Source organism: Anastrepha obliqua, chromosome 2, assembly GCF_027943255.1.
Source record: "Anastrepha obliqua isolate idAnaObli1 chromosome 2, idAnaObli1_1.0, whole genome shotgun sequence".
In the NCBI taxonomy this organism is placed as follows: domain Eukaryota; kingdom Metazoa; phylum Arthropoda; class Insecta; order Diptera; family Tephritidae; genus Anastrepha; species Anastrepha obliqua.
The window spans coordinates 36,455,614-36,743,971 of NC_072893.1; the positions used below are offsets into that span (position 1 = coordinate 36,455,614).

At 37.5% G+C, this 288,358-nt stretch overlaps 13 protein-coding genes across 19 annotated transcripts; 6 read left to right on the forward strand and 7 right to left on the reverse strand.

Annotated features, from left to right (window-relative positions):
• Positions 1–7,719: 7,719 nt before the first annotated feature.
• LOC129237955 (serine protease SP24D-like) lies at positions 7,720–8,654 on the reverse strand. The gene has a single exon (XM_054872955.1). The coding sequence runs from the start codon at positions 8,611–8,613 to the stop codon at positions 7,789–7,791; it is 825 nt and encodes a 274-aa protein (XP_054728930.1). The 5' UTR covers positions 8,614–8,654; the 3' UTR covers positions 7,720–7,788.
• Positions 8,655–12,950: 4,296 nt separating this feature from the next.
• Positions 12,951–28,725, forward strand: LOC129238086 (jerky protein homolog-like). Its single transcript, XM_054873124.1, has 5 exons — positions 12,951–13,021; positions 13,086–13,294; positions 14,477–14,678; positions 27,544–27,880; positions 27,937–28,725. Exons 1-5 carry the CDS (start codon positions 12,951–12,953, stop codon positions 28,723–28,725), a joined length of 1,608 nt encoding a protein of 535 aa, XP_054729099.1.
• A 1,689-nt stretch (positions 28,726–30,414) lies between these two features.
• Positions 30,415–94,523, forward strand: LOC129237711 (carboxypeptidase M). Of its 4 annotated transcripts, none has more exons than XM_054872611.1 (10): positions 30,415–30,715; positions 34,956–35,089; positions 80,939–81,192; positions 83,454–83,786; positions 83,850–84,037; positions 84,332–84,361; positions 84,519–84,814; positions 84,887–85,063; positions 88,235–88,327; positions 93,655–94,523. In XM_054872611.1, exons 3-10 carry the CDS (start codon positions 81,020–81,022, stop codon positions 93,802–93,804), a joined length of 1,440 nt encoding a protein of 479 aa, XP_054728586.1. In that variant the 5' UTR covers positions 30,415–30,715; positions 34,956–35,089; positions 80,939–81,019; the 3' UTR covers positions 93,805–94,523. The 4 variants fall into 4 exon arrangements, with proteins under 4 accessions (XP_054728586.1, XP_054728590.1, XP_054728587.1 ...); XM_054872615.1 differs by lacking the exon at positions 93,655–94,523 and adding an exon at positions 88,673–90,026; XM_054872612.1 differs by lacking the exon at positions 84,332–84,361 and having other exon boundaries at positions 84,504–84,814.
• On the reverse strand, positions 50,486–51,418 carry LOC129237714 (serine protease SP24D-like). Its single transcript, XM_054872617.1, has 2 exons — positions 51,167–51,418; positions 50,486–51,097 (listed from the first exon to the last, which is right to left on the reverse strand). The coding sequence occupies exons 1-2, from the start codon at positions 51,400–51,402 to the stop codon at positions 50,572–50,574; spliced, it is 762 nt and encodes a 253-aa protein (XP_054728592.1). The 5' UTR covers positions 51,403–51,418; the 3' UTR covers positions 50,486–50,571.
• LOC129237717 (serine protease SP24D-like) lies at positions 57,843–58,769 on the reverse strand. The gene is made up of 2 exons (XM_054872621.1): positions 58,532–58,769; positions 57,843–58,441 (listed from the first exon to the last, which is right to left on the reverse strand). Exons 1-2 carry the CDS (start codon positions 58,750–58,752, stop codon positions 57,916–57,918), a joined length of 747 nt encoding a protein of 248 aa, XP_054728596.1. The 5' UTR covers positions 58,753–58,769; the 3' UTR covers positions 57,843–57,915.
• On the reverse strand, positions 62,937–64,069 carry LOC129237716 (trypsin alpha). Its single transcript, XM_054872620.1, has 2 exons — positions 63,815–64,069; positions 62,937–63,637 (listed from the first exon to the last, which is right to left on the reverse strand). Exons 1-2 carry the CDS (start codon positions 64,036–64,038, stop codon positions 63,112–63,114), a joined length of 750 nt encoding a protein of 249 aa, XP_054728595.1. The 5' UTR covers positions 64,039–64,069; the 3' UTR covers positions 62,937–63,111.
• Positions 67,268–68,235, reverse strand: LOC129237713 (trypsin epsilon). The gene is made up of 2 exons (XM_054872616.1): positions 67,985–68,235; positions 67,268–67,889 (listed from the first exon to the last, which is right to left on the reverse strand). Exons 1-2 carry the CDS (start codon positions 68,215–68,217, stop codon positions 67,346–67,348), a joined length of 777 nt encoding a protein of 258 aa, XP_054728591.1. The 5' UTR covers positions 68,218–68,235; the 3' UTR covers positions 67,268–67,345.
• Positions 73,403–74,371, forward strand: LOC129237715 (serine protease SP24D-like). Its single transcript, XM_054872619.1, has 2 exons — positions 73,403–73,664; positions 73,749–74,371. The coding sequence occupies exons 1-2, from the start codon at positions 73,429–73,431 to the stop codon at positions 74,272–74,274; spliced, it is 762 nt and encodes a 253-aa protein (XP_054728594.1). The 5' UTR covers positions 73,403–73,428; the 3' UTR covers positions 74,275–74,371.
• A 7,274-nt stretch (positions 94,524–101,797) lies between the features above and the next one.
• LOC129239485 (uncharacterized) lies at positions 101,798–205,377 on the forward strand. Of its 2 annotated transcripts, none has more exons than XM_054874995.1 (13): positions 101,798–101,878; positions 102,035–102,240; positions 102,371–103,492; positions 103,569–103,679; positions 103,756–104,168; positions 106,853–106,973; positions 107,043–107,393; positions 107,515–107,766; positions 107,838–108,017; positions 171,522–171,657; positions 187,139–188,909; positions 204,360–204,758; positions 204,850–205,377. In XM_054874995.1, exons 2-13 carry the CDS (start codon positions 102,151–102,153, stop codon positions 204,956–204,958), a joined length of 5,055 nt encoding a protein of 1,684 aa, XP_054730970.1. In that variant the 5' UTR covers positions 101,798–101,878; positions 102,035–102,150; the 3' UTR covers positions 204,959–205,377. The 2 variants fall into 2 exon arrangements, with proteins under 2 accessions (XP_054730970.1, XP_054730971.1); XM_054874996.1 differs by lacking the exon at positions 101,798–101,878 and having other exon boundaries at positions 101,924–102,240; positions 187,139–187,495; positions 187,595–188,909.
• On the reverse strand, positions 115,376–187,043 carry LOC129239486 (transforming growth factor beta-1-induced transcript 1 protein). 3 transcript variants are annotated; one of them, XM_054874999.1, is made up of 5 exons: positions 187,025–187,043; positions 170,981–171,383; positions 138,896–139,114; positions 115,962–116,195; positions 115,376–115,886 (listed from the first exon to the last, which is right to left on the reverse strand). In XM_054874999.1, the coding sequence occupies exons 2-5, from the start codon at positions 170,981–170,983 to the stop codon at positions 115,809–115,811; spliced, it is 534 nt and encodes a 177-aa protein (XP_054730974.1). In that variant the 5' UTR covers positions 170,984–171,383; positions 187,025–187,043; the 3' UTR covers positions 115,376–115,808. The 3 variants fall into 3 exon arrangements, with proteins under 3 accessions (XP_054730974.1, XP_054730973.1, XP_054730972.1); XM_054874998.1 differs by having other exon boundaries at positions 170,981–171,410; positions 187,025–187,042; XM_054874997.1 differs by lacking the exon at positions 187,025–187,043 and having other exon boundaries at positions 170,981–171,517.
• A 12,503-nt stretch (positions 205,378–217,880) lies between the features above and the next one.
• Positions 217,881–225,593, forward strand: LOC129237298 (serine-rich adhesin for platelets). Its single transcript, XM_054871959.1, has 8 exons — positions 217,881–218,109; positions 218,182–218,346; positions 218,410–218,647; positions 218,707–219,055; positions 219,122–219,398; positions 219,461–219,984; positions 220,046–224,937; positions 224,997–225,593. Exons 1-8 carry the CDS (start codon positions 218,064–218,066, stop codon positions 225,163–225,165), a joined length of 6,660 nt encoding a protein of 2,219 aa, XP_054727934.1. The 5' UTR covers positions 217,881–218,063; the 3' UTR covers positions 225,166–225,593.
• Positions 225,594–227,448: 1,855 nt separating this feature from the next.
• On the forward strand, positions 227,449–228,921 carry LOC129238087 (protein vav-like). The gene is made up of 2 exons (XM_054873125.1): positions 227,449–227,985; positions 228,384–228,921. The coding sequence occupies exon 2, from the start codon at positions 228,625–228,627 to the stop codon at positions 228,919–228,921; it is 297 nt and encodes a 98-aa protein (XP_054729100.1). The 5' UTR covers positions 227,449–227,985; positions 228,384–228,624.
• Positions 228,922–283,645: 54,724 nt separating this feature from the next.
• Positions 283,646–284,733, reverse strand: LOC129236950 (serine protease SP24D-like). Its single transcript, XM_054871272.1, has 2 exons — positions 284,448–284,733; positions 283,646–284,383 (listed from the first exon to the last, which is right to left on the reverse strand). The coding sequence occupies exons 1-2, from the start codon at positions 284,708–284,710 to the stop codon at positions 283,843–283,845; spliced, it is 804 nt and encodes a 267-aa protein (XP_054727247.1). The 5' UTR covers positions 284,711–284,733; the 3' UTR covers positions 283,646–283,842.
• Positions 284,734–288,358: the final 3,625 nt, after the last annotated feature.

Consider the following 288,358-nt stretch of genomic DNA (forward strand, 5'->3'; position numbering starts at 1 on the left):
TGAATAAAACAATACTGAAATATATGAAATGAGATGAAATGGCCGCTTTGCTTGAAGCGCTTCAAGTGCGGCGAAGTTTCAAATAGCTCAATATTCTATGTATTTGCAGCTCTTTCGACATTCGGAATTGAACATCCCTATCTGTCATTTAATTTGATTTGGTTTAGCTGCATTTGTGGATTTTAGAGATTAGAGAGATTGTTTATTTACACTTCTTTCTCAAAAATTAAAAAAAAAATTAATAAAAAGCTTTGAAAAGCATAGATGAATATCATTATCATATTGTTCTTCGTATCTTGCAAGCTTACAAAGCTGAAAGTGCTCATGTTTTTGTCGATATATTTACATAAATATAATTCGCGCAACCAAAACTTGTGTCGTTGGTATGATTGGCATCTCATCTTGTACATTTTTACTATTAGAAGAAAAATTCGCACAATGATTTTCCCAGCTTCTAGACGAAATCATGAATCAAAAATGTATTTTGCATTATTGAATATGGCTAACATCTCTCTTTCCTTTTTCCTTTACAAGGTATCTTACAGCGTTCAAAGCGCTCATTTGCTTGCTATTTCGACAGGTTGGGTCCATAGGGAGAGGGGTGTTAGATGAGTGGGTTTGATGGGGCATGTGAAAAGGTGGTTAGTGTCGTGCGGGGTGCCTTCACATGCCGGAGGCAATTCGAGCTCTCACGTATCGACTCGCACAAGACAGCTTTTGAGCACTCAAAAGATAGAATTAATGGATCATCAGCCTTACAACCGTCATTTGGTACCAAATGATTTCTTTTTGTTCCCAAACATCAAAAATAAAATACGATGTCAACGTTTTTCAACGCCTGAAGATGCTGTTGAAGTCTTTAAACAGCTCTTATTGGAGGTAACCACTTCTGAGTGGCAAAAATGCTTTGAAAATTGGTTCAAGCGAATACAAAATTTTATTGACTTCAAAGGCGAACATTTTGAAATGTATTTTGTATTTTTATTAATTTATTGCAAGATATAAAAGACAAACCTACCTACGAGTATATTTCAATATATGTACATACATATGAATGCATATATCTCAAAGGTGGGAATTAAAAAAGTGTTGTCCCCAAATAGATTTCTTTTCTTTGTTTAAAATTAAGTTTTTTCAAGAAAGATTTGCCGTCAAGATAATCTGAGTTTGAATTTTCAATTCCGTTGCCCGTTCTGTTCAATATTTAATTCACATATTTTCTATAATTCTTCTACAATTAAAAATTTAATTAATATGCGGGAGGTAAGCCCCACTCAATGCATTTGAAAAGATCATCGAACTCCTGACTAAACAAATTAACAAGAATTATGAAAAGATAAACAAAATACCAGATTTGCTGATGTTAATGCCGGCGTTAATTTTGTTTACATTGAAAGGGTCCGTGGCCTGCATACTTGCATGCACATGTATGCATTTGTTTGAATGTGCAATTGAACACAAAAACAAATACAAAGTAAACAGACGGAAAGTTGCTTAGGCTTTGTGCAGCTTTTGAGGTTTTTGTGTAGGTGCAGCATAAAAGTGACTGCGCACTCTTTTGTTTGTATATATGGAAGTACGTGTGTGTACGTGTGTAATGTAATGCAACTACGTATGTTCGTGTTGGGTATCAAAATTTCAGCACATTTCATTTGTATAAACATATCGGATCCATGTATGTTTCGGATGTTTTGTCTAATTGAATTTGAAACCCGTTAATTCATTTGGCTGCCACTTCCGCTACAATGACCATTCTTGGCGCTTCCACCAATTCTTTATTCGTAAACAAATTTATTAATAATCATGCTTATTGGTATACGGTTGGCGCTTTCCCCATAGGGAAATCAGCCATATTGTACGAAAGTGGTGCGTTTCGAATGAGTTTGGAACCATGTCTTGGATATCTTCTCTTTTCTCGGGCTCGGAAAAAGTCTTAATTCGAAACTAGTACAAAATTTGATGCTACGGAACTAGTACAAAGTTCGATGGTACGAAATTAGTACAAAATTAGATAATTCGAAACTAGGATGAAACTCAATATTTCCAAACTAGTATGAAATTCTATAGTTCGAAACTACTACGAAATTCGATAGTTCGAACCTAGTACGAAATTCGGTAGTTTGAAACTAGTACGAAATTCGATAGTTCGAAACTAGTATGAAATTCGATAGATCGAAACTAGTACGAAATCGGTAGTTTGAAACTAGTACGAAATTCGATAGTTCGAAACTAATACCAAATTCGATAGTTTGAAAGAAGTACGAAGATTGATAATTCGAACCTAGTACGAAATTCGATAGTTCGAAACTAGTATGAAATTCGATAGCTCGAAACTAGTATGAAATTCGATATTGCGCAACTAAGTTCGAAACTAGTACCAAATTCGATAATTCGAAAGTAGCACGAAATTCGATAGTTCGCAACTAGTATGAAATTCGATAGTTCGAAACTAGTTCCAAATTCGATAGTTCGATAGTAGTACAAAATTCGATAGTTCGAAACTAGTATGAAATTCGATAGTTCGAAACTACTACGAAATTTGATAGTTCGGAACTAGTACAAAATTCGATAATTCGAAACTAGTATGAAATTCAATATTTCGAAACTAGTACGAAATACCATACTTCTAAACTAGCACGAAATGCGGTAATTCGAAACTAGGACAAAGTTCGAAACTAGCATGAAATGTGATTTTTCGAAACTAGTACCAAATTCAATGGTTTGAAACTAGTACGAAATTCGATAATTCGAAAGTAGTACGGGCTAGAATTTAGTATAATGCCGATCGCTTTGGAAAAAACGGTAAAAAGGGGATGATAGAGGGGTGTATCCCCATCTTAAAACTGAAAACAGAACCTGCCGGAGGCTTATAGTTTTTAAGTAATTTAATGTTAAAGTTCTATAATTTAGCGAAAAGTTGGTGTTGCCATACACCTGAAATGAAAACGAAGTTCGCACGCAGGGATGTTCAGTGGAAGGTTCATTGTAAAACTGCAGTATTTTTTGCTGTAATTTAAAGTTGAGAAATGAATTTGAAAATAAAAACATACAACTCATTTAAACTTAAAAACAATGATATTAAGCGTATCACAAAAAATAATAAAGTAATTAAAATTAAATTAAATTAATTAACACAGTATTTTTGCGTGGAACTCTTTATCGCGTAGGCGGCCTTCGGCCGCGCTTCATAAAAATAACCCTCATCAGTCCTACTCCGGCTACGCAATCCACAGTATTTTTGCGTAGAACTCCTTTTCGCGTGGGCGGCCTTCGGCCGCACTTCAAAAAAATAACCCTCATCAGTCCAACTCCGGCTACGCAATCCACAGTATTTTTGCGTAGAACTCCTATTGGCGTGGGCGGCCTTCGGCCGCACTTCAAAAAAGTAACCCTCATCAGTCCAACTCCGGCTACGCAATCCACAGTATTTTTGCGTAGAACTCCTTTTCGCGTGGGCGGCCTTCGGCCGCACTTCAAAAAAGTAACCCTCATCAGTCCTACTCCGGCTACGCAATCCACAGTATTTTTGCGTAGAACTCCTTTTCGCGTGGGCGGCCTTCGGCCGCGCTTCAAAAAAATAACCCTCATCAGTCCTACTCCGGCTACGCAATCCACAGTATTTTTGCGTAGAACTCCTTTTCGCGTGGGCGGCCTTCGGCCGCACTTCAAAAAAATAACCCTCATCAGTCCTACTCCGGCTACGCAATCCACAGTATTTTTGCGTAGAACTCTTTTTCGCGTGGGCGGCCTTCGGCCGCGCTTCAAAAAAATAACCCTCATCAGTCCTACTCCGGCTACGCAATCCACAGTATTTTTGCGTAGAACTCCTTTTCGCGTGGGCGGCCTTCGGCCGCACTTCAAAAAAATAACCCTCATCAGTCCAACTCCGGCTACGCAATCCACAGTATTTTTGCGTAAAACTCCTTTCCGTGTTAAAACCATTGAACCCAAAATTAAAACGTCATATGCGTGTATGTAGTAAGCAGGCACAATAACCCCCATTCCCATCATTAACACTAAACTCAAGTACTTAATTTTTGTTTTCATTTGCAGGCATCCGGCAACACAATACTGTTGTAATTCCAATCTTCTTCTTGTTCGCGCTTAAAATTGGAATGTGATTGCATAGGCAAATGAATTTGCATTTAATTTTAATAGATATAATTAGAATATTGGCATAAAAATCGGTACAAACACGCGTGTGAGTGTATATTTGGTGATTTATAGTGAAATGTTAAAAAATATAGAGTGTAATGTGGCAAATTATACTGATGTTCCCAAGGGCATTTTGAATGTAAATAATTAAAAAATTATTATTTCCCGATTAATTTAAAGTTATAAAGAGTGTTCCTTAACACCTCACTAACATCTCCACCAAGTTTCATAAAAAAAAACATTATAGTTTGCCAGAAATTCCAAGATCGGCATTGTTCTAAATTCCAGCCGTAGTACGAAATTCTATGGTTGGAAACTAGTACGAAATTCGATAGTTCGAAACTAGTATGAAATGTGATTTTTCGAAACTAGTATGAAACTCGATACTTGGAGACTAGTGCAAAATTCAATAATTCGAAAGTAGTACGAAATTCTATGGTTGGAAACTAGTACGAAATTCGATAGTTCTGTACTAGTATGCTCTGTGTGCCTTTTTCGTTTCTTCCCAACAATGTTAACAGTCTTAAAATATATATTTACAAGGTGGGGCAAAATGAATCAGCAATTTTGTTTTTGAATAACTTCTTTACTAAATAAAAAATAAAATTCTTTTGAGTGATGGAAATCTCTATTTTGCTCTTTAGGTGCTCCATTGCTTGTCTGCTTGTACTGTAGCTGTTTCGTTTATAAGTGTCAAATATGAGTGGACTTTTGCTATTATTATAGATCTTTCGATAGGGTGATTAATTTTGCGCCACCTTGCATTTGACAAAAAACTATTGTATATTATATATGTATTGCATGTATACTTAACCTATTGTCGTTGTGGTAGTACAGTAGGCATACACATCGGTGCCTCTATGGCCATTTGGGAGCCCAAAAACGAGTATTGCATATTCTTAGGCGCAAGCATTTTCATCTCGGGAGTAATTTAAGTGCATTTGCGGAAATATAAAGGATGTTATATATTAAATATAGCCTCTTACATTAAAAATATTCTAGGTGCGAGGGTTACTATTTATATTTCTGCTATGCACTATGCACAATAAAGGATAATTTGTATTTTTGCAAAGAATATTTTTAGTATTTGCCTCTGATTTACTTCGCTTTGTATTACTTCTTGCATTACTCTTTCTTTTCCTTCAAATCTTACCCGCCATGAAGAATATAATTTAATTTTAATTTAATAAATTGTATGAATTTTTAATTTTTTGTGCGTTATATTGTAATACCATTAGAGTCTAGCACTGAAATATATCCTGTGGTTGTTGTGTTAGCCGAAATAAATAAATAGGGGTGGGGAGCAGAGGTGCCCATTGACGACTGCGCTGCAAGTAGTGGTCACAGTGGGCGTCGCATATGCAAAGCCTCTCAAATGAGCAGTACAAAAATGATAAACAAAAATTTATATTACATATTATTATTATTATTTATAGGAGACATATACAATATAACCCTAACTTAGTTGGCACACTGGACTTCAAAAATGTATAGTATTTCAGAAGCTTAGTAAAGAAAATCTTATTCAATCAAATATTATGTGCATAATTTCTAAAATGTTTAAATTTTTATTTTTCAAAAATAAATCTATATTTGGAAGGATGTCTTTCAGTAATTCCAGATGCTTTAATATTTTGTATGCGAGTTTAACTTTCACTTCACTATGAATTCCAGCAACATTGAAAACATTTAAATTTAAAAATTTTCCCAACGCATACAAAGGTTTTTGGTCACGAGAAAATTCATTGCACCAGTTGTTTACGGTACTAAAGGACGTTTCTTACTCGCTGTACCGTGATTTTAATCCAACGATGCATTCTTGTCTTGTCAATAATGGCACGTCAAATGTTATTAATTGAGCGATTTTTTTACTTTATTTATCTTACTTTTAATTAAGGGAATACCTATTGTTGCAAATGCTGACCCATATTTGTTGCTCCCGAACGAGTGGACTCGTATGTGTACCAGTAGCTTCGCCATCTCTTCAACGCCATTTCACGCTCACACATATCCATTGCACTTTTCATGGCGCATTCGCTGGATTGGATGTATTCACCGGATGGGCACTATATTTGACAATGCTTACATATACAAGTACATATGCGTGCGTGTGTCTATTAGTGCATCATGTATGTATACACCAGTGACCTATTTATGTGGCGCCTGGAAAATGTTGCAATTGTCGTCAATGTGAAGTGCGCAATTGCAAATTTTGTTGGTTTCGCGATTTCGATGGACTGGCAGACATACAGATGAAATGTGAATTTCTTATACATACATACATATATATGTATGTACACGGGAGAGTCCAAGGAGACGAGTTTAAGTTCAAAGATTGTTGTACGTAGATATAACAGGACACAGTATGTGCGATGGCGAAATCAGGAACTAAAAGCTCAATTAAAAAATAATTATATATAATATATATAAAAGGATGCCCGCATAGTGGGCAACATTAACTAATTGAAGTTCAGTTCCCTCCTAGCCGGCTCATCCGCTATGCAATTTCCAGTAACTCAGACAACGTTCGCGGTGCAACAATGAATTGCTACTTTCGGAGAAGTATTACGGCAGTTTGACAGTCAGAGTAGATAGTGATCGCTTGGGCTATAACAGACTAGTTCCTAACCCACAATGCAGCCTCTTTTATGGCAATTAATTCAACTTGAAAGACGCTGCAGTAGGCAGGTAGCCGTTGACTTAGATTTAGTAGTTAGGCACAGTGGTTGCCACTCCTGGACTTATTGTTTAGTCTTTAGCCGTCAGTGAAGATGGCCACTCGGTTAAGGTTCTTAACGTTATCCCATCCACATCTTTCTGGGGTTCGTGTGAAGATGTTATGTTCAAAACAAAATTATGAATGGTGTAAGCCAGTGCGTACCCGAAAGGGTGCGATTAATTTTCGAGTGTCCAAATCTTAAATATTTCCAGGGTAGGCAAGCATTCTCTCTGATTTCGCTGCAATTAACCCGTTGGCTCCCGTCATGCTCGCGCTACCATCATCCGATGAGGCGTCCCTTGGATCCTGCGAAAAATTTCTGGACCTTTGCATGTTGGGGATGGCGATGAAACAATGAGCTGTAAGAACTTTACAACGACATAGACATAGCGCGTTGAATAAATATACAGCGCAATCATTGGATGGGTGATATCGTGCGAATGAATACAAACGCTCGGGATCGGAAAGTATTCGATGCAGTACCAGCTGGTGGTAGCAGATGAAGAGGAAGGTCTCCTCTGTGTTGGAAAGATGAGGTGCAAAAGGACTTGGCTTCATTTGGTGTGTCCAACTGGCACCGGTTAATAGGAGAAAGAAACGACTGACGCGCTTTGTTATCGCGTAATCGGTTATCGCGCCAATCAAGAAGAAGAAGAACAAGGCCAATGAAGATTTCTAGGTATTCAATAATTTTCAAATTGAAAGCAATGAGACTAACTTTTTGAAAAAAACACTGTATTAGTTTATGCTTTGTTCTTTAAATAAAGCACCTACAGTTATCTGCATCCACATTGCGCACATTTTCACATTCGGCAACTGTGAATGATTCACCTGAGTTAGCTAATTTCAAATATTTATTTACTTCTACATGCACTTACATGAATGTTTAACAGACTTAAAGTGAACAAATTTAACTACTCTTCCATATTTTTCAGTATCCAACCCCTTTTTGCAACCACATCCGTGTATACGTCCGGAAATTCGCTACCACAACCATTTACCACATATGAAGCTACACCGACTAATTGGCCATTGTACACGGCCGGACCACCAGAATCGCCCAAACACAAGCCACTGCCCACAGTCTTGTTCAAACATCTCATTGAGTCTGGCAATGGACCCACTCTTCGAATACATTTGTCATAGCTTATAGCGAACTCAATCTTGAATTTCAATAGATAAGTTGTTCTGCTCTCGGATACGCGACCCCAACCGCTGACGATGACTGCGCCGCCTTCAGGTATCTCCTTTTTACGAAGTGGTACGAAATTGATTACATCGTTGAACTGTAGTGAGCTTTCCAATTTCAGTAGAGCGATATCACTAGCAAGCCCAGTGAGTAAATACTGAGGATGGATGATCACCGCGGAAGCGTACTTTACAACGCCACCTAGATTGAAAACGGTTGTGCCCGCACGAATGCTTATTAGCCATGGTTCGTAAGCGCTGTCGTCAACGCAATGCCCGGCCGTTAAAACATAGTTTGGGGAAATGATTGAGCCACCGCAAAGTTGCACGAAAATAGTTCGATTACATATCACCAGCACCTGATATGGAAATTGTCCTTTTGCTGCCGTTCGGCCACCAAAAATGCGAGTTTGAAGTTGTCCATGAGGAGTAGCAGCTGCATTGGTCTCAGCTGCATTCAAATCGGCTGTGATGAGCGCTACGGCTGCTACTAAGACAGCTAATGACCAAATAATGGCAGTCGGTTTGTTGGAGACATTTCTAGTTTTCATGCTCAAGTAGAGTCCGTGAAGAAAACAAACTGGAATTATGGTAATTTTCTTCCAAACACTTTCATTTATCTACGTGAACGTGTAAATACATATTCATGAAAGAATTCAAAGTGCTGGCCCTGAATATTTATGGCCAACATCGGCTTTGCTTATTTCTATTGCATAGTGAGATAAGAGTAAGTGCTCGGAATTCTTTACTTAAATGAACCAGACTTGTAATTGAAAGTAGCTACAATGTGTGATACACTCATACAGTATGTTTCACTTTAATATGTGCAGCGATTATCAGATAGGTTAAATAATAAAGTACTGATTTAAGTTAGGTTAGGTTGAACTGGCTGATTTGCAGTCAAGCATATTATTATTTATTATTATTAGAAGGCCATTACGCACTGCGACCAGAGCTGATCTATTGTGAAAGGCCTATTTTTGTAACCCTAGAGATTTAGGCTTTTTAAAAATTTTAGCACAATTTTGGGTTTGTTGTTCCAAAGATTTCATGGAAATACTACGATACCACCAAGGTGATGAAGTCTCTGTCTGTCCAACGCAGGACATTCACGAAGCACATGTTCTGAGCTTTCTATGTCCATTTCGCAAAAGCGGCAGACATTGGTCTCAGATAGACCAATATTATTTAGATGATACCTCAGGCTGCAGTGACCTGTAAGATATCCTGTTAAAAGACGTAGATCTACTCTGCTTAGTGAGAGAAGCTTGTCAGATATTCCTTCGTTGGACTTAGAAATAGTTTGGCTTGACGCTGACCGGCACAGTTTCGCCAGTGTGCAGCAAATTTTCTTTTTTTCCCATTTCCTAAGGAATTCATTAATGTGGCCTTTTGTGAGTCCACAGAAAGGCTCAGGACCAGTAAGTTGCATATTTGCTCCTTGTTTTGCAAGGTCATCAGCCATTTCATTTCTCTCATGCCCTTCATGTCCCGGAATCCAGCCTATTGTTACTATGTTGAGCTTTCCTAACGTGTTGAGAAGGTTTAGGCAATCATTTACCAATTTAGAGGTGATAGTTGTTGATAGAAGAGCTTTTAGAACCGCTTCGCTATCTGAAAGTATGTAGATGTGAGTACCTCTCATTTTCCTGCTAAGACATTCTCTCACACATATTTCAATGGCATGTATTTCTGCCAGGAATATTGTTGGGTAGAGTCCCATCGGAATCGATTTTTTGAATTTAGGCCCATTGATTCCTGCCCCTGTTCTACCATTTTCCAATTTGGACCCATCAGTAAACCGCAGCTGAGAGCCAGGTTTGAAAGTGATAGAATTAGTTCTCCAGTCTAACTTGGAAGTTCCTATTGAGTATTGGTTTGGGTGATAGTATATCATCCCTATGAAGAACGGGACTATGTAGGAAGTCTTCTAAGATCTTTAAATATCCTTTCATATCCCCACTTTTAAGTTCAGATATACCTTTTAATCTTAAGGTACTCGAGCGAGCTTCCCTTCCAATCAAGATTGGAAGCGGTGGTTTTCATAGCCCCTGTATTACCAACACTTATCAGGCGATGCAGTTTGTTTAATTCGTTTACTGCTTTTCTTTGCTTGACCTTGGGCCACCATGCTAAGGATGCATAAGTGGCTCTGGGTTTCACAACTGTGGTGAATGTCAAGAAGGTCATTCTGGGGTTTAGTCCCCATGTCTTACCAAAAAGCCTTACGCCCTTGTGGCTTTTGAAGTAACTCTCTCAATATGGGAATTCCACGTAAGCTTTTTGTCAAGACTGACGCTAAGATAGTTCTCTTCTGTCGAGAGTTCAAGTGTTGTTCCATTAAGGGTCGGACATTTGAGATTTATGTTCCTTCTCCTAGTAAACGGTACAAGTGCTGTTTTTGATGGGTTAATGGAAAGCCCTTTTTCCGTGCACCATTTGTTTATTATTGTAAGGGCTTGCTGCATGCGATCCGAAATGGTTTCCTCATGCCAGCCTAATACATAAACTACTAGGTCATCAGCGGAACCCTGAGTGTGAAAACCTAGGTTGTTCAGTTTGTGGAGAAGTTCATCTATGACTTGAGTCCACAAAAGGGAGAGAGTACGCCTCCTTGAGGGCAACCACTTGAGGCTTTGATAGATTTTATTGCTCCTTTTAGTTCGGTGCTGATCGTCCTAGATTTCAGCATGAATATTATCCTTCTAGTGATGGGTTCAGATACCTCCTTTACATATAGGACATTATAGATTGCTTCATAGGAAGTGTTTTAAAAGGCCCTGATATGTCAATAAATGCACATAGAGCTATCTGTTTGTACTCAATAGCCTTTTCAATAACTGTTACCAGGCTGTGTATTGCAGTCTCAGTGGATTTTCCCCGTTGATAGGCAAATTGAAGTCGACGCAGTGGGAATTTAGCTAGATTGTTTCCCCTAATATACTGATCAACTATCTTTTCCATTGTTTTAAGGAAAAAATGAGCTGAGACCTATTGGTCTATATGATTTAGGCAATTGTTCAGGTTTTTTCTCTACCTTTGGAATAAATACAACCTCAGCCCATTTTGTAGGTAAATATCCTAGCAGTAAATATCCTGGCTGGCAAAAATCCTCCACTGAACCCGCCCAGAGGGTGCCGGCTGGTAATAGGTACCACAGTAGTCCTGAAATAGGAGGTACCTAGCTAAGTTAATTATACAAAGTTTGGTGTTCGCTACTCCTCAATAGTACAACATCATTCGGAGTATCTTTAGCATGGTCGGGGGTAAAGGGCTGGATCAAGGTGTAATGCGACCCGTGCCGAGGATCTGTCAGGCTGGGGGCCCTTTTCAAAAATAACTCAGTCGTAAACGGAGCTTACGGATACCTGGCGCCCTCCGTAATAGCTAGCCTTACCTACGTAACTGGAGCTATGCGTAGGCGGACTTCTCCTTCTCCAACACTCGTGGGTCCAAAATGAATATTGGCAAATCAAAAAATAAAAATTCCAGGGAGACCGGTTCCTCCACTAAAGGACCGGAAGGAGCTTCCAGCTCTGCAATAAAGGCAGCGTCCTTGACGAGCCTCTCTTCAGCCCCAATTGCGACTGAGGCCAAGCCTAGTCAAAATTCGGGGGCTAACAAATCTACGGCTGGTAATTTGGTCCAGCCAAACAAGCAACTGTTGCGACAACCGAAAGTTGGTCGCCAAGATGAGGTGACTGCGACCTCAGTCAGCGCTAAAAGCAGTTCTCAGGTCCAGAAATGGCCTACAATAAAAATTTCCGACCCGTCAAAAGCTGGGTACCAGGAAAGGCGCAATGCGGCCAGGTTACTCACTAGAGTACACTCAACGCCACCAGCTGGGGAAGAACTCACTAAGGAGTTGCAAGAAGCGATCGAGTGGGCGAAGGCGGTACTACCCAATTTCCAGATTGAGCGTCCGGTGCATCCGGACATATCTAAGCGTCAGAGGTCAGCCGAGGGGGACAGCTCGCAGGCGAAGAAAATGAGGCTGCACAATGTCACGCCACACAAGTCTTTTGCGGAGGTTGCAAAAAACCGCATCATTATAGGCGTTGTAGACGAAAACGACCCTGAAGGAAAAATCCCCAAGAACCAGTGGAAATGGGTGAATGCTGCGCTGACGAAAGTAGCGATGGAAGTTATGACCAGCAACCCTGGGCCTCCTCCTTCCTGTACAGATGCAGGGTGGTATCAGGGGCAAATAAAGATAGTTGCTTGCGACGACGAAAGGTCGGTGCAGCTTTACAGGATTGCCATCTCTAAAGTTGGTGAAGTATATCCCGGTGCCAAGCTGGCGGTGGTCGAGAAGAAGGAAATTCCGTCTCGCCCAAGAGCAAGAGCTTGGTTACCAACTACTCCATCAGAGCCTGAGGATATCATGCAGCTGCTAAGAGCATGCAATCCTAATCTTCCAGCTGACAAATGGAAATTTGTCAAGTCTTTTGAGGAGAAGTCAAACACCGAGGTGGAGTCGAAAAGAGCCACTATGCAAGTCATGCTACTGCTGACTGAGGACTCACTAGAGCCATTGGCGAAGAGCGATGGCGAAGTCAATTATGGCTTCTGTAAGATCAAAATCAGGACATACAGAAGCGACATGTTAGGCCAGCTTGCTGATGATGAAGAGTCGTCTAGCGAGATGGACGTGCACGAAAAGGAGTCAATAGGCGATGTCGACAGTATTGGACACGCTTCTTCTGGGGCGGATTTGTCAGAAGACTTTGCTAACCTGTTGTCGGAGAAAGAGCTCCTGGGGGAGGTAGACGCAGACGTAACCAATGAGGCTCCTTCAAATAAATCTGCACCACAGTAAAGCAGCTACAGCAGCCCTTGTTGAACTAATGGCGGTAGAAAATCCTGACATTGTCCTCATTCAGGAGCCATGGGTGAGACAAGGGCGCATATGCGGATTGAGGGCTCCGCACTACAAGCTTTATGCTGCCAGCTGTGCAGGTAAAAGTAGGACATGCGTATTAGCTAAATCTAAACTTAACGTTTTCTTAATCCCAAAATATAGCAATGAAGACTTCACGACGGTAAGCTGGGAAGCAGGTGACATCGAATTTCGTATGGCGTCGATGTACTTGGCCCACGAAGAACCCGTACCACCACAACTGTTGGTGGATTTGATAACGGACAGCGAAACCTCCAAAAGCAGACTAATACTGGGTGGTGACGTGAATGCACACCACTCTGTATGGGGAAGCTCGGATATCAACGAACGTGGTGAGTTACTTTTCAATTACATTTTATGTACTAAATTGCTGTTATGTAATCGTGGGAACGATCCTACTTTTATAATCAGGAATCGTCAGGAAGTTCTTGACATCACCCTAGTCTCAGATTGTTTAATAGATAAGGTGGTTCAATGGAGAGTATTAGAGAAGCACTCCTTCTCAGACCATCGCTATATTGAATTAATATTAGAAAAAGAAATCCCTCAACCTACTAGTTTTAGGAACTACAGGAAGACCAACTGGCAGATGTATAATTACGAGTTGGAGAGAAATCTTCCCGAAATTCCCCCTTACTATCCAGAAAACGAGCAAGAATTAGATAAGCTAGTCAATTTGTTTACCGGAACATGTTGCAAAGCGCTAAATAAGTCTTGCCCTCTTGTCAGGCACAAGGGGAAGACAAAACCCCCATGGTGGTCCTCAGAACTTAGCCTTCATAAGAGTGTATGTAGAACAATATTTAAATAGGCGAAATACTCTAATTCGGAAGACGATTGGAACTTCTATTATGAGCAACTCAAAGTCTATAAAAAAGAGTTGAGGAAAGCAAAAAGATCTTCATGGAGGTCGTTCTGTGAGGATATAGAAACTACAGCGGAAGCTTCTCGCTTAAGAAAGGTCTTGGCTAGATCAACGACATCTATTGGCTTTTTACAGAAGCCAGACAACGGCTGGACGACTTCTACCAAGGAGTCGCTAAGTTTACTATTAGATACTCACTTTCCGGGGAGCTCTGAAGTCTATAACTCGGGTCCTACCCGAACTTGCAACCCCAGAGTATCAGAATTTCAGATTAACTCAGATATCTCAGACATAATCAATGGAACTAATATTACTTGGGCTATAGGAAATTTTAAGCCGTATAAATCGCCAGGCCCTGATGGGATAATACCGGCACAACTTCAGCAGCCTCTGGCTCATATCACAAGGTGGTTAGTAACCATTTTCAAAAGTACTCTTCAGTTAAAACACATTCCCTCAGCATGGAGGGAGGTTAAGGTCATCTTTATCCCGAAGGCAGGTAGAAGCTCGCATACCAAACCTAAGGATTTCAGACCGATTAGTCTATCATCCTTTCTACTGAAAACATTAGAAAAGCTGATCGACTCAGTTATCAGGTACAGCGTACCCCACTCACGTATTTCCAAATCGCAACATGCCTACTGTAAAGGAAAATCTACAGAGACGGCCCTAAACTCACTGGTCACATCAATTGAAAGCTCATTTGAGGTTAAAGATTATTCACTGGCAGCCTTTTTAGATATCGAAGGAGCTTTTAACAACATCCTGCCTAAGGTCATAACGAACACGCTGTCAGACCTGCGCATCTCCGGAACCTTTGTGAATTTCATTGAACAGTTGCTTACGAGCAGGTTCGTGAATTCGACGTTGGGCTCTTCGGTGATGCGCAGATCTGTCTGTAGAGGTACTCCTCAAGGCGGGGTGCTTTCTCCTCTTCTGTGGAATCTAGCTATGAACAAGTTGTTGCTGGATCTGGAGGAGAGGAGAATTAAGGTTGTGGCCTACGCGGACGATGTAGCTATAGTAATAAGGGGGAAGTTTCCAGAAACCCTCTGCAGTCTAATGCAAAGAACCTTAAAATATGTGGATACTTGGGCCAAAACATGTGGTTTGAGCCTGAATGCGGCCAAAACGGAACTAGTGTTGTTTACAAGGAAATATAAAATTCCCGACTGCCGGCCTCTGACACTCAACGGAACTCTTTTGCTGGTCGGTGAAAAGGCCAGGTACTTAGGTTTAACCCTTGACAGGAAACTTTCATGGAAGCTGAATGTTCAGGAAAGAATAAAGAAGGCTGCTACGGCGCTTTACTCCTGTAAGAGAACTGTAGGCTTAAAATGGGGACTAGCCCCCAAAATAGTTCACTGGCTATATACGGCCATTGTCAGACCAATTATGACCTACGGAGTCCTGGTCTGGTGGCCATCCCTTGATAAGAAAACTTCCATTAAGAAACTAGATAGTATTCAGAGGGCGGCAAGCCTCAGTATCACTGGGGCGCTCAAAACAACGCCAACTTCGGCTCTAAGTGTTATGTTGCATCTACTACCAATTGACCTATATTGCAGACAACTGGCCGCCAAAACGGCTCTAAGATTGAGGGAATCATCGATGCTCAAGACAAACAAATGGGGACACTCGCGCATACTTGGGATGTTTCCAGGTATTCCTAATACCACCGACTTTTGTGACTCGGTGAATACATACCTAGACAGGCCTTATACAGTCCATTTTCCATCCAGAGAGGACTGGGTGAATGGGTTAACAAACAACGAAAACGTGGTTAGTATATATACGGACGGCTCAAAACTCAATGATCAAGTGGGAGGTGGTGTATATTCGGAAACTATTTGCGCCAATTTTTCCTTTCGCTTACCTGATCATTGTAGCGTATTCCAGGCCGAAATCCTGGCAATCTCAGAAAGCCTTTTAATGCTAAATAAAAGCGTAGTCACTGTTAGAGATATCTTCATTTATTCCGATAGTCAGGCAGCTCTGAAATCGCTTCTATCAAGCAAACACTCGTCTAAGACAGTAAAGGAGTGTTACAAATTATTAACAACACTTGCACAGTACTTTTCTATTAATCTACTCTGGGTGCCAGGACACAGTAACATTATAGGTAACTGTAAGGCAGATGAGTTAGCTAGATTAGGCTCCTCGCTCCAAATTAGTCAGGACAGGCTTGACATACCTATGCCCCTGGCAACATGTAAACTTTTGATAGACAGATACACCATTAGTGCTGCTAACTCCAACTGGAGGCAGTTAAACACCTGCGCTATAAGTAGGCTAGCGTGGCCCGAATGGAACATGGGTCGAACTAAGAGTCTACTTAAGTTAGGCAGGAGGGATCTAAGGATTGTCGTAGGTGTCCTATCTGGGCACTGTCTAATAGGAAGACATGCCAGTAGATTAGGGGCACCATCTAATGACTATTGTAGAAGCTGTCAAGATATAGAGGAGGTAGAGACAATCGAACACCTTCTATGCGGGTGCATGGCTCTGTGTAGAAGGCGGTGGAGATTGCTCGGTTTCGCTTATCTGGACAGCATTGCAGATGTTGCAAATCTCAAACTATCTAGTATAGCTAGCTTTTTAAAGGCCACACAATGGTTTAGAGAGGACCAAGCTGAGTAGGATAGGACAGTTCCGGTGGTATCACAAGGGGCCTCTAACTGGCCTAGGTGCGTCGTAGGACAGCCACTTCACCTAACCCTAACCTAACCTATCCTAGCAGTAAGCTTACTTTGTATAGTCTGGTCAAATTAGGGATAATATGGTGTGCACCCTGCTGTAAAAGACAGGGGAATATCCCATCAGGTCCAGGAGATTTGTATGGGCTGCATGTTGATAACGCCCATTGTACCCGCTTTTCATGGAATAGCTTGTTTGCTAGTTTTAAGTTCTCAGCACTTGCAGATGTGGTAGTTTCTGCTGCAGTCAAGCATAGACCGATTCGGTCCATAGCGATACCAGAGGGAGTTCATTAGTTATGTGTTTGTGTTTTGAATTGGCCCACCCGCATGATGCCTGTTTCTATTCTGAGATATCCACCAATCCATCAAACTGTGGTGACCTCAGATATGTTCTACAATTTCCCTTGAGCCCTGCTCCCTACACTTCGTACATTCCTCGCTGCCCGAGATTCGTATCTAATCGTGTGAACACTTCTTTTAGGTGTTTGATCGAGGTCCTCCTATTTGTGGCGTTCATCTTAACGTTGTTCCAAAATGGTGGTGCCTACAATTTCAAGCCGACTCCGAATTGCATATTTGCTTTTTCTTGGCAGAAATACACTCGGGAGTTTGCCATCGCCTATCGATGGTAGTCACGCACCAACCCCTTTGGCTACGGTAGCCGCCTTCTCTTCAAGTTTGTGTTAGAAGAAATCGAGAACGATTGGGGTCGTCATGTCTACACATGACCTCAGCATTCCTTCCCAGCTCTCCCACCTTTTCCAGGATTTTCTGATTATATTTTCGTTTAGTTTGTTGTACTTTATCATTCCATACTCCTTTAGGAGCTTAAGTATTCAACAAAAGTTTTCCAAACATTTCTATTTCTAGACATAAAACTCAGTTCATTAAACGATTTTCCAGTTTCATTGTGGATAGTCCTTTGCCAAGTCATCAATGGTCTGCCTCTTTTTGTCGTTCCTTGCGGGTTCCAAGTCAAGGCGGCATGCGGTATTTCCTCTGGTTGTACTTAGTCTCCGAGAAAAAAAGTTCAAACCAGTGTAGCCATAAAAGCCGTATGAAAAAAAAATCGCAAAAATCCCCTTAGAAAGCAGAAAATCCATGTCAAGATTAATTGGAGACGATCTCCACATGAAAGCCTTCCTTCACTCAACTCGTCAAATTTTGACAACTCGCTTGAAGAAAATTAGATTCGACAGATGCAAGCAGTTTCTTCGGTGGTACGCGGGCAAAGGCCATGAAAATATTATTCTCACATATGTGAAGCCAGCCTCCTTAATGGTTTGGTGGGAAGTGTCTTGTAAAGGCGTTACATCCCTTCATTTCTGCCAAAACCTGGTTCAGACCAGCGCTAAAGTGTACTACCAGGAGAATTTCTTAGAGGGCGTGGTGAAGCAGTTAAGCAGTACTCTCTTCAATGGAGAGCGTTGGATCATCCAGCAAGCTTCCGGTCCAGTCCGTAAGTTGCAAACCACCAGCCAGCAGTGGCTAAAAAACAACACTCCTAGGTTCATACCCGCAGAAGATTGCAGTAGATTGGGTGTTTGGAAGTCCTGATCTGAATCCATTGAACTATAGTTTGTGGTCAGAATTGGCGAACATGGCCTATCGAAGACCTCACAGAAATTATGGATTATCTCAAACAATCTTTAGTTCGAGCAGGGTCGTCAATACCCATGGAAACCGTGCGTGCTGCGTGACCATTTCAAACGAAAATTATTTTTTTTTAATATTTACATGAGCGAAACATGAAACATGTCAGCTGAAAGCTCCAGAAAATTTCAAAAATTCTCTGAGTAATTCTTCATATTTGGTGGTCAAACCAAGAATTGTTCAGGCGCTGTAAACCACAACCGATTAATTTGGAAAACTGAGATCGCAAATGGAGATGGATAGTCCTTACACTCCAAAAACCTGTTTTCGTAGTCAGTAGAAATGCCCTCGATTGGAATCCAAGCGGATCGCGCAGAAGTGGACGACCTCGAGGCTCATGGAGACGCAGTCTCAGAGATGAAATCAGCGCCACGGAAGTTAAAACGACGTTGTCTCTAGTCAAAGCCAGAGCTGAAAACTGAACATGCGACGCTATAGAACTTATTTTTATTATTATTTTAACTTTTATTGAGAGAATGCAAATCTCGAAGTAGTTAGCAAGCCTTTATTTCTGGTGCTGGTAAATAAAAATAAGGAAACTAAATATTTGGAGGCCACTGAGGCCAATAAAATCATGTAAATCGATTATGGAATATTTAGTGAAGTTACCAATCAAAAGGTCAAACTGTCGAACCTGCAAAAGCTCTCAAAAAAGCACACACACCCGTTATGTTCTAAACACAAACCAAAGAATGTTAAGGAAATTCATTCATTTACCGCTTTTCTGCACAAAAGCATAATTTTCTAAGAGTACCGAGCGCAGCTTTCTCTCTCGCTTTGGTCGCTTAAGTAAATTTTGCTCATTCTGCAGGAAATTTTTAGTTATGCCGCTAAGGATAGTTGGTGCGTACATCGACTTCATCCTCAAAGTTTGTCCTTGGTGAGTTTGATGATGAGTGTTTTTGTTGTTTTTGCCATCTCACCTTCAAACCTTATGAGTTTCCGTAGTTTTAATGTCCTTTGATCTTGAATTTTACAAGGGAAGTGTAATATGAAATGGCTGAGTGTGGAAGTTGAATGTAATTTAATTGCATTTCAATAAAAATTTCATGGAAGTTTACGGTGCAGAGTAATAGGTAAGTTAAAGCGGTATGAATGTTAAAGTTACGCAGAAAGTGGCATTGGGGATATTAAGAAAATTAAAAAAAAAAATTAAAAAACAAATATTAAAAAAAAAAATTAAAAAAGAATTAAGAAGAAAAATTAAAAAAAAAAAAATTAATTAAAAATTTATAATTTGAATTACCATAATTAGTAATTCCATTTATTTTTATTTTTTCACTCAGTTTTCTTCATCTCCTGAACTCTCAAAAAATCTGTGATATTTTCAATTTACTTCTTAATCAACTTCCCCTTCACCTTTGTGCTCTTTAATTGTGTGTAAACTTTATTCTGGTGCTTTATTTCCTCTTCACTCTCGCTCCACTTTCCGCTAATTTCTAACACCAGCACATGACATTGAACTCGCATCACGTTTCAATTTCAAGGCAGTCTATTTTTTGTAAAATACACACCTACACACATATATATATATATATGTATATATACATACATACAAACAGCTAGGAAAACCAACCAAATCTGTAAATAAGCAAGCATTTCTCTGCCGTTTCCTTCACTGAGATAAGGAATAGGGGTGAACCTTAGTGTATAGCAGTAATAGTGTGGTGACTATAAGCTGTACTCAGCTGTGACGTCAAAGGATTTTTAAAAAATTGGCGCTGTGAGTGCGCGCGTCTGTGAGTACTTGCAGATGCAGTGGTTTTTGTTTTGCTTTTGTGTTCACAATTTTTGGCAGCGAACTCTTTTTGAATAAGCGCCAAACAATATGCAAAGAAATAGTTATTTGTCACTGTCGTTTGTAAAATATATGTAAGTGGTAGCATTGAGATGCATGTGGATATGTATGTGAGTGTCGCGCTACCGTACATGTCACTCATTTATTTCAAGAGTGTCTTAACTCAAAAAACAAAAATGATGTGAAAACGGCTTTAAAGTGTTCAATTGACCAGGCCTCCCTAAGCAAGAGTAAAGGCATATTTTCTTGTAACGAGCTGCTGTTAACAGAAATCGTCATGCATTTTTTGAATGAATTTAAAACAGCAGCTTATGGTGATTTGCGCACTTATCTGAAAAAAAAAAATTATTAGACTAAATGACAATTGACTAACTTAAAAGGCAACTTATCAGCGATAGCTCCCCTCGGGCAGCCTACAGAGAAATGGTGAAGCAAGTAAAGAAATCGACCAGAAACGATAAGAGAAAGTTCGTCGAAGGTCTTGCTGGCGATGCCGAAGCGGCAGCAGGAGTAAACAACATGACACTGCTGTACCGCATACTTGGCCGCCTAATCAACCAGCGGAGTAACAGAGAGATCTGAATGGTGCTTTGCTAACTTCCAATGATGACCAGATCCGCAGATGGAAGGAACACTTTGAAGCAACTAGCAACATTGCTCTTAGCAGTAAACCTGACTTTGAAATGGGCAGCACAACAACCAGCAATAAAATAACAACATCCTGCCGCAGTCTAGCGGAGATTAAGGATGCAATTAAGAAGCTGAAGCTCAACAAAGCTGCGGGCGAAGATGGCATACAGCCTGAACTAATGGCTGCCGACCCGCAAATATCAGCGCAAATTTTTCATACACACATTTCCGCCGTCTGCAGCAATAAAAAGCTGCCTCCGTCCTGGACAAAAAACATCATAATGAAGCTGCCCAAGAAAGGCGACCTGCAAGACTGCGGTAACTGGCGGGGAATAACACTACTTAACACCATCTACAAAACTGTAGCCGTAATCATACAAAGCAAGCTCAAAGATATCGAACGCTTCTTAAGAGACGAGCAAGCTGGTTTTCGCCCTCACCGAAGCTGTATTGATCAAGCCAACACACTTCGAATTATAGTAGAACAATCAGTTGAGTGGCGCTCCCCGCTCTACATGCTGTTCGTAGACTTTAAGAAGGCGTTCATCGTAAGGAGTTTCACCAGACTTTTGACGACCTGGACTTCGCCGATGACATCTGCCTCCTCTCTCACAAACTCTCTGGCATGCAAGCGAAGGCGTACAAAGTAGTTATGCTGGCACGCACTGTCGGACTGGACATCAACATCGCCTCGCTTAGTCCAACTGGAAGTTTCTCCACTCATATTCCATCAAGGAATGAACTGAACTTGTTCACGGATGGATCGAAGTTGGAAAGGAAGTTTGACAGAGGTGTTTTTTGCGAGGAGCTCCCCATCAGACCCAAAATCAGGTTACCGGACCACCGCAATGTGTTCCAGGCAGAAGTAGCCACAATCAAGGAAGCAGCTGATTGGCTGCTCACATAACAATCAAAAAGTAAATATTTACTCCGACAGCCAAGCGGCAATAAGGGCTTACCGGGTTTGATTGAAAAGTAATGAGCCTTATTTTTTTAAGCAGTTTTATTAAACCTTTTGGCTTATACAACTAATATTCTTCAAAATAGGACCCTTGAGCGTCAATACACCGCTGGTAGCGGTCCTTCCACTGCAGAAAATATTTTTTAAACTCATGCGCCGGAATCGCGTTCAATTCGGCTGTTACAGTTTTTTGGATCGCCTCGATGGAGTCGAAACGCCTTCTCTTCAGCTTTCTTTTCAGGCGCAGGAACAAGAAGAAGTCCGGAGGGGATAAGTCTGGGCTGTAGGGAGGGTGCGGAAGCACCGGAACCCCCATCTTGGCCAATGCAGAGGTGCAGAGGAAGGCGGTGTGGGCCGGCGCATTGTCGTGGTGAAGGATCCAATTGTTGCGCATTTCAAGTTCTCCGGTCACGATTTCGCGCACATTGTAATAAGTTAAATTTAACTCTTCACTGATCTCGCGTAGACTAGCACGACGGTCAATGTTCAAAAATTCACGAACCCGGTTCACATCTTCGTCTGTTTGCGACGTCGAAGGCCTTCTTCGACGTCCTCCCGGCCTTCCTTGAACAATTTGTGCCACCGTTTTACCTGGGCACTGGACAGAGATTGGTCTCCGTAAGCCTTCTTGAGTAGCCCAATGGTTTCAGTACTCGTTTTGTTTAGCTTTACGCAAAATTTGATCGAGTAACGTTGCTCCAACGATCGCTGCATTTTCGCCACTGCAAAATCCTAACACACTTTTAAAACAGCTTTCACGCGCGGAGCGTTGTTGACTGCACCGCTGTTGTCAGCGAACTGGGACCGGTTTCTAGTGGAAGGGGAAGGTCCAACGATCATTTTCCCTTACCAGCCAGATATCTGGGCTCTTACTTCTGTGCTACGCCTGCTGATAAAGCTGGCGTTGACATTAAAACTCTGAAGAATTTCATCAGCAGCACGAAGCGGTTGACGTAAACCCAGCACAGTAATCGTTCATAATCCACACACTCTAAACCCATCCTCCTATCCATCCCACCACCACCTCTCCCCGCTCTCTCCTTTCATCCCATCGGTTTTCTCTCTTTCACCTCACCTCCTTCATAATGGTATCACGAATCCGTTTATCTTCGTCCAAGTGTGCTCATTCCTTGGGCAACCATTCCAAACTAACCTATATGAAGTATGGGCATGTCCCATACTTTGATCCACCACTTTTCTATTCCATTTATGCCTCTCTCTGCCTAGCGTACAAAGTTCATTTCACTGAAATATCAAAAAAGCAATGGCCAGTCCTTCCTATTTGTTTGAAAACGAAAACATTGAACTTTACAAAAAATTTGCTGATTTTTTTTCAAAAATATTTACAAGGTGCTTTAATTACTCAACTATTGCATTTTTACCACCTCTGTCACATTTTAAAAACCATAAAATTTCACTTCCCTCCAAGTGGTCAATGCAGGAATCAGCCACTTTGATTTTCCTTAAAGCGCCTTTCATTCCACCTCTCTTAGCTGGGGTACTTGTAGTTGTATGTGTATATGAGATATGTGTATGTATGTATATGTATTTGTATGCATTGCTGCTATCTAATAACGTTGCATTTCATTATACATATTTTCATGTCGTTGCACTGTCCACTTGACATTGAACCAAAGCCACCGAAACTTGTCGACTTAAACGTAACGGACCAGTTGTACGAGTTATTCCCTGCGCTTCCATTTCTTTGATGTTTTCATATGTGTCGCTTCGCTTTTTCGTTTCTATCTCATATACTATACATACAAGTATATATGCATTCAACTTTATTTGTAAAAGCCTAAAGCATTTCGAAATTGTCAACCATAACTGGAAACTAACTACTGTAACCAACAAAAACATCCGCAAACGAAAATGTTTCAAATATCTCTGTAATTGCTATATTGTTGTTGTATTGTTGTGTATTTAATCAATATTCAATGGAACAAGATACACAAATATACCCTCAAGCCCAGACAAAATAGAGTCAATAACATTTTTTTTATAACATTTTTGTTGCAAGTGTAGCAGCATCAGAAGACAACCTCTTTTATACTTAAATAAATGTTATTTTTAACAAAAAAAAAACGAAAGTAATTAGTTGTACAGCCAATAATACAGGGTCCGGCACTCGAAATGTAAAATCACCAATTAAAATGGCCATACATTTAGTTCGAAAAATTACTTTTATTCAATTCAAAGTAAAAAATGGGTGAAAATTAAACAAAATTAAGAATAAATTTACTTTTGCTTGCTATGCCACCTTTTGCTTTGGCTATGGCTTTGAGATGGTCCAGAAACGAATCGCAAACTGCCCGAATGTGACTTGCAGGTATTTTGGCCCACTCGCGGACATGGCTCTTTTTTAGCGCCTCGAGAATGCTGAATGTTTTTTTAATATTTAGTTCATCCCTTGCTCTCCAAAATGCCCCAAAGAGAATAATCCATCGGACTCCCATTTGGTGAATTTAAGAGCCACTGTTTGGATGTTATGAAGTTCGGAACGATGTTTTTCAGCCATTATTGGTTCATTCGAGCTTTGTGAGACGGTGCCGAGTCCTGTTGAAACGTCCATGGTCTGCCGCCGAAATGTTTGTCTGCTCACGGCTTCAAAGTAACTTCCAGAATACTTTCGCGATAATACTTCGAATTTACCTTGACGCCAGGCTCGATGAAAACGATTATAGCGGCCCAAACCATTGACTGTGTCAATTTGAAAAACTTTCTCGTCAGAAAACACAATGTTCGTAAATTGACCACTTTCGACCAAGTGAAGAAACCCCTTTGCTCCCTCAAGTCTGACTTGTTGCTGCTTTGGTGTGAAATAATACGCCTTTTGGATCTTGTAAGGCTTGACTTTGAGATCATTTTTCAGTATGCGGCGAATGCTACGGTCAGATATTTTCAATTCTTTTGCCATTTGATTGGAAATTCGTCGGGGACTTAGCTCAAGTCGCTTCTTCACGTTTTGAACCATTTCACATTATGTTGCAGTCATTTGATGACTTCCTCACATGGGTGATACCCTTCGCTAATAGCACAATGGTTTGCAACTTCCACCTCTTTGGGAAAATGCCTTCGTTAAGATAAGAGGATCCTTTGAAATTTTTCATCTGAATTTTAAAGGAGGAGTAAGCATTTCACAATTATCAGGAAGTTCATTCATGCCTTAACAACATTTCCGAGACAGTAAGCTAAAGAAAAGTTGGCTCTTCTTTTTTCCACAATTATAAATTTTATTTCCAATCGTCAGCCTAATATTGTTTTCTGATAGATCACATCCATATGAAAGCCTTCCTGCTTAAAAACAAGAACTGCTTTCAAAAAAAATCAATCTATAATCAATTTTCATTTCAACTGATTACCCACCAATCACCAATAGCTGAGTGCAGCAACGTGTAAATGAACTGCACACACTCTGTAGCCACTCAATCATCTGGGAATACCATACTACATATTCATATGTATTTGTACAAGGAAGTACTTAAAGTCCAAATTTAATGACATGTTGAAAACTCAACTGTTAAGCGTAACTAATAGCCTGGAGCAGGAAACCACAGTTTCAGGACAATAAACTTGACATTGGCCATAGTTTATGGCAACCAATAAATAAAAAATATGTATGCTGTGCATTCGCTTTATGGTAATTAATAAATAAACAAAAAATGTAAAAAATAAAAAGAGCAAAATGCTTAGAAACCTGTGTGTTGCGAAGCCAAAGTAAAAAAAAACTGGTAACTGCATACAATTAAATGATTTACTGCAATCATATGAAATCTTTTCACACTACATCAAATTGAGCTGTTAAAAGTTATATACAATAACATTTATGTAAATCGAAGGCACTTAACAGCTGTTCATAACTTTTAATCGCAGTAGCAGATAATGTTAATGAACACTAACCGGAGAACATTCATTCATGGACATTCTCTGCACTAACATTTTCTGGCTGTACTGCGCGGAATGGAAACTGCTTTTCTAACAGAGTTCGGTTAATTCCAGTGACGCTGCTGCCACTGTTATTTGTTACATATGTATGTAAATGCATTGAAGTGGTTTTGCTCTACGTTTTGCTGCACTGCGTACTTTCATGCAGCAAATAGTGTGACGATTTATTTATTAAAAAATAATTGAGCTGCATCGATGATAGTTATGGTTATAATCTCGTTTATAATCCTGTATGAATGCGGGAGCAATTTAATATTGGTGTTTTAAGCTAGAAAACGCTGACACCTTAGCACATTATAAAGGGTACTCTGTCGCAGAAACATTTTTTATATAAATCACCGTTAAGTATTTTTCAATAATTTTTACTTAGAATCGCTATTAGATAGATAGATAGATATGTTACTTCATTATTTATGAAGGCGGTTCAATAAGTACCCGTGTTTGATAACAGAGGGCATTCCTGAGGGAAGTTGGTGTTAGCATCGTGTGTTGCCATCTATCAAACGACGGCAAAACAAATTTCAGACTGATTGATAGGTTAATTTGGAATTGGCAGCTATTCGAGTAAGACGTGTTTCGGGATTTTCGCTAAGATGAAAAAAGATGAGTATCGTTCGGCTAATTCGCTTATTGTTTTTAGATGGAAAAAAATGAGAGGAGATAAAAGCAAAGTGGATTGCTGTCTATGGCAACGTTTCGCCATCTATGACCACAGTTAGATGTTGGTTCAACGAATTTTAATGTGCGTGAACATCCGTTTTTGATGAGGAGCGACCGGACCCCCGGCAGACGTGGTTACAGAGAAAATCATTCCAAAAGTCGACATGATTCTTGCTGATCAACGAACGAAAGCGCACGAAGTAACAGAGGTCATAGGTGTGTCGACCGGAACGGTAATTAATATTTTACATGATAAATTGGCGATGAAAAAATTGTCGGGCCTTTGGGTGCCGCGACTGCTCACAAGCAACAACAATCGAAGCAGTTGTCTTGTCTGCTTATGCTATAAGTTTGATCGTTCGTGCAAAGGGGAGGGCTTATCAATGCAAAGCCTTTTAAAAAGCAACTTCTGCCGCTTGTCCAGTTTGTAACTTGAATGTCTTAGCAAATATTCGGCGCGTCATTGGTACCTGTCCTGTCTGTGTAATTTTCATTGTGATTATCAACGCACAAAAGTACTCTGTACAAATTCTTATCCTGCTGCCTAAAATACAGAGAGCTTCTCGTAATTTGCTTGTTATTTGATGTGCATTGATTATTAATTTATATATACAGTAGACGCTCACAAATTAGAACTCTTAGTAATTAGAATTTCCAGAAATTAGAATCAACTTTTTGAATACAGAATGTTCGATTCTAATTTCAGAGCGTATTTTGTTTTTTTGTTGCAAAATAGATATAAAAAGGGGAATCCCCAATTTATTCATGTTACGCTCGGTAGTCGTTGGATTTTCGTCGCTATCTGTACAGTTTTTGTTATATTAGTTTTTGTTTGAAATTCGATTCGCGTGCACGTGTTTCGGCATTGTTTGCTTAAAAGTAAAAGTCGTTCGTTGAAATGCCAAATAAACGTAAGAAAAATACTTTGTCTTTGGAAACCAAAGTGCAGATCTTGGAAAAGCTTGACCAAGGTATTCAAGGGAAGCGGTTAGCCCTAGAATTTGATGTGGCGCCATCTGCAATCACCTATATCAAATCTATGAAATCATCAATTTTAAGCGCTGTTTCTAATGCCTATCATAAGGCTAACAAAAAATCATTGCATATCGCTGAATATCCAAAAATGGAAGCAAGTCTTTATGAGTGGTTTTTAAATCAACGCGAAAAAAGTGTACATTAACTGGGCCAATACTAAAGGAGAAAGCCAAACAAATATTCAAAGTGGAATATCCCGATAAAGATGAAAGTACATTTAGCGCAAGTGATGGATGGTTTAGCAAATTTAAAAAACGACACGGAATACGTTTTTTAAAAATTTGTGGCGAGATTCTCTCTAGTGATGTTGCTCCAGTCACCCCGTTTATTCACAGATTTCGTGCAAAATTCGATGAGATGGGGCTAATGGAGTCACAAATATATAATGTAGATGAAACCGGATTATTTTACCGTTGTTTACCTGACAAAACATACGTCTCTCTTTTCGAGAAAACCGCCCCCGGGTATAAAATCCAGAAGGAACGAATTTCAGTGTTACTTGGTGTAAATGCTGATGGATCACATAAATTAATGCCATTAGTAATTGGAAAAGCAAAAAACCCAAGAAGTTTCCAAGGATTCAATAATCCACTCCATTACAACTTTTCAAAAAATGCTTGGATGACATCTCGGATTTTTCATGATTGGTTTCTCAAGATATTTATTCATGAGGTAAGAAAAAACTTTGTTTTTAGGTTCAGTAATTCCAAAATATTTTCAATTCACAGGTGATTCGTTTCTCTCAGGCAAATAATTTGCCTCCGAAGGCAATTTTGCTAATTGACAACTGCTCTGCTCATGCACCAATTGAGAAACTTCAAAGCGACGATGGAAATATAATTGCATTTTTCTTTCCACCAAATGTAACAGCAACTTTACAACCAATGGATCAGAATCCTATTAAGTTAACCAAGCTAAACTACAGAAGTATGCTTCTTTCTCAATTAATTGCTGAAGGAGGTGACCTCAAGGTTCGTTTGAAATCCTTTTCAATTCGAAATGCAATCATGCTATTAAAGCAAGCTTGGTATGATGTTCCAGAAAGAGTAATAAAAAAGTCCTGGTCAAAGTTGAACAACTGGGACTCTGATCAGTATGAAAGTGATGACGATGATGTGCCACTAGCACAGCTACTGCAAAAAGATCAAGACTGCAATGGAGCTCTTCAGGCAGCTCAAGCACTTTTAACAGAAATAGAGCCAACTAATAACATTAGCATACCAGAAATTGAAATATGGAACAATGATGTGCTTGATGACGACCCTGCACATGATCTCAATAGCGATGATGAGTCTTCAGGTAGCAGCGAATTTGATGACCGGGAGGTCCTACCAGTTTTCTCTACTTCTACAGCCATTGAAAGCGTCAATAATTTAATAAAATGGTGTACTTATAGTGAATCGTTTTCCGCAAAGCACACAAGCAATCTGCTAGCTCTTCGCAATGAGATTGTTATTGCAGAAACAAATAAAAGGAAGAAGCAAACAGCAATAACAGACTACATGCCTGCAAATTAGTTACGAAGTTTTTGATTAATTTTTGGCTGTTTTAATGTATATTTATCGATCTCTTATGTATTTTTGATAAAAAAATATATATTTACTGTAATTGGAGTTTTTGTTTTTTGGACCTTTTTTTGACTTAGCGCATAAATACATATATGTATATTGGATTGTTACCTTATGTTTTCTCGTTTTTATGAATAAAATTTAGTAAGACAAAATTTCATTGTAGTTTTTCAATGCAAATTGACTTAAATTTTAAGGTTTTATTGAAATAAAAAAACGTCCATGAATTAGAATTTTTCAGAAATTAGAATGACCCTAAAAACAAAGTGGTTCTAATTTGAGAGCGTCTACTGTATTTTTATTTTAGGATTAGTTTTTGAAAAAGCAAAATATTGCTATGAGCCAAAATGATATTTTTATTTATTATACCCCCGAATGACAACTTATGGGATTAGGAGTAGTCAGAGACTCGAAAAAATGATGATTTTCAATAATTTTTTTTACTAGTCACTTGCTTTTCTTTACAAAAATAAAAACAATAATACATCATGTTTCGACTTGACTTTAGCAAAATTTCAAAAAAATAATAATAATTTTAAAAATTACCGCTGTTTGTGTGGAGCACGTTTCTCCAGAAGTCTCTTGCGGTGATCATCACAAGTACTTGGAGATTTATCTAAAATCAGTAGAACAAGAGAAATTAGTTATTTAAAAAGATAATCTTATGCCTGATCGTAGCTTCTTTTTCAAAATTAACAAAATGGCGGTCTCAGGAAATATTTTTCAGATTTTCGAGAAAAAACCGACAAAAAATCGAAATTTAAAAAAAAAAATTCCTTCGTTCAGGCACGAGTTTTTTATGTTTTTCAAAAGCGGTATACATTTTATTTAAATCTACCAAGCGGTTTTTAAGTGATCGCCAGTTCAAAAAATATAGTTTTGAGAAAAACGCATTTAAAGTTTAGCTACTTGCTGTCGAACGCTCCGGAGCCCCGAGCACCCTTTGTTAATTGTTAAATTACTCGAAAAGTATTTGTCGGATTCACTTCAAATTTTTACACAATATTTCTAAAATATTATACTTTAAGAAAATGCAAAAACAAGAGTGCAAGTTTTTGAAAATTCTGGCTACCCCTAACGCCTCATGTTACAGTCGTACGTTCTGTTATTTATTATTATGCCATTGTAATTATTTGAATTTAATATGAAATAAAGAACATCAACAAGCGCCGCTATTTATTCATTGGTACCCCCCAAGATGCCTGTAACTTAATTATAATATCTATTTGTGCCTATTTACCAATGATAAAATTTTAGTTTATTTAGCAATTTTTTTCTATTTTCTATTTTTATGTAGAAAAAAAAAATATACACAAAATAATAGCACTTCCAAGCATACTGTACTTCATTACACTCGTAGTGACAAGTCACATCAGTAGCAATGACCAACGACAAGCATTCAAAACAAATAATAACAAGTAGCAGCATTGACGGAATGATCTTAACCTCAACAGAAATATGTAGCAGCAGCGACAGAGTCCGCGCTCATGTTAACAACATACATGTACATCAACATAAACAACAACACCAGCTCCAACGCACCACACAACACACCCACTTCGTTGGAGTCGAGTTCAGTGCTGCACGCAGTCAAAGCGTAGTGAAAATTGCTTTCAGCTTTCAGTTGAGCTGCAACGTTACAACCAAACGGTTCGGTTTCAAATCACTGCGCCTTCGTTTCGATTTCGTGTGTGTGCATGTGCTTGTGCTGATGCTCGCAGACGACTCTGTGATACGGTAGCGTTAAAGCATATAAACTGAAAATACTTTACCAAAAGAAAGTAAAAAACGAAGAGAAATAAATATTTAATAATCAGAAAGGAGACATTGGTAATGACAGTGAATTTCGACGGCGACACAATTTGTGTGACTTGAAAAGTGTACGTGTGTGCCCCCGTATACATACATACGAGTATATCAAACGCGAGTATTGTCAAAGGTATATTCAAGCATAATTGCAGAAATGTGTTAATAAAGAAAGTATAGTAAATGTATGTTTGTATGAAAATATGTATGTATAAGCAGACAAGTATTCGTAAGCGTCAAAAGCTCGAAAAAAGTCAATTAGTAAAACTTCAGAGCAGCTCAAAGTCGGAGAGTTGAATATTTACCTTTAGTATGGTCAGAAAAAAATAAATAAATATAATAATATGTCTGTATGTATGTGTATACAAAAACCTTTACTGATAGGCAGCAGCCAAAGTTAAAGTCATAAGATGCAAAAATGATACAAAAGCCAAACAATTTATAGCAGGCCAACAACTATCAGAAAAGCATTGTTGAAAACATATACTCGTATATACAAACACACTTACATACTTATATACATCTATACAAATTAACTAAAAGTGCAAAAAAATCGCGTGAATGTGCTTAACTCCCTAACGCGCAGCTCTGAACTGCTGAGAATGGACTGAAATTTACTTAGTGTTTGTTGCTTTTCCACTTTGTTTATACTTTTATTTTTGTTAATGAATAAATCTTTGTTGTATTCGTACCTTCTTCACATTTACTTCACTTTAGTGCGGTTAGAGAAATTTACAGGTCAGCGTTTGCCTTGAAAGGGCTTTTAAAATGTATTCTTTATTAACTTTTCTACCTCCTCATTGTAATGGGTATTTTAATAAGAATGCTCGCTGTTTAAATGCTACGGTTGAGTGTATCTCACACAAGAACATTTTGTGGCAGAAAGTGTCGAAAGCCACAACGTTCAAATGCCCCTTTGTGGTTTTCTTTGGTGGTCACTGTTTAATGAATTTAAATGAATTTTCGTTGAATTTTCGTTGACTTTGTCGTGAAGTCAGCCAGAATTTTCTGATTGGCGCTCGTTGTGTTGACTTTGGGAGTATCAACTTTTGCGATTTATGCACATTTCGAAGATTTCTAGGAGGAAGGACTCCACGCACGAATTGGTACTAATCAATCTAGCCTACGACTGAAGGTGCATAGCTTCAAATGGTGAAGTCCGTTCGCGACCATCTATTGGTGCATCGATAACATCCAGTTTAGACCACAAGAAGTTGGTCGGGAAAACCAGTTGTTTTGGAAGAAGTACGAATCGATGACTGCCATGGCTATCCTCTTTATTATCCTGACATTTACCTATCCATACATTGAAAAATAGGCAACGTTGCACGAATGGTTTTGATATGTTTTTATACAGGATTTTATTGGTTCTTATGCCAAGGCATCGGACCCGCTTTTTACCATCAAAAAGAACGAGACTTCTCCCTTCTCACTAAATGCTTAACAAACTTCTGCTATATTTCTTACCCATGTGGATTTTTTCGATCTTTAGTTCAACAAATCTCGAAAATATTATTAGGTGCGCAAGTAAGTTCTCGCTGTTTTTTTTTTGTTTTTTTGATAAAAATACAACTTTATTCCTCAAAAATGGTTACAAATGAATCATTAAAAGTATTGCCCATCGCTGGCTACTACTTTTTTCGTTTTTTCCGGTAGAACTCGTATACCGTCGCCGTAAAACTATTTGGGGCTATCCACGGATCAAGCCATTTTTTGATGTCTGGAGAATATGGCGCGTGGGGTAGGATTTGCTGTTTCAGTGTTTCCCGGTAGGTTTTAAGGGGTTTGGCAACATGAGGCCGAGCGTCATGCTGTAGACTCACTTTTTCATGCCTCTTCGCGTATTGCGGCCGCTTCTTCGCTTGGTTTTAACAGTTCATAATAAATAACACCAACTTGCTCTCACCAAATACATAGCATAACCTTCGCAGCGTGAATATTCGACCGAGGCGACGACGTATGTAGAAGCAACACCGGGCAGTCCCCACGACTTTCTTTTCTTTGGATTGCTGTAATGAATTCATTTTTCATCACCCATTACGATGCGATGAAGAAAAGCATTCCTTTTTTGCCGCTGGAGCAGTGGCAGTTGTTCACATGCGAAAAAACGACGTTCAACATCCCTTGGTTTTAACTCATAAGGAACCCAAATCCCCTGTTTCTGAATCATTCCCAAAGCATACAATCTCTTGGAAATGCATTGGCGGGTAACTTCTAATACTGAAGCAAGCTCTTCTTGCGTTTGACACGAATCCTCGTTGAGCAATGCCTCCAATTAAGCGTCTTCGAAGGTGTTTGGCCTTCCCTCACGCAGACGGTCGTCAACATTAAAATCACCGTCTTTAAAGCGACGAAACCAATCTCGGCAAGTTGTTTCACTTAAAGCAGCATCTCCATAAACTTTTTGTAGCTCCGATGCGCTTCAGCCGCCGTTGTTTTTCGAATGAAAGAGGAAAATTAACACTTTCCGCAAATGACGTTTATTCGGCACAAAATCAGGCGCACCATCATCGAGCCAGGGCCCTGATTGGCGCTTGGGTGTCGAAGTAGATAGTAACCTCCGTGACAGTTATTACCCAAGCCGCTACCTCTGTTTGGAATAAACTGCAGTGGTCCAGTAACTTAAACTTTTGATGGAGAGCTCCTTGCAGAATACTCCTCCACCAACCCTACCATTCAATTTTGAGCCATCCATGAACAGGTTCACCTGGTCCTGCCTAGAAATACAGCACCCCGCCCACTCTTCCCTTGAAGTAATGTAAGGGGTTTCCGCTCGGACCAAGTAGGGGTGCACATTGATCAGTCGCCAAAAGGATGAATCCAAAGTTGCTAAGAATACTCGAGTGTCTGTAATTGAGGTCAAGCTTGTAGCCTGAGTCTCTCAGTCTGATTGCGGCACGTGTAGCCGCAGTGTTGCCTGCAATGCCTACACGTACCACATTTATCATTGCATTAAGAGCTAGAGTAGAAGTAGGTCGAAGCGCCCCATTGATTCCAATATGGGCATTCCATTAAACTAGACAGCTGCAGTATAGAAAGGGACAAGCAAAGGAGCGCGTAAAGCGCATAAAATCGTATTTTTGGTAAAAAAAGAAGTTATTCAATAACAAATTGGATGATTAATTTTGCGCCACCTGAAAATTTGTGAAAAAACAGACGCTTTCCAGCACTCTATTGTCCATATATTTTAGAAAGCCTCAGACCAAAAAAATATAAAAATTAACTCGGTTTTAGTTTTTATGAGTCCTTTACGAGTTGCATACGTCATTAGGCAGTTGGTAGCTCCGTCTAGTCCACCTTTTGAACAAGATTTATAAAGATTCGACAAATTTTCCTCAAAGTTTAGAGTTTTTTTAATCAAAATTACAATTTGATGATTTTGGATAATTTTTTTCCTGGCGATGTTGCGTATTGCTCCATATAAACGAAAATGTCTTGTATTCGTTATATGTAAATTTAACAAAAATCAAGCAGAATTTTGAGATTTTTCAAACTGGCACGTTATATAATAAAATGAAATAGGCTGTAAAGCTGTATACCCAAGAATTTTGTAGAAATTCTGAAAAATATTAAAATTGGAATAGGCTGAATGTTTAAGAATTTACATTACATTTTAAGGTTGTAAAGGGTGGTTAAATTTCAAGGGCCGATGTTGAATGTGAACCACACCTAAACGTCAACGACACCGTTGGACTTCTTTCTTTGGGATTATTTGAAAGAAAGGGTGTACGTCGATAAGCCAGCAACAATTTAAGAGCTAAAGGATGAGATAATTCGGCACATTAACGGCATAAAACCTCAATTATGCCATGCCGTCATCGAAAATTTGGATGATCGGATGGAGGTGTGCCGCCGAGGCCGCGGCGGCCATTTGGCCGATATTTTGTTCCATACGTAATTGAGCTGTACCAATATTATCATAATAAAGAGAAATGACAATAATTTTGTAAAAAAATTGTATTTTATTCAAAATCAACACCGGCCCTTAAAACTTAACCACCTTTATTTAATGCCCTTTGTTATAGAATGAAATAAAATTTTTATAAAAAAAATTATAAAAATTAATTTGGAAAAAATATAGCCAAATTGTACACATATGTGGTGACATTATTATATCACTCACTGTACATATTTATCTAGCTTTTTCTTTCACTTCATATTCAGTTATGTAAACCAAATATTTAACGCATATTAGAAATTCCCGGCAAAAGCGGAAAATCAAAGAAATAATAACTAAAACAGAATCACTGCAGTGACGCTCAGAAATTATGATGATTAACTCTATGTACGCTTCCTATGAACATTTACTGATAAGCTATGCAGCATTAAATTCAGTAATCTAATTTTTATTTTGTTTTGATTTTTGTTTACAGTGAAAACATAAACGCCCATTAAATCGACTAAATACAAATGAAGCATTGAGCAAAACAACCAGTAAAATTAATTATAAAAGAGAGGATTATAGATTAATTCTATAGCTGCTCACAACACTCAATACATTAGAGGGGTAAGTCGATGTCAATAATTTTCCAGAATTTTATTTCTCTTATCTAAATGCCATGAAATTTAAAGTGCAAAGTGTAATAAAAGACAGATGCGATTGCAGCATTCACGGCCAATGTCAATGGCAAGGATGTGCAGATTGATGCGCTCGCTCGCACGCTTGCTCATCGGCCAGTTGCATACAGTCAAGGTGAAGGTTAATGGCGTACAGGTGGGAGTGGATGTGTACGGCAAGCAATGCAATGAGAGGAGAGTGTGAGTGATAGTGTGAATTGTTGTTGCCCCAAACTTATATGCAATTTGCAAAGGGGAAACATCGTATGAAAGCGACATGAAAACAGAAGTTTTTAGATTTGGACGCCAAAACAGATTCCAATATATTTTTGAATTTTAGAAGACATTTTTTATTTTTTGAAATACAGACAACGAATTTGTAAATTTTAATTAAAAAAACACTTACTTTCATTGTTTACATACAACAATTTTTCCAGAATAGAAATGGGTGCTGTGCGCACGCTTGAAAAACAACAACAAAAACTCACTGCATATTGCGCTCTCTTTGCTCTATGCAACGCTCCACTTATGTTCTCTTATACTTCTAGGCAAGTGCTACAAGAAGCTACAAAAAAGCTTAAATGCCTGGCGAGCTTTTTACAACCAGCTTTGTATTATTATTTATATTAGGGCATCCCACAATTAATCAAAATGTGAAACCTGTAATTCTGATATTAAATAATTGAATCCATTTCACTATGCAACATACTTTATATAGGTATTTTGGATATTACTAGAATTTCCTTAGCCGCTGTCTATAAGCTATTAGGGCGCTGAAAACAAATTCGACTACAAAATTTTTAATAACACCGGGATTATTGGACTCAAAGTTCCAAAAAATGCTTCTGAAAAAAGGTGGTGAAAAATTAATTACCGTATCGCAAGATTTACACTTTTTGCAAATGGCGTCGTACGTCAATCATATTTGACACTTCTGAATTATATAGCTGCAGTAAACAAACAGGCAAGCAATGGAACGCGCAAAGGTACAAATAAAGATTTTGGGCTATTTAATTTATTTTTAGGAATCACTCAAAATCTTTTTATTTTATTTTATTTAGTAAAAAAGTTATTCAAAAACAAATATTGGACAATTAATTTTGTGTCACCTTGCGCCAGATAGATAACAATCTTGTGGCAACTCAAACCACCCCGAGCTTTCTTCGTATTTTCTAAAAATATACAATAAAAGCAATAAGCAATAAAACGCTCGATGGGCTTGCAAAGGTTAGCTCGACTTTTTCTCTTCCTGTTAAAATGTTCATGTCTGTTAGCCGCATACACAGTCAAATTTCAAGCAAAATATTTTCGCGGAACATTTAACCCATTAGCTTCCACTAAAAGGTGGTGTATATCGAGTAAGAAAAAGCTCCTCATAAAAACCCATTTGCAATGCGGAATGGAAAATGGCATAAAACTGAGATGCTTCTTTTTTTAGGCAACATCAAACGCAAACTACACATTGGAGAAAGAGCTCAGCCAAACAACCAAAAAGGGTGTACGCGGCTAAACTTATACATATAAAAAAAAAACTTTGAACTGAGTTGAAAATTGGGCAGTCCCTCATCACGCCCGTGCGAATATATGGCATTGAATCATGGATGATGGCAATATTCGATGAGACGAATCTTAGAGTAAAAAAAAATTATGCGGAAGATTTATGGATAGTTGGGTATTGCCCACAGCAAAAATCGCTGACGTTGGAACAAATGGCTTTATGATCTTTACAGGGTCACAAGCATAGCGCTGGGAACAAACTTTCAGCAACTCTGTTGCTTACATCATATAGTTCGAAGTAAATAGTAGAGATAGAGGAAGATCCCATTTGCATTGGATAAAAATTACACTTACACTTATAATAGGATATCAAGAAGATGGCGACCAAGAGTGCATTTAGGTTAAACGTATGGTCATGCCAGTCTATTATTGCGACAAACTCAGTACACTTCGGAGTGGACTGATTACATCGTCCGGCGGTATGCTACACCTCTAACCTGGTGAAACTGGTAGAAAGAACAGCCTTACCACCTCGAGTGTAAGCCATAAAAAAAAAATAAATAATTGGCGCGTACACTTCTGTTAGGTTTTTGGCCGAGCTCCTCCTCCTATTTGTGGTGTGCGTCTTGATGTTGTTCCACAAATGGAGGGACCTACAGTTTCAAGCCGATTCCGAACGGCAGATATTTTTATGAGGAGCTTTTTCATGGCAGAAATACACTCGGAGGTTTGCCATTGCCTGCCGAGGGGCGACCGCTATTAGAAAAATGTTTTTATTAATTTTGCTTTCACCGAGATTCGAACTAACGACCTCTCTGTGAATTCCGAATGGTAATCACGCACCAACCCATTCGGCTACGGCGGCCGCGTAAGCCATAAGGTTACCTTAATCTGGATTCCGTTACAACGGAACATTGAAGGAAACGAAAAAGCGGACGAACTGGCAGGAAGCGGATTTGCCATGAATAACATTCTTGCAGAATCGGTATTCATACCACTGGGTGGATTCAAGAATACAATTTCCTCGAAATACCTCCGGAGCGCGGCTTGTAGATGGAGAGACCGGGCGATGTGCAAAATGAGCAGGACGTTATGGCTCCGGCTACAACCTCAAACAAACCTCAACGTTGATAAACATGAAACGACGGGATGCTGGAGACTCACAGCAGTCATAACTGGGTTCTGATGTATAGGAGAGCAGACAGCCGAAATGGGCATCCCTTACAAAACATACTGCCTAAGTTGTAATCAATCGGAGAAAAAGGAAACGGTTTTCCATTTCCTCTGTGAATGCTCTGCCTTATGGAAGAAGAGAATGTCAACCCTGGGCAAACCGCTATTCAAGAGTCTCGAACAATCATCTGGCTTAGACGTCAACAACCTAATAAGCTTCTTAAAACCGACAGTCTGGATATAGTCATGCCTCAAATAACCGTTAAACAAGTTTGTAAAGAGAATGGTGCGGAGGCGTTAGTTGGATACCGAATGAATCATTACTTTAAGCAACCAACCAACTCCTTATAGGCGCCTAGGTATTAGCACCAAGAGTGAGAAACGTCATTTGTTAAACCCGGCACATAAATACTTGGTATTACTATGGATCAATTTCTGTTCAATGTGCGATCTACAGGATCAGTCAAGCTCTACCTAACCTAACCTAAACCCGTCTAATGTCGCTTAAGTGGATGCTCTCCTTTTCAGGTAGAAGCAGATGTTGTGAATTGGGTATAAAAAATTTCGTACCACCCAAATTTAGATTTTTTATTTGTTTTCTGTGTTTCGAATACCAACATCATTGCTGCGCATTCATTTTGTCCTTGCATAGATAAGTAATATACAAATTTTTCCAACAACAATATCGCGTTTCATGGCTGTCATATTAACATAAAAGCCATCATTGCTGTTAACATATTAATTTTGAACAATTTCACACATTTTCACTTGCCTTTCCCCCGATGGCTTTGTAGCTGCAAACCATTAGTTGGCCGCCTTCGCCGGCATGTATTGTAGTCGTACATTTTTTCTCATTTCTATTTCCATGGAAAGTAATTTCACAGAAGAAAAACTGGTTGAGTTGGTAGCGTGCAACGCGAACGAGTTTTCCAAACGCTAAACGTTTACTCGTATCAACAACAAATGCTCATCAGCCACTGGTTGCCTAGCAAATGCACGCATTTATTAACAGTTATGTACTAACATATGTTTGACGACAGCCGATCTGTCATTTTGGGCCGCCTCTTACAATTGCGGCTACTCCTCTATGGCACAAAGTATTTAATATTTATATTCCTCAAGCAAATGCCACTTAACCACTTCTGAGGCGATGCACAACTTTTCAGTTGTTTGTGTTTGTTGTTTTGTTTTTTTTTTGTCTTTTTGTTGTTGGTGTGGTGTAGATTTCTTGTGATTCAGAGCAGAATTTAACCCAGTGACCTAGAGTTTGCGCTTACCAGTTAACTGTGCAGCTAATTATTGTTGGTACTTGTTCTGTGTGCCGATCTTCGAGATCTGCTTGTAGAAGATGTTAATGGACTCATTTGTCATTGGTCAAAGTGTTGTTGCAAAATGCTTACCAGTATTAATGGCTTTAAAAAATGAACAACAACAAAAGTACAATTGAAAAAGTGCTCGTTTCGAGTTTAGCCAATTCTGGTTTATTCATAAAATTGTACTTTGCTCATTTAAGCTCGTCTTATAAAAATTCCCTCAAAGTATGTAATTAAATTTTTTTTCAGTTTGCATTTATATGGCTCATTGTTTGTTTTTAATTTTACATATATATAAGTACATAAAAATATACAAGGTGGCGCAAAAAGTATCATCTTACTTACTTTTGCTGTAATTCCAGTCGACCAGACTGAATGATAGATGGCTTCAGACTGAGGCAGAAATGTCGGTCGACCAAATAAATAAAGCCACATAAAATTATATGGTTTTATACTTCTCAAATCAGTCATTTCCGCCAAGTCATCACTGCACCCTCAAGCAAGCTCTGGATCAAGTTAAAAAAAACAGATTTTAAGTATATTTTTTGAAAAAAAAAATTTTAAAAATGATAATACGAACTGAAGACATTTAAGGGGTTACATACGTCCAGAATTTTCAAAAAGTCGACTTTTTTTACAGATTATTATTCTTTATAGTTATAGGCGTATTTCTGTGGAAGTCGATTGTAAAAATTCCCCATAGATACAAAGTTATGGTAGAAAATGTAACTGCCCGACGAGAGTTTGATGCGCACTTGAAAGTTTAAACTCGTTTTTCTCGAAACTATTAGGTGCGCAACTAAGTTCTCGCTGCTTTTTTGATGAAAATACAACTTTAGTCTGAAAAAATGGTTACAGGTGAATCATTGCAAGTATTGCTCATCGCGGGCTACTATTTTTTCCCATCTTTCTGGTAGATCTCGTATACCGTCGCGGTAAAACTGTTCATCTTTTGAGGCTATCCACGAATCAAGCCATTTTTTGATAACTTGATATGAATGGAACTGCTGGTCAGCTAGACCATGTGCCATCGATCGAAACAGGTGCAACGGACGGCGCAATATCTGGAAAACATGGCGGGTGGGGTAGGATTTCCCATTTCAGTGCTTCTAGGTAGGTTTTAACGGGTTTGGCAACGTGAGGCCGAGCGTTGTCATGTTGTAGAATCACTTTTTCATGACTCTCCGCGTATTGCGGCCGCTTCTTCGCTTGGTTTTAACAGTTCATAATAAATAACACCAACTTGCTCCCACCAAATACATAGCATAACCTTCGCAGCGTGAATATTCGACCGAGGCGACGACGTATGTAGAAGCAAGACCGGGCAGTCCCCGACTTTCTTTTCTTTGGATTGCTGTAATGAATTCATTTTTCATCACCCATTACGATGCGATGAAGAAAAGCATTCCTTTTTAACTCATAAGGAACCCAAGACCCCTGTTTCTGAATCATTCCCAAAATACGCAATCGCTTGGAAATGGATTGGCGGGTAACTCCAAATACTGAAGCAACCTCTTCTTGAGTTTGACACGTATCCTCATTGAGTAATTTCTCTGATTCGGCGTCTTCGAAGGTTTTTGGGCTTTCTTCACGCGGACGGTCGTCAACATTAAAATCACCGTCTTTGAAGCGACGGAACCAATCTCGGCAAGTTGTTTCACTTAAAGCAGCATCTCCATAAACTCTTGGCAGCTCTCGATGCGCTTCAGCCGCCGTTTTTTTCGAGTGAAAGACGAAAATCAACACTTCCCGCAAATGAGGATTATTCGGCACAAAATCAGACATTTTCACAAAACCAAAAGTTATGATACCAAAACAAAATCACTAATGTGTCGAAGCAGTTTGTTTACCATATGTCTAAGCTTGGTTTATGATGTTTAGGTTGTGTTAGAATCGACTAGCACACACTGCTGGCGGCATCTATTGACAAACAGCGAGAACTTAGCTGCGCACTTAATACTTTTTCCGGCACGGTCTGCAGGATAACTCATACAGTTTTTAATATTTTTTATGCGTTTTTTTTTTAAATATTCGAAAGTGTTTTCTCTATAATCTGTCTAGCCGAATTTTTGATATTTTTATTAAAAAATTTTATAAACATAATTAAATTGTGACATTTATGACGTAAAACGCATTTTTTTTTAATGCCGTAAGTTGCAAAATTTTTCGAAATTCAAAAATACGGCTCGACAGACTATAACTACAACTTTAATTTACAAGAATTTTACTTTTTACAGATCCATCAACATTTCAAGGAGAAATGATGCAGACCGCAATCTTGCAACTTTTTTTTCATTGTACTTAGGGTCACGTGATTTTTTATGTACTAATTTTTGTAAACCAAAATTTCAATAAATTTTTTTATAAAGTTTAAGTACTAATAAGCAATGTACACAATTTTGTTATATTTATTTCTCTTATTATCCCACCTAATAAAATCAGTTTTTCTTTTAACGCATTTTTGGCGCTGCTGGATGTATGTAACACATTAACTTTAAAAAACTGCATATCAAAATTTTAGAAATTGAATAGTTCTCAAAATTATTAAATTTTATTCAAAATTTTTTTCTAAATTTTTTTTCGTTTAAAATTAGGTTTGCGTAAAGAACCCAATTTTCAGAAAAATGTTAGGCCACGTCCAAAATATTTGAATCAGTTGGTATGGAATCGCACAACTGACGAACTATTCTGTAAAGTATTGAAATTACTTTTTTGCATTCTGTTAAAACGCAGTAAGTTTCGTAAATGACACCAATCAAATGGAAAATCAGCCAAAGTGAAAATTCTAAGCATCTTCCAACAGAGTGATGCATTGTGCGCCACCTTGTATATGCAGCTCCAGCAAAGCGTAAACGTAATTTATTGCTTATGCATTGCCAAACAATAGGTGCGGCCTTAGAACGGCTAGAAATGAATAACCGACAGCTCAGACAGGCAACTGTTGCCAAATCGCTCGTGACTTTAACATTTTCAAGATTGATGTATGCACATATATTACATACCTACCTATGTAAATCTATCAGTAATTAAGTGATTTTCCAACAGTTCTACAATAAAAATGGGAGGAATTTTAAATATTTATTATCGTTCAATGTCACGATACAAAGAATACATCGTAGGCGCCATGCCAAAAACACTACTTTTTTACTGGCGAATTTGACAACTAGGTGACATCAGTACAAGATTAAACAAGCCTTCGTGCGTGTATGTGTGCAGGACTTATTTTATCTTTCAGGGTTGTCCACTTACTTTTGCTTCTTCTTCTATTACTTTTCGTTTGACTATTTTCTGTACTGACGTCACGACCCTTGGGAATGCGCAATCTTGAATTCTATCATTCCGGTTCACACGTTAGATAACATTAACCCTTACATGCTTGTTGTCTAAAGGCGCTTTTCTCAACTAACCCCTAATAGTACAGCCAATTTTATCATAGTCTTTAAACACATATTCGATCTCTCAAGAGCTTGTTAATTAGTTGGGCCGAAATATGTAAAGATTCATTTTTAGTTTTTAGTTAAGCTTTAAGTTCAATAATTAGATCGTGAAACTGGTCAATTTGATGCAATACCTGGGGATGATATCTAAGTCTCTCACAAAGCACTCGACAATCTCTAAAATAGGCATTAAACGCCGTGCATCTCTTATAGCGGTGGCTGAGATATTTCTCAAATGTAACATAGGTTCTTAGGCTTTGCAAACATTGAGGATCATTGAGGGGTAAATAAACTTACGAGACTCGGCACCAAACTGCCTAACGAATGCATAAAAAATTATGTATGTACGAGGTTTGTTCAAAAAGTATCGCGAATTTTGAATTTTCGCAGGTTACGTATATTCAAATTTCGATTTTTTTCATGCCGACGAGTTCGGCTATTTTGAATGTGCAGTTAATTGTCGACAGTTGCTTTGCTTGCACGTGTTTCGCCTCGTCTTCGATTTTTACCTATTCAAAAAGATGGACAAAGAACCTGCATCAAAACGATGTGAAAAACGATGTTAAATGCGCGGATGCATTCCCACCTTTGACCAAAGCAACGTTTATCGGTGGTACAAAATGTTCTCAGAAGGCCAAGAAGATATGAACGACGAAAAGCGGGCTGGCGTGCCCGATAACGGGCTGGCGTAACGATAACGCCCCTGCTCAGACATCGTTGCTTGTGCGCGACTTTTGGCCAAAAACAACACACTAATGATGCCACAGCCACTGTATTCTCCAGATCTGGCCCCTGTAACTTTTTCTTGTTACCGAAACTGAAGACGCCCATGAAAGGACGATGACGCTACGCTACGAGTGATCAAATAAAGACGGCATCGAAGGAAGAGCTGGACAAGATAAAAAAAAAGTGATTTTTTGAAGTGCTTCGAAGATTGGAAAAAACGTTGGCACAAGTGCATAATATCTCATGGGGGGCAAAACATATATTAATGAATAAATAAATAATTTTTGCAAAAACACAAAATTTGCGATACTTTTTGAACATATTTATTCCTCAAAAACAGGCAGGCTACTTATTTTGAGGAATTCGTAAGAGTAGCGAACGAGATGGTCGAACAAGCCCACCTGTGCTAAATGCACAGAATCTTTGCTGAACCAAAAAAAGCATAGTCTAAGCACACTTTCTAGTAAGCAGACACGTTCATAAGAAGACACATGACTTGTGCAGAAGCAGTCTGGGTGAAGAAGAAGAAACTACGGCCACTGTGCTCCTCCATCTAGACAAAGATTCCCCACTTATCTCTTTATCACTAACCGGGCTCAATGAACTCAAATATGGTTTTATTATATTCCCATATCAATATCTGATACTTCTAAACTCTGAAAATTTGCTGCTTGGTTTATTTATATTTCGAAAACTCTTTGACCACAGTACAATAGACGCAGAGCGCAAAAAGTTCTGGAAACTTCTCCCCACTCAATTTTCCAACTCCTCGCTGTGTTTACCGTTCATTGGCTGCTACACAATTAAGGTCACTGGGTGGTCCTTTCTTACACAGCCTAGGGCAGTAATCCAGACTAAATCCCATCAACCTTCTACAATCCGCTCTGGATGACTGCAGGTAATTGCCCGCTGGAGGTCTCAAAACGGTATCAAAACGATATCAAAACAGCGCTTCAGTGTTACTTGGGGAGTGCCAGACTTGTATTTCAACCACTACTTGCCTTATTTCTATGTCGTAATATTCTAATAAAACTATTTTTTTTTAATAATTGGTATCGCTAATTCAAATTTTCTAGGGGAACTACCATCCGAATGGTAAGTTAATGCTATAGTATTTATTTTATTTGCGGTAGACAAAGGGTTGCGTAGACATTTTTTAATGAGTTGTAAGATTTCGGCACTGTGGACGTCAGGAATCCTTCAAAGCTTTATAGAAGCTCACATTGGTTTTAGGAAAAACTTTAGGAAACTTAAAATAACCTAAGTTTAAAATTAATGAGAACAGCTCCTTATGCTTACCGACATTATACATAGATGTAGATGCTTTTCATGAGGAGCTTTTTCATGGCAGAAATACACTCGGAGGTATGCCATTGCCTGACGAGGGGCGACCGCTATTAGAAAAAACGTTTTCTTAATTTTGGTGTTTCAAAAATTCGATTATTTTATAATTCTGAATGGTAGTCACGCACCAACCCATTCGGCTACGGCGGCCGCCGGTCTACGACTTACCGACATTACTGATTTTTTCTCCCAGCTTGTCATGCATTGAAAAAACGATTTATTTTTATCAAATCTTGGAGAAAAAAAATGTGTGAACGGGCACTTTACTCACTTGATTAATTTGATGAAAATAAGGTGCAGAGACCTTCACTATAAATATATACAATACATATATATTTGGTTCAAATCCTTTTAAATAACAAATAAATTTGAGTAAATTGTTTGAGGGAGGAAGATGAGTTGTTCGTTCCAAAGGCCTTATACCTGACTTTACTGAAGAGGCGAGCGAAGCATAAAATCAGACAGAAAAATTATACCGATTGCTTGTAGTTATTTAAACCATCTAAAAAAGTCAGTCAGTATTCCCACAAGTGAGTCAGTATCCAGTTCCACCTTCTTCTACTATATATAAGGCTTCTCTTTGGAGCGCAATCCCTACCTAACTTTGGCTTGTGAAGCCATCTCTGGGGGGTCTATAGAAGTTTTGCAGTAAGTGTTCTACCTATAAACTGAATACAAAATAAGAAAATTTTATTTATTTTTTTCTACTTTAAGAACTTTCAAAGTATGCACGCATCTTCATCTCGCTACCATTAGCAACTACTGCCGCTACTCGTCCATCTGCTTGTGTCTTTTAAAGGCTTACAGTCATGATGAGCGTAATAGTTGAGGGTCTGCACCACCATACTGCAGATTTTTGGTCATAGTGAATCAGAAATTTTTTCCAAAAAACTCGCTTACATATTCAAACCGCAGTCTAGACTTCAGAAACTCTCAGCTCAACATGTGTTATCCATCAGTGCTTACTAACGAAAATTATTCTTTATTGCTAAACTTGAAAAGCTCTCAGACTTTATTTTTTAAGTGCGGAGCTAACGAACCCAATCGACTTTATTTTTTCAATAGAAAGACCAGCACTAGTTTTTGTAATTTTAGAGTGTTTGTCGTCTATTCATTCCATATCCAACTCCTGGAAACAAAAAAGAGTTAGTAGCGAGTCGTTTGCAATTAGAAAAATCGGGTCAGAGTTGAACCAGGAACTCATTTTACTAGTTCGGATTTATACTAAAAAGAAAGTATATCTTGCGTCCGCATATTTACGGCAGTTGTTATTTTAGGTTATGCAGGTCATTGAAAGCAAGATGCCTCTCTCGAAGAATAGATAAATGCTACGCTCTACAAATGGTGCACCGCTTCCTTCATTTTAGAAGGATGATAAATCAAGTTAGTTGGAGAAATAATAGAATAACTCGAATATGCTGAATTGAGCGAACTTTTTAAATCAAGTTGTAGTTTTACGCCTTTGACGCATTGGCTTGAAACTATTTTTTTCAATTTGGCATGCCTGGGTGAGTAACGAAAGCAAGTTAAGGGGAGAAACCAGTTTGAATTCCTCTCGCAATGTAGAGAGGCAGCTGCTGAAAACTTTGAGTCATAGCTCAAACAGAGCAACGAATGTAAAATTGAATGTAAACTTAATTGCTTGAACATATTTTACATTCATTTCACTACACTTTTTTACCATCCATAGTGGAATATTTTGACAAATCCAATTGCTGAAATTTCACTTTTTCTTTAACAACGTAACCTTCATTCATATAAAGGGTGGTTAAGTTTCAAGGGCCGGTGTTGATTTTGAATAAGATACACTTTTTTTAGGAAATTATTGTCATTTCTCTTTCGGCATTTTTCGTCAATCCCTCTTGGATTATCATTCGCCCAAATGCGGCAATTCTGCTTATTGACGAATCCATTGAGGTGAAAATGTGCCTCATCACTGAAGATGATTGTGCGCGATATGCATTTTGATTTGAACGCCCGTTTTCATAATAAGCCTGAATAACTTTAACGCGTGGCTCGATTATGTATCTTTCCATGATTCAAATTGAGTTAGTCTGAAATTGAAAAATGTCAAATAAAATGCAGAAAAAACTTGACGTTTAGGTGTGGTTTACATTCAACATCGGCCTTTGAAATTTAACCACCCTTTATTAAACTGGTAAATACAGACATCAGCTAATTTTTTTGTTACATTTTGGTGAAATTGTCTAAAAAAAACTATAAAAGTTAGTAAAAGCAAAAAACAAAACAAAAAAAAATGTATTCCAACAACATAAAAAAATTAATTTACCTGAACGAAACACGACAACAAAAAGTGTAATTTTAAGACCTCGTAAAATTATGCCTCAACAGACCATTAATGTTAAATCACTCCCACGCTCTATTTACTTTGCACCAACGAACGTCAATGCGCCCGCAATCACAGGGTGTGTAAATACCTATTATGCGTATGTATGTATGTGTGCTTATAAGCTTATTGAACTGCATCTACTCGGAAGTACGTTGTTGTATGGATATAACAGAGTTCTTATATTTTTATTATCAGTTTAGGGCTAACAATTTATGTTTTTAATATTTAAACTTTTAATGATAAATGCTTTGAAAATATCCAAAAATAACATAAGCACACGAAACTTAAATTAATTATTCCGAAAAGTAAAATCTATAGAATCTGACTCTTACAGATCACGCAAAGTACCTTGGAATAATAATTGATAGCAAACTATCACGGAAGCACGATATATTGGAGAGGAAGAAAAAGTATTGAGTATTTCCACTGAAATAATCCTAATTAGTGACCAGCACCGTTTTACCACCACCGTCCTGGTGTGATGATTGTTTTTTTTTGTTTTTTGTTCTAAGTCAGATCCATTTAGTGAGGCCCAAGTATAGCAGCAAATTCTTTATCTCGATGCCTGAGATCTCAATAATTTGCTGCAAGAAAGGCTTACCAAAGGAGCGGAGTCGTGCCCTAGCTAGCCCCGAACATTCACATAAGTAGTGAAAAAGACTTTCCTTCACTCCTTCCGCTTGACAGCTTCTACAGATAGGATGGAAGAGTAGGTTGAGTCTAGCTGCATGATCTCCTACTTTCCAATGAGAGCACCCTAACAGGTTATCCTTCCTTTGGATAGCCTTTGCTATTTCTAGTGTCGAGCCTTTTCTTCCTAGCTCATCCGCTATCTCATTACTCCATATGTTCCTGTGACCGGGAACCCATATCAGAGTGATTTCAAGCCAATCACTAAGCATTTCCATCTCCTCTCTACACTGTCAGACTAGTTTGGATGAAATGGAGTTGGAGTCTGGGGCCTTTACAGCTGCTTGACTGTCTGCGAAGATAGCTACTGTTGCACCAACTTCCTTGTAGAGTTTTAGTGATTTGCATGCTTCTCTGATCGCTAAGAGTTCTGCCTGGAACACGCTGGCATAATCAGGAAGAGGAATTGACTGAGATAGGTTGAGTGGCTCCGAATAGAAGCCAGCTCCCACACCACAATTCATCTTAGAACCATCGGTATAGCTTTCGATATCGTATCTTCCAATCACCTTCCCTTTGCTCCATTCGACTCTCGGTGGAAAACGTACCGTAAAGTCTTTCTTGAAGTTAAGGTCGGAGACTATGTAGTCTGATCTGTTTTTGAGCAGCGAGGGCCCCTGTAGGAGGATCTTACCGTGACCTTACGACCTTGTTGTCCAGCTTCCTATGTCTCTGAGTCTCGCTGCGCTGCAAGTAGCGATTGTTTTAATGGTTAACGCACTATATCCATGTACAAGAATGCTGGGAGTTGCATGGGGACTAAATCTTTCAATAATGTATTGGTGCTTCTCAGCTGTAGTAAAGCCAATATTACTCTATGATGCTCTAGTGTGATGGACTGTATTGAGAGAAAACTACTACTACGGCAGCACTTGAAAGAGTACGCAACTAGATCTGCCGCAAGACCTAACGCAACGGGTGAATTTACTTGTAAAATATTTGGGCATAGCTCAAAGGTATGAGTTATCGGACCAATACGGATTATTTGACTCCGAAATACAATGGGGTGAAGAGATCCTGAACAACGATAGAAAAAGAGGGGTGGACAAGAGCTATAAAACCTAGACCCAATACGCTTAATATATTTACTGACGGCTCCCAAATTAAATTAGACGGTATCAGGTAGCCGGTCAAGCTGCCTGACCACTGCAGTATTTTTCAAGCAGAAGTCTTTGCGGTAGGAAAGGCTGCAGAAATAGCACTAGCAAGGACCAACATAAATATATACGTTGACAGTCAAGCGGCAATAAAGGCAATAAACTCATATGAAATTTCATCTAAAAACGTTCTTAGGACCAGGGAAGCCATAGAGAGTTTAGCCGCAGACAGACGGTTATACACTATTAGATACCCGGACATAAGAGCATTGCAGAAAACGAAATTGTAAAATGAGATTGCCAGAAGCGCTGTTTACATACAATTCGAACAAGAAACCGACATACTAAAACCTTTAAATACGGTATACAATGACATCGCTGCGGGCACGAAAACACGGATAGACAGGACACGGACGCCAGATTTGTACTAGCCCTATCTAGAAAGGAAGGCAGAACTATCGTAGGTATACTTACCAGCCACAATTTGCTGCAGATTTTGCAATGAACTAGAAGGACGGGGGGGGGGGGGGGGGGGGGGGGGGGAACTCTAGAACACCTTCTATATTACTGCCCTGCATTAGCTAGAAACCGAAGGAAATGTTTAGGAGCGATACAATATTAGAGGTTAGAATGGGTTAGAGCTTCAGAGCTTTCTTAGACGCAGGCTTATTACAAGAAGCATACTACAAGGAAACGTAAGGGTCTAGCTCCATTTGGTACTACTAAGGACCAATATGTCTATGTGATGCCTTTCAGCCAGCTACCTCCTTTAAACTTAAATGATGGTTTTTCAGGTTTATTTCCTTAACTTTGTCGACGTTTGGCGTTTTCATCTATTGAAGACGTTGATGGGCGACCAGATCGAGGTAAATCTTCCACGACTTCTCGGTCCTCTGCAAAAGCCTTATACCACTCATAGACCCCTGTCTTTCGTGTTTTTGATAAAGCACACTCGCCATAGGCTTTCTGCAATATTTTGAACGATTCGGCAAACGAAATCCAGTTCAAAAACAAGATTTAAGACAAATTCTTTGTTCGATATTTTTATCCATAGTGAAAATCGCAGAGCCCACCTGCGGTTGACTGATATAATTAAATGCGAAAAACAAGCTAATTGACAGATGACGCTCAAACTCTGCGATACTTTAGAGGACAGTTGTACCAACATTCCAGCAAAGAAAATTTAGACACACTTGTAACGGGCGCTTTTTAAATGAATAATTCTCGATACTTTTTCGACAAAATGTATATGCGAAAAATTGCATCCTTTAATGTCCACCGTGAGCACGTCCACAGATAAAATCTGCCAAACAGTTAATTCATAAATGTCTAAAGGCTAATGTATTGCCCCAGCAACGTAAAGGTATCGGTTGTAGGAATTATTCACAACTAACGTCTAGACGTCTCTTTTGAAATTACCATGTTTTCTGGTCTTGGGCATTTCTAGTGCTGTCAGGCCCCATCTGATGTTTCCATTGCAAAGTTTGATATATTTTATAAATAGCAGCCCTTGTATCGCATTCGACTTAAAATTTCGAACATACTTCTAACATAAAATATATGTAGGAGGTAGAAGGTTTAGAAAAACAAAGTGTGAACGTAAATTAAAATCTTTCTATTTTTTTTTTTTGCATATGCTGGTGAGGCTTTGCATATTTGACCCGCATTTGACAACCAAAAATAAAAACCTAATTTATTTTCATTTAGTGAAGGCGCATTATTATTCCAATTATATCCAAACATAATTTTATTCCAATCGTATTGCTTCTATACATACATATACTCATACTTATGCATGTACATATTTACAAGCCAGCATGTTTCTTGATCCACTCCACATGATAATAGACCTTAGCATAGCCATCTGGGTAGATATTGCCGCAACCGCCATAAACGAATCCAGCTATTCCCACCACTTTGCCGTCGTGTATGGCTGGACCACCTGAGTCCCCGTTACAAGCGCCATTATTAGCGGCGTGAGCCAAGCAGATGAGCGCATCACTATCCCAATTTATGGCTAGTCTGCACTGAGCACGCGAAATTACTCTCAATGTATTCCACTGAAGCTTTTGTGGCAAATCACCATCAGCCTTTAGGCGACCCCAACCGGAGATGATGACCGATGTGCCGCTGGATAATTCTTTATCTGCCAGTTCAATAGGTTGAATATTAGTTGAAAAAATTAATGGTTGACTTAAGCGAAGCAGCGCAACATCGTTCAAGAAATTCCCATAATCCTCATGGGTGATAATCTCTTGAACATTGACCACCACTCCGCCTTGGAAACGATCGTTTGAACCGGCGCGCACAGTGAAAACGGAGGGATCGTAACTAAAGGTTATAAGAAATTATATATCTACATATGCATATGTATATGAGAAACTTGCAGGAAGAACTTACGTGTAATAGTCGCCTGTGGAGTTGGTGGTGCCTACACAATGCGCTGCGGTCAACACGAAATTCCGACTGATGATCGATCCACCACAAGTAAGAGAACCGTTGCGACGTAACGAGATCTGGAACGGAAACTGACCCTCATAGGCATCGGTGCCGCCCACAACACGTCCCGTGGGACCAGTTTGACCGATCACAGCACAAATTGAGCAGACCAAAGTGAAGAGCACGAATTTCCCCATGTTGGACCGTCACACAAGGAAGTCCAATATTGAATTAAACTTTGACGTATTCAGCAATCGGAATAAACTGTCTTGAGATACTTGAGTTTATAACGTTTAATGCGAAACAGTTTGATAACTAATTTTATTTTAATTTATTGCAATGGCCAATGCGTGAGATAAGATGCCGCATGATAGTAAAAATGGAGCGATACTAGAAAAATTATACAGTTATTTACAATGTCGAATACGTAGGTACGCGCTAGATGAACAAGCTATAGTACGGGGTAGACGAACAAGTATAGTTTGACACTACTACTCGATACGTGGGTTGGCTCATATGTTTCGCGCTTTTGCAACACGTGTGGCGAGCTATAATTCGATATTTTTTTATGAAAAATTTGGTATTTTCTTGCATAAACTTACATATTCCGTTTTCACTTATGAGTTTTATTTGTTCTCTTTTCAATGAGTTGAAAAATTCATCTCGTTACAAAGATGGTATTAACTTTTGAGAATTTTTGTGCGATGATTTATTACGATTTTCGAGACAGAAGTGCATTGATCAACTTACGGAGACTTTTGGCGTTGAAGATCTATACTTAGCCACTATGAGGGGCTGGTACAACGAGCTCCAATGTGGCCGTCGATCCTCGCTTGATGAATTTCGCAAAAACCGTCCAGAAACGATGGTTCCGCCAGAGACAATCGGTGATGTGCGTCAATTGATGACGCTAGGTTGTCATTTGGCATAACGGAGATAGAAACACACTTGGACGTTAGTGAAGCCAGCGTACATTCAATATTGCATGAACATTTAGTAGTCAAGATTGTTTCCCGTTCGATTCCACATCATTTGACATTTGCCCAAAAAAGGACTCGAGTTGGTTGATGTAAAGAAATGTTGAAGAAAATCAGCCGCGCTGGCCGTCTATGACATCTTAGAGCGTAATGAGTCTTGGATCCATAGTATGCATATTAGGCGAAAACAAAACAGTAATCAACAGTACAGGTATTCCAAGACGAGCTTAGTCCAACAAAAGTTATTCTCGAAAAAAGCAAACGATCACCTGATTCTTCAGAAAATCTGGTTATGTTCAAGGTGTATCACTAGAGAAAAAAAAAACAGTAAATTTTTAGTGATACGCAACCATTTTTTTACCAGAAGTATTCCAAGAATTGAGGAAAACCAACCACTGAAGACGAATCATCCCTCACCAAGAGAATGCGAGTGCTCATACTTATCGGCTCACACATGAAAGTTATTGAGCACTCAAAAGACCGAATTAAGGGGCCATCCGCCCTACAGGCCTGATTTATAGCTAATGATATCTTTTTGTTCACGAACATCAAAATTAAAATACGTGGTCAACGTTTTGCAACGCCTGAAGAAGCTTTTGAAGGCTTTGTTGGAGGCATTCACTTCTTAGTGGCAAAAGTACTTTGAAAATTGGTTCAAGCGAATGGAGAAGTGTATTGATTTCTAAAGAGAATATTTTCGAAAACAATAAAGCCATTTTCATTATTGGGCACAAAATATAAGCGGCAACCCTTGTAATACGTTGAAACAATTTAAAGATTATTGTTTAGGGTATCAGCCAAAACTAATTCTAATCATTAATACCCATAAAATGTAGCTAAGCAGCAAAAGGATTTTGCGGAAAGTTATTTTAGCAGAAAGTCAAATATAATCCAGCCAGCCTCTAACACCTTTTTGTTCTTCTTAATTGGCGCGATAACCGCTTTCGCGATTTTGGCCGTGTTTAACAAAGTGCGTCAGTGCTAACCGGCGCCAGTTGAACACACCAAGTGGATCCAAGTCCTTCTACACCTGATCTTTCCAACGCAGAGGAGGCCTTCCTCTTCCTCTGATACCACCAACTGGTACCACATTGAATACTTTCAGAGCCAAAGCGTTTGTATCCATTCGTTTGTAGCCACTAACGACTGCCTTGTTCAAAAAACCCGTTACAATAGATTTATTACTCAAGAAGAAATCGGGAAGGCGATAAGAAACTCTGTATCAACACAACGCATGGTAAATATTTTACTGTTACTACTTCAAACACTATCAAATACTTGAAAAATATCAGTTCCAGTTAAATTTCGAAATGAGACAAATACTTTGGAAATACCCAAAGTGCCACATTTCCTTCATAAAGGTATAATTTTGCTTAGAGGCGACATTCTTGGGTCAGAACCAAACTCAAAGGGTATTTTGCGCTATCCCATCACAATTTTTCTTTTTTTTTTTGTTACAGTGGGTTTGAGCTGAAATTTTTCGGCTATTAAATTTTTTTTTGTTTGTGCACTTAACCCAGATTTGCTCAAATTTTATTACTAAAGTATCTGATATTTTCTTAGAAAATTTTTTGCTTGTTAAGAGGCAAAAAATGGCCTTCAATGCAGTTATTAATGTAATATTATCATTTACATAAGTCTCTTGAGTGCCGATGATTTAAAGATATACTCGAGGATAGCAAGTACAGTGGACTCTTTAAACCATTAATCTGATTTAGGTAACGTTGTTGCTTGGTGTAATAGAAATAAGTTAGATTTAAATATAAACAAGTGATTTTATGTTTCTTATTCTAAATCTTGTTCTCTTATACCCACTTCCTACCACATTTGTGGATCTATTTAGTTTATCCAAACGAAGTGAAATTATTGATCTTGGTGTAGTATTTGATTCTAAATTCTCTTTTCAAAGGTATTTAAATTACACCATTTCAAAGTCCTTTTCCATACTTGCGTATGTATTCGACGTTTTAGTTCGGACCCTGTTGATCCATATATCTAAAGTTGTTATATACGTCTCTGGTGCGTTCGAAGTTGGAATACGACGTCTTTATTTGGAGACCCTATTATGCTTGTCATTTTTGTAGGCTCGAACGTGTCCAGAAAGCTTTTGTACATTATGGTTTGCGTTCTTTAAATTTCACTGATCCAATTTCATCCTTTAAAAGTCGGTGCTTGCTCATAAATCTAAAATAACTAGATATTGGAAGGACTATTATCTCCATTACTTTCCTTTTCGATTTAATAAACGGGGTTATTGACTCCCCATTCCTACTCGAGAAAGTCAATTTCAATATTCCTCAGCGAACTTACGGAATCATGATTTTTTCTGGTTAGGGATGATAAGAACTAGTTATGCTTCCAGTGCTCCGATTTCTAGAACTCTGCGTGACTTTAATTCGCTTTCAAATCATACTGGCCTAGATTTTTCTTCCACAAAAAACCATTTAAAATTGGTACCAAACGAATTGTTGAACTAAATTCTTAGTATTATCTAATAATCCTCTGCTGTAAATTATAAGAAATGTTATCTTTTCCCTTCATTCTTTGCAATTGAAACCAGTTAATTATAAGCTTAATTTTACTTTGATTAATTTATTTAGCATTAATCTGTTTTCATAGTCTGTATGAAATACTGTATTTTTTAAATTATATTTTTTAGACCTTTTTATTCAAGGAATAAATAAATATCTGATCAGAAGTATAAGAAAAAAATCCGAAATAGATCGGACTCTTCATCTATTTATTTATTTATTTTTTTTAAATATTGTGCATAGGTACATTTATTCCTTTCATCTTTTTGTTTTTGTAGAACATATTTAAAAGCCTCCTAGCTTCAACTTGTAAGATTTTTTTGGCCCTTCATTGAATGAAGATTTATGAAATTTGTTTATAAGGGTAACTCAACTGGAAACAAACTTATCGCATCTTTTAACTCAAAAAGCAACGAAGTGTTTAGACACAGTGTTACTTTCAGTTCTAGATATTAACGGGTTTTCATTGCGAAAAATACGAGGGAAGCTGTAAAAGCTTGTCGAATTGAAGGTAGATAGTAGAAGGTAGGATAATTTTTTTTTCTCTCTTAACAGTACAGTTGATGACCCAGTGCAACTGAAAATACTAGGCATCATAGAAATCGATTATGCCGAAGATAAATCAGTCAGTCGAGAAGAAAATATCAGCTATGATAAACCTGAGTTTCGTGACGCGATTAAGTTTCTTACTAAGCAAAAACCTGTACAGATCATTAAAGAATAGTTGCGACCTATTGCGGCACTTTTGCCGAGCAATGGACTAGCTGTCAGATTAGGCAGACAGGCAATCTCTGAGGTTGCATAGATCGAAGAATTTGTTCTGAATGATCCACTTGGGTAAAAAAATTTGTTGGACGAATGTTTGGATTATCGGATATCATCCACGGTCATCTTGCTATATTTATGATCAGCGTAATATAGATGCCCACCTTAGAAGCAATAGCGGAACGAATATTCATGCTACTCGCTGAGTGGCACTGTGTACTGATTACAAGTTACATTTATGGCCCGAATCCCTTCCTGGGGGTGAAAGATAGATTCAATGCTATGCATCTATACAGAGTAAAAACAAGAGCCTACGCACTGCCACCACCTAAATACTTCCCGCCCTCAACCAACTGCGGTGTTTTGGGACGCATATATACTTCCTACTATGTTATGCAATAAAATTGGCTATTTTTACCTACTTTAAAGACTTTGCCGAAAATTTTTTTCGGACGCTATAAATAAAGTTCTGAAGAAGTATGTCAAGCTTACAGGATAACATATAGAAAAGGGAAAATCGAATCATATCAAATTTCACAACTCTCTCTCTTTCTCTCTCTCTCTCTCTCTTCATTCCGCAAATTTTTAATTTTGCCCCTTAGTACATGACTTCTTTCACATGAGCTCCGCGACGCCGTTTTAAACATTCAGTCTCATGATTTCAATTTCCTAGCGATCTGCCACGATTCCTTTGAGGTGTTTGCATATAAGTCACCTCAGCTTGACCTAAGCTAAACACAATTCTTTACAATTTTGCCAATAATATGGAGTTTCCATTATTCAATTATAGCATCACAACTTCTCCAAAATCCACATGAGCTTCTAAAAGTTTTATGAACTATTTTTTGAATTTTAAATCTGGGAAACTGTAAATTGGTCCTAATTCAAATATAAAACAAAAAACAGTTCGAATTGCTGCTGCTTTCTCGACACTAACTTTATTACAACTCATTAGGCGGCCACCGTAGCTGAATGAGTTGGTGCGTGACTGCAATTCGGCATTCGGAGAACGTAGGTTCGAATCTCGAAAGTGAAGAAAAAGTTCTTTCTAATAGCGGCAGGCAAACCTCCGAGTGAATTTCTGCCATGAAAAAGTTCCCCATAAAAAAAATATCTGCCGTTCGGAGTCGGCTTAAAACCATAGGTTCCTACATTTGTACAACAACATTAAGACGCACATCACAAATAGGAAGAGGCGCTCGGCCAATGACCCAAAAAGGATGTAAGCGCCAATTATATACTATATATTTGGAATTTACTCAAGGGCTGCCGTAGGCTAGTACGTGGGGCGCAGCGGCGCAATTTCCTGTCGAACCCATAATCTATATATTACACTTCACGCTCAGCCCCATAAGAACAAGACTCTTCTCGAGAGCCCTCCAAGACATAAGGTCAAATACATTCGAGATATGTTAGTTGGCGGCACCAAATTAGACTGCGCTAACCAAAAATGATAAATTAGAAGTTTGTAACCTCCGCAAGAGTATTTTGGGCTATTGAATAAACTATAAAAGGAACGGAGCTGTGGAGGAAATTCGCTTTGTAATAAAAATGAAAAATTAACAACAATACAGCAATAAAATGAGAAGAATTATTCAATTATTACGTCATTAAATCAGCTGATTATGTGAAATTCACTGAGAGATCCGGAGAACAGCTCGCAGATGTTGTCACTTTCTGTATTCTCTCCGCTGCGTGTGCTAACAGGCATCTCAAATAACAGGCATCTCGATAACTTCCATACTTCAACTTAATACAAGGTTGCGTCTTCCGAATTCCCTGTGTCGTCAGCGGTCATGAGTAAACGAACAAAAAGATGAGGAATTACTGGTTTGTGAAGACGGAGAGTGGGCGAAAGCAATGGAAAGAAACAAACACAAGTATTAAACGCACACACATACACACACACACTATCTTGCCACGGCGTCTTCCGCACAAAAACGCATTTCAAAGCCTTATATTAATTTGTGCTTTCACAATTTAACACGCGGCACTTTGTTTTCATTAGTTTGTTTAGTTTCTCCTCAGTTTGTTTGTTTGGTTCGGTTGTGTTGTATTGGTAAGGGACCCGAAGTCAGAGTTATAAAAATTGCGAAAAATTAAATAACTCCTCTGGAAAGACGCAACCTCCTGTACTCAATTCACCACACACTCTGTCTCTCTCTCTCTCTCCTCTCTACCTGGATGCCCAACTCTCACTGTGCATATCATTCTCCTTCAAGCCGGATTCCCACGGTGCTTTGGTGCTATCGCTAGGCGACTAAGTCAAGTAGAGGTTAACAGTATCAACAATCGAGACTTATATCTTTCCTTCATTCAAATTAAATTCTCGATGTACAAGATTTTTTTTTTTGTTTTCATTTATTGATTTTTTTTTTTTTTTGTTTTGTTAGTTAAAACATTAATTTTCTGCCGATTTCGCACATACTTATACGCTTCATACCATGTTCTCCTGAATCCAGTCGAGGTTATAGAATACTTTAGCATAACCATCGGGACGCGAAGTTCCACAGCCAATCACTACAAATCCAGCAACGCCTACTAGCTCGCCATTGTATGTTGCCGGGCCACCTGAGTCGCCATTACATGCACCAGCACCACTAGGGTGGTCTAAGCAAATCAAAGCATCTGAAGATATTAAAATCTTACGCAGACATTGACTCTTGCTAAGCGCCTCTACGCGGTTCCATTGCAATATAATAGGTAAAGTGTCACCGTTATTTTCGAGGAGGCCCCAGCCGGAAATGATTACTTCGGAGCCGGCAGGCACTTCCGCAGACGCCAACTGAATAGGTTGAATTTTTTCAGAGAAAGTCAAATGTTCCGCTAATTCCAACAAAGCCAAATCGTTTGTGACTGAACTATAGCCTTGGTGGACCACAACACGCTTCACCTGGATGATTACACCGCCGGCGATGCGATTGTGTGTGCCAGCGCGAATAGTGAAATACTCAGCGGCATAACTGCAGTGTAGTGTAAAATGAAGGATACGTTTTTAATATAAGTATAAATAAAGCAAAATATAATATTTTAACTTCTTGATAAGTACTCACGGTGTTGTGCCCGTCTCCACCACACAATGCGCTGCTGTTAATATGTAATTGGATTTAATGATCGAACCGCCGCAAATGTGTCGGTGCTCCATGCGCAGTGAAATTTGATGCGGAAACTCTGCTGGTACAGCGTCATAGCCTCCCACCACACGACCTGTAGGATTTGCCGTGACAGTCACCAAAGCGACTGCGAAAAATGCCAAAAAATAGAAGCAAGCCATCAGTGAGCACGTGCCAAGACGGGTAACCAAAGGAGAATAAAGCTAATCGCGATGGATTTCATAATTTTATATTCAAAGTGGCTTGAGTAGATTTGGCCACCTTTATCAATGACTGGTATAAATCAATCAGTATAAGGATAATCGCAATTGGCAAGTTGTTGGTTTTACTTAGTTTTTGCTAATCTTTTTAGTATTTGCTTATCTAACTCAGTAAGATTTGCGACTACTGTCAATGAAAAATTAAAGCAATTCTTCAGCGGCATTCTTCCCCTTATGACTAAACTTGTATCACTCCACTGCCGGTTACGTGTAACGACCATATAATACGCAGACATAGCGATTGAAGACGAAATTACCTTCCACGCGCCTTTCTAGAGTTTCGCTCATATTCAGTATCAGTTAGGCAGTAAAGTTGCCAAATCTATAACCGCACCAAAGATGTCAAAACAAATAAGGTCTTCACCCTCCGTACAATAGGTTAAGTTAGATTTGGCAGCCGCATCGCACATAGACGCAGCGATGCCACTTAGACCACGAAATTTGTTCGTTGTGAGCCGCAGGAGCTGGGCTGCATTTCCCCTTCCATATTGAACTATCCTGAGCTTTGGGCAAAGCGTAAAAGTAAAGCGTTAAGTGTATAGTTTATCTATATTCGTTAAGAAGTATGATCTTAAATATCGGTTCCTGCGACAGAAATCACGCATGTAGAGGCCTAATCTCTTTGCGTCTTTGTTGTCTCATAAGGAACAACGTCCTGTGAGGGCCCCTACTAAGGTCCTAATTTGAAGTCTACTCATTTTATAATATTCTTGGGCAGACGTAGACTTAGCCTTGGCCATCATTGCCTAGCAATTTCACAGGCATCGGCACTAACCCATCTTTGATTTACAGAATTGATTAGTGCGAGGTACCCCCATAAAATTACTTGTATTTGGCATACAGGTACCTTCTCGTGCAAGTTGGTCAGCCCTACAGTTCCTTCGTATATATCTGTGGCCTGGAACCCAGCATAAGATAATACGATATTGTTCGGCCATCTCATTAAGAGATTAGCGACAATGTAAGACGTTGTTATTTGGAATGCATCCAGAGCCTTCCTTCAGTACACACACATTGTTTCAGCCACGTGGCTCACGGCCAAAGATACCATAGCGATAATGCGTAATTTCTTCCCTAACAAACTGATCAGCCATTTCGATGACTGTGGTGGTACATCAAAAGTAAAGTCAATAATTTTCGCAAAGTTAGTGTAATTCCGACATCACTTCTTCAGCGACTGGCACGGAGTACGGCGGCCAAATTCTAAGAGTGTATCCGACGTAACAGTCAGCACTTAGCGCAAAGAAGTTAAAAAATAAACAGTAATTCTTTTTTAAAATTAGCTTTTAATTCCTAATTCTGCCACCGGATCCCGTGTAAATGTTGGAATATGTTTGCATGGAAGAGAAAGCCCAGCCCCTTCAGCAAACAAAAAATTGCCAAAAATTAATGGTATTTCTTAGCCACTTCAAACTGGCACTACTGAAATTCAATGGGCTATAAAATTGCATAGCTAGAAAAATGTTGGTTAGAAAGTTGATAGTTTTGAAGATTCGAAGTTTTTAAAAACGTTATCCTAAGTTTGAAACTTTGCGTTATATGGTTTGTTTTATAGCATGAACTATATTTTTATAAAAAAAAAATGGTGTGTTTATAATTTTGCAATGGGGTAGGTAGGTAGATAGGTAGGGTGGTTGTCATAAGACACACTTAGACCTTCCGCAGGTCCATTGTGATACCACTGGAGCTCATCCTTACTCTACGTGTTCCTTTTCAAACCATCCGGTTGCTTTAATAAACGAGCAGAGCTTCGTTAGTTTTATATGGGCTATATCCGCTACATCGGTTAGAAATGCTGTATCAAGAGTGCGCAGCCTTCTCATAGCTAGGCTTTGACACTCACATAAAAGGTGTCTGACTGTTTCCTCTTCTTCTGTATTAAGACAGCTTCTACAGAAATCGAAGTACGGGAGTCCTAACCTTCTAGCGTGGCTGCCTATTAAACAATGACCAGTTAATACACCTATCATTTTTCTTATAGATTCTCTGTTGAATCTTAGCAAGATCTTCGATCGACCGCTGTTCCAGTTCGGCCATGTCTGTCTGCTTAGTTCGCATGTTGTGAGGTTTTGCCAGTTTGTATTTACCTTTTTGATGGTTTCCCTGTCTATAAGTAATTTACAAGAGGCTATGGGCATGGGTATCAGCGCCTTATCCGGTTCGAGATCGAGCAATGGGGTATATGTGAGAAGAAATCGTTGGGGTACGAATTAATAGAGGTTAAGGCAGGTATTTCTCGAAATTTCATTGGCAATAAAATGAAAGGTTCAGTAAACGCTTGAGGTCATTCAAGCCACTGAACTAAAAGCTCGTTTGATAATTTGGAAAAGCGTGCAAAATTGTGGAACGAAATAAAAGGAAAAGATATTGATTAATAAAAGCCATTTGTAACAAAGTATAAATCGATTGTCTCCTCTTGCGAAAAAAAATTCAAAATAAAAAAAGGAAAATATGTATTTATTTCGTTTTTATTTTTTAAAGAAAAGAAAACAAAAAAAAACTATTTTTTTTTTTTAATTTTCATTTATTTCTTTTTTTTAACTTTCTCTTGATATGAAATTTACGGAAAGGAGGATTTTTCCCTATGTAAATTCAATGGTAGTTTTCAGCGCAAGAGAAACTTTTTTTGCTAATACCAGACTGACACTCCCAAATAGCACTAAAGCGCCGTTTTAATACTATTTTAAGACCCCCAATAGGCAGATATCTACAACCAACCAGAGTTGTTGATGTAATGAAAAAGGTTGATGGGATTTAGTTTGGAGCACTGCCCCAGGCTGTCGTAGAATGGAGCACCCAATGACCTTAATAGTCTGGCTGCCAAACCCTGAGACAGATAATATCCTCAATAGTCTCCTTCTCTGAGAGGTCTCCACAGCTTCTGCAATGGGGATTAAATGGTAAACCTAGCTTTCCTGCGTGTGTGCCGATCGTCCAATGATCGGTAAGCACAGCTACAAGTTTGGAAATTGAAACGCGTGGTGTACCCTGCACTATCTGCGTCCTTCGTCTATGGTACTGGGCCATATCACTTCCGAAATACCACACGAAAAAATGGAGCTCCATCTCATCAGTGCTTTCCTGAGAAATAAGTTGTGCTATTCCCCTTTAATAACAGTCAGGGGATTGCCGACGACCGGATAGGAAATCTCTGTAACGAATCAGCATCAAGAAAAACACATTTTTTTAGCTGTCCTATGTATGGTACGGTATTATGTTTTCTCATGCACCTAATCTGCCGTTCTATCATCATATTTCCTTGCATAAGCCAACTTTTATGCACCCGATCAACAAAAAACACGGGTGGTATGACGACACTATGCCAAAATTTCATTCGACTATATCCTTGGCGGCCGCCATAGCCGAATGGGTTGGTGTGTGACTACCATTCTGAATTCAGAGAGAACGTAAAATCGAATCTCGGTGAAAGGCGAAAATGAAGAAAAAGTTTTTTCTAATAGCGGTCGCCCCTCGGCTGGCAATGGCAAACCTTCGAGTGTTTTTTTGATATGAAAAAGCTGCTCATAAAAAAATCTGCCGTTCGGAGTTGGCTTGAACCTATAGGTCCCTCCACTTGTGGAACAATGTCAAGACGCACGTCACAATTAGGAGGGGGAGCTCGGCCTAAAAAGGGTATACGCAGCAACTATATATATATATATATATATATATATATATAATATATGTATATGTATATATATATATATATATATATATGTCTTATGCCCATCGGTGTGCCCTACTTCTTGGATCATGCATACATACTTACAAATATACAAGCATCAGCAAAGATACAAGGTGGCGTCAAATCATATTTGACTCAAAATCTTACACTCAAAACATTTAGTTTTGTTTAGTAAAAAATTAAACCAAAATTTAATAATTCAGTACCTATACAAGGTGGCGTCAATCATATTTAACTCAAAATCTCACACTCAAAGTCATTTTTTTTGCTTAGTAAAAAAAATTAAAGCAAAATTTAATGATTCAATATACATATATATAAGGTGGCGCGAATCATATATAACACAAAATCTCACACTCAAATTCTTTGTTTTTGTTTAATAAAGAAGTTAAAACAAAATTGGGCGCTTCATTTTGCGCCACCTTGTTTATACATTTATTAAAAACGCTTGCCCAATTTATTCGACAACCCTACCACCTTTATTGAAATTTTTCATTATGCCGTAATAATTGATTAAAAAAGACATATACTCCCTGATCAACTTGCTCTTTATTTTCCACTTCCACTTCTCCAACTCAAAATTGGCTCTCAATCCATGACGCAAAGTGTGTGACATTCACAAATACATCTGGATAACGCGATCCGCAAGCGCCCACTACAAAACTGCTGATGCCAACCAAAACATCATTGTAGACAGCGCCATTTCCGGCATCACCAGTGCAGCTGCCCTGCTTGAGGCTATGCGCCAGGCAGAATGTCGACTCGTCATGATTGGCATAGCCATTGGTGCAAACCGCATCGCTGGCCACAGTGAAAGTAGTCGATTGCAATTTATAGGGTGTGGCACCAGATGATTGTTCACCCCAGCCGGCAACTGTGACATTGGTGCCAACCGCTGGTTGCTGCGCAGCATTACTCGCCAGCTCAATTATAGAGAGTTTATCGCTCACTTCAAGCTCACTCTGTAGCGTCAACACAGCAACATCGTTGAGAATGTATTCGTAGGAGGGATGCACCGCAATGGCGGAGACAGAAACGATCTTACCGCCGGCAAACTGATTGATGCTGCCAACACGCACAGAGACTTTATCACTTGAGACACTAAAAAACAAACGAAATTAAGAGGAGAAAGAGAGAGAGAGAAGGAAAGAAAGTAAATTTAAATAAAAAGCAGTAAAAGTGTTTCACTTTTTTTTTGTTTATGAGCGGGTATTTGTATAAAAGAAAGTAATTACCATTTTTAAGCAGTAAAATTATTTCACTTTTTATCTTACTCACACTTTGTTGTTGTCATCGACGACGCAGTGCGCTGCAGTTAATATCTGCTGCTTGCCTATAATGCTGCCACCACAAACATGTGTGTTATCCACACGCACTGAAGCGGCGAAAGTAAACTGACCAGACACAGCATCCTCGCCGCCCAAAATGCGCCCGGAAGGCGGCATGGCGCGGCTGGTGCCAACGACAATAGCGAGGAACACAAAAATAACTGTTGAATGCATTGCGTTTGCGCTAATACTGAAATGAACTGTGTGAACTGAAATTAAATTGTATACTCGCACTTGAAATCCAGGCTGATATGAATATCGCTGCGTACTGGTATTGAGATCACGGTGAATTTGGTTTTGAATTGTTGAAGTGGTGAATTTATGACCCACTTTTATGGAAGTACAGGCACGGTCGAACAGTAGTATCGAATAATCGCTTATTGTTTTCTTACGTGCATACGTACGTGTTTGCATACATACATACATATATTGGTGCTTACTTTTTATGGAGAATGTGAGTATTTTCGCCGACTGACTAATCTTATCGTATACGTGTATGGTAGCTAAAGGTTGCTGCATGATAAAGTACGGTAATTAAAAAAAAAGTATCAAGGATAAGAATTCAATTTTAATTACTCACATCGACGATTGTGATATAAATATTTTTATTACTTTCCAAGAAAATGAGGTGTAGATTTACGCATTGAATGTAAAACAAATTATAAATTATTTTGGGTTGAAAATTTGCAACCTTATAATATACATCTATATTTTTGTCTTTATATTCGTAGCTCTTTTTAAGGTTATTGGCCTCAACCAACTTCTTCTCTAATATTTAATGTTGCCCGTCAAATGAAAGAGCTTGCAATTTTTTGTCCCTCTGAAGAGCAGCCAACTTTCATGAGAAGCTTTCTCTAATAGGACAAATTTCTTCAGAGGTTTACGATTCTTTGTCGAGGAGCAAACGATATTAGAAAAAGTGTTTATTTGTGTGTTTGGCCGAGCTCCTCCTCCAATTTTTGGTTGGCATCTTAACGCTCCGCACCCGGATCTGGCCAGACTTTTTCGACTTTGGACGTGAATAAAACATATTTTTAATATAGCTAACGACTTGAGCTTCCCAGTAGCTTCCTAAAATTAAATTTTCTATCGATTTATGGATATAGCCTTTTAAAAAATATAATCGAACAGGACGAAAAAATTCAGACCAGTGTGCCCAACGGAAATTTTTAAAAAAGGTGTCCAACAGAGGGTTAATTTAATGCCGCCTCCAAATAGCAGATGGCTTCTTCATGGCAGAAAGCCATTGAGGAGGTTTGCCATTGCCTGCCTAGGGGCGGCGACTGCTATTAGAAAAAACATTTTCTATTATTTGGTGTTCATGCACGGAGCTCGAACCTACCAACACATTTGGCTACGGCGGCCGAAGCGCGACTGATATTAGAAAAAAAATGTTGTACTTCATGTCCACAGTGTATTTCAAAACCTAGCCCTCCCAAATAAATAGTAGTCACGCACAAGCACGTTCGGATACGGCGGTCGAAAAAGTGTTTAATGTCGTTTAAACTTCCATGTCCAGAGTGGTAATCCAGACCGTATACCAACCGAATGGCAACCACGTACAACTCTAGTCGGTTACAGTCGCCTTTTATACCTGTTGAGTAAGTTAAGGTGAGCTATTCTTAAAGATTCATTCGAGAATCCAGTTGGATGCCCAGGAAAGTATAATTTTCACAACCCTAATCTTCTTCTTCTTGATTGACGCAATAACCACTTACACGATTTTAGCCAGTCGTTTCTTGATCGTGCTAACCGGCGCTAGTTGGAAACACCCAATGAAGACAAGTCCTTCTTCACTTGAACTTTCCAAAGCAGAGGAGGCCTTGTTCTTCTTATGCTGGTAACGCATCCAATACTTGCATGACCGGAGCGTTTGTTTCCATTCGGACGACGTGACTGAGTCCATCGTAGCCGCTGAACCTTTTTTCGCTGCACTACGTCTATATCGCCGTAAAGCTTATACAGCTCATTGTTCCATCGTCTGCGATAGTCGCCGTCATCAACGTGCAAAGGGCCAAAAATCTTGCGCAGAATCTTTCTCTCAAACACACCAAGAGGAGTTCCTTTCCTTTCCATCGGATGTTGCCATCGTTCAAGCTTCTGCGCCATACGTTAGGACGTGGATGATGAGAGTCTTGTAGAGTACTAGTTTAGTTCGTCGAGAAAGGACTTTATTTACTACTCAATTGCCTACTTAGTCCAAAGTAGCACTTGTTGGCAAGAAAAATTCTCCGTTGGATTTTAAGGCTAACATTATTATCGGTGTTAATGATAGTTCCTAAATACACGAATTCTCGAAATCAACCTCAACCTCGAAATCATAACTACCAGTGACGTGAACAACCCTAACCTTACGCACCTCAAAATCACCTCGATTTTTGGCAAATCCAGTAAGGTCTACGACACCAAGCACCCGAAAGATGGGACATCTACAACTTTTCAACTCTTCCAAGAAGTGGAATTTCAATGAACATAAAATTCCACTACAATGCGTTTAAAAAGGGAACACTATTACTCTCTTAAAGGAAGCAACTCCTCCAGCACTTTAACATTTTCCTTTTTTTTATTTAAAAATTCTCTTACAATCTAAAGAATTTCCTTTCAATGTTTTAAACTTAATAGGAAGTCTAAAAAGTCCTTATTAGCGCCGAACGAAAAATGAATAAAAACGAAAACGTGTATCCCATTTTTCTCGAAATACGTTTTTTTTCGCGCTGTCGAATATAACTCAAAAAGTAATCAAGAAATCAACTTAAAATTTTACAGGGATATTCTTTATCACATTGGCCTTTGCATGTACCTCAAATTGTCTATTAATTATCACTAAAAATATTGTTTTGATCAATTTGTTTATAAAAAAAGTGTAATTTTTTTCCTCTTCACTTCAAAATTTAATTTTTTGTTTTTTTTGTTTGTTAAAAATATGTAAGTGCAAAGTGGAATACTTTATTTTAATGAAAAAAATGTGTCTGATTGATTTCAGTTGATTGCTAGGGGCTGTAGGTTCCACGGCGCAAATTAAAGGATCCGTGTTGGAGCAGCTGTAGCGCCACCATTTTTTTTTTTTTTTTTGTTTTGTTTTGTTTTGAACATTTTTTTGTATATTCACTTAAGCATGAACAATAATATGTAATTTATTTTAAGATAATGAATACTCTCAGTTTCATGATTGAAAAACTCGTTGTCTGAAGGAGCTGCCCCCCCCCCCTTACTCAAGAAGAATCTGAACTGATGAAATTTACGAAGAAGTGGATGTTAAAAAATTGTGCCTTGGTTCTTTGTAGTGCTGGATATTCATACAGAAAGTGTTGAATACACTCTATTTCTACCTCATCTCTACAGCTCCTATATGGGTCATAGTGCGAGGCTGCCATTCTAGCGGTTTTATAATTATAAAACTCAGTTACCAAGTTAATGCATTTATTTGCTTATCTCACACATTTGTCTTATATTAAAATATTCAAAAACTCTTTTTATTTTCTTATTCGCTCGATGTGGCAGTATTGGCCGCGATCCATTCACTATAGTAAGCCACTCTGCTGCTCACATCGGGGAATTCGGTGCCACCGGCGCCAAAGAAAAAGCTTGCCACGCCCACCAATGTGTTGTTAGCCACTACACCAGCACCGTCATCACCACGCGAGATGCCCTGATTGACCGGATGTTGCAAGCACAAGACCGAATCGTAGCCATAACCAGCCTCATATTCACATAGACTCGAGCTCAACACTTGCAATGTAGTCTGTTGTAATTTGTAGGGCGATGCACCCGATTGCTGTAGACCCCAACCGGCCAGCGAAACATTTGTGCCCTCGGTTAAATTTCCATCTATTTCGCTAGTGGCCAAAGTAATCGCTGCAATTTTGTCGGTGAAACTCAATGACTCCTCCAAAGTGATGATGGCGATGTCGTGGAGGAAATTGCCAAACGATGGGTGAATCAAGATGGATTTGACGCTGACAATTTGACCGCCAGCATATTGATTAATACTGCCCACACGCACCGACACACGTGAAGCATCAATACTAATTTCACAAATTAGGAGTGGAAAGCAAAATTATTCGTATTTGGTTACTAAGTTATCTCGCATATGGGGCGAGTATATTCTCGATTTACTCACGCTGTAGTGGCCAATTCGGAAAGGCCATGTGCTGAGGTTAGAACACTGTTTGAGCTGATGATGTTGCCCACAGCAATGTGAGCATTGTCCACACGCACCGAGGCTACCCAAGGTAATTGACCGGTTGCAGTATCATCACCGTTCAGAATGCGCCCGCTGGGTGAGGCAGCAGTGGCACAAACGTAGAAGATGACCAAAATAGTGGCTAGAGCGCTGATGCGTGTAAATGCCATGACGACGAAATTATTACTGTCCACGGCAGAAGAACTGACGTCTTTAAGAAACTAATGAATTTATTATTTCAACTACAAAGTTGAAGCCAAAAACATAAAACTTACTTATCAGAACGTCGCAAATGGTGAAAATCTAATATCTGAATATTGCTGCTGATACCTACGTTCGGTAGGAAATAAAGTCAAGTTCACTTGATTAGACGAAATTAAACACTTTTTCTTAGCCGCTAACTAATCAATCGGGCTCGAGACGTGTGGAGTAACGGGCCATAAAACTTCATTATTAGTCTTATCGTTTATTACTAGACCAGGCGCTATGTACGTATGTACAATTGAGTGAAAAATAATAAGGTTAGTAAAGCGAAACATCTGCTTTTATTGGGATAGTTTATATGAAAAAAATTGGTAGTCAGTACCATTTTTTTAACTGTACATTACAAAAGGCAATAAAGCAAAATTTACGCAAACACTTCTTTTAGGTATTTGGCCGAGCTCCACCTCCTATTGGTGGCTTGCGTCTTGATGTTGCTCCACAAATGGAGGAACCTACGGTTTTAAGCCGACTCCGAACACAAAATGTTTATGTTTTTATGAGGAGAAAAAACTTTTTCTACCTTTTTGCTGTTTCATGCACGGAGATTCGAATCTACGCACTCCCAAATGGTAGTCACGCACCAACCATTCGGCTAAGGCTGTTGAAAGGAAATCCTGTAGCGAAAATGTTTGCATTATTCCCCCTTAATTCTATCAAGTCAATCCCAAAATTAAAAATTGCTTCAAAAATTTAATTACTTTGATTTAGTTAATAAAATTTTTAAGCTGTTTATGCAAAATTTTTAACCTTTTTTTTGGAGACTCCTCAGACAACTTCTTCTTCTTCTTGAGTGACCCGTCTTGATTGACCGTTTACGCGATTTCGGCCGAGTTTAACAAAGCGTGCCAGTTGTGCCAGCCGGCGTTGGTCCTTCACCGAATTAAATTGAGAATTGCAAATTCATAATGAGAAAATATAAAGAAAAATAAGAAAGTTTGAAATTGTATTGGAAATATATAAGTTAGTATTGAGAAATGTAGATTCAAAATGAGAAAAGGTAAATTATAAATGAGAAAAGGTGAATTCAAAATGAGAAAAGGTGAATTCAAAATTAACAAAAATAAATTCAAAATGCGAAAAAGTAAATTCAAAAAGAAAAAAAGTAAATTCAAATTGAAAAAAAGTAAATTCAAAATGCGAAAAAGTAAATTCAAAATGTGAACATTTTCAACAGACTTTAGTGGAATGCTTTTAAAATGGCGGTCGTTGATCCAATTGTTTTTGTAACATAGTTAGACCCGACTGCTATAGCAGAATCGACCAGTTCTTGCAATCTCTTCAGAACCATATGCAAACTGTAAGATATTTCATGAGAGGTACTTCGTGTTAGATTCCACATTGTTTCGGGTATTTCGTGTTTATTTCGTCTTCTTTCGCAATGTCCTTTATCACACCTTTGAACAGCAGTTGTTTCTTAGGTCACTTATATTGAACGGCACTAATTTAAAAATAAATATACCAAAAATTGATAAAAAATTTTTAAATGAATTAAAAAGAAATATAATATACTAGCAAACCTGGCCCGCTTCGCTGGGCACACTAAAATAGAATAGATATGGTTTAGAACAGAAAAGATATGGTTTTCATATTATTTATTTCTCTATTCTCATATTATTTATTTCTTTATTCAATACCACGTTTTGGTCTCTATCTCGAGACCCTAGTCACGGAGCGGCATGAAAAATACTCTGAACTAAAGCATTCACCAACAGCTTCCATTTGATACCCATATTGTACATACACATCCGAAGGTTACCTGGGTCCACGTTTTGACCTATATCTCGAGACCTCAGTCACGGAGCGGCATGAAAAATACTCTGAACTAAAGCATTCACCAACAGCTTCCAATTGATATCCATATTGTATAAACACATTCTAGGGTCAACGTGTTGGTCTCTATCTCGAGGCCCTAGTCACGGAGCGGCATGAAAAATACTCTGTACTAAAGCATTCACCAACAGCTTCCATTTGATACCCATATTGTACATACACATCCGAAGTTTACCCGGGTCCACGTTTTGACCTATATCTCGAGCCCTATACACCAATAAACATCCAAACTATACGTAAACCATCTTCAATACCTACTTAACAATGTGTGTAAGTTTGGTTTAATTCGGTGCAAAGACATGGCCGGTTAGCGAACACACACAAAAAGTTGACTTTATTTTATATATAAGATACCAAAATCACATCGCGTTTGCTTAATTGGCCCGACAGCCTCTCATCGTTCGGTTAGGCTAAGTTGTAGCTGTTGTCCACTATCGACACACTTAGGCTCATAGCTCATTGTGATGTTTCTTTGGGGAGCTCATCTTTAGTGTTAAATTTTCAAAAATTTTACAAGATCCATGATTTCCACCACGATGTACAGAATACGGCGTTATGGTCAGCATCAGAATATTAATCAGCTCTCAGCAAAATTGAATGAATCAGCTGATTGACTGACGTCACATGATATAGATTTGTTTTCCAAAAAACTAAGATTTCGTTAGTGATATACAAAAAGAATTAACACAGCCTCCGCTCATATTGCTTCGTAGTCGTCTGAGCAACGACTGATTGGACGAGTGTGAGAATTCGTGTAAAATGGGCGGACAGAATTCTGTTACCGAGTACCCGATGACGAGGCAGACACGAAGTTACTCTCACCATTTTGTCTTTCACCAAAGCGAATGGCCAATTCTGGTAATCTGTCATCCATACCCATAGCACATTAAAATTTCAACGTATTCCTCACTGATGTACGTGAATATATTCACAAGCTGAGAAAAAATTCTCTTCACGATTCAACTCACACAGTCAGACGTTTTTACAATTATTTTTCAAGAGCAATCTAGTGCAAAAGGATTGTCAAAAGCAAGAGGTGCATTTGAAAATCTTCGTCCGGTGTGGCAGTTCAAGCAAATGCACATTACAACAAAAATACGGATTTTTAACTCCAATATTAAATCAGTTCTGGCTCTACGCCTGTTAAACATGGTGTCCGTCTGCGAAAATTGTACAGAAGCTTCAAGTGTTCGTGAACTGCTGCTTGAGACACATTCTACGTATCTGATGGCCAGACAACTGAATATCTAACACCGAATTGCATCGACGATGCCATCAAAAACCAATCGCAACTGAGGTAAGAGAACGTAAATGGAGATGGATTGGCCATATCCTACGGAAAGGTGGCACTAAAATCAGCAGACAAGCGCTGGACTGGAACCCCCAAGGACAGCGCAGAAGAGGCAAACCTAGGAGCTCTTGGCGACGCTGCATCGAAGAGGAATACAAAGCAGTGGACAAAACAATGACTTGGCAGCAAGTGAAAAATATATCCGACAATCGCACAAAATGGAAAAATTTTACTTTGGCCCTATGCACCGCGACGGAAACCAAGGAATGATGATGATGATGATGACTTTAGTGCCACAGAGCACAAAAAAACACTAACGCGCGCATACATTCAGGATCTCCCGACTGTAAAAAAAATATTTACCCTAACTTTTAGGATTGCCAAATTATGCCACGTACTAAGCAGGAAGTGTTTGGAATCGATGTTTCGTTACGTTGGACAAGCCGCTGTGTCAATTAAATTACAGTATTCTTAGAATATGAGTATTACACTGTTTTGAATAGTAAAAAAGCATACCGGATACTAATAAACATACCAAATTTTTAATACTTTATAGAACAGTTTCCTTGCAAAATTTTTTTTAAGTATGAAACACTTGTGAAAAATCAGAAGTTCCAAACTTTATTAAGCAGCTATTTTTAACTGTTGAGGTCTGGTTCATATTTGATTGCTGATTTTTACTAATTGATATACCTTTTCTTTAAAACCAGAATAAGAGTCGAAGCCTTCAGGTAGGTGAAATGGCTGAAGTACCTGTCTGGCACTCCCCAAGTAGCACTAAAGCTCCGTTTTGCGTTTCTAACAGGCAGAGATCTGCAGCCAACCAGAGCTGTTGATGTAGTGGAGAAGGTTGATGTTATTTAGGTTGGAGCACTGCCCCCGACTGTCGATGAAAGAAGCGTCCAGTGACCTTAATAGTCGATCTGCCGAACCCAACAGTCTTCTTCTCTGAAAGTTCCTCTGCAGGAACCCTTCAATTAGCTTTCAAAAATAGTGCACGTACCTCAAAATCAAAACATATTTTTTTTAAATAATCTTTAAAATCGGATATCTCGAAAACGATTACGTCGCGTCATTTAATATATAACCAATTACTCAGAAATTATCTAATCAAAAATTATAAATCAGAATTTTGATTTGTCCGTAGAACGACTTCCGCGGTACCCCTTTATATGCTATCAAAGTTACTGCCCGTAACTCGAACTTCTCCAAATAATTATTAATTTAAACGGAAAGGACATACGATAGTTCAATAAATCGAACTAAATATAATAACTTCAGTATACTTCTGTACGGCTCGTTGGGAAAATTAAAGGTCCGGCTACTCCTAATTTAATTTTTCTTTTCGTACACCAGGGCCCTCTAAATATCAGTTAACACACTTATCTCTGCAATTATCAGTAGTTCTTAACAAATTTCTTGCTCCCATAAATTTCCGAACACTAATCTTAACCGGTGTATCACGCAGAAGAGGTTAAATATGGCCGAGCTGTTATCAACTACATATATGCCTATAATCGACGCATCCCTTCCTTATTAGATCTTAGGCCGTGCTTCTACTCGAAATTGTGGGGTGTGGTTTTACATATATTGTTCCACAAATGGAGGGACCTAGAATCTTATGCCGATTACGAATGGCAGATGGTTTTCTTGAGAAGTTTATTCATTGCGGAAATACACTTAGTGATTTTACATTACCTGACGCGGACCAAGTGCCATTAAAAAATACTCTTCCCATCATTTTGTGTTTCATGCTCGAAATGGGCATCGAACTCGGCACCAAGCGAATTGTGCTCACACACAAATCCACTCGATTGTGGCGGTCACCATATCATTACTATTGTAAATCGCTTAATTTATAATAAAACTATTCAAGTACCAACATACACACATACCTATATAGCCATATAAAATTTGGGCTATAAAACCACCCCATAATCTAAGTAGCAATTTCAGTCAGTTCAGTTTTTACCCGATACCGAATGTCGTAACAATAATGTTGGCGCGCCTCGTTCTAATTTTTGCCTTCCTGACTCTGTCTTCTATTAGCAGCGGCAGTGCAGCTCCGAATGGACGCATTGTTGGTGGCACGGATGCTAATATAGGCCAATTTCCCCATCAGGTCTCCCTGCAACGTGAAGATGGATCACACACCTGCGGCGGTTCTATCATAAGCGAAAATTTCATTCTAACAGCAGCTCATTGTGTTGTTGTTGGTGATGGCATTGAACCGTAAGTGCCTGAAAGATATTTCACAATGCACAAATTCATATGCATATATTTAAATGGATATTTTCTCTATACATTCCCATGCAGTTACCCCGCCAGGTACTTCCAAGTGCGCGTCGGCAGCATTCAACGTACAGCCGGTGGAAAATTATTACAATTGAAGCGCATCATCGTCAACAAGACATACGGCAATTTCTTGAATGATGTAGCACTTTTGGAACTGGAGCAGCCATTGGTCTTCACCGACAATATAAAAGCTATCGAAATGGCCAGTGAGGAAGTGCCCTCTGGTGAAGATGTTGGTATCTCGGGTTGGGGACGTTTATACACTGGCGGCCCAATTCCACATCGTCTGCAATTTAACACATTGAAGGCGTTGAATACCGAGGAATGCGAGGCATCAATTCAGATGGGATATGATTCTATAATTTGTCTAGCCCATCAAGCTGACAACGGCGCTTGCAATGGTGACTCTGGCGGCCCAGCCACCTACGAGGGTAAATTGGTGGGTGTAGCCGGTTTTGTGGTGAATGGTTGTGGAAGCACTTATCCAGACGGGTATGCTAAAGTGGCCTATCATCTCGATTGGATCAAAGCTAATATTGGCGCATAAAATAGTGGAAGGAAGATTATGTAAACTAAAATAAAAAAGAGAAAATGAAAAAATAAATCTATAAATGCTTTTTGAAAACTCCATGGGGTGATAGCAACTTCAAGTACAAGAATTGATTGTCCTCTAAAGATTTGTGTTATATCTTTGAGAATAAAGCAAAAATACTCGTATGCAGGCAAATTTATCGGCTGTAAGTTAATGGTTTCTTTTTCAATGTTGGGTTTTAAGACCAGCAACTTACAAAATTTGTGGCTTATTGTGCGAAATTCCAGCAAGCTCTCAAAAGAAAAAGTCTGACGATCTGGTCGACTAATATAAATAAATAAAAAAATAAAATGTTTGGCCGAGCTTTTCCTCCAATTTGTGGTGTGCGTCTTGATGTTTTTTCACAAATGGAGGGGCCTAGAGTTTTGAACCGACTCTGAATGACTCTGAACGGCAAATGATTTTTTAAGAGGAGCTTTTTCATGGTAAAAATTTGGAGGTTTGCAATTGCTTCCGAGGGGCGATCACTATTAGAAAAAACTGTTTCTATTAGGTGCGCAACTAAGTTCTCGCTGTTTTTTTGATGAAAATACAACTTTATTCTGAAAAATGGTTACAAGTGAATCATTGAAAGTATTGCCCATCGCTGGCTACTACTTTTTCCCCATCTTTCTGATATATATATATATATATTTTCCCGCGGTTCCTAGGTGGAACAAAGGGCCATCTTTCTGATAGATCTCGTATACCGTCGCGGTAAAACTGTTCATCTTTTGAGGCTATCCACGGATCAAGCCATTTTTAGATGTCTTCATATGAATGAAAGTGCTGGTCAACTAGACCATGTGCCATCGATCGGAACAGGTGATAATCGGACGGCGCAATATCTGGAGAATGTGGCGGGTGGGGAAGGACTCTCCATTTCAGTGTTTCCACGTAGGTTTTAACGGGTTTGGGCACGTTATGCCGAGCGTTGTCATGCGGTAGAATCACTTTTTTATGCCTCTCCGCGTATAAATAACACCAACTTGGTCCCACCAAATATCAAGTCAGTCCATAAGTTCGTGCGTTTTCTAAAGGTGGTTTTAAAATTAATAAAAAAGATGATGATAATAAAGTATTTATTAATCAATAATTTATTTTCTTTCATTATTTACAATGTCTTCCCAACGTTTAGGCAAATTTTTAATTCCCTGCTCAAAAAATTGTTTGTCCTTAGAGCCAAAATACGCTTCGATATCTCTTTTTATAGCTTCTTTTGAGGAGTAGTTCTTGTTACTCATTTGGGATTGAAGTCCACGGAAAAGGTGATAATCACAAGGTGCAATATCCGGAGAGTACGGTGGATGTGGCATTAGTTCGTTCAGCTTGCCTAATGTTTGCTTTGCGGTATGAGGTCTTGCGTTGTCGTGGTGAAACAAAACTTTGCGTCTATTCACTAAAAACGGTCGATTTTTGTTAAGTGCCTCATTCAGGTTTGATAGCTGAGGGGAATAATAATCGGCAGTTATCGTCTGGTTTGGTTCCAGAAGTTCATAATAAACAATACCGGCCATATCCCACCAAATAGACAGGAGAATCTTCTTGGGGTGAAGGCCATCTCTAGGGGTTGGTTCTGGTGTTTCATCTTTATCTAACCATTGGTGTTTCGGAACAGGATTATTGTAAAGGACCCATTTTTCATCACCAGTAACGATACGGTTCCATTTTCAAGCCGTTGAAGCAGCTGAGAACACACATTCACTCTCTGCTGAAGGTTGGCGACGGAAATGGATTGGCGGGTAACTCCTAATTCTGATTCTTGCGTTTGACACGGATCCTCATTGCACAATGCCTCCAATGCAGCGTCTTCGAAGGTTTTTGGCCTTCCTTCACGCGGACGATCGTCAACATTAAAATCAGCGTCTTGGAAGCGACGGAACCAATGTCGGCACGTTGTTTCACTTAAAGCAGCATCTCCATAAACTTCTTGTAGCTCTCAATACGCTTCAGGCACCGTTTTTTTCGAGTGAAAGAGGAAAATCAACTCTTCCCGCAAATGACGATTATTCGGCACAAAATCAGACATTTTCACAAAACCAAAAGTATATGATACCAAAGCAAAATCACTAATGTGTGGAAGCAGTTTGTTTACCATATGTCTAAGCTTGGTTTATGACGTTTAGGTTATGTTAGAATCGACAAGCACACACTGCTGGCGGCATCTATTGACAAACAACAGGAACGTAGTTGGGCACCTAATATAATTTTACTGTTTCATGCACGGAGATTCGAATCTTTGGAGATTTGAAGGTCCTTGTCCAGTTGCGTTTTCACACCATTTTTTCTAATGTAGAAGCAAACAAGGGGCGTCATTTTCTAAAATATCGAACTACCAGTTTTATTTCTAACCGTTTTTGCTCAGCGATAAACAACTTTACTCGGTCCGAAATACTTTTCATCTGTGGGGGCTTTTGGAATTATTTTAACTTGGAATAAGCGAAACATGCAAAATAAGTACTTGAAAAAAGTTACTTTAAAATATTTTTATGGTTTACTGTAAAATTTGAAAAACTGGTCGTAAAAACTTAAACTCCAAAATGTTAGCCAACTTTCCGCGTAGGTTATGACCGCTAAACCGAAAAAGTAGCCAGTCATGTTTGCTGTCAAGACAATTAGAAGAAAATTGATATATTTTCAGATGGCACTATGGTCGAGAAAACTCTAAAATTCGTATTTATGGTCCGATTTGGTTCAATTTAAAAACATTGTTCGCTTGCTGAGGTACACTATCCGAATTTCAAACTATAAGCTTTACAATAAAAAAAATATTTTTATGTGGAGCATTTCATTGGGAAATGAAATGGAAGACACAGTTGAACTTAGTGCTCCATTTTCGTTTTCCTTTGTCAGCCCCTGATCAAAGGTTTGCGGGGAGCTTTTTATTTTATTTTGGATAGATTTTTCTTTTTACGAAACAGAAAAATATTATTTTCTTGTGCACCACCTGAACGAATCGGATTTATATCCAGGAGGAGCTGTCAAACCAGTATTACTCCCTAAGATTATGCGGGCTATTTTATGCTGTTACAACATCAATAACAAGGTTTTCTTGACGAATTTATGTACAGGAATGCTTTTGCGAGTGTTGCTATTTTTGTTTTCTGACTAATAAAATAAACATTGTAGGTTGGATAAAGCATAATTGTTTTTCAAAATATTCTCCGAAATGATCAATGCATTTGCCCATTCTTTTGAAACAGTTTTTGAAAGACCTCTTTTTCGTTTCAAAGGCGTCTTTTTTTAATTGTGTGGGATGTAGCGCGAACGTACTATTTTACTACAAGAAGATCACACAAAATTTTTTTGGTGCACAACCTTACAAATGTCCGTATGGGATTTGACGATTTCATTCAGTTTACGTACAACATCGATATTTTCTCGTGAGGCAAGTGATCTTAGACGACCTTACTGGAATTTGTTGTTGAGCGAACAGCGACCACAAAAAAATTAATTGTATCAATTTTTTATGTTGCTAAAGGATAGTGCTTGCTGGCCGCATAATGATTTTAGTTCATCAATGCATTCTTGTTGTGTTAATCCAAGTCGAAAATTGTGGAAAATAATCGCGGAAAAATGTTCGCGATTTAACTCCTTTTTTTGCCGAGATGAATTTCAAAGCCACTGTAAACAGCACCAATACTGCTAACGATCCAAACCTTCTGAGTGCTTTTGTAATAAAATATGCTCAACTTTCCAAAAGAAATGTCAGATGGCGCTTGACCACAATAGAAGGGCTCAACATTAGAAACATCAATAGCTATCCTCGTATTTCATCATCATCATTTAGCGTTACAATCCGGGGTTGGTTTTAGCCTTCTCTACGTTATTCCTCCAAGTCTATCTACCTCTCGCTAGATATTTCCAGTTCGTTACTTCGGGCGTTCGTAGGTTTTCTTCTATGCAATCCATTAGTCACCTACGCGGGCGAGCTTTACTTCCCATTATAAAAAATTTGTGGTGCATTATTAGCTTTTGTGCACGCGTGTCTTCTAATCTTAGAACATTTTCAATCCACCTTAGCCTTTGCGCTTTGATGAATTTGACAATGTCCTCGCCATGCATAAATTGGTGTAACTCTTCGCTTGTTCGTACCATGTAATCTGGCCTCTCTCGCTTAGCCTGAGACCATATATCATCCTAAGCATACTTCTCTCAATGATTCTGAGAGACTCTTCTTCCCGTACTGTCATGGACTTTCTCTCTCAATGCTTCTAGATAAAACCAAATACTTAGCTTTCTGTCGGTTGACCGTTGGGCTCAGTTAACAGCTCCCTGCTGTTGTCTCTATGTTTTCGAATAAATCGTCGTCCACATAGGGAATTATTAAACCTGACCGATGGAGTACGTTTCCGGATATGGTGAAGTTTTCAATTGCATGGTGCAGACGTAAGTTAAAGATTACTGCGGATAAGCCATCTCCCTGCCTCACTCCGGTGCTAATGCGGAATATTTAGCTGCATTCCAGCTGAATTGTGGCTTTTGCTTTTGTTTCCGTTACGAACGTTGTTGCGAGTCTAGCAAACTTTCTGTTGACCCCAATCGCAGTAAATACCTGTGGGATTTTTTCTGAAATGATACTGTTACAAGCTGGCTTGATATCTTAAAACCGCATATGAACCTGCATATCGTATTCATAGCATTTCCCCAGATTCTGTTTGAGGAAAAAACTTCGTATATTACAAATCCCACTGGTCTGAAGCCGCATTGATTATCGCCCAAGCCCTACCTTCTAACCCTCGTACTTTATTTTCCTTTAATAGTAGTAGATTGAGGCGCTGCGAAGCATGACCAGGACTGGTAGTCCATTATAACCGGCCCATATTTTTTTCTTATGTTGGTAGGAGTGTAAGACACACATCTGTCCCTATTCATCCATTTTGAAGCGTTTGAGAAATGCTGTACGTCGCAAACGGCCGGAAATGTGGGCAAACAATTCTTGGATTTTGCATGATGATAACGCGCCATCGCACCGCGCCCAAAATGTGCTGGATTATTTAACCAAACACCAAGTAAATACCATCGTGCGAACACCGTATTCACCGGTTATGGCCCCGTACGACTTCTTTTTATTTCCCAAGTTGAAGTTACCACTTCATGGAAGGAAATTTCAATCGATAGAGGAGATCAAAGAGAATACGACGAAGAAGCTGAAGGCCACCCCTTCGTCGGCCTAGAAGGGGTGCATGGAGAACTGGGTTAAATGTTGACACATGTGTGTTGCTTCAGACGGGTCATATTTTGAAGGAGATAAAATAAATTTGCCTGAAATTTAAGTCTGTTTTGTTTTATTTAAACATTCTCTGTAATTTCTGTTCATAGGGTATGTGAATTTCATTGCAACGAAACTTGCACGATTCTAAATATAACCTTCAGAAAATAAGAGACCTCGCGAGTTTAGATTATTGGTCGAAAATATTTTCTTCGCACATAAATAGAGAAGGCGGAAGTATACTTCGCGACACATTAAGTCTAAACAAATATCGAATGGGGCTGATGTATTGATAGAATACTAATAATTTTTATTTTTATGCGCAGAATTTAAATTTTGCTATTCGGAGGTCACATCCTTATTCCTTATCCATTATCCATTACATATCGAAAACTAAACTCATACAGTACAACTGCGGAGAAGCAACAGTTTCAACAGAATGACGAGGATTGGAATCCCCTTGATCAACTACGGTCTGCTCCTGGATGGCAAGTACACAAACTTGTCAGGACGCGAAATCCTTCTGGTCACGTGTGGCTCGGAGGCGTTCGAGCGATATACTGAGATTGACAAAATCTCAGCTTGCGAACTTCGTGGGTGTTCTCACAAGACACTATCCACGAGGTGTATATGCTGTGAGACTTGGATTTGCCCCGAGCCCTTTTTGCGCCAGCTGTATGGAAGGTGAGGTGGAATCATCTCGGCAACTGCTTTTTAGCTGCTTTGTTATCGCGGGGCTAAGATTTAGACATTTTGCCTCTTACTTCTTTGCTAATCCTGCTGATATAGCAAGTCTTGATATTAAAAATCTGTTGAACTTCATCAGCAGCATAAAGCGATTAGTGCAACCGCAACACAGCTATCGTTCATCATTAACCCATAAACTATACTAAACCCATCCTTCTTCGATATTTTTATTCTTTCTATATTTTTACTTGCGCGAGTAAGTCGAAAATTTTCAATAATTGAAGTTATTTTTAGCTGCTTGTAAAGTGCAATGTCCCGCTATGTTTTCGTGTTTTGTACTATTATAAGTTGCAATCTATTACGATATTTTTCATTTTTGTTTTTTAGATTTCCGATTTTTTTTTTTTTTTGTTTTAATCACATTGGCTCATAATTATCATTTATGATTTGCTTTCTTCACACTAAGTAGAGGAAAATCGCAATTGGATCACGTCTTAAGCTTAACAAAAGTCATTTTCCAATCAATGGCTGCAAATAAATTAGAAAATTATGAAGCCACAAAGCCAAGTTGTTACGTTGATTGTGGTTGCGATCGCTTGCTTGCCTTGTTTATATAACAAAATTGATCTTTCACGGTTGTTGCACTGTGTTTTACGTGTTCGTATTGAGATTAGTAGATGGCACTCGTATATGGACAATTTTCTAAATAAAACCAAACATAAATTTCCATTTCTTTTGCAGCACCCATTCATTAATCAGTAAGAGCGACTACTCAAGAGCACTTCTCGACAACATTGGGAAAGTAACGTCATAATACTCAACATGATTCTGCGAACCGCATTCATTTCAGTTTTTCTGCTGTACACCTATCATTGCCTCGCTCAGTCGACCAATGAACTCGATGCAGCACTGCCAGAACCACGTGCTTATATACCTGATTCACAGTTTCTGGACTTTGTTTATCACGACCATGATGAATTGACAAGATTTCTGAGGTAAGTTATGTATTAGTGAAAGTGAGTGAGTGAGTAGCAGTAATGAGTGAGTAGCAGTAAGAAATTGTTTTTATTACAACAATAAATCGAAAATATGTAGTGTTCATACTGAAACTTAGATATGGAATCAGATGTCGATTGCCTCACCCGTGGCTATGGCAAATAAAGGGTGGTTAAGTTACAAGGGCCGGTGTTAATTTTGAATAAAATACAATTTTTTAGAAAATTATTGTCATTTTTGGTATATTCATATTGGTATGGCTCAACTACGTATGGAAAAAAAATTGGCCAAATGGTCGCCGCGGCCTCGGCGGCACACCTGCATCCGATGGTCCAAATTTTCGATGACGTTGAGGCATAATTAATGTTCTATGCCGTTAATGTGCCGAATTATCTCATCCTTTAGCTCTTGAATTATTGCTGGCTTATCGTCGTACACCTTTTCTTTCAAATAACCCCAAAGAAATAAGTCCAACGGTGTCAAATCACATGATCTTGTCGGCCAATTGACATCGCCGCGACGTGAGATTATTCGTCCATCAAATTTTTCACGCAAAAGAGGCATTGTTTCGTTAGCTGTGTGACAAGTGGCACCATCCTGTTGAAACCACATATCGTCCACATCCATATCTTTCAACTCGGGCCATAAAAAGTTCGTTATCATCTCACGATAGCGAAGACTATTCACGGCCCAATGATGCCGCCGGCCCATAAACCGCACCAAACAGTCACTCTTTGTGGGTGCATTGGTGACTTTCACCGCGTGCTCTCTGAAGGTCATGCGAGAGTCAATCATAACCCCTAAGCACTGTGTACTAACCCTCCTAACGGACACCTCTATTAGACGGATATCTCCCTTGGGTGGACATTTTTTCCTTTACCAAGTTTTAAGTACAAATTTCGGAAAAATTACTCTATTTTAACTGGACACTTTCTTCATCAGAAGTGGACAATTAATTTTCATAAAATTAACACAAAAACCTCTATTGAGCGAACGCCAGTTTCTTATCATAAGACGCTAAGATTTCTTTTCATAATAAATCAAACAAAACCCTCTGTTGAGCGGACGCGAACTTCTCAACTGAATGTCTCTCTCCTCCTCCTATTTGTGGTGTGCGTCTTGATGTTGTTACACATATGGCGGTACCTTCAGTTTTAAGCCGACTCCAAACGGCAGATATTTTTTTTTTATGAGGAGCTTTTTCATAGTAGAAATGCACTCGGTGCTTTGCCATTGCCTGCCGAGGGGCGACCACTATTAGAAAGAACGTTTTCTTCAATTTGGTATATCACCGAGATTCGTCTCTGAATTCCGAATGGTAGTCACGCACCAACCCATTAGACTACGATGAGCTTCTCATAGGCGGGCAAAATATAAAAAATATAATATAAATATCTTTTACTCAAATAAGAAGTAGAATTCAATTAATTCAAAAATTAAATAGTTCTAAAATAGGCTACCCTCCCCTTAGGCGCACCCCTCTTTTGGGATTTCGATTTCTTCTCATACGAAAAAATGGATCAAAGAAGTTGCATCAAATTTTGTGTAAAAAAATGGACTTAAGTGCTCAAAAACACTTGAAATGTTGACTGGCATACGGTGAGAGTATTTGAGCCAAAAAAATGTTTAAAAGAGGTACACGCTTTTCACAGAAGGTCGAAATGATGTGAATGATGACGTTCGCTCTGGACGCTCCAGCACATCAACAATCGATGAAAATTGTTATGCAAAATCGTCGAATCACAATTAGAGAAGTGGCTGAAGATGTTGGCATATCGGTTAGCTCTTGCCATGCAATCTTTTCGGAAATTTTGGACATTTGCGGAATTTCGACCAAAAACAACGTCGCATGAGCATCGCTCAGGAATTGTTGAATGACGTCAACGATGATCCAGATTTGCTTAAAAGGGTCATAACTGGTGACAAATCATTAAAAAATTATAAGCACACCACTATTTTTTTATAAAAACTATAGTGAATACTGCAACAAAATCCGTATTACGCGTAACATCAACATTTTGTAAAACATTTTGCAAAATTTCAGCACAACTTTCAGCTTTTGAACTAGATTTCTGCAATTTTTCTAGCAATTTTTTTTATGCAAAATTTTAAGTGGCTCAAAAAATGATTTTTAAAAACCATTTTTCGCTGACGAATGATCGACATTTTTCGTACATGGGCATGCAGGAAAATACCCACTACCGTCAATACCTTATATTATTTTTAGTACACCTCCTTTCAACTTTTATCCTTATTCCAGATCCACCAGCGCACGTTACCCCAACCTAACAGCGCTTTACTCCATTGGTAAATCCATACAAGGACGCGATCTTTGGGTCATGGTAGTCTCGTCATCTCCCTATGAACATATGGTTGGTAAGCCGGATGTTAAGTATGTGGGAAACATACATGGCAATGAGCCGGTGGGTCGTGAACTGCTGCTACATCTGATACAGTACTTTGTGACTAGCTACAATAGCGATCAATATGTCAAATGGTTGTTGGACAATACGCGTATACACATTATGCCATCAATGAATCCGGATGGCTATGCGGTGTCCAAAGAAGGTGCCTGCGATGGTGGGCAGGGCAGGTGAGAAAAGCGTTAATTAAGTTCTCATAATTATATTCATATTTTTTTTGGCACACTCTTCAGATACAATGCACGCGGTTTCGATTTGAATCGCAATTTCCCAGACTACTTCAAGCAGAACAACAAGCGGGGACAACCCGAAACAGATGCCGTCAAGGATTGGATATCGAAAATTCAGTTTGTGTTGAGCGGCAGTTTGCATGGTGGCGCCTTGGTGGCGAGTTATCCTTACGACAATACGCCCAACTCTAGTAAGTATATATAAAAAGGTAACAAAAACTCATGAGAAACCTTAAATACCATGAAAAGGCATCAAAGACCGTCTTTCATCAAATAAAAGTCGCGCTCATTACAGCATCCTTTTGTCACACATTATATCCCACATGCGCCAATGGCTCTCTCATTTCATTATATTCACGCAAACATTCCCAGAGTCACCCACACATTTTTATCGTTTTGTTGTTATTGTACAAAACTAGCCGATCTATAAGCTTGTATTACCGACTTCCTTTCCCATTTCCTACCGACAACATGGCTGCTCAAAGGAATATGTAGATCATCGGCTTTATGCGCGAGTGAGTAGCTTTTGCAGCGGTGCTGATTTGCAGGCGCCTTACCATTCCTACAAACACAGCAATTTATTCACATAAACACCAATCCGTACATACATTTTCAACTCTTTTTTCTTCTGTCCCCCCTTTTTTTTGCCGCCAACATGTCCCTTGGGCGCAGTGTTCCAAACCTATTCGGCCGCTCCTTCGCTCACGCCCGACGATGATGTCTTCAAGCATTTGTCACTCGTTTACGCGAAAAATCATGCGAAGATGTCACGTGGCGTAGCTTGTAAATCGGCGACGCCCGCTTTCGAGAACGGCATTACAAATGGCGCTGCCTGGTATCCACTCACCGGGGGCATGCAGGATTACAATTACGTTTGGTATGGCTGCATGGAGGTGACGCTGGAAATTTCATGTTGCAAATATCCGCCCGCCTATGAATTGAAAAAGTATTGGGAGGATAATCAATTGGTGAGTGGAGAGCTGCAAATTAATAATTTCAGTTTTTGCTAAAAAAAAAAAACTTTTTCGTCTACTCTTCAGTCCATGATTAAATTCTTGGCCGAGGCTCATCGTGGCGTACAAGGTTTCGTGCTGGATCCCACCGGCGCACCAATTGAACGCGCTTCACTGAAAATCAAGGGACGTGATGTTGGTTTTCAGACGACGAAGCATGGTGAGTTCTGGAGAATACTGCTGCCGGGATACTACAAACTGGAGGTGAGTAAACAAAATGAGAAAGTAATTTTGTAATCATTTAATGCATGAGGATGACCCAGGGCATTCATTATTAAAGCAAACTTTCTCAAATGTAATCAAATTTTTCCTGATGCTGGTAGCTCTAAAGTGCATTTCTTTGAAGCGAAACTAATAACTAATAATGTAATTTGCTTAGATATGACCAGTAGACCATCTGAAAATGCATAAAATTGATATGTGAATTGCGTTTTTTTTTTCATTAGTTAAAGAACATAACACCTTGGTCAAAAAGTTGTCGAAATAACCGCCAGGAGACGCTCCAAGTAAACTGATTTGAGTTTTGTTAGTTTTTGTTCTGTTTGAGTCTTCTTCTTCTTTCGTGGTTACAGTAAATAGCGAGCGTTACCGTGACATGCTCAACGAGTTGTTTCCAAAAATTGAAGAGGATGACATGGACGACATTTGGTTTCAACAGGATTGCACCGTCCTGTCACACTGCCAAAGTTACACTCGAACTTTTGGCTACCGTTTTTAAAAACCGAATAACCAACCGAAATTCCGATATCAATTGGCCGCCTCGGAGCTGTGATTTAAGCCCGTTGGATTATTTTTTGTGGGGAGCCGTTAAGGACAAATGCTATGCGAACCATCCAGAGACGATTGATGCTTTAAAACACGAAATCAAAGTTCTTCTTCTTAATTGGCGCGATAACCGCTTACGCGATTTTGGCCGAGCTTAACAAAGCGCGCCAGTCATTTCTTTCTCGTGCTAACTGGCGCCAGTTGGACACACCAAGTGAAGCCAAGTCCTTCTCCACCTGATCTTTCCAACGCAGAGGAGGCCTCCCTCTTCCTCTGCTACCACCAGCTGGTACCGCATCGAATACTTTCAAAGCCGGAGCGTTTGTATCCATTCGGACGACATGACCCAGCCAACGTAGCCGCTGGATCTTTATTCGCTGAGCTATGTCTATGTCGCCGTAAAGCTCATACAGCTCATCGTTCCATCGCCTGCGATATTCGCCGTTGCCAACGTGCAAAGGTCCAAAAATCTTACGCAGAATCTTTCTCTCGAAATCGAAGTTGCCATTCATGAAATTGGAGCCCAAACAATCGAAAATGTGCTTAAAAATTGGGTTGATCGAATGGCCTACTGTAAAGCAGTTATTTGAACGATATTATTTTTCGTTCATAAATGACAATGTTCAATCTTCAAAATAAAAAAAAAGTTTGAAAAAATATTGATTAGTTTTTTTTTATAGCCGATTCAAAAAGCAAATTTTACATGGCCCACCCTATACCATACCTGATATGGCTCCTTCTGTTTGATTAAGTCAAAAAACACTACGGAGAACGCAATTTAACAGCTAAAAGTAAGTAATGTGAAAATCAAAGACGGCTCTGCTGATCGCTATACAGAGGATATAATTCCAGAAGAGCTGGATCACACGCTGGCATAGGTGCGTTGCAACTGAAGGGGTTACTTTGAACATTATTGCGTTTGAAGAGTATTCACCTTTGAGGACTAAACTTGTATTTGGAATTTTTTGAATATGTTCCGGGTACTTTTTGATCAAGATGGTATTTCTTATGCTGTAATTTCTGGATATGAGAGCCGATCAAAATGCTGAAAATTCAAATACATCTTCCAGAGAAGCTTTTCATGGAAATATCGGTTAATAGACGGATTGCGGACCTTTCACTTAGCGAACCTTTCGGCGGTTGCTCGTATAAAAATAAATAAATTATGAAATATGGCTACGTAAGCGTCACTAGAATACTTTCGGATTATTTCAACTGGGCTTCTAACTTACGAAGGTTGTCGCATCTAACTTTATATTTGTGTTCCTCAGACATGCGATGGGTTAAATGTTTTCCCGCTAACTTTGTTTTTAATTATCCTTAGATTAGCTCTGAAAAGATTGACTGGATTCCAATATTAAAACCATTTCAGTAAGCCATTCCCATATTTACCGAAGGGCAAATCTGGCCTTCTAAAATTCGGATTCCGTCGGAGGATCCCTTCGACCTAACTTGGGCTTCTTCAATTCGATTTTTAGCCATAGTTAGGGTTGCAGGTTAATTTTCACAGTTATTATGTTGCGCAATTTTTTTTGTATTATTGTATTATTACTTATTTTATTATTATCCTTTTTTATTTGTACTTTTTTATAATATAAAAAAACCGCCAGAAGAGTAAAGTTATAACAAATGTTATTGCTGCAAGATCTACGTTATCTACTTATCCGTTTTTACTGATGATTGCCACACAGGCTTACAGAATGGTTTCCAAACTGACGCGATTTACACGGATTTCTCTAAAGCATTTGATAAAATCTCCCATACGATTTTAGTAACTAAATTGGCTTGTCTCGGTTTTCATTCTTTGTTCCTTGATTGGATTCGATCCTATTTAATAAAGAGATGCTGTACTGTAGTTATCGATGGAGTTTCTTCGACACAGTTAATTGCCACCTCTGGTGTACCTCAGGGTAGTATTTTAGGACCTTTGTTATTTGTTTTGTTTATTAATGATATTTGTTCGTGCTTTTCCTTCGCTAATTTTCTTCTCTATGCTGATGATCTAAAAGTGTACGCTGAAATAAGAAATTCTAAGAAATTCTAAGAAATCTAAATAATAATTAATAATATGTGTTAATTTAGTTTCCTAAGCTTCAATTTTGTTAATTACTTCTATATAAATACTCTTAGTTCTATGTAGTCTGTATTATTGTTGTAGAATAATTATAATTTTTTTTTTTTTTTTGTAGAGTAATTCATTTTTGTATTTTTTCATTTAGTTTTAGTTTATTTTGATTTACTTTATTACAAACAAATAAGTTTTCTTGATTTTTATTGTATTTTATTTATTTATTTTTATATTGTTTTTTTTTTTTTACTTTTTTATATCGTATTTATGGTTTCATTTTATTTTACTGATTTGGTTTAATTTTGTTTTAAGTTTTATTATATTTGATTTGCTTTTATTTTGTTTGATTTTATTTTTCTTCTTTTTTGTATCGTAGTTTATTTTTTTCTTAATTTTTGTATTACAATTTTTATTTTAATTTTATTTTATATTATTTCATTTGATTTGTTTGATTTAATTTTTTTAATTTTATTTATTTTTTTTTTTGTTTTACTTTATTTATTGTTGTAGAAATTTTAATAATTTTTTATTTTACATTTCAGGTATTCGCCGAAAGCTTTGCTCCACGTGAAGTGGAATTCATTGTCGTCGAGCAGCATCCAACGCTGCTAAATGTCACATTGACACCATCAAAGGTTGGTAACTAATTCGCTTTCATTTTTATCGTCTCTTTTAAATGCCAAAGAACCCTTTTACGCTTTGTAAATATATATTCCGCAACAACAAAAGAAAAATAGCCGCATGCTGCACTTGAGTAATAGACACAAAAAACTAAATATCTAACCTCAATTTTCTACTTTTTATCAAGCACACATTTATTCTTTTATATTCTTCTCTTTTTATATATTTATTCTATTTCTTTTGTATGCAAATTTCTCTATTTCTTCGTCACTGGTTTAATCTTTTACCAATATTTATTTTTTTTTTTACTTTTTTGTTGGACTTTCTACTATATTTGTGTGTATATATTGCGATTTCAGCTGCTTGTTATACCAACAACAATTACAACAACCACAACAAGTGAAATAACAACAGTTGAGAGCAACGACAGGATTGGAAATGATAGGATAATTTTCCCTAGTAACTAAGTGCTTTTAACATTAGACAAATTTCCAAAAATAATCAGTTACTAAAATTAGAAAATAATCAAAAAACGCTACTTAAATTTTTTCTAAAGTAGTAGCTGTACATAGGCATCTTTTTGCCTAAAAGTTATAAGTGTAAATATATATGTATATATGTACATATCATTAAGCTCAAAAGCTCTTTTATTTTATATTTAACTTAAGGGGTTATACCTATCTCTTGTGAGCCCGAAAAAATGGACGATTGTCATAATTTTTTTAAATATGTTTCAGAACTTTTATTCAAATGAGGCATATGTCATACTGAAGGGTAACTCTCGATGAATACATTTTGGTGTTTTTATTTAAAAAAATGTTATTATTTATTGTTAATATCGCCCCTCCCCCGAAACGTCGTTTTTTAGAAGATGCTTGCGGTGATCACGGAAACGCATGAGCAGCTCAACTGAAATCAAAAAAATTAAATGATTATTGTAGAAAAATGTTTTTTAGTGAATCTGAACGGTTTATTTACACACAAAAAAATTTTTCTCGATATGAAAACCGCTTTGCACCAAAAAACGATTTTTGAGGGGTTGAAAAATTAAAAAAAAAGAAATGAATTCCAGCGAACTATGCAAATATTTATAAAAAGTGAACCGTTCAGATTCACGAGGTTGTAACTTCGTTGTAAAAAGTTTATGCAAATCGGTCAAATAGTTTTTGATAAATAATGATCACCCCGACGGTAATTTTCAAAAAGCACGACTTCGAGATAATCGCGTCTAAAGTTTTGCGCTAAGCCTCGTTTCAAGAAAGGTCGCGCGCATCCACGGTCTGTAACTTTTGTTCTAGTGCTCCGATTTTTATGATTTTTTGAATTTATATTTTTAAGATGATGTACTTTTAGAATATGCCATAAAAAAATTTTCGATTTTTTAGTCCAGCACAAGGTATAGAACCCCTTAAGGGGTCCCGGTGGTCTAGAGCTCGAAAATTTAGGGTATTTTTAGGATTTTTTTTACAATAAAAGAAATTAAAAACGTTATTTAAATTTTTTAGGCTTTTTATTTAACTTCAAACTACTACAACATTTTTTATAATTTTAATAATTTAAAAAATAGCGCTTAAGTTGACCCTCCTGAAAACTTGGACCACGACGGTGTTGTCCATTTTGACTCTTTTATTTATCTGAAACACAAAAACCAAAAAAATTATTAATTAGTATAACTGTAGCTATGTCCCGTACAAAAACAAAAAAAAAAAAATTTATAAAATGGCGCGGTTTTGAATTTGACTCTTTAAAAATCGGTTTTTTCAGTTTTTTAATCAAAAAAATATGAAGTAATTGAAATAATTGAAATAATAATATGAATCTAGTACGGGCGATAGCCATTGATGTTGTGAACAACATTTTAATATTTCATTAAAATTCGATTCAGTTGAATAATTGTTTTTTTTTTTTTTTTGGACAACAGCAGATAAATGAGTTTAAAGGTTTGAGGTGCGGAGCACGCTGACCGCTCTCTACCTAGTTTATGGGCTACAATATTTTTGAATTTTAGCATAAAAATTTCACAGTATATTCTTAATTTACTATACTTTCAAAATATCGAAAAAAAATCAATTTTTCTAGAAATTTCTAGACCACCGGGTTCCCCTAATCCACCAATCCCAGGGCTTAGTATTTCACCGAATATGCAAATTTTTAAGTTGTAAATTTTATGATCGAAGACTCATCTACATGCGTAGATGCCTCTGAATAACGAAAAAATACTCTTCTATTTTTAATAAAAAATAATAAAAAACGATTTATTAAACTTATCGGCAAACACTTTTTTGTACAAAATTCTTTGAAATCTTAATTAAAAAAAAATATGTGTATTGAACATTTTGCATGTCAATTATCTGAATTTCTAAGGGTTTGAAGCTTCATACTGATGATCAGAGACTTTTAAATAAAAAATTTTCAATACCTTAAATTTAGGGTAAAACATTTTGATAATTTTTTTTTTTTTGTTTTGTTGAGTTTTATTATATTTTCTGTTTGTTTTTGTTTTCTTTCGATGTTTTTATTAATTTTTTTTCAATTTTATTTCTTTGTTTTTTTTTTTGTTTTCTTTGTTTTTTTTTTGAGCTTATATATATTTTGTAGGGTAATTCTTTTTGTGTTTTTTTTTCATTTATTTTTATTTTATTTTATTTTGATCTATTATACTTTATTTTTATCTTGCATTTTATTATATTTTACTGTTTTTTATTTTTATTTTATTTACTGATTTGATTTATTTTATTTATTTTTTGTTTGATTTTATTAAATAATTTGGAAGGGTACTTTATTTAATTAAATTTTTTTCATTTATTTTTATTTTATTATCCAATGGTACTTTTATCACAGAACAGCTGAAGAGCAGTTCCTTTTCTGGCTAGCTCATCAGCTCTACAGTTTCCCTCAATATCTCTGTGTCCCGGAACCCAAATAAGGCTGACCTTGAATACGACGCTAATATCATTTAGGGCTGCTCGGCATTCCTGTGCAACCTTTGGCCTAAGTATAGCCGTATTTATTGATTTAATGGCCGCTTGGCTATCCGAGAATATATTTATGGTCGTTTTTGTTACGGCATGCATATTTAGGTATGTAGCCACTTCTTTTATGGCTAGAGCCTCTGCCTGATAAACGCTGCAGTAGTCTGGTAGTCGAATGGATAGTTCAAGTCCTAATTCTTTCGAAAATACTCCATAGCCAACTTTATCGACTAGCTTGGAACCATCTGTATAAAAATTTAATTCCCCCCTTCTCCATGGCCTTGGTGTCTGCCACTCTCTTCTTGACGGTACACTTGTCTTGAAGAGTTTGGCGAAGGTGAGTCTAGGAGTAGAATAGTCTATTTCTTGTTTGTGACTGTTCAGAGTCCTAATCCGTGCTTTATTTTACTTTATTGCACTTTATTTGATAAAATTTTTTTTATGTTGAATTTTATTATATTTTATTTGTTTGATTTTATATATAATAATTTTTTATTTATTTTTTTGTAAGGTAATTTATTTTTTATTAATTTTTATTTTATTTTTATTTCATTTTCTTATTTATTTTATTTTATTATAATTATGTCTTTAGTTTTATTTTATTTTACTTTTTATTTTTTTATAACTTTTTGAAATTTTGATTTATAAAAAAATTTTGAACTCACCTCTTACTCACTCGCCCTATCTTCATTTTATTTTTTTTAATTTTTTCTATTTATTTTGGTTGATTTTATTTTACTTTTTTTGTTTTTATTTTTCTTTTTTTATTTATTTTGTTTGATTTAATTTAATTTAATTTTTTTTTTTGGTATCGTATTTTATTTATTTTTAATTTAGTTATCTCATTTATTTTTCTTTTTTTTATTGTACTTTATTTGATTTATTGTTTTTCTTTGAGTTTCATTACATTTTATTTGCTTTTATTTTGTTTAATTTCATTTTACTTTTTTATATCGTACTAATTTATTTAAATTTGTTTTCATTTACTTCTATGTAATTTGATTTTATTTTGACTTACTTTATTATATTTAAATTTTTTTTGTCGCCTTATTTTATCTTTTTTTATTTGATTTTATTTTTAATATTTTTTTTAATTCCTTGATTTTATTTCATTTAACTCGATTTTATTTTAGTTTTTTAGTATAATTTTTTAAAATTTTGATTTATCAAAAAATTTCGAACTCCCCTCATATCAAAATGCTTTTAATTATAAGTATAAGCAGAGAATGTTAATGAAATGAGAAGGCGCAAATGTTACTGTTAAGTATTTTTAGTACAATTTCATTAACATTCGCTGTCTGATGTTAAATTTAATTTTTTGGTAAACAAAAAACCACTGTTAAACAAATTTTGTTTGCCCTACGCTGGTACTGGATATACTGCTTGAACACGCCCCCCTCAAAATACTCGTTTGCAATTGTAGTACTTATGAGTAAGTATTGTAGAAATATAATTTAAGCGAATATTCAATTTATTCTTTGAATAGTTTACCTTTTTTCAATTTAACTGAACATTTTTTAAAGAATTTTTATAATCATTGAATAACCTTTTCTTCTTAATATCTAGCATTTTTATTAACACTACTAAAAAACATATATTTTACACATGCATTTATGCTACATATTAAAAAATTCCAAAAACTTAAAACTTCACAACATAATTGCAATGTACTCTCTCTTAAGCGGGCAGCTAAGGGACTGAAAAATTGGTTCACTTTTGGGAGGTGTCCGTTTATGAGAAAAGTGTAAAAAAAGTTAATAATATGTTAAGGGAGTTGGAGGGTTGTCCGCTGAAGAAAAAAATACTTTTAAAAACTCTTAAGGGTTTTTTGGTACTGAAGAAAGTGTTCGCTTATGGGAGGTATCCGTTAGGAGAGAGTGCACTATAGATTAAGCCCGGTTTCACCAATCAATTTTAAAATTTATTAGCTTAAAGTTGTAAAATTTCAATACGAGACTTTGTTTTTTGTGTTTTTTTAACAGCAGATAAAATTTTAAATTTGTATAGCGAAACCCGGTATTGGTATACAAAATTTGCACTAGATATCGTAAATGCCACTGTTTTGGAGTAAATAATTTTTTAGTTTTCATAAAAATATTATTTTACTTAAAATTTTATTAATTTAACTTAACTTAAGATAACAGTAAAAATACTAATTTCACCAACGCACATAAAACTAAGCACTCATTTTTCACCGTGTAAATTTGAGCGCTAAGCAAATAAAGTATTGCATACCTTGGGGCGCTAGCGCACACAGCATGACTCAAGTCATCCAATATCCATCACTCACACACACATTTCATTTGCCAGTAAGCTTCTTTTGTTCACCTAAGTAACGAATGATTTTCACCCTCTTCACCTCTTCACAGCGCATCGAAGGCACCAGCTTACCCTTCTATCGCCCTCTGCCGATACCACAGCAACACTATCGTCCCGCTAGCCCCACATACAGTGACAGCGGCATTTTCTCCACCATCAGCAATGGCCTTAACAGTTTGTACTCAAATATTTTCGGCTGATCTTTGCTCTCTTGACTTGCTCTGTTCATCGATATGAAATTGGCTTTTCTTTTGTTGACGTTCTTCATCATTATCACCATCATTCATATTGCTAGCCGTGCGGATTTCGACTGACCATAATGTGTGTTGGCCGTATAAGGGGCGCAAAGAGAGAAAAATACGAAAGAGATGCGGCGGTGTGAGCAGTCTATAACTTGTAGGGGTAGTAGTAGCGTACAAATTGTGAGAATAAACGGCGAAAAAAAACACTGCCTACATAAAGTGTAAAGAATAAATAAAGTTACCTGCGTTCTAACGTACATAATTCACTTGTTCAAAGGAGCAATAGCTAATAATATGTTCATAAAATGGAGTTGATATATATGGACATGCATACATATGTATGTATGTATGTACTCTTAAATAGTTTGAAAGCCGTTCGACTAAATCTCAAAATTACAAGTATGAGCAAAAACAATTTATGCGAGCTGGAAATTCTTATTTTTGTAGTGTGCGTTTTTATGTACTTATAAGCGACAATAACTGAATTTCAAAGCATTATATTTATATTTATTGCATCCCGCACATAGCGTTTAAAAGATTTAATATAAGTTTAGTGACAAGATTTTTCGTACATCTCTACCATTTGTAGGAATTATGAACTACTTTCAATTCACTGTTGTTATTTTACATAAATATGTAGTTTTATAAAAAGTATTAACAGATATTCCGAATAATAAAGTGACATTTTTTTATTTATTACAAAAAAAAGAGACATTCGTTTTTGGCCTTTTCTTTTACTCAGACAACCTTAAACAACTGGTGCCCAGCAGGAAAAATAGGTTTAGAACCAGTATATAGGGTTGCCCATATTCGACGGACTCGATGACTCTTTGGGCCCATTCCAATCGACGATTCTTGTCCGCAGGCAACAATCTTTGCGTCAATTGAATCTTATACGGGAATAAATGCAAATCAATGCGGATAATTCGTTGTAAAGTGGTCCGAGCAATGCCCAACTGCTGAGAACGGCGATTTTGGGATGTCCTTGGCGATCTCATTCGATCGCCTTGGTCGGTTTTGATTTGGCCTCTTTGGATTAGAAAGGGCATCACCAGTCGAAAACCTTTCGTACCTTTTGTACAATTTTTTATACGCACGTTGAGTTGACTTCTTTTGTTGAATGTAAATTTCAACAATTTAGGAGCGCTCGCGTGGCGTGTACTGTTCCATGGTAAAAATTTGCTTGGACTGACGCTTCCAACGCGGTATGTCATTAAGCGATCTGACGTCTCTGTCAAAAGATACAGGGTGGCCAGATGGGTCCGTCGAATATTGGCAACCCTGTATACAGTTCGTAACATAAATAAGTATAAAGGAGTCTGATTTATAGAATTGTTTGACGCTAACGCTTTCCTTAAAATGTAATCAAAATATTTTACAATATTATTTATTTGTCTACTGGGATAAGCTCTCATATTGTAAATTTTAGGTACCGTTATCCACGCTTTGCTTTGTCTGTGATGCCAGCGAAATTTATGTCACAAAAGTTAGTATACTGCAAACGATTGTTCACTTAGCATAACATTTTTTACGTATTGTTTAAAAAAATTAAAGCTATTAAAAGGAAATAATTAAAGTGAGTATAAAAGTTTAGAGGAGTACGTTTTGTATTAATTTTTGCGACATTTTTAGTAGTGGCTCCAAGAGGAAAAGAGCTTTCTGACGATTTAAAAAAACTGATTATAATAAAGGGTGATTTTTTAAGAGCTATAGAAAGGTTTTTCAAAAAAACACACGCAAAATTCAGAAAAATGCATGAAATTTTTATTTAAATCGATAGTACAGTGCATATAATTAAATGTTTGAAGATTATTTCATGCAAATTTTGACCGCGACTGCGCTTCAAATGGTCCATCCGCTTAGTCCAATTTTGGCATACTCTTTCCAATGTTTCGCCCGGTATCTCACACATAAATGCTTTAATGTTGTTTTCGAATGCGTTAATTGAAGCAGGCTTGTCTCAATAGACATGAGCTTTAACATAGCCCCAAAAAAAATAATCTAAAGGCGTTATATCGCACGATGGGGGGCGAATTGACAGGTCCCGAACGTGAAATAAAATGTTCACCGAACTCGCCTCTCAACAAGTCCATTGTTACGCGTGCTGTGTGGCATGTGGCACCGTATTGCTAAAACCACATTTCATGCAAGTCAAGCTCTTGCATTTTGGGCAAAAAAAAGTTGGATATCATTTTATTATTTCACGGTAGCGCTCACCATTCACAGTTAAGTTACGATTCGCAGCATCTTTGAAGAAGTACGGTCCAATGATACCTCCAGCCTATAAACCGCAACAAACTGTGACCTTTAGATAGATAGGAGTTTTGCTACAGTTCAAAATATTGTGAATAAATATAAAAGTGCGGGAAGCACCACTAATAAAGAGCGTTGTGGGCATCCGCCGCTCTTATGTCCCAGAGAAAAAAACTTAGTCGTAAGGAAAATCAGGACAAACCCCAAAATAAGTGCCCGCAAATTGAAATCTGAAGTTGAAAATGAGGCTGGAAAACAATTTCGCACCCAAATTATACGCCGAGTTATCATGGGCGCAATGTTAGGAAAAAGCCCTTCGTGAGTAGTGCCAATCGTAGTAAACGGATTTCATTCGCAAAAGTTCATGAAAAATGTGACCAAACGTTTTGGAACCAAGTCATATAATCATAAGTTCAGTATCTGTGGATCTGATGGCCGTGAAAAAGTTTGGAGAAAAGTTAACGGGAATTGGATCCAAACAATATGACCGGCACTGTGAAGCATGGAGGGGGCTCTGTGATGGTTTGGGGGTGTGTGGCTGCGAACGGGGTTGGAAACTTGGTATTTATCGAAAATATTATGGAGCGATATGGTTATTTAAATATTTTGAAAAATAATTTAAGAGAAAGCGCTACGAAATTGGGCCTTGGAGAAAGGTTTATCTTCCAACAGGATAATGACCCCAAGCACACATCCAACATTGTACGAGAGTGGCTGTTATACAATGTGCGAAAACAGCTCAAAACCCCGCCACAGTCCCCGGATATCAAACTAATCGAACATTTATGGGAACATTTAGAGGGGCAAATACGTAAACATCCGATTAGAAATAAGGAACAACTGAAAAACGTCCTTCAAGAGGAATGGAATAAAATACCACCAGCTGTAACTGAAAACTTGGTGAAATCAATGCCATCACGACTTAAAGCGAGTGTAAAATCCAATGGTTATTTTACCAAATATTAAACTAAGATTTGATTTTAATTATGTTTTTGATTTCACAAATTAATAATATGATGAACTGTATACTTACTTTTGAGACATGAATTTTTATAAAGTTTAATATAAAAAGCTATAATTTTGTACCTTTTTAAAACTTTGTGATTATTTGGACTAAATATGATTTTTGTATATCATTCATGTAAATAAAACACAATTTTATTATAACTAAGGTTGTTTGAAGGAATCGATTGGGGGAAATTGAAATCGTGTCCGGGGTATACTTACTTCTGTTACTAACTGTAGGTTAAGCAGAAATAACTGCTGGTCAGCTATGTACGTAAACGAACATGCTCTCTGCTGTCCAACCAGCGAACATCATACACATACGACTTTAAAGCATCCAATGCAATTACAATGCAAGTGTGCGTCGACTGCTGCGAGAGCCAGTGCAGTTAACACCAAAGATCAAACGCAGCGCTTGCTGTTACTATGTAAGTGGGAGTCGACTGCTGTGAGAGCGAACAGAGCAGTTAACAGTAAAGAGCAATAAGGTGTGAAGTTCACCTTCATCCGATTTGAATTGGTTAGTGGAAGTTCTTTTCAAATGGACCAGCTGGGAGATGACTACGATTGCTAGCTTTGCTAAGCTTACACATTTATTGTAAATCATAGCGAATACAGAGGATGCCGCCTTCCGGAAGCCGCTACTTTAATTTTGGCGTATTTGATAGTGGAGCGACGTCACGCGTCATGCACAACACTCTACAAACCTTAAACCTTCCCAAATGTCTTGTTTTTTCGTCTGTCATCTGTCAACAATATGCAGTCCATTGTTTGTTACGTTTCATACAACAATACATTTTTGTCACTCTTAAAAATGTCGAATTTCGTGCCTTCAAACTGCGATTTGCGGACATCATCAAATGCTTATAGAAGCTTATGGTGGACATGCTCTAAGTAGAGCACAGTGTTTCAAGTGGTTTGAAAAATTACGAAGTGGTGATTTTAGCGTGGAGAACGAGGACCATGGCCGGCCACCGAAAAAGTTTGAGGACGCCAAATTGCAAGCATTGTTGGATGAAGATGATGGTCAACGCAAGAAATGATTGTAGAGTAGTTGGGAGTGACCCAAAAAGCGATTTCCAAACGTTTGAAAGACATGGGCATGATTTTAAAGGTCGGAAGCCGGAAGGTCGGTGTCGCATGAACCATTGGGAACGGCTGGTGCATGCGGCTTATTCACCAGGCTTGGCGCCTTCCAATTATCATTTGTTTGCATCGATGGGCCACTTTCCGAGCAGCGCTTCAATTCTCCCGAAGAAGCCAAAAAATGGCTCGATGATTGGTTAGCGGCCAAAGACGGCCAATTTTTTTGGCGCGGCATTTACAATTGTCTGAGAGATAAGGCCTGACGAACTAGAACTTAATTCAATAAATAGTCATATACAGTTATTATCGCCATATAAGAAAGGGCGAGTCCATCCATATATACACAGATGGCACAAAGCTCGAAGGCAGGCTGGGCGGCGAAGGTGTATATTCCGAGCATCTAGGGATTTCCTTCAGTTTTTGGCTTCCCGACTACTGAGAACACGAATTATCCGGTCAATACGCCTTCTAAAGAATATTAAATACCCTGATCGCCTGAGATGTTATGGTTTTTCTCTATCGGGGAAATCATTAACGAATAACAAAAGACCAACCGCAGAAATGCCAGATGGCAATATTCCGATCATGCTCAAGAAGTTTCCAGCCTCTGTTATGGTGTTAGACGGCACATATCGTGCCATTACACTTCTTTACACAAGGATTTCGAGTTCATTCTGCTGCATATATCGAAGTTCTAGAGATAATAGTGAAACTCTGAATTTATAATGAACGCAGATGAAAGCCGCTTATTGGCATATTCCCGATACGATTTTGTTGATCGACTGAAAATTTATTTTTTTAATTTAGTTCGAACTTTGTTGCTTTATAGGGCATATTTTCTTCCAAACCCAGGTTTTTTTTTTTTTGTACGAGCTACTACTTTTGTTAGTCTTATCTCTTTTATAATTTATTTTTATGAATGGTTTTATTCAAATGAGCGAAAAATAGTGAAAACAAATCGTTTCACTAAATCACGCAATTTTCGGCGCTCTGTAGCCGACCAAATTTCCCTACTAGAATGCTCTTCAGCTGAATGATAGCTTGAGTAATACCGTTACTTTTCTGTGAATTTGTTTTGTTAGCGCTCTGCTTTTTGCAAGTGCAATTCCAACTGCAATAATACAACATTTCACCGAAACGACTTCGAATATTAGTCACGAGGCGCCCAATTATCGGGTATTCCAGACATAACCTCACCGTATGCACTCTTTAGTAAACTAAAAATGTCGTAACTGTTGAGCTGCTCACTACCTTTTTTTCAAAATTCAAAACAGCTGATCTAGCAGGCGATCTCAGCATACTAATTGACCACAGCGTAGCTAGCTTTGAAAAGTAATTCTTGGAATTCGGGCATGAGCATGATTTTTAAGCAAAAACAAAAACGTCGAGTGTATCCAAGGAGTTAATTTTGTGTTTCGTTCGCATATCGAGCCGCCAAAAAATTGTACACTTCCAAGAATCAGAATGTCATGTATCCAGGCTAAAAATAACAGTTACTTTTGAAATTTCATTTCAAAAAGTCAGTAGGCAGAAACTTGTCTATTTCATTTTGTATATAGCAAGCGATGCGGAGCCTTAAAGTTTTTAAAGGATATGCATGTTTTTGGTTTTAAGAAAAGTCAGTCATTTTATCAAAAATAACAGTTACGTTTAAACTTTTATTTTGCCGGTTAAATTTTAACTTTGATTTTTGCCCAAAAAGATAAAAGTCAGATTTTAGCTTTTACTTTTGACAGGAAAAATAAAAGCTCAACTTTATGTTTGTACTGAAAACATATTGGTGAAAAGTAACATTTTTTATTGACTCTTTTGAAAGAAAGCATAACAGTTACGGTCCTAGAATATATCACACGCTACCTATTATATTTTCTTTTTATATTATTATACTATTTTTTCTGTGGTCCGTTACTTTAATATAAATTATTTTCTTTTATTTTACTTAATTCTTTTCTGTTCTTTCATTTCATTTAAATTTTTTTTATTATATTACACTTTACTTTTTTTTACTTCATTTTACTTGGTTTTCTTTTATTGGAACAAATTTTGATTTATTATATTTTAAGCCATCAGAGCCGGAGATTACACGTCCCGGTTAAAATTGTCAAGGGATTGTGCTCTGGTGGAGCGCAGTCGAAGTTCTACGACCATGCGTCCAGTATGGCCGATTTCTGCATGTCTTTTTACTTTATTTTATTTTTATTTTTTTCGTATTTTATTTTATTTTGTTTTTATTTTGTCTTTGATATCATTTTATTTATTTATTGTTTATTTTATTTTACCCTCTCTTATTTTCTTTTGTTTCTTCTTTTATCCCATTTTGTTATTTTCATTTTATTTCATTTATTTTTATTTTATTTTGATTTTTTCTTTAGTATCATATTCTTTTATTTTTTGTTTTATTTTATTCAATTTCAATTATTTTATTTTTTTTTTATTTCTTTACATATTATTTTATTTTACTTTTTTTTTATTTTTTTTTTTTATTGCATCCTAATAAAGGAGTGATTTACATTAATTGGCGACAGCTTCGCTGCAAGCCAATCACTTAAAACAGGTACAAATATTACAATTAATTTAATGTCTATAAATATTATATAAAATAGTTAAAAATTTTACAAACAAGAAAAACGTTTACCGTAAAAAGTTTCGGACTATATGACAAGAATTGAGTAAAGCTGCTTTCTGCATGTCGTAAATTAAATATTCTACTTAATATTAATTTTTTATTTCATTTTGCTTTATTTAACTTAATTTTTTTAATTTTTTTTTTTAATTTAATTTCAAGTAATTTTATTTTATTTTTTAAATCATTTTTTTCTATTATACATTGTTTTATTTAATTTTATATTATCATATTTTCTCTTACTTCAATTTTTGTCCTATGGTTTTATGTACTTCATTTTACTTAATTTATTTTATTGTTTTATTTTTATTATATTTTGTAATTTTATTTAATTTAATTTCAATATATTTCATTGTATTGTATTTAATTGAATTTGATTAAATTTTTGTATATGGTTTTATTTCACTTTCTTTAATTTAATATTATTTTTTATTATATTCTGTAATTTTTTTCATTTTGTCTTATTTTTATTTCTTTATTTCTTTTACTTTATCTCATTTTAATTTGTTTTTTTTTTTTTTTGTTTTGTGTTATACGTTATTGTATTTTATTACATATTATTTTATTTTATAGTATTTTATTTAAATTCATTTTGTTTTATTTTATTTTATTTCCATACCTTTTTTCTTGCTTTTCCTTAATTTATTGTAATTCAAATTTTTGACTTTATATTTTTTTATATTACTTTAAGTTTCCTCTTCTGTTAAGTACTCCTCTCTCAGACACCCTTAAATTGCGCATTGAAGAGATATCATTTATGTATGTATGCATTATGAAGCATTCAACCCTCTCAACTCGATATCAAAACGATATTTTATTTAGATGCAGTCCTAAATATCATTTCACTTGGCCAACTGTCGCCCCGCTTCGTAATTCCACCACCTGCGCTACTCACTCACATTACGCGTGCGTGTGAAATAATCGAAACGCCAACTTGGCCGGGAGAACACAAGCAACGCTCTCTGCCATATTTAGAATTTCCCCCGACAGGGTAATTTGAATATTTTCGTTTTCGTTGCACGCTTGAACTAATAAATTCACCATTTCGTTTGCTCAGGCAGCTTTGTAAGTAACTTCAGAATTGGAAAAAGGAAAAACAGTTCGGTTGTGAATAAATATATTTTTATTAATTTTACGTTTACAAAAAAGTTTTTTAGTCTTTATTTCCTATAATTGGTTTTTGCAATTTTGAAATTGAAATTTTTTTTTACGATTTGCAAGGCGTCTGTAAAGCACGAACAACTGATAGCAGTCAACAAGAACAACAGAACCCAAATCGACAAGCGGACTGAACAGTTAACGAGCCACGACGAAGAAGAGGCTTAAGAAATAGAGAAATGAGTGAATTCGATGGTAAGAAATTCTATGGATTCTCGCTGCACAATGATCCAGTGCTGAGTACGACAACAAGAAATTTTGAATTCAAGGTAAATTTCTCCGAAGTTACTTTTAGGTTAGAAATGTGACAACGAATACGCGCTAATGATTCCCTTTTTATTTTTCACATGCGTCATAAATCATAATTTCACTTCTGTTTTTCAAACTACTTCCGCTCAGTATACGCGCGCTGAACATTTAGAGCGCGTCATACAGAAGGTGCAACACAGCGAACCGGAGCATGAACGGCATCGCAAGAAGGACTTATTCAATCGGCTGTCTAGGGCAAAGAAAATAACAACCAACACCGAGGTGAGTACACCATACCGACGCGACCCTGATGTCGAGACACATGTTTCACGCTCTGATGCGGCTGGGCGTGTGCGCAATTTGAGTGACAAAGAAATCAACCAGCTGATCACTAAAGTAAAGAGTTACGGTGACCTACGTAAGCATACTTTGACCGATACCTGTGCAAGCAGTAATATAAAGACAATGAGATCGACATCGATATCGAAAGGCTTATTGCGGCCAAAAACTTACGGATTTCCTTTTGGCGGTGACACTAGCGGCACTTATAATGCTTGCGCGGGCACAATTCACATGGACGATTGCAGCTTTGAGGATGAAAACAGTTGTGATGGAGAAATGTTGGGTACGGATTCCACCTCCGAGGATCAAACACCCTCTAATCCATTCGATATGTCACATGAGCCGCTATTTGAAACACACACCATGCATTTGCCACATGTGCGACGTGAACTTCACAGCAAGCTGCCCGATGTGCCAGAGGAAGATGAAATATTCTCATCGAAAACAGTAATGCCGATTATCGTTGAGGAGTTTCGGCAACCGCAACCAAGATGGGTGGAAGTTTGTGAGACAGTGGCAAAGGAGACCATTGAGGTGGGTGAAATCAAAACACCGCTGGACACCGAAGCTGATAAGCTAGCACAGCAACAGTCCACCTCCGAAAATAACGAGCGTTTACCAACCAATGTCACCTATACAAGGCATTCACTTAAGTTACAGTTGCCGCTTCAGATCAGTGCGCCGGAAATGATGCTGCCAAACCAACCGCCACCGTCTAGTTTGCCAGCCGTAGCACTCACCTATGGGCAAAGCAGTTACGAAGACAACCCACCGACGTACGATGTGGTGGAGGACAGTGATCTCGAGTATGAGATGATTGGACGCGCGGAATATACAAAACTATGCGGTCCACGTCCAAGAACCGAGGAATTGACATATAATTCGAATAATAGCGGAGGCTTGGCGGAGTTTGTCGAAGTCGAAGGCGAAGTATATTACCTAAACCGACATAGAGCAAAGATACTAAACTTATAATTTAAAAAAAATGTATCGATATTTTTTATAGAAGGAAACTCCCTGCATCAATTTAAGTTTTCTGAAGAACGTTTCCCCAATACGTTACTCCGACTTGACCGATGAGCGTGAGGAGGATAGAACCACCGAATTAAATCAACCAGTATGAAAAATTATGAAAATTAATTGATGCTTCGAACAATTTACCCATGCATGTATTTTTCATCCTTCCCTTTCAGATGAAAGTGTACATCAAGAAACGCGCCATTAAATCTGCTTCCCCACCGCCAGTTAAAGAGGCAACGACATCGGACAAAAAGGAAGCAAAGAAAAAAATCATACAACCAAGGAAGAAGTCGAATGAGCCAAAACCAAGTCCACGCAAAAATTCGTCAGCCCGGGTTTTTGATTCCTCACCAGTGACCGAAAAGTCGCCACGTACGCCACGATTAAGCGGCAGACGATCTGCATCGATAACCCCAAAACAACCCAAAGATCGCAGCCGTCAAACTCTCAATTCCAACGAGTTGCGTGCTATGAAAAATATTATACTAACCAAATCAATTGAGGATCTGAAAATGGAAAAGATGGCAATATTTGCGAAAATGACCAGTATGCAGGAACGCATCATCGAAACATTGGACAAGTTGCGGTAAGGTTAGACGAAATGTAGAACAATGTTAGTTTGGCGAGACTAAGGTATTTTGGATCTTGTGTGGGTGAAACTTTAAGCTTAATATCTGCATTCAAAATTCATATAAACGTTTTTTAAAAGGTATGACAGTAGACCAATAACGCAGATGGCCATTAGCGGCCTTCTCTCCGAAGAGAGTAGTGGTTTTAAGCACGCGTTTTTGTTCAAGCCATCATAAGATGTCAGAAACACCTTTCTTAATCTTATCGCAATCGATGAAATTGAATCTAGTACTACTTTAGGATAGGAAATGTTAATCGTTGATCTTGACCTCAAAAAGCACACCCAAAACATTAATTTATATTGTCGTACATTTAACCAAATCGTCACAAGTTGACGGAAAAAAACTAAATTTATTATAATTTCGGTCAATAAACGTAAATCTGATATTTTATTCGATGGAAAATGTTGTCTGTAGAACCTAACCTGAAACACCACACCGAAAAATATGAATTTATATCATCGTAAATTTATCCAAGTCACCATAATACGACGAGCAACACTTATTTTCGTGCAATTTCGGTCGGTAAAGACGAAACTTAAATTTCATTCGATAGAAAATGTTGAACGTTGACCTCAATCTCAAATAAAAACAAGAGAAAGCATGTTTGTATTGCCTTACGTTTATCCAAATCATCTTGAGATGGCTGGGAAACCTTGTTTTTATATTTTTATTTCGATCAATGAATATACATCAGATAGTTTATTCGATGAAAATGTTGTCCGTTAACCCTAGCCTGAAAAAAAAATACATAGAAATTATTTTATCTTACCACACCCAAATTATCACAAGACGATGGGTACAACTTATTTTTTGTGTAATATCAATCGGTAAAGCTGAATCCAATATTACGTTCGAAGGAAAATGTTGTGCGTTGACCTCAACCTCAAACAAACAACGCCTGGAAATATGTTTATCTGATTTTACATTTACTGTAATCATAACAAGATAAAAAGATAAGTTTTTTTATAAAATGAACATAAATCTTATATTTCATTCATTGGAAATTTTGTGCATTGAGCCTATCCTCAAAAAATATTGTAAAAAAATACACCGAGAAAATAATTTATATTGTCACATATTTACCCAAATCATCATAAGACGATGGCAAGGCTTACTTTTGTATAATTTTGATAAATGAACGGGATGTATGTTCATGTTCATGGAAATTGTTACGCCTTGACGCTAGCCTCAAAAGAATTCAAATTCCAAGCCACTTCATTACAATCGCCCATTGCCGGGTCTGCCAATTTTACAAAAGAACTTTGCCAATGCTTGTTACAAGAACGGTAGTTAAGTAGATGAAATGGTTGAAGTATCACTCTGGCACTCCCCAAGCAGCACTAAAGGCCCATTTTGATACCATTATGAGACCTCCAACAGGGAGATATCTACAGCCAGCCAAAGCTGTGGATGTAATGGCGAAGGCTGATAGGATTTAGGTTGGCGCACTGTCCCAGGCTGATGAAGGAAGGAGCACCCAGTGACCTTAATCGTCTAGCTGCCAAGCCCGGACATTTACAGAGAAAGTGCTCAGCAGTCTCCTTCTCTGAAAGGTCGTCACAGCTTCTGCAATGGAGGTTAAATAGTAAACCCAGCTTTTCCGCGTGTGTGTCGATCGTCCAATGACCGGTAAACACAGCTGCGAGTTTGGAAATTGAAGGGCTTGGAGTACCCAGGACTTTGTAAGGCCTCCATTTATTGTATTGAAGCCAAAAATTTTCGAAATAGCATACGAAGAAGCGGAGCTCCATCCAAATAAAATTGCGCAATTCCTCTTTAACAACAGTCAGTAGGATGCCGATGAACGGGTAGGAGGTCTCTGAGATAAATTCAACCCCTTTCCTGGCAACCTCATCAGCAATTTCATTTCCCTCTATGTGCCTATGTTCTGGAACCCAGATCAGAGAAATGCTTCCTTCACACCCAAAAGATTTAATCTCTTCCTTACAGGAGTTTACTAATTTCGTTCTACACCATGGCGTCGTCACAGCCTTGATCGTGGCTTGACTATCAAGGAAAATGCTATTATAATATCTCCTTCGCTCTCACGTTTCCTAAGCATTTTACACGCCTGCTGGGTGGCAAAGACTTCTGCCAGCAAAACACGAGCAGCAATCGGAAAATTTAAGGAAATAGATAAATTGGCGGATTTAGAGGAAACCCCCTTTCCGACTCCCGATTCCATCTTGGAGCCGTCAGTGTAGGCAGAGGTACCAGCTTCGCTGCAGATTTTACGCTCGTTGCGATCCTGCCTACTTAAAGAGATTGCCTTGGCGCCTTCCACAAACTCCAGTTTGCGGATAGAGAGATATGTAAGAATTTCAGAGAAATACGGTGTTAACTTCCTAAAAATTACAAGAAAACTCTGGCACACATTTTTCTGCAACTTTTCAAGTAAACAAATGAGAAGTTAGAAATTTTTCAATCTCTACCGGCACAGAGCTGCCGCCGCTCAATAACAAACATAGACAAAGAGTACCTAATAAAGATATCCCAATGCTCTTAGGGTTAACACCAGGATAAGATGGCATTATTCGTATCGTATCTTTCGTATTGTGCCTATTTTTTTCTGTATAGCCAAATGATCATACAGAGCGTTGGTATTGCCAATTTCTATTTCTGTTTTCTCTTTTTCCAGTATAAGTTTACTGGAGCTCTATGTGCCGGATAGTCACTACGATAAGACCAGACGTCAGAAGAATGCCTTCGAGTTTTCTGTAAGATTCTCACGCAATTTTCTGTATCCCTTGAAAGGAATGGTAAGCCATTTAGTCTTTTTCTTATTTCCATTTTTTTTCCTCAATATTTGTTTTGTTATTTATCCACAGATCGAAGATCTTCGCTTGGTTTCGGTGGAACAACTGTGCAGTGCCTCATCAAATGAGTCCACACAACGTGTGCTCAACATTTTTTCGCTTATCCACCAGTCACTACAGACTTACTACAAGCAGCTGCGTTACTTTTTGCTCGATCAGGTGCCACAAAAATTGAATACGCTCATTGAGTTGGCAGCCACAACAGTCAACATTTGCCTGGAGAAGCAAATTTTCGATCGGAATGATGCGATTATTGAGTGTTTGCAAGATCGGTGCACAAAGTTTTTGGGCTTTCTGGAGGACATGCATGAGCAGCGGTTTCTCACCGCACGCGATAATTATCGTAAAGCAAGCTTTGAAAAGGTATTTTAAGCCACACTTTCTCAAATGACAATTAATGATGAATATTTAAATGAATTAATATTTACTTAAATAATGTATTTTATTCCATACTCCCACACACATACACACACACCACTTCCAGACCGCCTCCAATTACAGCCTGAAAATGTTTATGAACGACTTGAATATGTACGAGCCGAAACTGGTGCCGAAGAATCACTACAATTATCGTCGTAAGCCGAAACAGCGTCGCGTACTCAAACCAAGCGTAACCAATTTGAAGGCGAAGCTTAGCAAGGAAACCGCTGTCACTCCTAAGACATCACACATGGTCATCACAAAACCGGATGGTGATCAAATTTCTACGCATATCAAAAAATTGGCTAGCAGCTCGGTAAATTGTCTTTGCCTGCTAAGTTCACTAACTTGTCGCTAAATTTCGTGCATCTTCCCTCCATCACCAAGGTTCTCATCCATAGTATGGCCGACGAAGCAGCACCACCTGCGGAGCCTAGTGTGGATACTGAAGAATTGCCCCACTTGAACAAGGCGCTCGTCGAGGCTTTGCGAACTGTTACCAAGGAACAAATACGTCAAGTGCTTCAGCCCATCATGCAGACGCTGGGTTCGGTGCTCGAGAAGAAGGTAAGTGCACAAAATCAGTGACGATGCTACGCTCCTGAGCCATTCCCCTCCTAAGTAGTTGGTTGTATTGCCGCACAAACTCCACGTGAACTCCTCCTCTATTCTAGAAATTTAAACTAGAGCGCTTAATGCCACGTCCATCATCTCCAACAACAACTGTGAAATATACATTTGAGTTGAATCATTCAAGCGCCACAGCAGAGAAATAAGTAACGGAAACTGAATTGTAGTAACCAAACAAAAAAAAAAAACAGAAACAAAATTATAAAAATGTGAAAAAATTGCAAAGTAATTGAAGTGAGGTATCAAAATTTTTAGAGAAAAAATTCAGAAAAGTGATATTTAACAAATATAAAAAACGGCGTTAGTGAGATCGACTATCCTACATACAGATATGTGGTTAAGGTTGAATCTTTGCATAAAAATTGGCTCGGAAAACGGTTGCTGTAGCAGTTTATTGTAAAATTATGCAGGAAAGGATTGTTGTTACCCCGTTTGCGCGCAGCCCAATCTTGAGAGTTGTTTTTGTTTTGCTTAAATATCTAAAAAAAATTAGGAAATGTCAAAATAAACGAAATCGAATGTGTCAAAAGTAATTTTTTGAAATATAATTTAAATCAACACTTTAAGAGGCGAATACGAGGGTCAAGGAGAATTCATATACGGTGACATCGGTAGTACAAAAACAATATTTGCTTGCATTTGCGTATAAGTCCCGATTTACATAGGGAAACATTTTGTTCGTGGGAGTAGGACGTACAGGAAGGAGAGAGGGGTTTTGAATACTCGTATTTGAATGTTGCCCGTGTGACCGATGTTTCTGTGTATAAATCGGGACTAAACAATCGAGGTCATGCGGAAGGGTGAACGAAAACTGCGTATAATAACATTGACCAGCAGTCGACTGGGGAATTGATGAAACCAAGTTTTTCTTAAAACAGTTGGGCATGCATATCGATAAGTACTTAGTACTCAAGCTTAGAGTTCCGTAAAAAAAAATTTAAATAGGCTTTCAGCTGTCTCCATCTTCGACATCGGTGCCTTCTTGACCGTTGTTAAAGGGAAACTGCACAACTTCTTTCTTAAAAAAGCGAAAGGCAGATGGACCTCTATCTTATCGTGGGCTATCTTTAAATAACTTTGACCTCAGTACGACAGAAGAAGGACGCTTAAAGTGTTGGGTATTCCCCGCTATTCAACCTCCAAGCTCACAGCGGTGTTCGCCGGCCGGGTGATAGGAGCTCATGCGGAGAAGCTTGGCCTTCCGTACAACCCCTAGTGCAGAAGCTGTGGGGTTCCTGTAGAGAAAGAGACTGTTGAACACTTGCTTTGCAAATGTTCGGATCTGGTGGCTAAGCGCTTGAGGTTTCTTGAACTGGCTTTTAAGGATAATCTGAGACAGTTCTCCAACGAAGATACCTTTTATCTCCTTCACTACATCAACAGCACTGGTTGCCTGTAGATGGTTTATCTGCCTCTATCAAAACAGCACTCTATACTGCTACAACAACAACTTTTTGAAACAAACAGAATTTTTCACAAAATCGGAATTTCGACTCCGAGCGCATTTTTTAAAATTAAAATGCAGAAGAGACCTATATACAGGGTATTCCATATGGTATGATTTTTTTTTTTAATTCTAAAAATTGACAAAAATCAGTTTTTTCAGCATATTGTTGGCTTATCTGAAAGAGCAAACATTCCCATTACTTATAAAACACAATTTCATTCAAGAAGCTGACTCGGCTGACTTCGCACTAGCGCATTCTGTTAACCCAGTTTTTAAAGACCATGGTGACAGTTTCTGGTTCTATTCAAGACGCATTCGTTAAAGTGGTAGCAGCACACCAACAACAACAATTTGTATATTACTTATAGAATCACACAACAACAGAAAGTAGAAAAGAAGAAGAAAAGTACGAACTACGTTGAACAACCAACATGCAGTTGGAGCCAGAAGCGTACGACGATGATGCGAATGGAACGACTTCTCATGATTTCATTTTATGCTGACAATGATACCACCAAGGCGTAGCTATAGACCGTGGTGTGATTAGAGTAGTTGATTTCCTCTTCTGTCATTTACCTTTAATTTAGAAATATCGGTCAAACGGAATGGCGGAATACAATTTTATGTATTTGTCACTCATTCCTTTATTCTATTCTCTTTCCCTTGACAGTTCTTATTTAATAATAATTTTGTTGTTGCTCGAATACCAGCACCTTAAATACATTCGTCTTGGCCCTATCTCACGAATGGATTGCTTGATATTCGCCTTAAGAGACCGAATCGTTAATGACTACCATATGGCTACCATGGGAACCATTCATCATCAGGTTTTTTTCTGTAGCTCTCTGGCGTTTTCTAGAATCATACCTAGGCTATTGGGGAGCGAAGTACTGAGTATGGATAAAGTTTATACTTTTTCTCTACCGTGCCTCTTGAGATTCTCCAATGAATCCAAAAGATTCGCGAAAAAGGTACCTCAAACCAATTTTTCCATCTTACCATCCATACTGTATCTATCCTGTCTCTATTCTTTCCACGGCAATCTATCCAGGTGTAGTCTTCTTAATGGTCTTCCTGACGGAGTGCTCGGACTCCACAAATCTAATCTAACTCATTTAACTTTTAGCGGAAAGGAGCCGTCATTCATGATTAGAGAACCCTATACGGACCACCCTGTATAGTATATATGGAATAGCGATGGCTCGAAGTTAGATAAATGGGTTACAGCAGCTATAAAATGATGTGAGTGTTCATTGATCTTAAATTTAGGATTCCAAATTACATCAGCACTTTTCGGGCATAGTCACCAGCACACAAATAGTTGGGTGCTCACCAGTGATATACACTTTGAAGAGACCAACATTTATATTGAAAGGCAAGGACTTAAATTAACTTATTGTATGTCGCATCGTCGCGATCGATCGAAACCGGTTCTGAATAGTTTTTCATTTAGATATGGGCACCCTAGTGTCATTGCTTTAAGGGGGGAAGCTGGTCTAGAGCGCAAAAAAAGGGCATATTTTATGAATTTATTTTGACTCAACAAAGGAATCAATCGAAAATCTGTGAAATAGGTTTAATAATATAGCTTTCATGGTACAAATACAAAATTTTTCGTCTGAATTAATTTCAAAATGGCCGCTGTCCAGCAGTTCTCCTAAGACGCCTTTTTTTCTAGCGGGCCCATTGCCGAAGACGTAAACTCCTTAATTTTTGTCCTGGATCAAAAAATAAAATTTTTTTAGTTTCTATATAACAACAGAAAGAGACGTACGTAGGATTTTTTCGATATTTTGTTTTTTCGCGAAATGGTGCACGTTTGAACAAAAAGTTACAATTTTCACTATAAAGAACGACATAAAATTGTTGATTAAAAAAAAAACTAATATATGTAATATAAATAAAAAATCCTACGTACGTCTCCGGAGAAAGGTATTTCGAATGTATTGTCAAAATTTCGTAAGAATCGGTAAAGATTTGTTCGAGTTATGTCTTCGGCCAGTTTAAAAAAAGTGTTTTCGAGAAAAACGCGTTTAAAGTTGTAAGTAGCGTTCGGGGCATACCTGCGAGGCACTGCCGTCGAATGAAAAATTTGGGCATTTAGACATTTTTGCTGGCATCCCTCATTTGGTATATTATTTCTAAGACCCTAAAGCACCTTTTAAGACAAAAAAAAATTTTTCGATTTTTTCAAAATTCTAGACCAGCTTCCCCCCTTAAATTATATACCTACGTTGGTTATAAAGGGTGATCGGATTGGAGGTACTTTTTCCAATTGGATTTTTCTAACGGCTCACGCGTGACTACTGTCAAAATAAATAAATAATTTTGTTCAGTATTCATTGACATTTCATAATGGAAAGACTTACGTCTCAACATCGTTTACACATCGTAAAATTGTATTACGAAAATCAACGAAATGTTCATTGCGCGCTCTGGCCAACTTATGATGTTCAGCGATAAGACCCATTTTTTGCTAATGGCTACATCTATAAGCAAAATTACCTTATTTGGGCTGAGGAGCAATCCGAAGCCATTTGGTGTGGCCTATAGGCTGAACGAATCATCGGCCACATATTTCTCCAAAGACTATGCTGGTGCTAATGTAGCAATGAATGGCGAACGCTATCTGCCATGATCAACGACTCTTCGATGCCATACAGCCCATGAAACAATGGATTTACTGCGTCGTCGTTTCGATGAGCAATTTATCCCGGACCAGTGGGTTGGCCACCAAAATCGTGTGATATCACACCTTCGGACTATTATTTGTGGGGGTATGTAAAGTTTAAATGCTTTGTGGATAAACCGAAGATTGCGGCATTGGAAGCCAACATTACCAAAGTTGTTCACGAGACACCGACCGAAGTCCTCCAGTGAGTCGCGAGTCATTCAAAATCGGTGTTTACGGATGGCCGAATTACGGCGCAGCTGCGACTAACATTTGAAAGGGATTTTCTTTAAAAACTAGATGTCAAAAATAACAATGATTGCCCAATCAATTTGAATTTTCGTTGTTTCATTTCGATTTAAAATCTGATATTGCTAAATTGATCACCCTTTATAAGCCAACGTTGCCTACAAACAGTCTGCTCGCAAACAGGTAGGCTTCAAGTAAGCTTGTTTTGTTTTTTTGTTCTTGTCAAGTGCAGACATTGATTAAGTCCATTGTACTACTCTTGGATTCCCTTTTGATTTTCTTTAAAGTAATCTGAGTAGATCTTGTGGTGCCAAGGAGCCAAGGTGGCCGCTTCTTAGCACATCAGTGCCAAAGACCTCAAACCTGATTCGAGCGAAGGCGGGGCAGACGCACAGTGCGGCCGATTCCCAAAAAGCTGGCCAAAAGTCGAAAAAAAAAGTTTCTAGATAGAGTTTTTTTGTCTTTGGGTTGGCTACAGTAATGTCTTGAGTAGTGAAAACCGTTCATAGCAACGTCCTGTACCCTAAGTATCCTCTGTATTTTCAGTCGCAACGTGGGCTTCGTTTGAGCATCGTATTACTGTCGATGAATAGTGAAAGTTGTACACATTTGAAAGATTTTGTAATAGAGTAAATTGAACAAAACCAAATGGAATCTCTTCGGAAGGTTAGTAAATTACGAGAAATCTTTAGTACATATGTGGTTACTGAATAAAACAAGATTCAGCTGCTACCACTTGCTACCTTGCGACCCCGAAAACATATAAATTTACATGCATCTTAATTATGTTCTAGAATATATGCTATTTTACGTGAGGGGGTGGCCAATAGGGGTGGAAGGGGGTGGATTTTCAAAATTTTAAGATCAAATTCGTAATCAGCGACCCCGAGAACCCCCGAGTAAGAAATTTTGAATCAATTACTTAATTTTTTGAGTTTTGGCCAGCTTTTCGGGAATAGGCCGCACTGTGAGACGCACAGGAAGTGGTACGCCGTCTCATCCTCCTCTTCAGCTCTGCAGTCTCTCTCAGCCTGCCAAGCGCGCTTGTGGGTTGTAGTAATTCATTTGCTAACCGTGGCTTTGATGGCTGCAGAAGGGAGTGGCAAAACGGGCTCTGAGGCCAACTTCTTCCATCCTAGCTAGGAGTCAGAGGTCTCGTTACCCACGATACTCACGTGTCCCGGGACCCATGTTAGCATCAGGCTATTATGTCTATCGACATAGTTCAGCCTGGATTTACAAGAGCAAAGTGCAGTTATGTCCTGCTGGCTTCAAGTAAGCTTAGTGAGCGCCTGGTGATTATTCTAGCCATTTAATGTCCTAAAGTGCTTCAGGGAGTTAATGATTGCACGTCGATTGAAGGAACTTCTCAGACAAACGAAGTTGCAATGCGTGGCAATGATCAGAGTCATCTTAAGTTGTCTCCTGTGCGATAGTTGCTAGGCAGTGGACGACGTGAAATGATGCACGTCTGCTGCTCTGTTTTCGGCTAAAATTCAATTAAGTATACCCACAGCTTCCCTATTTTCTTGATATTTTTGCTGCTTGCTCGAGAGTGCGAAATGCTGCTGGAGTAGCCGCTCTTAATCGACGATAAATCAATCGAGTTGATCCGGCTGTGGGAATGTAATGAATTTTATTTTTTTACCACAACCAAAATATTTCCAACAAACGAAAAAATGTGTATCCTTCATTACTGTGGTTTTGATTTAAAAAAGTTACGTAAATATTTATTTGTTCTTTGAATTTAAAATTATTCTGCATATGCTACATCGTAATTTATTTATATGATGAAAGCGTAAAAATTTGTTCGAACTTAAAATTGCTATTGTATTATGTTGTTGGTTTTATTATTTTTATATTATTATTATTAATTCTTTATATAGAAATACATATTACATTTTCAAAAATAATTTATAAGTATACATTAAAAGTTTTAATTACATTAATTTTGGAATGTTAGGAAATATTGTTCACAGGCGATGTACACACACACATATATATATATATATATATGCATGTGCATATTGTATGTTTGTCATAGGCTTCGGCATTCGCAGTTGTTTTCCAAAAGCATTTGACTAGCGCAATAGTTTCATAAATTTTCGTAATATTTTACGAAAACTTATAAAACCAGGTGAAGATGCCAAAGGCGTTCTTGAAGACAGCTTGCGAACTATTTTCTATATCGATTTCCTACTTTGAGTTTTCAAGTTACATCAGTATGGCTGTAGGGTTTTTTCTGCGTTTTGTAATTTGTGTAGTGGATTTTTGTTGTCAATTCCAAATTCCGGATATCCAAATTTGACTCTTTCGGATTTATGTACATTAACTTTCTGTCAGGAAATTTTCAAAATTTTAATTTGCATTCAAAAAGCGAGAAGGAGAGTCTACCAAAGGACAAATTTTTTTTCTTTATCAAAACATTAACATTAAATTTTTACTTCATTTTTTTTTTTTTTGTTTTTTGTTAGTAGCAGATAGTCGAGAAGAAAATGAAAATCGCGAAAATGCAAAATAAAAAATTATGTTACTTAGCTGATTAAACCATTGAAATTTACATAATTTTTAATGCAAATTTTGTAGAAAAAATAATCGAAGTAATAAAAAACAATTAAGCTTAATTTTTTTCTTTATCGAAGAAACGAAGCAAAATAGAAGGATAAAAATTCTTTAAACGAATCAAACGCAAATAGAATCTTAAATAATAAATTTGCCTGCAGTAATTAAAAAAAATGTCAGTACGTTAACGGTCGATCGCTTTTGCTTGAGGGTTTTAAGAGCAGCAAAGAAAACCAAAACTACTCCGAGAGTAGTCCAAAATGTCACACAGCAGCTTTTTAGTCTGTCCGGCAGTTAGTCGTCAGTCAGGCGTGTACAGCGTTCAGTGAGGTGATTTGTGTGTCGGCGTATATGGACTATAGGGTGAGTGTAGTGTGGAGTGTAGATTGAGTGGATCGTGTCTGAATATTAAAGTGTTGATTATCTGAATAATGCTATTGTGTAAATCTGCGATGGTCTTTCTCAGCTTTCTTGTTGTTTTTTTTTTCACGGTTAGTGGCGCAATAGCGAACACAATTAGCCGAAAAGTATTTGTAAAATTTAGAATTATTTTCGACTAAGTTAACATTTTTGCAATTACGAAGAATTAGAAGTACTTTTTAGCTGCTGAAGTTATTTGCTTTGCTTGCTTTGTAAAAGGTATTATTTAGCTTGTATCCCTTTTTGTTATTTGAGTTGCCTTTTATAACTAAATTTTCAGGTAATTATTCGCTGCGCTCCCCTCTCCTCATATATCCATTGTTCATCGCATTCACATTACTTATTACTTCAGCTTCCTTGCTTGCTTGCTTGTTTCTTTCTAGGCTGAGCACTCCGTGCAAACTGGTTTGTTCTCTTCAACTGCGAATATACTCGCTGTGATTGGATTGGCGCATTTCTGTAATATGAAAAACAAATAGCGAATTAGAAATTAGCTCTTAAATTGCTCTTCTTTCGAAGTGATCGCGCTCACCTTGCATTTGAAGCAGTCCCGATGCCATTTGGCATCTAACGCCACAATGGCATTCTCTGTGATCGGCTTGGCGCAGCCAGCGCAACGAGCTGCAAACAATTCCTCAAAGTCCGTTTTACAGTAGGCGCGTCCATCGCGCTCGTAGAAGGAGGTGCCCACTAGGGGCTTCTGGCACGGTCCGCCACACACAAAGCAATCCTCATGCCAAGTTTGGCCGAGCGCCTTAATCGTGCGCTGGAAAGAAAATAAGGATATTTTTTTATCAGTTATTTATATAAATCTTTGAATTGATATCGTTGGATTCTACTTTCCCTACTCCTTTTTTTATGCTCTTGGTAAAATGAGGAAATATTTTTTCACGGGAATATGTATGTATTTAATGGAGGAGATCCTACCATAGGTCTTGCATACCTCAGAAAACTCTGCCACTGTGCAGCTGCATGAGCCTCAATAATTCCAAGGCACATACATTAAAGGTGGTGGCACTCGGCCAACAACAACGTTTTGTACATTGGAATGTCACGAAAAAAGAAAGTAGAAAAGAAAAAGGAAAGTACGAACTAAGTTGCACAGCGAAATGCAGTTGGAGCTAAAAGCATACGACGACGATGCCAAGAATGATAGAAACAATATTGTGCCTATCAGAGAGTGCGTGACGTCGCATTAGCTGAGTTGTGCAGTATTGTCAACCATTTGCTCTTCGCAATAAATTTAGTGCTTTTTTTTGCCTAAAATGCGAAAATTTTTAAGTTTGGTGTTTGTTTCTTTTTTTTCAATTTAAAGCTACCGAAACTGTAAATTAACAAAAAAAACTGTGTTATTAAACAAAAGAATGTCAAAATAGGTCTCGATGGGAAGATTTTAGTGTAAATGAAAATTTGTTGGTTGAAGTGCAAATTATTTTTTGCTCCTTCTAAGGTAATGCAAGAATATTTAATGTCCCTCTCTCAACTCTTCTTAACATATAAAACCTTTTTAAACATTTTACAAAGCGTTTGAATTTACTGGATGCGAATTAAAGCCATAGAGGTGTAATCGTTTTTTCCGGTCTTCAATCCTTAGTGAGACATAGGGCATCAAGAAATGTATTCGAAGTGAAAATAAGCAACAAAAACCAGAAAATACTGAAAAAACCATAACAACATTTTGACAAAAAGAGTACTTTATTTTGTTACATAACCTCAAATATAGCAAAAAAGTCGTTCCCTTAACAAAAGAGTTTCTTTTAACAAAAAAACTCATAAATTAAATTGTACATAAGCATAACACATTTATTAAAAAAACAAAGCACATTTTAAAGAAAATTTGTCACGCATACAAAATTCTTTAAGTAATTCAATAAACATTTGGTATTTTATTTTCTTTAAATGGGCACTTTAGTGCGTTTTTATATCCAAAACTAGGCAACACTGCAGTAGCGCGAGAGAGATTTGACTGCTGAAAGCAGAAGAACACCAACAACAACTGCAATCGCGGGCAATGCGACCAGATATTAAAAAAAAGTAAAACTAAATACAACTGAGTGAATTGTTGAACTAATTTTAAGACAATGTATATTTTACAAATTTACAAATATTACAATTTAATTAGAATAAATAGGTTAGAAAAATGTCATGAAGAAAGAACTAAAACGCCGAGACTAAATAACAAAAAAATGCTAAATCAGGTTACGAAAATGGTAATCTGGCCATGCTGGTGTTAAAACCACGTAACTCATTGTCAAATTCGCTGAGCGCAAAGTAACGGGACCACGATAGGTGCCATCTCATTATTCTTTGCATCATGCGATGATGCGAATGGAACGACTTTTCATAATTTCATTTTATGCTGACACCCTAATATTCACGGCGAAAGAAAAAAAAAACAAATCAGCTAGTCTACCTAGAGAAAAAGCTTGCAACTATCACTTCATTTCAAAATAGATCTGGCTTTGCCATCAAAAAACGGGCAAAAAAGGGCACGCGGTTCTTACCAGTACGCAAGGTTCCTTATACTTCTAACTCTGATTTGCTGATGAGACTTTTGAAAGTACCCTGAAAAATACTGTCCCAGCAAAGCAGCAAATCGATCGAAGCGTAGCAACGTGCATTCGTATCTGCTTACTCGGTACTCTCACTGGTTCACTATAGGTATTTTAATATACCCTATGATCAGAAAGTACTGGGAATGTTTAAATAAAATAAAACAGAGTTAAAATTCAGGCAAATTTATTTTATTTCCTTCAAAATATGACTCGTCTGAAGCAACACACATGCACCCCTGGTAAGCCGACGAAGGTATGGCATTCAGCTCCTTCCTCGTATTCTCTTTGATCTCCTCTATCGATTGAAATCTCCTTCCACGAAGTGGTCATTTCAACTTGCGAAACAAAAGGAAGTCGCACGGGGCCATATCAGGTGAATACAGTGTTTGCACGATGGTATTTACTTGGTGTTTAGTCAAATAATCCAGCACAATTTGGGCTCGTTGCGATGGCGCGTTATCATCATGCAAAATCCAAGAATTGTTTGTCCACATTTGCGGCCATTTGCGACGTACAGCACATCTCAAACGCTTCAAAACGGATAATTAATATTCCTTATTGACTGTCTGGCCCAATGGAAGGCACTCATGGTGCACTACGCCTTGTCAATCGAAGAAAACATTAAATTAAACATTCCCGGTAATTCATAGGGTAACTCGAAAAGTTATGGGAATCCTAGTATGAAACTATCAGGCATAAGTTCATAAGTATCAGTTATTAATGGAAAAAATATTAAAAACACTGACTGGAGTGTTTTACAAAAATTAAAGAAAAAACACAATGCTTCCCCAAAAATTTTGAAAAAAAAATTAAAAAAAAAAAAAAACAAAAAAAAAAACAATTAAAATAAAAAAAATGTGTAAATAAAACACAAAAATGTCATTAATGAAATGAACTTTACTTTTCCCTCTCTAAGCTAAGCAGATTTCTCTTATCAGCTTTCATCATGGCGCTTCTCCACCCACCTCTTTATAGTCGAAGAAGAAACGGCTGTCGCGTCAATCATCGTACAGGAAAATTCTTACCTCCTCATATTTCTTTTATTTCATAACGAAAGTGATCGCTAAACAAAATTATTTTAAAATTGTTCTGAAAAATTTCCCCGCTCTATGCAATCGTTACCCGAGTTATTTGGCATTTCAACGGGCTTGCATCACCACTCAGCTGAGCTTACATAAAAACAGAACAAAAAAAAAAACTTACAATACTATCGGTTAGCAAATGCTAATTGAATGGCACACACTGGAATGTGTGTATGTATGTATTTATGTATATAAATGTATGTGTGTGTATTATATCGGACCTACTCCCTCAGCCATCAATTAAAGCCGCGTTGACGTAAATCACGCGCTTACTCAGCTTTGATTTCGATAGTAGGTAAATGAAACCCCCCTTTAGCCAACAACTGACAATTCAATCTTTTAAATTACGTTTACGTTCGTGCGAGACTAGCGCGCCCACGTAAATATAACCGAATCTTCCGCCTACACAACCACTTCGCCTATGCAGGCACTCAAACGAATTATTTGTATGCCTGTGGCGCATGAGCGCGTGCTGCTGGCCATGTGGTCATTGCAGTGAGTCTGCGCGAAATCAGCGAATATGGAAATTCGTATATGTACGTATGTATGTGTGTCCGAATATATGACTACGCACAAGGTGGCGCGAAGCTTGATTTTTAATAACTTTTTTACTCATCTTTATTCTGGCCTCTACAATGGAGCACATTGGTTGTTTGTTTTGAAATTGCAATTTGAATAGGTCGAGCCAAGGAGCACCAGGAGATTTGGTGACTCCTAAAACACTCAGGAGAATTTAGAGCCCTGTAAAGAGGGTAGATAGTCAAGGAGGAAAAGAGAAAAGTATCAGAGAAACAGATAGGAAAGAATAAAGACAGAGATAGAGATAGTTATTCCTGTGAGAATTTTCCAGATTTAGAGAACGAATATTACTCATTCCCTCGAAATCGGAACTCAAAATTCGTAGCCTTGCTCTAGCAAAGGCAGAACACTCACAGAGAAAGTACTCAGTGCTATCCGTCTCCTCCAAGCAAGACAGGCACATCGGGTCCTCAATGATTCCAATGGTGGTCATATGCTGACCGCATGTGTTGTGTCCTGTGATAATACCGACCATCAACCGAACGTCTTTCCTTCCGACTTGTAGTAGAAAGTTTGACAGTTTACTGCTCGGACTTGTCACAAAACACTTTGCAGTTCTGCAGCGTTCTAGGCCGGACCATCGCTCTTTATAAATGGCATAATCGCTGATCCAATTCATGATTCCTACGGAACTTTGTCAGAAACTGTTGTGGTTCTTGTAGCGGTTCACTGGGCGCTGCCAGTGCGATGTCATCGTCATCGTCTAACTCATTTCACGGTAGGCCCAAGAAACGTGCTGTGTCGACAGGTTGGATCCAGAGAGAGAGAGAGATGTTAGGTGAGTGTCTGTGTCTAGCGCAGCTGTCTAGTTCACAACTGTCTCATTTGATTGACGTATGACGCCATTTGCCCAAATTATAATTCTTCCGATAGGATGATTAATTTGCGCCACCTTGTATACACGGTATGTATTGATCGCAAACTATGCCTCAAGTGACACTTTTTATTCTATTTTTTTTTCTTTCTGTTTGTATTTGTTCTTTGCTATTCCATTTCAAATATTTGCATGATTACGCGCGCACATAAACGGACACGAAACAACAGCGCTGATGACAAACGCAACCCAAACCACTGCGAAATCAGCATTTCAGTAAAGAATTTGATATGGAAGATGCTGCCCTTGATCGGCTGTATTGAAATCATTACGAAATAGGCGGCGAATCTGCAGGAGGCCGGCGGTTGTTTACTGTGGCGCGATGTGGTGCGATATGCGAACCGCAACTGCGTCACTTCGCATGAGTCGTCGAATGCGTTGCAAACTACATACATACATACATACGTGTACGAGTACATACAGAATTATTCGTTTCGTACTACTTTGTATTCATCAATGGAAGTGTATAACCTGCAGGAAAACAAATGCTAAATTTCATACGCTTTTTATATCATTCTGTTGATAGATTTTCAAGGCGAAGCTGTTAAAGGTGCGAATCGAGTATCTACGGTGACGCCATTAAAAAACAGTTACTTTATTTTTCGCGATTTTGACAAGTCTGACGTCAGCTCAGTTCGCAACACAAAACAAACAAAAAGGAGGAAAATTTTCGTGTTTGTGAAAATTCAGCGAACGGATTGGTGGTTTTGTGATTTGTGAGATTTAAACTGATCAAACTAATGAAAACGAAGTGACGCGTGTTAAATTGTGAAAGCACAAATTAGATCGCAGTTTGTGATTGTTAATAAAGGTGGCCACTTAACTGATATTGTATTCAAAAAATACTTTTAATAAATTCTAAATAACCAAACCAAATAAAAATACCTCACTTATACAAATCACTTGTTTTTTTTTTTCAAATGTATTCAATGTTTTCATACCGACATTGGCGCACGCCGACGAGATCGAGGACAAAACAAACAGAGACCTGCTGGATCGGGGAGCGTGTCATTATTCTGTTTTACAAAATTCTGGATGACAAAATTCAGTAAATTGCAAAAAAATTCTGCTTTTTAAAATTCTGCTTTTTTAAAACTCTGCTTTTTAAAATTCTGCTTTCTAAAATTCTGCTTTTTAAAATTCTGCTTTCTAAAATTCTGCTTTTTCAAAATTCTGCATGTTTAAAGCGAAAAATTCTGCTTTATTCAAGTTTTGTGATTTTCGTCATACAAGAAGTAACAAAATAAACATTTAATTCATAAATATATAATACATATAGGTATGTTTAAGCGATAACAATATTTTAGTTTAGCCAATTCCAATATTTTTTGCAATTCTTTTTAAATATGTAGTGTGACTTAATTAATTTATTTTCTTAATAATTCTTCGCAGCTGTTCGTTTTTTTAGAAGAGTTCTACGCAAAAATACTGTGGATTGCGTAGCCAGTCCAACTCCGGCTGAGGGTTATTTTTTTGAAGCGCGGCCGAAGGCCGCCCATGCGAAAAGGAGTTCTACGCAAAAATACGGTGGATTGCGTAGCCGGAGTTGGACTGATGAGGGTTATTTTTTGAAAGCGTGGCCGAAGGCCGCCCACGCGAAAAGAAGTTCTACGCAAAAATACTGTGGATTCTATCGAAACAGAAGAAAAAATTATTATTATTATTTTTTATTTAATATCTCGAATAATAAAAAATAAAAATAATAATAAATTAAATAATTACATTACCTCTTTAACATTGTATTTTAATACAGAAATTTGTCATACAGAATTTTGTAATACAGAATTTTGTAATACAGAATTTTGAAAGCAGAATTTTAGAAAGCAGAATTTTAAAAAAGCAGAATTTTAAAAAAGCAGAATTTTAAAAAGCAGAATTTTGTTTTTAGAATTTTGTACAGACAGAATTTCGACACCAACCCGCTTGATCGGACAGTGTTTATACAGACATTAAACGACATTCACCGGCTTCTCTTACTGCTACAACAACAACAACAACATGGCGCACCCTGTATGTGTGTGTGCGATGGGCAATCGTTATTCTATCATTCTTGGGTGGTATCGGTAAATCAGCTGATTTGTGTTTTTTTTTCGCGGTGTTCATGTGGGTTGTCAACCTGCTTTACCAATACTTTGCTTTGTTTTCTACTTTGACAATACTTTGCTTTGACAATCAAACGTACAAAACATTGTTGTTAGTCTAGTGCCACCACCTTTAATGAATGTGCCTTGTAGATTTTCCATATATTAAATCCGGTTATTTGAAGTAGTAATACGAGGTCTAGCTATTAAAAACGGTTCCGGGGCTGCCAAATACACGGAATGATATCCAAGAGGCATGATGTGACAAGAATCTACTTTAATTATTGTTCTCATTTAATCTCTACAGCATATTTTATAAAGAACTCGCGTCTAAATACTCTTTAAGAAATTTTTTATCTTAGAGTAACCTTTGATTCCACTTTTGGGTTTCTTAGGTATTTGTATTTTGTATTCTAGACTGGCCTTCAGTCCGCGTCTTGCTTCCGATTATACGGATCCATACACTTTAAAGTCATTATTTACTCGCACAGTCTAGGCTGCATAATGCCGTGTTTATTTGGAGTTCGTATCATCAGTGCCACACATCAATGGACTTCAGCGCATTCAAAAGAAATTTCCTCGTTTTGCACTCAGATCTTTAAACTTCGCGGATCCGATTCCTTCACACAACGCAGGTGTCCATTATATATGTATATATTATATATTGGTTTTTGGGTGTTTGTATACTTTCACCCTGCTTTGTTATCGATATTATAAATGGGACATTTGACTCGCTTTTACTCTTACAGCCCATTCATTTTCACATACCTTAAAAAATCTTCGGAGTAATAATTTATTCTTCCTAGAGCGGATTAGTTCTGGTTATGCCTCGAATGCACCTTTTATTAGAACATTGAAAGGTTAGGTTCGGTTAGCCTGGTTGGCATTAAGCCACACATAGACCTTTTGGTCCCTAGCGATACCAGATGGAGACCTACCTCTATGAATACTGAAAGTGTACGACGTCAGCGCTTTTGGCGAATCTAAGCAGAGCTAGAAGATCCGCTTTTGGGACGTCCTCCGGACCCCCAAACAGTGGGGTTCCCAGGCATTTTAAACGCGTTTTAATAATGCCGGGAAAACGCACAGATCGTGTTCTCAAGTTTCCTCAATATCCTCTCTACATTTGTCCGTGTTAGCAATCACTATCTTGTACGCATGTGCAGGCAGTAGATTGACGGAGTTTAACCAGATTTCTTGTTCATTGACTTTTGATTTATCGCTATTTAAATATGAATTTAAATTATCACTCAACTAGTTTTTTTAATATACGAAATATATACGAAAGCTTGTATTTCTAGATTTACTAAATGAATAAATAATATTGCCACCGACATCTTAATAACATTTTTTTTTTTTTTCGAAAAATTATGCTTAGTTTTTTTCGACATTTTGCATTTTTGTTGGCCTTTTTATTTCAGCTATATACGATTACAACATTTTTCGCTTGGGTGAGATATCATCTCAAGGTTTTTAAGATTTTTTAAATTTCGACATTTTTATTTTTGACGCATCCTATATGCCCCCACACTTGTCGAATAGGAAATGTAGTAGAACTAATGATGCACCACAAATTCATTCTAGCATTGAGTGCCTATTTTTTAAGCTAATTGTATTTTTTTTTTTATAAATAAATTGTAAATTGTATATATGTAGCAACAATAATATATAATATAAATTTTCCCTGCTGGGTTGCTGCGAAATATCTGTAGATGTTTACATATTCAGTGGAGGTTAGCTCGCATTCTTCACGCTCTTGACTGCTGTTTGGCATGCCTCAATAATAAATTCTAATTAAACTTAAACACATTAAAGCGCAGAATATTTGTATATTCTTATTATATTTTTTTCATTGTATGTACTTCTCAAATACATACGTGCATTTTTCCCATTGTTTTGCCGGTGTGAGTCACTACTTCACTTGCTACTCTGCTCGAAGCCTGTAAATTTTTATTGCGCAAAACTTTAGTCGGAGCTTTGTAGAGTAAATAAAATTATTTATAATTGTATTTGTAAGCGAATTAATTTACAATTTAGTGTTAACTGCGTTGCTTGAACTCATAATTCATGTTTCAATGAGACAAAAGAAATTAAAGTCTAAGCGAAAATCCTATTCGATAATTAACTCTTCGATTAGTCCAGAAAATCATAGTGAATATACATATATAAATTTAAAACCACCAGTCACAGATATTTTATTTCAGAGTATGAATACATATTAACGAATTAACTTAATATGTTTAATGGTGCTCACACTCACCAACGTAAACGTACGAACGTACGCCCGTATCAGCTGACACGATGAAACAACGATCTACGATACTACGGAAGGGAATGGTGGTGAGAATTCATTTACATGGGGCTCTCATTAGTTTAATCGTGTCAGCTGATACGGGCGTACGTTTACGTTGGTCAGTGTGAGCACCATAATACGCTCGACCATGCAGAATTGAAGGAACGTAGTAATAGTTTAGAAAAATCCGTCGCGAGAGTTCGCCACCTGAACGGACTTCGGCAAGGTGTTGGGCTCTCATGTCTCCTCTTTAATATTGCCCTTGAAAAGGTTATCATACAAAGGGAACTATTTTGCTTAAATCGGTTCAATTGCTGGCTTACGCGGACGACATCGACATAATCGCATCCTCGCTGCCGAGTTTGAAAGAAGCCTTCGCAGCAAAATGTATGGGTTTAGTAATAAACGAAGCCAAAACTAAAGCGCTAGTTTCAACTACATCGGAATCCGTCAGACACAATGTGGGTCAGATACTAAAAATCGGTGACCATGGTTTCGAAGTAGGGATTAGTTCGGATTATCCACCTCAGCAAATACTCTTCGGTAAATGCCATAGACAGAGAAGAAGGGGGCGCCCGCCGCTTAGATGGATTGATCGTGTAGAAGAAGACGCAGGCTTAATGGTATTTCGGGCATGGAGGACACAGGCTTTGCCCAATTTATGTGGAACAAATTTCGTATTGTCATAATGTCAATTTAATTGTGTTTTTCCAACAGACAACCATTTGGGACATTGTTGTATATTATTTAATAAATAACACAACCGGAAATCAGTCGTTCCCATGGCAGTCGGTTCTACGTAAGCGGAACGACCCGGATTTATATATGCGGCAAATGACTGTCACTTCAGAAACATTCCCCGTATATGCATGGGGTATGTTTATGCTGCTACACAACAGAAACAACTGCGAATCAGTAATCGTTCGTAGTCCACAAATACTCATCCCCGATTCGGCAGATTATGCGTAAAAAATTTTTAATTGCCGATCGCATCAGGACTTTCCATATCTCTGAGTTATGCAGAAAGACTTATTTGATGCTTGTGTTGAATATCCTTAGTTTGGTGTTTCGGGATATAACATTGGGGTTCCAGATTTTTTTTTTAGCTTGAAGAAGTCTGCGGAAGCTTTGCTATGACGTGATTATACGTCAGCATCTGCACCGCCATCCTGCGCTATCACACTGCCCAGTTAATTGAAACGTTCAACGTCATCAATACCTATAAATTCGGCACTCAAACGGATGATTAGAGGTTATTCAACCGTCGGTTCCATGCGCATGAGTTTTGTCTTGGACACGTTTACTTTCAGCCCCACCAGTCTTGCATTTTCTACGAGCTTTTCCAATTTTTTCTTTGTTCCGTACAGTGAATGTGAGAGAAAACATATATCACCCGCGTAGTCCAGGTCACTCAGTTCGAAAGGGATTCCAGCAGGAGCTTCAACGTCGCTTAATCATCTCTAAAATGTTGTGGCTTTCACTTACAAAATGTTTCACTTGGCCAACAGAGAAGTGATGAATCGATTGCAGCAGTTGCATTTTCTGGACTTATCGCCAACAGATTTCCACCCATTCACTAAACCTAACCTAATCAATGCTGTCAAAATCGCGAAGATACCTTGGACTTCTTTCAAAGATGCTTAGTGAATACTTCCCTTCGCTCACGCAAATTTCATCAATTTGATTGTGTAGCATTAGAACGGCCAATGGAGCTATAGCTCAAGTGTACATACAACTCAGCCAAAAATGTTGAACTTAATGGCCCTGAATGTACACATAACTACTGCGGGACTCTTCTTAATGGCAAACAATCGACCTATAAAGGAAGCTCAGGCTGCTAGCAGTAAGAGTGTGCTCATAAAATTAATTGAAAATAAAGTATTTCATAATTTGGTTGAGAATTGAAGGTATGTGTGCTAGGCGAGTGAAATAATAAGCAAATAGCCCCAATTGCTTAAACGTTGATTGTAGTTGAGAATAGCAGCCAGAAACGGTATTAGGGGAAGTCAGTATTATTCAAAAATGTATTCTAATTGGAGTGGAATATTCAGTTTGAGGCATCAGTTAGATAAAGCCAAGAAACTATTAGGGTATTAAATAACTGTTTTGACATAATTTCGTCTACAAAATCAAGCCTATGAGTAATATTGTATTACCCTGATATAAAAAATGTTTCCTCTTTTTAATTCACTATAAAATAAAAAAAATAAAATAAAATATAATGAAATGAAATAACATAAAATTAAATTGAATTAAATTCTTAAATTAAATTAAATAATAATTAAATTAAATTAAACTATATTAAATTAAATTAAATTCAATAAAAATTAAATTTAATTAAATTTCTAGCACACTGGTGAACAAGAACTTTTAGAAAATGGTAAATGCAAAAATAATAAAGTTTTCACCGTAACAGCTTATGCTTATACCTTGTTGACATTTTCAGTTTGCAAACCCTTTTTTCTCAACCAATCGTTTAAAATTAGCACTTAATACCCACGTCTCGAAGGGGCTTTAAAATTTATTACAAAAATTGTTTTGAGCTAGATTTTTCTTGACACATAAAAACCTCTACATACATTTGTACATATGTACGTTCTTACGTCAATAAATAAATTCTTAAGCCTTATGAGTTTATTGTAAAGGTCACCACTATTAGCACTGCCCACTCATCGAGTAAATAAGTAGAAAAAACGTACACAAATTAAGACAGACTTATTTGTAAGTATCCATAAAATACAATAAAAGAAAATTCTAACGAGCTCATTATTTTTATATTCGCATCCAACCAACTGTAATGACTTACAACATATGGTTGTATGGTTGATGCCATGTCTCAACTTGCATTGTATGTATGTACGTATGTATGTTGTATGTATGTCGTCAGCAACGCAATGAGATTTTTGTACGGCCCACGCAGCTAACTGTATAAGTGAGCATTTCAAATATATCAGGTGTATTCCGGAGTAAACCGGAATATTTTTATTTTAATAAATATGTTAGAAAATTTTTTATTTATAGTAATAATGACTTAAATTAAAAAAAAAAAAAACAAAAACAAAAAAAAACATTCCCACAGGCCCAGCAATATGTGAGTGCCCACAAAAAAATTGTTCGTCTTTTAAGGAAGTTGAGTCAAGTATGACCTCACATATGTACATATTTTCACAACTGTTAATTTGTTTTAATATTAATAAACATCGGTCCATCAAGATATTAACAGCAACAAAATTTTTGACGATTTATTAATTTAATTTTTTATATAAAAGCATAGTTCCTTACTACCTCAAAAACCACATAACGCAAACTTTCAAATTTTTGTAAAATATTTTATAAAAATAAAAAAAAAAAAATCAGCGAAAAACAAAACAATAATAAAAATTTCAAGCTTTAAGTTAGAATTTTTATAAAAAAAATTATTTAGTTTTATTTTTATAAAATTGAATCGGCTACAAAACTACATGCTCAGAATTTTTAATTTTTCTTTTTTTTATAAATTTAATAAAAACAAATTTTATAAGCAATTTTTTTAAATAAATTTTAAAAAAGTTTTTTTAAATAAATTTTATAAAAGTTTTTCATTTAGAATAAATTTTTTTTTTTCAAATAAATTTTATAAAAATTTCTTTTATTTGTATTATTATAAAATTGTTTAGTATAGTACTCCGACAGTTTACAATGGCTCATAATTCGAGACGATTTTTGATAATTTTTTTTGTTGACGATACTTCCTTCATATAATGAATTTTCTTCAATATAACGAGTGCTCGACTCTTTTTATAAGGAGCAAATGCCCAATGCAAAAAAATAGTGTTGAAAAATCAACGCGATTTTTGAGTAACTTGAAGAAGCTTGTACTTTATTGCTCCTAAATTCAATGTGCTTTAAAACTGCATAATCGAGATTAAAAAAAAAATCAGATTGAAGATCTTGAAGGCTATACTTTCTTATTTGGATGTTAGGCGAAGAGGGAGAGGGTGTTGTACCCGTTCCCATGACAGTCGATTCTACGCTACCGGAACGACCCGGATTTATATCAAAGACTGTCACTTCAGCAGCATTCCCCATATATGTATGGGAAATGTTTATGCTGCTACAACAACAACAGGGTGTTGTAAATATATTTGAATATATTAAAGCTGAAGTGCAAACAGTTAGCAGAGAAAATGTTCATTATGCTCATCTTTAAACTGTGCCAAGATAATGATATTAAACTCTTTAATTGGCCAAAATTTATTACTACCCCTCCCCAACCAACTGATCTAAGCCCTATAGAAAACTTGTATGTGTGCGACAGAGATCAGTTTCTTCTCCCAGGGAACTAAAAGGTAGGAAAAATGGACGCAAATTAAGCCAGATTATAACTTCTATCTACTGAAAAAATATTTTTTTCTTTTTTTAAATTTTATTTAAGAATAATTCAATTGAAAATTAAAGTTATATGTATGTATATTTCAAAAAAAAAAAAACGCCGCACTTGAACATTACACAACAATTTCACTACTCACTATTCATGAAGATGAACTTCACTCATTTTAAAAACCACAAAAGTTCTACCGAATTTAATTTTTTTATTTTTCGCAGCGAACAAGTGTTTGTTCTTTATTTCTGCCTTTAAATATTAGCATTTGATCAGGGTTTTATAATATTATTCATAAAAAAGTAAATATATTTTAAACTTTTCGAAAAAAATGCAGAACAACAACTCTTCATCTCTGAAAAAATTAAAAAATTGGCGTAACTCGTCTGCGTGGGAGCATTGCCATCCGTTGGCCCTCGGGAAATGAACACGTGTCATGTCCTTCAATCAATAAAATTTTTACTTCTAGTACTGCAATTCAATGGAACAGAATTCTTTCTCTTAAACCATAGCAAACGCAAAAATTACATGACATCGCCAGCTATCGTAGATTTAAGGTAAAAACAAAAAAAAAATCAAAATTGATTTCCTCAACACTAAAAACAGTTAGGTATCATAACTAGCCTTCGATTCGTCACTTCTCTGTTCGCCATGTTTGGACTCTGCTCACTTAAGAAAAAATTTGCATGTGAAAGCACCTACAAAGCTATCGAGCAGAATTCGCCACTAGTCAGCTCCTTTCCAATGCTGCCAACATAGGTTTATTTATGCCAGTTGCACCATCCATTTAAATCGAACGCGCTCATACTCAATTGTTCTTATATGCAGGGTAAAAAAGCAATTTTACGTTTAGAAAACTAATCAAGTTTCATAGGACATAACTTCTTTTGGGCTTTTATTATGAGAAGTGTAAGCTGTCATTTTCTTTTGGTTTCATCATATACGTTGAATCCTGTTGCCCTTTGTGATTAGCGCTTACATTCTTTGTTTGTTTGTTTTTTTTTTTTTGGCCGAGCTCCTTCTCCAATATCATGGCAGAAATTAGCTATGAGGATTGCCATCGCCTGCTTATGACATGGCTAGAAGACCATGGATTAAAGCTGACCACAGAGAAAACAGAGCTTATCCTTCTAACCAGCAGGCGTATCCCATTAGAAGTAGATATACAAGTACTCGATGCCACTTTATTAGCAAAAGAGTGGTCAAATAGTTAGGAGTGCAATTAGACACAAAACTAACTTTCTGGGATGCCACAAGAGCTGCCAAAGTAAGCGGCAGGTTAAGTAAGCTCATGGCAAACCGTAGAGGTTCAACGCAGAACAAGCGAAAACTTTTAATGGACACGACAAAATCGATTCTCTTATATGGATGCGAAATATGGGCAGATTCGCTAAGGGTGCAATGCCGGTGGAAAAGTCTGCAATCCGTACAACGCACTTGCGATCTCTGAGTGGCTTCTTCATACGGAAAAGTATCTGAAGCAGCGGTTTTAGTTATCAGTGGAAACATCCCTATAGATATTCTAGCACAAGAGCGCAAACGGAGATGGTTGGCAAAAATCTCAGTACCACCCTTCTCCGATATCAGAGTTCAAACGCTCACATTTTGGCAGGCAAGATGGAACTCTGAACGGTACGGTAGATGGACAGCGAGACTAATACCCGTTCTAAAAAAATGGGTAGAAAGAAAGCACGGTGAGGTTAACTATTACCTCACGCAGTTTTTGTCCGGACAAGGGTCCTTTCGCAAGAATTATATTTGTGGCGAATGAGAGAAGTGAGTCTACCAAACTCCATATATGATGCAAGTATGATGATGCGGAGCACACCTTCTTTAAATGCGAGAGGCGGAGCATAGACAGAACAGGTCTGCAATGAGCTATTTAGGTATTTAAATAATCGAGAAAATGATAATAGACGAAGAAATATGGAATTTCGTCGCAAATTTCGTGGATGATATTATCCGAAAAAAGAAACGTGAAATGGAAAGTTATGCTAAAGATCATTGAGCATAGGTTACTCAAAACATGCGACCATGGACGCAGGGTTGGTAAGTAAGTGTGTTTCTTAGAACGCCGTCTTGGCCCTCTACCTCGAAGCAATGCGGAAGCAGTCCCGGGGTGGAGGGAAAAATCCAAGAGAAGAGGAAGGATATTTTTAGTGGAATCACCACTACACACGTAGTAGTGACGGTTACTATGTATATGGTGCGAAGGCATTTTTAACCCAACCTCACCGCCAAAACAAAAAAAAATCGTCTGCTTATGGGTGATCGCTAATAAAAAACATTTTCTTTCCTTTCGGTGTTTCCTGATCGCAGGGTCCGCACTATTACCTCTTCAAATATTTTACATTACGTTTTAAGCACCCTGCTATGCATATAATTCATTGAAACCACTTCTTCTTGAGTTTATTAAGCAGAAAAAAATTTGAGTGTCGAAGTTTCTACTAACTCAAGCGATACTTTTTAACCAATTTTGTTTCTATTTTTACTTCCTTTTTTCTTTGCATTTTTTCTTTCACACTTCAGCCAAATCTTCATTGCCCTTTTCTGCTTTACGCACCCCCTCGTCAATAAAGTAACTTTCAATTTCAATTTATTGTCTTTCAAGCTTCACTTCAGCTTCATTCGAAACTCTTCACTGCTGTCATTCCACTTCAATTCACTTAAATCTTATTAATCGCATAACTTCATAATTAAGTTTCTTAGCTGTTTGCCTTTTGTTTGTTTTATTTTTCTTGCTTAACTGCGTTGCGTCAGACTGTTTGTCTTTCGATTTTATTTGTAAATGTATATGAATAACATACGTACATATATTCATACATACATAAATATTTATTTATAATTTTTATTAAATCTTGCACACTTATGTTTTCTATCATTGATTTTCTGCCTTAAAATATTTAATAAATAAACATTTTTTGACCTACCCATTGCTCGTTCATTGTGAAAGAGTTTGTGGCGAAGAAAGGCACTCTACCCTAACTGTCACCATCTCCACCCTATACCCTCGACGATATCGCTGAGGTCGCACTTCAAGAGAGGTCAACATGGCAAGCGGGCTGACCGTGAATGTGTCTACAATCATTGAAGCGGCATTGGAATCGTCGTGTAGAGATTGCGCGAGATTATTGTGAAGGTGGATACTCAAATTTTGTGAGCATAACTTAATTTGCTTGGCTTTTGTTGACAAATGGCCGAATTTAATTGGCACACCTTGTAAATATGTATGCATGGATTTTTGACATTAAGACTTATACCTAAAACCGCTATATGCAGCTACTATGAGAAAGGAGTTGCCTATCATGAAAGCGCATGAGTGTGTGTGTTTGTAACTCATGTCCACCACTGCTCCGCCATACATGCATACACACATACAGACATATGTATGTATTCGTATATTATGTAGTAGGTGCATAAGTGCTCATGTTTGCGTGTTAAGACTTTTATTTATTTTTCAAATTTCATATTTTCGTATTATTATTTATTTGGTCATTCCATTTGCTTTACTTATAAGTATTCAAGTGATTTTATGGCACTTCGCGGATGATGGCACTTGTGCGCATGCGCAACTTGTTTATTTAGTCTCTATGAGCACCACATTTTGTTGGTACCGTTTGGACTTTCGAAGTCATTTCTCATCAAATTTACTTTCTTCTCAAGTGTTGTACAAGAAAAAGTGGTAGGAGCATATTTTGCATATAACGTGGGCTTAAAAGTTTTTATATTATTGGGAATTTTTGTTAAACATACGTCATTTTTTTTTTTTTCAATAAAAAAAAAGAGACAAAGAGAAGTGTTACAGTCACACGAAATAACTAATAAGTAAATATTTTTTTTTTAATCTGTAAAAACAAATTTTTTCGCCATTCTAGGGCATTCATTTACGCCCACAATAATACATAGCATGTAGGTATGTATGCATCTATGTATAGGAGCTTAGCGAATCACGTTGACAAATATGCTTCGAATATGGCTAAATAACTATTTTTATACTCCGTTGATTGTATTAGAGGCCAATTTGAGATTAATGATGCTATAAAGTTGAAAAGTTGCGAGAATACTCAATTAATTACCCATTGCGGAGTCCCACAAGAACTCGGTCAAGCTAAAAGGCTTATAAAACCTTTTGCCTACAGTAGGGAATTTCATAACTTGAGTAAAGTATATCAGGTCAGTCCATAAGTTCGTGCGCTTTTTAAAGGTGGTTTTAAAATTAATAAAAAAGATGTTTAAAGAATTTATTAATCAATAATATATTTTCCTTCATTATTTACAATGTCTTCCCAACGTTTAGGCAAATTTTCAATTCCCTGCTCAAAAAATTGTTTGTCCTTAGAGCCAAAATACGCTTCGATATCTCTTTTTATAGCTTCTTTTGAAGAGTAGTTCTTGTTACTCATATGGGATTGAAGTCCACGGAAAAGGTTATAATCACAAGGTGCAATATCCGGAGAGTATGGTTGATGTGGCATTAGCTCCCATCCGAGCTCGTTCAGCTCGCCTGATGTTTGCCTTGTGGTATGAGGTCTTGCGTTGTCGTGGTGAAACAAAACTTTGCGTCTATTCACTAAAGACAGTCGATTTTTGTTAAGTGCCTCATTCAGGTTTGATAGCTGATGGGAATAATAATCGGAAGTTATCGTCTGGTTTGGTTCCCGAAGTTCATAATAAACAATACCGGCCATATCTCACCTAATAGACATGAGAATCTTCTTGGGGGGAAAGCCATCTCTAGGGGTCGGTTCTGGTGTTTCATCTTTATCTAACCATTGGCATTTGCGAATAGGATTATTGTAAGGGACCCATTTTTCATCACTAGTAATGATACAGTTCAAAAAACTGTCATTTTCAAGCCGTTGAAGCAGCTGAGAACACGCATTCACTCTCTGCTGAAGGTTGGAGACGGAAAGTCTATGCGGAACCCATTTTCCCAGATTTCAAACCTTTCCCAACTGAACCAGGTGCCTGTTAACAGTTCCATGCGATGAATTTAACCTCTGAGCTATCATATCGACTGTCAAATTTGGCTCAGCTTCCACGAGTTCGAGCAAGGCGTCGGAGTTAAAGACTTCAGGACTTCAGTTCCCACTTCGGAATTTTGAAAACCACTTTTGCGCAGTCCTTACACTCACAGTATCCTCTCCGTTAACAGTGTTTATTTCTGCAGCACAGCAGTTGTTGCATATCTACCACTTTTATAAAAAAATACAAAATATGCCTCTTTCATGCTTTCGAAGATTCCATTTTATTTTTTAACAACACGTGCTTCTATCCGCGATTAAAATAACTTGTTGAATGCACAATGTATCAAAGAAAATATAAATAGTTCCGTTATATTCCGCGAATAGTTTTTTGTATGCAAAAATCGTACAAAAGTTAAATTATGGGTAAAATACCTACGAAGTTATGGACTGATCTCATATATATATTGACAAGGCTCACACCAAATTTCAAGTAAATCGGTTAAGTAAAACCTGAGAAATCAAGGTAAACATTTTGAAATAAAGGGTGGTTAAGTTTGAAGGGCCGGTGTTGATTTTGAATAAAACCATTTTTTTTTAGGAAATTATTGTCATTTCTCTTTATTATGATAATATTGGTATGGTCCAAATTTTCGATGACGCTGAGGCATAATTGAGGTTCTATGCCGTTAATGTGCCGAATTATCTCATCCTTTAGCTCTTGAATTGTTGTTGGCTTATCGACGTACACCTGTACACGTTTTGTGATGCTACCAGTATCATTGTAACGAATAATGGTGCGGTAAACAAAAACTTTATTTATTTTAAGGTACTCGAGCTCACGAACAATCGCTGGTTGTGATTTTCTAGCCAAATATAATGCAATCGCATTATTACGTTTTAAATCCTTTACAGATTTTCTCTTCTCGCGTTTACTCTTGGCAAAATGATTCCACGCGCTTGTAAACAATACTCTGGACTAACATTTAGCCACCTAACAGACAACTGATGCGCATCAGCTGAGCGAGCGGTCTGAAGTTAGTTACACTTCGAGTGCCGGACCCTGGAGACTACTTCTTGTGTGGTTATTTCAAGTCACTATGAGCAACCCAGACTCTCTTCATGCTTTAAAAGCTTATATTTAACTCGCTTTTCATGACATACACCCTATTTGGTAGAAAAGCTATTGAAAATTGGATCCTGCAATTGGAGCCGTGAAGGCTTTTTGAATTATGTTGCATTCAAAACTCAATTCTAGCGATTTTCTTCACATTGAACAAAAAACCTCTAAATTTGCTTAATAATTATTAAAATTTCCACAAAAGAAATCAAATCACGCTTAATGAAAAACCCTTTACAAAACAATGAGTCAAACTTGCGTAAAGCCGCATGCCACTCGGTCTAATAAACTTAATTGAGTGATTGAAGCGCTTAATCTCACAAATCGTGCAGTGCGAGCACTTGTTTAATTTGAACTTTTTCCAAAACAAATTAACTTGAAGAATTTTTACTTAAAACCTTTGGTTTGCGCTTTGTTTCGCTGTTTCACCATGAAGCAGTGAACGAAATTATTCTGTGCACTCATCAACGTTGAGGTAATTAAGGTCAAAAGGTGAGCGGGAAGCAGAATGTGAATCTAGATTTTAAGTGAAGCAAATTGGTTAATTAATTGACTAATTGAATATAAAGCAAAAAACCAGTTTATGTAATATATTTATATGAATATGCTCTGCATATTTCAATTTATAAAGATTTAGAAAAAAATATCAATAAGCTGCTTCACTGTTCCCACTTCAACTGCACTCAGCGCAATAATTCTAACGAACACTGAGTACTACCAAATTTTTTATCCATTATTTAGTTATTGCAAGATAAAAATAGTAAATTCACTAATTCATGAAACTGAATAACAACTGTGCTAAAAAAAGTGTGCCCCCCACGTTATATGACTGAGTATGTCCGAGTTCTTAATGCTTGATCAAAAAGTTACTGAAACAACAGTCAGGTGACGCTGAAGTCAACTGATTTGAGTTCAGTTTTTTTTTTTTTTTTATTGTTAGTTTGCCACAGCTGTGTTTAACATTCCTACCATTCTTGAGTAAATCTACCTTTGCACGGGTTTTCATATAAATAGTTTCAAAAATGGATTGGAATTTGCAACATTTGTATTAAATTTTGCGTTGAAAATGGACTCAATGGTGCGAAAGCCTTCTTAGAAATGTTGGAAAACTGTTTCGGTAATGATACTCTAAAGAAAAGAGGTCGTGATTCCATCAACGAACGTAGTGACAAGCACGATAATGGCGTCGGGCAATGAGATTGATGGCCTGTGCGCCAAAGTGAATGACTACCTCACCTGCTTTTCTCGCTTCTTCACTGCGAATCTACAACTTTCCACACGAGCTCCACGGCGACCCTCTTTACCACCTGCGCAAAGGAGATCAAACTGCAACTTAAGACAAAAGTCGACCACATACCAATACCAACTGTTAACACTTCCATAAGGACTGCGACAGGATGTCTTCTGATGTCCCCAATACAACAACTACATGACGCGGCCCATATGCTATCTGTGAAGCAGCATAATAAACTGCTCAGTAAGCAGTATTTGCTAGGGTGCTACCGCAGGTTTTACCCTTGCAGGCACCTGCTTGAGCCAGAGCCGCCTCCCAGCACGTCAGGATGCCGACGAGATCCAGGACAAAACTAACAGACATTTACTGGGCCAGACAGTGTCGAAACACAAAGTTTCCTAGGCCTACCGTTAGATGAGCTAGACGAAGGCGACCGGTGATTTACACTACACTGACAGGGTACTTCTGCAACAACAACAAGCCGTCGACATTGAAAACTGGTTAAAACATCAATAAACCGCAACCGCAAATTAACCATCAAAGAGCTGGCAGTGGAGTTGAATATTTGAGCATTGCTTTCGGCTCCATTCAGTACATTTTAGTGGGTTTAATTGTTGCTGTTGTCGTGTTGCTGCAAAATTGGTTCCAAAGAAACTAAATGGCATGGAAAAAAGGGACCGCTTTGACATCGCCAAAGACATGAGGCTGAATCCAAGGCTGAGTCCGACCAAACATTCATCAAACGTATCATTATTGAAGACTGGAAACGAGACATGGGTTCAAGAGTACGACACGCAATCCAAACATCATCAGACATCAGGCGAATGAGTGAAGACCTCCGAATGAACCAAGACCAAAAAACCACGTCGTCTTCAGTCAAAAAAGAAAACACTGCCCACGATTTTTATGGATTACAATGGGTACACCAGGAATTTTAGCAGAAGGTCAGACAGTTTGAGTATCAGACCTTGGGCGTGAGACGTTTGCATGAAGCAATTCGCCAAAACGAAAAGATTTGTGGAAAAAAACTCATGGACTTTGCACCACGATAATGTACGGTCGCACAGTGCCATTATTATCCGTAAATTTTTGGCCAAGAACGAAATGAATACCATCCCACAGCGATATGGTTCCTAGCGATTTTTTGGTGATTTTTTTTTTAATTTTCACAAAGTTTGAAACTTCAATTTATATGGTTTTTGTAACAGAATGAACTATATTTTCATAAAAAAATTATTGCAACTAATTGAGAAACAAACAAAGCGCCCAAACATGTCAATAAGTCCCTGAGAACTCATAAAGCTAAAGATAAACTGCGAAGGCTCACGGACATTCTCACAGGCCAATGCAGATTGCGCAGTCATCTGCACAGAACTGGGATATGGTCAACTGACTCTTGTTGCTTGTGCGACCAATCCCAGAGGCTCCAATACACCTTCTCCTGGAGTGTAGCGCTATAGCGCGGAGAAGCTTGAGACATCTCGGCCGATTGCAATCAGAAGAAAGGCACGTACGCTCAGTCCAGCCCAGCTCTATCTTAAGTTTAATGAGGAAACAGGGTCTACATGAGATACTGTGATGAGTAGAGGGCACAAAAGACCATGAGGTCGAAGTGCAAGCCTCAAATTGAATCTAATCTAAGTCCCTAAAAAAATATAATTGTGCGTACACTTCTGTTAGGTGTTTGGCCGAGTTCCTCCTCCTATTTGTGGCCCGCGTCTTGATATTTGATATTTGATACAAATGCAGGTATCTACAGTTTTCAGCCGATTCTGAATGACAAATGGTTTTTTATGAGGAGCTTTTTAATGGCAGAAATACGCTCGGAGGTTTGCCATTTCCTGTCATTTCCTGCCAAAGGTCGACCTAGAAAAAAATGTTTTCTAATATCATTTTGCTGTTTCATGCACGGAGATTCGAACCTACTACCGATAGTTAGTCACGCACCAACGCGTTCAGCTACGGCGGCCGCCCAAGTCCCTATTACTATAGTTTTTAACGCAGCGTATGTAGGTTACAGTACACATTTTCCGGTCGAATTTTATGAAAAATATTTTCGCGGCTCATTTTTGTCCATTATATCCGTCTATTCTGAGTATTTTTTACCCTATCTCAAAACAGAGACAAAAAGGCCGTCTCAATGAAGAGTTAGAGAGATAAAATGTTCCACAAAATTGTTCTCCATTAATTTTTACATAGAACTGCTGAGCACATCATATCTCTAAAATGTAAGGATGGCATAGTTCCCCATGCCGCTTTGCCACACGAATGAATTATGTTCTTCTTTCTATAGAAATTCTGTTTGCTTTTTCTTTCTTACTCACCTCCAATATGGGTTGCTTACAGCCATGACATGTGCCTGAGTAGTTTTTCAGAAAGCATTTAGAACAAACCGGTTCGCCGTCTTGTATATTGAATGTGGCCTCCTCGATGGGTGTGTTGCAATCCTTGCAAGCAAAGTGCTCTGGATGCCAGGTCTTACCGAGCGCTGTTATGATGCGCTTTGTAATAACTTCGTTGCATTTGTGACAAACCGATTCCGACTGAAAATAAATGTAGAGCGAAAACACAAATATCAATGAAGATGAAAGGTTACAAAAACAATTGAAAAATAGTACTCGTAATATTGAAAGTGATAACGAAAAATGATCTTGAAAACTGTGTCTCTTTACACACGTACATATGTATGTATGTATGTATGTATGTATGCAAATATGATAATTCTTTGTTTTTATTTGCATTTCTATTTGTGCTTTTCCTTTGTGTAATGAATTTTTAATTGCCATACAACGGCAAAGGACAAGTCCATAAAAACCAACCGAACCATCTACGTCCAACCAAGCGAATTAAGTATAAGAAGCACGTCAACTGATTGTAAGTATGACACGGCATTCGATATGAATTTATTGAATTATGTATATTAATTAAAATGTGCAGGCTTGTGTGCATTTGGGTACTTATAGACATGCATGTATGTATATGTTTTTATTGTTTGAAGTGGCATTCCATCATTTTTATTTTTAAAATTTATAGCAAAAATTCTTTATTGCCTCTGTTCTGTATTGATTTATTTTCATACGACTATAAATATATACACATATAAATGTATGTATGTATGTGAAATTGTAAATTTGTTCATCAATATTTTCTGTTACAAACTTTGCTCCATCGTCGCATAGTTAGTCAAAATCGAAGTTTTGCACGAATTATGTCAATGCGTCAATTAGTCTGCCATTTAGGGGAATGAATGCTTCGTTGGGCTATAAAGTATGATGGGCGGCCGCTATTATGTATGTACGCCACGTACAGTCTATGTAGTAATTAATTTTTTGTAAAACAAATTTTAAGTGTCTGAATTTTGGCTCTTAACAATCGCCATTAATTTTTTTTTATTACAATTGTTGGTAACACTTTGAGTGTGACATCAGTGTGCTGCCATTTTTGCCCCCCACTTCTACTCCTACAGTATATGTAGTGTACAGTTTTAGTCAGGCAGCTATAAACAAGACTCAAAATTAGACTCATTTGAATTACGACTACGTTCTTAAAAATTAAATGCTTCTCATTATTCGTAACTATCATTGCCATCGTAAAATAATCGGCGCTGGTATTTATGTTTGTATGTTTTTATGTGCCTACACACATACAAATGTAGACATATAAATAAATTATTGTTTTGTCAATATTTTTTGCTACCCTACATGGGGGGCCTGTCATCAAGTTGTGCATTTTTTATGATGACGTCACACCACTTACACTCGTATTGACATATTTTCACATACTGGCACATACTTACATGTACTTAATATTCGTTAGCTTATTTTGTAATATTGAAAACATTTTACTTTGGCTGATTTTATATATTTGAAGGTTTCCAAAAACATACTTGAAGGCACAAAGTTAATTCTCACGCAGTGAAGGTCGACTAGCTAATAATAATAAAAATAGTATTAATTATAATAGGCGTGGCGCTTACACTCTTCGTTGGGTGTTTGGCCGAGCTCCTTCTCGTATTCATTGTGTGTGTCCTGATGTTTCTACAAATGCAGGGGCCTACAGTTTCAAGCCGAATCCGAAAGGCAGAGATTTTTTTTTAGCGAAGCTTTTTCATTGTCTGCCGAGGGGCGACCGCTATTAGAATAATAAACTGTTTCTATCATATGGTGTTACACGCCCAGGGTTTTGAACCGGTACACAACTGAATGGTAGTCACAGACCCATCCATTCGACCACGGCAGCCGGGTGGGGTACGGTACACTAGACAGGGCTAGTTTACTGAGGCTGCCATGGGAATGGTACTGTTTCGGACAGTGTACAGATATACAATTAACGACATTCATCGGGAGACTCTTACCATCTTCTTAGAATCGTAATCGGAGTCCAACCGCCACCCATTGGAGACGAAGAGCTCCAGCTTCCCCGAGAGTCCTGCGTAACCTTGGCACAACTACGTTCTGGATACTGTAGCAGGTTAAACTCCTACTTATCCAGAATCGACCCCGACATACTTAACATATGTCCAGCATGTGAAGGCACACCGCACGACACAAACCACCTTTTCACATGCCCCATCAAACTCTGGACCCAACCTGTCGAAGCTGCAAATTTTCTGGGCCTACCGTTAGATGAGCTAGACGAAAACGACCGGTGATTACACTACACTGACTGGGGAAAATTACTGCTACGATAATAACAACCACCGCAGCCGGTTCACTAGACAGGGCTAGTTTATTGAGGTGGCTGCCCTTGGTAGGGAAAAACTCGAGTCTTTCCGGTAACGTAGAACCGGCTGTCATGTGAATGGGCTTATCTTCAGATGAGTTAGATGAAGAGGGCCGGTGATTTACACTACACTGACAGGGTTTAATATCGCTGCTACAACAACAACAACAACAACCGCTGCACCCGGCTAAGCTGCCGATGTGATAAACTTGCAACAGCGCCGGATCCCTTAGGGGAATTAATTTATACATCTGCATCTAAAAAGAAATTTTGCTATTAGAAAAGGTAAAAAATTGGTTTGTTAAGCCAGCCAGGGCCGTTATAATACCAATAACCAACCAATTGCGCTACTCCCGCCCAACCGACAAGAGAGTTTGTTAAGCGTCGAGATCTAAAATTGTGATATATGAAAAGTGCTTGAACAAGAGAAATTTATTTGGTATTTGAAGAAAAAACAGGCATTATTAAAGGCGAAAGTGTAAAGTTAAAATACCAGGGTCGTTATTTGTATTGCTGGCCTAAGAATGGAAAAATTAATATTAGTGGTTGGAAATGATTTTATTGTTTTTGAAAATATTTCCTGATGATCAATACATGTTTGCTTTCGTGTGAAACAATTTTCGAATCACTTTATCCAGTTCCGTTTCTAGGGCGTTTTTTTAATTTCGCGTGATTCAAAGCACTTTTTTACCTCCTCATCAAGCTTAAATTCAGGCTACCGGACCGTTGTAGTATTTCCCAAACGGAGGTAGCCGCAATCGTAGAATCAATTGATTGGTTGCTTACTTCTGTAATTACTGTAAAGGACGTAAATATCAACGCCGACAGCCAAACGGCAATGAGGGTCTTGGTATCGTTACTTGTGCGTTCAAAATAAGTCGTGGAATACCTGACTTCTCTCTCGACTGCGTCCGAATACTTTGATATTAAGCTCATCTCGGTTCCCGGTCGCAGCGTCATAGAGTGAAACTGCTGGGCTGATGAGCTGGCTAGACAGGAGACCCTGAAGACGGTTTTTCGCAATACGAGAGGACCTGGGGCTCCCTTGAGAACCCCCTTGTGATCTACTCCGGGAAAAATGGAACTATCTTCAACTCAGCAAGCGCAAACGTAAAAAGTCGCGAGATTCTTCTGGCCACGAGTAGGTTGGCAGCGCTTAAGGGGACTTCTAAGGCTAATAAAGCCTCATCTCTCGGATTCGGTAGGTATCCTTACCGGACACTGTCCACTAGGTGTCTATGCAGTGATACTTGGGATTGCTTCAAGTCCTTTCTGCAATAGCTTTCTGGCGGCTGATGTGGAATCATCTCAGCACCTCATTCTGAACTTGGATAGTTGGCGAGTAAGGCACTTCTACAAGTGGTATGCATTCGATTGAATGACAGTGGAAAGGAAAATTTATTTAGGATTTGACAAAAAACATTACGATAAATTTTGGCCCTTGAAAGGAATGTGCAACTAAAAGGTGCCTTCCGAACGGAGACAACAACACTTCTTATCTGCTAACCAAATATTGATTAATTTATCATTCAAGCTGCCAACCTAACTAACACTTTTGGACTTCACAAAGTTGCAAAGAAAGTCAAAACCCATTAATTAAAATAAAAAACAATAAAGTGATAAACCGCACAATGGCATAACAAGAAAATTGATATGTCAAAGTGGGTTAGTGGGTGGGGTGTATACACAAACATATTTAGTAGAAGGTGTGGATGTGGGGTAAATAAGAATTCATATATGGTACAGTGCGTTTCATAGTTATAGCACAAAGACTTTTTGATAAATTATTTGTTTGTTATTTAATTTTAATTATAATATTTTTTTTAATATAGTTAACTTTACTACAAAAGCCATAAATATCCAAGTTACAATCCTTGCGAAAATTAAAAAAAATACACCCAATTTTGCTCAACATTTCGGACTTTTTACCACGAGTTTTTAGAAAAATTTCGGGTACGTAGCTTTATAAACCATTGAATTTTGGTATAATAAAGATCAAGTTTCAAGTGGTGAAAAAACGCGTTGATTTTTGACAATTTTTTCTGCTGCCGGTATGTTGAGTGTTTTCTTCCGTCCAAAAAATATGTGGAGTAGGCGTAAAATGGAGAAATGCACAATACCGCGACCCAAAAAATTCTCCAAAATAAGTGCACCAAAATTTAATGAACTATAAAATTGCATACTTGAAATTCTCTCAGGTCTTCAGTGTAAAAAGTTTGAAAAGTTGATGAAAATTTGTCTTACAAAACTCGAAACTTTGCTTTAAATGTTTTGTTTTTTTGTTTGAATTGTGTTTTTATAAAAGAATAATTGAAATTATAAAGTAAATAAATAAATAGTCAAAACTTGTCAAAATAGCACTTTGTTTGGACGTTGACTGCATGTACATACAGGAGCGGTCAGAATCTTAGTAGTGCTTATGGCTCATTATATTTAAGTGGCCACGTTTTTTTTATCACAACAATTTTTCGCCATCCACTGTAAAATCCGTTAAATTAAGGGGGTATTCTGGTCTAGAAATTTGAAAAAAATGAATTTTTTTTTACACATTTTCAAAGTTTAGACCTTCAAAAATATGCCCTTCAACGGATTTTTCAAAATTCGAATAATTTTCGGAGATACAGCCGATTTTGTGACATGGCATCTAAGCCGGCCGAGTGGAGCGAATCGCACAATGAACAGCAGATGTTACCGAACGATTTGAGGACTCGTTCTTTCCTGAAAATCTTTTGTACCCCACACCTTTATTTATTCTATACATATATATGTATGTATATACTTTATACTTCTATAATATATACCTGGAAATATATCGCCGATTAGTCCAGAGTGAGTAGAAATATTATGATCTAAGTTATTCTATTGCAATTGTTGCTCAAACTTCAAACGCGATTTTCTCAAAACTACTTTTTTTGAGATGGTCGTCATGATATCTCAAGTTCTACTTGACCGATCGCTTTGAAGTTTGATAAGAATTTTGTATTATACATCTGTCTATCGCGCCTGCCTCGGATTTTGAAAAATTTAAGTTTGAAATATTTTTAATTGATTATTATTCCATCGATCCACATTTCCAAACATTCATTGGAGAGCTACTGTCGTAAGGCACAAACGTCAGTATAAGTTTTTTATTTGAAGCGTAAACAACAATATTTTTACCACACTTGAAAATGTCGAATTTCGTGCCAAATAATGTGTTTTTGCGGGGAATTCTTCTTCATTATTTTAATATGAAGAAAAAAGCAACCGAAAGTCATCGTATCTTGGTGGAAGTTTATGGTGAGCATGCTCTAGCTGAGCGAACGTGCCAGAAGTGGTTTGCACGCTTTAAAAGTGGTGATTTTGGCCGCGCCGCCAAAGTTCATGGATACCGAATTGGAGGAATTGCTCGATCAAGATCCGGCTCAAACGCAAGAAGAGGTTGCAAAAACTTTGGGAGTTGATCAATCAACCATTTCCAAACGTTTAAAAGCCATGGGAATGATCCGAAATTCAAATTTCGAAAAAAACCGCACGAACTTATTCATAGACCTATTAAAAAATTTGAAAAGGTAAAAGGAGGGGAAAAAATTTTTTTTTTAAGTTGACGCCATTTTGTGAATTTTTTTTTCTTTGATTTAGCGTAATCCGATAGCGACATCCTAACTAATGAAGAATTTTTTTAATTTGTATGTTTTAAATCGCTACAAGGGTTAGAATCATGTCAACCATGGAGCACCGTTTTTTATGTAGCCCCCACTCCGCCGGCCTGTAACTCCACGATTTTTTTATATTTTTTTTATACTTTTCCAATATTAATAAACACCATACAAAAATGGATAGTGAAAATGTTTTCTCCATTTTTTTTATCTTAGTTTTAAAAATACCTAAAATTAAGGCGCCTCACAGTGCGGCCGATTCCCAAAAAGCTGGCCAAAAGTCGAAAAAAAAAGTTTCTAGATAGAGTTTTTTTGTCTTTGGGTTGGCTACAGTAATGCCTTGAGTAGTGAAAACCGTTCATAGCAACGTCCTGTACCCTAAGTATCCTCTGTATTTTCAGTCGCAACGTGGCCTTCGTTTGAGCATCGTATTACTGTCGATGAATAGTGAAAGTTGTACACATTTGAAAGATTTTGTAATGGAGTAAATTGAACAAAACCAAATGGAATCATCTTCGGAAGGTTAGTAAAATACGAGAAATCTTTAGTACATATGTGGTTACTGAATAAAACAAGATTCAGCTGCTACCACTTGCTACCTTGCGACCCCGAAAACATATAAATTTACATGCATCTTAATTATGTTCTAGAATATACGCTATTTCACGTGAGGGGGTGGCCAATAGGGGTGGAAGGGGGTGGATTTTCAAAATTTTAAAATCAAATTCGTAATCAGCGACCCCGACAACCCCCGAGTAAGAAATTTGGAATCAATTACTTAATTTTTTGAGTTTTGGCCAGCTTTTCGGGAATCGGGCGCACTGTGCGCCTGGACCAGAAGTCGTCTTCAAGAGCATACTTTTCTTGGCTAGGCGTTGGACCCATTCATTTAAATGGCCGCCACAGTCACCAGACATAAACCCCTTTGAAAATTTGTGGGTTGAAGTCAAGGAGGCAGTAGCCCAATGCAAACCACCATCTACATAATACGCAACTATGGGAAGCTGTAAAGAGCGCATGGGAGTCGATTTCGATTGAAAGATGCCAAAAACTTGTTGACTCAATGCAACGGCGTTGTGGTGCAATTCTAAGGAATAAGGGTCATGCAACAAAATAAATATATGCAACAAAATAAATATATGATGGTGATTTTATTTTTATTTTTACATGGGGTTTTGTTTAGTATTTGAATTAGTAGATAAAAGTTTTGTCAAAATTTTTCTTACAATTTGTTACTAAGTTTTTGACCGCTCAAAACTCACTGCAGTTTTTCTAAACATAATTTTACCTTACTGAAATAAGATAAACGTTGGATTTTTTTTTTTTGGATTTGTTTTGTTTGATATTTGGGCTATAAGAGAGAAAAAATAAAATTTTTTATAAAAGCAATTATAGGCGCCTTTTTAACCCATTCCATTTTACGTTTGTGCACTACTAATATTTTGACCGCAGCTGTATGTGTGCATGTAAATGTAAATTTTTACATCTGCATTTCTCCACATGCGCTGACTATTAATTAGGACTCATTGCCATTGCTTTAAACAAGAAAATAGAGTACATTAAATTACATAAAAAAGATCGAAAAGTGAGGCACATCATGACCTACACCGATTACACCATCAATACGATGACGTTATTTGTTTTCAATCAACTGGTAGCTACATATCAGCCAACCATAATGCAAAAAAGATATACTTTTAATCAACTAACAAACAAATAATTGGCAAACAGATAAACAAAGGCATACACGCACACACACAGACATACAAACGGAAAAAAGAACAAAGTTCTGTTAAAATCAATATCGGTGTACATTACAGTTACAAATGTATAACCTTATCGCTGTGGCGACAAATTTCCATCTAAAACCATACAACGGTGACGCATTGATAAAAAAATATCCGTAAAAAAAAATAATTTCGTATTGTATAAAAATAGCAAAGAACAAAGCCACCCAAGCAACCGGCAAGCTGGCAACGGGAAGTGGGGCGCCACTGTTAGAACAATAACACATTTTTTTATTTAACTGCTTGAAAATTAACGCATATTTCAAATGCTGTCGTTTTATTTGTGATTTATATCGCTGCATTCCATAAAAGTGATTCCGAGAATCCTTAGTGACTATGAGACGGAACGTGATTTTCTGCTCATTGAAAGGCTAGATTTTTTTTTTATATTTTTGTTGAAAAGTTGACTTATAAGTTTAAAAAGGTAGAGGAGTATTCGAAATTTCCGAAAAGTATCAAAAAATGTTTTATTCACGTATCCATTTACATTTCCTCAAGGCAGGAATTTGAAGGAAGGGCATGGCAAGCATGTTTACGGTTGGCTTGAAGTTAGTTCACGGTTCATTCGCCAGGGCGAGAGAACGGTGGTGGGTGAGTTGTGTTGCTCCGATAGGCTTCTTACCGTGGAGGTATGGGTTGTGGTGGCGGTTGGTAGTGTCAGCCTATCAGGTGGGCAGTAGCCGTTGAGACATCAGACGCCTGTTGGTGGGAGCAACACGTGGCCACATACCGTGTGGACTACTCCCTATGAAACTTAAATCCTGAACAGGTCTTGAGGTAGCTCCACCCGGTGCACTTATTACACCTAACCGAGATGGAGTTCAGGTGGCGTTTATGGCATACGCAGCAGTAGAATACATCTGGCCCAGGGTTGGATTCAACACCAGCCCCGAGGGGGAGTATTTGGAGCAAAATTGCTGCGAAGAGTTTCGCCTGTGACGTAAGAGGTGGGGTGATATACTATTCACTAGACAGGGCTAGTTTACTGAGGCGGCAGCCCTTGGTCGGGAAAAACCCCGAGTCATTCCAGTAACGTAGAACCTGCTGCAATTGGTCACAAAAGTTAATGGAAGAGTATTCTGCGTGGAGCTTCCCATGAAGCTCAAATTCAGGCTACCGGACCGCTGTAGTGTTTTCTAAGCGGAGGTAAGCGCATTCAAAGAAGAAGTGGATTGGTTGCTTACTCACGAACTTACGTACCAGCGATCGAATGGGAATTACTGAGAGAGAGCAAGGCATTTACTTTGACGGACTAGCGACAATTAGGGTCCTGTAATCGTTGTAGGTGCGTTCGGGATTAGTAGGGAAATGCCTGACTTGCTGGTTGGGAAGGGTAGGCGTGGATTGGTTGCTTACGTACCAGCGATCGAATGGGAATTACTGAGAGAGAGCTAGGCATTTACTTTGACGGACTAGCGACAATTAGGGCCCTGTACTCGTTGTAGGTGCGTTCGGAATTAGTAGGGAAATGCCTGACTTCTCTCTCGACTGCATAAGAATACTTTGAAACGTGCAAGTCTCGAAATGTTTGTGGCTGTGTGTTAATTAGGGCCGCTTCAAAGAACTTCTAAGGTTAACAAAGCCACAGCTCTTGAAATTTGCGGCGAGACTTAATATTGTTTCAAGTACCTTTTACAGCAGCTCTCTGGAGCGTGAGGTTTAATCATCTCAGCACCTTCTCTTCAGCTGTCTTGCTCTCGCTGGGCTCTCACTTATTTGCTACAACTGCGTACATAGCAGGCTTAGGTATGACACACCTGCTGAATTTCATCAGTATCTTGAAGCGGTTAACGCAATTTTAATTGGCCACCATTTGCTAGTCATCCTCCTCTAATCCTAATCCCAGTCTTTCTTTTTCCACTCTGTTGTGTTCTCCTCGCTCTGTTTTTCGCTGCATGGCATCACAATGGATTGATTCTTTGTCTATGTGGGCTCTATGTCTACATGGATTGACATTTAACTTAACCTAAGCCACTTAAAACTGTTAAGCTGACTTCAAACCTCAAATGCAGGGATTTTATCAATGTGATTTCATCCTTGCCCTAAGTAAACTTTGACCCACGAACCCCCCTAAAAAAAATCAGACTTAAACATCAAAAACGACATTTGACAGTTGTTATTTATTGAGCCACTTCAGAAAATCCGTTGGCGGAACCTGTTATTTTGCGAAAGGTTTGTTTTTGTTATACAGTGTTATTCATCGACCGGCAGAGTAAAAAGAAAAACAAAAAAACTAAAATGACCCGAAGGTGAACTGGCTTTTCAGAAAGAAATAAATTAAAATCCATATTCATAACCGATTCAATAGTCTAATCAAATCTGGTTCTAACAAAATGCAAAAAAAAAACAAAGGCACAAAACAAATTACTAACAAATTGAATGATGAATGACAAAATATCCACTTGCTTAATCCACTTGTGCGGCAGCAAACACACACTTATATATTATCAAATTATATATACAAGTAAATACTGACACTGTCATCTTCACTATGCGATTTACATATCTATAGAATATATGTCAATGGCTTGCCATTTAGAAGCACAAATTACATGAGTAGGTATGTACCTATATACGAGTAGGTAAGAATATACGAGAGTGGATCAATTAGTCCATCAAAATGTAGAGAAGCAAAACTTTATTTGGCAAAAACCAACCTTTAATTTTTCAGCATTGTTCTCTCGATACTCTCCATTCAACGTTTCTCCAACTTTTTTGATGGCGTCTAAATAATACGATTTTCAAGGCCATCATTCGACCCAAAACTATTCATATCTGGAAACTGGGAAGAGTCGGAAAGTCTAAATCTAAATAGTATTAGAAGAGAACTCTTTTCTTTCACAAATACGGCAATTTTTGCTTCAAAGCAGTACCAAACTGATCCAAAGATCTTCTTTTTACATTTTTCAAAACAATAGATTAGAACAACTGCATACATATCCCTAAAACCTGTTGTCATAACCTTGAACGACGCTGTATTGACTGTTCTTTGGTACCTGCTCTATAGTAATGGTAATGGTTGTACGGGTTAGGCTAAGGCTTTTATGCACTGCGACCAGATTGATCTATTGTGTGCCCCTAATTAATGATAATTATTTAGTATACCGTGGAATCTAACCAGCTCCTTAGGATGGAGTAATTGTAGGTCTTCCTCGTCTAGTATCTAGGTACGAGCACAGGATTCTGTCTCCTATGGACTAATGCCTTACAGTTGGTGATTAAGTGCTCCATAGACTCCTCTTCATCATAGCAAAAACTGCATGATCTACTAGATAACCCTATTGTGACCTGTAAGTGCTCCACAGAGTATTCTGAGACCCTTTTTATCTAGAGTTAGAGCAGATTTTGCATTGAAGTTCAAAATCTTTTTGGAGTCATTATGACCGCTTGTGCTGTTCCAGTGTTCCCTGATTTTTGTTTGGCTCCATTTTTTGGTTTCCTGTTTTATATTTTTTTTTTTTTGTGAAAGCTAAAAAATGGAGTTAGTCCAATAAATAGCCCGGGTGCTTAAGAAGGTGGTAAGTGTCTCCCGATGAATGTCGTTTATTGCTTGTCAGTACACTGTCTGGTCCAGTAATTGTCGGTCTGTTTTGTCCTGGATCTTGTCGGCGTAATTGAGGAGGTGCCTCCTGACGTACCTGGTAGGCGGTTCAGGCTCAAGCAGGTGTCTGTGCGGGTGGGACCTACGGTAGTAGTTTGTTGTGCTTCCTCACGGGGAGCATCTGAGCCTCGTCGTGTAGATGTTTAAGTGGAGACATCAGTAGACATCCCGTCGCAGTCCGAATGGCCGTGTTTTGACAAGTCTGAAGCTTCGTTCACTGCAAATCACTAGTTCCAAGTGACCTGACAGGAGAAGCATAGTTTAGAACCGATCGACCAATTGTCTTAAATATCGATAGGAACATTTCTTTGTCTTTGCCCCAAGTGCTGCCGACAAGCGATTTGAGAACCTTGTTGCGATTTTGGGCTTTAGAGGCAATAACGGTTATATGCGTAGAGAAGGAGAGCAAACTGTCGAAGATTACACCCAAAATTTTGAGATTGTTAAGAGTCGGAATTGGTCTGCCGTCGGCTTTTACTTTAAGTTGCAGTTCGACCTCCTTTGTCCAGGTGATGAAAAGGTTCGACGGGGACTTCGTTGTAGGTTCCTCGCAGTGAAGAAGCGAGAAAGGCAGGCAAGGTAGTCATTTACTTTGGGCACAGGCTATCAATGTAAGGCCATCAATTTACATTCCCATGGTAGCCGGTCCTACGTTAACGGAATGACTCGGGTTTTTCTCGACCAAGAGCTGCCGCCCCAGTAAACTAGCCCTGTCTATTGTACCGTACCCCACCCTCAGAACAATGTAATGATGCACTAGCGCTGGTATGACCGCACTAATATTGAGGAAATAAGTGGTGAATGGTTCCAGTTAATGGTGAAGAGTTCCCATAATATTTTTCAATCTTTCATTTACATTTAGTTTTTGGTAATTTTCACTAAAAAATGTTTATGAGGGTTGCCTTTTACATATCGCGCCCCACATTGAGAGTACAGTACAATATTAAAGAAAATAATTTAATTTTTTTTTTTTTCAAAATATTCTTCTTGGATGTAACTTTTGTATTCGCTTGAACCAATTGCAAAGCACTTTTACCACTCAGAAGTAGAAACCTTCAAAACGATCTCTTTAAAGGCTTCAACAGCTTTTTCAGGCGTTGAAAAACGATGACCTCGTATTTTATTTGTGATGTTTGGGAACAAAAAGAAATCGTTAGGTGTCAAATCAGGGCTATAGGGCGGATAACCCATTAATTCGAACTTTTGAGGGCTCAAACACTCTCTTTTGTGAGCCGAGACGTGAGAGCTTGCATTGTCTTGGAAATGATGATTCGACTTCCGCGGTTGGTTTTCCTTAATTCTCTGAAAACTTCTAGGAAATAAATGGCTGAATGTTTCAAGTTTCTCTGATAGTGCTTGTACATTTGCTAAATTACGAGATTTTCTGAAAAAAACAGTTGACCATTTGCTTTACGATGCTTCTTCTGCCATTATCGAACTTTTGTTCGATTTAGGTCGTCTTAGAACACCCATACTGTCGGTTGCTGCTTTGTTTCTGGCTCATACGCTTAGATCCCAGATTTGTCACCTGTTACGATTTCATAGACGCATTTTGAATCACTGCGGTTAAATTTCTTCAACAGTTACAACAACTACACGAATCGACACGAGTCTTTTTTTGGGCCAGAAATCTTCTTTACGACCAAATTTTGATGTAGTATTCAATATTGATTGTATGCTGCATCAACCAATGGGCAAGGATGCGCCTATCTCGCGATATGCCACTTGAAGATCTTGCGTTATCAATTGAGGTACAGCACCGGTTTTTTTTTTACACAACAACCGTTTGTGGACGGTCTTCACGAAATTCATCCTGTAAGGATCGATGACCCAGTTCGAACTCATTGTGCCAGCATTTCACAGTGGCAAAGTGTGGTGCTTCAACGCCAAAAGTTTAAGTAAGTTGATCAATACACTCCTGTCTCGATAATCCACGTCGGAAGTCGTAATAAATCATAGCACGAAATTTTTCATGAGTTGCAAAGGCAACCCTATATGTGATAAGCTGTAGTTTGATATTTTTAGATAGAAAAGTTTGGTATTTTATACATACCTGCTTTATTTGTTCTTTTTTCAATGAACCGAAAAAGTCATTTCGCTAAAAAGCTGAATTAACTCATGAAAAATTTCTCTCTCAACTCTAGTATAATAATTGCACGTTCATACGAGTATATGTATGAATGCGCGAAGAAGTCAGTTTCAACAACCATTCAACTGAACAGTTAAAAAATTACGGTGTATTCTTCGAGTAATACTTCTCGATAAGCAAAATGTTTGTTTTGATATGGTAAATCGACTTGTACTAATTTTTAGTAATTTATAGTAACCTAATGTTTCAGCGACCTAATATTTCTGTCGAATTTCATTGTTGTTATTCTTGTTATTGTTTTTCTTGTAGCAGCAATACTAAATGTCGAATTTCGTCTTCCTCCACTATTGTCTCCAATATCACACACATTCCTCACCTATACGTATAAATACACGCGTGATTTAATTTTAACAGCGCGAAATTTGTTGAGGTGAATGAGTTGTCGTTGTAACAGGATAAAAATTACCCACACATACTGGCTGATTGCTGCTGAGATGACAGCCTTTGGCCGGATTTAAAGCCACTCCGTTAATGTTGGAACGAGAGAGGTTAATTCGTCGTTAACTCAAATTGTTTTAGAATTATTATACATTTAACAGTGTGGAGAAATCTCCCCTCCACCTCTCTCCGCATGCTTGTACGTTAGTATCGGCCATGAAATTCTCATTTAAAACATCTAATAATTACTTAAAAGCAAACTTTTTTTTTTGGACATTTTCTGTCAACCAACATTTCATGATCTTCGTGCTTAGCAGTGAGCAGTAAAATGAGTGTTAATTTTCTTTCAAACTTTAACTTCTAACTTTATCTTTTAACTAATATGTTAGTTAAATAATAGAATGTGCACATCATCATACTATATACACGCATATGTGCACTTCCTTTACATATCTATAAGTACATACTCTAATAGTACTCGCAAACCCGGTTGCTGCAATCCATCTAATACACACCACATATTGTTTACCTCACTTAGCTATTATAGAAAAAATGTGCAAATGTGCTACAAATTTTCTTTTTTTGCAAAAGTATGTATTTTATTGCTAGCAACGCAGTCATATCCAACATATGCATGTGCGTCTCTATGTTCTACATACAGTAGCTTAAAGGCAAAATCGGACATCACAGAAAATATTTTGCCTTGTTAAAAAAATAGCTGAATTGGGATAGTAGATAAAAACTTCATATATATGGATAAAAACTTCACAGAGGATTTCAGCATCATCAAAGAATAATTGTTAAGGAAATTGATTCATAGCTAAACTCGGAAAATGACTTTTTTTTGTTGAAAAGTAGACAATTTTCAAAAACTAGTTCTTCGTATGAAAAAATTTATTTTTTATATCATATTTCCATGTCTTCATTGGGTTCGAAAAGTATGAATTGTTCACATTTTAATGTCCTAGATTGTAAATACAACGTTCTTTCATAGAACTTTTTATTTTTAATAATTCCTTATCTCCATTAGGTTTGAAAAGGATTTATTAAATTCTCCTCAATAAGAGTGCTCGACTTTTTCTCATAGTTGTAGAAAATTAGGTTTAAACTTAGTTTTGCCTGAAACAACATACTTTCAAAGAACTTAATTTTCCATAATTCCATATCTTCATTGGATTAGAAAAGTATTTTATAAATTTTCCGCTATAAAAATGCTAGACTTCATTGGGTTATTAAAATTCAAAGTAAAAAAGAGGTTGTCTGTAAAGTCGGTTTACTGACGATAGTTTAACGGTGACAACGTCATAAGAAAATACTGATGGAATGGTTGCATTTTTCAAAACAAAATTTTAATTTTACATACAAGTAGGACAGAGCCAGATGTCGAACGTTGCCGAACGCGGGGCCGATTGTGCTCTTTGCCGTTCGTTCCGCGCTCTCGCTTCCAGTTCAAGCAAGGTAACGGCGCATGAGCAAGATAACGCCGCATTTTTTGGTGCGTGCAGCCGGCTAAATTGAATTATAAGACGTTATCGCGTCAAAAATGTGTGAAAATAATACAAAATTTAGAATCAATTTACTTTTGCTCGATATAACCACCTTTTGCCTTGACTATGGCGCTTTCGGTCAAGCGAAGAAACTCCTTCGCTCTCGCAAGTCTGACTTGTTGCTACTTGGGCTTGAGATCATGCGTCTTTTGGATCTTGTAAGGATTGACTTTGAGATCATTTTTCATTCATTTTCTTTCATCATTTGATTGTCACTTCGTCAGAGATTTCGCTAAAGCTGCTTCTTTATTTTTTGAACCATTTCACGTGACGTTGCAGTCTTTTGATGACCATATCCAAGACTTTTCGTGAAAGTACAGAGGATTCTGGACAAAGTCAATGACTGGTTCACTGAAGGTGAATCGCGCATTAAATATTTTTCAATAATGCCGCAGAGCCTTTGGTAAAACCTGGGGTCTGAAACCTGCTGTGGTCCTATGGATATACACAGCACCTATCAGACCAATCATCACTTTCGCCTCTGTGGTCTGGTGGCGACCGAGTTAAGTTGGAGTTAAGTTGGAGTTAATGGTTAAGTTCACACTCAGGGAACTATACAGGCTGCAAAGAAGTGTATGTTTACGCATTACGAGTGCCATAAGTACAACCTCCTGCGATGCCCTAAATGTTATGCTTGATTTGCTCCCCTTGGATCTTAAGATACGACACAAAACAATAAAAGCAATGTGTAGACTCCATAAATATGGTTTCTGGCACGAAGATGGAACTTAGAGACATAGAGAAACCTTTAAGTTGCTATCTGAGCAGTATGCACTGTTTTTGGCACCTAAGGACAACCTGATACCCATAGTTTAATTTAATAGAACTGGAGGATATTTACAGATCTGCCAAAGAATCTGGAAAATTCTCACAGGACTAACTACCTTTGTCTCTGTCTCTATTCTTTCCTACCTCTTTTTCTGATACTTTTCTCCTTTCCTCCTTGCAGAGCTCTAAATACACTGGGCTTTTTAGCCCGATTGTTATAGGAGCCACCAAATCTCTTGGTGCTCCTTGGCTCGACCTATTCAAATTTCAATTTCAATGGTGCGATAAACAAAAACTTTATTTACTTTCAGGTGTTCGAACTCACGACCAATGGCTGGTTGTTATTTTCCAGCCAAATATAATGCAATGCACTTTTACGTTTGAAATCATTACTGATTTTCTTTTTTCGCATTTATTCTCGGCAAAATGCTTCCGCGAGCTTGTAAACAGTACTCTGGACTGTTATTTAGCCAATTGACAAAACTTATTGAACAACCTATAGCCTAAATATTTTCTTGTAACGAAATTTGTTTAATTTATTTATTGCTGCAAAAAGTGTAATGAAACACTTTCATATGCATTAAAGAACTATTTAAGTATTTATAAACTCTCTTTAATTCAAATACAATATAAATAATTTCGCCTGAAATATTTCTTCTCAGCTGCTCCACTTTGGTTTGGATCCACTGTTGTAGGTATGCCAAAATTGCGGTTGTAGCTTAGAAGCTATAGACATTTCCTCACTTCACGCTGCCCGCCCAGCCATCGCCCAATGCCTTTCAAACTATTCTACTAAATGCTGTTGTACACAATCATCGCACATTTTATTTATTATTATTTTTTGCATTATTTTTATTGCAGTTAGATCATCGCCAGAGTTAGCAAAGAAACATACACAGAGGCAAATAGATGTATAAGTAATATACATAAAATAAGAATTAAAAGAAAATAACAAATACAAAACAAAAATGGACTCGTAGAAGAGTAAATGGAAGACAACAAACAAATAAACCAAATGAGCAAACACCGGTTATGAAATTTTGCTTAGCAATCAAATTTTAGAAAAGAAAACAACAACAGTGCTGTCCAAGTGTGGTTTTAATTTATTTTCTTTTTTCTAAATGCGCCTCTGCTGCTATTTTTTTTTTTTTTTTTGTGGGTCTACCACTTTGACTGCTCCAATAAAGTTGAAAGTCGAATTGAATAAATCATGTGCCAATACATGGATCATTCCATGCTAATCGTAGATATCAGTCAAAATGAAAAAAAAAAAAAATTTACGAATTTGAGTTCAAATGTAGGTGCAGATACATACATACGTATAGGTACTAGCACAGGCACAAAAAGTCAATTTTTTAATATTCTAGATATAGAAAAAGTAACGAGTAATATTCTCAAGAGAACTACAGTAGTGTGCTAAAATAAATGTATGACGTTGTCTACGTAAGCAGTGACAACGGGGAATACGAGCAACGCTGCCACGACAGTTGATTCCACGTTACCAGAGTGAACGGAATTTACATATATTCGGCCAAGGACTACCGCTCCCGCAGCATTCCGCAAACCTTTATTAGACATTATTCTGATATTACAACAACAAGGAGCGCGCGCATGCCTAGAAAAGAAGGGTGTTATATGAAGGGTGCTCTAAGGAAATCAGTCTACAGGACTACATTAAAAAATACTTCTTCATAGGTACAGTTGCGAGCATAACTGAATGGATAATTATGACTATTTTTCTTTTTGTCATACTTAAAATGTTTTAAGAGCTAAACGTTTTTTTTAATGTTTTTTTTTCTTGAATTGTTTTATCACATTTTATCCAAAGCTATACAAATTTAACGTTCGAACTTTATACCAAATTAAAAAAAATTCAATAAATTTTCATCTTAATTTTACACATTTTAATTAGATTTTTTAGAAAATTGCATACCAACGAATTGCGCTGGTTAAAAAAAACATTGCGATAACGGCCCTTATTTTTTTTGTCTATAATAAATGCTATTTATAAACACTTTGATTCTTTATATATTTTTTTTATTACGTTCGCGCGCATTTCCTTCCGCAAAAACTTCATTTTTATATGGAATAAAGTTTAAAAAAGCTTTAAAAAAATCGAAGCGAATTTTAGCTGCTTAAAATTTCATGGGTCATTTTGTTTTTTTTTTTTTTTTGTTCCTTGTTCACTCCTCTCGGGAGCATAAGGCCTCGACAAAACTCTTCCATCGTACACGGTTCTGTGCTGTTGTTTTTGCACCGTACTACGAGATGTCGGCAACATCGACCTTCTCCAAGTCTGTTTTGGTCGACCGCGACCTCTGCTCTCTTACGGGTTCCAGTCCAGTGCCGTTCTCGTGATGCTATCTGTTGGTTTTCTCAATGTGTGACCTATCCATTTCCACTTTCTGCGTTTGATTTGCCTAAGGATGGGCTCCTCGTTCGTTAATCTCCACAGTGCGTCGTTACTGATGATGTTTGCCCTGAATATTCTGCAAATCATGCGGTCCAGCTATGTTTCGCTTCTGTACTACAGAACGGACTTCACGCATGAGCCGAATATTCGAAGTTTAGCGCGCCTGTAGATTTGCGAACTCCCCCATACTGTATTCATTCTCCCTAATGCCGCCCTTGCTTTGTTTAGCCTGCAGTTGACATCTTCATCTGCTCCACCATCTGCCGTGATGATGCAGCCGAGGTAACAAAAGCTTTCAACGACTTCCACCGGGCATCCGTCAACCAATATCTCCCTTGCGTTATTATGGCCTTGGTGTTGGCGATGTTGACCTCCAGTCACGACTAGTTTGTCCGCCTTCGCTTGCATATCAGAGAGTTTGTGAGAAAGGAGGTAGATGTCATCGGCGAAGTCCCGCTCCTCAAGATGTCTGGTAAAACTCCATACGATGCCTTTTTTCTGCAGGGTCAGTTGACTCATGACTTCATCAAGGACGATGCCGAAGAGAACGGGCGACAGGGGACAACCTTGCCTTACCCCTGCGTTGGTAGTGAATGGATCGCTGATATCACCTTTAAGAAGCACTGCCAGTTCAGAGTTCTCGTAGAGGGATTTGATGAGACGGATTATCTTGGCGTGAGCTCCCTTTCTATTCAGTACCAGCCATATTGCGTCTCGTTTGATAGTATCGAACGCCTTCTTAAAGTCTACTAACAACAAGTAAAGCGGGGATTGCCACTCAACTGATTGTTCTACTATAATCCGAAGTGTGTTGTCTTGGTGAAGTCGAAAACTAGCTTGCTCGTCTCTTAAGAAGGGTTCGGTATCTTTGAGCCTGCTTTGGATGACGGCTACAGTTTTGTAGATGATGTTAAGCAGGGTTATTCCCCGCCAGTTGCCGCAGTCCCGCAAATCGCCTTTCTTGGGCAGACGGCGGTGATGTGGGGATGAAGAATTTTCGGAATTCCTGATCCTATTCTTAGATGATATTAACCACGACAACTGTTGGTTTCACCTCTCTAAGCTGAAATGTGTGTGCTGCTGCAACAACTATGACAAAAAACGTTAAACAGTATTATCTCTGCCAAAGACGCGACATTTCTATCTTAACGAGTCTTTCCTTGAATGTTTCGCAGACTTACGGAATATCCAGCGCTTCTTAAAAAAATCAATGGTTTTATCTTTTGTGAAAGTTAAGTTACCCGAATTAAAGAATTAGAGTTCACTCAAGTGACATACCAATGGGACGCTTAGTTCCTCCGATGTGCATCTCTACACTCTCGTGGAGAACAGCTGCCACTGTAACCTAACCCACCCTTAGCTATGTTGGGTGGCATACACTTTTATGTATTTTTAAAATCCAAATATTTTTGCGAAATAAAGTTGGGTTAATAGAAGAATAAAACTTAATTTTTACTAAACTAAACTAATCACACTCAACTTGTCGCACACGCCACGCAAACCAAACCAATCTCAGCCGTCACCATTGAATTTTCAACCTTAAAGCTACAAAACATCACACGAAATCTTAAAATATTTTTCATTTAACTTTTGAATGAATTATCGAGGTGCCTAAGTAGACAACATAATTAGCAGTAAAACACTCAGACATGAATAAAAAGTAACTAACCTAGTTGGCGTACCCTTTACAGTGACTGCACTTGTTATAAATCATCCGAAAGAAATATTTTATGAGATTTTTATTTCTCAATTCAATAGCTGGCATTGAAAGCTAATACAAACAATCGCTTTAAAGTACTAAATCTTAAAATGACAGTTAGAATGACACACCGTCACCACACCGGAATTTTTTAGCAACTTTAAACTTACATTTTATTGCAGTAAGATTTAATAAGCTATAAAACTGCATGCCAAAAATCTTTTTAGAAATTCTAAATACAAACCGTAGAATTGGGATGGGAAGTTTGTGGGATTTTTTTTTTTATTTTGGAATACATCTAAAATCGGATTTATGTACATATATGGTTTTTTTATACAATAAGCTATACTTTTATATAAAAAATATGAAATAAGACAAAAAAAGCATAGTCTAAATGGGCAATCGCAACAATGGGAAACCTCCCACTGCATTTCTGCCACGAAAAAGCTCCTCATAAAAAAATACCTGCCCTTTGGAATCGGCTTAAAACTGTAGGCCCCTCCATTTGTGGAACAACATCAAGACACACGCCAGAAAAAGAAGGAGGAGCTCGGCCAAACATCCCAAAATGTTTTTAATAGCGCCATTTTTTTAATGAGTTAGTGCCTTGGACGTTATGTTATATCTTCAGCTGACTTCTAATGAAAGCTTGGTGGCATTCGGTTTAGTGGAAGCGAAGTTATTGCCTCTAAAGTGTCAGTATGTTTGCGTCATCGGTACAAAAACGAGTTTCGAAGAAAGAGCTAATATCAAATTATGTTTTAAAATGGGTAAAAAGTTTACCGAAACATTTGAGTTGATGAAAAAAGTTGGTGGCGATGATTGCCTATCTCGTGCCAGAGTTCATGACTGGTTTGCACGTTTCAGAGATGGTTGTGAGGACATAAATGACAATGAACATACTACCGGGCCGCCCAAAATCAGTAATCACCGAAAACTCCATCGAAATGAACTGAAATCACACAAGTTGCGGAGGACCAAAAATTGCTTAGAATTCAACATTCGAAAAACCTCATTCAAGTGGCGAGAAAAGAGGAGAACATCCTTTACAACATTGTAACTGGTGATGAAACGAGGTGTTCCCAACATGAACCTGAAACTAAGTGTCAAAGTGTGGAATGGAAGGCCCCAGAAGAGCCACCACCGAAAAAATCGCGTTTGGAGAAGTGAAAAATCAATTCAATGCTTTTACGAGGGTTGATTCCAAGGGAATTGTCCACAGGCAGTTCATGCTAACGGGCCAAACTGCCAATGCAATTTTCTGTCTTGGCGTTTTGAAGCGTTTGTTGCATCGCATTCGTCGAATTCGCCCTGACTACCGCGAAGGAGGAAACTAGCGCTTATTGCATGAAAATGCACCATCTCACCGATCCACTCCTGTGACTGATTTTTTGACTAGAAATCGCATTTTAACCATCAATCACTCACCGTATTCGTGCTCCCTGTGACTTTCACCAATACGAGAAATTGCATTTGGCCATGAAAGGAAAACGTTTTGCGTCCGTAGTGGCCATCCAAAAGGCTTTTGCCGAGATCCTAAAGGACATTCCGGTCAATGACCTTAAACACCCTTTCGAAAAGCTTTTAGATCGCACAAAATAGTATATTATCAGAAATTATCAGACCAAAGCTCCTTTCGTTTCTATTTTAACTTAGTCTTGTTTAAACTAGCCCTGTCTAGTGTACCGTACCCCATAACTTGATTTGACAGCTGAGCATGGCAAACTGTGTTGACATTTTTGTTCAGTAAGGTTTGGCAAGCCATCATAAATCGTTTAACATCAAAGTAAGGCTTCCAAATTATGGAAATATGCTTTGAAAAAAAAATCTTCAGTGTTTACGAGCATGCAAACGTCGTTATCATTGAAAATTATTTTACATGCTATTAGTCCATAAAATTTAAAAGACAAAAAAAATTTACTTTTTTATTTTATTTTTATTTTAAAATTTGAAAGACCTAACAATAATTTTGAATGTTTCAAAATTGATATTCGATATTTTCGTTATCGCTTTCATCGTCACTGCTTTCATCGCCATTTATTATTTATTTTTTTAGGCTTTCCATTTATTTATTAAATTTAGGCTTTTCTATGACAAATAGTCTCATTGAATAAAATTTGTGATTTTATCGACATTTTGTTTAACATCAAAAATGCCTGAATGAAATCGACGAAACCAAAATTGCACGTAATTAGCTGTTGCAGTATCGGCACCATAAACACCATTCACAATTTCAGCGGCCTGGCTTGCATTTGCGCCTTTTCGCCTTTAACAAAGAAAAACTGTAAAATGTATGGCATTATCTCTTTGTTGACTTCCATTGTTAACACCCTGTAACTCACAACTGAATGGAACAAATCAAAAGCAGCAAACGAATTTTTTTAGTGTGAAATGTCACCTTGACCACGAGCAAATTCAAAATTGTTTGATTGATACTTTACGAGGTATCGATCACAACAGTCATCTACCAAGGAAATAATGGATTTATTTTTCCCCAAACGAATACTAAGTGCAGATATGCAGGTAGGTGGGTATGCATGTGTATGTGTGCCGCTTTATTAATTCTTTACGTCCACCAACTACAACAATAGCCACATTATTTCTACAATCACTTATCGTTTTCGCCAAAATTCGCAGAATAAAATTTTATTGATCAGAATTCAATTTACGGTACGTCATCGATATTTAACATGTTTGATATGTATGTGCATATTAAAGATAAAGTTGTTTATGTACAGGGTGTATTTTATGGTCAAGATCGACATTTTTTTAATGATTTTTTAAATAAAATAGAGTTTTGTATACTTTTTTTTCAATTTAAATTTTTAATACTTCGCTAATTCTACTTTGCAAGTTCAAAATTTGAGCAAAGATTTTGATAGTTGATTTGGGCGCTATATTAAACATTTATTTAAATGGTTTTTTGTATCAAAATGTGTGTTTGTATGTAAAGTTTGTACGTAAAGTTGTTTTTAAATGAGCTCTAAGCGGCCCCAAGGGAAATTTTTAAATACCATTTTCGCGAAAACTGGAGCCAACCTGACACAATGGTGGATATTTAACATTTTTGTATACAAACGCACGACAAATTGCTCGCTAGTTTTAAATATTTTGTAATTTTCGTGATCAGCGGGCAGATACCCGTCGACCTCATGGCCCGGAAGCGAATGAATGCGTGTGACTCCAAGAAGAAACACGTCATCACTAGCTTCTCAGAACGGAGATGCCAAACCATGTTGTGATGGCAAAGCCGATGGGACACTAAACCGAGTGGCAAATGAACGTCAAAACTTATTCCATCAAGTGACAAATGGGGGAAGTGAACTACTTCTTAACTCAGTTCCTCTCGGGCCACGGATACTTCCGGAGATACCTATACCGCATGGGCAAGGTAACCGATTCGAAGTGCATATACTGCGAAGTGCTGAGGGATGACGCTGTATACACGTTTTTTAGTTGTAACAGATGGCTCGCGGAAAGAAATGCTCTGAGGGAACAGATTGGCGACATCGCACCGAGCAACATACCCAGCAAAATGCTCAAACGCGGGGACAGCTGGAACGCGGATAGAATTGGAACGTAAATAGAATTGGTCCTTCATGGACTCTTTCGAAGTAATACAGAATACAGGGGAAGGGTGTCTGAAATGAAAATATTTTCTAACTAGTCGCCAATTAAATAAAATGATCAGAAACCTTTGCCCCAAAAAAATTTTAAAACTCGCAAAGTGCTTGCAATGAAAGATGCCTGGACATTCAACAATGCGCTGGCTTACCATTTCTCTGTTAATGCCAACTTTTATGGCATACGTTGGTTCAATTCTCAATCAGTCTTAACTTTATCTCCTGGCAAAGGAAATCTTTTTTATTCAAATTATTTCTTTACATATTAAATTATTAATTTATTTAATTATAGATAGAAAAAAACTCACAACGGCATTATTATTTAAATATTATGATTGAAACAATTCAAAAAAGTACAAATGTCTAAACAAAATCAAACTGGCACATAAAAAGCACCCTTTAAATACTTCGCTACATACATACATATATGCATATATATGCATATGTTATGAGGCGCTTTTAGTGTGAGAATTCAAGATAAGAAATATAAATAAAAATAATAAATGCAACCGTTGGTTGCTCTACAAATACAGCAACGTGTTTATCATCAATTAACAAAACATCACTAAAAAGTAAAATCGCTTGTTTAGATCGAAAAATGTTAAACTGAATTATTAAGAAAAATTAATTTTTGACGCATAATGAAAAATGCTCTAAAATTACGGATATGAGAAAGATCAGCTGAATCTCAGCTTACTTCTAACTGAGTTGTAATTAAAATAAGATGACCAAAGAACTATACAAAAGCACAAAGACGCGCCCAGATGTTGTTTTAAAATGAAATATGTAAAAATTCGGACTATTTATTTAAATAGGTATTTTTATACAAAAAGCAGCTCTTAACAATTATATCTGAAAAATAACATCATTGAAATGCCCACAGATAAAATGCGTCAAACAGTCAATTCCTGAATGCCTAGTTGTTAAGAACGTCGAGATATCTGCGTTGAAGATTAAAGTTTCTTCAGCAACATTTTGCACTACAGCAGCTTAAAGCGTTCAGTTTTTAATCTGCTAGTCTATCTGCCTTTTTCCATCCTCGACAGAACCATTTCTTGACATTTTTTCCCCCAACCTTTCAATTGCCAACTTATTCAGACGATTCACGTCACGATTTCTCGTGCTAACCGGCACCAGTTGGGCACACCAAGTGAAGTCAAGTCCTTCTCCACCTGATCTTTACAGCGCAAAGGAGGCCTTCCTCTTCCTCTGCCCCCACCAGCTGGTACCGCAACAAATACTTTCAGAGCTGGGGCGTTTGTATCCATTCGGACGACATGACCCAACCAGCGTAGCCGCGAGATCTTTATTCGCTACGCTATGTCGTCGTAAAGCTCATACAGCTCATTGTTCCATCACCTATGATACTCGCCATTACTAACGTGCAAAACTTCGACGCTGGAGAACAAAATAAAAATGCTAAATTAAGTTAATGGAAATCTGGTCACACTTAGGTGTCCTGCACTGGGTGACGTCACGAAACTCAGCTGATATTGTCAAACTCGCTGAGAGGAAAGTAACGGTGCCACGTTAGTGCGGAGTCACACTGTGCGTTTTCACCGGAGCGGTTGAAACGCATGCGTTTTCACCGCACCGGATCGACATGTCACACTGTACGGTCACTCAGCGACAATCTGCGTCAGTCTGCTGCATTCTGTAAGCACAACAAGATGTCCCGGAAAATTTTGAGAAAAAAAATAATTGCAATTTCGCTATTGGAAGCGGAAGGATTATTGAGAGAGCCAGTGAATCGCCAACACTGGGTCCATCCATTCTTTTCTCATCGTGAATCAACTGAGAAATTTCGACGGTTTTTCGAAAATATTCGCCAACTTCTATCCACGCTTTTTCTCTTGCATTCTTATAACTATATTCTTTTGCACTTTTATCCCAAAGGGCCGGCTTTTCTTGAATGCAAGTTATAAATTTATCCGTATCGAACATGATTGCAAAACGCTGCGTTTGAACTGCACAGTGTGACGGTATTCGTAAGAATACTTGTGTCGTCGATGTCTTCCGGTCTTGCGGTCAAGCCGCATCGCCGCAGCAAGTTGCGGCAACCGTCCGGTAGGTGCGGCGACAACGCATAGTGTGACAACTGTCATACAAACGCGTTCGTCATTGCCATCCTTTCGCGCTGGAGCGTTTTCAACGCTCCGGTGAAAACGCACAGTGTGACTCCGCACTTAGGCGTCACATAATTAACCTCTCCGTCGAGGTGTATGCTTTCTTTTGGCGCTGACTGTTCATGCATATAAGATTGGTGAAAAGAAATCCATTATTTTTGCATAAAATTGTATCGATTCAAATAAAATATTGTTTTTTTTTAACAGAATTATAAAAGCTTAGCGCGCTAGTAAGCAGGGGTATAAAAACTACAAAATCCCGCATTAATGAACGCCAAGTACATAGTTTAAACAAAAAAACGGAATAAATATTTTCTTCTTCGTAAAACAGCAAATTGTTCTTATTTGCTAATTCAACCAAATCAATAAAGCAGCAATTTTCGAAATAATTTTTTTTTTTTTTTTAGATTCCACACCCTTATACCTTTCGTTTTATTCTTTTATCCGAATTGCATCACTACTTTTCGCAAATATTGGCCAATTTTAGAAATTCCGCTCAACTTGAAATTAAGTGATTTAAATATTTATTTTCTCTTGTTTGTGATTTTCTTCTTTGCTTTAACTTTTTCTTTGTTTGCATATTGGCATTCAAGTGTTAATTTATTTAACACTTTAAGCCGATAATCAACTGTTGGCCAAAATTGCGATTTTGCGTTGTGTTGCCAAGTGGTTGACAGTCAAAGGTAAATGGATTGGCGTGAAAAATTTACTTAACATGATTTCTTTAAAAAGATTTATATTAAAGCAAAAATATCAAATTCAATTAGAAGCGGTTATAGCTGATAAAATCTATCATTAAACCCCACAAAAAGCTTAGTTTGAATGTATTTGAAAGGAGCCGCTGATCGATTGTGGGCTTATTACAACTCAGAAGGACTTTTAGAAAGGGCCGATCAAATTGAAGCATTTTTTATGAGTTTTTTAACGCAGCAATATTTCGCGAACTATTTTTTCTGCAAATGCCTGCCCTCAATAAAGTATCGAGAATGAGACAACTTACCAGAGGTGCGTGGCAATCAGTTCAAATAGCTTAAAACTTCCCGTTTTGGTCGAGTATTTCCTGAGTAGCAACTAAATTCTTATGTGAGAGTGAGTGAATTGTTAGAAGGCGAGCAGTAGTGTGACCTCTCCGATCAGTTTGGTTAGAAAAAAAATCACTGAGTGTGCATTGTCTGCATCATCCAGCAGATAAAAGCCTTGAAGAAACGACTCTTACGGCTTACGATCTCCCAAATAATAACTAACAAAAAATTCGGTATGGCAAGTAAAAATTGATTGGCCACACTTTACGGAAACCCAATGGAGACATCTCCAAAGCTGCTCTAGACTGAAGCCCACACGGAAGCCGCAGATGCGGCAGACCATCGAGCACGTGAAGGTAAATAGTTGAAGCAGAAGCGCTACAAGCAGGATGCTCTTGACGGCAAGTGAAGTTTCCAGCTTTAAATAAATGCAATTGCAAATTGTTTATTGAAGCCCAATGCTTCATCTAGGAACGACAGAAAAATATATATGTATGTACATATATATATTACCAGTGAATATACAAAGTGACGTTGCTCAATACCAGTGAGTGATCATAAGCGATGGGAGAATGAGCTGTATGAACTTTTCCACCGAGAGCCGAATGGAGCAAAGGGAAGGTGATTGGAAGATACGATATCGAAATCTAAACCGATGGTTATAAGATGAACTGTGGTGTGGGAGCTGGCTTCCATTCGCAGCCGCTCAACCTATCTCAGTCAATTCGTCTTCCTGAATATGCCAGCGTGTTCCAGGCAGAACTGTTAGCGATCAGAGAAGCATGCAAATCACTAAAACTCTACAAGAAAGTTGGGGCAAGAGTGCTTATCTTCTCAGACAAGCAGCTATAAAGGCCTTAGACTTCAACTCCATTTCATCCAAACTAGTCTTACAGTGTAGAGAAGAGCTTGAAATGCTTAGTTATTGGCTTGAAATCAGTCTGATATGGGTTCTCGGTAACATGAACATACGGGGTAATGAGCTAGCGGATGAGCTAGCAAGAAAAGGCTCGACACTACAAATAGCAGAGGCGGTGGCAGTCTCCACCCCACTCAACACATTAAAAGCATCCATTGCTTCACACTATCATGCTTTAGCCGAAAGAAGATCGAAGCAATTAACTACATGTATTACAACAAAAAACACATGGCCGTCGTACAAAATCCAAAGGAAGGATGACCTGTTAGGATGCTCTCGGCCAAACATCTCACGCACCACTGCAACCCTTACAGGCCATTGGGGGATCATGCAACTAGACTCAATCTACCCTTCAATCCTATCTGCAGGAACTGTCAAGCGGAAGGTGTGAAGGAAAGTCTTTTCCACTACTTATGTGAATGTCCAGGGCTAGCTACGGCACGACTCCGCTCCTTTGGGAAGCCTTTCTTGCAGCAAATTAATGAGATCTCAGACATCGAGATAAAGAATTTGATGCTATACTTGGACCTCACTAAATGGATCTGACTTAGAAAACAAAACATTATTAAACGAGGACGGTGGTAGTAAAACGGTGCTGGTCACTAATTAGGGTTATTTCAGTGGAAATACTCAACCACTTCAACAACAACAACAACAAAAAATTTTCGACGACATAGACACAGTGCCGCGAATAAGCATCCATCGGCTTCCTTGGCTGGACCATGTCATCCAAATGAATAAAAGGGCTCCGGCTTTGAAAGCAGAGGAATCGGAAGACCTCCTCTGCGTTGCAAAGATCAGGTGGAGATGGACTTGGAGCTTACAACTGCCGCCGTATAGAAGGAGAAAGAAACGACTGGCGCGCTTTGTTAAACTCGGTCTAAATCGCTTAAGTGGCTATCGCACCTATGAAGAAGAAGAAGAAGAAGAAATGACACAAGCACCAAAAGATTCACGAGTTACGAATAAAACACATGGAATGTTAGACCAATTTAAGCGAACGTATCTATCTATCGCTGTTATCACTCCAGTACAGGAGCTGTTATGGAAATATACAACATGTGACGCCACTAAAACTGTCATGAGATCGCAAAAAAAAAATTGATGTGGAATTCGTGGTCGAGAGGAGACTCTGATTTATCGTGATATTACAAGAGATTTTTATTTCTTCTAAGTTTAATAGATAATTTTCACGTCATCTCAGACCGTAGAATGAAATAGCAGTTGAAGTTCTGTAAAAGAAAGCTTATTCTTGACCTTACTAATATTAATCTAAAGACGTACATCACCAAATTATTATAGACTATATAAATGGATCTCTTAAATCTCGACTATGCTACAGCTTCCTCTCCAACCTTTAGTGTACAACTTTAGCGTTCTTCCACAAAATGGTCCAGAATGTTACCTCGCATACATGTAAACTAAGTCTCAGGTACATATCAAGTTGATAATGAGTTAACTGTTTTGCTATAAAACTTGGGTACCTTAACGAGTACCCCTTTATTCATCTAGTTACGCGTCTGGCTGTGCCTTGAGTATCTTGTAAAAATGTTTACATTTATAAAACGGCTGTAACTGTTAACATAACATTTGCTGTTATGCATTAACTCTGTTCTTTAGTTAGTTAACACACTTTGAATATAATGGAAATTTCAAAGGAATTTGTTATTTTTTTTTTTTATTTCTAAATAAATTTGTTTTTTTACTTCTTAAACAAAAAATTTTTTTTTTTAATTTTTAAACAAAATTATTTTTTAAATTTTTAAACAAATTTTTTTTTTTATAATTTTTAAACAAATTTTTTTTTTAATTTTGAAACAATTTTTTTTTTTAATTTTTAACAAATTTTTTTTAATTTTTAAACACATTTTTTTTTAATTTTTAAACAAAATTTTTTTTTCAATTCCTAAATAAATTTGTTTTTTTTTTTAATTCTTAAACAAAATTTTTTTTTTTAATTTTTAAGCAAAATTAGTTTCTAAATTTTTAGACAAACTTTTTCTTTAATTTTTAAACAAATTTTTTTTTTAATTTTGAAACAATTTTTTTTTAATTTTTAACAAATTTTTTTTATTTTTTTTAACAAAATTTTTTTTTTAATTTTTAAATAAAATTTTTATTTTTAATTTTTAAATAATTTTTTTTTTTTAATTTTTAAACAATTTTTATAGTTTAAATCGTATGTTGGACTGTAGTTAATTATAGACCACCGTTAATGCATATTAGCACCCTTTATTAGTTTATTGCTGGTCAATGGCGTCCTACATGAAATCTCTTGGCGTATAAGCAACTATCACCGCCACTTTTCCAAAAAATCACTCATACGACCCGGCCTCTCGCTGTTTTGCTCACGCTACATAGTATATCCAGAAAACAATGTTTAATTACCTTAAATAAAGAGCCTTTAGTAAGCAATGCTTCAACTTTTTGGTTTTTAGAAAAAAGTTTGCATACATAAAAGAGAAAAAAGGATATGGAAAAAGCTACAAACGATTTTTATGGTCTTTCCATCTTTTTTGAATGAATATTTTCACATATTTTTAATGCAACTGGACTTCTCACACACACAACTGTGCACTTTGAAAAAAACAGCCTATCCAGCTTTAGCTGGTTTGGCCTTTGCATTAATAAATATTAATCTTTTACGGAAAAATTTTATATTTTTATACAACTTTTGTGAAGAGCGAAGCTATGAATGACTGCTGTAAAATTATATACCCGCTAAAGTAAGAAGCCGTCCGCTCAATGTTTACAATTTTTGACAGTTTATTAGTGATTACTATTAAGTAAAGGAGTACTGCCGTATTTACTTAAGTAGAAAAGTACTGAAACTGAAATTTGAAAAGGTCGAGCCAAGGAGCACCAGAAGATTTGTTGGCGCCTACAACACTCAGGCTGAAAAGCCCATTGTATTTAAAGCTCGGGAAAGAGGGTAGATAGTGAAAGAGGGAAGGAGAAAAGTATTAGAGAAAGAGATAGGAAAGAGTATAGACAGAGATGAAGATAGTTAGTCCTGTGAGAATTTTTACAGATTCTTTGGCAAATCTGTAGATATCCTCCAGTTTTAGAGAACGAATATTACTCATTCCGCACGACATCGGAACCCAAAACTCGTAGCCGTGCTCTAGCAAAGGCAGGACACTCACAGAGAAAGTGCTCAGTGCTATCCGCCTACTCCAAGTAAGACAGGCACATTGGGTTCTCAATGATTCCAATGGTGGTCATATGTTGATCCCATGGGTTGTGTCCTCTAATAATGCCGACCATCAACCGAACGTCTTTTCTTCCAAGTTTTAGTAGAAAGTTTGATAGTTTTCTGTTCGGACTTGTCACAAAACACTTTGCAGTTCTGCAGCGGTCTAGACCGGGCCATTGCTCTTTCGTTTCCTTGAACACCGGAGGGTTCAAGGAAGAAAAGTGCTAAGTTCAAAAGTTTGAAATATACAAGCGTTGTCTTGCTTTCTTGTGTAAATTTAAGAAATACTAAATGAAATATTGCATTAACACGTAACAATTTAGTGTATTTCATGCAGAAAGCGCTAAGCGACTTAAGCTGTTTTGTGAAAAATTCGCATATAAAATGATTGTTTTGCTGTATAGATAAGTATTTGATGTTTCATAAATTTCATTTTTGTTTTTGTTTTTTTTTTTTTGGCAAAAAAACTCAAATTAATTCAGTCACTAAATTTCAGCAAATAATCAGCAAGTCTATTCACATGCAAATTGGGGAAAAAAGCGCAAAAGGTCAGCAAAAGAAAGACACAATTCACAATTAGCAAAGAAACCAAAGTTGAACAATTGAATAAAAAAGTAAAAATGCTTTCTATAAACTTGTTTTCATATCCACACTGTAAAATATTTGATTTCAAAAACAAAAGATTGAGATTGCTTTGAAAATCACATTGATTTTTTCTTCCCCCGAGTGCCGTTCAAAAGTTACTTAAGCTATTAACTTTCGCACCACTGTACAAATAACTGTAAATTGCAAACATATTCACCCATATATTTATTACTCACCATTTTGATCGTTGTTTTGTTTACTTCTTCTTCAATTATGTTGACTGCAGCTTTTGACACAAACTCTTTTATGATCTTGACCTGTTCGTTTTTGTTTTGTTGTTTTAATATGCTGTTGCCCCTTTACACACAACGCACAATTTTCTTGTTGTTCCTCTCCTATCGACTCGCGTATTCGCGTATCTCCAAAGAAAATGAAACAAACTTACAGCGCAAGAATTACTTGTTGAGTGCTTCGTTGTTTGTTGCTTTTGTTGCCGTTGCTAATATTCCTACTTTATGCTGCCGGTTGTTGTTGTTTTTGATGGTTATGCAAAATTGTTGTTTTTTATTGCTTTCTCAGCTGTATTGGTAAATTGTAAGTTTCATTCGAAATTAACTGCAGACGATTTCGATGCGTTTCCTATTGCAAATTTGTATTTTTTACGCTCTTCGTGTAAAAAGAATTTTTAGTTTTTTTTTTTTGTATAGATAAGATTTCTAAGTTTTATTTTTTCGTTATAATGAAGTACGAAATTGTTTTGTTGACTTTTTTTCATAGAATGCTTCTAAAACGATTGAAGAACTACTCAATGCTTTCAACAAAAATTTAATTTCTCTGGCAGAAGGTGATAATGGAAAGAAAACCAGTACCGAAAAATACAGTGCCAACAGGGACAAATTGCGTGAGGAGGAAGGTGAGTATATAAATGTATTTAAAAAAGAATCAATGGTAGAATAACACCAGCAGAGATACTCTGCATTTATATACGAAGATGTACATACATACATACATATATATGTATTTATAATGTGTGTATGTGTATAGTCTATGCATATAAACAGCGCACATAGGCAGCCCATACAATTGTTTGCCCTATAAAACGATTCATCGGGTGGTAACCTCTGTCTGCAATACGACATTACTTACATACCTACATACAGTGACTTACGAACTATTCGTGCAAAGTTACATCTTTCATACCGACGTTTCTGTTTACACAAAAACACGACTCACGATTAAGTGAAAATATCAAAATACCAAACATATGTCCTGCATGTGCAGGTACCCCACCCGACACTAACCACCTTTTCACATGCCCTTTAAAACCTACTCATCTAATACCCCTCTCTCTCTGGGCCCAACCTGTCGAAACAGCATGTTTCCTAGACCTACCTTTAGATGAGCCAGACGAAGACGACCGGTGATACACCCTACACTGACTTACCCTACACTATTAGTATTAAACAACACCAACAATAACATAAAATGAAAATGGCCTGGTCTCATGGCATTTACAAATTATTTAATAAGATGAATAAACTTTATTAAAACGGTGCGTTAGTGCTACTTGGGGAGTGCCGGAGTGATACGTCAACCGTTTCATAATAAACTTGAAAAAATAAATGCTATGGAATTTTCAATCAGATTATAATAAAAAAAAATTATTCTAACAATATTTCCGTTTTGTACTATCATTTTAAGTTCTCAAGTCCCTTACAAGGTGACGCAAAATTAATCACCCTATCGGAAGATTTGTAATTCTTGCAAACAAAAGGGTTCTCCAATAAAGAGTATTATTTTAAATATCCCCCGAAATTTTGGTAGATGTCAATTTTGAATCTGTCATTTTTTGATATTTGACAGGTAGGAAGTACGCCATTAATAACAATGGAACGATACACGCTTAAACAACGCATTGAAATTATTAAAATTCACTATAAAAATGGTGAAAATTTGGCACAGACGGTTCGAAAAACTCGAACATTTTTGGGTCATCGTGAAGCACCTTGTCGGACCGCAATACATAAATTGGTGAAAAGCTTCGAGCTGTTGGGACAAGTTAGTGAGTGAAGAATAAAACCCGTGCGTGCACGTCGCTCAAGAACAGTCTAAAATATTGTTGTTGTAGCCGAAAGTGTTGAAGAAAACCCAGGATTGTCCATTCCTTGTCGTTCTTCGGAATTAGGCATTCCACAAAGGTCATTACACCATATTTTGCATAAAGGTTTGGGTCTTAAGGCTTATAAAGTCTAGTTAACACAAGAACTCAAGCCGGCCGATCAACGTCGTGTCTTTGCTGATTGGGTCATTGAAATGTATGAAAATGATCCGGAATTCCATCGAAAAATCATTTTGAGTGATGAGGCCCATTTCCACCTCGACGGCTTCGGCAACAAGCGAAATTGTCGGATAGTGAACTTAATAGCTGCAGTATATAAACAGCCAAGCAATGGAGTGCGTAAAGGTCAAAATAAAAATTTCCATCATTCAAAAGCATTTTTTTTATTTATTTGTTCAAATAATAATAATCATTCCCTTCTACCGAATGACCATCTTTTTGGGTGGATAGAAATGAAAATGAGAAAAGCAAATTACTTATACAACCCTCGGCATTATTATGAAATGATAGAAAAGTGTAGAAGAAGAATTGCATTTTCGATAAAACGAATGTCGAAGCCGGGTTTTATTTCAACGAAATCACTAGAAGTCCCAACCATAAGAAGAGTAATAGTGATCACACTCACCAACGTAAACGTACGCCCGTACGCTCGTAGGCCCGTATCAGCTAACACGATGAAACAACGATCTACGATACTACGAAACGGAACGGTGGTGAGAATTCATTTACATGGGGCTCCCATTAGTTTCATCGTGTCAGCGTTTACGTTGGTAAGTGTGAGCACCATAAAAAAGAACGTGGACAGTGGATGAGATTCTTAAAAAATGAGCCTTATAAAATGTCCTATAAAACTTTTTTAGATGATTCTACATTTCACGTTTTGGATCTTTCACCTAAAAGATGAAATCCAAAAATGTATGAAACTCTCTTGAAAGTTAGTTGACAGCATTGAAAATAGTGAGTTAAACCAGTTTTATGAGGTATAGCTATACTCGCTCGGTGAATCCAACTTTGTTGTTCCTCTTACATGCAAATTTTTTTCGACAAGTGAGCTGAGCGTGCAGAGAAATGGCGAATTGAAGGCGCCTACAATGATCGCGACTTCAGGTTGGTCACTCCAGAACTTTAGTGCTTAGACTTCTTAACTATTGCATGACTCTGTTGGAGAACTGTGGCTTTGAAAGACATTTGCTTTTCAACGAAGATCAACAAGTCAACAGTCTCAAGATTCTCGACGTATTTTTTCAATCCCATCAAGCAATACAATTTTTATTGATTCAATTTTAAGTGGCGTTGCAATTCTCAGCCAAGCTCGTGCGATTTTTTGTTTTTCACAATTTTTTTTTTGCGAAACCAGAATTTTTCAGGCGCAGAAAATCGCCGTTTATTTCATGGCTTTAAGCAAATATTTGCTGGCAATAAATATTTCGTGAATGCGAAATTCCAAGGCGTATCTATAAAAACTGGTGTGATTATTTGAGAGGAATTGATTATTTGTTGATGATAGACTGTTCACTAGACAGGGCTAGTTTACTGGGGCGGCAGCACTTGGTCGGGAAAACCCCGAGTCATTCCTTTAACGTAGAACCGGCTGCCATGGGAATGAAATGGTTCGATCTCATCATTGTATCTGATTCTGTAAGATCCATCAGCTTTCCTTACTAGTCCAAATATCCTTCTTATGATTTTACGTTCAAAGCGGAGAAGGTAGCTCCTTATGTTAGATGTCAGTACCCATGCTTCGCAACCATATGTTGCTACTGGTCTTATTAGCGTCCCGTAGATTTGTAGCTTACACGACCTCGGTAGTAATTTATTTTTGAGAAGTTTCAGGTGAGCAAAATAATTTCTATTAGCAACTTCTAGTTTATCATTCACGCCGGTTTGCTACGCTGCTAAGGTTTACACCCAGGCATTTGAGTCTCTCCACTTAGTGAAAAATATATAGGCCGACCTCCTGGTTGCCAAAGCGTGGGACGCCTAAAACCCAACGAAGTATTTTGTCTTATCGACATTAACTTGAAAGCCGACTAACTTTGCTTTAGTTTCAGCTCCAGCGTACACTCAGTAACTGCGCGTTGGTTTCTCGCAACGATAGCTTTGGGAAGTCACTGTATGTAAAATTTCCCATTTGTAAATACATACATATGTAGATATGTTAGTTGTGTCGAATATTATTCCTGCGTGCCACTATTAAATGTGTCTGAAGGTTTTAATAATTCCTAATGAAACGCCAATGTGGCGACAACAAATTATTGGCTGAGGGCTAATGGTTTTTCATTTTGTGGATCTGCATGCAAATGTTCAAGTTTACAAGTAAATGGTACACTTACATACATATGTACATGGGGACAACCTTGGTAGTTAACCCTCAATGTTTACTATTAGAGTGAGATGAATGAGAATGGGTGAGTTTCTGAATTGAATTTAGGCAAATAAAATAAAAGCTAACAACAAAAATTTCTCAGCACAATATTTACGAAATGAATTGCAAAAGATGAGGCGAGGCGGAAGGCAGAAGAGTCTACATTTATTTTAATTTTAGGCTTCAAAATTACTTAAGTGTATCCCAAGTGATGGTAGCCTCCATCAAAAAAGCAATCAATGGGTTGTAAGCAAACACTTTAAAAGGTGAAGGAGAACCCGAGACCCATTAATAGCGTACACGAAATTAGTCAGAGAAAGCCTGATATGCTTTTTGATAGTATCTGGATATTTCGTTATCCGAGTGATGTAAGTGAACACAAACTGCATGGCTAATGAGCTGACTAGACAGGCCACTCTTTAAAAGTTTTTTTTTTTCAGCAAAAAGAAGTTACTTTAGTGTTACATTTAGATCGACCATATGAATCCATGGGGTTAGAGTGCGAGAACGATAGAATAAAATACTATGCCCATCAGAAAGTTGTGACGTAACACTAATGCAGTTGCCTGAGGGAAATATTAAAATCCGAACCAGAATGCAAGAAGATGAAGACGAAATTGCACAAACAATACACAAATAAATTGCACAAGTGTGACGTCACACACAACGATTCTGTCACTCAGAGCAGAATAACAGCCCTTGATGGACGTCATCTTTGTATGCTGTACTTCGTGGTTAAAGTCAACACAATTGCAAGCCTCTGCTGCGAGAATTGTGTGGGGCAAAAGGAGACCGAATCACCTCAGTTTATTCTTCTCAGTTGCCTTGTTTAAGTGTGGCCCTATGTCTCTCACTTTATATATTACCTTGAGGAACTTTAAGGAGTTGATAGTAGAGGCACCTATCGAACTTTCTTAAAATCACGCAGGTTTCGACCACTGATTTTCGCCATATATATTCTCCCCTAAGGGAATGCAGCATGCAGCTATTTGCGGCCTCCATCTTAACCTAATTTAACCTACTCAACGGAGTTTTAGCCAGAATATACTTCTGAGCTATTCCATATCAAGTGATCCAAGTATTTTGGACATTGTCGTCGATTTTTTTTTAAATTGCTTTATTTGTAGGCTTGAAGTAATAACTATAAAACTAAAAACTATAATTATGAAATTTATTCAGTGTTGAAAATTTTGGAATACAATTTTTTTAAGTTTTTTTTTTAATTTTTATAAATTTTTATCTCTCAATTTTTTAATTAAAAAAAAACTTTTTCGGAAAAAATCATTACTTTTTTTTCTATAAAACTAAAAACTATAATTTTGAAATTTATTCAGTGATAAAAATTTTGGAACACAATTTTTTTAAGTTTTTTAAAATTTTTATACACTTTTATTTCTCAATTTTTTAATTAAAAAAAAACTTTTTCGGGAAAAATCATTATTCTTTTTGCATTATTTTTGAGAAAAACAATATCATAATTTTTTCATAGTTTTTGAGAAAAACATTTTTAAGTTTTTTTTTTTTTATTACCGAGACTATGCTCAATAATCCCTGCATTTCATAGAGATCTATATATCTTGAAAAAATTTAGTTCTGAAACTTTTTCAGTGTTGTAAATTTTCGAATACGAGTTTTAAAGTGAAATATCTTCGTATTTTTTTTAATATTTTTATAAATTTTTCTTCTTCTTATTTTAATTAAAAAAAAAACAAATTTTCGGGGAAAAATATTGCAAAAATTGGGAAAAAACTGTTTCTCAAAAATTATAAAACAAAAACAAATTTTCAAAAACTAAGAAAAACACTTTTTCGGAAAAAATCATTATTATTTTTGAGAAAAAAAAATGTTTCATAGGTTTTAAGAAAAAAGTTGTTTGCCATTTTTAAATTTTTTTTATTAATTCCTGAGACTATGCACAGTAATCCCTGCAAATTTCATAGAGAGTTCCACATATCCTAAAAACATTTTTAGTTTTCAGATTTATTCAGTGTTGAAAATTTTTTAATAGGAGTTTTTAAAGTGAAATAACTTGGGAATTTTTTAAATATTTTTACAAATTATTTTTTCTTCATCAGTTTTTATTTAAAAAACAAATTTTCGGGACAAAAAATTTCAAAAACATGGCAAAAAAAATTTTTGCTCATAAATTAAAAAGAAAACTTATTCGGAAAACATCATTTGTTTTTGTTTTTTTTTTTTTTTTTGAGAAACAAAAAATTTTTTCATAGTGTTTTCATAGGTTTTGAGAAAAAATTTGTTTGCCATTTGTTCCATTAATAGCTGAAACTATGCTCAGTAATCCCTGCAAATTTCATAGAGAGATCCACATATCTTAAAAAAAAATTAGTTTTGAGGTTTATTCAGAGGTGAAAATCTTGGAGTAGGAGTTTTTAAAGTGATATATCTTCCGATTTTTTTTTTAATATTTTTACAGTTTTTTTTTCTTCTTGGCAAAAAAAAACTTTTTCTCAAAAATTATTGTATAAAACAAAAAACACACTTTTTCGGAAAAAATTTTTTGTTTTGGTTTTTAAGAAAATAAGAATTTTCCGAAAATTTTGGAATAGGAGTTTTTAAATTGAAATATCTTCGGATTTTTTTCTTTTTCATTTTTTAATTAAAAAAAACAAGTTTTCGTGAAAAAATTCCAAAAAATAGGCAAAAAAAATTTTTATCAAAAATTATAAAACAAAAAAAAATTCTCAAAAATTAAAACAGAAACAAAAACTCCAGACCAGATCGCAACTATAATATCTATTTTCAAAATTTTTGAGAAAACATTTTTTTACCATTTTTTTCTTTATTTTTTTATTAACAGCTGCTACTATGCTCAGTAATCCACGCAAATTTCATAAACAGATCCTCATAACTTTTCGAGTTATATTCGAGTACGTGCAACAAATAAATGCAAAATGCTGGTCTGGCGTAGCGCTACAACTTACTCGTGAAATGGTTGGGTAGAAAACTTCCACCGATTGAACTAAAATTTCCATAATTGCTAAAAGCTAGTGCCCTCTTAATGTTTATATAGAATAAAGTTTCTTAGGGGATGTTTAAAGTAACTACTACATACATATCTACATATGTGTAAGCATATAAAACTAGCTACATATGTACGTACATATATGTAAATACCCATGTGAATATATAATATGCACATATTTACTTTTACATATATAAATACTCATATATCACTTTGATTGCCACCCCACTCGGTGCCCTGTCGCACAGTACGAATTGCGTTTCAAAGAACTTGAATAACAGAAAAAAACTAGTCGGTAATATTAGAAAGCTAGTCAATGTCGCGAAAGCCACAAAAGCCACCCGCTAAGAACGCACAACAGCTACCTACACACTTATGTATGTATGTGTGTGCATACAAATATTACTACGACTGTATGAATGCTGACACAACAATAGCAAGAAAACAATAACAACTATGAGTAACAACAATGAATGAATTATTGATTTGAATGCTATTAAAAATAATTTTCAGTTTTCGTGTTTGTTCACGAGCAAAGTTATAGACCGCCAAGAATTTTTTCTTTATTGATTAATTTTTATTTTAAGAATTTGAGACTGAAACTTTTTTAGTTGAATTTGAATTTTTTTATTGTATTTTTTTCTTGTTAAACGTTTTTTAGGCAAATATGCGCTTTTTCTCAATCATTTGATTGTTAAAAATCTATAGAAATTAATACTCTAGAATAGCTCGGCTGAAATTTTTAAAAAGTCATAGGCCACGACTTAGCTTGCGCTCTGGACTAGACCGCAATAAACGTTATACAAATTTAAAAAAGTGAATAGGGTTGGCATAGTAATACAAAATATAACACAATGGCCGCAAATCGAAAAATTAAAAAAACATTGTACTTTTAAAATTTCCTCTTTCAACGGAAAACATGTGCATACAACATTCCCATATAACAGGGGTAGGTAAACTTATGAAATTATATTTAATCTACAAAATTTTTAAATTTTTAAAGAGTCACTAAATATTTTCTTGCCAACAATAAATAGTACTCTCAGAAATACATCGCCTCACTGTCGCAATCTGGAAGATTATTCCATGCGTCGAACACAGGGGTTAGGGGTAGAGTCAGAATTATCAAAAAATTGTATTTTTTCCATTTTCTTAAAGTATAATATTATATCTTAAAAATATTGGGTGAAAATTTGAAGTGAATCCGGCAAATACTCGCATGTGTCTCGCGAGCCTCAGATTGCCGATCCCTGGCTTATACGAAGAGCTGCTTATTTTGAAAGTAGTGGAAGTTCATATTTAAAATCAATGGATTTCTATAATCAAACTATAAATAAATACCATATAAACACAGAAAATAAATTTCTATTTATTTATTTATTTTTTTTTTTTTTATTTATTTACATAAAAAGTAGTTATAAATGATTATATTACACAACTAAGGCAACTAGCAGCAGCGGCTATCGGCTATTATTTTTAAATTTCAGGCTTGTCATCCGAATTGCGCGGTAAAGAATGATAAAATGCAAGATTGCCGTGACGAAGTATAACAAAAAACAAAACAAAAAAACAAAAATCAAAACAAAACAAAATTTGAGAAAGAATAAGCGAAAGTGAGTGGAATATAGAATAAATTGTCCGCACATACCTCTGCACGTGCATACATTTGCATACAAAAGATTTGTTTATTTTTCGCTCAATCGTCAAATTCGACAAAAATAAAGTAGCGGGTTTCGGTTTCTATTCTCTACATCGTGGTCCACAATTTGTGGGGCTTAAGTCTGCGAACAACAATTGGTTTTGCAGACATGCACTCTGAGCTTACCATTGCCTGCCGACTGCCAAGTGCAGACCGCTATTTGATGCTTTCTGTCCACAGTGGAAACAAACAGAATATCAGGCACGCACAAATCCACTCGTCTATGTTTGTTTTGTTTGTTAAAAAATGTTCTCTTTTTTTAGTTCAACAAAATGTATGCATGCAAAACGTCTTTCGAAAATGAGGGCTGTATGTCAGTAGTGAATAACTCCTAGACGGTACCTTTTTTATGCCATCTTTGAGATTTGTCAAGTAGCCAGATGTGCAATTTTACACGATAAAACAAGGCGTTAAAATCATTCACAGTTGTTATGAAAAGTGGTCGATCTTTAAGAACAACGCATCGCAAGTTTCTTGATTCTTTTGTTGGAAATAATCGTCCGAATGGTTCGGCAATTCAAAGATTGGTGAAAAATTTTCAAGAAACTGGTTCTGTCGAGGATAGAAGAAGAACTGGCCGACCAAAAAGTAGGCATTCTGTTGAGAATATTGCTGATGGCTGTAGCGCACAGTGTTGCTGAACAAATTTTTAACCCTTCAAAATCGATATCTCGACATTAGGCATTCATGAATTAGCTGCTTGGTAGATTTTGCCTGTAGACGTGTTCACGATGGACATTTAAATGCTGTCATTTTTCACATATAATTGTTGAGAGCCGTTTTCGTAATAAAAAATAGTGAAACCTGAGAGAATATAAATTTTTTTACGGGTTTTATTTTAACATTCCGTTTAACACCTTTTTTAAAACCTTCCATTAGGCACCCGGATTTGTCTTTTTTCGTCCTGTTCGAGGATTCTTTTTAAAAAGTTATATCCATAAATCTATAGAAAATTAAATTTTAGGAAGCTACCTGGAAGCTCAAGTCGTTAGCTGAAACTGAAACATGGTAAATTCACGCCCAATGTCAAAAAGACCCGCATGCCTAACGGATAGTTAAAAAAACTCTAGGCACGTCTTATGAAAGACCCTTTACATAGAATATACAATATGTACAGTGAGTTACAATCATTTTTTTACGACTACTTTAAAATATTATGTATAACTAGAGAACTTTGGCCTCGCTTTGAGCCATATTCTGCCCCAAAAAATAGTGCGGTTTCAGCAAAAGAGAGTCGAACTTTGGTCAAATATATTTGCATATTTTTTTTGTTAAAAAAGTGCTATATACTTTTAATTTTCGTAACATTTTTTGAATACTGTCTATCTATAACATACAAAAACACAAAAAAACACATTTTGTTACCATTGAAAGTTTGTAATCGGAAGCAATAGTTTTTTTTTACTTTTTGAGGTCACTGTGCGTTTTGCTTTTTGTAAGTGTTATCAAAATATGTATGGAATTCAATGCCGATTTCTTTAAAAGTTATGAATGAACTGGACGCTTTAAATTCCAAATTTTTATATATAGATTTTGAGTGATAGAAATCTTTCTTGTGACCTTAACGCGCTCCATTACGTCTATCTTTGTTTACTGCAGCTGTCTAACTCACAAGTGCCAAATACTCTCCGTACTCGTACTCTGCTTTATATTAAGTTTTAAATTGGTGTATTCTACTTAATAAAAAATAAAAATAATGATAGGAAGTAGAAACAACTGCATACTCAAAATCTTGAAATGATCCTAAAAATGTTTACTAAAGGCCGAAGAACCATTTTTTATAGTTTGAAGCAAATAATTGACAGTAACTTTACATGTATAACGTTTGCTTACATACGTAAAGTGATTCACAAGTTGTCATAAGTGTCGTATTGTCATATGTCCAAAAGTTTTTAATGGTTAAGTAAATATTTAGAGGACTTCAAACAGTAACCAATTACTTTTTAATGGTGTGAAAATTCATTATATGCCTTAATGGTAATTTCCGATCATCTGAAATATATTTTTAGCCGTTTAATGTTTTTGGCATACAAAAAAACGACACTTACAATACATTTGTGAATACCCTATATATGTATGTCAACAGACAGTTCATACACCGATTAACATTTCTCGCTACCACAATGCCATCTGTTCTGTTTGCAAATACAAAGCACCAACTATAAAAGTTTACATTTTTTCTCCTTATTACTCTTTTGTGTTCCACAACAAAGTGCACAAAAACCAACTCCCTTTTAGTGAAAAAAAAACACTTTTCCAATAGGAAATAAATCAAACAATAGGAAACTAACAGAGTTTTATAGATTTGATTTTATTTTTAATGTTTTTATTTTTTATTTTAATTTTTATTTTTAATTTTTTTCATTATTTTTTTAATTTTATTTTTTTTTAATTTTATTTCCTATTTTTATTTTCTATATTTTTATTTATATTCTTTATTTTGTTTTTAATTTTTTATTTTATTTAGTTTATTTTTTATAATTTAATTTTTTTAATTTTATTTTCATTTATAATTGTTTATTTCAATTGCTTTTTAATTTTTTTTATTTTATTTATTTATTTTATTTTTTTTATTTTATTTTATTTTATGTTTTATTTTTCTATTTTTTTTTCTATGTTATTTATTTATTTTTTTTTTCCTTTTCTATTTTTATTCTTTATTTGTAGGGGAGATCGGGGGGTCGTGAGACACGGGGGGTCATGAGACACGCTCACAGCCCTGAACTGAAGAGCGCGGCATCTGTCTGGTATCTGCGTAACTTCTTGCTAGCTTTCAATCATAATATTTACATGACAAATATTTTGTTCATGCAGGTTATTTGTGTGTCCTCATACCGCGACTCCACTTGTGTGATTGAAAGTTTTGCTGATAATCGTTTTTGTTGTTTCTTACACTTTGTTGAACAAGCTAATTATAAAAGTGCATGCATCAAAACCTTCCTTGGTGAGTAGCCTTTTGACCCACAACAAGAGTTTTGCGTAAATATTAAATGCATCCATAAAACAGTGGCCACATTGAAAATAAAGCAATTGGGGGGTCGTGAGACAGCGTATTCGGGGGGTCATGAGACATGCTATTTCCGTAATCTAGGAACATTTAATAGTATTCTACTCTGAAGATGAAGACTTTTGTATTATCTGCAAAGGTGTAATGCCCAAAAAATTAAACCGAAACAATTCGATTCACTGTAATACTTGCGATAGACCTGTTCACTTGAAATGTGCAAATTTAACAGCCGGCTATTACACCTGCATCCATTGTGAATCTGATTAATCTAATATTTTCTTTTTCGGATATTCATTGACTTGATTGATTAGGTATATTATTCATATTGTTCATATCAATTATATTGTAGAAGCCAATATATGCCTTTTTAACGATTGAAATAAAAAATTTTTATAAAATCAGGCCGTTTTCTTTCTGATGAAATTTGTGTCTCACAACCCCCCGAACATGCGAAAATCCGAAAAAAATGATTTTTGAGCAGGCAGGCAAAACTTAGAGATTTTTCTATAATTTTAAGAAATTAATCTTTTGTCAAAGTGTTGTTATACTTAATCACAATTAAAAAATTTTAATGTGCAGAAAAATGGATAGGTTATATTATGTTTATGGTCAAAAAACAAAACCCGTCTCATAACCCCCCGATCTCCCCTATATTTTTGTTATTTTTAATTTTTTATTTTTAATTTTTTTATTTTTTTTCTATTTTAATTTTTTTTTCTATTTTACAAATTTATTTTTTTTTTTATTTATCTTTTTTAAATTATTTATTATTTTTTGTTTTAATTTGTTTTAATTTTTTTTTATTTTATTTATTTACTTTTTTGCCCCCCTTTTATTTTTATTTAAATTTTTTTGTTTATTTTTTCAATTTTTTTTTTAATTGATACTTTTAGTTTTTATTTATTTATTTTTATTTTCGTATTTTTTTATATATTTTTTTTTTTTGTTTTGTATTTTTTATTATTTTTTTATTATTTTAATTTTTTATATATATACCTATATATTGTTGTTTGTATTTTTTTTTATTTTCCTTTTATTTTTTCCCCCCTATTTTTATTATTTTTTTATTTTAAAAAATTTTTGTTTTTAACATCTTTTTTTTAGTATTAGTTTATATTTGAACTAAACAGCTGCAGTACGCAAACAGACAAGCACTGGAGCGCGTAAAGATCAAAATTAAGATCTTTCCTCACTCAATATTTTTTTGGTTAGTAAAAGTTATTGAAAGACAAAATTGGATGTTAAATTTTTCGCCACCTTGTATATATTTTACTCTATTCTACTTATAACTGTGGAAGGATTTGATTTTTCTTGTTCTATTCTCATATGAAATACGAAGCATTTATCCAGGGCGTCAGCATTATTATTTTTTTTTTTTTGTTTTGGTATATGAGAAATTGCCATGCATTTTGGAAAATATTTTCGAATACCGCATTATAACTTCATCGGGTGCGATCTGCATATAGATTTTATATTTGCATTTTTCCCAAAAACGAAATATTGTTTCTTATATACATACACTTGTGTTCAAAATAATAGGACCACGACAAATGATCAAGTTTTAACTTTTTTTTGTATAAAATTTTGTATAGTTTAATAGTATAGATAGTTCTACAACAAAAACTATATAACTCAAATAATCCAAACCATAAACCAACCCAAACTTTGAGCGAAATTCACAAAACTTTAGTAAATTGCAAAAAAAAAACAGAATTACTAAAATTTTATTAAGAGTTTTTAGGAATATTCTGAGTATGCAGTTTTATAGCCCATTAAATTTATATATATATATAATTGGCGCGTACACCCTTTTTGGCTGTTTCGCCGAGCTCCTCCTCCTATTTGTGGTGTGCGTCTTGATGTTGTTTCACAAATGGAGGGACCTACAGTTTCAAGCCGACTCCGAACGGCAGATATTTTTATGAGAAGATTTTTCATGGCAGAAATACACTCGGAGGTTTGCCATTGCCTGCCGATGGGCGACCGCTATTAGAAAAATGATTTTTTTTTTTTATTAATTTTGGTTTCACCGAGATTCGAACCAACGTTCTCTCTGTGAATTCCGAATGGTAATAACGCACCAACCCATTCGGCTACGGCCGCCGCTTAATTTAGTATATCAAAATTGGTCCTGCACAAAAGAGACGTCGTATGGAGGCCTGAACTTCGGCGATGACATCTGCCTCCTCTCTCACAAACTCACCGGCATGCAAGCGAAGGTGGACAAGGTGGCACTGGCACGCACGGTTGGACTGGAGATGAAGGCTCTCATAGCCTCAACCACAATAAAACAAGTCCTATAACGGTTGTATGGTGTCCGATGGAATTTGTCGAAATTTTCTGCTACCTCGGCTGCATCATCACAACAGACGGCAGAGTAGATGAAAATGTGAACTGCAGGCTAAGCAAGGGTGGCTTTCGGGCGAATGCATACAGTATGGGCGAGTTCGTAAATCTCCAGGCGCTCTAAAATGTGGACTACCAGCTCATGAGTGAAGTCAGTATTGTTGTATGGAAGTAAAACATGGCTGGTCTCCAACACCATTACACGCAAAAAATGGCGATGGATAGGACACAAACTTATAAAACTACCAGACAGCATCACGAGAATGGCACTGGACTGGAACCCGCAAGGGAGCAGAGGTTGCGGTCGGCCAAAGAATACTTAGAGAAGGTCGATGTTGGTATCAACATCATATCCAAAAAATAGTCATAAAAAATCAGCGCAATTTTTGAGTGACTTCAAACTTAGATTTTTTTATATTGAAATTTGAAGCAGTTTTCTAAAAGTTTTTATTAAACAGTGAAACATTTTGATGATAATATTTTTAAATTTGTGAAATTTTTGTTGATTTTATACAGGTTTTTAAGCTTTGAGTTGCATGGTTTTTGTTGTAGAATGCATTTTTCTTTTATTGTTGTGCCAGCATAAACATTCCCCATATTTACATACGGGGAATGCTGCTGAAGTGACTGTCCTTGGCTAGACATAAATCCGGGTCGTTCCGATTACGTAGAACCGACTGTCGTGGAAGCAAAGTAAAACTTGGTAATTCGTCGCGCTGCTGTTATTTTGAGACAAGTGTACTATATGTATGTCAATATAAATCACATGCGAGTCGAATTTCTTGCTTAAAGGCCTGCTGAATCGACCAGCAGTCAACTAACAACCAAACAAATTCTATTTCAATTATCCGATATTCAGTGTCAGATAATTTTGCATAGAAGTTAAATAAGACAATAAATATATTTTTTGCGCTAAAAAAGAAAAAGTTGGTCTATTAAGGGTGACATTTTTTAAGTTTTATTATTCATTAAAATTTTTTTATTTTATCCTTTTGAAATTTGTCTCCAGACATCTCTAGAAATCGATTTTTTGTTTTGTTTTTAGTTTAAGATCATCAGAGATTTCGCATTTTTATTTTGAACTTCACATTTAAATTTGCATTTTTGGTACATTTTTTTTTTTTTTTGTTTTAAATTTAAATTGTCAGAAATTTCGTATTTTTATTTTGAACTTCACATTTAAATTTTCATTTTTGGTACATTTTTTTTGTTTTTAATTTAAATTGTCAGAAGTTTCGCATTCTTATTTTGACCTTCACATTTACATTTTCATTTTTGGCACATTTTTTTTCTTTTGTTATTTTTTTAGTAAAACTATTATTTTGCTAAAAAATTAATAATTTCTACATTTTTAGTTTGCTTCGTTTCGATCTCGCATATCAACACACAATTTGAAGTAATTAACCGAAAAATCATTTTAAATTTGTATGCGTTTTTTCTTCTCTTTGTGCACAATGCCTCTTGATTGAATTAAGTACATAAATAAATATTCTTTATTGACATACGCACATATTTACGCGCATTTGCATACGCATATACATATACAATTTACTGATACATATGTTTGTATGTATGAAAATCACTTCATTACACTAATTTCTGTAAAAATATTTAGTGACCAAACGCACTTTCCCGTAATACATACAATTCAAATTGATTTTTTCATAATTAATTTCTAATATTTTTGTTTTTGTTGGTGTATGTCATTTATTCATATGCAATTGTTTTATTTGTTACTCTTTTGCATATACACCTACATACATATACAAATGAAATGAATGTACGCCACAAAACCCGCTCAATTTATTATATTTACTACTCCTCGTAACGTTAATTGAATTGCGAACGCGAACTCACATACGATTGCGACTATAGAGTTGAAAGCGGCAAAGCAGACTGAACGACAACAGCATAACCAGCACCGCCACTCAAGCAATGAATCGGCCAAACGCCACGAAGCTGTTGCTGCTTTCTTGGACGAAGTGCCCACGGCGAGTGCCTTCGAAACGGTTATCTGTGATATTGATGTAGACGATGATGATGATAATTATTACGATGACGATGAGTTTGAGAACGGCGACTATATCGACGATTGTGCCGAAGATGATGATGGTAATGATGATGATATAGGCAAAGCTAGAGACGCATCAAACTACCTCATTGAACCAAGAGTGATCATCGAGCCCATTAAAGCCACCCAGTTAACCGGCTACTTCCGCGATGAATGTGCCGGTAAGAGAAATAATAACACTAACAACAATACAGCGAGTAACAGTGATATTGTTGTTTTCGATAACTTCAAATTGAACTACGAATACGGCGGCGACGTAGCCAGTGAGAGCGGTTCAGATTTTGTGAGCTTTGAGGAGAACTCTAGTAATTTTGACGTTGGAATTGCAATAAAACCGGACAATAATAAAGTGAACGACCAGCAGCAAGTAAGGTATAATAGCAACAAAAAGGAACAACAACAGCACAAGAAAGAGCAGCAGCAATTGAACAAATTTGAACAGCACGAGCAAAGTAGTGCGAACAAGCAGGGTAAGCCTAACAAACTAGAGCAACAACAAATAGAGGAGCGCCAACATCAAAAGAGTCTGCGCGAGCGCACCGAAAACTACGATACACACATCCAACAACAGCAGCAACTGTTGCTACAGCAGGCATACGAGCAGGAAAAGTTAGAGCGACACCTGAAAAAGCGAAATGGCACCGCTATCAACAATCAAAAGACCGAGCAGATTCTAAAAGAGTCGCGCAACCCACAACAACAACTGCAACAGCAGCTGGAAGTGCACCAACAGTGTATTGCCGAGCAACAACAACACCTCCATCAAAATCAATTGCAGTCTCATAGAAAGCTTGAGCAGAAGCAACAACTTATGCTGCAGGAGCAGCAAATACTAAACCAACAACAGCAACAATTCGAACAAAAACAAACTCAGTTGGCGACACCCAAGCCACTAACACGAAAACAGCTGCAATTGCAAGCTCTGCAGCCAGCGAGAGTTGCGCACGCTGCGCGTCACAGTGCGCGCGCCAGCTCTTCCCTGCCACCCTCCTCTCGTCTGTCTGCTCTAATCGACACAAGCCGCGGACGTGCGACTGCGCGCCCAAACTGTCTTACCAGCAGTCAGCAAATGGCCACGCAAGGCGAAAGAGGCGTCAAGATATTGAAAAAACGTCGCAATCCACTTAACCCGCCACCGCCGCCACCTTCGGTCACACCTACGAATTCGGCGCGCTCACCGCGCAACGCTGACCGACTCGGCGAGCCATCGCTTAGACCATCACTCACAGAGATAGATATGCTGGCCGCTGGTGGTGATGCTAGCGCATCCATGCCATCAAATTGCTCAAACTCGGAAATGCTGAAGGTGAGCTCAAAATTGAAGTCAGATTTCTTTGAAATGATGTCGCCGCACGCGAAAGCAATTTACATTGGCAACAACGAAGAACAGCGTTTAGCGAAACCGCAGAACCAATCCAAGTCGCAAACGAAAAAGCCCGAGACTTTAGCAAATCGTGAGCTAGTTGAAGCGCTCACCAATTGCCTTTTTAATTACAACAACTCCATGAGTCAGAAATTTTGCGAGAAAGAGGGCAAAGAGGTTGGAGAGGGAATGCCTGTAGTAGACTTATCAACGTGAGTATTATTTAAACTTTTTAATAAGAATATCTATTATATTGATCAAGTTCATGATGTCTCTTTTTACGAGGTAAATAAACAAAATAGGTAACAAACCAGCTCATAGACAATGAGAGTTAAAGCCTGTAACATCAGAAGGATGGACGGCTGTTTAAATGCTATGATAAATGCATTTAGCCAAAAGAAGGTGTGGCACAGTATATTTATTCAAGAATGGCGTCGGGCAATGGCATCGATGGCCTGTGCTCCAAAGTGAACATCTACCTCACCGACCTTTCTCGCTTTTTCACTGCGAGGAATCTCCAACTTTCCCCCACTAAGTCCACGGCAGCTCTCTTTACCACCTGGACAAAGGAGGTCAAACTGCCTCTCAAGGTAAAAGTCGATGGCATACCAATTCCAACTGTAAACAATCCCAAAATTTTGGGTGTAACCTTCGACAGTTTGCTCTCCTTTTCTGCGCACACAACCGAAATTGCCACTAAGGTCCAAAATCGCCACAAGGTCCTCAAATCGCTTGCTGGCAGCGCTTCAACATCTTCATAATGAGGCACAGATGCTCCCTGTGCTCCATTACGCAACAAACTGCTCAGCAAGCAGTTCCTGTTAGGGTGCTACCGCAGTTTTCACCCTTGCAGACACCTGCTTGAGCCAGAGCCGCCTCCTAGACACGTCAGGAGACACCTTTTAAACTATGCCGACGAGATCCAGGACAAAACTGACAGAAATTTACTAGACCAGACAGTGTTTAGACAGACACTGAACGACATTCACCGGGAGACTGTTACCACCTTCTTAAGCTCCCGTCCACCGAATGCCGTAATCGGAGTCCAACCAACACCTACAGCAGATGAAGAGCTCCAGCTTCCCCGTGAGACCCGCGTAGCACTGGCACAATTATGTTCTGGATATTGTAGCAGGTTAAACTCCAACTTACCCAGAATTGACCCCGACATACCAAACACATGTCCGGCATGTGAAGACACTAACCACCTTTTCACAAGCCCCTTAAAAACTACTCATCTAACACCCTTCTCCCTCTGGACCCAACCTGTCGAAGCACGAAGTTTCCTGGGCCTACCTTTAGATAAGCCAGACGAAGACGACCGGTGACTGACTGACGGGGCTTGTATTACTGCTACAACAAACACTTATGAAGCACTGTTTGTAAAGACAGGATGTGCTGAATCCTAAATAAACGAAGTCTCTTATTTTATATCTTTAGAAAGGTTGCCATAAAATTTGCTTTCTGTCTTTGAAGAAAATGAAAGCCTTGTTAAATTTAAAACCTAAAATTTTCCTTGAACTATTGGAGTTATTCCAGTGTAACGATATATAGCCTTACTCGCTAACGGCGAATCTTCCTCGATAACTTTGTTGTTGCTTTCGCATGCAAATTTTTCGTCAACTTAGTCGAATAGAGAGATAGCGAGCAGAGAAGTGCCGAATAGAGGAGGCCTAGTCTAAAAGTTATATCCACTTCTGGTTCCACTTCGTTCGTCTTATTAGGGTTGCTGCGCAGGGATGCATTTTATCCTACATATATCGTAATTCCGCTATCAAAATTATACAGTTTTATGGCTGTTACTGTTCCGCCATATCATACATTTGTATACACTGTAATTTTCGCTTCCATGCCTATTTAGATGCATCTGCTCTCGTGTTTCCCTGCATCAGTGGCTACTTTGTTTTCTGACTCTTTAACTGTAAATACCCGTGTTGGTAATTAGCATTGAAGGGCTAGTCCCTTGTCACCTCTGAAGCGATGCTAATTACTGAATTGCGTAGTAATTGTTTATTTTTTTTCGATAAAAAGCAAAATGCAAACTGAACATTTAGAAAACTAATTATATAAGTGCATTTGTACCTGTAACAAAAAAATTGAATTAATGCAGTGACAATAAAATTTTTAATATTATTATAATTAATTTTAGGTTTCAAATTTACAGTAAAGAACTCCATGTAGGTACGAGAGTGGGTCAATAAATCGCAGAAAAATGAAAAGACTAAAACTTTATTCGTCACCAAAAAAACACATTTTATTTTCCAACATAGTCTCCTTTTGGCTCGATACATTTCATGAAGCGCTTCTTCAATTTGGTGAATCCCTCGAAATCGCATTCAGTATGCGTTTGTTTCTTCGACGATTTCTTCATCCGAACCAAATCTTTTATCATCGAGTCATTTCTTAAGGTTAGAAGGCCGAAAAAAGCGAATTTTCCAGAATTTTTTCCAAGAAAACTTTTAAATTTATTGATCTAAAATTGTGCGCACATATTATATTATCTTTTAACTGCATTTTATGACTTAGTATTATTAAAAATATTTATTTGGAAAGGAGCTACAGCTGATCTGTGGAAGCTCCTCTCAAAAAAGACGTTTTGTGGTGACCACTATATCTCTGAACTGAATCCTCTGAAATTAAAAAACCAAACAGATTTCGTAAAAGTAATGTTAAATCTAGTAATTAATCGAAGATATAAGCAAAATACATATTTTTGGCAAAATGGCGGTTTCTACAAAAAAAATCCATTTTAGGCCAAAATAGTAGGCCTGAAAGGTTGTTCAATTTTGCGCTATCCATACAAATAAATTTATGCTTGAGATAATATTGAGCGTTTTAAACCGCGAGCATCTAAAAAAATATTTTGTCATGACCTTGTCAGTCGACAGATCTACCTCCCTCAGGCCCCTTCAGTTTGAATTCACCACGAGAAGTAGACTGTCCCGACCGTTCCCTAGTGTCTCGATGAAATGACGGTGCGAAACCCCGTTCGGAACATCGACGAACACTCTTTTGAAGTTTATTGTCAATTGTAAGCAAACACGACATCCAATTTACGAATGCTCAGCGAAAATCCATATAATGTCGGGTGTTTTTTTAGCTTCGTGAGAACTACCGATAGCGATCATTATGGTTTAACCGCTGATAATGGAAAAATGTGTTGATGTTTGTGTTCAGTAACATTTAGCATGTCATCATGAATCGTTGAATGCCCGAACGACGCTTCCAAATGTTCTTCCACAGATGGAGAGACCTACAGTTCTATGCCGCCTCCGAGCGGCAGATGGGGTTTTATGAAGAGCTTTTCCATCGCAGAAATATACTCGGAGTTGGTCATTACCTACCGAGGGATACCGCTCTGAGAAAACTTTTCCGAGGTTTCGGGCCAAGGCACTACCGGTTGATAGTCACGCACCAAACTGCCACTGTCCAGCATCATACCATGGATTTTATTGACCATTTCGAATGTGATGACCTCAGTTCGGAAACCGCAACGTTCGGAGACATTTGTGCTGATACGGCCGTAACAAAATTGACTAATCGAGTAGTGGATGGTTCTAATCGATGGTGAAGGTTTCCAACTATACCTTCCAATTTTTTGTTTGCTTGAGTCAAGGGGAGTTCATACAAGATGGTAAAAGGTCTTTCAAAAGTGACGCATGGTTGTCAGTAGTGAATAATTCCTAGACTGTACCTCATTTCTATGTCATCTTTGACATTTGTCAAGTAGGCATATGACCGATCTTACACGACAACGCGTTAAAATTATTGAAACTTATTATAAAAATGGTCGAACTTTAAGAACAACATGTCTCGAGACTCATTTTTTCTTTGTTTTGGTTGACGAACAAATTTCAAGAAGCTGGGACTTGATTGAAGTTCTTTGTTTTTTTTTTTTCATTTTTACGTAAATGCCGGTAGACGTCAAACGAAACTCTTTGATTGATGAACTAAAAAATTAGGTCGCGTTCTTTTCAAAGATGCCTCTTGACAAGAAAGACGCCGGATTTGTAACGCAAACCCCATCTGTTCCAATTTGCATGCACTTATTAACCAGCCCTCGTATATATACATATTTATTTTTGTGTATGTGTCCTTCAACCCTGACTTTTCCCCGCTTTGACTCGTCTTTTCTCTCCGATTCGGTAATAATAAATTGTTACAAATAAGTAAACAAAACAAATTTTATGAAAATGCGAACGCTGATATGTCAAGCTGGTATACTCCCAGAGGGAGCCGCTCACAACAAGCGAGAACACAGCAGAGTGAGTGAGAATTGCCACTGCACCAACTAAACATCACCCGCCCGCACGCACTCCGCCTTTCAGCGGCCATCACTCGCCGTAAATGATGTCATCAAGCACACAATGCCGCAGCATTGCTACCGGTCGCTTATCGCTCATTTGAAAGCTATTGAATAGCTGTTGACTGCTGTCAGTCAGTCAGTCAGTGTTAGCCGGCTCAGTGTTTGGACATAGGCACACACATCTGCCCCTACAGCGCGAGCTAACTCCAGTTGTTAAATGCTAGTGCGTCTGCTGATGGTATGCGTAGAGTGCAAATAGTGGTCGCAGTGTAATGGAGGGGATCTAGCAGCACAATTTTAAGTTAGATTCTCACTTATGTATGTATGTATGTATGTATTTATGTAGATTTAGTGTGTTCACTTGCCTGATTACCTACATACGTACATATATAAATATACTATTTAAGCTCATCTACCCACCTTTTGTTCAAGTCTGATTCAGCTGAGCTCCAAGTAGGGCCGTACAATAGAACTTCACGCAGATTGCATACCTATTTATAAATATACAATACATATTGACATAAATATAAGTACGCAGCTTTTAGAGACTACCAAGCATAAGTTATGCCTTTTAATATTTTTTTTTTATCAACTTTTTGCATATTATTCAGAATTTTTTTAATTAGCTATACTTATGAGCATACATACATAGCTACGTACTGTAGAGGTTGATGATTTATGGTTCAACTTGCGCGATGACATAAGGTGCGGTTAGGTAGTAGTAAATTCAGTAGAAATATTCCAATGGGTCATCAAAGTTGAAACAGAAATTTGTGGTGAGATTATAAAATTACCAACCACTTCTCCTTCTATCAGTAATAAGTGATCGTAGTCGCTTTGCTAAAGCCCGATTAGAGTCGGTGAGTCAGCTTAGATAATTTGCTGTCACCGTTTGGGGCATAATAGAAATGAGAGCTTTTCAATGTAATGGTAGTTTCAAGTCTATTAGACACGAGGATACGTCAGCAAGCCCCTGACAAATTTAAGTAGGAACAGCCGTATCGAAGGAAATCCCATCTGTCTTACTGGTTAACTTCCTAAGCTTACATAAGCCACTAAATTTTAGTTCGCTATTTTTCACAATAGATCAGCTCTGGTCGCAGTGCGTAATGGCCTTCTAATAATAATTATATTTCACACTTCACAAAGTAAGAACTAACTTTTCGGCTGCGCTCACAAATTATAGAAATTTTATTTAGGAAATCGGTCTTCATTTAGTGTGATACTATGCTAGCCCATAGGTGACGCACTAACTACCGATACACCAAAACAAAGAAATGCACCTGAGAGCGTGTACTCTGAGAGAGAGTGTGGTTGTAGTTCAAGCAGGGTCCTGTCTAATGAGAATACACGCGGAAGGACTAAGCGAATCTATCTTTAAGATGAGAAAATGTTTGTGTGCCTCCTCCGTAATTGCCCCGTATGGTAGAAAAACAAACTGCGGATCTGGCATCTTCTTCTTGATTGACACGATAACCGATTGATCTTAAGCGATTTGAACAAAGCGCGCCAGTCGATTCTTGCTCGTGCTAACCGCCGTCGGTTGCAAACACCATGTGAAGTCAAGTCCTTCTCTATCAGATCTTTCCAACGCAGAGGAGGTCTTTCTCTTCCTGTGCTGCCATTAGCTGATATCGCATCGAATATTTTTATTACCCGAGAGTTTGTGTCCATTCAGACGACTTAAGGAAACCGCTGGATCTTTAGTGGATGCACTATGTCTATGCCGTCGTAAAGCTCATTGTTCCATCGCCTACGATACTCGCCGACGCCAACGTGCAAAGTTCGAAAAACTTTCCGCAGAATCTTTCTATAAAATACTCCAAGGGACGCGTCCTCGGACGGGCATGATGAGAGATTTATAGGGTGTAGTAAGTAATGTAGTAGTAAATGGAGTTGGAAAGGCCACGCTTTCAGGAAACCGCACCATCACAAGAATGGCCCCAGATTGGAATTCTCAGGGAAGCAGAAGCTGCGGTCGGCCAAAGAACACCTCGAAAAGATCTATTATGCATGACTTATCCTCCATAAACACAAGCTCGGACAACGCTAAGACAAAACATCTAACCGCGTGCATTAGAAAGGCCTTGTAGAGGCCCTATGCTTATCAAAGAAGTAATCAGAAGAAAAAAAAGGATAGGCTAAGATAGGCGAAGTTGGGGTCGTATGGACTTAGAAAAGATAACTTATAAATACCGTTTCGAAAAATTTTTTAAACTAATCGAAACTTAAAAAAAACATACAGAAATTGTCTGAATTATTTTTCAATATTTTTCTGCTTTAGAAATGCATGACCAAATTTGAATAGTTTTTACTCTAAAATTGGGATCTTCTTAGATCCACTTCATTTTGCTGGCGTGGTATGCAAGATCAAAGTAATATTATATATTATTATACAGGGCCGTCGAGGTAAATCCGGAATGTTGAACTTAAAAACAAAACTATTGGATATTTACTCAAAAATAATTTTATTTGAACTTAACTTTGTATAATGTGAGTACACATATCATAGTTGAAAATTATTCAATGTAACCTCGATCTCGTGCAATTACCTGCTCCAGCCGGGACCTGCAGCGCCCACATGCGCGAGCTACCTCCTCTTTGTCCATTGTGGTCATCACTTCCTCGATGGTTGTCTTCAGAGCGTCCTTAGTGTTATGAGGCTTCGCGTTAACTTTTGCTTCAACTGTGCCCCACACGTAATAATCAAGAGGATTGCAGTCTGGGCTTGAAGGTGGCCAAAAATCTGGTGACCAAAGGTAGGGTAGGTTATTCTGGAGCCAAGCCTGAGTCTTCTTTGCCTTGTGAGTAGGTGCAGAGTTCTGCTGAAACACATATTCTCTTTCAGCAGCCACCCGGTCCATCCAGGGTTTAACAACTCGCGTTTTTTTTTGTAACCAAACCACTCAATTATCTCTTTAGGGCTTTTTCCGGTGCGAAGTGACTCTAGTATCGCAGCTCTTCTGTCCTGCTCTCGACTCATCTTTTCACTATCACCTACTCCGGCACTCCAATGTCAATCAGGAAACAATACACTAAAAATATGTCCCTTTATCAACGGTTTTAGACTTAACGCTACTGCTCCAAAGCTTTCGAAATGTTTTCCGGATTTAGCTCGACGGTCCTCTATTTTGAAGGCACAGCAGGGATCATTAGTCCCATAGTAAAAGTGTAATGATAAACAACAAATTTTCAAACAAACCAGTGCGGATTCTATGTTTTCATTTCTCCAGCACATGAGTACCTCTTTTGCATCAAATTGTCCTTTTGCTCTCAAATTTTTGAGTGTTGGATAAATTATTTGGCGTTAACGTACACCTACTTGCAGACATTAAGAATAACTTTTACAAATTTTTTCGTTATCGAATACGACTATTAAAATGGCATATAAAGTAAATTCTGATTTCATAGGAGTTACTAGGTAACGCCTTCAGTACCTTTCAACCAACCTGTACATTCCTTGCCACCAAATATCCAACCAAGGACGATAGATTACTAAGTTTGGCCAATAACCACACCCTCGTCTACTCATTCGTTGTTCAGATAGCAACGAGGTTACATTATGTTGACTTTTTTCGTATATCACGAAAAACTAAGAATGAGGTTTTTTCGTAAACGAACCGATTCGTAACTCCTGCTACGTCAGCCCAACAGTTGAGCCTGGCAAATTGACTGACGGTCTGATATTGGCCACACCATTAATTTTTTTCACCATGCAATCCATCTATATTTATGCAGATTTATTTGCCTTCGTAAGCGTTTGGTAGCAGAATTAAATCATCTCCTCTATTTATGTAGATTTTTGCGTAACAAAACATGAAATTCATAAAAAATAATGTAATTACATCTCCTGTTTTCCTTTCGCTATGTGCAGACAAATAAATCCCCTATTTCCAAGTGCTACACTGAAATATATTATATAACATATAATATTATGCACACTTGTGCTCACATAATTAAGTCTTTTTATATTTTCAAGCAAAATTAATTTTTTTGTTAATTTTTTATAAGAATATAGTGCCATTGTATAAAAAAACCTTATAAAATTAAATTTCAAACTTTGCACAAAATTCAGACTGTTGTTACAGGCGAATTACACAACTTATTTCTCAGGAAAGCTTCATTTGCTATTTTGAAAACCGTTTGGCCCCACTACAATAGACGGAGGACTCAGAAAGTCCTGGGGATTCCACGTCATTATATTTTCTAACTCATAGCTGTGTTTACCGGTCATTGGACTATCGCCACACACACGGAAAAGCTGGGTTTACCATTTGACCCCCGTTGCAGAAACTGTGGGGACCTTTCAGAGAAGGAGACTGTTGAGTACTTCCTCTTCTGTAAATGTCCGGGTTTGACTACTAGACGACTAAGGCCACTGGGTACTCCTTTCCTCAACAGCCTGGGACAGTGCGCCAACCCAAATCCCACCAACCTTCCTCATTACATCAACAGCTCTCTCTGGCAGACTGTAGATATCTGCCTGTTGGAGGTCTCTAAATGGTATCAAACGCGCTTCAGTGCTGCTTGAGGAGTGCCAGACTAGTACTTCAACCATTTCACCCTTTAAAATTCAGAAAAATTTAACAAATTTAAAAAAATTGTCACCAACTTTCAACTTTTTACGCAGAATCTTTAGAAAACTTCTGGGTATGCTGCCTTTTAGTATATTAAATTTCACTCTAAGTGTAAAATTGAAGTCACTCAAAAGTTGTGGTGATTTGTGGCCATTTTTTTGATTGCGATGTTGAGCATTTTCTTCCGTATGCAAGCTGGCGTAAAATAAATCATCTAATTTTATTTTTGATTCACTTTTTTACTAAAGGCATAAAAACAAAAGTGATTTAGAGTGATGCAAATTTTTATTTTAGCCATTTCGCGTTCCATTGCTTGCCTGTTTGTATTGAAATTGAAATTGGTCGAGCCAAGGAGCACTAAGAGATTTGGTGGCTCCTAAAACACTGAGGCTGAAAAGCCCATTGTATTTAAAGCTCAGGAAAGAGGGTAGATAGTCAAGGAGGGAAGGAAAAAAGTATCAGAGAAAGAGATAGGAAAGAATAGAGACAGAGAAAAAGACAGAGATAGTTAGTCCTGTGGCCGCCGTAGCCGAATGGGTTGGGGCTTGATTACCATTCGGAATTCACAGAGAGAACGTTGGTTCGAATCTCGGTGAAAGCAAAACTAATAAAAACATTTTTCTAATAGCGGTCGCCCCTCCGCAGGCAATGGCAAACCTCCGAGTGAATTTCTGCCATGAAAAAGCTCCTCATAAAAATATCTGCCGTTCGGAGTCGACTTGAAACTGTAGGTCCCTCCATTTGTGGAACAACATCAAGACGCACACCACAAATAGGAGGAGGAGCTCGGCTAAACATCCAAAAAGGGTGTACGCGCCAATTATATATATATATATATATATAGTTAGTCCTGTGAGAATTTTCCAGGTTCTTTGGTAAATCTCTACATTAAGAGTGAGTTTAAGTTTCAGCAGCGCTATTAGAATTATTTATAGCTAAACGTTTCATTTCCCTAACATCTCTAGCGCAAAGTTTTGGTTTTCCACCACTTCTTTAGCTACATACGTACTTTTCTTTCAGGTGGAAGTAATGCAAAACCTCAGTTTTGCTTCTGTTTAATTTTGAAACAATCTCTCGCATTGCAAGGACTCTCTCTCTCCATTCTAAAATGTGTCCCTGTTTAAATTCAGACAAAGCTTTTTCGCGCGGCATAGTTTGGTTTTCTGAACCAAAACAACGACAAAAATATGAGAAAGAGGGAAACCGATCAAAAGCTCTTATAATAATTTTCCACTTTTAGATTAAGGGGTTGCTCTTTTGGTGTTATAATTACTTCGTTTTTCACAGAAAAGGAATTTGCGCGTTACTAAAATACCAACAAAATAAATGCCGAATAATTTCCGTTATGAGTATTCATTTTAAGCTACTGAAAACAGAAGCAAAAGATATAGGACTGAATGCCTATGTCGAAAAAACTAAGTTTATGCTTCGCTCAACACATAAAGTGGATGAAAGCAATCTAGTTATAAAGGGTGGTAAAATTTCAAGGGCCGATATTGAATATGAACCACACCTAAACGTCAAGTTTTTTTCTACATTTAATTTCATATTTTTCAGTTTCAGACTAACTCAATTTGAACCATGGAAAGATACACAATCGAGCAAAGCGTTAAAGTTATTCAGGCTTATTATGAAAATTTTCGAAGAAAATCATCTTCAGTGATGAGGCACATTTTCACCTCAGTGGATTCGTGAATAAGCAGAATTGCCGCATTTGGGCGAATGATAATCCAAGAGTGATTGCCGAAAAACCAATACACCCACAAAGAGTGACGGTTTGGTGCGGTTTATGGGCCGGCGGCATCATTGGGCCGGTCAGGCAGTTACTGTGAATAGTGTTCGCTATCGTGAGATGATAACGAACTTTTTATGGCCTGAATTGGAAGATATAGATGTGGACGATATGTGGTTTCAACAGGACGGCGCCACTTGTCACACAGCTAACGAAACAATGGCTCTTTTGCGCGAAAAATTTGATGGCCGAATAATCTCACGTCGCGGCGGTGTCAATTGGGCGCCAAGATCATGTGATTTGACACCGTTGGACTTCTTTCTTTGGAGTTATTTGAAAGAAAAGGTATACGTAGATAAGCCAGCAACAATTCAATGAGATAATTCGGCACAACCTCAATTATGCCTCAGCGTCATCGAAAATTTGGACCATCGGATGGAGGTGTGCCGCCGAGGCTGCGTCGGCTATTCGGCCTATATTTTCTTCTGTACATAATTGAGCCGTAGCAATATTATTATAATAAAGAGAAATGAGAATAATTTCCTAAAAAAATTGTATTTTGTTCAAAATCAACACCGGCCCTTAAAACTTAACCACCCTTTAGATAATTTTGTTTTTGAAAGAGTAAATGAATTCAAATACTTGGGATTGCTTCTATCGATTCATTAATTGCTATAGATAAAAGAATTAAAGCGGCCAACAAGGCGTATTAGGCAATTATTAAATTGTTCAGATCAAAGGTTTTACCACGAACGCAGAAAATCAAAATGTATAAAACTTTGATATGTCCGATTCTTACTTATGGTGCTGAAATCTGGACATTGAAAGTTAATGAGATAAACCAGCTATTACGATTTGAAAGAAGAAACATTATGAGCAAATTCTGCGGTCCTATTCACATTGAAGACGGCACGTTTCGTATCCGTTACAACAACAAAATTGAAAATGGATTCGCCACATGAAAGAATTAAAAAAAGTGTTTACTTTACGTCTAATAGGAGGAAGGAAAAGAGCCGACAAAAAAAGATATGGCTTGATGACTTCGATACAGACTTGAAAGTGATGAGCATTCGTAATTGGAAAAATGTAGCAAAAGAGAGAATGAACTGGAGGAAGATTGTTCATGAAGCTATGATCCACCACCGACTGTGAAGCTAAGAAGACGAATGTACCGTTTTAAGCATTTGTACAATCAACGAAACGGTATTGGAAAAGTTTTTTTATATATTTTATTTATTTTTCGTGCGGTGTATGATTGACGTATGACGCCATTTACAAAAATTATAAATCTTCCGATGAGGTGACTAATTTTGCGTCACGAACACGTGCTTTATGTGGCAGAAAGGTTTTTGTTATAGAATTAAATATATTTAAAAAAAAATTAACGGAAAATATTTTGCATGAAAAGTAAATATTCGCATTATTATGACAATAAGATAAAATGATTTAATTGCATGTATGTATGCATGTACACTAATTTATATATGGAACCAAAATTCATTAAGTCAATCCAAAAAGCGTACCATGCAAGATTATATAGAGCAAACAATCTCTTCATACTTCTAACTTCTACCACCTTTTACGGCCCGCCAGATATCTTACGCGCCATCCAGCAACTTATGTAGAAGGCACCAGCCCACATTCAACATAAATGTGTGTAGATAGGACAGTTACTGCATGGGTTCACAAAAAATCAGGGTCACATTTAAAATACTTTCGCCTATCACGAATAAACAACTCAGCTCCGCATGTGAAAAATAGAGTTCAACTGTGAAGTAGCGGAGCAGAGGCAGCACGTGCAGCGAAGAAATTCCCAACAATATTAAATGCAATAAATATTGATCAAACAACTCTATTTTGTGCTGGAATATTCTTACAAATATATAAAAACGTTTTTGGGCAAAAAGCTGGGAAATGAGTAGAAATGAGAAAACGTGCCCATTATTCCTTTTTGTAATTGAGTTTCCTTGCAATTAGACTTCTGTTATATAGGGTCCGCCATCTATCGTTACGGACTTGAACTAGGTATTATTTGAAGAATGGTAACACTTAGCTGTCATCTGTTTTGACAGAAAATTAGTTTTATTCTTCCGCTGAACGAAAATGTTTGTGTATACGCTCAAAGAACGCTGGGAAATATTGCGACATTACTTTGAAAATCATGGTAATGTTGCAGAATGTGTACGAAAATTACCTACGGCAATGGGAAGAAGAAAAGCACCGAATGAAGCGTATGTGCGTTACTTTGCGAAAAAAGTAAGAGAGAGCTGCGATTTGACGCCGTTGGATTATTATCTTTGGGGTGCCGTCAAAGACCAGTGGTATGCCAACAAACCAGCAACAATTGATGCACTGAAGAAAATCGAAATGTGTTGAAAAATTAGACCGATCGTATGGGATGGTACATGGCTAGCCGAGGCAGCCATATGAATGAAGTTGTGTTCCATCATTAACCGGAAGGATTGTACTTCAAAATAAAAAAAACAGTTTGGAAAAATATTGAGTAGTTTCTATAGCATTTTTAATTCCGTAAAGTTATATGGCGGACCCTGTATAATATTTTCACTAATGACTAAATAAATCTAATCAAGGTATTTACGTATTTTTTTATTCATTTAATAATCTAAAAATGCAGTATTTCTTACATACTATGAAAATCAGATTATATATACATATATATATATAATTAATTGGCGATTATACCCTTTTTTGAGTGTTTGGCCGAGTTCCTCCTCCCATTTGTGGCGAGCGTCTTGATGTTGTTCCGCAAATGGAGGGACACCTACAGTTCAAGCCGACTTCGAACGAAAGATATTTGTTTATGAGAAGTTTTTTCATGGCAGAAATACATTCGGATGTTTGCTATTGCCTGCCGAGAGGCGACCGCTATTAAAAGAAACGTTTTCTTCATTTTGGTGTTACACGGCGATTCGAACCTACGTTCTCCGAATTCTGAATGGTAGTCATGCACCAACCCATTCGGCTACGGTGGCCGCCAAGAAAACAGATTAATGCTAAATAATTCAATTAAAAATAAATTCAGCTAATAATTTTTGGTTTCATTGTAATGAATGAAATAAAATGTAAAATTTCTTATAATTTACAGAGAAAGAATATTTGATAATACTTAGAATTTAGTTCAACAATTCATTTAGTAACAATTTGAAGTGGTACTTTGTTGAAGAAAAATCTAGGCCTATATAATTTGAAAGCGAATTCAATTCTCTCAATGTTCTAGAAGTCTGATCATTCGAAACATAATTAGTTCCAATCATCCCTAACCAGAAAATATAATGATTTCGTAAGCTTCGCTAAGGAATATTGAAATTGATTTTCTCGAGTAGCAACGGAGAATTAATCGGCCCACTTATCAAATCGAAAACAAAAGTGAGGGAGAGAATAGTACGTGGGCGGTTCAATAAGTACCCGTGTTTGATTACAGAGGGCGTTCATGAGGGAAGTTGGCGTTAGCATCCTGTGCTGCCATCTATCAAACGACGACGAAACAAATTTCAGAGTGATTGATAGGTTAGCTTGGATTTGGCAGCTATTCGAGTACATCGTGTTTCGTGATTTTCGCTAAAATGGAAAAAGAGCAGTATCGTTCGGTAATTCGTTTTTTGTTTTTGGATGGGAAAAAAAGCGAGGAGATAAAATCAAATCTAGATGTTGTCTATGGGGACGCTTTGCAATCTGTGGTCATCACAGTTAGATATTGGTTCCTCGAATTTAAACGAGGGCGAACATCCGTTTTTAATGAGGAGCGACCAAGACGCCCGGCAGACGTGGCTACCGAGGAAATCATTCCAAAATTCCACGTCATGATTCTCGCTAATCGACGAACGAAAGTGCGCAAAGTAACAGAGGCCAAAGGTGTCTCAACCGGAACGCCAATTATATTTTATATGATAAGTTGACGATAAAAAATTGTCGGCCCAATGGATGACGCATTTTCTCACAAGCAACAATAAGCGGGTGTGGGGCTGTTAACTTCGCAGCAGTGTTTGGATCAATTTAAGCGAGATCCGAAGGAATTTTGCAGTCGTGTTGTCACCGTTGATAAAATCTGGATTCATCATTATACACCAGAAACGAAACAACAATCAAAGCTCCCAGTGAATCTGCTTTAAAGAAGGCGAAGACAGTCCCATCAGCAGGAAAGGTCATGCCGACGATTTTCTGGGATGCGAACGGCGTCATACTCATGGATTTTTTAGAAAAAAGAAGAACGATCACTGGGCATTACTAAGTGAATTATTAGACCGCTTTCACAAAAAATTGAAGAAGACGGCCGAATTTGGTGAAAAAGAAAGTGCTGCTCCACCACGATAATGCACCAGCTCATTCAGCTGGAGTTATGACCGTCAAACTGAATTTCATTATGAATTGCTGCCGCACCTTCCGTATGCTCCCGATCTGGCCCCCTGTGACTTTTTCTTGTTCCCTATCATGAAGAAACGGCACTCTCGCGTATTGTCACGATGACAATATCCGATGAAGCGACGCTTGGAGTGTTTGAGAGAAAGATTCTGCGCAAGATTTTTGGACCTTTGCACGTTGGCAACGACGAATATCGCAGGCGATGGAAAGAGGGGCTGAATGATGAAATGAGTTTTAGAAACTAGAAATTAGGAAAGTAGGTAAGTTTGGAAAAGTGCGAGGACCGTGCTTGACGTGGGATTCGAACCCACAAGGCCATCCCAGAGAGGCTAGTGTACTTACGCTAGACTACCGAGGCCGCTAACATTAAATGGGATAATAATAAATAATCGGCGCGAACACACTTTTTGGGTGTTTGGCCGAGTTCCTCCTCCTAGTTGTGGCGTGCGGCTTGATGTTTCTTTTCTACCTTATCCTATTATTTCATGTCTATACTCCCCTATTCTATCTTATCGTTTTTCAACTAATCCCATCCTCCCTTTCCATAAAATTTTCTCTATCATTTCTTTCCCTATCCTCTCGTACTCGTATCTCCGACTCAATAATATCGCATACTTCTTTCGATCTGAAATATATTTTTATTTTCTTGATTTTGTTTTCGTTTTAGGCCCGTCACCCTATACACTGGCGAATCCCCCTATGAGAAAGTGGAACTTAAGAAAACACAGCCACGTCTGAAAAAGAAAAAACGTTTGGGATATGACAAGGAACAAACACTCGACGAATGCATAGCGGAAATCTCTGCTGCAGATGAACAAGACGCAGTTGATGCTAGCCATAAGTCGCCAACCACAGTCACACAGCATAATAAAGTGGACTCTAAGTACTTTGAGCCGATCGTTTCGCCCTGTACTCTCTGGAATTCCGATCCTGAGCCTGCGACTCAAAAGAAAGATCTGCATATTGAGGAGCTGATTGCCGAACGTGATCATTTCCTAAGTCTGTGCAGCAAAAATCGTTTCTATGCGAACCCCAATTTCAATCAGCCATGGAGCGTCTTCTCGAAGTATGTGAAATGGCATTAAGATATTGAGATGCTCTATGTTTCTAAATATAAATAATTAAAATGTATTATATATATTTTATTCTCTATGCAGACTTGCCAACAGACTCTCTAACGATATCATCGCAGTAATCGAGAAGGATTTTAGTATCGGTGTTTCAAAGTTTGTGCAGGATTTTCTGGACAACGAGACAAAGATTTAAGACCTGCGATGCATTCTACGGCTGTTGCTTTTCATTTGCGAAATTTTCTTTCTTTTTATAGCATCTCTATATATTTTTGAATAATTTTCGTTGTGATGTTATGCTTTTGTGTGTATGTGTTTGTATAGACATATAATTTCCAATTGTTGCAGTAAAATTGTGGAGCAATTTTTGGCAGATTTTATAGGGTTAATACCTAGCCATACATATAGCCGATTTTCGCTAGTGTGTCAAAGGTCAAAGAAGGAAAAATGTTATGGGTACTTTACTGCCTTGTCCTTTGACACTCTTCCAGAAAAGACTAATTGAACTAAGATCAATGGAAGAATAGTAACACTGCCAAGATAGCTCGTGTAAAAATTTTCAACATATAGTATCGGTATTGAACTTTTTACTAAATTTTAAATATCGGTTGGATAACTTACGAAATAAAATTTAAAAAAAAGTTTTAAACTTGAGTTTAAGAAAAGGCTTGGATGTGGGAAAAATGGTTTACAGGGTCTGGCACTCGAAGTGTAACCAACTTTAGACCGCTCGCGCAGCTATCAGCTGTCTGTTAGTTGGCTAAATGACAGTCCGGAGTATTGTTTACAAGCGCGCGGAATCATTTTGCCGAGAGTAAACGCGGAAAAAGAAAATCAGTAATGGATTTCAAACGTAAGAGTCTGATTGCATTATATTTGACTGGAAAATCACGATGATTGTTGGTGAGCTCGAGCACCGTAAAGTAAATAAAGTTTTGGTTTATCGTACCATTACTCGTTACACTGATACTGGTAGCATCACGAAACGTCATGAAGGTGCTCATCAAAAGACTGCAACGTCGCGTGAATTAGGTCAAAAACTGAGGAAGCGACTCGAGCGAAATCCCCGACGAAGTGTCAATCAAATGGCGAAAGAACTGAAAATATCTGACCGTAGCATCTGCCGCATACTGAAAAATTATCTCAAAGTCAAGCCTTACAAGATCCAAAAGGCGCATGATCTCACACCAAAGCAACAACAAGACAAACTTGAGAGAGCGAAGGAGTTGCTTCGCTTGGCCGAAAGCGGTCAATTTCCAAACACTGTGTTTTCTGACGAGAAAAATTTTAAAATTAAGCAATTCGTAAACATCCAAAACGATAGGGTTTATTTGACCGACCGTTAATACGAAAATTTGAGCCATCGATTGACCACCAGGGGGCCGCACCCGCCACAGGTAAAGGTTTGGGCCGCTGTAACCGCATAAATCCGCTGCAATTGCGTCAAAGTAAATGCGAAATATTATCGGGAAAGTATTCTGGAAGTTGCTTTGAAGCCGTGGGCAGACAAACATTTCGGTGGCAGACTATGGACGTTTGAACAGGACTCTACACCGTCTCACAAAGCTCGAGTGAATCAATAAAGGCTATAAAACAACGTTCTGAACTTCATAAAGTCCACGCAATGGCTCTCAACTTCACCAGACGCGAGTCCGATGGATTATTCTCTTTGGGCCCTTTTGGAGAACAAGGTTCGAACTAAAAGATTCACCAGTCTCGAGGCGCTGAAAACGCAATTGTCCGCGAGTGGCCTGCAAGACACATTCGGGCAGCTTGTGATTCGTTTCTGGATCGTCTCAATGCCATAGTCAAGGCAAAAGGTGGGCATATCGAGCAAAAATAAATTCATTCTTAATTTTGTTTTATTTTCACACATTTTTTACTTTGAATAGACTAAAAGTAATTTTCCCAACTAAATTGATGGCAGGACCCTGTATACCTTATTGAAGTAAAACTAGCTGCTCTCGGACCCCTCAAACTTCCATTGTGATTTACTGAGTAGAGCAATTTCTGGATATTTTTAAGTGAACCGCTCGTTTGGCAGACTTAGTCGAACTTTCTTACCAGATGATACATAGATTCTAGCAGAAGTGGCCCACTAATACTTGGGTACTTTGTGCCCAATAATGAAGACTGTAAAATAAAAGGTGATCAGATTGGTGGTACTTTTTCCTAAAGGGGTTTTTTGACAGATCCCGCGTGGCTACTGTCCAACTAAGCACATAATTTTTTTCAGTATTCATTGTCGTTTCATCATGGAAAGACTTATGCCTCAACAACGTTTACAAATCGTGCAATTGTATTACGAAAATCGACGGTTTGTGACAAGTGTTCTTCGTGCACTCAGGCCAACTTATGGTGTTCAGCGATGATGCCCATTTTCGGCTACGTCAAGAAGCAAAATTGCCGTAAAGCAACCGTTTGGTGTGGTCTATGGGCTGAAGAAATCATCGCCACATATTTCTTCAAAGACGAGGCTGACGCCAATGTAACGATGAATGGCGAACGCTATCGCGCCCTGATAAACGACTTTTTTATGGCGGAAATTGAAGCCCGTGATCTCCACAACATTTGGTTCCAACAAGACGGCGTTACTTTCCACATAGCCGGTGAAACAATGGATTTACTGCGTCGTCGTTCCGGTGAGCAATTTATCTCACGTCTTGGACCAGTGGATTGGCCACCAAGATCGTGTGATATCAAACATATGGATTTTTATTTGTGGGGATATTGTTTTTCAAAATATTTTTCTTGAAAGTCAGTACACGTCTGCATTCACTTGAACCAATTTTCAAAGCACTTTTGCCACTCAGAAGTGGATACCTCCAAAACGAGCTGATGTTTCTTATGACAGCAATGTCAAATTCGATCATACTTCGTGAAATACATTGGATGTTTGGCCGAGCTCCTCCACCTATTTCATTCTGGTGTGCGTCTTGATGTTGTGCCACAAAGGGGGGGGACCTACAGTTTTAAGCCAACTCCGAACGGCAAATGATTATTATAAGGAGGCTTTTCATGGTAGAAATACACTCGGAGGTTTGCCATTGCCTGCCGAGGAGCGAGCGAACTTTTTCTATCATTTGTTGTTTCAGGCACAAAGATTCACGCACCAAGCCACTCTGCTACGAAGGCCGCTGTGATATAAAGACTTTTCCAATAACAGGTTTTATTTTGATATTCAAAGAAAAATGCTATTTTTCAATTAAATGATCGGATGTTTATTTCATTATAAAGAGGAAGGTATGCCGTTAATAGTGGAAAATAACATCAGGCAAATGACCACCACGACCACGCTTACAGGACAATATCCTTTTCATGTAATTTTCCATAACCGAATTGCAAAGTGGCTGCCCTCTATCCTCGATGGTCTCACGAATTCTATCTTTGAGGTCCTGAATCGACCCTGGGCTGTTGGGGTAGACCTTCTCTTTCACGTGGCCCCAAAGAAAAAAGTCACAAGGTGTTAAATCACAAGATCTCGGTGGCCAATTGTGATCACCTCTTCGAGAGATAACAAGATCCGGAAACTTTTCCCGTAAAAGATCAATAATTTCGTTGCTTGTGTGGCACGTAGCGCCGTCTTGTTGAAAATAAACGTTGTTCAGATCAATACCATCCAATTCCGGCCAAAAAGAATCGTTAATCATCTCTCCTGTTTAACACCTAACACCTGTTATTGGTTTGTAATATTTTGCAAACATACTTTTGTTGAATAACACGGTGCAACACTGAAAATACACCTGACAAATTACACACTGTAGGTTGTTTATATGGTCGAATAATGCATAAAAATATTTTTGTTATTTTTGTTGTACCCTCCAATTTTTATTTATTTATAAAAAACCGTTTTTTCAGACTTTGCGCGGTAATCTACGGATATCTCGGTCATTTTTCCACCGATTTTCAATATTTTATATGTTTTGAAAATGATATTGTCAGACCTTTCAAATGATGTACGACAAGTAATTATTCAAACTAGTTAGTTCTGATTTTTATTTGATTAAACCTGGAGAAAGTGTTTTTTTTATCATTTTTTTAACTTTAACAATTTTTTATTGCATAATTTTACTAAAAAATTAAAGATGTTTGTTAATATTCTTTGAGTGCATTTATTAACGAAGAAATTAATGTATTACTTTCAATAATCGGACAAAAATTGCGTAAACTACGCTAGTTTTCCGTAAATAGAAAAAAATGCCTTGAATATCTATCCATTTTTGGAACCATAGTTTTTGTCTTTAATGATTATTTACTTGGAAAAATCACTGCATTCTTTATGTATTGACAATAAATGTTTGACAATGACAATTTATCATAAATTACAAATGAAAGGTTTACGTGTTTCTATATAATTTTGCGATATAATTTTCGCGCGATTTCTGAGGCGCAGAGACCCTCCTCCTCCCACGCAGTAACTTTACCTCTCTCTAATTCGGTAAGTTTTGAACCGCGTGGCATATTGATATTTATTTACTTAAAAAACGATTTAAATTAATTAAGAAGAATAACGGTATTATTCCATATATTCATTTATTTTTACAGAGTACCTACATATTTTTGGAGTAAAGATTAAATATTCATGTTATGTGTCCTATAGTTATGAAACGCACCATAGTCTGAAACAGCTATTAGACCAGTCTTTCGTTGGCAGTGACTTTTTATCTCCTTCTTCCAAAATCGCGTTTTTCTCAAGTGTGTTTTTTTGTTAAAATTATTTATAAGTTAGTTAAAGATGTGTGACAAACGCAATAATTTCTGCTACGTTTGCGGTTTATTTGTTGATAAACAACATCGCCGTGAATTAAAAACAAATACTATCGTGGTTGAAGCATACAATCTTCACTTTGAGCGCAATTATAGTGAAAGTCGCTGGTATGAACCAGAATATATATGTTCCACGTGCTCCATATCACTAAAAAAGTGGAAATCTAGTCAGTGTTTTCAAGATCGTTTGCCATTTTCGAGCCCAATGGTTTGGCATCATCAAGTCATTCACAGACCAGAAGACTGCTACTTTTGCCAAACCAACCTCCAAGGTCAGCGCTTCAAAACACGTAACAGTATAAAGTATCCCGAAGTGCTAACTGCTACGAAACCATCTTTAAGAGAAAATGAAAACAAGCTAACTGAAGTAAAAAAAGTAGATGATTCAAGAAGCGGTGATAGCAGTTCATCTAATAGTTCACATAGTGATGAACCTTTTATCACAGCTGCGTTAGAATCAAAATAGCGGCATTTTGTTTCGAATTCAGATATGAACGATTTAGTACGTGATCTAGAACTCTCATACAGACATGCTCAGGTTTTGGCATCACGATTAAAACAATGGAATCTTGTAGAAAATGATTTCAAAATAACATTAACAAGGAAAAACTCTGAGCGGACTATTTTCAATAACAATTTTGAAATTGATGGCGATGACCAAAACCTTGCTTATTGTAAAGATGTTGAAAAATTGTTTCAATGCTTTAACACGGAACATCAATCGAAAAATTCGCGATTATTCATCGATGGATCGTGCAAAAGTGAGTATTTCATCGATTTTACGAAAGAATGCAGTGATTTTTCCAAGTAAATAATCATTAAAGACAAAAACTATGGTTCCACAAATGGATAGATATTCAAGGCATTTTTTTCTATTTACGGAAAACTAGCGTAGTTTACGCAATTTTTGTCCGATTATTGAAAGTAATACATTAATTTCTTCGTTAATAAATGCACTCAAAGAATATTAACAAACATCTTTAATTTTTTAGTAAAATTATGCAATAAAAAATTGTTAAAGTTAAAAAAATGATAAAAAAAAAACTCTCTCCAGGTTTAATCAAATAAAAATCAGAACTAACTAGTTTGAATAATTACTTGTCGTACATCATTTGAAAGGTCTGACAATATCATTTTCAAAACATATAAAATATTGAAAATCGGTGGAAAAATGACCGAGATATCCGTAGATTACCGCGCAAAGTCTGAAAAAACGGTTTTTTATAAATAAATAAAAATTGGAGGGTACAACAAAAATAACAAAAATATTTTTATGCATTATTCGACCATATAAACAACCTACAGTGTGTAATATGTCAGGTGTATTTCGTTTTTTTTTTTTTGTAGCACTGTGTAATTTTTAAATTATAAAAATTAAATGTTGTCTTTTTTAATCACCATTTTTATTTTGGTTTAACTTGTTTTTTTTTTTGTTTTACAAATTGATTTTCGTTCCCACTTTTTATGATAGTGGCTGCGTTGAATTTTTCCTATACTACCAACACAATATCAGTTTTGTCGTAAACAAACCGCTGTCACATCCTCTGTTACGGCAGCAAGCCGGCAGAGTCCTTTAAAATCGGAATGGCGCTTTGAGATTGCTCACACCTCCTCATTCTGTACATCTTGGTCATAGGCAATGGCGCGCATGGGCAATGGCGCAACAACGTCAGCGCCATCTGTACTGTCAGTGGACAACCACAGCTCTACTAACTCAAACTATCGCAAATTTTTTTGGCGCAAAAGTCTAAGATTTACAAAAGGATTTCTATGTGTAAAAGGGATAAGGGGGGTTTAATCATTTGTTAAGACTGGACATGCCAAGCATTTTTATAAAGGTGGTTAAATTTCAAGGGCCGATGTTGAATGTGAACCACACCTAAACGTCAACGACACCGTTGGACTTCTTTCTTTGGGGTTATTTGAAACAAAAGGTGTACATCAATAAGCCAGCAACAATTCAATAGCTAAATGATGAGATAATTCGGCACATTAACGACATAGAACCTCAATTATGCCTCAGCGTCATCGAAAATTTGGACCATCGGATGGAGGTGTGCCGCCGAAGCCGCGCGGCCATTTGGCCTATATTTTCTTCCATGCGTAGTTGAGCCATACCAATATTATCATAATAGAGACAAATGACAATAATTTCCTAAACAAATTGTATTTTATTCAAAATCAACACCGGCCCTTGAAACTTAACCACCCTTTATAAGTAAACCTCTGTCTACTAATTGGCCATTTTGACCTGGACGTCTGTTGAATAAAATATTTATTATTTAGATTTACTGGGTTTTTTATCATACCTTTATTAATTTTTTATTTTCTATTTACAGAAATTGTATACATTTTATGATAAATTTAACTAAAAGTTATTTCAATTTTAACTTTTATTAGCACAATTTATGCAAACTGAAATTTTTTTAATGCGCATTTCAGACAAACATACATATTTTTTGCAACCAACAACGCTTTTTTTCTCGTTGCAAAATACAATTTGATGGCATTTTCTTGTAGAATTTTCAGTTTCATCTGCCATCAGTAGTTCATTCAGGTTTCCGGTTTCCTGGGGAATGAATCTTGATAGCCAGTAGAAAGTTGTTCTGCTATTGCCCCCGTGAGTTATTTGTACAGAATCGAAAAATTAATTCCAGCCATTTCGAGAATATTAAAAAATACTTGTAAAGGTCATCTCCGAGATGCCGACTTAGCAGTGTATTTTTTTAACATTTGGTCCATTATATCCCCAGCAAATTTTAGTGTGGTTGTAAAATAAAATGGTTTCAGCAAGCTTTTTTCATTTTTTGGTTGATGCGTAACTGACGTTCGGAATTCAGAGAGAACGTAGGTTCGAATCTCGGTGAAACATCAAAATGAAGAAAAACATTTTTCTAATAGCGGTCGCCCCTCGGCAGGCAATGGCAAACCTCCGAGTGTATTTCTGCCATGAAAAGCCTCCTCATAAAAAACCTTTGCCGGTCGGAGTCAACTTCAAACTGTGGGTTTAGTATGCAAATATTAGATTTGTAATGTAAACTTGAAAATTTTGGCAATTTATCTCTTTTTTGTTTGGCAATTTTCGGTCATTTCTTTTTATTTGAACGAATAGTTCCAACTAAAGTCGTATTTTTTCTAAAAGTTTTGAAGCGAGAGATTTGCTTGTAAAAAAATATCAGTTGTCCTATCCCCAACCAGTAAATGACTCAATTAGTTTCAGGACAACAAACTCACCCACAGACATTGATGCTGGTTTATTTTCTTTTTTGCCTAAGTATGGTGACGTATTTATAATAAAGGGTTTTCCAATAACAGGTGTTACAGGTGAATGGATTGCGCTATCGAGAGATGATTAACGATTTTTATGACCGGAATTGGATGGAATTGATCTGGACAACGTTTATTTCCAACAAGACGGCGCTACGTGCCACACAAGCAACGAAACCATTTATCTTTTAAGGGAAAAGTGTCCGGACCGTGTTATCTCTCGAAGAGGTGATCACAATTGGCCACCGAGATCTTGTGATTTAACACCTTGTGACTTTTTTCTTTGGGGCCACGTGAAAGAGAAGGTCTACGCCAACAGCCCAGGGTCGATTCAGGACCTCAAAGATAGAATTCGTGAGGCTATCAACGACATAGGGCAGCCACTTTGCAATTCGGTTATGGAAAATTACATGAAAAGGATATTGTCCTGTAAGGGTGGTCGTGGTGGTCATTTGCCTGATGTTATTTTCCACTTTTAACGGCATACCTTCCTCTTTATAATGAAATAAACATCCGATCATTTAATTGAAAAATAGCATTTTTCTTTGAATATCAAAATAACACATCTTATTGGAAAACCCTATATATTTAATTGACAAATCCTTTGCGATCCCAAATTTATTAGGTTTATGTGGCATATACAGGAAAATTCGCATTTGGCTTTAGTAGAAAATAATTATTCATATTTTGTCCTGGCATATAGCAGTTTGGACAATTTTTAATGACAGGATTCCAAACGTTTGAGATCAGAGCAAATTGGTCGCTTTTCCGCCTTTAGCTTCGTTCGTTTTTCATATCAGTATACAAAAGGTTATTTTTACCGATTGGCATATGAAGGTATACCACATACCTATCAAGGAAGATGGATACCAGGTTTGCTGTTGTTGTAGCAGCATAAACATTCCCCATGCTTACGTACGGGGAATGCTGCTGGAGTGACAGTCCTTTGCGGGATATAAATCCGGGTCGTTTCGGTAACCTAGAACCGACTGTCGTGGAAACGATACTGGGTTTGCTCGTTAGGTATGGTGAAAAAAAAATTTTTTTGAGGGGAACTTTAGATTCCACGCTTTAGCTTAGTGAAACACAAAACGAGTGACGTCGGCATATCTGTCAAATTCGCTCAGAGCCGAATAATAAGCCTCTAAACATCTTTTCACCTTGTATACCTCTTTCAGCAAAAATAATATAAATAAATAGAAATATTTACAATAATTATCGGATATAAATAAATAGTATTTTTCAGATTACTACATCAAACATTAGATTTTAAATTAATGGACAAAATTTAGTTGATAATTTTTAAGCCGGTAATTTCGACAAGTTGGATATATTTAGTATAAAAACAGTTTAGTTATTATTGATAAACTTTACTTTACTTCGAACTTTTTTACATCCTTTTCCTATTTGTACAGCATTTTTAATATTTTTTTAATTTTTTAAGAATTTGTACAATAATGAATAAAAAAGTGTTTAGAAGATTTTTTAGTCAAGTTTTAGTAAAGTTTTTAAAGTAAATTAAGAATTTCGCAATATTCCAAAAAGTGTTATGTCTGCTCCAGAATTCCAATATTTAGTGAAAATTAGTAAAGAGATTTTACCGGCATAGGGGCACATAATATTTGCCTAATACGCTAGTACCAACACATTTCTAGATTAATTCGTATCATGCGTTTCTTGGCCATTTCTACACATTTTTTAATTAATATTTCTAATTATATTTTCGGCAACATTCTGACGATTACTACTTTAGCATCTTCTGGTTCAGATATATTCTACAACCCGCTAACATGTAAATTGAATAAAAAATTTTAATTAAAAACACTTCATATATAAATATTATAATTAACTTAAAATTAACTTGAGTACCTAGAAATTTTAGAAAAAATTAGAATTCAACATAACCTGTCACATAAGTTTTTTAAATTATACCTACTTTACTAGCAAAAAACCTCCTGTATTTCCCAAACAACGTTCTGATGTTTGTCATCGTTGATTTCTTCTATTCGATTGAAAACCACCACAGAACTCAGAAATTTCTCCCACAAAAGAAGAAAAGGAATGAAGCAACTTTTAAAAATTGCTTTAAGATTGAAAATACGAATAAGAACGCAAAGCGGGAGACTAATTCCCTTCTCTCTTCCGCGGCCATTCTTCTCCCACGAACAAAATTTCTCCCTTCCAAATGTTTCGCTTTGTAAATGGGCACTAAGCTTTTGATGTTTTTTAGGGGATATATACAGTTAAAAAATCGATTTTATTTTTATTTTATTTTCTTAATGTACATATGTTTAAGAATGCACACAGAAAATTTAATAACGTTCCGGTGAATATTTTCGAAGTTACACGCAAATTTGAAAAGGCGTTACAGAGAATTTTTACGCTATGTAAAGTGCTTTTCAAACTTTAAACGCGTTTTTCTCAAAACCGTGTTTTCGAAGTCGGTGGACACGATTTATCAAAAACGGCTGAACCGATCGTCTTGAAATTCTAACACAACCTTTTTAAATATATTCTCCAGGTATTAATCGAGGAATGAGAATTCTGATGATTTTTTCTATTTTTTTAGGCAACTTTTCACAAAAATTTTTGTAGAAAATTCGATTTTTGCCCCTACATATAGCCGTCATTTTAACAAAAATTAAAATTTTGACTATTCCTTCGATTAATACCTAGTTTTATCTATCCACAAAAAGAACCTAATTGGTTTTTCTATTTGAGATAATCCAAACCGGAGATATTTTGTCCACCGCCGAACGCTTTTTTTTTGGAGGACGCTTGGGAGATCATCTGCAGGAGCCGTGCACTTCAATATTTTCACTAACTTTACGTGCTATAATTAACTTTAAAGTAGACATTATTTGAATAATTAAAAATTGTATTTGTTTAATGAAATCGTTCTTAGTAAAAAATTCTCAAAAAAACCTGATTTTTCAGCCTAACAAGGTTGCCAATCGAGGAAATTGCCAATTGAGACAGCAATTGATGAATGAAATAGCATGGATAGCACTTTATAGTAGGCACCCCATAAAATTGGGGCCAAAAAACGCCCCAAACAGTAGGCACCAAGGAAATATAACGCCAAAAAGTAAGCACCAAAAATATATTTCCCTCAAAATTGGACCAATAAAGCGCCAAAAAGTAGGCAGTGTTATTTCTCACTAGAAATTAGCAACCACAAGGAAAAACTCAGGAAAATAGCCTAAAGTGTATCTAAGATATGGTATAGCTCTCTCTCTCCTTTTCCTCTATGTTATATCTTTTTTCTCTCTCGCGGAACGAAAATGCCCAAAACGTCGCATGGCCTTGAAATTTTACTCTCCATTCTCGCTCGTCCATCGACGCCTAAGAAGTTTCACTTCAAAAGTATTCACTCATAATCTCGGCTTACTTCATTTCTATTTATCGTAACTATCAAACAATGATATTAAACAATCACAACATGTTGGCTTATTTGATGGTATTTTCAAAATTGCGATGACATGATAAACATGACAAGAACAATTGAGTATCGAGATGTTAAGGGGTTAGGGGTAGTCAGAATTTTCAAAAAATCGATTTTTTTTGCATTTTCTTAAAGTATAATGTTTTAAAAATATTGTGTAAAAATTTGAAGTGAATCCGACAAATACTTTTCAAGTTATTCAACAATTAACAAAGGGCGCTCGGCCGCTCCGGAGCCGATAGCAAAACTTTAAATGCGTTTTTCTCAAAACTATGTTTTTCAAACTGGTGAACACTGTAACTTAAAAACCGCTACGTAGATTTCAATAAAATTTATACAGCTTTTGAAAAACATAAAAAACTTGTGCCTGATCGAAGGATTTTTTTTTTTCAAAAATTTCGATTTTTTTTTTAACAATTAACTGTTGGTTTTTTTTTCTAAAATCTGGAAAAAAAATTCTGAGGCCGCCATTTTGTTCATTTTGAAAAAAAAAGCTTCGATCAGGCACAAGATTATCTATTAATAAAACTAATTTTTCTTGTCCGATTGGTTTTAGATGAATCTGCAAGGACTTGTGATGTTCACCGCAAGGGACTTCTGGAGAAACGGGCTTCACACAAACAGCGATAACTTTTACAATTATTAATTTTTTTTTTTTTGAAATTTTGGTGAAGTCAAGTTAAAACATGATGTTTTTATGCTATGTTTTTATTTTTGTTAAATAAATTAATTAAGTAGCAAAAAAAAATTCTTGAAAATCATCATTTTTTCGGGCCTCTGACTACCCCTAACCCCTTAAGTTAAAACAGAAACGTCAAGTGTACACCGCGAATTTTACTGTTAAAACATATCCGGCTTACCGAATTTCTCGCCTTCGCTGTCTTAACATCAACTGACGTTTCTTTACTTAACCACCAAATTTTCAATTTACCGCGCCACTTTCATGCCCGAATGCAATGATCTGATTTGCTTGATGCCATTTTGAAAATTAAATATTAAAACAGTAAGGTGTCCACATGAGAAAACGGGACGAAGTCAAAACAGAAATTTTACATATATTAAAACACATTTAGTAGAAGTCGTAAATGTAGGATAATGACATTACTTGGTACTAGCGGTTATCTTTTATTTTCTAATCATTTACTGTTTTGACGATATATTTGCTAAAGTTTTTTCTAATAGCGGTCGTTCCTCGACAGGCAATGGCAAACCTCCGCGTGTATTTCTGCCATGAAAAATCACCTCGTAAAAAATCATTTGCCGTTCGGAGTCGACTTAAAACTGCAGGTCCCTCTGTTTGTGGAACAACATCAAGACGCACGCCGCAAATAGAAGAAGGAGCTCGGCCTAACACTTAACAGAAGTGTGCGCGTGAATTATTTTTGTTTTTATATATATTTTAATTTAACCGATTATTTTGTTAAGTTTTTCTCCATTTAAAAAATAATAATTTTTTCTCCATTAAAAACAGAAAACGGACTTACAGTTGAAAATTAGTATTGAAAATTATAATTGTACTGCAAAGAATCGCGTAACACTATTCGTCCGCACAGACTCATAAGATTTAAAAAATTACAAACAACTTTTCTAGCTGTCTGGCAATACTGCAATCAAAAAATAATTCTGCGTGCGTCCTTTCTGCAATAAGCTAACGCGTTTTGGCTACTTTTTACGTTCTTGAAAATATTTATTTCAGAACAACATATTTTCAGCCGCATAAATACTATAAAACATAGGAATAACCGGTTGAATAATAGTAAATTACAAGCGTTTATCTGCTAAAAATGCTTTGCGTGTGAGAAGAGAAACAAATTCAACCAAAATGGACGCTGTTGTGTTACACTCGGATATTGCACGGCTTGTGCTAGGTAAGTTTCATGGAATTGCCAATTGGGCGGCTTAGAAAGTGCAAACAATTATTTCTCTTTATTCTGTGCTAGGCTATTTGAAACGACAGAATTTGGAGCGCACGTCCCGATTGTTTTGTAAAACTTCGCCACATCTGAAGCAGGAATTTTCAGCGTATAAAAAAGGTTTTATACCACACAGCTTCTGTCCAGACTTGGAAGATATAATATGCGAATATGTAAATATTTCGCGCACTGGTAAGAACAGTCTTAACAAATTCATATAAATATTTTTTATTTATTGCATGCTATTTGTTGCAGTCGATCGAGTTGTGACCTCGTTGCCAGACAGTCTGCGCTTGCAGTTGTTTGAAAGCAAGTTGTCCGAAAAAGTTAAATTTCTGCTGGAACGCGCCTTAGAATCATTTCTAAAATTGGATCAAAGTGAAAACGCCACACTAAAACAAAGCGATGCTAAGCATAGTTCAGTGGCCACCACTAGCATACACTCGGATAAAGAGAATACTGCTAAAAAGCACATCAAACGAAAAAGAAAACGGTTGGTGTTAAAACAACAAGCAATATTACAAGTAATATACAATTTTATTGTTTATTTAGTGCATCAATGGTATACTCACCCGATGAGCAAAAAAGTTCAGTCGCATTGGCAAGCAAATCTGTGAAAAAGCGCCGTATTCTCGAACCTTTTTGCTACCTCAGTGCGAAGCAGCTTAATTTGAAAAGAAAACGTCTTATTCATATAACCTCAACAGCAGACGAGCAAACACAGACGGACGATGAAATCGAGGAAGAGAGTTCCGATGAAGAGGGCAATGAAGTCGTGGATGAGGATGCCAATGAGCAGCTGGATAATGACTCAGATCTTTCACAAATGGAAAACCCGACCAAGGAATCAACACCAAAACAACTTTCGTTCAAAGGAAAATTTCTAACGCCATCTGTTCCGGTAACATCCATAAATGCTCGTATACAGTTTGAAAAGTTACTAGATTTTTATTTTACGCTTTCATAGGAATTGTCTCAAGCCATACTGGATAATCCACATTTCCGAATGAAATTAGTGGATAACATCAATCAAGCTCTCAACAATTCTACAAACAATGAATCACAAACAGTATTAGCCAACATCAATACCGCATCTGCTAGCGCAACAGCAAACGCTGCTACATTAACGGAGGAACAACAAATTATTAATTCCAATGAAATGTTAGATCAAATGGTAAAGGACATATTGAAGGCCACTGAGAAAGATCCCGCTTTTGATGCAATTGTCGAAAATGTTGTTGGTGGTAAGCACGAAATCAATTTATGTAACACAACATTCTTATGTTTAATATTGTGTGTGTTACAGCATCCATGCAACCGAGCATTGCTTCAGCAGGTGTACAATGCAATATCGATAGCAATCCGCTGACACAAGCTCTACTTCAAGCATCAACTGGGCAATCAATTGTACAACAACAACAAACTGCTATGGTTGGACAACAACAACAGTTTACGCTTGTTCAGCAGCAGCCGCAACAACACCATCAACAGCTGGCTATACCCTGTTTATCTGCGGTATCGAATGACACCGCAGGTCCAACTACAGCTCCACGTACGCCGCTTATTATACGCACTGCTGTTGCAGCAGCTAGCTCCTCATTGAGTGCTGGCAGCGGTGTCGGTGAATCACAAGTGATTTCCTCGCTTGCGACGAATAATGCTTTTGGTTCGTTGATCGATCCGAATTTTTCCATATCGAAGCTGATAGTTTTGAATCCCAATGATAGTGCCCAAAAGCACCTACCTCCTTCTGACCAGGGTATTGGCAATACCACTGCTGATAATTTGCTTAGCCAATTGAATAGTGGAGTCGAGGTGACAGATGAAACGGTATTTAAATGTTCATTACAAATTGAAATGTGCATAAATTACTTTAATACATTTTGGACAGGTTTTTTTGGACACCAACACTGGCCAGTTAACAATTCCGGTATTCTTAACCGACGAGGGATTGCTGGCCAATTTTCCATTTCTTTGTAACAATGAGGCGGTAACGCAACAGCTTCAGTCGGACAATATCTGCAACTTGGATAGCTCCCGTATTGAAATTCCTTTACCAGAGCCCATTGTAGTTTCAGCAGGTCAGCTACCACCGAACTCTGTCATTGTTACAAGTGCGCAGAAAGCAACGGCCATAGAAGAGCAACACCTACTAACCGAACAACAGTCGCGCACTGTCTGCAAGAAGTCCAAGGAAGGGCCAACACCCACTTCGGCAAATGTGCATTCAAATGCGGACGGAGAGACGCCTTCCACCAGTGGTATAATTAACACAAAAGCGTTTAAGAGCCTTTCGACTCCTCGCAAGCGTACGTCGCATGTTCGCACACTTTCATTTTCACCAAAAATAGAAACAAATGTTTCTAGTTCGTTGCGTCGCAATGTGCTACGAGGCGGTACTGTAGTTCCTAAATCGAACGCAGGGGACGAGGGAGAATTGACTAACGCTGCAAGAGTACCAGAGAAACCAATAATAAAAAATGTGGAAATACTGCCCCGTTTAGAGGGCTCAGTCGATGTGAGCGCAAGCGAGAGCAGCAACAGCTGTAGTGTGCCCCCTTTGTTTGTCAACGAGGAGAGCAGCAACCAAACCATCATTAAAAATGAACTGTCCCTAAAAGAAAATAAAGGAGCTTCTGTAATGGTTAACATGTCAAAGACTGAGAGTAATGCCAACTCGACGGTCAATGATCATCCAGACACGCCAAAGCGCAAACAGATACGTAGAACGGCAGTAAGGGCATGCAAGCGCCGACTTTCAAAAGCCTCTGATGACAAAGACAAGCCAAATTCAATAATCCAATTAGAGGAAAATGAAACAAAAGAGAAAGTAACTGAGGGAGAGCATTTAGCTGAAGAGCAGAGACAAACAAAATTTGATGAAGATAAGATGATGGAGGAATGGGTGCGTTTGCGCAAAGCCAGTACCAGTGATCTCGATTCTCGCTTGCGGCAACTGAATGCCGAACACTTTGCCGCGATCCCCAGGACAGCGCGCCGAAGGAAAAATACGCCAGAAAAAAGGCGTAGCTTGAGACGCAAGAAAAATGTTCTGTCAAAACGTATGCGCAAAAAGGCGGCGCTAGCTAAGTTGGAATTCGAGAAAAACAAGGAAGAGAGTTTGGTTGCCAGTGACAACGATGACTGCACAAAAACAAGTAATGAAGGTGATCATGTGGCTCAACCCGAAATTAAAGTGAAAGAAAAAGCAGTACAATTAAAGAACGGCCAAGAAAAAAAGCGCGCGAGTAAGGATAAATCAATGGAGTTCAATATTAAAATTCCAACACCGCAAAAAGATAAGCGCGAAGCTTTAATGAAAACGAAGAGCGATCGCTCGGAGCACGCCACCGCAAATTTGACCAAAACTTCAGCCAATGATGCAGTCGATAATACAACAGTCAAAACTTCCATTAAGCGAGCAGATGAGCATGAGAATAATGAACGCTTGGAACATGAGCGGGATCGACGCACTGCCAATATTGCGTGTCTGCTAGAGACACCCTTCAAGGTGCCTTCTACGTTGGGTGAGGTGCCACCGACACCCGGCATTCCTGCGCTCTCTTTAGACACGCCTGTATCGAAGCTAGCAGATGTGCCACTTTCAACGTCATATCTTTTTGGTTCCTTGACCAAAAGTGAGCTAGAAACTCCGCAATTAAGCGCTATAACACCAGGGTTTCGTTTCACACCATTCGGTTCGGATGTAACTCCACGCACTAATGCACCCGCTACAGATTATTCCTCTGGTGGTTCGTATTACAAGCCTGATGAATCAGATGACTTGGATCGTAAATTTGATAAGCTTTTGCGAGATTCAGCGCAAAAGCAGAAGCAAGAAGAGGAGGAAAATGCAAAGAAACTGGAACAGCACTCCAATGCAACAGAGGTTAAAAATGCCTTATTTGAAGAGCAAAGTCGCTCGCCGGAACTGGACACGGAGCAACAGGAAGCGGCCATTTGCGTGGAAATACCCGCTGAGAAGCTAAGAGTGGAACCGATAGTACTGAAGCGAGTAAAATCATTTGGTGCTGAAAATACGGATAATGGCGAAGGCGGCGCAGCGTCCTTAAATGTCGATCCACATTACACACTCGTTTCCGAGTTGCCTGAAATATGTGCCGAAGAGGAGTCGTCCAGCTCATCGACCACATTTTCCAGTTCGTCCTCGTCGTCATCGGACAGTTCGTCAACCAGCTCGAGCTCGTCGTCAAATTCGAATACATCACATAATGGGGACGGTGTAGAAAATGACGAAGAGCAGAAGGAAACGACTGATGACTTAAAACTATCACTGGATAATCTTTCTTCCATAAGCAGCACGGAGGATGAGGAATGGCAGAAACTGGCCGTAACAGAGGAAGAGAATTCACAGTTGGTGAGCAATGATGGTGAAGTACGCTATCCTGTACGCAGTTGGCTGACACCGAGTAAAGTTGACAACCAGGCTACTGCCGACGCCCAAGAACAAGCGATAGCGACAAAAATTAAAGTCACCGTTCCATTGAAATCTGTTGAGAAACGGAATCGATTGGAGGATGATCTTCAGCAGAAGCGCGAACGTATGATGGAGAAACTAAAGAAAGACTCAAATCAGCAGCGAGCAAAGCAATTGAATCTGCCGTCAACAACGTCAAGTGGTATTACAGCAGCGCTGAGTGCAACACGGAAGATTGCAGCGATGCGCGAGAAAACTAAGTGTCAACCAACAAAGGCATCTACGTCGATGACAGTATCAACAAAATCGGAACCAAAGACCGCTAAGCCAGTGGTGGCGGAAAAGCGAACAGTTGAAATGCTGACGGCGCTTGAGTTGTCCGCGAGAAAGCCTCAACAGGTCGCCGCAGACGAGTCCAAGACTCGGGCAACTGCCGTTGCAACGCCGCCATTGAGCGCTGTTGATGATAACGCCACCTCTACGCTCTTCTCCAGTCCTACAAAACCCACAGCTACAACGTTTGAAATAACCGAGAAAACTGAGCGATTACCGTTAAAGAAATTTATTTCGAAAGTGAAAGCCAAGCAAAGGCAATGTGTGCAAATTCAAGCATTGCCGGCTGTAAAAGCTTCGCGTTCATCCTGCATTGGACGCAAAAAAATTGTGCGCAAGCCACTTGGCTTCAAGGGTACACTTGCGACCGATGTAGTTGAGGAAGTCGGTCTGATCGAGGATGCGAAATCGCCACTTAAAATGGCAGCGAAAAGTACAGACGAAGACAATGAAAGTGAAAAGGACGCCAGCGTTAGTCCGGTGCCCAAAATAAAAATTAAAACACCAATTGGCACGGCTACCGTTACGGGCAGTAAGCTACGCGTTTCGCCGCGTTTTCAAGGTAACAAAAACGCAAAAGCAAAGAGCAAAGACGTAGACGATGATAAAGAAGTTCAAACCAAACCTTTGAAAACAACGAAAACTGTGAAGACGAGGGCACCTACTGCTAAGAAGTTGCTGGCTGCGTGCATTAAGGTAACACCTGTGCGGAAAAAAATAACGAAAGGCAAAAACGCGACACGAAAAGATGAATCGAAATCAGTTAGATTGGACGACGTGCAAGCTCAGGACACACCCAAAGACCCAAGTGTGGAAGACACGAAAACAGATGCAGTGCCAGAAAAAATGCACGCTGAAGAGGCTAAGCCGCATAAGCAAGAGCAGGGTGCAAAAGCTAAGGAGGAAAAACTACAAAAGAAAAAGGACGCAGATAGAATTAAGGAAGAAAAACAAAAACAGGTGGTTAAAACACACAAAGCATTGCCCAGGGAGCCTTTGGCCAAAGATGTAGAGAAGCATAAACCTACAGATGCTCCAATAGTTAACGAAGTTACCGAAGGAAATGAAATGACAAAAACAAAAGATGTAAAGCTGCTTAAATCTCAAATACCTTTGCCGACAGAAATAGCAGCAGCAACGGAGAAAACACAAATTTCTGATCAAGTAAAAAAAACTGTTACGGTTAAAAAGGATGATATGCAAAAACTCAAAACTAGAGCCACAGAGAGCGGCAAAAGCGTTATCGGTATTCCAATGGATAAACCAACTGAACCAGAAAGCCAGGGGATGCTAAAAACTGTAACAGCTGACGGACCAAAGTTGAATGATGAAAAAGTTGGCGAAAAGAAAATTGAAGCTCAGAAAAAATCAACGGAGAAAGAAGTAGTGAGGAAAGGGAACGAACAGCAAGAGAACGCACGCAAAACGGAACTTGCTGAAACGACTTCGTTAACACGCACTGCAACGCCAACATCAACAACAACAAATGTGGGCAGTAAAACAACTGAAAGCTCAGAGGACGATCCCTTAGAAGGTTGTGAGCTGACCACTGTTACTGATGAGGATCCAGTTCGCTACATATCTCTCACCTATGCTGGGCCTGATGGGCCACCCCGGGATCCCTTGCCACGGCGAGACTTTTCGAATTTCAAAATGGTAGTTGCTTTCGATGAAGATGAGAAACACATTTGGCGCATCACAGATGAGCTAATGCTATTCCACGCATCCCCCGCAACGCAGCAAATACGAAATATACCAAAAAAACGCAAGGTGCGTATAAATACGTGCGGTAGTGATCTGGATAATGTACCCACTGTGGGGGTAGTACATAGCACGACAACCACGCTGGCAAGTACCAGTACCTCGACGACGGCAAGCATGACAACTGTTAGCAGCAGTCGCAGTGCTAATAATGCCAATGCCGGTTCAAGGGAGGCTAAACCGATAGCGACTTCCACGCCCACTTCTGCACCAGCCACCAGCAGTACACAAGAATCCAAAAAGCTAATATCGTAAGTGGGAATATTCGCATTTCACTCTTGTTTTTTTTTTTTATCAAATTAATTTGCAGAAAAGTAACAATGAATACCGCTGCTGCTTCCAGCAAAGCGTTGACTATGGCTTCCACAACGCCGCTATCAACAGAAACAACAGCAAATAGTACAGCTGGTAAAACAGAAGTTCTGCAAATGGACGACATTGAATCGCTACTTTCGCATTTGCATGGCAGTGCAAATTAACGGATTTCGCGACTGAGTACATTCTGAAACTTAAATTTTAATAAAATTTGATACATGCTAATAGTATGCGCTAAATGACCATATGTGTGTATGTAAGGGATTATAACGCAATAATATGTAACTTACCTACTTAATTACTTAATTATTTATAGATTTTAAGTATACTGTGACTATGAGCAACAATCCCCATTCGTATTTACTATTCGTCTATTCGTTTCCTGTGAGAAATGTATCATGTATAATCTCTTATGTTTGTCAGAACAAATGAACTTCGATGTAAAAAATAAGGCAAGATAATTTATAAGCTTAAAATGAGGTCGCTTAGAATTATATTTAATTTTAGTTTTTATTGAAGTCACGTTAATTTTGCTTTTAACAAATCCGAGTAAACTCGTGTAAAGCATGCAAAATAAATGATTAGTTACATACACGTGCATAAATTTATTCAATATATAATCTAAAACTGGACACGGCTAAATGGCATTGGCAGACGATCGTTACTTTTTTCCTTCGATATCGGAGGCCCTTGGAGCAGCTTTATATAGGAAATTTGCCGTTTGGAAAATGAACATAAATAGTTTATCATACTTCTGAAAATATGCATATTTGCTACTTAGTTATGTTGACGTTCTCAGTAGAGTCGGGATTTACGCTACCGGCACGGTCTTGATTTATATCCGGCCCAGAACGGTTGTCACTCTAGCAACATTACTAAGAAACAAAACAAAAAATTGAACAGTTATTTGTAGTCTGGTGAGTAAAAGCTATTAAAAAAAGGTTTGTTACATATAACGGAACATAGGAATTTTATTGGTGCTGTTGTTGTTGTTGTAGCAGCATAAACATTCCCCATACTTACATACGGGGAATGCTGCTGGAGTGACAGTCTATGGCAGAACCTACTGTCGTGGAAACGATTTTATAGGTGCTCGGCCTTCTCTGTTATCACAACAAATTTGGCATTACCTTTCGGAATTCACGTTAAGGGGTTAGGGGTAGTCAGAATTATTCAATTCAATTTTTTGTTTTTTGGAATTTTCATAAAGTATGTATGTATAATTGGCGCGTACACCCTTTTTGGGTGTTTGGCCGAGCTCCTCCTATTTGTGGTGTGCGCCTTGATGTTGTTCACAGTTTCAAGCCGACTCCGCCCTACAGATATTTTTTTGTTTGAGGAGCTTTTTCGTGGCTTGCCATTATCTGCCGAGGGGCGACCGCTATTAGAAAACTGTTTTTCTTAATTTTGGTGTTTCACCGAGATTGGAACCCACTTTCTCTCTGTGAATTCCGAATGGTTGTCATGCACCATTCGGCTACGGCGGCCGCCGTATCTTAATAATATATAATATAATATCTTAAAAATATTGTGAGAAAATTTGAAGTGAATCCGACAAATACTTTCCGAGTTATTCAACAATTAACAAAGGGCGCTCGATAGCAAAACTTTAAATCCGTTTTTCTGAAAACTATGTTTTTTGAAATGGTTCTGATTTCAATAAAGTTTATACTGCTTTTGAAAAACATAAAAAACTTGAAAACTCGTTTGATCAAAAAAATTTTTTTTTGAAAAATTTCGATTTTTTTTTTAAACAATTGACGGTTTTTTCTAGAAAATCTGAAAAATATTTCCTGAAAAAAAGCTTCGATCATTAATAAAACTAATTTCTCTTGTTCGCTTGATTTTAGATGAATCTCCAAGGACTTGTGATGATCACCGCAAGCGACTTCTGGAGAAACGGGCTCCACACAAACAGCGATAACTTCTACAATTATTAATTTTTTTTTATGAAATTTTTGCTAAAGTCAAGTCGAAACATGATATAATAAAAAAAAAATTAATGAAAATCATCACTTTTTCGGGCCTCTGACTACCCCTCACCCGTTAAAGCTGGAACCCTTTTACATTGCACCTACCGTGCGGCTCTGTGGTGAACCGATTTTTCTATCATCCTTGGGTCTGTAGAATTTTGCGGATTACGACCACAATTCGTTCATGGCTTACATGAAAATTCTTTCGTTTTTTTATAAGTAAAAATTTTTGTTTTTAAATTTTCAAGTTGTAAATAAATAATGAAAATACAACCCTGCGTGGCCCCAATCGCTATATTGCTTTGCATGACATTCATTTATCATCATTGCCTGTATTGCCAGTATCTTGTTTTTATAATAATTGAAAGATTTTGAAACAAGCGCATCAAAATCAATTGGGGTATCTAGACACTTAATTTTTGAGTACTTAATTTCAAATACATAAGCTTTATGTAAATAAATTAGAAATTATTTTACAATATTTTTCGTCCATTCTGTTTTCACTCACTTTCTTGCACTAAAAGTATGGCAACATTCCGCGTCTCGTTTGACTGTCAAATTGGATTGCTTCGCTGTTTGCGCTGACAGGACGCAAGGAGTTTGCTGTCGCAGTCGTTGTGATTTTGTGCAATGGCCTTCGTATTCAGAGGACAAATAAATTCCAATTGGAACGTAGTGCAATAATCAGTGTAATTTTTTAACGCGGAAATTAAGAACTCCATTGTGATCTAGAATTTCTGTGCGTGTTTTGGAAAATTTCGTGAAATATTATTTGTATTTGGGAATCTGGAATTTGTTGCGTCGAATGTGGACATCCTTGGCGACAAGCCTAAATGAAATTCAAAGATCAAATTGACTGATGTGGGTGAAATAGTCGTCGTCGCCGCCGCTTTTCTAGCTGCAGTTTCTGATTTCATTGACTCGTACGTTGAAGTACGCCCAAAAACAATAACAAAACACAACAGAAATATTGTATAAAAGAAGAATATATTCAAGTATGCAGCAACAAATGTGAGCATATAGTGGTAATATACCACATTCAAATTATTATTAATTAAATGAAATGTGCAAATGCATGATGTGCGACCGCGAGCAAATAGTGTTATTACTATAGAGAAAAGGCAATAATTGTTTACGTGATGATTTGTTGAAAGAGTAGTCAAGACCGTGCAGTAATTCCATAGCATACATACATATACTCGTGCATGTGTACGTATATAACCGCGTGTATTTTTGTGCGTCCATACTTATGTATGACTATTTGTAATGAATACATACATATGTGCTCATATGGCTGGCTGTCAATGCTGGCGCGTTTAAAAAGCAAATAAGAATTGTATCACTTCGATATTTGTTGAACGAATTTAAAGTGTTTCCATATATACTACATAATATATTTCCATATAAAGTCTCCTTAGTATCCGCCATAGTTGAATATTGAGCTACATATATACATACATATGTATGTCGCAAATCTTTATAAACTCCAGCGCCCATCTGTGAACAAAGACCCACCATATCTATAATCCCAGCAATAAAATTTAGAAAGAGTGCACGCGTTTATCAGCCTGCCAGTACAGGAAGTAGTGGTGGAGCAAACAGTTACAAACATTATTCAATTTAATCTGCAGTGAACCCAGCAACGTAGCCATGGCAAACAACAGCAGTAGTAGTGGAGGTGGTGTCAGTGGTGGCGTCTTAGGGGCTGCCGGTGGTGGTAGTGCTGGCGGCAACAATGATTTGTGGCGCGAGTGTGTTGCTTGGCTGACGCGTTGTAAAATCATACCACCAGATCACAAAGCGAATTGGCCAGACTCAGAAATACGCGTCCTTGCGTTGACGCTACGTGATGGTGTTTTGCTTTGCAATTTGGTCATTTATTTGGATAGTAATAGCATGGATCCGCGCGATTTTAATCGCAAACCGCAAATGGCGCAGGTGAGTTAACTTTACACTTACTATACTATATGTATACATATTGTATATGCATGTAAGTGCCATATATCAAAAGCAATATGAATGGCCAGAGTTATAAATACTCTTATACTTAATTTTTTTCTGTTGTACAACAGACTACTCAGTTAATATGGCGCCCGCTCTCAAGGAAAAGCAAAAACATCCATTGAATTATGCTTGTTTTGCTTGCGAATAACCTTGCATTTTCAGATAACTGTAAGCAAAGAGATTCCTTTTTATACGCGTGTTGTTGTACTATACATAGGGAGCATACAAAATTTCTCAATAACATTTTTTGTTCCTTTCTTTCGCCTTAGTTTATTTTCATACATAGATAGGTACGTATGTATTTACTTGCATATTCACAGTTCACTCGTTGTTCTTCCGAACATCTAAATATTTCAGCTCATTAAATAACTGATAAAAGGTAGGCTAATCAGTTGACAAGGCCCTAGTTAGTAGTTAGTAATTATCTCTTCACTTGGGTTATCAAACGTTTGTAACCAAATTTTATATTTGAAATACATACATACATATGTAAGAGCGAGGTTGTTTCTAAAGCCAGTTTTTAATGAAGCACGTATATAGGTAAATATCTGACGAAATAGATCCACATCATTGAAACTTGAGTAGAAATATTAGTTTGGGGAAAAAAGAAATCCATTATTTTTGCATAACACTTTTGCGCAAATGGTGTACAACTATTTTATGGTCGATCTGTGTGGCTCCTGGGCGATGCTACGACTCCTATCATACCGGTCAACTTGGAATATTTCAGTGATTTTATCGTAATTTTCTGAATGCCTGAACAGAACCTACGAAACTAAATTGCTCATAATTAGCTGTTGCAGTATCGGCCCCATAAACCCCATTCAAGCCTGGCTTGCATTTTCGCATATTCGTCTCTGCCAAAGAAAAACTGTAAAATGTACCGAATTCTCTCTTTGTTGACTTCCATTGTTATCACCCTGTAACTCACAGCTGAATGAAACAAATAAAAAAACAGCAAACGAATTTTTTTAGTGTGAAATGTTACCTCGGCAATGAGTATAAATTGTAAATTGTTTGGTCGATACCAAGGCGTGTTAATTAAAGGTGGGGGCACTAAACCAACAACAGAGTTATGTACGTTTTATTGTCAAAGCCAAGTATTGGCAAAGTAGAAAAGAATGAAATCGCCTTGTTTCATTCTGGGCTGACAGCCATGTGGACACGAAAGCAAAAAAAAAAAAGTCAGCTGATTTACCGAAACCAGCTTTAATAGATTCATCTTGGTCGATACTTTACGAGTTAACGATCACTACAGCCATCTACCGAGAAAATAAGGGAATTAATTTTCTCCAAACTAATATAATAATTTTGTTTTGTGTTTAGATCTTAAATAGCACTTAAGAACTTAAGGGGTTAGGGGTAGTCAGAGGCCCGAAAAAATGATGATTTTAACGATTTTTTTTTTGCTACTTAATTAATTTATTTAACAAAAATAAAAACATAGCATAAAAACATCATGTTTTAACTTGACTTCACCAAAATTTCAAAAAAAAAAATTAATAATTGCAAAAGTTATCGCTGTTTGTGTGAAGCCCGTTTCTCCACAAGTCCCTTGCGGTGAACATCACAAGTCCTTGCAGATTCATCTAAAACCAATCGGACAAGAAAAATTAGTTTTATTAATAGATAATCTTGTGCCTGATCGAAGCTTTTTTTCTTTGTTTCAAAATGAACAAAATGGCGGTCTCAGAAAATTTTTTCCAGATTTTAGAAAAAAAACCAACAGTTAATTGTTAAAAAAAAATCGAAATTTTTGAAAAAAAAAAAAAATCCTTCGATCAGGCACAAGTTTTTTATGTTTTTCAAAAGCTGTATAAATTTTATTGAAATCTACGTAGCGGTTTTTAAGTTACAGTGTTCACCAGTTTGAAAAACATAGTTTTGAGAAAAACGCATTTAAAGTTTTGCTATCGGCTCCGGAGCGGCCGAGCGCCCTTTGTTAATTGTTGAATAACTTGAAAAGTATTTGTCGGATTCACTTCAAATTTTTACACAATATTTTTAAAACATTATACTTTAAGAAAATGCAAAAAAAAAAAATCGATTTTTTGAAAATTCTGACTACCCCTAACCCCTTAAGCAATTCAAAGTACCTATAGGGTGGGCCATGTAAAATTTGTTTTTTGAATCGGCTATAAAAAAAAGAAAACTAATCAAAATTTTTTCAAACTTTTTTTTTTTATTTTGAAGATTGAACATTGTTATATATGAATGAAAAATAATATCGTTCAAATGACTGCTACGACTGCCTTTACAGTAGGCCATTCGATCAATCCAATTTTTAAGCACATTTCCGATTGTTTGGGCTCCAATTTCATGAATGGCAACTTCGATTTCGTGTTTTAAAGCATCAATCGTCTCTGGATGGTTCGCATAGCATTTTTCCTTAACGGCTCCCCACAAAAAATAGTCCAACGGGCTTAAATCACAGCTCCGAGGCGGCCAATTGATATCGGAATTTCGGCTGATTATTCGGTTTTCAAAAACGCTAGCTAAAAGTTCGAGTGTTACTTTGGCAGTGTGAGAAGTTGCACCGTCCTGTTGAAACCAAATGTCGTCCATGTCATCCTCTTCAATTTTTGGAAACAAAAACTCGTTGAGCATGTCACGGTAACGCTCGCCATTTACTGTAACCATGGCTCCTCGCTCATTTTCGAACAAAAATGGCCCGATGATGCTGCCAGACCAAAAACCACACCAAACAGTGACTCGTTGTGGATGCATTTGCTTCTCCACAGTAACGTGTGGATTTTCTGAGCCCCAAATCCGACAATTTTGCTTATTGACGTAGCCTCCGATGTGAAAATCAGAAAAGAAGAAGAATACTCACCACTTTGGAAATAGATTTTCAATATTTCCCAATTTTGTTCATGTCATTTGTGTTACCATTCTCAAAAAAATAGGTGGTTCAAAAAGCAAACGCTTTATGGCCCACCCTGTATTTGTTGATTCAGGTTTTTAGTATATTTATTGAACGGTTTTCATATTTCTTTCATAAAGGGTTTTTCAATTGGCACGGGTCGATTTTGGCGCCCTGTGGCAGCCATTTTGTTTTGGTGACATCTGTCAAATCTTTTGTTTATTATTCAGTTGTTTATGCCAAATCATCATGGCAAGTTACACGATTGAACAGCACGTTCAAATGATAAAACTTTATTATCAAAATGAGTGTTCATTAACGCAAACGTTGCGCGCATTGCGCCCATTTTTCGGTAGACGTGGTGGCCCTTCCAATTTCTTATGGCCCATATTGAACCATATGGACCTAGACGACATGTGGTTCTAGCAGGACGGCGCTACGTGCCACACATCAAACGCCATTTTATTCCATTTCAACATCTACCCGCCCTTATTGAAAAACCCTATAGGTATAGAGGGTGGTTAAGTTTCAAGGGCCGGTGTTGAATAAAATACAATTTTTTTAGGAAATTATTGTCATTTGTCTCTATTATGATAAAATTGGTATGGCTCAATTATGCATGGAACAAAATATCGGCCAAATGGCCGCGTGGCTTCGGCGGCACACCTCCATCCGATGGTCCAAATTTTCGATGACGCTGAGGCATAATTGAGGTTCTATACCGTTAATGTGCCGAATTATCTCATCCTTTAGCTCTTGAATTGTTGCTGGCTTATCGACGTACACCTTTTCTTTCAAATAACCCCAAAGAAAGAAGTCCAACGGTGTCGTTGACGTTTATGTGTGGTTCACATTCAACATCGGCCCTTGAAATTTAACCACCCTTTACATAATTTGTGTATACATTTTTTGTTAGTTGACAAAAACATCTTTACATTTTCACAACAGTTTTTACAGACCGATTTGAAATTGCATTTAGCACTTTGTGCGAATTCTCCTCTATCGCCACAATAATTTCAGCACCTTTCCGCGAGCTTTGACAGTTACAAACGATGTTTTTGGTATTAATGTTGCCTTTGGGTAAATGGTAAAAATGAGATATGTGCGCCGGTCGATTTTCGTAGCGAAGAAGCGTCGAGTTGCCACGAGCCTCATAAAAAAATCATCTGCCTTTCGGAGGCGGCATTGAACTGTAGGTCACTTCATTGGAAAAACATCAAGACGCTTATCACAAATCAAAGGAAGAGTTCGGCAAAACGTCTAAAATGGGTGAAAGCGCCAATATACTATTCTTTATGTACAGTTTTGCCTGAGAGAAAGGGCTCTAAGTGAATAAAACTGTGGCAATCAAAGGAAGCAGTTAACTAACCCGTGATTTGGGATCGACTTTCTAGTTTTTTGATACGTTTTGACTCGTCTGAGAAGCGTGCTTCCGATGCTTGTTGGTTAGTTGTGTTTACGAAAAATTCCGCACCTTTGACAAGACTTTTGCTTTAACCGGCTCATCTGCAACACATCGATCCGAGTAAAACATTAATATCGGCTACTATCCTTCGATTACAATTTTCTAAGGTTCTTTGCTGCTTTCGACAGTGCGAGAAAAATAGATGGGCGACCAGATCGACGCACCACAACCATAGTCATAGGCAAATTAAAAAATGAGTTTAACAATTAAAATTGTGTTTTATAATAAACACCATTCTATCTCTATCGGTGTAACTTAAGTCCTCTGTGATCGCCAAATTTCTCTGATGAGAGTACCAACTAGTCCAAGCAATTGATTTATTGTGTTTAGTAGTATAACTTTCTACTAATCTTAACTTTACTGATAACGGAAATCTTTCCTTTCCTCTTTATGATATCTTGCCAATATTTACGACGACTTGCGAATGCCGCTACTGCAGCGACATCAACCGCAAAGGATTAAAACTCATTTTAATAAAAAAAAGTGAATTTTACCTTTAAGATGAGGGGAGCGTAATTTTGAATTACTAAAATAAAGTTCTAAGTTGCTTCATTATTATTTTTTGATTCTCAAATTTTAAATTTAGGCTGAAGTAATTAAAATACTCGAAGTTTTTTATATTGCCGAGCAAATTTTTTCTTCTCACATGAATAGCTTCATTCTCCCTCATTTTAGTTAGAAACTCAAGGGCGATAGAATAGAAGCAAGGATGAGAGCTTACAAGTGGTGGTTAAGAGAATTCAGAAGGCGGGGCTAACATTTGACCGTTACAAGGTTCTCAGCGATTTTGAAGGAATCAGCTGATTTGCTGACGTAACGGAGAGTAAACTGAAATTTGGTGGTGACATAAGAATAAAATCAATGCAGCCTCTACTCATGTTATTTCATTGCCGTGTGAACAAGGAGTGGTTGAAAGAGAGTGAGAATACGTGTGAAAAGAGCAGGCAAAATTATGCTACCACATCTCCTATGACGTGGCAGCCGAAGTCAATCTCACAATTTTACCTCGGATGATCAAACATTGTATTCTAACACCCATGAATTAACGGTTTGATATTGGCCACGCCTTCTGATTCTTTCCGCCGTGTATCTATTGTTGTGATTTATAACAAAATTAACAGTCACAAACTTTGTTGTTGGCTGGTTGTTCATCAAGAATCCAATTGGGGCGGAAGCTTTTGCTGCCACATCCTCGCTACCAACAAGTTATACGATTATTTCTTCACGACTATATCCAGTCTGTGCGGTTGATACCCTTATAAGATTGTTTACGTCGATGCCGGCCAGCTCTTCGAGGCTTTCAAATAGCGGTTTTCCAAGGCTTAACATTCTTGTATTTCGTAGGGCAGGGCATTCACAGCGTAAGTGGAATATAGTTTCTTTTTTCTCCGGTTGATTACAGCTATGATAATATATATTGTAAGGGATGTCCATTTGAGCTGCCTGCTCTCCTATAAGCCGGAAGTCAGTTATCGCTGCCGTGAGGCTATATGTGGTCTTAGGTGCGCCGTTACATTCTGCTGACTTTGCAGGTTGCATTCTTGATTGCGCTCAGTGGTGCTAATAGCGATTCTGCAAGAATGTTATTCATGGCAGAAAGTTAACGAACGGAAAATTTATCTTCACTTACTTGCAGAAGCCGGTAGAAGGCATACGAGATGTTTAAAAATTTTCATTTTGTCGAAACAAATTTTTACGTTTAATTTTACGTTCAATTACGTTTTTTGTTGAAAAATTTCCATTTTATTGACTAAAACTGTAAATTTCAAACAGGCACAAGGACAAAAGTAGACAAAATACTAGATCCCACAAAATATACGAGGGGGATTCAATAAGTACGCGTGTTAGAAATGAAGACACCATTTTTTCAAATGTTTAATTTTTTTCAACAAAGTCTCCTTTTAGAAAGATACACTTCTCTCAACGCTCCGGCCATCTTTTAACCCCTCCAGAAAATGTGATTTGTCGAACTCTCCAAAATACGCCTCTGTCTCGGCGATAACTTCCTCGTTTGAACTAAATTGTTTTCCCAAGCGCCATTTCTTCATGTTAGAGAACAAGAAAAGGTCGCAGGGTGCCCGATCTGGTGCATACGGGGGATGCTGCAGCAGTTCATAACACAATTCGCGCAGTTTGGCGTCGACAACTCCGAATGAAACTGCTGGTGGGTTATCGTGGTGGAACAGCACCTTCTTTTTCGCCAAATGCGGCCGTGTCTTCTTCAATTTTTTGTGAAAGCGATCCAATAACTCACTTAGTATTGTCCAGTGATAGTTCTTCCTTTTTTCCAAAAAATCCATGGGGATGGCGCCGCTTGCATCCACAAACATCGTCACCATGACCTTTCCGCCCGACGGGACTGTTTTCGCCTTTTTTGGAGCAGATTTATCGTGAGAAATCCATTGTTTTGATTGTTGCTTAGTTTCTAGTGTATAATGATGAATCCAGGTTTCACCAACGGTGGCAACTTGACGCAAAAACTCCTTCGGATGTCGCTTAAATTGCTCCAAACATTGCTTCGAGGTTAACAGCCACATCCGCTTGTTGTTGTTTGTGAGCAAATGCGGCATCGATCGGGCCGACAATTTTTTCATCGCCCACTTATCATGTAAAATATTAATTGCCGTTCCGGTCGACACACCTATGACCTCTGTCGAGGATTTTTTGAATGTTTTCTCCGGTAACCACGTCTGCCGGGCGTCCTGGTTGCCTCATCAAAAATAGATGTTTGCCCACGTTCGTTGAACCAATATCTAACTGTGGTCATAGATGGCGAAGCGTCCCCATAGACAGCATCCAACTTTATTTTTATGTCCTCGCTTTTTTTCCCATCCAAAAACAAAAAGCGATTTACCGAACGATACTGCTGCTTTTTCCATCTTGGCGAAAATCATAAAACATGTCTTACTCGAATAGTTGCCAAATCCAAACTAACCTATCAATCAGTCTGAAATTTGTTTCATCGTTTCATGAATGGCAGCACATGATGCTAACACCAACTTCCCTAAGGAACGCCCTCTGTTATCAAACACGGGTGGTTATTTGACCGCTCTTGTAAATTTGTTTGTTTACAAAAAGTTCAATTCGATTCTGTCAAATTAATCATAGATGTATCAACTGAAAATATTCATTATAGCAGTAGATACCTGAAGCACTTGTTTGTGAAATACATACATACATATGTAAATACTCTGAAGACTAGTTTTGTCATACGCAAAGAAAAAATACTTTAAAAAACAAATGCCTCATACAGATAAAAAAAGAAATTATTCATTACTACTACTAAATATTCAAGTCATTTGTTTAAAAAATCTACCAAAAATATATCAACTCTTTCCGAGAAATACTTTCATCGAAATACATACATCTGCTTTTTCATTCTTTCACATATCTTTCAAGTTTTATCTTCTTCCTAAACCATTTTGACAGCATATCACAAACAATGCTGATTAAACCTCACACGTCATTTATTATGCAAAGAGAGCAAGCCCAGCACACAAAAAGCTCAATTTCGGTTTCACTTTTGCTTCCCATTTGTTTTATTCCATGGAATAATTTCCACAACAAACAAACACAAGCGCACAACACGTACTCGTATGCATCTATGAATATAAAAATGTATAGTGAAGCGCTGAAATGCCAAGAGCAATTAGAATAGGATAAAGCCTTTAGTTTGTTATCAACAGCTATGCCTTTCACTATTTGTATGCAAAATTAACTTCCTTCCGCTTATCAACAATGATACACACAATGGCTACTGCAGAGAAGGCTGTTATAGTTATTTTCATCGTTGTTGTTTTTACTGGTGTACATATGTATGTATGAATTGCATTGCCAGACCGGTTTTTGATACTGTTCTTGTTGTTGGCTCTTAAAATGCTGCTTTTGAGTGCTCTTGTTGTTGGTGCTAGATAGTCTGCTTTTCTCTGCTTTTTTGGTGCTTACTGTATAAGTTTTCTATAGCAAAACTAATATGTCTAGAATTATTTTGGAATTTATATATGTACAATGCGCAGTAGGTACCCTGCAGTAAATTTACTGCCTTCAAGCTAACGAAGCGATGTTTTCATGTAGGTTATCATACTTCATTCGGGACCAGTATGCAAACAGTGAGGTTTCAAGCGATGCTCTGTAGTTCGCTCTGTCGTAGCAATCGAATAGCTGAGTAGCACTCAATTTTATGAGATCCTACTGTTAAATTTTTGTAGGGGTTTGTAAAAAGACTTTCTTCCTTTCTGTGTATACAACTGTAATTAAGTTGCAGCTGCGAGCAGTTGACTTGCTTTATTAATTTTACAATCTTTATTTTTTCGTAGTAACCCTCGGCCAAATCCATACACGCCAAAGTTTTTTCCAATATTCGCGACAGTTGTCAAACTTGAAGTGTCAAACGGTGTTCAATTTGTGCAGCGATTTGCACGGATTCTCCCTTATGGAATAGAAATGTAAAGGGTTTTCCAATAACAGGTGAATGGATTGCGGTGTCGAGAGATGATTAACGATTTTTTATGGCCGGGATTGGATGGTATTGATCTGGGCAACGTTTATTTTCTCAAGACGGCGCTACGTTCCACACAAGCAAAGAAACCATTGATCTTTTACGGGAAAACTTTCCGGACCGTGTCATCTCTCGAAAAGGTGATTACAATTGGTCACCGAGATCTTGTGATTTAATACCTTGTGAATTTTTTCTTTGGGGCCACGTGAAAGAGAAGGCCTACGTCAAACAGTCCAGGGTCGATTCAAGACCTCAAAGATGGAATTCGTGAGACTATCGAGAACATAGGGCAGCCACTTTGCAATTCGGTTATGGAAAATTTCATGAAAAGGATATTGTCCTGTCAACGTGGTCGTGGTGGTCATTTGCCTGATGTTATTTGCCACTATTAACGGCAAACCTTCCTCTTTATAGTGAAATAAACATCTGATTATTTAAAAAATATCATTTTTCTTTGAATATCATAATAACACCTATTATTAAAAAGCCTATATAACCAGATTGGTTGCTGTTGTTGTTGAGGTTGTTCAAAATTCATACACTTTCTCCATAAATATTTGGATTGATTACTGTTGAGTGACAGTCCTTGACCGAATCGACTGTCGTGGGAACCAGCCAGTCGAGTCAAAATGGTCACTAACAGCGAAAGTCACGTGCAACGGCTAAAAAGGCAACGTAAGTTACCTCACCAGAAATATGGTCTAAGGGTCTTTCGAAATTGTTTGAATTCATCTATTCTTCTTCTTCTTCTTGATTGGTTCGATAACCGCTTACGCAAATTTGGTCAAGTTTACCAAAGCGCGCCAGTCGTTTCTTTCTTGTGCTAACCGGTGCCGATTGCCAAGTGAAACCAAGTCCTTCTCCACCAGATTTTTCCAAAGCAGAGGAGATCTTCCTCTACTTTTGCTACCACCAGCTGGTGCCACATCAAATACTTTCTGTTTGTATCCATTCGGACGACATGGCCCAGCCAACGAAGCCGCTGGATCTTTATTCGCTGCACTATGTCTATGTCGCAGTTCTTACAGCTGATAGTTCTATCGCCTACAATATTCTTAGTCGCCAACCTGCAAACCTCCAAAAATCTTCCGCAGAATCCTTCTCTCAAACATTCCAAGGGACGCTTCATCGGATATTGTCATCGTCCACGCTTCTGCGCCATACGTTAGGACGGGCATGATGAGAGCCTTATAGAGTGGCTTTATACTCAATTTATATGAATGTAGTACAGGGTCGCCCATATTCGACGGACACATCTGGCAACCCTGTATCCTTTGACAGAAACGTCAGATCGCTTAATGACATACCGCGTTGGAAGCATCAGTCCAAGCAGATTTTTACCATGGAACAGTACACGCCACGCGAGCGCTCCAAAATTGTTGAAATTTACATTCAACAAAAGAAGTCAATTGTGAAAACTCAACGTGCGTATAAAAAAATTAAATAATGTGAAAAGTGCGCCTTCTAAGAACACCATTAAATGTTTGTACGAAAGGTTTTCGACTGGTGATGCTCTTTCTAATCTAAAGAGGCCAAATCAAAACCGACCAAGGCGATCGGATGATAATATTGCTCTTGTACGGGCCAGTGTTGAGATGTCGCCAAGGACATCCCAAAATCGCCGTTCTCAGCAGTTGGGCATTGCTCGGACCACTTTACAACGAATTATCCGCATTGATTTGCATTTATTCCCGTATAAGATTCAATTGACGCAAAGATTGTTGCCTGCGGACAAGCCTCGTCGATTGGAATGGGCCCGAAAAACACATGGAACCGTCCAGTCTGGGCAACCCTGTAGTCAATTGCTACTTAGTCCAAAGTAGCACTCCAAGGGAAGAGAGATTCTCCGTTGGATGTCAAGGCTGACATTGTTATCGGTGTTAACGCTGGTTCCTAGCTAAACGACCTTACAACCTCGAAATCATAACCGGCAACAGTGATATGAATTCATCTCTACGAACACCAATATTTAGATTTCTCTGACAAGTGGTTAATTAGTTGATGATTTTCGCCGACTACATACAACTTTTCAAAACTTTGTCTGCTTTTTTGGTATTCTTGATACCACTTGCAGCCATTTCTTCTGACAAAGCCCGCCCACCGAAGGCATTCTGTAATGTTTATGCAGCAGATATTTCATTTTGCAAACAATATTTAATTCAACTTCATTGCTCAAAATAGTGAGACATTCAAAAAATCGCCAAACTCATTGGCATTTATTTGAAAAACACATGGAATCAATAGATACAATTACATTAAATGTCTTTGAGATGGGCATTCATCCAGTAACGTTTTCAATATCTTTGCTCTGCATTTTTTTTTTCACGGTTACCGTAAGCAGACTTTAACTCTTTTGTATCAGTCATAAAGCGGGTAATAATGAACTAGTCCATGCATGAAATGTTGCGTCATATTTTCATACTGTTCCCTGCATATCCATACAAAAAATTAGAAATGCATGTTGATACACACACCTACGCATGCACACGCGCTCTCGTGTACTATAAAGTATTTGGGTGGCAAACAAAAGTATTCGGAGAGGAATTCGACATTGAGCCCGGAAGGCACGCACAGCGTATGAAATGTGGCTTATGTATACATGCACGTACATATTTGTACAAATATATGTGCATACAACTGGACATATTCTGGTTTATATTTAATTGGTTTTGCCTTATTTTTGCACATTTAAGGATATTGTTGGTGGACTTGAATGAACACACAACATGCGCAAATACATACATATGCATGTTTGTTTGATTCATTTGATACTTACATGCATATGAATGGATATATGATTCGAGCACGAGTTGCTACATTGGAATACAATTTCACACTTGAATGCAATTGTTATAAAAATTTGGGTTCAGTGTGAATACAAATTATTGACATGTGTAAACATATACAGTGGCCGACAGAAGTCTACATACACCCCTCCCTTTCGTTGTTTACAAAGTACAAACACTTTGCTTAAAATGCGTTGTTTATGCAATTTCATTTTAAATCCTTTTCTAATCGACTTAACTAAAACAAATCCATTCTTTAACATAAAACAACACAGTTATGCTAAAAAAACGCAAAAATAGCGTTGACAAAAGTGTACATACAGAACTGGTTTCTTAGCTTGTACTCTGATATCCCATGTTGTGATAACGGTAAAATACCGTTTGTTTATTTCTTTCCTTTTCTTATGTTTGTTGATTTGCTAATATTGATTTTAGTTGCAATTTGAAGACTTAACTACAATGGCTCCTCGAAAAGAAATATCAGTTGACGTTAGAAATTTAATTATTCAGCTCAGGACAGAAAAAAAAAATCATGTGGCGAAATTTCAAAAATCTTAAACTTAAGTCGTGCAATACTCCAGACCATTGTAAAATTTTTAAAAATAGTGGTTCCACCGAAAATAAGCCGCGCGGGGTCCGCCCGAGCAAACTATTTGGCAGAGACGTCAGCTTGATTCTAAAAGAATTGGACAAAAATCCAAAAGTTTCTGTCCCGAAATTGTGCCGAGGATATAGCAATCTCATCCAACAAGTGTGTTCATCCAAGAATAATTCAAAGAGCTCTGAACAAAAACGGCTTTCATACTGGAAAACCATGAAAACAGCCTTATTTCTGAAAAAAAAAACCGTAAACTTCGCCTGGAGTTCGCCAAAGCACACAGGGAAAAGGAGATGGATTTTTGGCAAAAAGTTTTGTTTACAGATGAGTCGAAGTTTAATATATTCGGTAGCGTTGAAAGAGCAAAAGTGTGGAGGAAAAAAAATACTGCACTGAAGATTATATGGATCGTTATAAATACAAATCACTATTGGAAGTCAATCTGAAATCTTCGATAGATGCTGCTTTACCATGCTCCAAGGCAATTAAATACACCACCGCAAAGCCTAGATTTGGATATTATTGAACACGTCTGGGAAATTTTAGATTGAAAAATTAGAAAAAATCCGATTTCAAGCGCTTCAGTACTCAAAGAACGACTAATAGAAGCTTGGAACAATATAACTTCTGCAGAGTTAACAAATTTAGTCACCTCGATGCCCCGACGGCTTCAAGCTGTAATTGATGCTAATGGTGGACCAACTAAATATTAAGAAGCAATATTACTTAGAGTTAAGTGAAGTTTTTCACACTGGAGTAAGATATTTGTGTACTGTATGTAGACTTTTGTCAACGTTGGGTTTCAGGTTTTTTTGCCATAGCTTTGCTATTTTGTGTTAATGTCTGGATTTTTTTAAGTTTATAATGATTAGAAAAAGCTTTCAAACAAAACTGTGTAAACACATTTTTCAGTAAAGTTTTTGAACTTTCAATCCAGTGGAAATGGGGGGTGTATGTAGACTTTTGTCGGTCACTGTACATATGTATGTGTGTATAAGCTTGTATACATATGCACGCCTTTTTAAATATTAATTTGAAATATGAGTAGCTGCAATATTTTCTCTTTATTTCTGAGAATTAATTCAGTAAAAATACTTTTATAGATGACGAACATAAATTCTATAAAATTTTTTTTATTAAAAACATAACTTCCAATTATTCATGTGCTTTTGAGTTTCAAATTGCATTCCAATGCTAATTCGAAACTGAAGTTCACTAAAATCAGATGAGCAGAAAAAGTATTTATACTCAGCATACTGCAAAAATTCGAGTTAATTCATTAGCTTTATCCTGTGAAATATTATATTTAATTACCATTAAAAGACTTGCCATCCCGAAACCATTCGAAAAATACTGAGGAAAGCAAATTTAAATAGTAAAATAGGCCGTAATACACCTTTCGCAAGTGCAAGGAATAAACAGTGTCGGACAAAACATATTTCTATTTCTTTTTACTCTTGCAAATATTATTTTAAATAAGAAAAAATATCACAGAAATGAAAAGCAACCAGTTGTTATATGAAAGCATAAAAAATATTTTCTAAGATAAGACTGTATTAATTTATATGCGAAAAAAGGCAAACATATACAATATCCAGTGCGACAAAACATATTGGACTAGTCTCAGTTTATCGAAGTAGGCGACCAAAATTCCGTTATTTTTTTGCTACTGTACAAGCCACTTGTACTAAGATATATTTTTTTTTATTGTGATCAATGTGAGCGTTGGATTAAAAGTCAATAGTAGTTTCCTATTGAAAATTCTAGAATTCTGTACTTTTATTAAAAAAACGTGCTAATCGCGGGGAAAAACATTCAGTTCAATTGAAAAAACTAATTATAAACGACTACAAGCACCGTTTATCGCAAAAAGATATTCGTCAAAAGTTCGCAATGAAAAAATCAAAAGTTAGTTTCATTATAAAAAAATTCCGAGCGGTATAGAAACTCTTCACCGTCGAGGACGACCCAAAGGTACTACATAGCACGAAGACTCGGAAATATTGATAGAATTGAAGAAACATCCAGAAAACTTGGCAGTAAGTATAGTTAAAGAGCTTAACTTAAAGGTTAGCAGCCGAACTGTACAACGCAGAGCAGCAGTAAAAAAGCGATTTATTTCCACAAAAAATCGGCCAAAGCGGTTGAAATTCGCTCGCGAGCACATTAACTGGTCAGTGAAACAATGGAGAACTATACTTTTGTCTGATGAATCAAAATTCAACTTGAAATACTCAGACGGAATGAGAAGAGTTCGCCGGCCCAAAAATAATCGTTTAGATCCTCGATACTGCAAAGGTATGTTTAAGCATGGCGGATGTGGTATTATGGTGTGGGGTTTTTTTCTGGGTTTGGTGTTGGACCTCTCCATTTAATAGCTGGAATTATGGATAGGTTTGTATACCAAAATATACTCGAGAGCGTAATGCTTCCCCATGCTGAGTGAAATATGCCACTTTCGTGGTTGTTCCAAAGAGATAAAGACCCAAAGCACACCTCGAAGTTGGTAGCAAATTGGATCGCATCGGAAAAAGTCAATGTGCTCGAGTGGCTAGCACAATCTCCGGACCTCAATCCAATTGAGAACCTTTGGGAACCTCAATAGAAGGATAGACAGGCAAGGAGTAGATGGGGACAAAAAGAAGCTATTTGAGGCTGCCAAACAAGCCTGGTTGGCTGTTCCACTCGACGTTATCAACAATCTAATAGCTAAAAATAATGGTTATGTTATAAAATATTAGTTAATTATTGTTATGTTTCGTCGCTCTGAATATCGCATGTGTTTTGTTTTTTACGCATATAATATTATGTTAGTTAGTTTTTTTATGCATTCAAGAAATAAATAGATCGTCTTAAATTCTGGGTATTTAATTTATATTTGAAATGACATTTCACGTTAGGAAAATATAATAACACCGAAGTATGAATGAGTTCAATATGTTTTGTCCGACACTGTATGTAAGAGATTGCAGTTTGCGCGCGACAGGGTCCGGCACATGAAGTGTAACCAACATCAGACTTCTTGCGCAGCTGATGCACGGGCACCACCTCTCTGTTAGTTAGCTAAATGACAGTCCAGAGCATTGTTTACAAGCCCGCGAAAGCATTTTGCCGAGAGTAAGCGCGAAAAAAGAAAATCAGTAATGGATTTCGAACGTGAAAGTGTAATTGCATAATATTTGGCTTGGAAATCACAACCGGCGATTGTTCGTGAGCTCGAGCACCTTAAAATAATACATTTTGTGTTTATGGCACCATTACCCGTTACAATGGTACTGGTAGCATCGCGAAACGTCATGGAGGTGGTCATCAAAAGACTGCAACGTGAAATGATTCAAAAAGTGAAGAAGCGACTTGAGCGAAATCCCCGACGAAGTGCCAATCAAATGGCGAAAGAACTGAAAATATCTGACCATAGCATCCGCCGCATACTGAAAAATGATTTCAAAGTCAAGCCTTACAAGCCTACAAGATCCAAGATCCGCATGATCTCCCACCAAAGCAGCAACAAGTCAGTCTTGAGAGAGCGAAGGAGTTGCTCAACTTGGCCGAAAATGGAACATTGTGTTTTCTGACAAAAAAGTCTTTCAAATTGAGCAATTCACAAACTCCCACAACGATAGGGTTTATTGGACCGAGCATTCATACGAAAATTTGAGTCATCGATTGGCCACCAAGAGGCAGATTCGTTTCTGGACCGTCTGAAGGCCATAGTCAAGGCGAAAGGTGGTCATATCGAGCAAAAGTAAATTGATTCTTAATTTTGCATTGTTTTCACACATTTTTTACTTTGAATTGAATAAAAGTAATTTTCCAAACTAAATCTATGACCTTTTTAATAAGACCTTTATTATGGCCCTGTAAATAAGACCCCAGCATTTTGGAAGACCGCATGTTTTGCAAACGATGTAAAATAATCTTATTTGGACCAGATGGCAGATCTGGCAGATGGCACGAGGTTCCCCAATATTTTCGAGCTACTATAACACTAGGTGGTGATGACGTTATGGTTCGGGCATGCATGTTATCAAATGGAGTTGGAAATTAGACTTTTGTCGAAGAAACAATGAACAAATTTGTTTATTTGAAACTTCTGCAAGAAATTTTGGTTCAAAGTTTTTACAAATTCAATTGGCATGTAGAAAACAATGAGATTTTTAGTTGCGAATTCAACGCGGTCCAGCTTACGAATAACCTTGTGTTGGGCCAAAAAACGAAGTTCGTTTGAAAAGTCTGTGCAAAAATAAAAACTACTTAATTGTTTTGGGTCAACTTTTTTTATATTTTTCGATATAGTCTACTTTTAGGCTTATACACTTCGTCCAACGCTGTTCTATTTGTTGATCCCTTTTGAATAATAGAATTTGTCCAAGGCTGAAAAACAGCTATTCATTTCTGCAATCACCTCCTCGATTGAACAAAATCTTTTTACCGCCAGCCTTTTCTTCGAATTGAGGAACAAATAATAGTCCGAGGCAGCCAAGAGACTAGGGAGCGTGTGAAAGAAGTTGGAACCCTATATCCATTCATTTTGCCATCACAACTGCTGAGGTGTGAGCTGTTGCGTTGTCGTAATGGAGAAGGAAAATCACGCGACATCCTCGATTCTATCGAATGCCAAACACAAAGAAATGGACCGATATGGCTAAAACTTGGTGTGCGTTCTTCCAAGCGATGCTACTAATTAAACATAACCACAATACACGCCGTAGTGGCATCTCTCTGACTTTGCACGGATTTTTCAAACAACCCTCGTATTTTATTGTAATTCATAAAATTGGAGAACGACTAAACTTTGGCTTCAGTTTCGGCGTTGTTCAGTACCAAAATTTTAGTGCGATTTCATTTCGGCTTCGACCAAAAAAGAACTGAACTTTGTTCGAACTTCTTCTTCTTCGTTACGGGAAATTTTTTGATTGAAAATTATATAAACTTTTGCTTTTTTAACATTTTTGAAGCATTTGATATCAACATTTTTTTTAATTGCTCTGACATATCAGCTGCTGCTCCTTCAACGAGTGTGGCTGTGGCTAGTGAGCAATTGTGCATTGCTCTATACTAATAGCCCAAGAATGATAGAGAAATAGATTGCGCCTTTCGAGTTCGCCTTGTGATAAGAGCCCATGAATGAGCAAGCAAAAGTAAGGGGAATTTCTTGTTTGTTTGTGAAGAAGAAGAGTAGGCGAAAGCAATAGAAGCAACCAAAGACAAGAAATTATACGCGCTCACACATACTTTCTTGCCACGGCGTCTTCCGCATAAAAACGCCACCGTAAATATTCAATTCGCCTGGCTGATAGACTGTGCCGCTGGGAAGTTTTTTGTTTTTTTTTTGTTGCTATGTTTACAAACATAAGTAAATGTTATGAGCAGAAAATAATGTGATTGAGATTTATGTATCTCTTTTACTTTATTACTATCTTTTTTATCATTCCTTGTTTATTTTTTCCTTTAAAATGTTCAATTCGGCTTCGGATAAAATTGGCCGAAGTTTGGTTCGGCCTAAAAAATCAATGTTCGGTCGTACTTCACATAAAGTACACCGAATTTTGTGATTCGGTGGGAAAAACAGCAACTTAATTAAGTAAAACACTCTTCTTATTGTAGAGAGTAGAACGCTATCAGTTTGTGTGGCTGTATTTTTATGGTACCCGTGAGAAATTGTACAGCCTATGGTTTTTGTTATCTCGCAATAGAACAGCCTGGTGAAAAAAATTCAGAAGGTGTAGCCAACAGCAGACTGGCAGACCGGCTATCAGAGAATTTAAACGAATCAGCTGATTTGCTAACGCCACTTGAGATGTGACGGCGGTTTGTCTACGAAAAACTGAGATTGTGTTGGTGATATACGAAAAAAAATCCGTCTGAACGGCGACTGACTGGACAAGCGTAAGCGTAAGGTGAATTTTCAAATTTCGCGGGTTACGTACATTCGACTTTCGATTATTATTTTTTTTTATGTTGGTACATTCGTCGCGAAGATATGTTCACGGTTTTAGCAATATAACAGGTTTGGTTTGTTTGTGAGAAGGGTAAATAAGGCAAGTATTTTGCGCGTTCGGCCATTTTCTGCTATCGATGCTTGGCTCTCCTGGACTCTTCCATTGGGACGATTGGGCTTTGGTTTTGATGTCATAGCCTAATACCCATGATTCGTCCCCAGTTATGACCCTTTTAAGCGAATTGGGATCATCGTTGACGTCATTCAACAATTCCTGAGCGATGCTCATGTGACGTTGTTTTTGGTCAAAATTCAGCAGTTTTGGAACGAACTTTGCTGCGACACGCTTCATGTCCGATATGCCGACATCCTCAGTAACTTCTCTAATTGTGATTCGACGATTTTCCATAACAATTTTCTTCACTTCGGTGGGAGCTTCGTCATTCACATCTTCTTGACCTTTTGTGAAAAAATAATTTTTTGACTCAGAGTACTTTTACCGTATGCCACTGTCCACTTTTCAAGTTTTTTTGAGCATTTAATTCCATTTTTTACACAAAATTTGATGCAACTTCTTTGATCCAGCAGAAAATCGCCGAACACGTAAAATGCTTGCCTTCTTTATGACTCTCACAAACAAACTAAGCAGGCTATAGTGCTAAAACCGTGAATATATCTTCGAGACGAGAGTACCAACATAAATAAATAAGAATCGAATGTCGAATGTACGTAGCCCGCGAAATTTGAAAATTCACCTTATTTTTTGAACAAACCTCGTACGTGCGAGCAGAATTCTGCTGCTGAGTCCCCTATGGCGTGGTAGCCGAAGTTCCGTATCATCAAGTGATAGGACGCGCCTTATTTCTCCGAAATAAATGCACTCACCTTTCTTACTCAGCATGCAGATAAAGAAAGGTAGTTAATTAAATCGAATTACCGGGCGGTAGCCTTAGTAGGTGGCGACTTACCTGTTATAATATAATTACATATTTGTAATTTTATAAATAAGTAAATAATTCTTGTTGGTGCCTGCTTGACAAAAGTTTAGTGGCGTGCAACAGGAAAATCATAGATATCCAAGCAAATGATGTGTACCTAGAAAAATGCAGAGTCGTTAAGTTCACGACAGCTGGCTTGTATGATAGCCTATTGTTGGCTTTCGTTAGCTGCTGCTCAATAGGGCAAGGCATTTTCAGTTTTCATTTTCTTTAGTATTTTCGTCATCATGCAACTTGAGTTCCATACCCATCACGATAAAGTGGTGCTACAATGTGCCCGCCTTGTGCGTGATAAAGAAATAGCTTGTAAATGTTTAGCATTGCCTCACAAATGGACAGAATTTTTCTGAATAAGTGACGCTAAGCGATAATAACTACGTAACTAAGGGAGTATCGAAGAAACGGTAATGATAAGAATTTGTTTGCATGCGTGCATGTGTAGAAATATAGGAACATACATGCATACATATGAACGCTGCCTGAAGCGTGCGGCACAACAAATCTATAACAACAAAGCTATAATAAGCATTGCTTTCGCTTTTTCAACGCAAATCAGCAAGTTTGACATTAAATATGTAATATATGAAAGACATTTTTTATGTGGGGGCAAAGCTCAACAGTAGTACGCTTTTATCTTCATCTCAGACCGCATAAAACATTTGTTTTCTATATATCGATGCTAGGTGGGGTTCGAACTCAAATGGTTAATATGACTGGATATGACTCCTAAGACTCAGATTGCCCTTAGAGAGGGCTATGAATTGTCTGAGTGTCTTTGAAAAAGTTGTTTTGGAGTTTCCGGAGGTGGGTCGCAAAAACGACAGGAGTCAATGGGCCATATACCAAGACTATTCAGGTGGCTGCGCAATTCCTGTGCGCATTCTCAGATTGCCCTTAAGGAGGGTTATGAATTGCCTGCATCTCTTTTAATTATTTCGCAGATAAAAGTGGTTAGCCCCAATCAGTGATCAGTTCCAATCTATTTAACATATGCGTCATATGACAGGAAGGATTGACAGACCAGAGTCATATCAGATGATAGTGGTCACCATATTTATACTGACGACTCAAAGGTGGACAATGGCACTGGATCGGGAGTTCCTTAAAGAACAAAATGTCTGCTCGTATTCAACAGATCAACTGCCAGCGTACTCACAGGTGTTATAACGAGTCACTGCGCTATTTGCACCCTAGCCAGTAGAATGGATGTACCTCACAATGACTTCTGCCGGAGTTGTGGAGATAAAGAAGAAATTGAGTCGGTAGAGCAACTCATATGTGAATGACCTGCACTTCAAAGGAGCCGTGCCAAATATCTTGGCGATTATTTCTTCGAAGATCTGGGAAATTTACGAAAGGTCTCACTGGAGGCAACAGTTACCTTCTTAAAAAGCTCCCAGTGGTATAATCAACTTAGTTAGGGGATGAAAATGAAATGGAGACATCACAATGGGCCTTATGGCCACTGAGCAACCTGGCTGACCTAACCTAACCTAGCATATGTGTCAAGTTTCGTTCAGATGTCTTAGTTTTAACTCGAGCTATTCTGATTGTGCTCTCACTCTCATCATCTTGAACAGTTCGGTATACATACTTGAATATTAGCAGCTATCACGTTTCCTTTAGGTTTTTCATAATTTTTTGCTTTCATTCATTAATTTCCTTGGTAACTTTTTTCTCAACAAATGCCGCGATATAAATAATTGCAACAGTCTCAAAAATCTCTTAGTTACGAGCATTAAGTTCATACTGTTTGAAGTTGATTTTGCCATTAACGATTCCGATTAGTCAAGGGATGGGAAAAAAATTTTCCAGACGAGGCGCGTAAAATAGCGGTTCCCAAATTTTCCTCATTGCCAACATCTACTGCGCCTGCTAATTCGCTCTGCACACTTTTGGCCGCACGCGTAATCGCCTTGTTTGGTTTTTATAATTTTCAGCATAATTTACACGGTGTCTCACTTGTGTGCAAGCGTGTATATGGAGCGTCGACCCGCAACGCTCACCATACTGGCCTTGCTAATGTTGCTCATACGCTCCAGCTGTCTTTATTTTACTTGGAATTTTCGCCGTTAACGCAGCGGCTTTCCTGTTGTTTGCTTGTTGGCTGGTTTGTTTTTATTCTTTTTTTTGTGGCGCTACTGCTTATTTCGCTATTAACTCGCCGCCTGATTGTATTACAAAATTTTTAATTAGACCTTTTGTGGCCCAGCCGTCAGCAACCACAACATTGCAACACAACCGCAATACAGGCCCGCTCAAACTTACTAACATACACACAAACACACATTTCAGGATGCAAATGAGATCTGGGTCAGACAGTCGCAGTCGTATAGGCTTTCCTTTACAGCATTAACAATACACTTTGGCACCTACGATACTTCAAATCCAGCTGGAGCTTAAGGGATCTACTTGCGTATCTCCTTTTAGTTTCTTTCGTTTTTGTTTCACGCTTTGCGTGCTCTGCTTTTGTTAGGTAATTAAAATGTGGATTCTAGAGAGACTCTCGATGTCAGGAGGTGGTGTTTATGGCATACTTTTTGTTGTATATTTAAGGTAGTATATGTTCTTCTACCATTACCAAGGGCAACCAGCGTTGGTGAATTATCTTCTAAATTAGGTGATACTTAATTGTGATTGATAATCCAGTTAAAGTGAAATGAAATTTATATGTCACGTATTAATTTCATGGAACCAGTCTGGATAAAAATATAAAATTTTTAATTTAATTTATGTACGCAGTCATATTTTTATAAATTTTAGCGGTACGCGGCGACTTCTCTTGCAACAAAGTTCAAATGCAATAGTATTTTCCCCTTCACATACAGGGTTTGATTGCAAAGTAATCAGCCTTATTTTTTTAAGCAGTTTTATTAAACCTTTTGGCTTATACAACTAATATTCTTCTAAATAGGACCCTTGAACGTCAATACACCGCTGGTAGCGGTCCTTCCACTGCAGGAAACATTTTTTAAACTCATCCGCCGGAATCGCGTTCAATTCGCCTGTCACAGTTTTTTGGATCGCCTCGATGGAGTCGAAACGCCTCCCCTTCAGCTTTCTTTTCAGGCGCGGGAACAAGAAGAAGTCCGGAGGGGACAGGTCTGGGCTGTAGGGAGGGTGGGAAAGCACCGGAACCCCCATCTTGGCCAATGCGGAGGTGCAGAGGAAGGCGGTGTGCGCCAGCGTATTGTCGTGATGAAGGGTCTAATTGTTGACGAGGTCGGGCCGAACCCGGGCGACGCGGTTTTTCAGCACTTCTTTGTAAAATGCCGCGTTTACAGTGCTTCCTGGAGGTACAAACTCCTTGTGGACGATGCCTCGAGAGTCGAAAAAGATGATTAGCATGGTTTTGACTTTGGATTGGGTCGTGGCGACTGGCTCGTTTACCGTTTTACCTGTGCACTGGACAGAGATTGGTCCCCGTAAGCGTCCTTGAGTAGCCCAATGGTTTCGGTACTCATTTTGTTTAGCTTTACGCAAAATTTCATCGAGTAACGTTGCTCCAACGATGGCTGCATTTTCGCCACTGCAAAATCCTAACACACTTTTAAAATAGCTTTCACGTGCTGAGCGATGTTGACCGCACCGCTGTTGCCAGCGAACTGGGACCGGTTTCTAGTGGAAGGGGAAGGTCCAACGATCATTTTCCCCCACCAGTCGATTCGGTTGATCGCTTGGCAGAGGCTCCGCGCGGGAAGGCTCATTACTTTTCAATAAAACCCTATATGATGTGAAATTAATATTTTGTAGGAATTAAATGTTGAAGGAATCGCATGGCTATTGTAGACCGGGCACTTTCGAGAAGATTTATTCCTATGGATAAATAAATAACATGCGAGCACTTTTTTGGTTAACTCAGGATCTCAGGATTGTTCGTCGCAGTGTGTAACCTACATTATTTGATCAGAGTCTAGTAACATCATCATAGCATCATAGTATACGGGGTGACCTATTGCTTCCGTTACAATTCGCCTCCACGTCACTCGATCGTCGGCTTTTCGTTTGATATCAGATATGCGCGTAGCTCCAAAATCGCTTTCAATATTATCGTTCGCTTTCTCCATGGTTTTCTCGACCGGACTCTTCTTCTGTCGCCTTGTGGATTTGTTTCGAAGATCTATTTTATAACTCTATCGTTGCTCATTCGTAGAATGTGACCGTAGCATCGAATCCTTTATGCTTTGGTGTACCTGATTACATTTGCACCCCTGATAAGTGTGTCTAACTTGTTGTTGTACCGAATGCGGTAAGTACCGTCTTCAAGTCGTACAGTTGCATTTATTTTTCTTAGAATCTTCTAAGGGGATCGGCGATGATCTTTCCTCTTGGCCGGTTCCGATACCTAGGGACCGTCGTTACACTTTTCGTGGGACGGACAGCAATAAAGTTAAAAGATAAGTGTAATCTGAATGAATGTAGTCAAATATTCTTTTAGTGAGCTTTATTGAAGCATTCTAAGCAAAAGAGTGGCTGGAATTTACACATGCCACAAAATGTAACAACTTTTTTTTTGTTAATTTTTTGCCTTTATTAGATCCAAATAATCTTGAATTTTCATTGCGTGTTCAAAAATCATTTTCTTCCATAAAAATTATTGCCTCTAATCAAGTGAATCGCACTGTGTATTGGTAGTTTTTTTTACCTTGTTCACTCGGAAGCATCGGGCCTCGACAAGACTCAGTCTTTGCGTTGGTTTCATTAATCTATTTTGATTTCTGACAGAGAAGGTGATTGGCCTGCCGCTACCAGTCCTAAATAGTGGGAATGCCCACTTGTCGTTGCTTAGGAAGAACGCCTACTTACTGCTTTGAGCGCCATCTGTGTGTCACATTTTTCTGGCAGAAGGATCACACAGATGGTTGAGAACTTCGCTAAATTTCGTGTCTCTGCGCTATTATCGCGATTGCCCACTTCTTGCTGGCGCCACTGATGTTTTAGCAGCCACAATGCAAATAATGCGATGACCATTGTGCGGGAGTAAGGATGGGAAGGATAAGTTTTTGGGGTTGAGAAATGAATTTTTGTTTTTTTTTTCTTTGAGGAAGAGGGAAAGTAGGCAAGCTAGTGCACTTACGCTAGACTACCGAGGCCTAAAAAGTGTTTAATTTTGATATTTTTGAATTTGAATTTGTGAGTTGATAGCCCCGCCTACCTTTTAAACATTTTCAAAATTAAAAGAAAATTCGAGCGTTTTCTTGTCAAGTGACATGGATTGTATTGTCGACATGGTCATAAATTTCTCTGAAAATTGGTTTATTAGTAGGCTTGAGTATTATAAGAAATAAATTGAAAACATTTTGAATTTTTTTTATAAATTTGAAGTTTCATCAATGTTGAAAATTTTTAAAATGATTAATTTTGCACCACTTTGTTGTAATACATACCTAAACTTCATTCTTCTTGCTGTTTTAAAAAACTTAAAAAAAATAATAGTTGAACTTTTCGTCCATAAAATAAGTAAATTTTCAAACTTTAAAGTACTTGAAAAATTAAATTGATGATATGTGAATATAAAATCTGCAGTGTGACGTGCGCATGCTATTTTGTCTGAGTTGATTTTTGCCGCACAGTGTTAATATGATATGGTAATATTAAATGTTTCAACATCTGTTTTTGTTATTGTAAGTGCAAGTAAAATTCTTCTAATAAAAATTAATTTTTGTTTTTTTTTTTACGTTCATCATTTATTTGTCCTTGTCCACTCGCCGACGTGAGCTAATTGAAATTCATTATTCGTATGGCGTACATACCCTTCCCTTTGGCTGTTGGATAGAATAACTCTCCACTTTTTCTGCATAGGCCATCTGCCAACCACTGCATTAATAGCTGCTCAATCAATTAGCAACTTTTTCTATTTTGTATGCTGATGCTCTCAACTGCAGATTCAAAAGGTTTTGATTACCATTAATTATAATATATTTAAAATACTTGGAACTGCAAAACTTTTTGTGTCTCTGCATGGTGATTTTGCGGTGGTGCAATCCTTTTTTCCTTTTTTAAATGCGGTTTTTTCTTCGACCAAAAGTAATTTCATTGTTAGAGGAAAAAAACTTATTTGTTATTTTTTTTTATCTGAATTAAATTAATTTTGTGGTCTAATAACGCGATTTCTGCAAATTTCCATTCAATTGCTACAAATTTGTTTTTGCTACAAGTTTGTTTTTACCACTGCGCATGGCAACTAGTTTTAATGGCTTTTATTTCATCGAAATATGAAATTGCTCCAATTTGTTAAAACTCGTTTATGTTCGTTATGCCGTCAGCTTTAGCCTGTGAGTAATTGCTTTGTATAGTTATTGAGTTACTTGAATGGCGATAAAGTGTTTTAAATGCAAATACTTGGTACGCTCTTGTTAGCTGCTTCTGGGCTGAGAGAAAAAGTGAAATTTAAGTGCTTTAATTACTCTATTTACTTATTTATGGGCATTAGCTGAAAGTAAGTGAACTGTCTGTGAAGTTTCGTGTTGATGCGAATTCTTTCAAAAACTTTCATCAAACTCAGGCCAGTGAGAAAATCTGCTTCAGCTGTCAATTAGACCTCCCAATCCGATGTGCGAAGTATCTATTCTGCTTGGATGCAAAGTCATTGCTGTTGGGTGGAAGAGAGTAATCAGAAAATGGCAGAAAATGTTTGGATTTTCTTTCAGACCCTGATGCATCAAATATACTTGCCCTAACCACTATTAATTCGTACACCTACAATTCCTTCTCATATACTACACCGCGTTGCAAAATTAAAATTAGTTCATGCAACAACAAAACATAAAACGCAAAGTTTCAAACTTTGTACCAACATCTTTCAAAAAATCATCAAAATTTTCAACTTTTTAACAAAAATTAAAAAAAAGTTTCTGGGTGTACAATTGAATACAAATAGGAAGGATTGGATCGAGGGGAAAATCTGCATCGAAGTTTGTCCTTCTGTGTTGACTGACGGTTCCAAGATGGAATCGGTAGTCGGAGCAGGGGTTTTCTCTAAATCAGCCAATTTATCTATCCTTTTCAACCAAAAGTCTTTGCGATCCTGGAGAGCGAGGGAGATATTAACATTTTCTCCGATAGTCAAGCCGCGATCAAGGCTCTGACGACGTCATGGTGCAGAATGAAATTAGTAAACTCCTGTAAGAAGAGATCAAATCTCTTGGGTGTGCAAGTAAAATTTCGCAGATATGGGTTCCAGGACATAGGAACGTAGACGGAAATACAATTGCTGATGAGCTTCCCAGGAAAGGGACTGAATTGGCCTCAGAGATATCCTACCCGGGCATCGCTATCCCCCTGATAGTTGTTAAAGGGGAACTGCACAAATTATTTCTCAGGAAACCGCAGAAAAGATAGAACTCCAATTCTTCATGTGCTATTTCGAAAGCCCTTTGGCCCCAGTACAATATACGGAGGACTCAGAAAGTCCTCGAGACTCTTCGCCATTCAATTTCCAAAAGCGTAGCTGTGTTTACCGGTCACTGGACGATCGGCACACCGCGGAAAAGCTAGGGTTACTATTTAAACCCCGTTGCAGAAGCTGTGGGGACCTTTCAGAGAAGTAGATGGTTGAGTACTTTCTCTGTAAATGTTCGGATTTGGCAACTAGACGATTAAGATCACTGGATGCTCCTTTCTTCGACAGCCTGGGGCAATGCGCCAACCTAAATCCCATCAATCTTCTCCATTATATCAACAGCTCTGGCTGGCAGGCTGTAGATATCTGCAAATTGGAGCTCTCATAATGGTATCAAAACGGCGCTTTAGTGCTACTTGAGGAGTGCCAGACTGTCACTTCAACCATTTCACCTACTTACCTACAATTGAATAGGCTATTGAATTATAGTGTAATAAAGTGCAAGTTTCAAGTGACTACAGAATACCGTTGGTTTTTGAGACTTTTTTTGATGACGGTGCTGGGCTTTTTCCTCCATTTACTCGTAAAAAAAATCCATTACGATTTTATATGGAAGAAAAGGCGTGATATTTCAGCGAAAAAAATTGTCAAGAATCAAAAGCAAGGGGCATAGATGCCAGTCTACCATATTTAGTGCATATTTAAAACTTAATATATGCTAATTTTTTTACCGAAATTCCGGGAAAGTTTCCGATGAAATCCGAATCGCTTTAACCAAATTTTTCTCATTTTTTCATAAATTAATGAATTTCTTATTTATTTATTATTAAAGATAAGTACGCTTACCAGAATAAAGTCATCAAAAGATCAAGCTGAATGGTTGTTTGAAGTGCCATCAGCATAGATGTAAAATAAGTTTTCTACAGGTATTGTTTCAATGAAATTGGACGGGTATTAAAGATCCAAACGATGGCTAAAGAGGGATTGAGAGTCAAGAAAGTTTTGCCATGTATTTAGTAGAATTGTAAGGCAATAATCCACTAAAAGCTACTCCCATCCGTGCTAAAACTCAACTCGGACCTCTAATATCTCTATAAACAGATTTAATTAGGCTATCAGTCAGAAGCGGTCAGAATTGGTGATGAAAAAGAGTATCCCATCAAGACAACACAGGACCGCACATATCATTAACGGGGGTTGCCTTTTATGTTTTGCACCTTTGCAACACGAAAAGTTTGTATAATTTAAGCATAAACTTACATATTACTTTTACACTTACGAGCTTTATTTGTTCTTTTTTCAGTCAGTTGAAAAATTCATCTCTCCCTAGAGGTGGAATTAACTCGTGAAAATTTTCGTGCGATGATTTATTACGATTTCCGACGTGAATTATCGGGGCAACGGTTTTTTGGCGTCGATGCAGTGCGTCAATTGATAATACAAAATCTCTATTGCCATATCGGGAGTAAGAGGCATCCTTGTGCATTAGTCGCACCAGCATACATTCAATATTGCATGAACATTTGGTGGTCAAGAAGATTTGTACATTGAAATTTCACAATTGCCCATGAAAGGGCTTATGTCGATTGGTGTAAAGAAATGTTGAAGAAATTCAGCAGCGGTGTTCAAAGGACATCTATCGTAACAGGTCATGAATTTTGAATCCAGGCACATAAGCCAGAAACAAAAAAGCAAACGGTGGTATGGGGATTCCAACACGAGTTTAATCCAACACCTCAAAGTAAATGAGCGCCTGTTCTTCGGAAAATCTGATAATGTTGCAACTTTATCTATAGAGAAATTTAAAGCAGTCAATTCTGTGTGGTACACAACCATTTGTTTGCCAGAAGTTTTCAGCGAATTAAGGGAAAGCAACCGCCGAAGACGAATCATCCTTCATCAAGGAAATGTAAGCACAAGAGAGTCTTACAGTTTTGACTTGATACCTAATGATTTATTTTTGTTCCCGAATACCAAAATATAGAAACAAAACTGCAAGGTCAATATTTTTCAACGTTTGGAAATGCTGTTGAAGCCTTTAAAAGCTCGTTCTGGAAGTATCCACTTTTAAGTGGCCAAAGTGTTCTAAAAAGAGGTTCAAGCGAATGCAGAAGTATATAGACCTCCAAGAAGAATGTCTTGAGTAACAAGCCAATTTTCATTATTATTTTGATGTGTTATCACTATTGGGCGGCCGCCGTAGCCGAAGGGCTTTGTGCGTGACTACCATTCGGGAGTGCGTAGGTTCGAATCTTCGTGCATAAAACAGCAAAATGCTAGAAAAAGTTTTTGAAGTGAAACTTCTTAGGCGTCGATGAACGAGCGAGAATGGAGAGTAAAATTTCAAGGCCATGCAACGTTTTGGGCATTTTCGTTCCGCGAGAGAGAAAAAAAATATAACGTAGAGGAAAAGGAGAGAGAGAGATATACATTTCCTTCTGGTTGCTAATTTCTAGTGAGAAATAACACTGCCTACTTTTTGGCGCTTGGTTGTGGTGCAAACTTGTAGGAAATATATTTTTGGTACCTGCTTTTTGGCGTTATATTTCCTTGGTGCCTACTGTTTGGGGCGTTTTTTGCCCCAATTTTTTTGGCGTTTTTCTTTTGGTGCCTATTTTTTGGCGCTTATTTCCTTTTCCTGTCTAGTGCTTGTGCGTACTATAATATGCTATCCATTCCGGCGTCGGATTTATTGGTATTGCCTTGCGGTAATTTGTGCCGTTGCTGCGGTCCTGGAATCGCCGCGTTTGTGCGAGTGATAAACGCTCGGAGTAGTGCGCGTTGTTGCCACGGGTTGTGTCCGGCGTTTACCTATACCGATCGACTCTTCTCCGTTTTTTGTAAATTTTGTCTATTTGTATTCTCTGCAAATGTTGTGAATTTATTTAGATATATATTCTCTCTCTCTTTCTCTCTCTCTTTTATTCTCTCTCGGGTCTCTCCCTCTTTCTTTGTCTGCCTTGAAAGTTTCACTTCTGTTATGTGTACTACGCTACACGTACTTTTTGTTTTCTAATGGCGGTCGCTCCTCGGCATGCATTGGCAGATCTCCGAGTGTATTTCTGCCATGAAAAGCTCCTCCTAAAACCCATTTGCCATTCAGAGTCGGCTTATAAATAATAAAAAAATTAAACAAAACGGTTTAAATCAGATAACCACCTTTGTTAAATTCTTAGTCGAAATAAAGTGAAAAAATAATCACAACTTTTACTCCTTGGAACTTGTCTTACACACACATTTACTTAAAATGCGCACCAATAACTCTGCACACAATATACGAGTATTATATGTATGTAATTGCGTAGTTTTAAAATATTCTGATACTTTATCTAAAGAATTTGCAATCAAACCATTTTCCTGAAACTTTTTATTCAGCACAAAATCTCGTGCGTTGCGCCAGTGAATTAATAAAATGTTTCTGCCCTACAATGGATGACATGCAGGTGGCATTTCCATGGCCATGCGACACACCCACACTAGGGCACTTGAATTGAATGGCATTAAAGTCGCTGACGGTGGAACTTTTGCTTTTGATACTGCCAATGCTATTGCTGCAGCTGTTGTTGCTGTTGCTGTATTTGGTGTGGGTGTTGGTGACACTTTTTTTTGCTATTCACACTTAAACTACTTAACTTTTGCCGATGCTGCTGCGTCAAATTCCTTGTAAAACTCAACCCCGTCATTTGCTCTTTTTTGTATTTATTTAAATACTCGCAAATACTCTACATTGTCAGTTGGTTTGTTGGCTGGAACTTGCTGCAAGGTCACAAAAGTATTGCAGATTGCCGTTTTGTGCAAATGTATTTGTATGCTGGCATATGTGTTCGTGGGAAATATAGAATATAGAAACTTTCAAATTGGACGCACTTTTCTATTATTTTGCAAAAAATACAACCTGCAGTGGAATTTTACAATTTAAAGGGTATTAGGAAGAAAGCTTTTGTAAAGCATTCTGAAGTGTTAGTGTTGCAAAGTAGATCCTTTTCGACTGTGTACCGAAAAACTATACTGAAATAAGACAGGTTTAGAGGTTTATGTATTCGTTATGTGAAATTTCTATGTTTTGGGTTCCAGGACATATGGAAATAAAATTGTTGATGAGCTTGCCAGGCAGGGATCGAGTAAATTGGTCTCAGATGTCTCGAGCCTGGTCATCAGCATCCTCCCTGACTTGTTAAAGGGGAATTGCACAACTAATTTTTCAGGAAAGCACAGATCATTTCTTCGTGTGGTATTTCGAAAATCCTATGGCCCCAGTACAATAAACGCAGGATGACATGAAGTCCGCAGGAGTTCAATTTCAAAGCTTGTAGCTGTGCTTGGTCATTTGACGATCGGCACTCACACAGAAGAGCTGAGTTTACCATGTAATCCTCATTTAATGTAGTAGCTTGGGGGCCTTGCAGAGAAGGAGACTTTTGGGCACTTTCTCTGAAAATGTACGGGTGTGGTATGCAAATGATTAAGGTGACTGGGTGCTCCTTTCTTCGATAACCTGAGGCAGTGATGCAACCTAAATCCCATCAACCTTCTTCGTTACGTGTACGGCTCTGGTTAGCTGTAGATATCTACACATTGGAGGTCTCAAAGTGGTATCACAACGGCGCTTCAGTGCTACTTGGGGAGTGCCTGAATGGTTCTTCAACCCACAATTTCACCTATCTGTGGTACTTACGTGAAGTTATGTACACCGATTGTAGAAACTAAATTTTTTTAAACTAGATTCCAATCTGTGGGAATCCCTTTAAAATAAATTTCAGTTAAGGTTATTGTTCAAAATTTGAAAAGCAACTGACGCAAATAGTTTATTCAGTGCGCGAGAAAGATAATCGCCAAGAACCCAAGGATGATAGAATACAAGGTAGTGTCTTCCAAATTCGCTGTATCGTTAGGCTCCATGAATAAACAAACAAAATGAAAGGGAATTACTTGTTTGTGAAGAGGAAGAGTAGGCGAAAGAAATATAAACTACCAAATGCAAGAGCATACCTTGGTTTTTTTCTGTTTTTTAAACAAAAAAAAAAAAACGAAATAATTGAAATAATAAAATGATTCTAGTATGGGCGATAGCCATTGATGTAGTAAACAACAATTAAAATTTCAGACGATTCGGTTGAATAGTTTTTTTTTTTTTTGTTTTTTGGCAACACCAGACCGAAAAAGTCGTTTCGAGGTAAATGAGTTTAAATTTTGAGATACAGGAGCGCGCGGACCGCTCTCGACCTAGGTAATGGGCTGTAGAAGCTATAATATTGGAAATTTCCGCATGAAAATATTTTTAAGATGATTATTCTTAACATTAAAACATCGATTTTTTGAAATTTCTAGACCACCGGGTTCCCTTAATAATTAAGCGGGTAACGATTTGACAAAAATTCGAACCATTTCAATTTCATTCAAACTTATAATTATTTGAAAATCTTCCATTCATGGTTATACAAGTATAAATGCGCGGTATAAATATTTCCCGGAACTGCCCATCGCTTTCTTTCTTTCAAACGGGCGTTTGACGAATTCCTATAAAAGTACCAGTTGGCGTAGCGGAATTTGTGCCTGCCGATTCGTATTCAGCACAAAAAAGTTTATTAAGCAAGAAATTAAAAGAAAAAGAAAAACCTCGCAGTTCTCATCGGCTTTTACTTTGTCAAGTCCACTGGAGTCACTTAGTTGAGAAATTAAATATTCCGGTTGACATCCATCCGTGGTGTGCGTTGATTAGTACTGCATTTTATGTAGTACTTACCAGAAAGTTTTTCTTTAATGCTCAACAGCAGTGTTATTGTTTGGCTATTGGTGAGTTTGTGCCATTTAATTTTCTAAGCGGATGCGCTCGAATGCTTCCTGAATGCGTCTGAAATAAATATTTGATTTTTGTTAATTTACTTTCTTATTCTTTCTTATCTCTGTTTTTATGTGTTTGTGTTGCTTCGATGTGTTCGTGACGTTCACTTGTATTTACAAGTTTTGTCAGTCCCAAAAATGAAAAAGGTCTTACCGTTTCTTGATTGATTTCTGATTGCCACGTGCAGGGTTCATCTATGCGGAAAGTGAAATGCTTGAACACTTCAAAATAGAGTTCTTGATATAAAATTAAAATAATTTTCTTTTAGGTTTTACCTTAATTTATTTTTGCGTCGTTTTGCAAGCGATGGAATTTTCTGCACGTGGACGGGACAAAAACGATAGCTACCAATACCTTTGCGTTGATGCCGTACTACCTTCCCAACTTCTGTTCGCTATTTAGTGCCGAGCAACAAAACAGCAGTGTGAGCTGGCGCTTTATTGTAGTGTAAGAAGTAGCCACGCAGTTCCTCGTTTTTTCCTATTTTCATTTTTTCAATTTTTTTAATTTTTGATAAGCAGTTTTCAGATTTCATTTGGCAGTTACTGTCTGAGAAGAATCTAACGGAATATCAACAACTATTTTTGCTTATTAGATCATCACTTTTGTTGTTGACATCTGCTGCCTGGTTTCACAGGTGGATTTGCTTCCTTCGGGCTCCATACCATAGATTGCTATTTCGGTTTTCGGGTCATACTTAAAAATCAAGCGTCGTCACCTATTCGGATCATATTAAAGTTTCTAAACTCTCTATTTTCGAATTTTCTTAAAAAATATTGAGCAAAATTTACTCTAGCTTCGTTTTGGCTCTTGTTCGAAATTCGTGGAACTCATCGAACAAATTTCTTCGTGTATTGCAAATCATATGCAATATTCGTATTATTGCCATAGCATGCAAGCTTAATTCACTACATATCATTTCCTGTATCAGTCGCGGGTCTGCGCTAATTTTTCCGTTCACCAGTTCCACATTTATCTCGTCGGCCGACGATTTTGGCCGTTCTATTCCAGGCTCATGCTTCACAGAAAAATGTTCGGAGTGGAATCTTTTATACTACTTACAAATAGTCTTAACACGTTCCCTGTCCCAATACAAAAATGCAAAATTGACCGACAAGTCCAATATTTCACAACGTAAACATGTCATATAATCGGTTCTCGTCAATATTACGTTGCTGGCACTTTGTGGATAATGAAGCTCCGAGGGATCAAAACGAACGTCTATACAAAATAAAACCACTTTTGGACCTTGTTATCAATAACTGAAAGAGCTTACTAACACCTGGTGAATGTATCGTCATTAACGAGTCGATGATGCCGTTTAGAGGCAGGATATCTTTCCGTCAATACAACTCATCAAAAGCTCATAAATACGGCTTGAAAATCTATAAACTGTGCAGAGAAGAGGGTTTTGTCTGGAATTATGATATTTGCATAGGACGTGACCCCGAGATTGCTGATTTGGATAAGCCTGGGAGTGTCGTAATAAGAAATAATTAAAAATAATTTGTGATTTCTGCATAAAATAAAAATATTTTTTCGTATGTCCCGGCGTTTTTCTTTACATTATTATCGTACCAGCACGTCCAGTGCAGAAACTGCAGTCCAGTCGAATAATTTGCTTTAGAGGTTTCATATACCCCCTGACGCACATATGGCTCAGAAACGTATCAGTGCTTATCAGGCGCACGTTTCCTGAACCATATGTGGCTCAGCGGACAGGGAACGTGTTAAGAGATGAGGTGTCCGTTGTATATGCCGTTTGGAACTCATTGAAAATTTCGACAGTATTGAGTAGCGAATTTCCTGCTACGTCGGTGGCGAAGTTTCTATTGACATTACATCACTTATTTAACGTTTGAAGTTAATAAAGACGGGAATTCAGACCGATTTTTCTGAAATTTTAAATAAAACATCGTAAGACTATAACAAAACGAATGGCATTTTAAAATTTTTCAGTAAAATATAAAATACCATCGGCTTATCGAGTTTTTGTTAGTCACTTCGTTCGTATTTGACCGCCCATATTTGTTTTCCTTTCCTGCGCAAACATTTTTAATAGGATTGGCATCAGGTGAAGCCAATCCGGTATTTCAAACCCATTTTGTTGTTTCTATTCTACGCACCTTTGGCTTCGATGTTTGAGATCGTTGTCTGCTTGTAAAATCCATTAATGAACTGAAGAGCTTTGTTGGACTGACCCCCAAGTAAGGGGTAATAAGTTCTGTGACTTTAATTGTTTCTATTCTTTGCAGTTCGTTAAACTCCATTTGAAAGTAAGCAGTTTTCTGTTGATAATCCAGCAAGAGGCTTTTTTTTATTTTCTCTTTTTTGGGATAGCATAAAAAAGGTGTCAATCGAAGCTCACAAGGATTATACAATGCAATCAGGTGCTTGATGCCCTACCTTATCTTTTCTAAAAATATATGCAAATCGTTTTCTTCCACAACGTGGTGCGAAATTATTAATTGCTATTCACTAAAAATTTGAAAAAAAAAAAATGTTTGAAATTATTGTTAGTTTTTTGTGTATTTTTTATTTTTAGTTTTGTGTATTTTTTATTGTATTTATTTTTTGTTAATTTTTTTTTTTTTTGTAAATGTTTTTTTTGTTAATTTTTTTTTATATTTTTTTTTTATATTTTTTTTATTTATTATTTTTTTAATTTCTTTTTTTAATATTTTATATTTTTATTTAATTTTTTTTCTTTATTTTTATTTTAGTTTTTTTTATTATATTTTTGTTTTCTTTTTTCCTTTTTTCTTTTTTTTTTGTTTTTTTTTCTTTCTTTTTTGTTTTTATTTTTTTTTTTTAATTTTTATTTTATTTTTGTTTTCTTTTTGTTTTCCGTTTTGTTTTTTATTATAACAAATCACTATATGAAATTGATGTTGATATTAAACGAAAAAGGCTATACAAAATCAGCGAGGATGTGGAACCACTTCAAATTTGCACTTTATTGTACAATAATTTAATGGGAGTGTATGCCCATTTTTTTATTCTAATTACGAAATTCGAAATTTTGATGCCATTTTGTCGAGTTTTTATAAATCTGGTACAGAGTTTGAAACTTTGATTTACATGATATTTTTTGTAGAATAAACTATATTTTTAAAAAATTACAATTAAAAAAAAAGAGGTAGGCATAACTGGTCAAAATGTTGTAGTACTACAAGGTGGCGCAAAATTAATCAAGATTTTTTTTTTAATAACTACTAAATAAAAAAGAAATGATTTGAAGTAATGGAAAACTTTATTGTGACCTTTCCCCCTGTCTAGTTCATAACTGTGAAATATGATTGACGCACGACGCCATTTACAAAAATTATAAATCTTCCGATAGGACGATACATTTTGCGCCACCTTGTATAGTATTTTTCGCGGGCTGTGTTTGGAAAAGTTAGGTTAGGTTAGGTTAGCCTGGTTGGCAATAAGCCACGCATAGACCTTTTGGTTCCTAGCGATACCAGATGGAGACCGACCTCTACGAACACTGAAACATCATCAGCGCTTTTGGCGAATCTTAGCAGAGCTGGGAGATCCGCTTTTGAGACGCCCTACAGACCCTCAAAGAATGGGGCTCTCAGTCATTTTAAACGTGTTTTTAATAATGCCGGACAAACGCACAAAAGGTGTTCTAAAGTTTCTTCAACATCCTCTCTGCATTTCCTGCATTTGTCCATGTTAGCAATCCCTATCTTGTAGGCATGTGCAGCCAATAGATTATGACCTGTTAGCATACCTATGATAGTTCTGCAGTCCTTTCGCGAGAGCGTAAGTACGAATTGAGTCAGTTTTTTGTTATTTGTTCTACACATAACTTTTGCTGTTTTGCATTTGGTCAGATTAGTCTACCTAGCTTCCACTAGTTTTCTCATGTAGTCATTCATTTCGTTGCATTTCTATTTAGCGGTTTTGGTATGTGTTCTTTTGTTCAAAGGGTAGTCTAACTGCACTTTTTGCTATCTCATCTACTATTTCGTTCCCTATAATGCCTTTGTACCCTATAGATATGCAGCCTACTGTTTGCGGCTAGCCTTTCTATGGCCTTCCTGCTCCGTTGAACATTTTTGGACTTAATACAATATGAGCTTATTGCTTTTACTGCTGCTTGACTGTCCACGTATATTTTAATTGTTGAGTTCTTTCTTGCTCTTGTGTAGGCTAGCTCCGCCGCTTTCCCCACAGCAAAAACTTCCGCTTGGAAAATACTGCTATGGTCTGGCAGCTTGATAGGCTGCCTTATCCCTAGTTTTGAACAGGAAATGTCCGCTCCCACTCCGTCTAAAGTTTTACAGCGGTCTGTATAGAAATGTATTGTATTTGGAAAGTTGGTCGAATACAAATCGATTGATCGAAAGCTTCTAGTACGTTTTCAAGTACACTCAGTCCGCTCCGGCAGAGCTTTTTATACATCTCTTTGCTCGACTCTGCATTTGTTTTACTCACATTTCTTTACTTGGCCAAGTTTACCTGAACCACTTACTGGCTCAGTGAAATTAAATAATTTTAACATCTGCCACTCGTATAACCTGTGAGTGTGCATTACAGAGAACTTTGCTGCATTACAGAGAACTTTGCACGTTTTGCCTCCGTCGACATTGTCATCGTATTCGGACGGAAAGTTTGCGCGTCACTCTTCATTAATCCAATGTTTTTATATTTACTTGTGGATTTGAGTTACTTTATTTTCTGGGTAGACGCGCACGATTCCTCACTACTGCTTCCTGCTGATGACTTTTCCAGGAGTAGGGAAGGAGTGCTTGTATCTCTGGCATTTAACTTTAGTAACGTTTTTTGTATTCTATTCATTTATTTATGTTATAGTGCTATGCTTGTCTAGGGTTCGCATTCATCGCTCCAAAAAACGAATAAGAAAAGCAAATGCCAATAAATTTCTTTGTGTTTACTGATTGATTTTGGGTGTCGTGTGCAAACTTCAATTATTCGGAAAGTGAAATGCATAAAAATAGAATCATAATACTTGGTTTATTTTTTTCTTCTTTCGTGGTTTTCCTTAAGTGAAAAAGTTGCTATTCAACCCATATTTTTTCTTTCCTACCTTTATTTATTTATCTCATCTGTTAAGTTTTTTTTGTTTTTGCTTCAGTTTTTTGCTCGTTGGGCTCTACTAGCCACTTAAACCAATTACTATTTACCTGATGATCCTTCAAGCTGCTTGGCGTAAAATTTATTGCCTTTCTTCTGCTTTCAGCCATTTCCACCTACACACATAGGTATTTTCCTCAATTCATTAACGGCGCAAACAACTGTACATAACTGTGTAGATATGTAACCTTACTTTTGCCGAGATTTTCCGACTTAACTAAAACTTTCAACAGGTTACTTGTGTATTTCTGTTGTGTGCGTATTTGTAAGTGAGAATTCTTAAGTGTTTGTGTTTTTGCTTTCTCACAAAACAATTCGCACTAGTTTTATCCCTCTAAATACTAATATTCGTTAATTTGATTTTCTCCACTCGATAACTATTTTGTGCTGCCACTTACCTTCCCGAAAGTGCCGATTAATTTTGGTATTTTTCTAATTTAGAGTTGCGGGTAAAATATTGAGTCGCTCTTACAGATTTTCAATGAATCAAGGAATACATTCTTTGATGATTAGAGTTAAAATTATTGTTAATCATTTAAAAATGTTTATCTATGTATGTATTTTTTTAATTTTATACTTTAAACGTTAAAAAAATTAAAAGTTAAAAAATGTTTGTACAAAAATCATAAAATAAAAATTTCGTTGGTGAACAGAAAAAAACCAAAACACGAAGAAAACAATACGAATTCAAAAAACCAGCTTACTATCATATTTTAGAATATACATTTACAATATTTGGAATTATTGTACTATTTTGCAGAATATCTTTTTTTATTTGTACCTAGTCAAAGGACCCGTCTTACCATTGTGAAAAGAATTCAAAAGGTGTGCCAACCGGTTCTCAGCGAATGTGAAGGAATCAGCTGATTTTCTGGCATCACCTAGCAAGTGACGGTGGTTTGTTTATGATAAAACTGAGAGTGGGTTGGTGATATACGAAAAAAATCCACACAGTCTTCGCCCATGTTGCTGCGTTGTCGTTTGAACGACGACTGATTGGACGAGCATAAGAATACATTTGAAATGAGCGAGTAGAAATATGCTGCGGAATCAAGAACGATAGAAATAAGATTGTGCCCATCAGTGCGTGACGTCACATTAGCTGAGTTGTGTAGTGTTGCCAATCATTTGCTCTTCGCAATAAATGTAATGCTTTTTCATACCCAAAAGCGAAAATTTTAAAGTTTGGTGTTTGTTTTTTTTTTTAATTTAAAGTTTCGGTAGCTGTAAGTTAAAAAAAACTGTGTTATTAAACAAAAGAATGTTAAAAAACACTCTGAGAAGATTTTAGAGCTAATGAAAATTTGTTGTTTCTTATGAAATTCGATATTTTGAAAGTGCAAATTAAATTTTTGGCTCCTTTAAGGTTGTGCAAGAATATTAAATCTTCTTCTCTCAACCTTTCTTAACATTGAAAACCTTTTTACACATTTTAAAAAGCGTCTGGATTTACTGATTGCCTTTTGCGGTCCTCAATCCTTAGTGGGACATAGGTTATCAAGAGGTGTATTCATAGTAAAAATAAGCAACTCAATACTTCTAAAGAAACTATAATGGCATTTTTACAAAAAAATACCTTATCTTGTTACATAGCAAAAAAGTCGTTCTCCTAACAAAAGAGTTTCTCTTAACAAAAAAACTCATCAATTAAATTGTGCATAACTAACCATAACACATTTATTAAAAAAAAAAAAAAAAAAAACGCACATTTTGAAGGCAATTTGTCACGCATACAAAGTTCTTGAAATAATTCAATAAAAATTTGGTATTTTATTTTCTTTAAATGGGCACATTAGTGCGTTTTTATATCCAAAGCTAATCAACTCTGCAGTAGCGCGAGAGAGATTTGACTGCTGAAAGAAGAAGAACACCAAAAATAACCGCGTTCGCGGGCAATGCCACCAGATGTTAAAAAAAATTAAAGCTAAATAAAACTGAGTAAATTATTGAACTAATTTAAAGAAAATGTATATTTAACAAATTTATAAACATTACATTTTAATTAGAACAGGCTAAATAATAAAAAAAAGGCTAAATCAAGTTACGAAAATGGTAATCGCACCATACTGGAGCTAATACGACGTTACTCATTGTCAAATTTGCTGATAGAAACGGTACAACGATAGGCGCCATCTCATTATTCTTTCCATCATGCTGCGGACTCCCTGATGACGCGACAGCCGAAGTTACTCTCACAATTTTGCTTCGGATGGCCAAATTTTGTTATTTATCATCCTTGCTTGTAATGCATCATACTTCTGTCCAACGTCTATATCAAACCATTTTGAGCAAAGAATTCTACCAAAAATTATTGATTGTGAAGCTCCTAATTTATGGCGAAGAAAATATTTAGATGTAGAATATAAACCAAAAAATTTAGATAATAAACCAAAACCCGATGGTAGTATTCAGGCGGAAGTTTTTGTTGTTTTGAAAAGTAATGGACATAACAGTTTGAGCCAAGGATGATAGATTTACCAAGTTTGGCCATTAGCTTGGTCTAGACGCCTTAATTTTAGGTATTTTTAAAACTAAGATGAAAAAATGAAAAACATTTTTACTATCCATTTCTTTATGGTTTTTATTAATATTGGAAAAGTATAAAAAAAATTTATAAAAAAATAAAAAAAATCGTGGAATTACAGGCCGGCGGAGTGGGGGCTACATAAAAAACGGTGCTCCATGGTTGACATGATTCCAACCCTTGTAGTGATCTACCACAAACAATTTAAAAAAATTCTTCATTAGTTAGGATGCCGCTATCGGATTACGCCAAATCAAAGAAAAAAAATCACAACATGGCGCAAACTTGAAAAAAAAAATTTGAATTTTTCAAAAATACTTCAAACTTAAACAAAAACAAAGTCCGAGGCAGGCGCGATAGACAGTTGCATAATAAAAAATTCTTATCAAACTTCAAAGCGATCGGTCAAGTAGAACTTGAGATATCATGACGACCATCTCAAAAAAAGTATATTAGTTTTCAGAAAATCGCGTTTGAAGTTTGAGCAACAATTCCAATAGAATAACTTAGATCATAATATTTACTACTCACTCTGGATTAATCGCCGATATATTTCCAGGTATATATTATAGAAGTATAAAGTATATACATATATATGTATAGAATAAATAAAGGTTGTGTGGGATACAAAAGATTTTCTGGAAAGAAAGAGTCCTCAAATCGTCCGGTAATATCTGCCGTTCATTGTGCGATTCGCTCCACTTGGCCGGCTTAGAGACCACGTCACGAAATCCGCTGTATCTCCGAAAATAATTTGAATTTTGAAAATCCGTCCATATTTTTGAAGGTCTAAACTTTGAAAATATTCACAAAAAAAAAACCGATTTTTTCAAATTGCTAGACCAGAATACCCCGTTAAAGCAGGATGCTTGTTATTTATGTATTAGACATAGCATGTGCATGGATCCGTTTTGGCATTAATTCCACCGCATCTAGGAACGTATTTTTCGAAATGAAGTATTATACATCACGCGTTCTTCACACATCTTCATAAGTTAACCTTGTTTTTGGGCTTTATGGGCCACAAGCGGATTCCTTTACTATTCCTATTCCTATTTTTTCACGAATTTTCCATAAGACAAAAGTCCAAGATTGCGCAATTCACAAGTTCGACTCCATTGTTCAGAAAACATTGTTTTTTAGCTAAAATATGAAAAACACCTCTAAATCATAATACAGGGTGGCTGATGAATTTTGCTACTTAATGAAATTCAAATAAATTCATATAATATATTACATTTTTTAATTATTTCATTTTACAGATGATTTAATTTGATTTGGTTTTTTAATGGCTTTTAATTATAATAGAATTTAAATGCTGATAGATGTAATATGTATGTATGGTTGAAAAAATTATCTTTCGCGTACGCCTCAGTACGCCTCAGTACACATCAGCACTGAATCACGAATGAAATCATTGGCAAGATTTAAAATAAAATTCAGCAGAAAGAACCACTCTTATTTTACCGATTTATTTATATGAATACGACGAATTAGTGTAATGTGAGTATTCAATTCAATAAAAATGTTATTTTCCTTTTTAAAAGAAGTTCGCTTGTATGCTATTGGAAGAAATTTTGCGTTGAAACTAACTTATAAATCTTATTCATTGAGGGCGGCCTCGCAACACTTGAGCTCTTTTGGCACCTACAATTTTTAACAAATCTATTATTTAAACAAATCTATAATGTAAATTAAAATTATATATTATAGCATCCAACAATTTCACTCGCAAAGTGCCATTCCCAAAGAATTAAAGACGTCTCTCTGCTGTCTTTCTGCACTCAAAAATATTATTACCGCACTCCCAATAGAATTCATTTTTTTTTTCACAAGAAAAGAAACAAAAATGCAAAATAAAGGTAAATAAATAATTGTTTATGCTAAAATTTGTTCGTTTACTTCGTGCCAGCTGGTGGTGGCACATCAAATTTGGCATTGGAGTTTTGGTAGCACTTTTTTGAGAGCTCAGATGCATTCAGTGATAAGGCTATACATTTTTTATAGACTCGAATTATGTGAGAGAGTTAGCAGAATTTAATTGAATAAGTGCTCATTGAAATTCAATTCCGATACGACTATCTATTTGGCCATTAACACTAACAATGGCATCAGTCTAAAAGATGCAGCGAGATAATTTTGTGCAAAAAAATCTCTAATCAGTTAGTTGCCCATCACAGTACATCATGTAACCCCTTAGGATTGCAGCATATTAATACCACTACTTATTTATGTAGAGTAAAGTGTAAAAATAAAAATGATGTCAAGATTCTAAAAAAATATACAGCCATGGACAGATAAATAGCAGAAATGTGAAACTTATATAATATGTTAAGTTAAGTTTTTAGTACGAACTCTGCTTTGATCAAATAATTGTCAGTCAATGAATTGATTATTGTTTGTTTACCGATTTTTTTCGAAGGAATTTTTTGTGTTCTATTTATTTATGCTTATTGCAGTTTTGAAGTGGACACAAAGGTAGCACATTTCAACTTGTGCAGCGGAGAGTAAAACTTTAATATTGTTTCAGTCACTTTTAGTATAACTTTTTGTTTCTTAAATAAAATTTTAAAGTAATTACGAAAAATGGGACGTGAAAAACATTGCACGCCGGAGAGTCAAGACTCATATACCGTATGAGTCAAAACGGAAAAAGCTATGCATAAATAGCTGAAATGATGATGTGCTCTCGGAAAATGGTTTATAATGCTCTTAATTTAGTTAAGAAAGATTCATCCTATCTAAGCAAAAAAACGGAAAGAAATCCAAAGCCGCGAAAAACTGATGTTAATGTACATAGAGCTATAATATGCAAGAGCAAAGCAGATCCTTTAAGTCGGCACGGCAAATAATGCTGGAATCTGGTCTGCAGGTGTCCAGAAAGCTTGTAAGAAGGCGACGAAGCCCAGCTGTTTCGCCGCATAAGCAGAAAAAAACCACTCCTCTCAAAAAGACATATCAAACACCGACTTGCCTTTGCAAAAGCCCAGAAAGGCAAATCTATTCAGTTTTGGAAAAATGTATTTTGGACCGACGAAACCAAAATAAATAGGATGGGACCAGATGGCGAAACTATTGTACGTCGTCCAAAAAATCTAGCGCTAAATCCTAGGTTCACAAAGAAGACGATTTAACACGGCGGCGGAAGCATCATGCTTTGGGGAGCTTTTTCCTGGCATGGTGTTGGGCCGATTGTTTGCGCGGTTGGTAAAATGGATAGATTTCAGTATCTGGTTATACTCCAGAATAAAATGGAGCCATTTGAGTCTGGTGAATTTGAGAGCGATTGGTGGACGTTATGAAGTTTGGAACGTTGTTTTTAGCCATTTTTGGTTCACTTGAGCTTTGTGAATTTGCAGTTTCCCGATGATATTTCGCATTTCGGCCAAGCGAAGCAACTCCTTCGCTCTCTCAAGTCTGACTTGTTGCTGCTTTGGTGGCTTTGGATCTTGTAAGGCTTCACTTTGACACAATTTTTCAATATGCAGCGGATGCTACGGTCAGATATTTATATTTTCAGTTCTTTCGGCATTTGATTGGCACTTCGTCGGGGATTTCGTTCAAGTCGCTTCTTCACGTTTTGAACCATTTCACGTGACGTTGCAGTCTTTTGATGACCACCTGCATGACGTTTCGTGATGCTACCAGTATTATTGGAAAGGATTAATGGTGCGATAAACAAAAACTTTATTTACTTTAAGGTACTCGAGCTCACGAACAATGGCCAAATATAATGCAATCACACTTTTACGTTTGAAATCCATTACTGATTTTATTTTTTCGCGCTAACGCCATTTGTTTCGCTATTAGCTTTAATTAAAAATCAAAGTCACCATGGCACCACCTAGCCTTGACTTGCATTGGTTAATTTTTCGCCACCACACACATCTCTACAAGCCCTGCAGGAATACCCTGAACTAGTTAGACAAATTTCTGATACGGAACTAGCGTCATTTCGACAATTGGGAACCACTGCGTTGCTAATGTTGCGAGTAGCGACATCTGTCTTCAGAGTGTGTAGAGCAGTGTTAAAACAGGCAATTGGTCGATGTGAATTTTATTACTTATAATTAAAGTACAAAATTTAAAATGTTTTAACCACGCAAAAATTGACTACTACCTATATATAGAATTTTACGGCAGGGACAGCGGGGACAGCGTTTAATTTCTCATAGATATAATATGAAAACCATGGAAAACGGGCCGCAGAACATACTTATGGTTGAATTAGAGGTGCCATACCATAACACCATAAACGATATTTCTTGTCTGTTACTATACCCATAAACAGCTGATATTTACTTATGCAATCATTTAATTGTTCATTTCGAAAGTGATGGAACTAAAGAAAAGATACCAAAAGGAGCTATATATGCCAAAGGAGGGCATGGAAGCGCAGAAGACGATGTCGCGCCTATTAAAAGTGTTCGAAATAAATAAAAACAATGAACATGAAAAGAAGCACAGGTGAAAATTGCAAATTAAAACTCACCTTATTAAAGTGAACTGAACGCGAAAAATAAGGTTACAATAAATTCAGCTAAACGGCGATCAGCTGTTATCAGCTGTTCTGATATCTATGGGTACGGCTATAGCCTTGGCAATATGGTATGGAAGCAAGGATCATAGATTCCAGGTTTGACCTTGTGCCATGATGAAAAACGAAATTGTGAGAGTAATTTCGGCTGTCACGCCATCGGGGATTCGGTAGCAGAATACTGCCCGCTCGTTTCCCATGTATACCATACTCGTCCATTCAGTCGTTCAGACGGCAACGAAGCAGCATAACCGAATGATTTGTTTCGTATATCACCAACACAGACTCAGTTTTATCATAAATAAACCGCTGTCTTGACTTCGGTTACGTCAACCAATCAGCTGGTTCTTTCCAATTCGCTGAGCGCCGGTTAACGATCTGATATTGACCACAGTTTTTGAAAATTTTTCACCATGGAATGAAACCCCCGCCCATAAAGTAGGTTGGAACAGCTGATTTATATGCGTATGGTTATGGCACCTCTAATTTAACCATTATTCTCATCTCTTGCATTTAGCATCACTTCCCAAACTTTTGCTAAATGGATGCAGCGGAAACCAAATTACACTTCGCAGGTCATGGTCCCGCTCGTTTCACCAATTGATTATATGAATGATTTTAAATTCACTAGAAGCACAACGCAGGTGGCATTGGTGAATTTCCCTGCAGGGTACAAGTGCACTTACGGAGCTGCCCACCTTCATGTATGCAAATGCAAAATATAGCAAAAAAAATGTCTTTGCATGAATGTGCGCGTTCACGCTCACTGCGTTTTGGGTGTGTGTGAGTGCGTGCAGCATAATTAGAAGCTTGGCACATCGTGGACGGCAAAAAATCTGTTCACCTGGAACTATGTAATACCTTCGGGAGTCACGTATTTGCCACTCGAACTGTTGGTTCCACTAATGTGACTTGTTGATGTGTGTAATTAGCTTAATAGTGGATACGTTGCATAAATTATGAGGGTTCTAGGTTTATGTAGAAATACGTTCATAACCTCCGCGCGAGTTCTTATCAAACACAAACTCCTTCGCCAGGAACTGGTATGTTTTTCATTCAAGTTGGAACCATCACTAGTCCGCGTTATCTTTTTTCATATAAACCACTGGTGATTTTTAGTAGGCGAACCAATGGGAAGAGGCGTCCTTTCACGTCCTGCCTTGGTCGTTCCAATTGTTGCCCGTTTTAATTAGTCCACCTTGCATTAATTTGTCAATAGTTTTGCTCTAATATACCTGCCAGCAAGATATATCGCGTGCAGTGCGGCAATAAGTGTACACTTTAAGTAAGTGGTCAAATACAGACGACGGCCACGGCAAAATTCTGGTTGGCATGTCGGAGCATCCCGAACTGGTGGACTATGCACTCCTGCGTACACTTGCCATTACAACGTTCACGACCCTCCTATCCTCAAGAGAAGAGTGGGATCGAGACGATGTAAGACAGTGCGAGTCAATCCATTTATGCACAGATGGCTCAAAGCTCGAGGGCAAGGTGGGCGGAGGGTATATTCCGAACATCTGAGGATCTCCTTTGACTTTCAGCTTCCCGACTACTGTGGTATCTTTCAGGCTGAACTGATGGCAAGTAATGATAGCCAGGCGGCGATAAAATCCCTCACAAAGCAGTTGACAACCTCAAAGGTAGCCATGAAATGCCGCACATCTCTTAACGGAAAGGCTGAGTCATTTCACCTAAAGCTAACAGGGGTTTCTGACCATTGCGACGTTGAGGGTAACTGCAGAGCCGCTGAACTAGCGAGACTCGGCTCTAAATTGACCGATGAGTACACAGACCATAACATGGGTATACCCTTACAAATATCTATGCTGCTTATATTTAAGGAAATCGTAAAAGCAGTGAATAAAAAATGGGGTAATGAAACCATCTCAATGCTTAACGCACAAAATCTCTGCTAAGCCAACATAAGCACAGTCTAATTCGGTTATTACGGGGCACTGCTTAATAGGTATGCACGTCCAGAGAATGGGCGTGTGAGCACATGACTTCTGCAAAAGTTGTCTAGATGAGAAAGATGAAGAGACGATCTCGCACCTTCTAGATTTACCATTTAAGGTAGAGAATTCTTTAACTACTTGAAAGTTCTCCGTAGTATGGAAATAAGGTATTTATTTTTAATTTGAAAAGTGCACTGGTTTTAGGAGCGCCGCGCGGCATCACAATGAGTCTTGAGTGTGTCCCACAGTGGCCAACCGCTTCAACGTAACCTAACTTTTTCTCTAACGGGAGTTCATTGTATAATGGTCTAAAAAATTGTTGCTTCGAAAATTGGTGAAAATAAATTCGTATAGATCAGTTCCCCCGTTCCGAATATGAACCGAATCGGACCATAAATAGAAATATTTTTGAATTTTTCTGAGAATAACATTTGCAGTATAAAACATAATCTATATTACGCTCTAAAAATTTCTTCACCTATCAGTGAAAGTCGCACCGCAGACATTCACCCGAAATTCATGAGGCATCGAAAGGGCGGATTGCTTAGCGAAATTTGGCGCTAAATTAAAATTCATGGATCAGAACCATTTGCCCACATAAAATAAGTTATAAACGAATGAGGAGACAATACATCAATACCGCATTGGATGGAAAGTCCCGCACAGAGGCAGGCAAAACAATTTATCCTTCCTTCGAGAGAGCATTAAGCAGCTCCTCCACCTGTATAGAGAGGACTTACCAACACTCACTGGATACTAGGCAGAACATTCTAGTCTCCGTTATCCTTTCAGGTAACTAGGGCTAGTAAAAGCAAGCGCCTGCCATATTTGTGAGCTGGACAATGGAAACCCAGAACAACCACTCTGCGAGCGCGTAGCTCTTGCAAGGTGAAATCTCGCACAGCTATGTAGTGTGACTCTAAATCCATTGGTGATAAGGAAACAAGCCCTAAGGAGGTGCTTAAATTCGCGATCAACCCAATAGATCACATTAGAGGTTGCAGTGCACTGTGGCCCAAGAAAAACCAACTAATCTACTCGCTTCACAAAGGCACTAATCAAGGGGTTCTTGCGAGGTGATATAAGCCACATAGTTGTGATAAAGAAACCGCTCTGAAGACACCTTGTGCGTTTACGTTTCTTCGCCCCATTCGCCCACAGAAACTATGTAATTTTTCTTGATTCACGCTTCACGGCTCAGCGAATTCTGGCAACACATGCAACACTCACAAAATGAAACATTAACATTCCACTTGCGTTCACCTAAAAGTGCTGCTGTATAACGGTGCCCATTCCTCTATACATGTCATTTGTATGTATGTGGCGATCTCCATGTGGGGCTGTATGCCCTCCATGATTGAAATAGACTGGTCATAATTATTCATTAATCACTTAACTTTGCGCACAAAAAGTTTACTGCTTGCTTTTCTTCACTTTTCGTCTGCTTTTGTCTACTTTTTTCACATTTTCTAGATTTATGTATTTTTTGGTTTTGCTCTCACCGACGCTTTCTGGCTACTATTATGCGTACTATTATACATACAAACTGATTTACACTCCCTGCAGCCTACATATATTGCATGTGTGGGCGTGCATTCAGAACATTAACTGCCCCATTAAGCCTCACTCCTCCATTATCGCATGTGTCAGTTGTTATGTCACGCTAATACATTTGCGATGTTTGCTTTAATTCTTTGCGAAGTTCTATCATTGAAATTGTTTTGTGGTTATGGTTGCTAAACGTGTTTGTGCTGGTGGTCGCACAGCCTTCTGATTATGGTCACGCGTCCGTTATGCTCAGTACTAACTGGTTTGTGCGATGGCTCGTTGCCATTATATTGGCCAATAAGAAAATTTTATATGGCGTGCATAATCATAAATTTTACGTCATTGACGCTACTGCTGTTGCGGCTTGCTCAAGGCCAATTCACGGTGACAATGGTGCCTGGTGAAATGGAGGAAAGTTTGTAGAACAGCTACTACGGAGACATATCATTCATAATATTTCAGATTCTAATGAATGCCAGAGCATGTCTAGTTCGCTTTGTGTGCAATAATATCCATAGTACGAGGGTTCCATTTATATTTTGCGTACAATAATGAAAATACTATAAAATAATAGTGAAAATGGCCTTATTGTTTTTTTAAATATTTTTCTTGGATGTCAATATTTCTGTACAAGACTTTACCACTGATCAAGTGCACAGAGTTACTCGCATCATTGAAAACGCTTTTAAGGAAAAAAAGGTGTGCTCTACTGTCTTTCTGGACGTGTCTAAAGCATTTGACAAAGTTGGCCACGATGGGCTCCGCAACAAAATAAATACGCTTCTGCCAACACAATATTATAATATTCTAAAATCGCACCTATCGGTTCGTTTTTTTCCGAATTAAATGCGAAGACACACATTTTGAACTTGAGGAAATAAAAAGCTGGCGTCCCACACCGCACCGTCCTGGGGTCCATTCTCTATATTCGTTTTACATGTGATTTGCCTAATGACACAAATTGCTCCACAGCAACTTTTGCTGACGGCACAGCCTTATTGTCGGTTAGAGAAACTCAGATTGACTCAATCGAAAAACTTCAAATTTATTTAAATAAAATCTCCGAGTGGTCCACTAAATGGCGCATAAAACTAAACGAAATAAAATCGGTCATTTAAACTTCACACAGAAGAAAATCAAATATCTGCCACTACACATAAACGGCGTGCAAATCCCGTACCACAGTACCGCCAAATACTTAGCTATAGTAATATAGATTCCAAAAAAAAGAGGATCAGATGATCAGATTAAAAATTTGTACTGGCTTATGGGCAACCAATCAGCCTTATCCATATACAATAAAATTCTTTTTTGTAAGTAGGTGCTTGAACCAATTTGGACTTATGGGATTTAGCTATGGGGCTGCTCAAGCTCAATCAATATAAAATCCTTACAAAGATTCCAAAATAAGGTACTACGATGCGCTGTTAACGCACTTTGGTACGTCCGCCACACCGATATCGAACGCGACCTTGGCATGGAATCAGTTGCCACTTCGATCAACATAAGCGCTAAGTCTCATGTGAAAAGACTACGCCACCATGTAAATAGCGAAACCTTAGCCCTAATTGATCCCGACAAATGGAAAGAAAGGCTGAAATGACAGCACTACTCTAAGCAGACAGGTCTGCAGAGGCACACCGCAAGGTGGAGTCCTCTCCCCTCTTCTTTGGATTTTGGCAGTAAACTCCCTATAGCTGGCCCTGAAAAGAGAAGGTTGTCACGTCACTGCTTCCGCAGATGACTTAGCAATTGCCGTTAAAGACAAATATCCTAACATCCTTATGGATATTCTGCGCTCTAACATGGCCGCACGTAGAAGCTGGACTGAGAGCAGGGGACTCGATATAAATCCCGCAAAAACTGAAATAATTCTCTTTACAAAGAAACATAATCTCCCCGCTAATTTTGAAAGGTGTGGAGATTCCTTTGAAAGAGAATGTCAATTACCTAGGACTCATATTAGGGAGGAAACTCACGTGGAAATCTAATATTGAGGAAAGATTAAAAAAGGCCAACGTTGCATTAAATACTTGCAAAAAAGCGATCGGTATCAAATGGGGAGTCACCTCGTATTACGCACTGGCTCTATACGTCTGTAGTTAGACCAATCTTAATGTATGGAATACTTGGCTGAAGGCTGAAATGAAAAAAGAAACGTACCAGCTCACGCAGTAGTCCACTTCTCTCCAAGTCTTGTGCAGAGCATTATTAAATTTAGTTGTATTGCACAAAATTAAATCCAAATAGTTCGTTAGTTTGAAATTTCTCAACTAGTTACAATGTAAAAAAAAACCATTTTCACTTAAACCAATTTTCAGAGCACTTTTGCCACTTCGAAAAGGATACCTCTAAAACGAGCTGTTTAAAGGCACCAACTTCAGGCATTGAAAAACGTTGAGCTCCCATTTTATTTTTGATGTGCGGAAACAAGAATACATCATTAGGCGCCAAATAAGGGTTGTAAAGCGGGTGGATGGCTCACTAATTCAATCTTTTGGGTGCTCAAAAACTCCCTTGTCTAAACTGATACGTTGCGTTGAGAAATTGGGAAAGTCTGAACCAGTGGCAATCCGGACAGCCAGAATCACAAGGACCTGCGGATGACTGAAGTGCCCGGATTATGGATGATACTTGAAGAATAGCATTCCAGTATGAAACTTGAACACTTAACACTATTCACAGTAACTGCCTGAAAGTTTTTTTATCCTGAAAACGAATATGACCTTGAAAATGCTCCAGCACGTCAGGATTTTTGGCAATTTGAGGTTAAATAGTCAAAAAATGCAGATTTTTTTTGAGCAAGGTAAAGCTTTTCTTTTAATTTTCCACAACGGCATCGCAAAGTACTACTCTTCAGCTTTAAAATCAATTTTTAAAAATATTTTTTCGATTAATATATATATCCTAAAGTTTCCAATCCAAATAGAATATCAGTCGATTGACTTTGACTAAATTCGAAACTAGGCTGTAAAACATCATCAATATCCTCAGGTGACACAGGGACAGGAAAGCTCGGGCCATGTTCTACCGGCTGATCAACTGATGTAACATTATTTTTATTTTTGGAGTTATATCCACTAACATCTATACAGCAAAAATAACAATCGTCTAAATGGTTTTTTTGCTCTCTCCATACCATGGGTACTGCAAATTTAAAAGCTTTCTTCGTTTTTTTAAACCATTTCCTTAGATCCTCTACACAAACATAACATACTTTATGCGGAACCCAACACTTGTCTTGATTACTGATTTCTAAACCAAAATATGCAAAGTAAACTTTTTTTACAAAGTCAGTAATTTCCCTTTGATGTTTTTTAATGACAAAATTACCACATATGTAGCAAAAAGCGTTAGGAGCATTTTTACAATCACGTTTAACCATTTTAATTTTGAATAAAAAACGCACAGCAATTTGAGGTTATAACTCACTAAAAGAAAGCTAACAGCTGTTAAATTTATAAGAACTACCAACTTAAAAACATTTTTCTTCATTGCCAATCTGATTACATTTTAATAATGTTGCCAACTAAAAAGTATTTAAGAAGTTAAAAATATATCCGATACATTTTGGTACATAAACTTTATTTTTACTTAATTGTAAAATGTGAAAAGTTGATGGGTGATATAACTTTTTAATAATTTTTTTCGTAATCAGGACACCAAATTACAAAGTAATTAGTTAAAATTATCGAAAAAGTTTTTTGGTTGTTGGCCTGTATTATCATTCGCCCAAATGCGGCAATTCTGCTTATTGACGAAACCACTGAGGTGAAAATGTGCCTCATCACTGAAGATGATTTTCTTCGAAATTTCTTCACTATTGCCATTTCCTGCCTCCATTCTGACCATTGACGACGTTTGAAATTATCAAGAGGCTTTAGTTCTTGAGTCAATTGCACCTTGTAAGCGTGTAAATGCAAGTCTTTATGCATAATGTTCATCAACGACGAGCGTGAGAGGTGCAATTGTTGGGCACGCCGACGGGTTGAGGTGGACGGCTCTTCAACCACTCTATAGCGAACAGCAGCAATATTTTCTGCAGTACGAGCTGTACACGCATGCACTGGTGTTTCCACATCTCCTACAGACCCGGTTTGCTCAATCTTTTGCACCATTTTTCCGATTGTACGCACATTTGGACGATTAAATTGACCTGTTTTCATAATAAGCCTGAATAACTTTAACGCATTGCTCGATTATGTATCTTTCCATGGTTCAAATTAAGTTAGTCTGAAATTGAAAAATGTCAAATGAAATGCAGAAAAAACTTGACGTTTAGGTGGTGGTTCACATTCAACATCGGTCCTTGAAATTTAACCACCCTTTATATGACAAGTATCAAGCTTGAACCCTTTTGAGCGTATCAAGAACACTTCAGCACATCTTATTGATTCACGATTTTTAATTGCTACTTTTTTTTGTGGAATGGGTCACTTGGTCTAAAAATCCACATTATTTTTCGAGATGTCACCAAATAATGGTTCTGTATTAAAGAAAAAACGTAAAACGTTCGCTGCCGCTATTAAGAAATTTTGATCCAGGTGCTTGTTTTTTATTTTCGAAAGAAAAAAAGAGTTCATTGGACGTAAATCCTCCGGCGTTGTAGTGACGAAATGGATAGGCAAGCAATTTCAACAAGAGATGCAACTTCAACAAGAGATGCAACTCGGAAGAAATTTCAACAAGAGATGCAACTCGCAGTGACAAAGATATGAAAAAACCAGAAATAATCGTCTAATGCTGCAGGCTACCATGTTTCAAGCCCCGGCGAAGTCGATCAGCTTCTGTCTGTTACCGGATATTTCGTAGTGCAGGCTGAGTTTCCCGACGGTGCGACCAAATATTCCCTCTTTGCTCACCTTGGTATTGAAGTCGCCAAGCACGATTTTCAAGTTGTGGCGGGGGCAGCGCTCATAAGAACGTTCCAGGCGCTAATAGTAGCAATCTATGGGGCCACCATCCTCTTCCGTCGGGGCGTGCGAGATGTTGAAAAATCTCGCTTTGAAGCGAGACACTCGTCCACCGGAGTGAACGGCAAAACGCTCCTTTACCTGGCAGCTGTAGTAGACGTCGCAAGGTAATATGTTTTTCTTGCCTTGCCCCGTCCATCGCATCTTTTGGATGGCAGTTATGTCAGCCTTTGTTCTTACGAGCACGTCAACCAGCTGGGCAGAGGCACCTTCTCCATTAAGTTCTCATTCGATACTTTGTTTTCGTTTTCATCGGAGGTATTTTTACATTGCAGCGCGCAGCGTGCAGATATACTAGGCTGTTTCACCTTCTCATATTAGCGCGCTCCCAAACGGGTGTTCGGAAGCTACCCTGAGAATACTTGGGTGAAAGCCCGAAGTTGTGAGCTGCTTGGACCATATGCAGAAGAATTGGCCTGACCACTCCCAATCGGAAGGCGTTCAAAGACTTTCCCGACTTGCGTGAACTTCTACATATGGAGCCATCCTTCCATATTGTACTTACTTTGAAGTTCATTGGGATTTATATGTTAATAAAACCGCCAATACCTGTTCGATTTAAAAATTGGTTTTTGTTTTTCACAGATTGTATAAACTCTTAGTGTTTCTAAAACTTTTTGCATATTGAGGACATTTTCTGTGCAAGAAAAAATGCTTTAAGGGGTTACGCCACTCTAGCTACTGTAAAAAAGCAGTTTTTTAAGGATTTTTTTTACATTGAAAGAAAGGTGCTAGGAAAAAACTGTTTAAGTATATTATTAAGCATGTATTTAAGTGTAATTACAAATATTTTTATTGAAAAATATTACAAAATGGCGCCTTTGGAGTGAATCTCTGAACGCGCCCTGCGAAAAAGGCACTTCACGGCACGCAGTACAACTGACGTAAATGTCCACCTAAACCAAATTAAAAACATTCTTCTCAATCGACGTGAGTATAGCTGTAGAAATACGTACGGGATTTTAGAAATATTGAAATTTGTGTATTTTGCAGATGTTTGAAGTCAAAAGTAGAATTTTTCGTCTAAAATGGAACCGTTAATTGTTTATAAAAATTTTTCTAATCAATTAATAAAAAAATCCGTACGTATTTCAGTGCGGAATAATGTTCTAAAGATCCTTGTACAATTACAAGTGAAAATATTAAAAATTGTTTGTGTTATGCTGCTTGCCGTTTTGAAAAATCACGTTTTGAGATAAACACGGTTTAAATTTGTATAGTCGGTTCAGAGACGTCAGAGGCGCTCGCGCAAAAGTGCGAAATATTAGAGATAAACATTTTTTTCACGCATAGGACTTTTTGTTTTATATTCTAAAGAGTTTAAAGCATCTTTTAAGCAAAAAAAAAAAAATTCGATATTTTGAAAATCCTAGAGTGGCCTAACCCCTTAAAATATCTACAGATCGATGTGACGAGGGTTACTATTTACATTTCTGGCTTAACAATGGGACAATGAACATTGGCAGAACGTTGGTGAACCGTTGAAAACAGCTTTATTGCTTCTCAAAATATTCTCCCAGATGGCCAATACACTTTTGCAGTCGTCTGTACAAATTTTTGAAACAATTTATTCAGTCGCGCTTCCAGGGCATTTTTTGAATTGTGTGGAATCCAACGCGAACACATCTTTTTTACCACAAAAAATATTTCACTCTTGCGACCTAGCTTTCCATTACTCACAATCATTTACACAAGCACAATTATTTTTATTTAGCAAAAACAGTACTCAGAAAGAAAATTGGAAGATTCATTGTCGCCACCTTGTATAATTGAATGAAAATAGCAATTTTAACTCCTTTTTACCTGCTGATACACAAACCGAAGTTGATTGAGTGAAATTTTATTATTTTAATTTCTAACAGGAAAAATGTTTGCTTTTTACTCAAGAAGCACAAGTACAATCGACGTCAGAATTTGCCCGTATCCAATCTCGTGTAACAACAATATTCGTAAAGCCATCTGGTATACTGCTTCCACAGCCATTAACATTAAAAGATGCCACACCTATAATCACACCATTGCAAGCCGCCGGGCCACCAGAATCGCCACCGCAAACCCCATTACCAACACTCTTGTCAAGACATCTCATTGAGTCCGCCAGTGTGGTCATACGTTTGACGCACGTATCATGATTTAGAGCAAGCACTGTATTATACTGTAACGTTGTGGCCAGACCACCGCTCGACACACCACCCCACCCTGTTATTATGACTGACGAGTTTTCGGGTACTTCGACGCTGGCAAGTAGTATTGGTTTTATGTCATCGGTGAAATCAAGCGATTGATTAAGTCTCAGCAAAGCTATATCGTAGTTGAATGAACTATATTCAGGATGTATTTTCACCTCAGCGACTGATGTCACCACACCGCCTGAGTTGAACGTCACAGTGCCGGCACGTACCGAGAAGTTCGATGCGGAATAACTGTAGAGTAGAGCGTTTAAAGTAAAGAGATAGACAAATGCAAAGGCTGTTATAGGATATTTACCCGCTCACACAGTGAGCTGCTGTCACAACATAATTTCTTGAGATGATCGCGCCACCACAAACGACGATATAGCCATCACCATTGCGTGTCACCAACACTTGGTAAGGAAATTGTCCTTCAACAGCGTCTTGGCCACCATAAATGCGACCTTGTGGTGACAGAAACGGGACAGCGACGGTGGTGCCATTCGTTGCAGCAGTGCAGCCTGTTGCCGCTACTGCAGCAATGATACAAATTACGAGTGGAAAATTCTTAATTTCCATGTCTGCTTTGGTGCATCGTCAAGAACAATGTAAGTGTTCACCCCTTTTTTGGCTCGTTTTATACTAGGCGCTTTTTCTAATTAGTGCTAGTAAATCAATTTTTGAAAAGCCATTAAAAAATAGTTTACACCCATCCGCCGTCTCAGTTGCTCATTTGATTAGATAACCTGTTTACAAAGTTTGCTAAGAAAGCAAGGTAAGTTTTTTACTTAATTCTATAATGACCTGGGATATCATTACTTATATTAGGTAAGATTAGATAACTTGCTTACAAAATTAGCTAAGAAGGAAAGTCGATGGCCTAGATACTACTTTTTTCCAATAGAGAAAGTACATAATCAAGGCCATTCTCGGCTAATTTTGGCTTTCAATCGCATTAATTGCCCCACTGATAGCGCTCGATGAAATATTAAAAATATTGATCCCGCGATAGTCAACATAGATAGCAGGTCGCTCTTCTGGTGAATTTAGCTGAGCACAACTGAATTTCAATTGTGAAACTTTCCTCCAAAGGCGTTCTGTACCAGCTCAAGTAGAAGTCCACTTCTCTCCAAGTCTTGTGCAGAGCATTATTAAATTTAGTTGTATTGCACAAAATTAAATCCAAATAGTTCGTTAGTTTGAAATTTCTCAACTAGTTACAATGTAAAAAAAACCCATTTTCACTTAAACCTATTTTCAGAGCACTTTTGCCACTCCGAAAAAGATACCTCTAAAATGAGCCTTTTTAAAGGCACCAACTTCAGGCATTGAAAAATGTTGAGCTCCCATTTTATTTTTGATGTTCGGAAACAAGACTAAATTATTAGGTGCCAAATAAGGGTTGTAAAGCGGGTGGATGGCTCACTAATTCAATCTTTTGGGTGCTCAAAAACTCGTTTGTCTAAACTGACACATGAGAACTCGCATTGTCTTGGAGTGATTTGGAATGATTTTTCTACGGTGGTTGGTTTTCCTTCATTCTCCGAAAACGTCTGGTAAAAAAATGGTTGTGTACCTTTCAGAAGTTTCAAGGTTCCCCGTTGGTGCTTGTGCAGTTGTGACATGGTGAAATTTTCCGAAAAACAGGCGACCATTTGTTTTGCGTTGCCTCTTCCGCGAAGTGTTTTGCTGAATTACAGGTAAGCTCGTCTTGGAACACTCATATTGTTGATTGCTGTCTTGTTTCCGGTTCATATGGATGTATCGAAGATTTTCCACCAGCTAGAATGTCATATATGTATGTGCTTTAAACCACCACGACTAAATTTCTTAAACATTTCTTTGCACCAATCGAGACGAGTACATTTTAATTATTAAGTTATGCGGTACTCAACGAGAGAGTTGGTGAATCACTGCCACGTCCAGCGAAAAAAGTATTCATGCTTCAAAGGTGCACAACATATTCTTTGGATCAGAAGCGTGCCATTTACTATGAACTCCTTAAACCATCTGAAACCATCACTGGCGATCGTTATCGACTGCAGTTAATGCGTTTGAATCGAGCTCTCAAAGAAAAGCAGCCGGAATGGGACGATAGACATGACAAACTGATTTTGCTGCATGGCAACGCCAGGCCACACGTTGCTAAATCGGCCCAGAAATGAGGACTGAATTGGGAATCTTGCCCCACCCGCCGTATTCCCCAGACATTGCAGCTTCGGATTACCTGTTGGGATCTGTTCCGATCAATGCAGTCAGCCCTTATTGTAGAGCGGGTCACTTCTTACGAGAGCATCGGCAACTGGCTCAACGAATGGATCAATCAAAATAACTCGAAGTTTTCGTCAGAGGAATGCTGTATGCTGCCTAAAATATGGAGTAAAGTTGTAGCTTCCAATGGAAAATACTTCACATAAAATCATGTATTATTTAATTTTTTAAATAATTCGTAATTTTGGCTAAGAAAGGACAGAAACTTATTCCCATATCCAATAAAAAATCAAATTGATGAGTCTTCTGCTAGGCAGTACTGATTTGACACTCAATGAATTCCTGTTACTCCTGCAAATTAGAAATAAAATGCGAGCACAACATTTTTCGTTGAACGTCTTCTATTAAAACAGAAGAGAAATAGTCAAAATATTGAGCTGCTATCGTTCTGTGGCTGTAAATATTAATTCGAAATTCGTTAGTTAAAAAGTTCCCTTTGCTTCTGAATTCTTTAGCACCCATAAAGGTCAATATTTTCCTCTGTACGACCGCCGTAGCCGAATAGATTGGTGCGTGACTACCATTCGGAATTCACGTATGTTCGCATTTCGGTGAAACACCAAAATGAAGAAAAGCATTTTTCTAATAGCGGTCACCACTCGGCAGGCAATGATAAACTTCCGAGTGTATTTCTGCCATGAAAAAGCTTCTCATAAAAAAAATATATGCCGTTCGGAGTCGGCATAAAACAGTAGGTCCCTCCATTTGTGGAACAACATCAAGACGCGCGCCACAAGTAGGAGAAGGAGCCCGGCCAAACACCCAAAAAAAGTGTACGCGTCAATTACATACACACAACAGCTTGAGCGTAAACTTTCAGCTGTAACAATGTAAAATATAAATCCTCTTATTTATGCTTGAACACTTCTTTTAACCTTGCATTATCCTTTCAAGCAATTTAAAGCAATTACTTACAGTTTTCATTCTCACTTGATTAAAATGGTTTATTTTACAAGCATATACATACTTAAATAAGTAGTTTACACTTTTGCATATCTGCATATGAGAGCAAACGCCAGCAGGGGTTATGCAAGGAGTGGCGGCGAGGTGACGTGACGCAGATGCACATGTGGGTGCACGTAATCAGAATTTAAAATGTAGTATCTTACTTTCCCTAAAGTTTTGTTTTACATTTGCGTTTTGAGCGTGATGAATTATCTGGTAAACTTTTTTGTGTTTTTTTATACAAATAAACATCAACGACGTCAATCGCTAAAGTTTCCTTCACATACAGCCTTCATTTATTGTCGCACACTTGACATCAAAAAGCCAAAACTGTAATCTGTTTAATATGATATATGCCAAAATGTATGCTACAAATTTGTACTTACTCATATTCTCATTCATTCATACACTCATCTATTCATTTAACTTTTATACCAATGCAGGCATTCGAGGTGTGATCGCCTACATGCGCGCTTTCTACACACACTGCTGCTGGTGTGGCTATAAAAGGGCGTTTGCTCGTAAAATACACATTACAATCACAAACCTTTGCTCTCACGTCTGCAAGTACATATACCACACTGCATACATACATATAATACGAGTATTACACACTTACATGAAGCATGCAAGTTTAAAACACTTTTTCCGTCGGTTGAGTGTTAATGCTTTTACGTCATATGTGCTGTGTGGACTTTTACGCAAATTGAGGGTTTTCAATTCATACTTTGCTTACTGGTGTTTTTAATTTTGCTCTACTTCTGACGCTGTGAAAAGCGTGGTTCTACTTATGACTTTCTGCTTGCGAAAAAGTACGTAAAACACCATTTGAAATTTTTTATTTACGCTGATTAGCTTATTCAGGAATAATCTGCTTAGCACTTTGTTTCATTTTAATTTTTCTTACTCTATAAATTTTTTTCTGTATGCTTCAAAATGCGGTTTTGCGCGCATCTGACGCCCACAAGTCTGTGTAAGTCAGCAAAACATTAATTTTCTAAACTTCCCAGT

Coding starts and splice junctions, on each gene's coding strand:
- LOC129237713 (XM_054872616.1), bottom strand. CDS start 68,217: ATGGCATTTACACGCATCAGCGCTCTAGCCACTATTTTGGTCATCTTC. Junction 67,890..67,984: donor TCCGAATTGGCCACTACAGC/GTGAGTAAATCG, acceptor TTGTGAAATTAG/TATTGATGCTTCACGTGTGT.
- LOC129237716 (XM_054872620.1), bottom strand. CDS start 64,038: ATGCATTCAACAGTTATTTTTGTGTTCCTCGCTATTGTCGTTGGCACC. Junction 63,638..63,814: donor GTCGATGACAACAACAAAGT/GTGAGTAAGATA, acceptor TTTGTTTTTTAG/TGTCTCAAGTGATAAAGTCT.
- LOC129239485 (XM_054874995.1), top strand. CDS start 102,151: ATGAGTGAATTCGATGGTAAGAAATTCTATGGATTCTCGCTGCACAAT. Junction 103,680..103,755: donor CCACCGAATTAAATCAACCA/GTATGAAAAATT, acceptor CTTCCCTTTCAG/ATGAAAGTGTACATCAAGAA. Junction 108,018..171,521: donor GTTCGGTGCTCGAGAAGAAG/GTAAGTGCACAA, acceptor TTTTTTTCATAG/AATGCTTCTAAAACGATTGA.
- LOC129237714 (XM_054872617.1), bottom strand. CDS start 51,402: ATGGGGAAATTCGTGCTCTTCACTTTGGTCTGCTCAATTTGTGCTGTG. Junction 51,098..51,166: donor TCCACAGGCGACTATTACAC/GTAAGTTCTTCC, acceptor TATAACCTTTAG/TTACGATCCCTCCGTTTTCA.
- LOC129237717 (XM_054872621.1), bottom strand. CDS start 58,752: ATGGCTTGCTTCTATTTTTTGGCATTTTTCGCAGTCGCTTTGGTGACT. Junction 58,442..58,531: donor GTGGAGACGGGCACAACACC/GTGAGTACTTAT, acceptor ACTACACTGCAG/TTATGCCGCTGAGTATTTCA.
- LOC129237711 (XM_054872611.1), top strand. CDS start 81,020: ATGATTCTGCGAACCGCATTCATTTCAGTTTTTCTGCTGTACACCTAT. Junction 84,362..84,518: donor ATCATCGGCTTTATGCGCGA/GTGAGTAGCTTT, acceptor CCTTGGGCGCAG/TGTTCCAAACCTATTCGGCC. Junction 84,815..84,886: donor ATTGGGAGGATAATCAATTG/GTGAGTGGAGAG, acceptor TCTACTCTTCAG/TCCATGATTAAATTCTTGGC.
- LOC129237298 (XM_054871959.1), top strand. CDS start 218,064: ATGGACGCTGTTGTGTTACACTCGGATATTGCACGGCTTGTGCTAG. Junction 218,347..218,409: donor TGTAAATATTTCGCGCACTG/GTAAGAACAGTC, acceptor TATTTGTTGCAG/TCGATCGAGTTGTGACCTCG. Junction 219,399..219,460: donor TGTCGAAAATGTTGTTGGTG/GTAAGCACGAAA, acceptor TGTGTGTTACAG/CATCCATGCAACCGAGCATT.
- LOC129238087 (XM_054873125.1), top strand. CDS start 228,625: ATGGCAAACAACAGCAGTAGTAGTGGAGGTGGTGTCAGTGGTGGCGTC.
- LOC129238086 (XM_054873124.1), top strand. CDS start 12,951: ATGGGTGAGACAAGGGCGCATATGCGGATTGAGGGCTCCGCACTACAA. Junction 13,022..13,085: donor TTATGCTGCCAGCTGTGCAG/GTAAAAGTAGGA, acceptor CCCAAAATATAG/CAATGAAGACTTCACGACGG. Junction 13,295..14,476: donor CTCGGATATCAACGAACGTG/GTGAGTTACTTT, acceptor CCTACTGTAAAG/GAAAATCTACAGAGACGGCC.
- LOC129237955 (XM_054872955.1), bottom strand. CDS start 8,613: ATGAAAACTAGAAATGTCTCCAACAAACCGACTGCCATTATTTGGTCA.
- LOC129236950 (XM_054871272.1), bottom strand. CDS start 284,710: ATGGAAATTAAGAATTTTCCACTCGTAATTTGTATCATTGCTGCAGTA. Junction 284,384..284,447: donor GCAGCTCACTGTGTGAGCGG/GTAAATATCCTA, acceptor TCTACTCTACAG/TTATTCCGCATCGAACTTCT.
- LOC129237715 (XM_054872619.1), top strand. CDS start 73,429: ATGTTGGCGCGCCTCGTTCTAATTTTTGCCTTCCTGACTCTGTCTTCT. Junction 73,665..73,748: donor GTTGGTGATGGCATTGAACC/GTAAGTGCCTGA, acceptor ATTCCCATGCAG/TTACCCCGCCAGGTACTTCC.
- LOC129239486 (XM_054874999.1), bottom strand. Junction 116,196..138,895: donor GTAAGCAACCCATATTGGAG/GTGAGTAAGAAA, acceptor TTTTCTTTCCAG/CGCACGATTAAGGCGCTCGG. Junction 115,887..115,961: donor GGGACTGCTTCAAATGCAAG/GTGAGCGCGATC, acceptor TTCATATTACAG/AAATGCGCCAATCCAATCAC.